Here is a 288,358-nt window from a genome sequence, read left to right on the forward strand (position 1 = left end):
TCACAGGCGAATTCTATCAAACATTTAGAGAAGAGCTAACACCTAAACTTCTGAAACTTTTCCAAAAAATTGCAGAGATAGAAACACTCCCAAACTCATTCTACAAGACCACCATCACCCTGAGACCAAAATCAGACAAAAATATCACAAGAAAGAAAATTCAGGCCAATATCACAGATGCAAAAGTCCTCAACAAAATACAGGCAAACTGAACCCAACAACACATTAAAAGGATCATACACCATGATCAAGTAGGATTTATCTGAGGGTTGCAAGAATTCTTTAATATACGCAAATAAATGTGATATACCACATTAACAAATTGAAGAAAAACCATACGATCATCTCAACAGATGCAGAAAAAGCTTTCAACAAAATTCACCACACATGATAAAAATAAACAAAAAAATAAACTCTCCAGAAAGTGGGCATGGAGTGAACCTATCTCAGCAAAATAAAGACCACATATGACAGAGTGACAGCAAACATTATTCTCAAAGGTGAGAAATTAAAAGTATTTCCTCTAGGAACAAGACAAGGGTTGTTTCCCTTCTCAGCACTATTATTCAGTATAGTTTTGGAAGTCCTAGCCATGGCAATCAGAGCAGAAATGCAAATAAAAGGCATCCAAACTGCCAAAGAAGAAAAAGAAATAAGTAGAATTCAAAATGGCAAAGAAGGAAAACTGTCACTGTTTGCAGATGACATGATAATATAAATAGAAAATCTTAAAGGTGCCCAAGTAAACTACTAGAACTAATCATTGAATTTACAAAAGTTGCAGGATACAAAAATAATACACAGAAATCTCTTGTATTTCTATAGAATAACAATGGAAGATCAGAAAGAGATATTAAGGAAACAATCTCATTTACCATTGCTACAAAAAGAATAAATTATCTAGGAATAAACTTACCAAAAAGGCAAAAAACCTGTACACAGAAACTATAAGATACTGATGAAAGAAATCAAAGGCAACATAAATAGATGGAGAGATATACCATATTCTTGGATTGGAAGAATCAATATTGTGAAAATGACTATACTACCCAAAGCAATCTACAGATACAATGCAATCCCTATCAAATTACCAATGGCATTTTTCACAGAACTAGAACAAAACTTTTTTTACAATTTGTTTGGAAACTCAAAAGACCTCAAATAACAAAAGCAATCTTGAGGATAAAAAGAAAAACAAGTTGGAGGAATCAGGCTCCCTGACTTCAGACTATACTATAGGGTTACAGTGGTCAAGATTGTACAGTACTGGCACAAAAACAGAAATATAGGTCAATGGAAAAGGATAGAAAACCCAGAGATATGATCACCTAATCTATGAAAAAGGCCAGAATATAAAATGGAGAAAAGACAGCCTCTTTAAATAAGTTTTGCTGGGAAAACTGGACAGCTACATGTAAAAGAATGGTACTACGACACTCCCTAACACCATACACAAAAATAAACTCAAGATGGATTAAAGACCTAAAACTCTTAGAGGTAAACACAGAACATTCTTTGATATAAATCACAGCAAGATCTTTTTTGGCTCACCTCCTAGAATAATGAGAATAATAAGTTCTATTTATAATAGCTAGGACATGGAAGTAACCTAGATGTCCATTGACAGATGGATAAAGAAGTTATGGTACATATACACAATGGAATATGACTCCGCCATAAAAGGAACACATTTGACTCAATTCTAACAAGATAGATGAGTCTAGAGCCTATTATACAGAGTGCGTAAGTTAGAGAAAGGCAAATCTTGTATATTAATGCATATATATGGAATTTAGAAAGATGGTACTGACGAACCTATCTGCTGGATACATTGGAAACACAGACATAAAGAACTGACTTGTGGACACAGTGGAGGAAGGAGAGGGTAAGGCAAGTTGAGACAGTAGAGTTGAAACATGTATAATTAGCTGTATGACACAAGGAGCTCAAACCTGTGCTCTGTGACAACCTAGAGGAGTGGGGTGGAGCAGAAGGTGGGAGGGAGGTTCAAGAGGAAGGAGACATATGTATACCTGTACCATGTTGATGTATGGCAGAAACTGACACAATGTTTAAAGCAATTATCCTCCAATTAAAATAAACTTAAATAAAATAAACAAATTGGACCTAATTAAATTTAAAGGTTCTGAAAAGCAAAGGAAACCATAAACAAGATGGAAAGACAACCCTCAGAATGAGAGAAAATATTTGCAAATGAAGCAATGGAGAAAGAATTAATTTACAAAGTTATACAAACAGCTCAGGCAGTTCAATTTCAAAAAACAACCAACCCAATCAAAAAAAAAAGAAAATGGGCAGAAGACCTAAATAGACAGTTCTCAAGAGAAGACACAGAGATGGCCAACACACAGGAAAGGATGCTCAACATTACTAACAGAGAAATGCAAATCAAAACTACAATGAGAAATGTATGATCTCAAAACTGCAATGATTCTGACCTCACACTGGTCAGAATGGCCATCTTTCCAAAGTCCACAAAAAATAAATGCTGAAGAGGGTATGGAGGAAAGGGGGACCCTCTTGCAATGCTGGTGGGAATGTAAACTGATACTGTCACTATGGAGAACAGTATGGAGATTCCTTAAAAAACTAAAAATAGAACTACCATGTGACCCAGCAATCCTGCTACTGGGAAGATAAAACCACAATTCAGAAAGATACATGCACCCTAATATTCATAGCAGTGCCATTTGCAGTAGCCAGGATGTGGAAGCAACCTAGACGTCCATCAACAGAAGAAAGGATAGAAAAGATATGGTACATACATATAAAATGGAACATTACTAAGCCATAAAAAGGAACAAACTGGGTCATTTGCAAAGATGTGGATGGACCTAGAGAGTGTCATACAAAGGGAAATCAGAGAAAAACAAATATTGTTTATTAATGTGTATATGTGAAATGAGAAAAAAATGGTATCAGATCAGATCAGTTGAGTCTCTCAGTCGTGTCCAACTCCTTGAGATCCCATGAATCGCAGCACGCCAGGCCTCCCTGTCCATCACCAACTCCCAAAGTTCACTGAGACTCACGTCCATCGAGTCACTGATGCAATCCAGCTATCTCATCCTCTGTCGTTCCCTTCTCCTCCTGCCCCCCAATCCCTCCCAGCATGAGGGTCTTTTCCAATGCATCAACTCTTCGCATGAGGTGGCCAAAGTACTGGAGTTTCAGCTTTAGCATCATTCCTTCCAAAGAAATCCCAGGGATGATCTCCTTCAGAATGGACTGGTTGGATCTCTTTGCAGTCCAAGGAACTCTCAAGAGTCTTCTTCAACACCACAGTTCAAAAGCATCAATTCTTCGGCACTCAGCCTTCTTCACAGTCCAACTCTCACATCCATACATGACCACAGGAAAAACCATAGCCTTGACTAGACGAACCTTTGTTGGCAAAGTAATGTCTCTGCTTTTGAATATGCTATCTAGGTTGGACATAACTTTCCTTCCAAGGAGTAAGCGTCTTTTAATCTCATGGCTGCAGCCATCATCTGTAGTGATTTTGGAGCCCAGAAAAATAAAGTCTGACACTGTTTCCACTGTTTACCCATCTATTTCCCATGAAGTGGTGGGACCGGATGCCATGATCTTCGTTTTCTGAATGTTGAGCTTTAAGCAAACTTTTTCACTCTCCACTTTCACTTTCATCAAGAGGCTTTTGAGTTCCTCTTCACTTTCTGCCATAAGGGTGGTGTCATCTGCATATCTGAGGTTATTGATATTTCTCCTGGCAATCTTGATTCCAGCTCGTGTTTCTTCCAATCCAGAGTTTCTCATGATGTACTCTGCATATAAGTTAAATAAACAGGGTGACAATATACAGCCTTGATGTACTCCTTTTCTTTTTGGAACCAGTCTGTTGTTCCATGTCCAGTTCTAACTGTTGCTTCCTGACCTGCATACAAATTTCTCAAGAGGCAGATCAGGTGGTCTGGTATTCCCATCTCTTTCACAGTTTTCCACAGTTGATTGTGATCCACACAGTCAAAGGCTTTGGCATAGTCAATAAAGCAGAAATAGACGTTTTTCTGGAACTCTCTTGCTTTTTCTATGATCCAGCGGATGTTGGCAATTTGATCTCTGGTTCCTCTGCCTTTTCTAAAACCAGCTTGAACATCAGGAAGTTCATGGTTCACATATTGCTGAAGCCTGGCTTGGAGAATTTTGAGCATTACTTTACTAGCATGTGAGATGAGTGCAATTGTGCGGTAGTTTGAGCATTCTTTGGCATTGCCTTTCTTTGGGATTGGAATGAAAACTGACCTTTTCCAGTCCTGTGGCCACTGCTGAGTTTTCCAAATTTGCTGGCATATTGAGTGCAGCACTTTTACAGCATCATCTTTCAGGATTTGGAATAGCTCAACTGGAATTCCATCACCTCCACTAGCTTTGTTCGTAGTGATGCTTTCTAAGGCCCACTTGACTTCACATTCCAGGATGTCTGGCTCTAGGTCAGTGATCACGTCATTGTGATTATCTGGGTCGTGAAGATCTTTTTTGTACAGTTCTGTGTATTCTTGCCATCTCTTCTTAATATCTTCTGTTTCTGTTAGGTCCATACCATTTCTGTCCTTTATTGAGCTCATCTTTGCATGAAATGTTCCTTTGGTATCTCTGATTTTCTTGAAGAGATCTCTAGTCTTTCCCATTCTGTTGTTTATGATCTTATTTAAAAGAAGAAATAGACACACAGATGGATAGAACAAAGGTGTGGATACCAAAGAAGAAAAGTGGGGTGGAATAAATTGGGAGATAGGAACTGGCATATACACACTATTGATACTATGTATAAAATAGATAACTAATGAGAATCTGTGCTTCCCTGGTGGCTTAGAGGTTAAAGCGTCTGCCTGAAATGTGGGAGACCTGGGTTCGATCCCTGGGTTGGGAAGATCCCCAGGAGAAGGAAATGGCAACCCACTCCAGTACTCTTGCCTGGAGAATCCCATGGCATAGGGATTGAGAATGAGAATCTACTGCATAGGGAGCTCTGTTCAATGCTCTGTGGTATCCTAAATGAGAAGGAAATCCAAAAAATAGGAGATATATGTAAACATATAGTTTATTCATTTTCCTTTACATTAGAAACTAACACAACATTGTAAAGCAACTATACTCAAAAAAATTTTTTTAGGGAAAATAGAAAAACAGTGAAATGGAACCTTTGTGGAAAAAGTACAGTGAAGATGATTAAGCTGTAAAGACATAAAATGAACAAGTTAAAAAAAAAAGTATACAACTGAGCAATCCACTCAGTACATACCCAGCAGAAATGAAAAGAGGTACTTGAATACATATTCACCCGCACTCACAGCAGCACTGTTCACAGTAGCTAAAAGGTCCTTTGCCAACAAAGGTCCGTCTAGTCAAGGCTATGGTTTTTCCTGTGGTCATGTATGGATGTGAGAGTTGGACTGTGAAGAAAGCTGAGCGCCAAAGAATTGATGCTTTTGAACTGTGGTGTTGGAGAAGACTCTTAAGAGTCCCTTGGACTGCAAGGAGATCCAACCAGTCCATTCTGAAGGAGATCAGTCCTGGGTGTTCATTAGAAGGACTAATGCTGAAGCTGAAACTCCAATACTTTGGCCACCTGATGTGAAGAGCTGACTCATTTGAAAAGACCCTGATGCTGGGAAAGATTGAGGGCGGGAGGAGAAGGGGACAACAGATGATGAGATGGCTGGATGGCATCACTGACTTGATGGATATGAGTTTGAGTGAACTCCGGGAGTTGGTGATGGACAGGGAGGCCTGGCGTGCTACAGTTCATGGGGTTGCAAAGAGTCAGACAGGACTGAGTGACTGAACTGAACTGAACTGAACTCACCCATCAAAGGATGGATAGACACAATTATTACAATGTATTGTTATTTGGCAGGAAAAGTAAATGAAGTATTGATAAATGCTACAATTTGGAGGAAACTTGAAAACATTCTGAGTGAAAGCAGTCAGTCATAAACCACCACATATTGATGGTATGATATCATTTGTGTGAAATATATAGGATAGGAAAAACCCAGAGAGAGAGAGCTGACTGGCAATTGTCAGCTGGTGAGAGTAGAGAAGAATGAGAATGAGGAGTAACTGGTTAGTAGGTTTCCTTTTGGGTGGTAAAAATGCTTTAGAATCAGATAAAGTTCACAGTTGCACATATTATGAATGTACTAAATACCACTGAATTAACATTTAAAACCCTCAATTTTATGTTATGTGAATTTCACTTCATTATTAAAAACAAATCAGGAAATAGATAAAATCATAATAAACAATGGCTAAATAGTGTTTACTCCAGAAAAAATGACCAAAATGAGGATCTCTACTTAAGTAAAAAATGTATATAATTATATGAAGATCAATAAAGTTGAAAGAGCCAATAATAACAACAACAAAAAAAACTCTAATAGAAATAGAAGGAAAAAATACAATGATAAATACTAGCAACAGATATTTAACAAAAACTTAATATTATACTGAAGAGTGAAATGTTAAAATAATAACACAAAAGTTAAGAATTAAGACATGTGTCAACTATTGCAATTGTGAAAATTATTGTGGACAGTTTGGTTAATGCAATTGGACTTAAAGACGGGAAATTTTTTAAATACTGAAGGAATAAAAATATATCTATTTACAAAACAAATGATACATGCCCAGAAAAATCCTAAAGATATCAAACTTTCAGAATTAAAATAGAATTCAGTAAGCTGGGGAGAATATCCAAAAAACATGCCAAGTTCCATAAATAATTCCCAATAACAAGTTAGAAAAAAAAGGCTGCAAAATAAAAGTTCCAGTCACAATTATTTAAGATTACAAAATACAATTAGCATTTTTCTTTTTAAAGTAAAGTACCTATATAAAGGACCTGGAACGCAAAGCATTCTCAACACTCTTAGCCACCAAAATCACTTAGATAAGTTTGTGGTAACGGGTTCCCAGGACACTGGGGTAGTGTCCATTCCATAGAAGCGTTCAGGGACTGGAGTTCCTCAAACCTACCACAGATGCATGAGCAGTCCAGCATGGCAGAGATCTGTAACTAGTCCCAGTGAAGAAGCCGGGGAAATGGGAGAAGATAAGGCATTCATGAGACATGGATGAGATGGAGTCAAAGCCAGGGCAAAGGAAGCTGGGTCCATGTAGCAAATTGTTCTCCAAGTCAACTAGGCGGGTAAATGATCAGCAATAATACAATTTGTTAAATGACTACTGATTGAGTTCTTTTGCTGAAAAACAACTATTTTAAAATTTGACTGTAAGACACCATGGCCAGTTATGTTCAAACTTCAAACTGTTACAATCACTCTGGGAGATACATTTTTATCCCTATTAGACAGATGGGGAAACTGATACTAAACAGCTGGAAGACACCTGCCCTAAATCACAAAAAGAATAAGAATAGGGCCTGGGATTTGGCCTATTTCAGATGCACATGCACTGAAATAATGCAAAGAATAGAGGAAAATGATAGAGTGGGAAAAACTAGAGATCTCTTCAAGAAAACTGGAGACACCAAGAGAATATTTCATACAAAGATGGGCATGATAAAGGACAGAAATCTTAAGGACCTAACAGAAGCAGAAGAGATTAAAAAGAGGTGGCAAGAAAACACAGAATTATACAAAACACAGCAGTGGCCACAGGACTGGAAAAGGTCACTTTCTGTCCCAATCCCAAAGAAGAGCAATGCCAAAGAATGTTCAAATTACTATACAATTGTGCTCATTTAACATGCTTATAAGATTATGCTTAAAATCCTTCAAGCTAGGTTTTAGTACATGAACTGAGAACTTCAAGATGGGTTTCAAAGAGTCAGGGAACCAGAGACCAAAATGCTAATATTTGTTAGGTCATGGAGAAAGCAAGGAAGTTCCAGAAAAACATCTACTTCTGGTTCATTAACTATGCTAAAGCCTTTGACTATGTGGATCACAACAAACTGTGGAAAATGTTTAGAGACAGCAATACCAGACTATCTTATCTACCCCCTGAGAAACCTGTACACAGGTCAAGAAGCAACACTCAGAACCAGACATGGAACAATGCACTGGTTCAGAGTTGGGAAAGGAGTATGTTAAGGCTATATTTTGTCACCCTGCTTATTTAATTTATATGCAGAGTACCTCATGTGAAATACTTGGCTGGATAAGTCACAAGCTGGAATCAAAATTATAGAAATATCAACAATCTCAGATGTGCAGATAATACCACTCTAATGGCAGAAAGAATTTGCCTGCAATGCAGCAGACCTGGGTTCAATTCCTGAGTCAGGAAGATCCCCTGGAAAAGGAAATAGCAACCCACTCCTATGTTCTTGCCTGGAGAATCCCATGGACAGAGGAGCCTGGTCCATGTGGTCGCAAGAGTCAGATACAACTTAGCAACTAAACCACCACCAATGGCAGAAGGTGAAGAGGATCTAAAGAACCTCCTGCTGAGGGTGAAAGACAAGAGTAAAAATGTTGCACTGAAACTCAACATTCAAAAAACTAAGATTACAGCATCCAGTTCCATCACTGGCAAATAGATGGGGAAATGTGGAAGCGGTGACAGATTTTATTTTCATGGGTTCCAATATCACTGCTGACGGTGACTGCAGCCATGAAATTAAAAGAAGCTTTCTCCTTGGAAGGAAAGCTATGACAAACCTAGACAGCATATTAAAAAGTACAGACATCACTTTGCCAACAAAGGTCTGTATAGTCAAAGCTATGTTTTTTCTAGTAGTCATGTATGGAGGAGAGAGTTGGGTCATAAAGAAGGATGAGTGTGGAAAAATTGACGCTTTTTAATTGTGGTGTTAGAGAAGACTCTTGAAAATCCCTTGGACTTCAAGGAGATCAAACCAGGCAATCCTAAAGGAAATCAACCCTGAATATTCATTGGAAGGGCTGAAGCTGAAACTCCAATACTTTGGCCATTTGATGTGAAAGGCCAACTCACTGGAAAAGACACTGATGCTGGGAAAGACTGAAGGGAAAAGGACAAGGATGAGATTGTTAGAATCACCGATTTAATGGACACGTATTTGTGCAAACTCTGGGAGATAGTGGAGGACAGAGGAGCCTAGTGTGCTATAGTCCACGGAGTTGCAAAGAATGGGACATGACTCAGCAACTGAACAACAATAGTAATGCATGCATACATCATCATTCAACAATGTAGCCCAGAATAAGACCGTAGGAATGGTTTTGATGGTTTTCCTGAATAATATTTATTTTCAAGACATATGCCTGGCACTAAGAGTTGAACTAACTACAAAGATCACATTCAATTAGTGAACAGGCACCATTAATTCTTTTCCATTCATACAATTTTTCTAACAGTGCAGCCTTAGAACTTAGTTAGGCCTGAGTTACTGATGCTATAGTTATCATATATTATTATTATAGTTATTGAAGCTACTTCTTGAGAAAATGGATTATTGCAAATGGTGAGATGGAATAGAAAATTTATTATCAATTTATACATGATGCAAACAGGGGGAATAGAGCAAGTGCTTACAGAATTTAATAAGTGTTGTTTGAGGTTATATGCTGATACAACATATATGAGGAAGAGACAAAAATAGAGGGTTATATGGAAACATTCTTTGAATTGAAATAACTATCAAACAAACATAGTCCTAAGAAATTTACACCAAAAACCATAAACCAGGAAAGACCCTCTGCTGGGAACATGAAATTAAAACATACTTATTTCCCCAGATTGTCCAGATAGCACACATGGCTGATTATGAGTTGATTTAATAATTCTTTTTATCAAAGGTGAGAGTATTTGATAGACAAGGATACATTTACAGTATTCTGAATCTATATTCACTTGCCCAGCTGAGCTCAGACAAGGTTATTAAAAATGACACAGAAGCTATGGGATCTGCAGCAGTAAGAGAGTTGTTTATGGGTGGCTTCCAGTACTCTTGCCTGGAAACTCCCATGGATGGAGGAGCCTGGTAGGCTGCAGTCCATGGGGTCGCTAAGAGTCAGACATGACTGAGCGACTTCACTTTCCTGGATGTAAAGAACAGGAAACCTTGTTACAGTCACATGGAGTGTGTTTCTCTAATCAACTGCTGATAGAATGGAGATGGGGTAAACAGAGATGGCTTTTGCCAAGACATAAATCTCTGATAAGGTGAAAGGATTTTTCTCCATAAAGCTATGAAAGGAAACCCTTTTAGGAACTTCCACTTCAAATGCTTCCTTTTGAGATATTTTCCTTGCAAGAAACTTCAGCTTATTCATGGCAGATGCAAAAGGACTTGTTTAGTGGGATATGACCATTTTACAACTCAAAAATGGCTTGGTAAGGACCTAGGACTTGAATTTAATGCAATTCGGAACAATAATGTGTTTTAACTTCTATAACCTACATTATTCAGTGGGCCATCTTTCAGCTTCTTTCCTTTTTGATTTATTCTACTATATGTTGAGAATAGTGATCAATACATACATGTGTAATACAGTTTATTATGAGAGTAACTGAGCATTAAGGGGTAAAGCTAGATTTATATCATAAAGATATGCAGTCTCCTGCTGCTGCTAAGTCGCTTCAGTTGTGTCCGACTCTGTGCGACCCCATAGATGGCAGCCCATCAGGCTCCCCCATCCCTGGGATTCTCCAGGCAAGAACACTGGAGTGGGTTGCCATTTCCTTCTCCAATGCATGAAAGTGAAAATGAAGTCCCTCAGTCATGTCCAACTCTTAGCGACCCCATGAACTTCAGCCCACCAGGCTCCTCCATCCATGGGATTTGCCAGGCAAGAGTACTGGAGTCTCCTTAAACAGGTCCCAAATTTGGGCCTTGAATGTGTTCCTGTGATTGCTTCATACTATGTCAGATTATACTATAAAGCTACTGTTATCAAGACAGTATGGCACTAGCACAGAAACAGAAATATAGATCTATGGACCAAGACAAAGGGCCCAGAGATCAGGCTCCTCTGTTTATGGGATTTTCCAGGTAAGAAGACTGGAGTGGGTTGCCATGCCCTTCTCTAGGGGATCTTCCCAACCCAGGGATGAAATCCTTGTCTCTTACATCTCCTGTATTGGCGTGTGGGTTCTTTATCACTAGCACCACCTGGGAAGCCCCTTTTTCAAACCTATACACCTACACTCTCCTTTTCATTGTTCAGTCACTCAGTCACGTCCAACTCTTTGCGACCCCATGGACTGCAGCACACCTGGCTTCCTTGTCCTTCACTATCTCCTGGAGTTTTGTCAAACTCATGTCCACCAAAATTGATGACAAAAGAGGTAAGAATATACAATGGAAAAAAGACAGCCTGTTCAATAAGTGGTGCTGGGAAAACTGGACAGCTATATGTAAAAGAATGATATTAGAACACTTTCTAACATGATACACAAAAATAAATTCAAAATAGATTAAAGATGTGAATTTAAGGCCACACATTATAAAACTCTTAGAGAAAAACATATGCAGAACACTCTTTGACATAAATTACAGTAAGATCTTTTATGATCTACCTCTTAGAGTAATGAAAATAAAAACAAACAAATAGGATCTTTTGCATGGCAAAGGATATAAAAGCCCTCAGAATAGGGGGAAAATTTTGCAAATAAAGCAACTGACAAAGGATTAATCTCCAAAATACAAAGAGCTCATGCAGCTCAATATATTCAAAACAAACAACCCAAACAGTATGGAGTTTTCCTTACAAAACTAGAAATAGAATTACCATATGATCTAGCAAACTCAATCCTGGGCATATACACAGAGAAAATCATAATTCAAAAAGATACATGTGCTGTAATGCTCATACTAGCACTATTTACAACAGTCAGGACATAGAAGCAACCTAAATATCCATCAACAGAGGAGTGGATAAAGAAGATATGGTACATATACACAATGGACTACTACTCAGCCATAAAAAGGAATGAAACTAGGTCATTTGTAGAGATGTAGATGAGCTTAAAGACAGTCATACAGAATAGAACAAATCAGAAAGATGAAAACAAATATCATATATTAATGCATACATGTGGAATCTAGAAAAAAATGTCACAGATAATCCTATTTGCAAAACAGAAGTTGAAACATAGATGTAGAGAACAAATGTATGGATGCCAAGGGGGAAAGGAGGAGGGTGGGAGGGATTGAGATTGACACATATATACTACTGATACTGTGTATAAATTGGCTAACTAATGAGAACATACTGTATAGGATAGAGAACTGTACTTAATGCACTATGTTGACATTAATCAGAAGGAAGTTCAAAAGGGAGGGGCTATGTGTAACATATAGCTGATTCATCTTGCTGTTCAGTAGAAGCTAATATCATAAAGCAACTGTACTACATATGGTAAAGCAACTATATAATAAAACATGGTAAAACAACCAATAAAAATGTTTCAAAAAATTAAAAAACTATTGCCTAGTCTTTTTCAGATGGTGTTCAGGCACCTACTAGAACAACAAAACTGTTTTTCTGAAATATTCTATATTTAGATCAAAAAAATTAAATGAAAATCCTATTATAAGACATCTATTCTGTGCATATGAACACACATATATATTCATATGCAATAAATAAGGTTTGAGTACATATGAACACTTCTACATTCATAATCGTAGAAGAAAATCAGTCCTAAATATTCATTGGAAGGACTGATGTCAAAGCTGAAACTCCAATACTTTGGCCACCTGATGCGAAGAGCTGACATTTGAAAAGACCCTGATGCTGGGAAAGATTGAAGGCAGGAGGAGAAGGGGATGACAGAGGATGAGATGGTTGGTTGGCATCACCAACTCAATGGACATGAGTTTGAGTAAACTTCGGGAGTTGGTGATGGACAGGGAGGTCTGGTGTGCTTCAGTCCATGGGGTCACAGAGTCAGATGCGACTGAGCCACTGAACTGACTAAACTGAACACTTCTATGTACATGATGAAAATACACTCAGCTCCCCAGTAATCTTTTCTGTGGATGGATGAGGGAAATAAAATTGACCTTTGAACAGTGATTAAGGGTGCTGACATTTCCAGAGGTAAAAAATCTGAGTATACCTTTACAGTCCCCCTCTTTATCTGTGGTTCTGTGTTCCTGGACTCAACAAATTGCAGATGGTATAGTACCTTATTTCTTGAGAAAAAAAAAAAAATCTGTCTGTAAATGGACCCATGCAGTTCAAACGTGTGTTGTTCAAGAGTGAACTGTAGGTGAAAATGTTTGTTGAATTACTTGTACCCCTATTGCCCTGGTTATTGTCTCCATCTTTTCCTACAGACCCCCCATCTACTCCTAACTCCCTGCAGCATGCTCTCCCCATCTAAATCCTACAACCTCCAGATGATGTTCCTCTCTCAGAAACGAGTTCCATCCACAAAGAAGGGGGAAAGCTAAAGACAGAGGCAGAAATAAAACCTTGGGGATGATAGATACCCTGGCTCCAGTTAGTCCTAAAAGAGTCCCACTCAATTCCTTATATGAGTCATAGGTTTTTAGCTATTTAAGTTACGCTGCTGTCACTCCCAGCCCTACAGATGCCACAATACTGCAAAACTTACCATGAAGTCAACTTCTCATCTGCTTCTATTCTTCTTTCATATGCTACAATAAGATATAAGAAAATCCTGTCCTCATATTTCTATCAGCATAAAGTTTCTGTGTATAAAGCCCAGTCCCTCTTTTCTATCTTATTCGAACTCTCATTCTGCTTGGCCTCTTGTCAGTATTTGGCAGAGCTGACCACTTCTTGACAGAGAAGGCAATGGCACCCCACTCCAGTACTCTTGCCTGGAAAATCCCATGGATGGAGGAGCCTGGTAGGCTGCAGTCCATGGGGTCGCTAAGAGTTGGACATGACTGAGCAACTTCACTTTCTCTTTTCACTTTCATGAACTGGAGAAGGAAATGGCAACCCACTCCAGTGTTCTTGCCTGGAGAATCCCAGGGACGGTGGAGCCTGGTGGGCTGCCATCTATGGGGTCGCACAGAGTCAGACATGACTGAAGAGACTTAGCGGCAGCAGCAGCAGACCACTTCTTGAAACACATTGCCCTATTGCATTCTGGGACACCACACTCTCCTTCCTCACTGGGTCTTCTGCTCCTTGACAACCCCTATATATTGGGATCCCTATGGCCTCTTTTATAACGTTGTTGCACAAATGTTTTTAACAAATGGTTCTGGAGCAACTGGAGCATAGGCCCCCTAAAATAAACCTTTACCTAAATCTCATACCTTACAAGAAAGCATTAACTCAAAAGATTCACAAACTTAAAAGTAAAATGTAGAAGTATTAAACTGTTAAAAGCATATAGAAAAGTCCTAAGTCTCTAGAGCAAGCAAAGAGATTTTAGACTTGACAACAAAAGCACACAGCTCATAAAAGAAAAAAAAATGAACCACAGAAAAATTAAAAACCTCTTCCTTGTGGAATATCTTGTGAAGAAGATGAAAAACCAAGCTACAGACTGAAAGGTAATATTTATAAATCACATATATTTATAAAAGGTCTTGTGTGTATGTATATGTGTGCACGTTAGTTGCTCAGTTATGTCCGACTCTTTGTGACCCCATGGACTGTAGCCAGCCAGGCTCCTCTCTCCATGGAATTCTCCAGGCAAGAATATCAGAGTGGGTTGCCATTTCCTTCTTCAATAGAAGGTCTTACACCTAGAATATATAACAAACTCTCAAACCTCAACACTACAAAAACAAATCAGTATATTTGACAAATATGAAAAAGATATGAAGAGTCATTTAACCAGAGAAGATATACAGATGGCAAATAAGCATATGGGAAAATATTCAATATCTTTAGGTATAAGAAAAGTTTAAATTATACCCACAGGAGATATCACTACATACCTAAATTAGTGTCTGTGCTGTGCTTAGTCACTCAGTCACGTCTGACTCTTTGTGACCCCCATGGACTTTAGCCCGCCAGGCTCCTCTGTCCCTGGGAATTCTCTAGGCAAGGATATTGGGTTGGGTTGCCATCCTCTCTTCCAGGGGATCTTCTCATCCCAGGGATCAAACCCAGGTCTCCCACATTGCAGGTGGATTCATTATGGACTGAGCCACCAGGAAAGCCCAAGATTACTGGAGTGGGTTGTCATTTCCTTCTCCAGGGGATCTTTGTGACCCAGGAATCAAACCGTGGTCTCCTGTATTGCAGAATGATTCTTTACCAGATGAGCTACCAGGGAAGCCCTAAATTAGTGGCTAATTTTTCAAAAAACTGTGAGAACACCAAATGCTGGCAAGGATGCATAAAAATGAGACCACTCATACTTTACTGACTAGAAAGTAAAATGGTACTTTAGTAGTCAGAAGGTAAAATGTTAAAATGGTAGCAGTTTCAGTTCCTCACAAAACTAAACTTGTGCTTACCATATGATCCAGTAGTGGTACTCTTGGGCATTTATGCCAGAGAAATGGAAACTTATTGTCATATAAAAACCTGTGCATGAACGTTCATAGTTTTATTTGTAAAGGTCAAAATCTGGAAATAATCCAAATGTCCTTCAGTGGATGAATGGGTAAATAAACTATGGTATATTCATACAATAAAATGCTACTATCATGGCATCCGGTCCCACCACTTCATGGGAAATAGATGGGGAAACAGTGTCAGACTTTATTTTTCTGGGCTCCAAAATTACTACAGATGGTGACTACAGCCATGAAATTAAAAGACGCTTACTCCTTGGAAGGAAAGTTATGACCAACCTAGATAGCATATTCAAAAGCAGAGACATTACTTTGCCAACAAAGGTTCGTCTAGTCAAGGCTATGGTTTTTCCTGTGATCATGTATGGATGTGAGAGTTGGACTGTGAAGAAGGCTGAGCACCGAAGAATTGACGCTTTTGAACTGTGGTGTTGGAGAAGACTCTTGAGAGTCCCTTGGACTGCAAGGAGATCCAACCAGTCCATTCTGAAGGAGATCAGCCCTGGGATTTCTTTGGAAGGAATGATGCTAAAGCTGAAACTCCAGTACTTTGGCCACCTCATGCGAAGAGTTGACTCATTGGAAAAGACTGTGATGCTGGGAGGGATTGGGGGCAGGAGGAGAAGGGGACGACAGAGGATGAGATGGCTGCATGGCATCACTGACTTGATGGATGTGAGTCTCAGTGAACTCTGGGAGTTGGTGATGGACAGGGAGGCCTGGCGTGCTGCGATTCATGGGGTCGAAAAGAGTCGGACACGACTGAGTGACTGATTTGATCTGATCTGATCAATAAATAGCATAAACTACTGATATGCTCAAAAACTTGGATATTGCATGGATATTACATTGACTGAAAACAGCCAATCTCAAAAGCTCATGTACTGGATGATTCTATTTGTGTAAACATTTCTAAAATAACAGATTGATAGAGATGGAGAAGATATCAGTGATTGCCTAGGGTTAGGAATGGTGGGGAGAAGAGTTGACTGTAACTGCAAAAGAGGAGCAAATAAAGGATGTAAGATCTTTGTGATAATGTAACAATTCTACATCTGGATTATATTGGTGGCTATATGCCTTTACACACAGGACAAAATTGAGAGAACCACACACACAACCCCCCCCCCCCATATCCACGAGTGACTCGAGTGACTGTAAAACTGATGACATCTGAACATGCTGTGGATTGTACCAGCATCAATGTCATGGTTTTTTTTTTTTTTTTTTGTTTTTTTTCCTCTAATTTTATTTTATTTTTAAACTTTACATAATTGTATTAGTTTTGCCAAATATCAAAATGAATCCGCCACAGGTATACATGTGTTCCCCATCCTGAACCCTCCTCCCTCCTCCCTCCCCATACCATGGTTTTAATATTATACAATAGTTTTACAAAGATGTTAACACTGAAGGAAACTGGGTGAATGGTATACAGTCCCTCTGTGTACTCTGATTCTGTGAATCAATAATTCTTTGAGAAAAGTTACAAAATTAACTGAGAGTCTATTTAAAAAACCCAAGCCCAGATTTCATCTCAGACCAGTTAAATCAGCATCTCTAATTAAGCCAGGTAGTATCAAACAACGGAGAAGGCAATGGCAACTCACTCCAGTACTCTTGCCCGGCAAATCCCATGGACAGAGGAGCCTGGTAGGCTGCAGTCCATGGGGTCGCTAGGAGTCAGAAACAACTGAGCGACTTCACTTTCACTTTTCACTTTCATGCATTGGGAAGGAAATGGCAACCCACTCCAGTGTTCTTGCCTAGAGAATCCCAGGGACGGGGGAGGGAGCCTGGTGGGCTGCCATCTCTGGGGTCGCACAGAGTCGGACATGACTGAAGCGACTTAGCAGCAGCAGCAGCAGCAGTGTCAAACAACGGCATGTAAAAACATCCCAGGTAATCCCAAAGAGCAGCCAGCATTAAAAACCAGTGTGCCAAAGTAGGTTTTTCATAGTGTGATCCCAAAACGAGAAGCAAAAAATGATCTGGTAACTTGTTAGTCATGCACATCATCAGGCCACACCCTAGAGCTACTAGCTCAGAAAACAAGCAAAGTTGGGTTTTAACAAAACGTCTAGGTAATTTTGTACTATCCAATTGGTAGCAATTATTCTCAGCTATGTGTATACAATGGCATCAATCAAAGAGCTCAAAAAATAAATATATCTAGTACCGATACCCCACCACCCCAGACTGATCTATATAAATCAAACTCTGGCAATGCAGAGCTGGGGTTGACAATTTTAAAAAGCTTCCTGGATGATTTTAATGTGTTGCCAGGTAGAAGAATCACTGATCTAAAGCTGGGTTCTGAATTTTTTCTGCTTGGATTCTTTCAAAAATTAGATTTAGGAAACTTCCCCCAGAAAATACACATTCACACACAATTTACATATATTTTCAAGACATTTCTAGGAATCATATAAAGAATTCCTGCTTTAGGGATTTTATATGGTTTGTTTTTAAGAAACTTGAGGGGTCCCCCCACTAAAAAAAAGAAAGGAGTTTTAGATAATGATAATTTATGTCCTTAGAGCTAGACATTTATCAGCATATTCTGTTTCTAAGCAGGTAAACTGGATTGAGGATGAGCTGTCCATCTTGAGCTCAGAGATAATTTTTGTAATTTACTAAGCATGTATAATGAGAACATATCCTGCTTAATTCTGTCTTATTTCCCCAATAATTATCTGCTATATTTTATTATGTATAGCTCTCTTTAAAAATGAATATACATCCTCTGACGTATTGTTCCCTCTTTTCAATTTTATATATGAGTCACTCTAATGCTTTTCAAAAATTTGAATTTTTGTCATTAATGGCACTGCCAAAAATCTCACTTTCAGAAAATCTAGGCTACAAGAAATGTCCTTGTGAAACACATCTCTAGAAATAACTTCACACAGCTGATTATAAAACACATGGTCAAACTAACTGAAAACTATTCATTCACATATTCAACTATCAAGTATGTAGTATGTGTGTAACCATTGTTCAAGGCACCAAAGAAAGAAAATATTCCCCATTCTCATGCATCTTACATTCTAGTTTGGAAAGAAAATATAATAAACTTAAGTAATGACGTCACATATTGAATGGTGATAAGAACTGTAGAGAAAGAAAAAAATAAGGGATAGAGAAATCCAAGGAAAACCTTTGTAAGAAGAGACAAGTGAGTAAACTTAAAGGAGGTGAAGGAATCATAAATATAAACGTCTAGAGGCATTATATTCCAGGAAGAGGGAATCTGAATGACTTGATGAAGAAGCTCCCCTGGGCTGTTAGGAGAGCAAGAAATCAGTGTGATAGAAAAAACAAAGGGGGAAAGAGACAAGAGAGGTGGCAGTCACGGGGTCACAGTTTGGTGGGCTTTCTTGAGTCATTAATGAACTTGATTCACACCACAAAGTGAGATGGCAACCATTAGAGACTTTCCAGTGGAGGAGTGAAGTATTCTGTGTTGAAAACAGAACCCTCCAGCGCAGGGGTCCCCAGCCTCTGGCATCTAATGCTTGATGATGTGACGTGAAGCTGATCTAATAATAGAAATAAAGTTCACAAAAATGTCCTTGAATCATCCTGAAATCATCCCCCACCCCAGTTGGTGGAAAAATTGTCTTCCAAAGCCAACTGGTTCCTGGTGCCAAAAAGGCTGGGGACCCTGGCTCTAGCAGACTATTGAGAATGAACTGAGAGTAGCGCAATCCTGGAAGCAGAGAGCCCAGGTTAACAGAATCATTTAAATGCTAGGGAACAGGTGATATGTTTGAAACTTAAATGTTGTATTTTTACCTAAGGTTCTAAATTTCTATAATCATTTTGTTTATAATCACTCTCAGTCTGTATTATGTCCCACGTGGGATAAAGGAGGAAGGCAAAGAACAGGAAGCAGTAGGAACGCATGGCTTCAAGGCTCTTATCTCTCTTAGAAAAAATTGATGGACATGCCTTTAAAAGCTTCTTTATTCTTGCCATAATTCATAACATCACTTGTGGCACTGAATGCTGCTTCCTGTCCAGTGAAACAGGAAGAATTAAGGCAGATGAAACATCTGTAGGTTTGTCTTAAGTAAGCAATATATTTTTCCAAAGATCAGGATAAACTTCAAATGAACAATAACTAGACATTGTCTCAAATTATAACAAAAGGTTTTTGAAGTCCTATCAACAAGAATGAGATCTCTGTGAAGCCATGCAATGGCACAGAATTTTAAATAGCACATTCCCCCCTTACTCAAAAATAAATAGGTAAATATGCCGGTTTTCTGACTAGTATGGCTTTTTCGACAACTGAATATCACAAACACTTAGAAGAATCTTTCACACACATAGTCATCCACCAGATTATGATCAAAACTCTGTTATAGTACAATGCAGAAAAGTAGGTCTTTTGAAGAAATGATGCTGGGTCTATTATATACTTCATGGGGGAAAAATTGCATCTTGATCTCTACCTTCCATCATAAACGAAAAACAATTCTAGGTGGATTGCAAATTCCAGTATGAAAGGGAAAACAATACAGATGACAGAGGAAAACACAAAGAAATATCTTTGTGGCGCCAAATCAGGCAAAGATTGCTTGAACAAGATATTAACATTACTAATCCCAGAAGAAAATCAAGAATTTCTTTGTATCAAAGATTATATTAACAGAGTAAAAAGGCAAAACACAAAGTACACCTGATAAAGGATGCATATCTAGATATATGAACCACCACTATAATCTATAATAGACAACTCAAAGAGAAAAATTTTTATCAGATGCTTATAAATGATATTCACATAGCCAATAAATGTATAAAAATGTATTCAAGTTCATTACTCATCAGATAAATACTAAAACCACAATATATCACCACACAGAATGGTAAAAAAAATATGGAAAATAATAAATATATGGAGCAACTGAACCCCCATACTTCAGTGCTCTGATGTATGAGGAAACAGACTAGTTAGAGGCATTTTAAGCTGGAGAAAATTAATTTGGAAATTAGACACCCACAAAAGTTTGTGAAACTTCCTGCATTAGTTTCGGACAATTGCACAATAAATTAGCCTCCAAGTCAGCAGCTTAACATAACCACCACCGTTTATTTTCCCAGTTCCTGTGGGTTAAGAATTCCGTGTAAACGTGGTTGGACCCTCTGGGCCGGCGTCTTGTCTTCCACAGGCAGCAGTCCAGGTGCCCACCTGGATTATATTCATCTCAAGGATCAACTCAGAGGTTCTGCTTCCTAACTCACACCTGTGGTTAGTCTTCATAATATCTACTTTCAAGATCATTCCAATTACATTTCTTCAAATGTTTGGAAGTGTCTATTCTTCTATAACATGGGTATACCCTGCTGTGCTCTTTATATACTATCTCTTCTCTCTGAAATGTTAATCATCAGCTGTATGTGACCAGTTATTCCTGAAACCCAAAACCAATCTGAAATGCCAGTTGCTTCAAGGATGTTCACCCCAGTCTGACTTATTGCTCTGAATACATCAGGGCACCTACCTCATTTAAAAAGCTCCACCTGTTACTAACATTAATGATGGGAATTTGTCACATACTAAAATTAATATTTTTTTTGTGTTGATATTTTACAATACGCAGAAATGTTGAATCATGTTATACATTTGAAATTAACATAATGTTTGATTGTTAACTATACCTCAGAATCATAAACTATGATAAGCTAGGAAAAATATAAGAACTAGTTGTGACTTCTGAAAATAGACGTTCACACCAGATTTCAATTCTCTCCTCCCCTTTCCCAATTTTTTGTATCATACCTGCATTTTCAGAATATAAAGCTATTATGACATAGGCTGGAACCTGGGCCCCTTTACCTGAATGCTTGCACCTGGAGAAAAGTCTCCTCCAGCAGCAGAATATATAGGACCAAAATTAACCACAGGCACCCAAAGTCTGGTTAATTACAAACAATAAGATACCAAAAGGCCACAAACCCACTGCCACTTCTGAAGTGCTAGGATCAATGGAGGGTACTGTGCATGATCACTGCACACAGCAGCACCAAAGGGGTGGGCAGACCACCAAAGCCACCCCTCCAGCATCCAATGATACACCCATACCCTCACCTCTTTAAGGAAACAATCCCCTCCCCACCTTCAACAGCAAGCAAGGGCACTTGTTACTTGCTTTCACTCCCTTGGTGCAACAGGAGTCCCAATAAAGCCCTGTCTGAATTCCTCAGCAGATTTCAATTGATTAAATAGAGTCTGAGGACCCAAATCTGTATCAATTACATACTATTTTTTTTAAAACCTTCCTTTAATCTTCACACTAATCTTTACTGCAATGACTCTTCAGTTATTTTTATTTCTGAAGCGGGTTCTTTCGTAAACTTCTCAAGGAGGGCGCCTGGAACATTTTCATGAAACACTGTCGTATAATCAGGATCAGCACTACTGATTTTTCCTTTTGCCTCTAGGCTCCAGAATGGCTCCACATCAAACTGTTAATGATTCTATCTTTAAAAGTTTGAGATTTTGCTCGTCAAGGATTTTTGGCATTAAATTCCCTTTTTGAAGAATTATTGCCTTAAAATTTTCATTTACTTTGATTTCTGAGTTGTTTGGAGCCCCTCAAGTGTCACGTCAGACACCAGTGCCTTTTTTGCTTTTCCTGGTTCCCGACCTGAATTCGAGCTTCCCTGGCGTTCGTCTTTACTGTTCCCATCCAACTTAATTTTGATTCCACTCCTTATTGTTGATGTCCATTGTGCAGTCTAGTCCCAGTGGAACCCTGACAGTTCAGTGTGAGGATATAAAGACTTTCATGTGTTAGTTTAGATGTCTGCCTCATTCACTGGTGGAGTTTAGCCAAGATCCTCTGCCTTCAACTGCACCTCCTTGCTGGACTCCTTCACCACTCAAGCTCTGAGCTCTGGTGTGGGGTCCTACATATTGCCTGCACAGAGCATGTGTGGGGCTCTTCTGGAAAGGGGTAGGGCTGGGCTCACTGTGCTGCTTTAATGAAAATGTGCCCAGCCTTCTGGTGTCCGGTGACACTTGCTTCTTTCTGCTTTCCCCACTTTTAGGGTGAAACTAGGCAGGTCAAGTGGATATTGTCCACCAGTTTGTATTTTGTGAATACAGGGGGATACTGGAGTGGGTTGCTATGCCCTCCTCCAGGGGATCTTCCCAACCCAGGGATCCAACCCTTTTCTCAGGCATCTCCTGCATTGGCAATTGGATTCCTGACCACTAGCACCACCTGCTCTTGTTGAAATATTGTTAGTGGATTTTGATTTTAATATCTCAATGGCCCTGTGTTATGTGGGAATCATGGAAGACACAAATTATGCTTCCACAACCGCTGCCATCTTCCCATAATTCTTAAACAATTTATTTTTAAAAGAAACTTTAAAGAAAAAAAAATGGAGAATCAGATTTATTTTTTATTTATAGAAAGAAAAAAAAAAACCATCTACAAGATGACTGTTTGCTGGAGGCTTAGATATGTTCTCATTGTTAGCAAGGGAGACTACAACTGGTAGGGATGTGACAGCTCCTGGTCCAGACAAGATGTTGACTAGATAGTCCAAATGCCCTTGTGCTGCAAAACGTCCAGCCATGTGATGGCCAGGCCTCGCTCAGAAGAAAGAGAGAGAAAGGCTCTGGGAGTGAAGAGGGAAGGGAAACCCAGGGGCAAGCTGTCATCCAATATTTCAGCTGCCAGGGTAGGGGTTCTCTTATTGGTCTATTGAGACAGGTGCCTGAATGAGTTGTCTTTTGCTGGGAGAGGAGGCAGAGATCTGCAGTGGAGACACACACAGACACACACACACGTCTGATGGTGGATTGTGCCCCTAATAGAAGGTTGACTAGATACAGCAGTCCCCAACCTTTTTGGCACCAGGGGCCAGTTTCATGGAAGACAATTTTCCACAGACAGGTAGGGGGGTTATTTTGGGGATGATTCAAGCACATTAGATTTATTGTGTACTTTATTTCTATTGTTATTATATCAGCTCCACTTCAGATCATCAGTGTGGGAAAATTAATAAGATGGTGCCAGTTGAGCTTCCTTGCCCCATGCTCTCATGTCGTCTCACCTCATGTTCTGTAAACAATGACTTTACATGGTTATGTAATAGCTGAGATCACTTATAGCATTGCACATGCATGTCATGAGGTACCCACTTGGCCACAGGCTACTTTTGTTCTGTAAGTATATATAAGCTTCACCTGGAAAAGCCTGTCAGGATTGTGTGCAATTACGTTGTGTTATGTCTGCTGCTACAGCTGCTGTGCCAGCCAGGAGACAATAAACATGTCTGCAGTTCCTTTGGCTCCTTTCATTTTCTTCCAGTCTCTTAGCTCATGCCTTGCCTACCATGGGTTCAGCAAACCATGCACACAGTGAGACACAGAGAGAAAACTGATTCTGTGAGCAGGATCAGCAATACAATCAGGTATTAGATCCCAGAGATTGAGGACCCCTGGACTAGAAAACATTCTAATCATTAAGGAAACTTTATAGTCTGGGCTCTGGATGAGAAAGAAAATGACTTCTCTGAAGGAATCCCAGGTGGCACAGAAGTAAAGAATCTGCCTGCCTATGCAGGAGACACAGGAAACTGGGGTTCGATCCCTGGGTGGGGAAGATCACTTGGAAGAGGAAATGGAAACCCTCTCCAGTATTCCTACCTGGAAAATCCTATGGACAGAAAAGCCTGGTGGATTGCAGTCCATGTGGTCTCAAAGAGTTGGAAACAACTGAGTGAGTATGCATATGCACAGGGACTGAATATTTGTGCCTCCCCAAATTCATATGTTGAAATCATAACCTCTAAGGTGATGCTATTCGGAGAAGGCAATGGCACCCCACTCCAGTACTCTTGCCTGGAAAATCCCATGGATGGAGGAGCCTGGTAGGCTGCAGTCCATGGGGTCGCTAAGAGTCGGACATGACTGAGTGACTTCACTTTCACTTTCCACTTTCATGCATTGGAAAAGGAAATGGCAACCCACTCCAGTGTTCTTGCCTGGAGAATCCCAGGGATGGGGAGCCTGGTGGGCTTCCATCTATGGGGTCGCACAGAGTCAGACACGACTGAAGTGACTTAGCAGCAGCAGCAAGGTGATGCTATTAGGAGGTGGGACCTTTGGGCAGTGATTAGGTCATGAAGGCAGAGCCCTTGTGAACGAGTGCGCTTGTAAAAGTGGCCTAAGAGAGCCCCTTTGCCCCTTCTGATGCGTGAGAACACAGCAAATAGATGACTATCTATTAACCAGAAAGTAGGCCCTCATTAGACACCAAGTCTGCATGTACCTTGATCTTGACTTCTCAGCATCTAAAACTGAGAAACAAATTTCTGTTGTTTATATGCCATTGAGGCTATGGTACTTGTTATAGCAGTCCAAAATAAGACAGCCTGGGATTCAGCCAGCCAGTGTCTGATTATAAGTGTTAAGGGTATAATAAAATAGAGGAAGGGGTGGAGGCTGGGAAAGGGGGACATTTTGTTTTAACTAGGATGATAAGTGAAGTTTGAGTCAGGAGTAACATTAAGGAAATGATATCTAAAAAGAACACTACATGTTCATCTCCACAGGGCCTGAAAATGTGTTTGTGAAAAATCAATATTCTTTTGTGATTAAAAACCAAAATCACATTTAACAAAAATGACAACAGGTAAATATGTCCTTAACATAACCAAAAGAGCATATATATATATTTGTATATACAAGTGTATATATATATATATATAAATGTGTGTGTGTATGTGTATGTATATATATAAGTGTGTATATATCTCAAAACCCCAAAGTTAGCAAGGATCCACCATCACCAAAATATGCCCTGATCTCACCATGAACAACAGTCAGCAGATACTACAAATGGGTGGATTACATCAAGACCTACATGAAATAGACAATTTAATAAAACTATAACTGATAAAAGAAATCCCTGTAAATTGGTTAAAGACATAAAAGATTCATACTGTAACCCTAAATGAATAAGATACTGTGAAAAAATAACTGGAAATTAGAAAAACAAAACAAGATAAAAAACAATTTCTAAAACTAAATAAAAAACAAGCCATGGAAATAAGAATTCTATTGGATGGAATAAGTAGCAGATTAATCAGAGCTGAAGAGAGGAAAGATAAACAGAAAATAAAAACAGGGCAAATACAATGAAATATCAAAGGGGTGACTGTAGAGCAAATTTTAAAAATATTATATTCTGCGATATTTGAACACATAGAACTATAATATTCATCCTAAATTTGTGACTGCTTCCCCCCACACTTTTTTATTTAGTATCTTTCACCATCCTGTTGTGTAGCCTTGGGAACAAGTGTAATAGATTGAATAACAGCTGTTATCCTCTAAAATGGACATAACTACCATTTAAAACGTGATGCTCTACTGGACAGTTTCCCATATTGTACTTATTATAGTATACCTTTATTCAAACTTAGAAGGTGATTGTTCCTCAAAATTTAACTCAAAGTTACCATGTAAATATATGATAAATTGTTAAAATAAAGACAGATGTGATTGCATAGAAACATTAAATCCATGTTGAGATTTGAAAGAACTCTCATAAGGGGTCTTGTCCTTCTTTATTGGAATGCAGATTAAATTTCCTTTCCCTGTACTTGTGAGGTAGATAAAGTTGGTTTTGCCTTTTCTGATTATCATCTATCCTTAAATGAGGCAAATTTCTGTAGTGTTTTTTACATCTTTAGTTTTACACAATTTGCCACCAGAGCTTGTTGCATAAAAGACTGCCGAGAGAGTGACTATCAGATATTAAAATACTTAACTAAACTGAGATTGACCTCAGTCATTTCATCAATCTAAAATCAACTAGAGAATGTATCAGCTTAACTTTGTAGCTTTAGCTAAAGCAAATGCATCTACATAACCAAGCAATGATAATAATATACTCACAGAATCTTGAGATGGAGTATGAATGTTTTTTTTTTTTTTTTTTTTTATCTGATCTGAGTGCAGAGAGGGGAGAAGAAAAGACCTTTGGACAAGGCGGATGATGATCCTTATTGTAGCTTTGAATCACTGCAATTTATGGTTAAAAGTGTGACTATGTTAGATATCATCATTGTTCTCATGGCTGAAATCAACACTGAGTAAAATTGGCTAGTTACCTATTTCTCTAAACATATGATCTTCCTGTTTCTAAAAGGAAACATGAATCACAAAGGAATCCTGATGGCGTTAGGTCTTGAGAGTATTGGGCTATGCTTTGTTCATCTGAATATGACCCCTGTGCCTTTCTAAATATTTAATACTTGAAAATACTATTTTAATCAAGGTTTATGTCAATATTCTTTTACTGAAATATTATGTGTTTTAGATTGTGAATCTGTAATCTATTTGATCTGCATCATCAAGGAAAAGTATATAGTCATTTGTCTATTTTAATTGGCTCAGTTCAACTGAAAGGGAAATCTAGCATCTCCTTCTTGAGGTTTTCTTTTCTCCACAATTGTCTAAGAACTTCTAGAAGTACAGTCTGTTCAAAGGGATCATGTTTCTTCCCAACGATTCATTTGTTCAGTCCGCTAATGTCTTCATTTTCCTTACTGCCACACTGTATAACATTTGAAACCTAGCTTTACACAGAATTACTGCAGTGAAACCTTGCTCCGTCACTCAACATTTGAGCTCTAATGGTATGTCTGTTTTAGTCCAGACTTAGATAATTAGGACAAACATCATACCTGGGTGGCTGGGTTCAGAGTGCTTCTGAGCCTCAGGCATGTAGGTTCACCCAGCAAATTTTAAGCCCAGAATTTTCATTCCCCTCTCAATGAGGACTTCTTTGAGGTCTTTAGGTGTATTTACGTCTCGGTCAGAGCCATTCTAGTATTTAGAGCTTCTAATATTGTTGAAATTCAAATGGGACTGCATTAGGGACTTAACACACTTTTCCTCCCAGAAATTTGCCCACTTTCGCCACAGAGAATACACTGTGGGCCTAGTTAAGGGGTAGTAGAAGGCAACCGGAGAAGGCGATGGCACCCCACTCCGGTACTCTTGCCTGGAAAATCCCATGGATGGAGGAGCCTGGTAGGCTGCTGTCCATGGTCGCGAAGAGCCGGACATGACTGAGAGACTTCCCTTTCACTTTTCACTTTCGTGCATTGGAAAAGGAAATGGCAACCCACTCCAGTGTTCTTGCCTAGAGAATCCCAGGGACAGGGGAGCCTGGTGGGCTGCCGTCTATGGGGTCGCACAGAGCCGGACACGACTGAAGCGACTTAGCAGCAGCAGCAGCAGCAGAAGGCAACACCTTTGGCAGTGTACAGAATTCCACACTTGAAAGTGAAAGTGTTAGTCGCTCAGTCATATCTGACTTTTTGCCCACTAGGCTCCTCTCCATGGAATTCTCCAGGCAAGAACACTGGAGTGGGTTGCTATTTCCTTCTCCAGGGGATCTTCCCCATCCAGGGATTGAACCCAGTTCTCCTAGTATTACAGAAGTCTTTACTGTCTGAACTAGAAGGGGAGCAGACTTAGTGGGAAAAGTACCCTCAACTTTATAATTTTATAGCTAGGGCACACTATTTCTAAATTCTTTTCCCTGTAACATAGAAATATTATTTCTAAATTACTTTGATGCATAAGATTACTATTGTTCAGACCTTTTCTTAGACCTCCTTGAGATCAAGCAGGCAAATTTTGACAAAATTTCATTTTTAGTATTAACCATGGCAGAAGACCATGGGTAGAAGTGGCCTATAAAATGTTCCTCAAGCAAGAGAGTCCTGGGCATATCACAGGATCCTTAAAAACTGTACTATCAAGTCTGAGGGAACACTCAATCCCAGCCTGGCCATGTTTCGAGGGTGAAAGACTTTAGGAGTAAAGTGGGTGGAAAGCAAGAGAGTATCTGAGGTCTACCTGGAGACAGAGTTCCTCAGATGCTTGGTTTAAAAGAATCGGAGAGAGCTTTTCTGCAATATAATTCACCTTCTAAGGTGCCTTCAGAATCTATTCAGTTAAATATGGCCTGAACAGTTTGAAATAGGTTATATAGCATCTCACAATTTTTTACAAAGGCGTTTAGTACACTGGTATAGGTACAGAGTATAAGAAACTTAAAAGTGTCAAAGGAACAAGTATGTATTTATTATATATATACACATATATAAAGTTATACACACACACACATATATGTATATACACATAATTATGTATGTAAATAATTTTATAATTACCTCATCCTTATTCAGTGTGGGCTTGGTTACTCAGGACACCCAGAGATCCTGATGCCCCCTGGTGGTCACTGAATTATCACAGATCTCCTTGACATCTGAAAATCCACTGGGTTTGAAGAACTAAAAAGTTGCAAGATGAAAAACCATGTAGCATGTAGAAGTAATTTGCATAATTTAAGCTAGTTCTTCCTCTCAGTGCTGGTGATTTATGGAATAGAGAACTATAAGTAATGGACGAGCCTCCTCCAGCAAACCAAATTTGGAAAATAAATTCTTAAGCACAAGTGGGCATGTGTTAATGAATTTGAATATAATGTGTCACATTTCTCTGCTATGTTTACTAATTCTTTTAATAATAATCAAATAATTAAAGTTATTTTATTTAATACTATTTTATTTAACACATTTTAAGTGATCAGAAAATTTCAGAGTGACACCTCGGCAATATTCAATTGGACTTATAATTTTGATAAACTATTTTTGTTAAGCTCTCTTGAATTAACTCAGTAATTGCAGTTAAAGAATTATAATTTTAATCTTCTAAGTGTTACCAATTTATCCAACCATGCAAAAGTGAATGAACTTTTATAAAGGCACAAAATATAGCCTTGACTTCTGATATCTGACTTCTAACTTCCTATACTACTAGATAAATCTGAAAATCTGAAGAATAAGTAAAATCATTGCTATTTATGAGCTTTGCCTATGTACATTTTTTACACTGGACTACAAGTAAATATTTTATATATACTACATAAATCATGCTAATGTAAACATGTAAGTGATTTTCCTGCACAGTGGAAAGATTTGTTTACATTTAGACTGAAATCACAAATAGAGAACCCAATTTTCTGTAATATCTATTAACTGAGACATAATTTTTTTTTTCTATTTATAATCAGTTTCTTCTGTACAGGACCTTTTCTAATTCAGTTTAAATTACCCCTTTTCTGTGATGAACTTGCATTTCCACATTTACCAGCTGTGAATGCATTTAGAGAGTAAGTGCAAAACTACTAGGTTCAGAAACAGACCTTTGATTTTGTTGTCACTGTTAACTATTTAGTTTGGCAGCCTTGGGTTTGTAACTAAAGTCTCAGGTTTCTCCTTTCCCCTCTGAAGGCCTGTTTACTACACACACACACACACACACACACACACACACACAAAGGCTTTTATTTGAAAATTTATGGAACTTATTCCCTGAAGTCATTAGAATGTACTCCTAAGTAACTATTCCTCTCTTAAAATTGGAAAATATCTCCCAGAGATTAACAGTGAGGTAAAATAAATATTAGTGTTGAAGCAAGTTAAATGAAGTTAATAGCTGTACCCTCATTTGGAATGTTTCCTGAATTTGTACATTTATTTCCATATATGTACAGTTATGTGTGATTATCAGTAATCAGATAGATAAAAATAACAGCACATAACTATTGGGCATATTTTCTTTGAATCTGAAAACATGCATTTGTCATCTTTCTGCTATACAGTTAAGACAGATGTTTCGAAAGAGGGTTTATAAATGTAATATTAAAGTTTTGGTCTCTTTTTTCCAAAGTTATCTAAATATAAGCAGGGTATTCTATTAACTGCATTTCCCAACAAATATATAAAAATTAAAAAACAATTTTCCTGGAATTTCTGCTTTGGCTTACATGTGTTGGTTTTATATATGCCATTTGGTATAGTTCAGGAAAATGATTTCTAATACATGTTACAAACATACATACATTTGCTTTTCTAAAATTTGCCTTAGCAATAATATGCACAAATAGATAAGATGCTAAGATAAACCATTTTAAAAGTGATATAAAGGAATTAACTATTTTAAGTTATTATAAAATAGGACAGTTTTGTGAACTAATTATTTTTTATTTCAATGACTTCATGTACAAAGAGGTTTATAGACTTTGCTGTTAGTCAATGAGTCTATTGCTAATTTATACAGTTTTTATATATTAAAATATATACTGTATAAAACAGTATAACAATCATCCTTTCCTTGACTAAGTCATTTACTTTAAGTTAAATTCCATGACTTTTTCATCACTTACCTAGATACAAAAGAAAGAAGGTTGGTAAACCTGAAAATGAGTATCATTGTGCAACTCTGCAGGCAAAACTGTTAGCAGTCTGGCACGTGTGCATTTAATGCAAAGTCTCTTGTTTCTAAAAATGAAAGCGAGGCTGAACATGCCTCTATGTCTGATAGAAGGGACACAATAAGGAGATTCCTTACACCACCTACACTCATCAGAGTGAAGGATGTTACTTCTTTGGTTTCCTGGTCTAATGGAAAGGTATTTGTATTCACATCACTGAGTATTAGTCATTCAATAGATGAAAGGAATATTTTAAACTTTAAAGGCTACCTTGGTGTCATTCTAAGAAGTAGGGATGAGACCCTGGGGAAAGTGTTGAAATTCTGGAGAATTATTTTAACTATTAGAAGTGGTTTAATATCTGTGAGTATGTGAGATTAACAGTTTTATTGCCTACATGTGGGGATCTACATTCTTAGTTCTAGTGTTTTACCTTACAATTTTTACTCCTTAAAGCACCCGTTTGTGTAAACACTGCTTAATCTCTGTAACAAGTGCACTCTACATCTTTTTGTCTAGTTTCAAGGTTACTCTATTAAGTGATTTACATTTTCCATGCGTCTTCTAAAGGGCACTAAAGATGCTTTTAGTTATAATTTTTAAAATGTTTAATAGGGGTAATGGCTAGGAACAAGTAATATTTAAGAAATAAAATAGAGACCCAAAGATAGGTTAGAGGGGAGGAAATCTCATTTCTCTTTTCTTCGTAATTGCATTAGGCAAGTAAAAACTACAGGAGACAATTTTTCATAAAATACAATTTTAAAATCTAGGGATCTGTCATCTCTGAAAAGTCTTTGCTATAAATACCAGAAACAATTCAATTTACTTTACATATCCAGATTGAAAAGATAGGAAAAGTTTGGAGTCTTAGACGAGGTCAAACTTTTTGCCTCTCTTAAATAGAGGCAAATCATGAATGACAGAATTTTTTTTTTTTTTTAAAGGGAGGAAATATATATATAGGACAGGAAGAAAATGAAGCTCCTCTTAGACATGTGATCAAGTTACTAGGCTTGACCTTCGGATTTGATGATTTGGCAATTAAGGTTTTTAAGTTCTTCATCTTATTGTATTACCCATCTTTTGAATTGCAAAGTGTCTGAAACTACCTAAGGGGAATGGGATTCCTCTAGGTAGTCGTCCTCAATATTTTAGTTAGACGAAATCAACCGGCGTTGTTGGTGACATTTTTTATTCTTAGTTTGCCTTTGAAAGGTAATTATTGACTAATTATTGAAAAGTACTCAATATGTGCGAAAGAGGTCTTGATCTTAATTTAAATTAATTGAATGCATGGTAACATTCTTTAAAATTAAATGTAATTTATGCAGCGAAGTGGAAAACGATCAAAGTGGGGGGAATTCCAGGAAAATCTCGGAAAATGATACGCATGTAAGAAAAACGTTTCGGAACTTTCAGAAGTTTCTCTTGCAGTGTTCTATTTAGTCCTACCAACTATCGGTAAACGATAGGGCGGGGGTGAGGGGGGCACATAAAACAAAAGACTTCCTTTCTCCACTCCCTTTTCCTCTGGCTCTCTTGCCAGAGCTTGTTGCAAACTCTTGGAAACATTGTTTGAATATAATACATTTGATTACTTTTATTCTATCAGAGATTGTGCTGGGTGGTGCCTAAAACTGTCTTTGGAGTCTTGTAGTAAGCCTTCAAGAAAGAAAAAGAACAAAGTTACCCGACCCGCGGAGGTTGTGAGTAACAACAACAAGAAAGTGAAAGGCACTTTACTTAAAGGCACAGCTCATTTCACTGTCCCGGCTCCGTGCTTGGTAGCTGAGAGAGCTTGCATCGCTCTGGTTTCTAAATGAGCGCGAGGAGCACTACTATAAACACGACTGTAAATTAGGAGGGTTATTTTAAGATTGATTTTGCTCCGCGAAAGCTGCGATTGCTAAAAGCCAAGCGCCCACAGCAGCACGCACCTCGGCTGCCATCCACGTCCTCCTCGGAGCATCCAGAGCCAGCCGAGAGCTCAGAACCTGGAGGGAATCCTGGATCCGCAACCTGACTCCGCTTGCCGCCGATTGGCCCGCGCCCCTAACCCAACCCCCAAGGTTGGGGCGGCCGTTAAGCTGGGACCCGCCCCTAAGCCCTGGGAATCGCCGCCTGGGAGGCCGGCTACGCCTGCCACTCAACCCGAGTGGCGGAGGCTCTCGGCTCGGAGCCCCGCCCCCTCCCCCCTAATTGATATTATTGGAGTGTGGAGCAAGCGGCCGGTCTGCAGTCGGAGACTTGCAGGCAGCAAACACAGTGTGAACGAAAGGAGGGGGGAAAATTTTTTTAAAAGCTAAACGTGGAGCAGCCAGCCGGAGATCGAGAAGGGGAATCAATGCGTGGAGCGCAATAAAAAATAAAAAGCCCATATACTTCGGAGCAAACAGCATTTAAAAAGCTACGGCTCAACTGAAACCTAAGATAAAACCTGCTCATGCACCATGGTTTTTCAAACTCGGCACCCTTCATGGATTATTTTATGCTACATCTGGCTGCTCCACTTTGCACACACCGGAGAAGCGCAGGCTGCAAAGGAAGGTAAGGTGATGGGAAAGCAAAGTTTGTTCTGACTTATTTATTTAGCTGTCTACCTGCAAGAGCCGGCTGGTCCGCGGGGCTGCCGGCCGCGCCTCTGGTGCCCGGCGACCCTCCCCGCCGGCTCCCCGCCCCCTCACCGCTCCGGCCGCTCCAGGCTGGCCGGTGGCTAGCCGGGCTCTCTGAGCCGCCTGCAGCCCCGCGCCCAGGGCCGTTAGCCCGACGAGAGTGGGATTTCTGGCGCAGACTGTCCAGAGGGCGTGAGCATCAAAGGAAGGCGGAGGGGGGGGGGGGCGGGAGCTCGGGGGTGTGGGAACCGCCGACGAGCTCGTTCTCCCGGACCCGGGGCAGGTCAGATCTCTTCCTCTAGCCCTCTGCTCTTCCTCGTCTCGCCGTTCGTCTCACTGGGAGTAAGCTGTGGCCAGAGTTGGTCGGAGACCGGGGAGTGCAGCCTCTAGAACCCTGGCCAGCCCGCCGGCGAACGGCTGGATCCTTCCCTGAGGGGCCGTGACTTGTGTGAGCTCCGAACGCTCGGGTTACTAATGAAGTGCTCACTGCGTCGGAGGAGCAGGCGCGGGCCTGCGGTTGGCGCTCGGACGCCGGCGCGGAACAATAACGCCGCGGAGGTGAAGCAGCGGACGGCGCGCTCCCCGCGCCCCGCCGGCCTGAGACATCTCCATTCAGCGCGCGCCGCGCAGGTCCCGGCGGCCGCGGGGACAGTGGCAGACCAGCGGGCTCGGCCCGGCCAAGGGCGGGCGGTGGGAGTGGGGGTCAAGGGGAGGGGGATAAAGGGAGGGCTGGGACTGTGCAGTTGATAAAAAGATGCCGCCTGGGCGACCAGAAGTCCTCAAACCTCTGCCCCCACAGTTCTGCAGTTAAGGAATACGAGTGATCGAACCTTGCAAAAGACATGGACCCCGGGGCTAGTTCTGGTTCATGAGAGCAAGATTCTTTGGGGCAGCTAGATACGCCTGTATATGGCTTTTTCCTCTCGTCTTCTCCTTTGAACCATTGACAGAAGGTAAAAATACCTTTTGGTGCCTGTAGTTGGAGCTGGGGAAAAATAAATCCTGTCAATGGAAACGTCTTCTGAGCAGTGTCACAGTCTACCCACTCCCCTCCTTATCGTGCAGGCTGTACGTCTAAAGCTGATTTCCCGATATTGAAAAGCCGAATACTAATAATTACTTGTCCCTAAAGTGTGGAGGATGGAGGAATCTGTTACCAGATATAGGTCTGTTACCAGATATAGGTCTTGGGGTCGGGAGTTGATAGGCATCGGTACTCGCTTCATCTATGTCTGAAAACTTCCTGATTTAGTGCTGCTTTTTACGATTCTCTTCATGGGGCCTTCTTTGGTCACTGAAACCTCTCTCCCCACCCCCGCAACCAAACGCCACCACCTACTCTTTGATCCAGCCTGACCTTCTGACCCCAGTTTCCACATCTGCAACCTGTGTTGATGCTGAACCCATTCAGAGCAAACCTTAACTTCCAGCTGTCGGTTTCGCTCTTGCAGATGAACAGACATCTGCTAGAAACACACAGCCATACACACCAAAATCCACATTTCTACTCGCGTGACATCAGAGAATAGGGACATTGAATCCTGCAAACTTATATTGATTGTTTAGGAATCTCGGGACCCGAGGAAAAGTTTGCACCGCCGGGGCGAAACCCCGCGTGCGAGCTAGCGCAAACCCCGGCTGGAGTTTGAGCTATAAATAACTGCATCACTAGGGGGAGAGGTTCCTGCAGTCAGAATGGCTTGCTCGCCCGCGTTTCTCTTCTGGGTGCGAAATACGTGGAGAGGATTCTGATTCTAGGAGGCCGAATTCTTTACATGCAGAAGTGAGCTGTTTAAAAGGTGGGCGGGGGTGGCGAAGGCGCTCCGCTTCTCGGTGGCGACTCACCCGGCGAGTCGCGGCGGTCAAGGGCTGCCGTTCTGGGAGCGAGCGAGCCCCGAGGCGACGCCGGGGCACCCAGGGGCGAGCGCCAGGAAGTGCCTGGAGCAGGTGCCTAGCTCTCTGGAGCGGATGGGAATGATTAGAGAAAGATGAGAGACCTCCTTTCTCCACTTTTCCCGCACATGTTCTCTCGGGGAGGTCGGTTCCCGCTACTGGGAGCGCGCATATAAGTCAGTCTAACGCTTGGAGGCGAAGTGCAGCCGCTGTATTTCCTCTCCATTAATGCCGCTGCCGCTGCCCCCTCTGAGGAGACGCTTCCCGATAGCCTCTCTCCTCCTCCTGGCTCCCTCTGGAGCTAGGGCGCCACCGGTTCCCTGGAGTGCCCAGGTCTGGCGGAGGCGTAATGGATGCTCCGCGCGGCAGGCGCGCCCGTCTGGCAGCCCAGTCTGGCAGCCCCCGCCCCGCCCCGCCGACGGCCCCGCCCCGGCTCTCGCTGCTGCCCGCGCGGCCGGGTGCCGGCTCCACCGGCGCGCCCGGCATCTCGCTCCTCACCCGCACCCCCCGCATCCCCCACCCCAGCCCGCGCGGCGAGGGCTCAGAGTCCCGGAACCCGGGACCGCACGCCGCGTTCCCGATTGACCGCCAGGCTACGCCTCCGCGGGAGGGAAGAGAGGCTGGTGCTCCGAGCGGGAAGGCAAAAGCGCGCAGTTACCGGCTGGTCCAGAGAGCAGACAGCGGAAGGGAGACGGGCTGAATCTTTAAGAGCTAGTTAAACGCTCAGGGGCCGGTTTCCCTTTTGTTTTTATTTGCTCATGTGTTTCTCTCTTAACTTGTTTGCCATCACCGCCCCACCTGGGTCCCTGGCTCTCACCCCAGGCTGTACCGAGGGGTAACGGAAAAGCAGTAAATCATCACTGTGCTTATTTCACCTTCAAAAATGACCCAAGAAAGTCTCCTGGGTTTAAAATTCACTTGTCACTATGAAAGACGGAAATAATAATAATAATAATAAAATAAATCATCTCTAAAGAAAAGTACATAGAACCCACATTGTTTGTGCATTTGAGGACAAAAACAAAATAAACTTTAAAAATCATTTACTATAAATTCAGTAGTCCAAACATTTATTGATGTTCCTAGTTCGAAGTACAACTTAATATTTTAAAAGCGTGGCTTTTAAAATTATTATTATTATTCGAAAGGGTGAGTGCTATCATGGTCTCCCTGAGAGTCTTAAGTATAAAACATTTTGAGAAAAAAGTGTTTGTATATCTATATTCAGTTATAGGGAATAACCTTGACTAGTGTGAAGGAGTCGAACACATTATCAACTGTTTCTCTCTTTTCTTAGAGTAAAAAATTTTCATTACCTTTAACACCACAGTGTTTTACTCTATTCATAGTTATTGAAAAGTTTATTTAAGCATGTATTTCATTTAAGTTCAAATTTTAACATTTTGTTGAGGTTGATGGCAAGCATATTTACATGCCTGAAAATATATTCACCATTATTTCTGGAAAGATTGATTCATTTGTTAAAATGCTATGGAATCATGGAAATATTTTTGAAGAATACAAACTCATAATTCTGAAACTAGTTTGAGCAAAGAGTGAATGCTTTAAGGAGATTAATTGTCCTAAAAAGCAGTAAAATATATCAAATTGGAAGCATGGTATATATTAATGTGTGACATTTGAATGCATTACCTTGCATTATATTGTATTGTAAATGCATCCGGAGCATTTATTACATTTATATAAATATTAATTGCATTATACTTTATGGTAGCGTAAAAGCATAATATAACTGTTTTTAAAAGTTAAGTCAAAGTTTGAATATCCCATTTTGAGAATTAGCTAATGCTTTGAAATATTTGTAAATTTAAAAAGTAGAAATATTAAAAACAGATGTTTGAATAACCCAGAAATGTATCTTGTAAGTGATAGGCAATTTACTTTTCTCATAATAACACTGCTTAATATGATTTTTAATTATAGTCATTTTGGCTTAAGAGAAGACATTGTGTGTGGAAAGTTAAAAAAATAAACTCCAATTCTCAAAAGGCACAAGGAAATAGTTTTTGAAGAATAGTACAAGTCAGTGACTGAGGAGTAATATGGAATTATGCTTTATTATGTTAATGCTATTTTATTTGACAAAATTTAGAGCACTCAGTGGTTTACAGAATTCTTTATAATATATAATTACTACTGAATCAGTATGCATCACATATCATTTTTTTACTTTTGCTTTCATACTTTCAAGTTTCTAATTAATTTTAACATTTCAATTAAAAAATGTAAGTTGGTTTTTCAATGTCTTTCTTCCCTTAAGAAAGTGGAATATTTTTGTCAGGTGGGTCTATATTTCATCATTCACTAATATAAATAACTGTTTATACATTTTAAATCATAAAGTGATAATTGTTTTAAAAATTAGATTGACTTTAATAACTTTTACAAACATATTTTCCCTTTTCATCTAACATTTAGAAATGCAACTTTCTTTTTCAGTACTACTGCTGGATTCTAAAGCACAACAAACAGAGTTGGAATGGATTTCCTCTCCACCCAATGGGGTAAGTGCTTCTCCTCATAAAATACCAACCTCTGTTTTTTAAAGTAAGAAATAAAACCTCTTTCCCTTCCCCAGTGGAGTTATTCAGATTCTTCACATTTAAATTGTTTTGATTTCACATATCTTGTTCAATATTTTGTTGGGTTTATAATGAGACATTGAATTCTTGGAGTAGAGATGGTATACTTAGAACTCTGAAAAATAGATTAAAAAAAAAAATCTCTTTAACCATAATCTTTTGAGTTCTTCTGTGAGTGGGACCATATGTCAGTTTCCAGGCTATAAATGTTAACTAATTACAGAGAATATGCCTTTCATGAACTCATATCTCTTTAGTTACTTTATACTTCTTTAGTATAATCACCAGGTAGGTTGTGTGTAGTTCTTTAAAAACAGTAGGTAATCTGTTTTCCTCTTTTGAAAAACGTTTTAGCATTATTCAAAATATACATGAAAGGATAACTAAAAGTCTAATATGCTCAACATTTTAACATAAAATTTGCTATGAAATATGATTTGGATTCTCCAAAATTTGTACTATGTGCTACCTGTTCTTATTAATCAGAAGTGATGGCAGAGCAAGCACATATCAGAGTAAAAATCTGTTATAATAAATGAGTGAAAGCTGTCCAATAAAAGTTTATGAGAATATAAGTAGATTCTAAAAAACTTCTGTTAAGTGTCATGTATCCAGAAAGATACATCATTTACTTAAATTTAGTTTGATGTCAATGTCTTTGGGTATTATTTTAATTGTGAAAGAGGGTACATACTTCATCCTTTACTAAGTAAAAAGGCTCCAAGAAAGGGAATTGTAATCCCCATTGTTACTTAAGTTAATCTTTGGTACAATGAAAAGTTTGGAGTCAAAGAGCCCTAAGTATAAGTGAGGATATAAAAAGTTTGCAAAGAATGAAAGTCTGAAAGAGATTTTTGAGTTTAAGAACATCATGAAATGAACATGTCATAAGCTGGAAGTTAGTTTAAAAAACGTAAAATGTGAACAATGCAAATCTGTTTAAAGTAGATTAGGTTTTTAAAATGAATATTTGAGATGCTTAAGATCGTATTGCAGTTATCTGTATTGGTCAGAAAGAGCTATGAAAAAAATGACAAGTATTTTACAGATTAAATATAAAAAGTAGGCTGAGTTTGAAGTATGAATGTCATACTTAACCTTGAAAGTTGAATGGTTTCTGTGAGTAAAATAATATACATTATAGGAAGGCATTCACAAAAAAATTGAGCACCTTTCTTGCCAATGATAGATGTGGCCCATTTTCCACCCTTCATCAGTTAAAACAAATAGAGATAGAGGATGGTTTTTATCTCGTAAGGAGAAGTAAACTGATATATGTTTCTAATATTTCATCCATGCAATCCCTAACATGATGAACCATGACTTTCTGTGTTATCTTGGACTGAAATGGACATTTTATCAGTGCAAAATATCTTGAGTGAACTTAACCCTACATATCTTATGAATCAGCAGATAATATTAGACAATGATGATTGACAGTGTATTTCATGTATAAAATGGGTTGGCTTACATGTGGTTAAATATCTAACTGGAAATAAAATATTATTGATATAAGTGTCTAGAAATAATTTTATAAGCATACTATAAAAGCACACTAGCCAAACTAAGACTTCTTTCCCAGTGTAGAAATCACTGCAGTCTCTTAGTAAGATAGTAAACCAAAAGTTGCATTAAATGCATTCATTTTGTCTCAATCCATCTAAAGTTTCCCTTCAGGAATAAATTTTTAAGTAAGCATTAAAGTTAACTGAGTTTCATTGGTAGTAAAATTGATTTTTCATGCATTGAACAAAATAATATAATTGTTCTTAGAGCTAGAAAAAAGAGTTCTGCAGATGTATTCCTTTCTAATAATTTGCCTTGGCTTCTTCTAACTAGGGAATTGTTAAAAAGAGCACATTTATCCTTGGAGCTTTTCACTTTTTGGTAGATGCTATTACTAGTTTCACTTCTTTTAATAATTCCAACCTAATTAAGAGACTAAAATCTGCTCATCCAAATGGATGAATTTGGTTATATTTGGCTAAGAGCCATTCAAGAAGATTATAAGCAGCTAACTAAAATGGAAAACTATGCACTGCATTAACTAGTCACACACTTAAGTTGTGTTGAGTAAAAAGCTAAACATGATAATGGGCTGTTTGCTACTTTTGAGGACCTTTGATGGTGTGTGTAATAAAATTGTAGCAAATATATGTCATCACAAGAAATTTCTGAATTTCAGGATATTGCTACTTTGTCTTGTTAGTTTTCTCAGAGCTACTTTTAAAAGTAGATATTAGTATTTTACAAAATATGTAAGGAAACCAATGTTTCTGATCAAGTTTTATAAATAAAACTCATTACCACATGCTTATTTTTTCCCATTTGCTTTTCTTGAAGCAGTAGTTTAAATATTGCATGCTATGTGACTTTGGATTAGAAGACTAATAGGATTTTATATTTGGCATTTCCTATTAGGGAAATGAATACAAGTAGGTGACAATTTCACTATTAAGGTATCATAAATACAAAGTTGGAAATTTTGTAATAATGGTAAGAAAGGACATAAACAACAATTGCCTTAGGCTTTTAGGTGAAATGAATTTATTAACCAATGAGCAATATAAATAATATTTAGCAAGGTTTAATAAGCTTTAAATTGTTGCAAATTTAGCTGAGCTTATTATTTTCCTTTTTTGTGAAAATAAATGAGTTTGCTGTAGTATATATTATATCAGCATATGAATGGGTATTTTTAAACATCAGATATTTTTCCTGTCAGAAAGCTTGTTACCTAAATGTGATTCGACGTTCTGGTTTGCCATGGACATTTTATTGTCCATTGAATCATACTTTTATAATTATTTATAGTTATGTGGCATTATGGACCATATTATATACAACACTGCAGTAAATAAATAGCTCTATAAAACATTACTCCTTTATATCTCATTTTGCAAAGATTGTGAAAGATTCCCCATTATGAATATCAACATGTTGTGAAATGCTCTTGCATTTCAGAGTACTCTTGGCATTTTCTTCCCTGTGTTTTTAGGTACTCTCTTAATTTAAATATAACGTCAACACTTAAAATGTCAACGGAGTGATCAAAAATTCCGCCATGTAGCTGTATGTATATGCATTAAATGGTAATTTAAGTCATTTCGTTATGTGCTTTAGTCTATAAAAATCATAAGCTCAGTGGAGACATTGGCATAAGCAAACATGTAAAAAGCAACACTAATACACCAGCAAACAGATACTAAGCAAAATGAAAGATTTATTGTATGCATAAACAATATAAGCAACCTAAATGATGTTCTGCCACCAGGATGAAGCTGAACAGAGACTCATTCTAAAGGTTACATTGTTTGTCACCGTAGGAGTTCACCTCACTTTTTCAAAGATATGCATTTGTGCCACACTGAAGAGTCCTCAGGCACTTGCAAAACCCTAATTTTATTATTTGATGAATGACTGATGACCTTTTCTAAATTTTACAGTGGGAAGAAATTAGTGGTTTGGACGAGAACTATACCCCAATCCGAACATACCAGGTTTGCCAGGTCATGGAGCCCAACCAAAACAACTGGCTGCGGACTAACTGGATTTCGAAAGGCAATGCACAAAGGATTTTTGTAGAATTGAAATTCACCCTGAGGGATTGTAACAGTCTTCCTGGAGTCCTGGGAACTTGCAAGGAAACCTTTAATTTGTACTATTATGAAACAGACTACGACACTGGCAGGAATATAAGAGAAAATCTCTATGTCAAAATAGACACCATTGCTGCAGATGAAAGTTTTACCCAAGGTGACCTTGGTGAAAGAAAGATGAAGCTTAACACTGAGGTGAGAGAGATTGGACCTTTGTCCAAAAAGGGATTCTATCTTGCCTTTCAGGATGTAGGGGCTTGCATAGCTTTGGTTTCAGTCAAAGTGTACTACAAGAAGTGCTGGTCCATTATTGAGAACTTAGCTATCTTTCCAGATACAGTGACTGGTTCAGAATTTTCCTCTTTAGTCGAGGTCCGAGGGACATGTGTCAGCAGTGCAGAGGAAGAAGCGGAAAACTCTCCCAGGATGCACTGCAGCGCAGAAGGAGAATGGTTAGTGCCCATTGGAAAATGTATCTGCAAAGCAGGCTTCCAGCAGAAAGGGGACACTTGTGAACGTAAGTAATATGTGCTATTAAAATTTCTCTTTGCACTTTTTTTCTGTTTCAGTGTCAAAGATTTCAAGTAATAATGATTATTTGAACAGGTGAGTCAGTTTGTACCAGCAATCCGATTTGGTGGATTTTAAGCAAAGTCACTATTGAACTTATTGATGATTCACTACAGTGATTTCTGCACTAAGTGTGCAATAGGTATTGCAGTAAATATTGATGATAGTGGTATTCCTTCCTAAGATTTAACTAACCCTGTGCTTGACGTGGAAGACAACAGTTGCACTTTGGGCTATGAGATTTAAGAAAGGAGATTGGGCAGAGTGAGGTGACATTAATTAGGATTGAATGATGTGTGATTCCTCTTGTTTTGAAACCCATATTGTCTGGACTCATGGGTAGCAGGAAAAGGGCATTGAGGGGGCTGCTAACAAGAGTTCTTCTAACAGACAAGATACATACAAATAGAGTTACACACTTAGAATTATTTTTTATAAGTACTAAAATTTCTATGCAAAAATCATCAGATTTCACTTGCTAAATCTCTGAGGTTGCTTCTGCCAAAGCTGTATTTCTTTCCAGGACTAAATAATAAAAGGAGTGTTCCTCTGATAAGTCAAGTTTTAGGTAGACTACATTTTTGTGGAAGTGGGCCAAAGTAAAGTTTTAGTTATCAGAATATATCAGCTGGACATTTTCTGTTTTGAAATAATAATAGCATATGAATTTGTGACCTTTTCCTTTGTGTAATAAAACTGAATTTTCTCTCACATAGCTTTATGTAGTCATAATAATTGGCCAGTTTTTTTCCCATTTAAAACTATGTCCAGGGATATTCAAAATCAATAGATATTTTTTCTGTTTGTGAATATCCTGAAAATATAATCAGGTTATATTATGTCTCTTATAAACTAGAAAACATAATACATTACCCAAAATAACTTTTATATATTCTTTGTACCCCTAAGGCAGCTGTATAATTTTAATATTCGTACTTCCCAGTTAATTTAGAGGGAATTGTAGTGAAAAATAATTATTGTAACTAAATGTTTTTTGCTAATTTACCATGTGCAGATACTCTTCCATGTGCTTTACACAAAAGAGTTCATTTAATGAGATAGATAACATTATCACCTCTATTTTACAGAAAAAAAAAATGAGGCTGTCAAGGGTAAAAGATTGCTTGCAGTTACTTTAGTAAGTAATTGTCCTAGCTTAGATTCGAACTCAGAATGTTCTGATTCCAGAGCCTGGACTTTTAGCGACAGTGTTGCTCTGGCTTCCATCAGAAAGCAGGAAGAATCATAGCAAGTATTATTGTTTCATTGCTGAACTTAAATGCCTTGGTTCTAGTTTGATATGTAAATCACATTACTTTCTTATAAAATTCTCATTCTCATAGAATGTTTCAAGAAATTAGCAAATATTTAGATCTGTGTTGTCTAGGAAGGTAGCCGGTGGCCACATGTGAATCTGAGGTTTTAAAAAATGGCAATTCTAAGTTAAGATATACTGTAAGTATGACTTACACACTGAATTTCAAAGTCTTGGTACAAAAAAAAATGTGGCAAACATCAGTAATTTTTTATGTTACTTTGATTTTGAAAAACTCATACATTAGGAATATTGGGTTAAATCAATATAACATTAAAAGTATTTCAGTTATTTCTTTTTACTTTTTTTAATGTGGCTACTAAAAATATAAAAATTGCATATGTGGCTTGTGTTATATTTCTACTAAATGCACTATTTAGATGGAATAACTGAATAAATATGTTTTTTCTGTCCTGATTGAAGTGTTAAATACTTCATGTGAATGGTCGCTAGCATATAAAATGCCTCTGACCCAGCACTCAATTATCATTCCTGCCATAGCTGACATTGTAAAGTGAGCTCTGAGCTAAACAGAGATGATGTATTCCTGTCCCCTAGACCAGTTTAGCAGCCTCCCTGGCCATTCCGTGAAGGAGTCAAACCTGTCTACCCACTGTCATCTTTTCCTTTCCCTCGCTAGTAGTATTTTTTATTAAGTAGAACATCCTGCAGGATGCATATGTATGGAAATCAAAAACTGATGGAGATTTATCACTACTAATAGGCAGAATGCTATTCCACTGGTAAGTATAGAAATATTCTTAGTGAATTCATCAATTCAGTGAAATGGAATGTTCTTATTGACTTGAGATTAACAACAGGTACTTGAAAATGATGGAGGATTCAACAATAACTATTATAAGAACATTTTAATGACACACTGTTACACTTCAGCTGTGAAAGCAGCCGGTTTCAGTAGTATGCAGATTTTGATTGATGTGAAATTGGAATTTAAAATGTTTGCACAATTAAAAATGGAACACATAAAAATTCATATAAAAGTGCACAATTAAATTTGTCTAAAAAGAAACTGGGAAATAACATTAAAGATCTTGTTCTTTTAAGGTTTAAAGAATTTTAAAGCAAATTATAATCTTTTTTGTTTTATTTTGTGTAATTTAACTCAAATGATCTCTACATTTACTTACTAAGAAAATCAACCAGGAATTGTTTGACTTCTGTACTTCTAAGTATAGAATATAGTATGAAAAGCAGTCTTTAAATGCAGTGAAGAGATATATTTTCCGAGAAGTCTCCAGTTTCTTCGAAATGACGAAAATCATCTCATTAAATGTGGTACTATTAAGATTATTTACATTCATTTATTTTGGTTTCAAGCATTGGAACCACATTTGAGTATCAAATTATTGTCGCCTGCAAACTGTGCCAAGGTGCTTAAAAATAAAGTAAAATTAGTTCACTGTCTTCTGCATTAATTCTGCATTGGAATAGGTGAAATTAGGTATTAATAGTGCTGTTGCTGCTACCGCTGCTGCTAAGTCGCTTCAGTTGTGTCCGACTCTGTGCGACCCCATAGACGACAGCCCACCAGGCCCGGCCGTCCCTGGGATTCTCCAGGCGAGAACACTGGAGTGGGTTGCCATTTCCTCCTCCAATGCAGGAAAGTGAAAAGTGAAAGTGAAGTCGCTCAGTCGTGTCCGACTCTTAGCGACCTCATGGACTGCAGCCTACCAGGCTCCTCTGTCCATGGGATTTTCCAGGCAAGAGTACTGGAGTGGGGTGCCATTGCCTTCTCCCATTAATAGTGAGAGTTCATTAAAAACATGTGATTCAAGGACTCAAGATTCCTTCTTATGGTTCAAGCTAAAAGAGGATGTGTGCACTGTTTTGTCTACCACGTAACTTTCTTAATTTTTAACCTTAGTGATGTTGACAAAGGAATTAAATACCTTATACTTAACCATGGCACTATGTTCATTTGCAAAAACATTTCCCTCCTTGGCATAATTCCAACGCATTGCTGTGAGAGTACTTGCCTCTGGAATCAATCCAGGCCTGCCTTTATAAGTATTTCTCCTGTTTCCTTTCAGTGATCCTGTTAAGAGTTTGAAAACAAATTTCAGTCCCATATTGAGGAAAACTAAAGAGTTTGGGAGAGGATGGTAGTGAGTCCCTAGCCAAATAACCTAGTTAGTCACTTAAAGGCAAGTTTATCTGGGCACTTTCTAGAATGGCAGCCTGTTGTGATGTATGTTAACAGTGTAGTTTGAAATATGGACAATTATGAAAACTGATTACAGTTTTCATCAGTTGATGTAAAAGCTTTTATTTCTTTGTGATTTTGGAAAACATAATTCAATTTTGAAAACCACATGTTTCTCAAATCTACTAGTATATGGAGAACTTCTAATATTTTTATATAGTATTTTTATGAAAATATCTTTACACTCATTTAAAAACATAATTCTAGATAGCATGTTGATTATCAAAAAGTCCTTTTGAAAATATTTAGCATATCAGTTCCATCACAACTACTGTGTAAACTAGCCAGTATATTTGGATAGAAGTGTATTAATTTAAAAGAATGAGAGCAGATTTTATTTTACATATACAAATATCTCTTGAAGACTAGTAAAATTGTATTCTGAAACATAGCTTGAAATTTTTAGAAGTTTTTTTACAATTTTATTTCATTTAAAAAGTATTCTCAAAGTGTAGAACTTGTTATTATAACTTAAATTTGTATAAGTAATTTGCAGCTCACACTGAAAAATCATGGTCATTTTTCTCATTTAATCCGTATTACACTGCTAAGAGGTGGAAAGTATTTTTTTTCTCTTTCAATTTAGGAAGAAACTGAAGCTTAGGGATATTAATAAATAACAAAATTGGCTGAGAATCCAGGATCCTGTTTATCAGTTCAAGTCCTTTATTTCCCTAATATATCACAACGCTTCCTAAAATTTATACTGAACTTCAACCATTGGATTTTAGTTGCTGAAGAAGTAATGAAATTTTATTCTAGGTAGGGTGACCCTAAACCTAGTTTTTCTGGAAATAATTGTTTTACTTTTTACACTGTGTCTTTTTGCTTTTAAAAATGTTCTGATTTGGCTGATAAAATATATGGTCAACCTAATTGTAAAAAATCCAAGGATGTGATGCAGTTTACATGCACATACATTGGCACTACTTGCATTATTTATATTGCTTAATTTTAATTTCCTGAATTAAAATGAAGATTTAATAATTTTTGATGATTTCATATAAAGGAAAATTCAAATAATCATAGGTTTTCTAGTTTTTATTATAAAGTATTTCCCTAATAGTTGCTTCTTAATATTTTCTATATACCATTATTTTATTAACATATAACTTATGGATATAGAACAAATGTTATATGTTACTTGAAGAATTAAAACATTCATTAATTAAAACACTCATTCAATTTAATGGCATTAATAATAGTTGAAATCTGGTTGTTGATTTTGAAAACTGTATTTTCCACAGAAAAGTAGCAATTTGTACCATTACTTTGACATTTACATTTGACAGTAACAAATATATCTTTATGATATATAGTATTTATAGTATATAAACAGAAATATAAGGTACACTACAGAGTTAATAGCTCAGATGCTGAAGTCATAGCTTTTAAATTCTGGCTCAACATCATACCAGGTGCAAAAACTAGGACAATCTTCTAAGCCTTAGTTTCCTTAAGTATAAAATGGTGCTAATAAAAATAGTACCTGTTTCCATAGAATTCTTGTCAGAAGTGAAAGAAATAATACGTGTAGAAACCCTATCTGGGACATAGCAAATAATCAATGAATGCTTGCTGTTGTCTCATTATTAATAATGCAACAAGGAGTTGTCTAAGTAAAGAAATTTTATGGCACTGGGTAAATGAACATGTTTCCAAAGACACAGATAGTTAAATATCCTTTAGGTCAGTAATCTCATCCCTGGTCATTTGCTGAGGAAGATATATCAATGAAAGAAAATAACTTTTTATATAACCTTTCTTCCCACCAGCCTTGTTTATAATTTGAAATATTAAAAATAATCTAATTGTCCAAAGTTAAGTGCATCCTCTTGATTGAACTTAAAGTATCAGCAGTGTGATGTAGGAATTTTGTCATTTATTAATAATTTTAAATGGAAAACAAAGAAAAATATGTTATATATACTGATATTTAGAATTATGAAAAATATGCATATGAAAAAGAATAGATAAGAACATAAATATCACAGTGAATGTGTCAGATTGCTGAAATGGTGGGTGATCTTTTTTCTCTGTGTTTTTAAAGTATCTTGAGATTAAAATTTTCTAGCAATGTAAGTTTTAGGTAACCTGGTAGCTTATTCAAACACAACTTGAAATGTATCTCCAAAATATGGGTTTTTAAATTAACATCTGTATAAAATCGCTCAGGCAATAGAACAGCAGTAAATCTTTTAAATGATTTAAAAGAGGGGAGATTCACCAAAAGGCATTTAGTAAATGCAGGTCATAGATTTTGTTGGTTTTTAAATTATAAAAAGCTGGCAAGAGCTGTTTTAAGTGTTTCATTTTATTAATTCATTTAGTCTTATAGAGAGGCATTCCTAACTCAATCTGGTGGGTAGGCACTTCTATTACCTAGTTTAAAGGAGAAAAACATACTTAGAAGTATTTAAAATGTAAAAGTTATACATTCTGTATATTAAATTAGATTTACATAAATTATATTTATACACATTTTTATGTAAGAAAACCAAAGCACAGCGAGGGGTGGGTTATCTACCTAAAATCACACAGCACATAGACTGGCCAACTGCCATTTAATCAAGGTAATCTGACTCCAGAATCCCTGCCCATAACTAATACAGTGGATCATATCTTTATAGATGAGCATTTATCTATCAGAAAATTTTTTTAAAAAGATAAGATTTTTTTCAGGATGTCTTAAAAGGTGATACAAATTTTCTTCAATTTATAATAATTTTAAAATACTTGTATCTCTGTCTTTCCCAAACATTCTAAATATTTCATCTGCTTTGCCATTTTCTATTCCAGTTCTTTTATGGAACAGTAAGAATGCACTTTGTAAAATGCGACAGAGACATTGTTACAGTATTACTCAGAAAGCTTCAGGTTTCTAATAACCAATAAAAATTCCCCATTTTTTACAGTGGCATTTTATTCTTTTCTTTCAGTCACATAATTTATCATCCTTGAGAGCTGTGTTCCATCTGCTTGATACTGGTCTCTTGTTCTACCTGAAGACATCTATAGATGTTTTTAACATTTGGTCCCCAATAAACAGAAATGCAAATAAACCATCATGACCTCTCACAATTACCTATTATATCTTAATCTCACATATCCCCGGTTTCAGCAACCTCTCTTCCAAATTCTGATGTTAGAAACTGGCTGTACTTCCCCTGGTTTTTACCTTGCCTTTTTTCTAACCCACAATGCCACCTGCCCTGTATCAAACTGTTGAAATTATGCCCTTTCTTACAATTTCAAATTAAATGACATTTATACCTTGTTAGCAGAGCAGGCAATGGCACCCCACTCCAGTACTCTTGCTGGAAAATCCCATGAATGGAGGAGCCTGGTGGGCTGCAGTCCATGGGGTCGCTAAAAGTCAGACAGGACTGAGCGACTTCACTTTCACTTTTCGCTTTCCTGCATTGGAGAAGGAAATGGCAACCCACTCCAGTGTTCTTGCCTGGAGAATCCCAGGGACGGGGGAGCCTGGTGGGCTGCCGTCTATGGGGTCACACAGAGTCGGACACGGCTGAAGTGACTTAGCAGCAGCAGCAGCATACCTTGTTAGATGATCCCACTTTGTGGATTCCTATAAGTGCTTTGCCCTTTACCTCTGGAGATCATCATATATGGTCTGATTTTTATCATTGTAATTTCTTTTTACAAATTCTAAAACTTAACAACCAAAATCTACTTATAGTATGCTACCTATATTTCACAGTAGCTGACACAGTTCCTTGCACCACCCAAATCTTCCAGTAAATGTTTATCAGATTTCTTAAAGACTTTGAGAAATTTGGTAAATATGCTACCTACTCCAAAGGCAAATATATTCTATTTCATTTTGCTCATAGCACACAGCAAGTTGACATGCAAAGAATAAGCAAACATGAACAGGAGTCTGCTCCAGACATGAGGAATTTATTTCTATGAGGATAATGTAACTACTTATATGTATTCATTGTGATATTGCTATTTTCTATTTGTCCATTATCTTTATGTTTTTCTTTTTAACTTCTCCATCTCCCTCTTTTAATGAAAGGAAAGCCATTTCTCCCTTTATACTAACATACTATCTATGTCTTAAGAAAAGAGCCTGATAGATTTTCCAAAATAAGATCTTGAAGTTTATCTTACATGGCAAAGTGGCGTTTGTTTTAAGATTATATTGGTTTTCTTCCAAATTATATATTGTAAATATTATCTTGATTTGCAAAAGAAATGAAAAATAATACAAAGAAACAAAACACAAGAAGTCAATTCCTAAACTAACATTTCACTCTATATATTGGAAGTTAACATACATTCAGTTTCATGTCCAAATGTATTTCTGCTATTTGAGTCATAACTATATTGTGTTATAATTTTTATACTCTTCTTAAAATTATTAATTTTCAGAACCTTGTAGTACTTTTTTGAAAGGCTTTTTGAATAGGTAATTTGCAAGATCTGGAACAAGTGCCATCCATGTGTGCTCCAGTCCCAAATTTTGCTTTTCCCAGGAGCAACTACTGTTAATCAGTTTCTTCTGTCCTTTGCAGAGATATTTGTTAACAATTTCTTTAAAAATATGGAGAAGGATCATTGTGATACTTAATAAGAATCATAGTACAATTTCCTTATAGAACACTGTAGACTTCATTTAAAATTATACTGTTTTTTACTCATCTCTAGTCATCTTTGTATGTACCCAGAGTTCATTGAAATGATAACTATTCAAAAAATAAAGAAGGACAGAAAGAAAGAAGATCTGATGAAAGTGAGGAAAATTAATCAGAGGAAAGAAATATGAAATTAATATATGCAGTTTAATTTCATATGATTTAGAAACTCAGAATATGATATCAAATGATTTCTAATTATCCTATCTTCATATACCCCTTTATATTTCTAGTAGAAGTTTAAATTGGCATCAGTTTCTAGAAGCTAATGTTAAAATTTAAATCATTGATACCTTAAAATGTTGCAATTAGTTTGATTTTTTTATTGAACCTTGAGTTGTTTTCTGTAAGATAATTGTCACTAATCTACAATAGATTTTATTCATAATAATATTATGTATAATATAGTTATTTTGTGCAAATAATGCTATTATTTTAATGGGATAAATTTAACCTAGCCATTATTTACTGTTTTTCTCTATGAGCATAAAAATCTGATGCAGGATTCAGAGAGGAAAACTTCAGACAATCCTTTATCCAAATTTTCCTCAGAGTTAATTTATCTCATCCTATGCAAAATATCACACAAATTCATTTTTATGAAAGCATGTCTTCACTAGGATAGTCACATAGTACTGCTGCTGCTAAGTTGCTTCAGTCATGTCCAACTCTGTACTATCCCATAGACGGCAGCCCATGAGGCTTCCCTGTCCCTGGGATTCTCCAGGCAAGAACACTGGAGTGGGTTGCCATTTCCTTCTCCAATGCATGAAAGTGAAAAGTGAAAGTGAAGTCACTCAGTCGTGTCCGACTCTTAGCGACCCCATGGACTGCAACCTACCAGGCTCCTCCATCCATGGAATCTTCCAGGCAAGAGTACTGGAGTGGGGTTTCTCCTCACATAGTACTAATACATGTTAATTCATATAGTAATAATATGTGGGAAGTAGAAGAGTACATTCACATGTAATATGAGGATTGGCAACAAATCCAATAACAAAAACAATTCACCCTTAAGTTTAGGTCAGATTAATGAGATAAAGTCGTTAGTTTTTGTTTTCTGCCTATAATATCAATCTCATTAAAAGTTTAGAATCCCTGTGTTTTTGTTTAGTTGCCAAGGTGTGTCCAGCTCTTTTGCAACCCCCTCTCTCAATGGGATTTACAAGACAAGAATACTGGAGTGGATTGCCATTTCCTTCTTCACAGATCTTCCTGACGCTGGGATAGAACTCACAGCTCCTGCATTGGCAGGCAGATTCTTTACCACTGAGCCAACAGGGAAGTCCAAATCTGTGGGTACACATGATATATATTAATCTGTAATAATAGGATTTCACAGGAACCCAGAATAATACATCAATTGAAATAAGTTTACATTATTTTTCTTAACTTTTGTGGTCTTATTAAGAAGTAAGGAAGGTTTATTATTTAGTGTTTTTTGTTTAGTCTAGGGTCAATCAGTAATGTAGAAAACAGGGGAAAATACAGTTTGGGGCATAATAGTTTGAAAATTTTTAATAGTTCCATTTTGTGTATTATGTATTTTGAATTTTTAAATTTAGTTCATTCACTTATTTACTGTTGATAATTATATTATCTCTTGCTTCCAATATATTAGAAAATTAAGAGGCTTTGAAAGGACACGTAACCGTGGTTTATTTTTTGTTTCATGTGTCATCTAGTTAACATCTCATTTAACCTCTTAACTATGCTGGTGTCAGCCTCGGACCTGCACTGAAGCTATTAGCACTGAAAGAGCCTTTCAAAGAAAACCTAGATCCAAGGAAGGATATTAACATTGCAATGCTTTTATTAATAAAATACAATATTGATCACATAATTTACATATCTTATCTTTGTCACTTTTCAGAGTTGCTTAACAATTTGTCATGTTAATATTACCTGTTATACTTTTTAAGAAGATCATTCTTTTAAAAGAGAAATTAAGGGTGGGAGTGTAAAGATGCGAATAAATCTAAAAATCACTAGATATAATAAAAGTTTTTTTCTGAGAAAAAATAAATTATTAATTCACTATATTAATCTATGTTTTCCAATGATATATATATGTTCCAATGATATATATAAACATATATATGTTCATTTTAATAATAGTTCATTATTTTAGCTAAACAGTTCCCATATAGAAGACACTTAATGGTATTAACTTACCTAAAAGATATTAATTAATGACCTTAATTTAACTAGTAGATGATCTAAATAAACCTAAGTGATTTCAAAAATGTTTTTTTATATCTTCTGTCTTAAAAGGTGAAATAAAGTATACTACATAGTGTTCTTATTTTAATTGACATTTTGCTGTAAAGTAGTTTTATCCTTGAAAAGAGATGTGAGATATGTATCTTACCCACTCAAATGTATAAATTCATTATAGCACAAATGTTCTGTGGACATTCTTGTACTCCTTGAGGGTATACTCTCCTCCAAGACAATTAGAATCACAAATTCTTGAAGGTTGAGTGTACCTTAAAGATTTATCAAAGATAAATTGAAGAGGTTTTTTTTTTTTTTTGAGAGGATTGTAATAAATGGGACAACTAAAAACCTCATTTATAGTTATAACAGTTTATTTATGACAGGTCTCAAGGTAAAATCAGAACTTACTGTTTCCAGTCTTCTTTCCACTTCAGTATCACAAACACACAATACATATATACATACACACGCATATACAGAAACATTGCCCACCTCGTCCCCTACCAAGAAGAAAACATGCAAGTGAACATAATGAAACAAAAAAATAAGATTATTGTTCTCTTTGACCCATTTTTAGATTTCTGAATTGCTGTGCACTAATCTCTTAATTTATAAGTACTGAATAATTAAGATTCTTTTCTCTGTGGAAATCTCAGGTGACAGTTACAAAGAAGCTGAATACTCATATAGGATATTCTTGGATTATTGCATATTTTAAAAAGAAAAAACTAAAGTAAAGCTGCCTCAGTAATGTCTTTAAATTTTGCTTCACAAAGTAAACAATTTATAAACAAATTTTTGTTTCTTTATTTTCATGTAGATTATATTTCCTCTACTATGAGTGAAAGTAAATTTCACTTTTTTTTTTTTTAACTTACTTAATTCATGTAGTATTTTACCAGATCCTAAGAAGGAGGATTTTTGCAAATAATGTGTTTCAGATATTGTGACTGTTGTGGGTAAATATATTTTAAAATGAGAACAGCGAACACCTCTTACATTACCAGAAATCTAGAATTTGGGATGCAGCAGAAACTCTGCTGTATAACTTTGTGGTTTCTGTCTAGATTTCCCTCTGAGAAACCTATAGACTTTAGCCGCCGCTCAGTCTTTTCAAGGACAGGGGACAGTCAGGCTTCATGAAAATCTGTTTCTCAAACTGACCTCTAAAATTAGCACATGTTAACCTTAGACATTCAGCTTGTGATCTGAAGCTAGGAAAACACGTGGCTCCAGGTTTAGTATATAGAGACAGTATTTGAGTTTGCAAAGAAAACCTGACAGGAAAATTTAAATTTGCTTTTTCGACCATGTTTCTTGCTGTGTCTAATGTTTATTCTGCACAAACATTATGTACTTGAGCACTGTGTGTTTCAAGGCAGAACATAATGGTTTGTTCATTTTACCCCTTTGTAAATCTTTCCCATAAGAAGACATTGCTACTTACTCCAAATTCAGAGAGCTCTCCGTTGATTTTCAAGATTATTCACCAGGTCATCATTGTATGTGTAGTCACTCTTCTTTCTAATATTCTTCAGTCATCATTCAAGGTGGCAAAGTGAATGTTCTTTCCCATTCCAGCTCCCTCTGATTTCCCTTTTATTTTCCCCGCATCTTTTCCTATAGTGGCATAGACTTTGAAAATAGCTTTTCATTTACCATTGAGAAGGTTCTCCACTCTTCCTGGGTTTAAAACTTTTTAGAAGGTATTGAAAGTACATCTTCCTTCCCTCCTCTGTGTTTTTATTGATGAGATATAGCTTGAAACATTTTGCCCTTTTACCTTTCTAACATGACAGTGATTCTATACATTATAATTCAGCATCATTCATATTAAATAAAGAAATTTAGACCTTATAACTATTGCTCATTTTCATCGCAAAGTTTTGGTCTCATGATGGTATATCTTTCTGTTTTGAGCTATTATCTATCCTTTCACGTTTCTGGTTGAATTCTTAAGTATGTGTAACAGGAAATCTAGTTTTTATCTCTTCCATCATTGATAATGTTAATTCTTTGCAAACGTACATAAAATTAAGCTTTTACTATTGATCAGAGAAAGATGTTTTATAATGGAAAGATATAGTGGTAAATTAAAAATTAAAACCACAAATCACAGTATGTGGCGTAATTTGTATTCTAACTTTGTTTTTTTTTTTTTGAGCTAAGAAAATAAACCACACTTTTGATCAATGTTGAAGGTTATTGTCCCTTTTGTAACATTGATACTGTATCTAACTCTAGAATTACCATTATCAGTACCACAAAGGAACAGTCAAGATGTGTATATGAATGCTTAATCAGTTAAAAGTTGTCAACCCTGATATTTTAAAAAAGTTGTAACAATGACTGTTATGGTATGCTTGAATCTGAGAAAGAGAGATGGAGACACTAAGAGTGTAGTAATAATCTAAAAAGTTTTCCTGCCAGGAAGGCAGATTAAGGGTACATAACAGAAGAGGTGCAAGATTAGGATACTGACACAACTTCTTCTGATCTTTAGTTTTTTAAGGATCTTCTGTCTTATATGCTCTATTACAGAGACAACAAACTACGTGTTAGGTCTGTAAAAGACAGCATACACATTCAGGAGGCTGTGAATACAGCTCACTTAAGCTCATATGATACAAGCTAAGACAAGGTTGATTTCTTGAAAAGCAAAACACTGATGTATACCAGAGACCACATTAAGCACATCTTTTATTGCAGCTACTTTTTAAAAACCATTTCCTAATACATGATTTAAAAAAAAAACAACAACACAGCAAACAAATGCAAAAACCAAGTCTGCTTTTGCATATTGGCTAATCTGCACTGAAAAATAATGTACATTTTATTCATGTAAACCTAAAGGGCATGGTTATTTATTATTCATTAATGTCAACAGATAACTGACTGTCACTTGCTGTCAGAGTGAAATCTGATAGAATGCTGACATTGATTGATAGACATGATCCTGAGAATCTATATGGACAGACTTTTTAGATCAGTTCAACATAAAACCCAGATTGGATATGAGGCATCTTTTTTTTTTTTTTTTTTTTTAAAGCGTATCCAGAATTCATTTGATTTTCAAGATTAGTTCTAGGTTTTTAGTACCACAATTATAAAATAAGACCACTAACTGATTTGATTTTAAAAATAATTCAGGCTGCTGGTGCTTCTTCTGGCTCACATTTTGGAGCAAGAATTTTAATTTTGTTCATGCTGTCTTATAGAAAGAAAAATCAATAAAATAAATTTTAAAAATTGATAGCTGTTTTGCATATGCATACCTGAAATAATTGAAATTCTTTGGGGAGATACTGTTTTCTTAAGAGAGTAAAAATTAAGAGTCATTGAGGTACCATATGTAAAATAAAAGAGAACTGTGTTCTTAAATTTCTCCTTGAATATCTGTCAGCACTGTACATTTTTAAATGAACTCCTCTCACTAATAAGTACACTTCCTTTAGAGAGAGTTGTTAATATATTTAGAACAAAATGTTTGGCTCCAAAGATTTTAAGTGATGATTGTTTTTAATCATAATTTATTTTCTCAATTTGAGTGAAAGCACCAGCACTAAAAATAATATGCAGAATTAATGGTTTTTATTTCAAACTATGGGAAAATCATCATATTGTATTTTGTCTGCAACTTAATAAAAGGATTAATAAGTTAAAATTGGGACATCACATTTATTTTTGTGAAATTTATTTTTATTTTTAGTTCTTTTTTTTAGTACTGAGATTGAAATAATATATACATATATATATTTACTAGCTAACTCTGCAATTCCAGATATGCAAATATATTAAATTATATTTTGCATGGAATAAATAATGTTGATAGTTATGTATAATAATATTTTGGAGTCTTTGAGTTATAAATACATACATAATCAAAATAGTTATTTTTTTGTAAAATGTGTTGCATGTAAATCTCTTTGTAAAAACTTGTCATCATTTTATCATATGTGTTTTAAACATTTGAATTTGAATTTAGATAATTTCTATCAAATTATTCAAATATCAATAACAAATCTCCAACATATTAAAATAGCTCACAGTCAGGATCTCAAAGAAACATGTAATTTATTATATCAATAGCATCTTTGTTAGGCATTAAATATTTTTATGTATTTGTTAGTCAGAGAAGGCCATATTTCACAGTGTCAACCACTGGTAGAGGTCACAATAGAGTTCTGAAAATTATGTAGAATATTTTCAGGTACATTTGTTCTAAAATATGGTTGTCAAAACTGCTTATATAAAATGACTGGGAACCTTTTTTTCCCCTACTGACTGAATAGTTCTGTGTAACATATGTTACATACTAGTTAGTCATCAAAATGACAAAAGATTTTGATTTTCTATTTAGATATATACTAAGATTATCTAAGGGTTAATTTCTACAGACAAATGCCATATCTCTTTCATTAAAATTACTTTGGGAAATGGAGATAAGTAGTTTAGTGCTCTCTGTGCTGACATGATGTTTGCCTGTCCGATTGCATCCTTTCCAATAGACAGCAGAGATGGAATTACAAAAAAAGACATCTGTGCCAAGGTTTAGCTAGCCAAAAAGGGCAAGCTCTTGTGTTTAAAAGGTAGAGAATCCAATCGATGAAAATGTCTGGACCTGTTAGCACCAATAAAGCTGAAGGCCACTGGGAAGCTCAGAGAGGGTCTTTTGTTGTAGAGCTAGAAAGAGACCCAAACTATGACAGTTTAGGGGAGCAGGGTCAGCGAGGAAGATCATCCATCTTCTGCAGTGGCAGCTGTCTGTCAGATTCTAACCCTGTTCTGTACAGGAACTAAGCCTCTACTGTTGACACCAACCAATTCTCAGCCAAGTGTAAATGAAGCTAATATTCACTGACCTTATGCATAGCAAATGAAGCTCTGTGTGTCACTTAAGAAATAATGTTATCTGACACTTCAAAAAGTGAGTGATGGACAGTGTGTATATGTGTTTTTGTGTGTGTGTATGTCTGTCTGTTTTTGTGGATCAAGTCAACAGATATGTATTCCTTAAGCACTCTGTATTTTTAATTGATTTTCACAATAGCCACAGATTTACCATATTGACACTGATTTACCTTTTGTTTTATTTTCACCTTCATGTCATGAAATTTTACATGCAGGGATTCACTGTGTTGCAGAATAAAGTCTCATTTGGCTTCCTTTAGATCTGATACAATACCTAGTCACAGAAAGAGAAGACTCAGTTTCGCTCATAAAAAAATTTTCAAAGAGAATTGAGTTACTAGTTCACATCCAAAACATGATAAATTAGAATATATGTCTTTCTGATTATGAAAAATGTATTTGTCTCATTATAGTATAGCAAGACAGAATTTGACTGTTTTGTTTATCATTTTAAAGCATTGTCTAAAACCTCTTTCGAGTTAGTAATGCCTGTTACAATATAATAGTCTTTCTTAGTCTCTAAATCAAGATATTCATATATTATGCTTACTAAGGATTATATGTTAAATTGCATTTTGTGAATTTCTCATTCACCAAGGTTTTTCATGGTACTTAAAAAAGATGCTCACAAAAGTGAGTGTTAAAATATACCGCCAGTCATAAATATCCATTACATCAACAATACTTTGTAGCCAGTGTGCTTTGTAAGTAAAACAGTACCACTAAAAAAAAAAGGAAAAAATAGCCATACTAAATATAAAGAAAAAATTCTAAAGAATGTGAAGAATGCAAAGATTTAAGGGAAAGATGAGTTAAAGCATGGGGTTGAATTTTCAGAGAGTTCTATGGAAGGTGATTTATCTGACATGGTGGATTTCATGAGACTCACCAGGACAGATCTGCATCTAATTGACATCAATCATTTTTTAACTGAAAATAAACAGTTGTAAAATATTTGGGATCTGTGTATTGATTTTTGTTCACCTCATCAGTCTTGTTTATTTGTACTTATTAAATGAATGAACATGTTTTTTCCTACCAAACTTAAAAAGACAGCATCTGATCCGTAAGATATTTTTTTCTTCTTTTTTGACAAGTAACTAAAATCAGATGAGATCAAACACAAAGTTTTCTCCTGGCAGTGTTCCTGAATCTAATCACATAAAGACACTAAACATGTGTTTAGTCAATTCTTATTTCTTTAAGATAAATATATGCACATTTACTCCAGAATTGACAGGAGCCTACTATTCTGGATATAAATTTATTGATAGCAATTGATAGAAATTTGTGAAAAGCTCTCTGCAAGTACAGATATAATTTTGCTTAGACTTTTTACATTATTTTGTCATAGATTTTGTTGATTTCTTCAGAAATGTCATTTGAAGGGTTTTCATAATAGAAGGAAATAAGGGCAAACTTATTAAAAGGAAGTATATTTTGCTTCATGGAATCACACGTTAATGGATTTAGCCAGGTGTTTGAATCTACATTGAAAAGACCAATTGTACTTTATGATTTGCAGAAGTCAGATTGGATTAGTAACACTGAAGTTTAGAAACCAAAGTGTCATTTTGTGCTATGAAGTAAGTCTCAGCTCTTTTGCCCTGAGAGTTTACAAAGTTCCACTCAGTTCCATCCTGCTGGCTCAGTAGAGATTTTTTAACATGTGGGTCAGTGTATTATGGTATCATAAAGACTTCTGGTAACTTTCCAAAATGATTCCTTGTTGAATCATGTGAACTCGTGGTGGTATCATATCATAGGACTGCTAGGCTTCTTCTCACAGCCATTGTTTGAATTGGAAACTTGGGAACATTGAAAGTACCTAAACATCTTTCATATACTAATTTAACAGTCACTGATGGAGCTATATCATTCAGCATTATACTATGTAGCAAATTCACTTATTACAATACTGATTTATATTTCAGATTTTTAGAATCCAAAGAATGCCTGAAATAATTGTGATTCCTGGTTTCTGGTGAGAAAGCTGTAATAGCTGACTGTTGTGGTTTGAGAAAAGATGCCATAGAGGGTTATTAAAAATGCCTAAATAAATCATGCTTCTTTAGTATGAGTTATAATTTGCTAGAGCAGATCTTAAGATAAGTTTCAAAGATCTTTGCATTCAATCAAACTGTAGAATCTAAGCAACCTTTTCCGGAGTTGCTTATAGTCATTGTCATATATTAGTATTAAATGAAATGAGATATTTTGTCCAATTAGTACTGGTTTCATGATTTTCTCTAAAGTAAGGATTGCCATAATTCATTTAATAAGTATTTTTACTTAAATCTTAAACTAATTCCCAAGAAAATTTTTGTTTCTATTTATTTTCAAAGAAAAATGGAAACATATTTCAAGTAAATTCGTTCTTAATTTTACATTTTATACTTTAAGACTTTACCTAGGAAATATGTATATACAGAGAGAGACATTATTGTTTTAAAAATAATAAATGGTGCTGTATTGTGTAAAAGACAGGCTTGATATGCTTATATTTTTAAATATGAATGAAATTGGTCTAGATTCAAAACCCCCTCTCCTCTGAAGTCAGTCTTTTCCATGGTAAGACTTTATATGCTGTGTTAAGATATCTTAATCGTTGCTTATCTTCAAGGAACAATTTATGGAGTAATCAGGTAAATGGATAGTATTCAGTTTCAAATACTATTTATTTTTTCTATTCAAAAAGTGAAGGAAAAAATGGGACTGGTGATTTGTAGTATAATAGGTTGGAGACTCATCAGGTGAATAGTGACATCTCTGACTTAGAGCTATGGAAGGTGTTTTTTCCTTTGTGTCAATCTGGAGGGAAAAATAAACTGGCAGTTCCAATGCCTGGTCTGACATTTCCCATCTTTTCTTGTGGAGGCAGCCGGGCAAAAGCACACATGGTGACTGAAAAGGTAACTATCCCTTTGAGGGCATGGTTGATTTTCCTTCTGATTCTTAAGGTGCTGTAGGGGTGAAGAATTTCTTGAGAAGCTTGACCTATGTTTGCTGTCAGGAAAAGTGGGTGATTTTCACTCTCTATACCTGCAAGTCTCTGAAGTTATGTGTAGATTGGAGTTTATTCTACACTGCTTTGTCAGCATAGCTGTGGCTTTTTTTGACAGTTGTAAAAGAATCCTGAGATGGAAAGAGCTGAGTGTAAAAATTGCTTTCTTTTGTAGAGCAGGAGACTTCTAAATAATTTATAGAAATTTAGATTGGACCATATACCTTTAACAAAATTTTACAGTATGCCATTTTATAGTTAAGAAAATTCTTTTTAATTCTGACTGATATGCTCCAAAGTACAAATATTATAATGAGTTGAAATCCAACTACAATTTAGTTCTTAGTGTTTTTTTTGTTTGTTTGTTTGTTTTAGATTTTCTGCTCCTAAACCATGAAGAGTTTAACTTTTATTCTGTTTTTAGGTAGCTGAAAGTTGAATGAATAAGTAATAGGTTAAAAAAATAGATTGTTTTATTCTGTTGTCCTTATCTTTTAGCTAGTTAACTAAATAACCAATCATCTTCTTCTTCCTCCACTTCTCCCATCCTGCTTTCCCCTTTCCTTCTGTTATTTATTTGTAATCATTAATATACTATAAGTAGTTTATAATGACATAAATATATTCATAAATATACAGATAGATTTCCCAGGTCAATAGGCCTTGCAGTAAATCCTCTTATGTACATCTTTTCCTTTGTGATGGAGAAATTATTACTTGAGTTTTTCCCTATTCATGCTACTTCCTTTAGGCCCTCTTCTGACCTTTTCTACCAAGACATGAACATTAACATAGAAGATCAAGGTGCTATATTTTTATCTTAGCAACACAATATAATTATTGCACTAAGTAGTCTAAATTTTTTTCTGAATTTCTTTTCCTCCATTATCAGTTTTCTGTTTCTGTTTGTTTCTTGGACAGTGATATCATATTGGGAGTTTATTGAGTGAAGATGACACTGAAGATTTCATTCACATTTTTATACCTGTAATGACCTTTCTTGCTCTCAAAGTAAAGTTGCTTATTTCTACATCTGTTTGAACCCATGAAGGGCTAGTGTGCAGCATAAAATTCCAGAGGGATTGATTTCATTAGAATATACCCATGTGGTACTAGTGGTAAAGAGCCTGCCTACCAATGCAGGAGACATAGGAGACACAGGCTTGATCCCTGGGTGGGGAAAATCCCCTGGAAGAGTGCATGGCAACCCACTGGAATATTCTTGCATGGAGAATCTGCATGGACAGAGGAAACTGGTGGGCTACAGTGCACAGGGTCAGAAAGAATCAGACACAACTGAAGCAACTGAGAATGCACACATGCACAAGGCTGCAAGGACTGCTACTGCAGTCCAGCTGCAGTCAGACTTCGTGTCCGACTCTGTGTGACCCCATAGACGGCAGCCCACCAGGCTCTCCTGCCCCTGGGATTCTCCAGGCAAGAACACTGGAGTGGGTTGCCATTTCCTTCTCCAATGCATGAAAGTGAAAAAGTGAAAGTGAAGTTGCTCAGTTGTGTCCTACTCTTAGAAACCCCATAGACTGCAGCCCACCAGGCTCCCCCATCCATGGGATTTTCCAGGCAAGAGTACTGGAGTGGGGTGCCATTGCCTTCTCCAGCAAGGACTAGTAGGCTATATTTAAATATGTATTGACAATTTAGATTATTGCTGCAATTTAATGCATTTTTATTGCGGGAAATTTATGAAACTGACATGAATATAATAGAAAGGAGAAGTAAGGATTCTTCAGCAGTACATGGAGAGTAGAAGATCAAACAAAACAAAAATATTGGCCTTAACAGGAATTCACTGGGAAAAGGACTGCTGGAGAAAAATGTTTGGAATATAAAACCAATTCAGTTGAGTTCAATAAATATTTCTTGGATGCTTTTCACTTATAGATAACTATGATAAGCTTATAGAGATAAACTTACATGAGTTTATAGATTGCCAAAAATACTCAATATTCACCAGATGGTGGAGTAAAAGGACGTGTGCTCATTTTCTCCTATGAGAACTCCAAAATTGCAACTAACCTCTGAAAAACCATTAACAGGAGAATGTTGGATCCCACCAAAAAGTTACCCCACATCCAAGGGCAAAGAAAAAACTCCAACAAGATGGTGGGAGGGAAAAATCACATTTAGAATCAAACACTATACCCGCCAGAGATGCTCAGAGGGCTCAGAGATGCACAAAATCTTGTGTGCACCAGGACCCCACAAGAGACTGAGCGAGACCTGCCTTTAGTGTTTGAGTGTCTTCTGTGGAGGCGGGGGTCACCTGTAGCCTGCCATGGGGGACAGGGGCTCTGGGTGCAGCAGACCTGGGAAGCATGGCATGTGAGCCCTACCATAGAGTCACCGAACAAACAACCCACAAACTGGAGAACAATTATACAACAGAAGTGCTTGCACTGTTGTGAAAGTTCTAGGGACCACAACAGATTTCCTAACCCAGGGATTTGGCAAAGGGACTGAGAACCCCCCAGGGAATTTGACTTTGAAGGCCAGTGGGTTTTGATTATAGAACTTCCACAGGACTGGGGAAACAGACACTTGGAGGGCACAAGCAAAACTTTGTGCACACCAGGACCCAGAAGAACCACAAAAGACTGAGGCAGACTTGCCTGTGAATGTCCAGGAGGCTCTAGCAGAGGCTTGGGTGGACAGTGGCCAGCCATGGAGTCAGGGGCACTGAATGCAACAGTGCTGGCATAAGTCCTTTTGAAGGAGATTGCAATTACCACCATTAACCCTAGCATCATTTGTCTTTAGGCCAAACTACAGGGAGGGAACACAGCCCCACCCATCAATAGAAAACTGTAATAAAGATTTACTGAGCATGGTTGTCTGAGGAGGCCTTACAAGTAGCTGAGAAAAGAAGAGAAGCTAAAGGCAAAGGAGAAAAGGAAAGATATACCCATTTGAATGCAGAGTTCCAAAGAATAGCAAGGAGATATAAGAAAGCCTTCCTCACTGATCAATGAAAACAAATAGAGGAAAAAAATAGAATGGGAAAGACTAGCGATCTCTTCTAGAAAATTAGGAAGAGAACATTTCTTGCAAACATGGGCAAAATAAAGGACAGAAATGGTATGGACCTAACAGAAACAGAACATAGTAAGCAGAGATGGCAAGAATACACAGAGGAACTGTACAAAAAAGATCTTCATGACCCAAATAACCATGATGGTGTGATCACTCACCTAGAGCCAGACGTCCTAGAGTGTGAAGACAAGTGGACCTTAGGCAGCATCACTACAAAGTTAGTGTAGGTGATGGAATTTCAGCTGAGCTATTTCAAATCCTGAAAGATGATGCTGTGAAAGTGCTGCACTCAATATACCAACAAATTTGGAAAATTCAGCAGTGGCTACAGGACTGGAAAAGGTCAGTTTTCATTCCAATCTCAAAGAAAGGCAACGCCAAAGAATGCTCAAACTACTGCACAATTGCACTCATCGCACATGCTAGCAAAGTAATGCTCAACATTCTCCAAGCCAGGCTTCCGCAGTACGTGAACCATGAACTTCCAGATGTTCAAGCTAGTTTTAGAAAAGGCAGAGGAACCAGATATCAAATTGCCAACATCTGTTTGATCATCAAAAAAGCAAGAGAATACCAGAAAAACATCTACTTCTGCTTTATTGATTATGCCAAAGCCTTTGACTGTGTGGATCACAACAAACTGTGGAAAATTCATCAAAAGATGGGAATACCAGACTGCATTATCTGCCTCCTGAGAAATCTTAAGCAGGTCAAGAAACAATAATTAGAATTGGACATAGAACAGGCTGGTTCCAAATTGGGAAAGGGGTACGTCAAGGCTGTATATTGTCACCCTGTTTATTTAATTTATATGCAGAGTACATCATGCGAAATGCCAGGCTGAATGAAGCACAAGCTGGAATTCAGATTGCTGGGAGAAATATCAATAACCTCAGATACGCAGATGACACCACCCTTATGGCAGAAAGTGAAGGAGAACTAAAGAGCCACTTGATGAAAGTAAAAGAGGAGAGTAAGAAAGCTGCCTTAAAGCTCAACATTCATAAAATGAAGATCAAGGCATCTGGTCCCATCACTTCATGGCAAATTGATGGGGAAACAGTGGAAACAGTGAGAGATTATTATTTTGGGCTCCAAAATCCTTGCAGATGGTGACTGCAGCCATAAAATTAAAAGATGATTGCTCCTTGGAAGAAAAGTTATGACCAACATTAGACAATATATTAAAAAGCTTTGATGAAAGCTTTTGCATTACATTACTTTGATGAAAAAGATCCATCTAGTCAAAGCTATGGTTTTTCCAGTAGTCATGTATGCATGTGAGAGTTGAACTATAAAGAAAGCTGAGTGCAGAAGAATTGATGCTTTTGAACTGTGGTGTTGGAAAAAAAAAACTCTTGAGAGTCCCTTGGGTTTCAAGTAGACCCAACCAGTCAATCTTAAAGAAAATCAGTCCTGAATGTTCTTTGGAAGGACTCCTGCTGAAGCTGAAACTCCAATACTTTGACCACCTGATGTGAAGAACTAACTCCTTGGAAAAGACCCCGATGCTGGGAAGATTGAGGGTAGGAGGAGAAGGGGACAACAGAGGATGAGATGGTTGAATGGCATCACTGACTTGATAGACATGAGTTTGATCATGCTCTGGGAGTTGATGACAGACAGGGAAGCCTGGTGTGCTGCAGTCCATGGGATTGCAAAGAGTGGGACAGGACTGAGCAACTGAACTGAACTATACTGAGCATGGCCCTGCCCCCATAGCCAGTCCCTCCCCTGAGGAAGCTTCCATATGCCTCTAATCCTTATCCATCAGAGGGCAGACAGAATGGAAACCACGATTACAGAAAACTAGCCAAACTGATCACTTTGGTATCATCCTTGTCTAACTCCATGTAGCTATGAGCCATGCTGTGTATGGCCACCCAAGATGGATGGGTAATGATGGAAAGTTGTGAAAAAACGTGGTCCACTGGAGATCGGAATGGCAAATCACTTCAGTATTCTTGCCTTGAGAACAGCATGAACAGTATTAAAAGGCAAAGAGATATGACATTGAAAGATGAACTCCCTAAGTCGGTAGGTGCTCAATATGCTACTGGAGAAGAGTGGAGAAATAGCTCCAGAAAGAATGAAGAGTCAGAGCCAAAAAGAAAACAGTCAGTTGTGTATGTGACTGGTGATGAAAGTAAGGCCCAATGTTGTAAAAAATAATATTGCTTAGGAACCTGGAATGTTAGGTCCATGAATCAAGGTAAATTTGAAATGGTTAAGCAGGAGATGGCAAGAATGACCATCAACATTTTGGAATCAGTGAACTAAAATGGACTGGAATGGGCGAATTTTGTTCAGATGACTGTTTTATACACACACACACACACACATACATATATATATACACACACATACTACACTACTGTGGGCAAGAATCCCTTGGAAGAAATGAAGTAGCCCCCATGGTCAACAAAAGATTCCAAAATGCAGTACTTGAGTGCAATCTGCAAATATCATTTTGAGATCAGAGAAATCATAGAATGATCTCTGTTTGTTTCCAAGACAAGCCATTCAATATCACAGTAATAAAAGTCTATGCCCCAACCACTAATGCCTAAGAAGCTGAATTTGTATTGTTCTACGATGACCTACAAGATCTTGTAGAACTAACACCAATAAAGATGTCTTTTTCATCACAGGGGAATGGAATGCAAAAGTAGAAAGTCAAAAGGTATCTGGAATAGCAGGCAAGTTTGGCCTTGGAGTACAAAATGAAGCAGGGCAAAAGCTAACAGAGTTTTGCCAAGAGAACGTACTGGTCATAGTGAACACCCTCTTCCAACAACACAAGAGATGACTCTACACATGTACATCACCAAATGGTCAATACTTAAATCAGGTTGATTGTATTTGCTGCTGAAGTTGGAGAAGCTCTGTGCAGTCAGCAAAATCAAAACCAGAAGATAATTGTGGCTCAGATCATGACCTCCTTATTGCAAAATTCAGACTTAAATTGAACAAGGTAGGGAAAACCACTAGTCCATTCAAGTATGAACTAAATCAAACCCCTTATGATTATACAATGGAAGTGACAAATATGTTCAAGGGATTAGATTTGATAGACAGAGTGCCTAAAGAACTGTGGACAGAGGTTCGTAGCATTGTGTAGGAGGCAGTGATCAAAACCATCTCCAAGAAAAAGAAATGCAAAAAGGCAAAATGGGTGTCTGAGGAGGCCTTACAAATAGCTGAGAAAAGAAGAAAAGCAAAAGGCAAAGGAGAAAAGGAAAGATATATTCATCTGAAAATGCAGAGTTCCAAAGAATAGCAAGGAGTGGTAAGAAAGCTTTCCAAAGTTATTTCAAGTTAAAACTTTTGGTAGGTATATAGTGTAGTTGATACAGTTTATTTTTCACTGCATCAAATCATGTCACATTTTCCTCTTACTTGTGATGCTGTTTGATGACTTGTTTCAAGTTATATATTTCAGATCCTTCTGTTGTAATAGACTGTCTTCTCTTTGAAATTAATCAGTCATCTATGCAGGGCTACTTGGAGACGCTATGATTTTCTAATTCCTTGACAATATTTCACCCATGTTTTATCATCTATTGTCACATGGAATCATCCACTGTCACACGAAATCACTTATTACATTGGTAGTTGTAAAATGTCAATTACATAATTTTTTTCATTTCTTTTATGTTTGGTAGTTTGTTTTATTCCATAAGAAAGAGTTTTACTTCCTTCGGCCCAAATTTTATTTTTTGAATAATGCTATGAACTCATAGAATCTAATAAAATACTTCTTTAAAGAGAGTATCTACTTGAAGAAGAATGAGTTCTATTAAATGAAGAAATAAATTGAATATTAATAATATTTAAATTAATGACTGTTCATATTTTTTAGGATTTAAATTCTACCCATGTCTTCCAGTTTTTATTCTATTATTTTTTTACATATTTTCCCTCAGAGGAGAAGTTTAATGCATCTTTTTTGTTGTGCATCCTTTGTGACAGAATGAATAAATATTTTATTTTCAGAGACTTTTTGATACATCTTTCAGATTGGCAGCATAACCCTATTAAAGTAATTAAATAATGCTTAAAAATATCCCATCTATACTAAAGATACACAGAGATGCCTGTCCAGAAACCAACACCAATTATCTGTATAAATGGGCAAGTTACTTAATCTCTTTAAGACCATGGTCTCTAACATATAAAGAGGGAAATACTGTCTATTTCAAGAGGTTGTGTTGTAGACCAAATGATCTAATAAACAGAAAACACTTGCACAAGGAAAGTGGACAATAAATGTGCATAAAAATGGGGTGATTCTTGTAAAGCATTTAGCACACTAACACGTGATAAGCAACCCATAGATGTTTAGCTACAATTATTATTATTCCAAGAATTGCTATCTGTGTTTCTGTTTTGGTTAATGTGCCTGGGAATGATCGAGGAGTCTTACTGATTCTACCTCTGTAAAATCTCTCCAAGGGACACTCCTCCATCCTAATGCCACTATCTTAGTTTAAGTCTTTTCATGTTTAACTCAGAGAATATCAGTAGCCTTTTAATTTGTTTGTATTTGCTCTTACTCGCCTTCCGTATTTTCTACTCACCCTCAAGAGCTTTTTTAAAATGCAGATTCAGTCATTTCAAAACTTTCTTCAAAATGTATAATTGCTTCACATAGTTTCCAAGTTATTTTTTAACACCCTATTCAAAATCCTTTTAACTTGACTGTACATATCTGTTTACCCATTGCTCACTTCCCTGTTGGCTTAGTGGGTAAAGCGTCTGCCTGCCATGTGGGAGACCCGGGTGCGATCCCCGGGTCAGAAAGTTCCCCTGTAGAAGGAAACGGCAACCCACTCCAGTACTCTTGCCTGGAAAATTCCTTGGACGGAGCAGCCTGGTAAGCTACAATCCTTGGGATTGCAAAGAATCACACACGACTGAGCAACTTCACTACTATACTGAATAATTTGAGGTATCCTAAATACTTTACTTCTCCTTCTGATTTTCATATATTGTAATTTTCTACCTAGATGGCCATCTCTTTTTGAAGACTTTTCTAATCTTCTTCCACTCGCCTCTCTTCCTCCTTCTTCACAAGTGCATAGACATACTGGCCAGGCAGGCATTCAACGTACATCAGCTTTGCTGTATGCACCTCATGGGATTATAGGTTACTACAAAGTAATGGCTTTTCCTTATGTTCTTCACAACTAGCACCCTACCTAAAGAATCAAACATAAAATGATTGTTTAATTAACTTGTTTTTGGATAGCAGGGCATAAAGATTACATATCATACCCAATATTCAGTTGTGTCAACAAGTAATTTTGGTGATGATAATTATGATGATAATAGAGATTCTCTTCCTAGACAAACAAAGAAATTTTGACTCTTAAAAGGGAAATGACAACCTTAAAGGTCCAAGAATAGGAGACAGAAACTACTATGAAATATCCCTAATTTAAGATGTCATGCATGCATGCAAAATCTCTTGAGTTGTGTCCGACTCTTTTTGACCCCATGGACTGTAGCCCACCAGGTTCCTCTGTCCATCCGATTCTCCCAGCAAGAATACTGGAGTGGATTGCCATGCCCTCCCCCAGGGTAGTTTCCTGACCCAGAGATACAACCTGTGTCTCTATGTCTCCTGTATTGGCAGGCAGGTTCTTTACCACTGAGCCAGCAGGGAAGCCCTTTAAGATGTCAAGTAGAGTCTCAAATCATATCACTGAATTATAAAGTTTACATGGGGAAGTGTTCACAATATTAGGTTAAGAGTAGTATGCAGAGTAGTATTTACAATATCATTTTTAGGAGAGACTGGAAAAGTATACATAAAGTTGCTAACATGGATCATCTGTGACCAGTGGGGATATAGGCTATATTTGGTTTTCTTTGAATTAGTCTATGTTCTTTATGTTTTCTTCCTTGATCATGTGTTACTTTGCATGGATGTATGTACAATATGTATGTATGTGTCTATATATGCATCTATTGGGGGCTTCCCAGGTGGCTCAGTGGGTAAAGAATCCACCTGTAGTATGGAAGACACAAGAGATGTGGGTTCAATCCCTGGGTCAGGAAGATTCCCTGGAGGAGGGCATGGCAACCCACTCCAGTATTCTTGCCTGGAGAATTCCATGGACAAAGGAGCCTGGTGGGCTACAGTCCATAGGGTCACAAAGAGTTGGGTACAACTGAAGCCACAGAACATGCTCACACACATATATCAATCTATCTCACCTCTCTATATGTAATGTTACAAAGAAAAAAAGGAACATGGGAGCTGCAAATGACAAAATTAATTCATCCTTGCCTTGATTTTTACTCTTAGCACTTGCATTCCAAATGCTTTTTTTTTTTTTTTTTTTTTAATTGCTGTTTGATATTATGGGGCACCATTCTAGTTAATAGGTGGGCTTCTCTGATAGCTCAGTTGGTAAAGAATCTCCCTGCAATGCAGGGGACCCGGTTTGATTCCTGGGTCAGGAAGATACCTTGGAGAAGGGAAAGGCTACCCTCTCCAGTCCTAGAGAATTCCATGGACTGTATAGTCCATGGGGTTGAAAAGAGTTGAGCACGACTGAGCGACTTTCACTTTTTTCTTTATTTTCAAGAATATTTTAGTATTAAAGAATTCCCCAAATTTGACTCCTAGTTGGGGAGCCAAGATCTCACAAGCCACATGGCAAGGCCAAAAAAGTAAAATAAAATAAATTATCTAAACCAATTTAGTAAATGAACCACTGTTAAGTGTATATGGAAAATGAACTTTTGAGGATTTAAAAAGTTATGGTCTTTAACTTTTATGATTTCTTTCTGATTACTAGATGACACAGAGAAGTAGATTATTTAAGCACACTGTATGTATCTCTTCCTTTCTCTCTCTCTCACACACACATACACACACATATATATGTAATATATATTACATACATATACATGATATATACACATATATTTTAGTCTTATCGATTACTAGCCCTTGAGCTGTAGCTGTTATTAAGAAGGTATTATACACTTGCAGTCATTTGCATTCTTCTATGGCATTGAATATTACTTATAGAATAAGCTACAAATGGGTAGTATAGTTCTAGTAGATTTTATTAATTCCCCAAAAGTAAATGTGTCTTTTTGTGTGAGGAAGAAATTGGTATGTAATTGCAATTTAATTACAAAAAATGAAACCAAATTAGTTATAAACTTAAGTGCTAAAAGGAAGTAAATACACAGTAACAATCACCTTCAATAACATATTGAATCTTGCCATGTTCTGTATACTACACGTACATTAATATTTGTACTGCAACTGATTTTTGATTGTCTGATATGGCATATTCAAACTCTGGGTTTCTTAGTTTGAATGAAACTACAGTTTTTAATTTTCGTGCTATTCAGTATATCTGTTTTAAAGACTGCACTTTAATTTTCATATTAGACTACAGACAATATTTTAGGGTGATAAATCTTCTGGGAATCATGACAAGAGTATAATTTGTAAGAGTGTTTTAAAGATGTATGTAAACTTGTGGCCTCTAGATCTGCTTAGTCTTATATAATTTTGGCTAGATCAACCTTTTCTACTCAGACATTTAGGAGTAAAATAACATGTCAGAATCCCAATCTTAGAAGCTTCTGCAGCACCAGGAAACTTGTGATTAGTACATGGAAAATAGATGGAAAAGGCTACCCACAACTTTTGTTTTCCTGCCACAAAAACTGTTGCCTAGCTCAAAACTTGGATCATGAACACTTCTGCCCCTGATGACAGCTTCCTACCAAATTATCTCCCTATCATTAGTTGAAAAAACAAACCAGACAAACAAAGCAAAAAACTGTACTGAAAATCTATTCTGTACATTGTAGGTAAACTTTCTGTTTTCATCAAAAGATAAATATTTAAATCAGATCAGATCAGATCAGATCAGTCTGTCAGTCATGTCCGACTCTTTGTGACCCCATGAATCGCAGCACGCCAGGCCTCCCTGTCCATCACCAACTCCTGGAGTTCACTGAGACTCACGTCCATTGAGTCAGTGATGCCATCCAGCCATCTCATCCTCTGTCGTCTTCTCCTCCTGCCCCCAATCCCTCCCAGCATCAGAGTCTTTTCCAATGAGTCAACTCTTCGCATGAGGTGGCCAAAGTACTGGAGTTTCAGCTTTAGCATCATTCATTCCAAAGAAATCCCAGGGCTGATGTCCTTCAGAATGGACTGGTTGGATCTCTTTGCAGTCCAAGGGACTCTCGAGTCGTCTCCAACACCACAGTTCCAAAGCATCAATTCTTCAGCGCTCAGCCTTCTTCACATCCATACATGACCACTGGAAAAACCATAGCCTTGACTAGACAAACCTATGTTGGCAAAGTAACGTCTCTGCTTTTGAATATGCCATCTAGGTTGGTCATAACTTTGCTTCCAAGGAGTAAGCGTCTTTTAATTTCATGGCTGTAATCACCATCTGCAGTGATTTTGGAGCCCAGAAAAATAAAGTCTGACACTGTTTCCACTGTTTCCCCATCTATTTCCCATGAAGTGATGGGACCGGATGCCATGATCTTCGTCCTCTGAATGTTGAGCTTTAAGCCAACTTTTTCACTCTACATTTTCACTTTCATCAAGAGGCTTTTGAGTTCCTCTTCACTTTCTGCCATAAGGGTGGTGTCATCTGCATTCCAGCTTGTGTTTCTTCCAGTCCAGCGTTTCTCATGATGTACTCTGCATATAAGTTAAATAAACAGGGTGACAATATACAGCCTTGACGAACTCCTTTTCCTCTTTGGAACCAGTCTGTTGTTCCATGTCCAGTTCTAACTGTTGCTTCCTGACCTGCATACAAATTTCTCAAGAGGCAGATCAGGTCGTCTGGTATTCCCATCTCTTTCACAATTTTCCACAGTTGATTGTGTTCCACACAGTCAAAGGCTTTGGCATAGTCAATAAAGCAGAAATAGATGTTTTTCTGGAACTCTCTTGCTTTTTCCATGATCCAGCGGATGTTGGCAATTTGATCTCTGGTTCCTCTGCCTTTTCTAAAACCAGCTTGAACATCTGGAAATTCACAGTTCACATATTGCTGAAGCCTGGCTTGGAGAATTTTGAGCATTACTTTACTAGCGTGTGAGATGAGTGCAATTGTGCGGTAGTTTGAGCATTCTTTGGCATTGCCTTTCTTTGGGATTGGAATGAAAACTGACCTTTTCCAGTCCTGTGGCCACTGCTGAGTTTTCCAAATTTGCTGGCATATTGAGTGCAGCACTTTCACAGCATCATCTTTCAGGATTTGAAATAGCTCAACTGGAATTCCATCACCTCCACTAGCTTTGTTCGTAGTGATGCTTTCTAAGGCCCACTTGACTTCACATTCCAGGATGTCTGGCTCTAGGTCAGTGATCACACCATCGTGATTATCTGGGTCATGAAGATCTTTTTTGTACAGTTCTTCTATGTATTCTTGCTACCTCTTCTTAATATCTTCTGTTTCTGTTAGGTCCATACCATTTCTGTCCTTTATCAAGCCCATCCTTGCATGAAATGTTCCTTTGGTATCTCTGATTTTCTTGAAGAGATCCCTAGTCTTTCCCATTCTGTTGTTTTCCTCTATTTCTTTGCACTGATCGCTAAGGAAGTCTTTCTTATCTCTTCTTGCTATTCTTTGGAACTCTGCATTCAGATGTTTATATCTTTCCTTTTCTCCTTTGCTTTTCACTTCTCTTCTTTTCACAGCTATTTGTAAGGCCTCCCCAGACAGCCATTTTGCTTTTTTGCATTTCTTTTCCATGGGGATGGTCTTGATCCCTGTCTCCTGTACAATGTCACGAACCTCATTCCGTAGTTCATCAGGCACTCTATCTATCAGATCTAGGCTCTTAAATCTATTTCCCACTTCCACTGTATAATCATAAGGGGTTTGATTTAGGTCATACCTGAATGGTCTAGTGGTTTTCCCTACTTTCTTCAATTTCAGTCTGAATTTGGTAATAAGGAGTTCATGGTCTGAGCCAGTCAGCCCCTGGTCTTGTTTTTGCTGACAGTATAGAGCTTCTCCATCTTTGGCTGCAAAGAATATAATTAATCTGATTTCGGTGTTGACCATCTGGTGATGTCCATGTATAGAGTCTTCTCTTGTGTTGTTGGAAGAAGGTGTTTGTTATGACCAGTGCATTTTCTTGCCAAAACTCTATTAGTCTTTGCCCTGCTTCATTCCGTATTCCAAGGCCAAATTTGCCTGTTACTCCAGGTGTTTCTTGACTTCCTACTTTTGCATTCCAGTCCCCTATAATGAAAAGGACATCTTTTTTGGGTGTTAGTTCTAAATGGTCTTGTAGGGCTTCATAGAACCGTTCAACTTCAGCTTCTTCAGCATTACTTGTTGGGGCATAGACTTGGATTACTGTGATAGTGAATGGTTTGCCTTGGAACGAACAGAGATCATTCTGTCGTTTTTGAGATTTTATCCAAGTACTGCATTTCAGACTCTTGTTGACTATGATGGCCACTCCATTTCTTCTGAGGGATTAGAAAATGGTAAATTGTATATAAATTCTAATTAAGGGTGGAAAGAAATTTCAACTAGAGAAAAAAGGCTTTTAGGTGATGGTATGTGTATTGAAAATGTTAGTCACTTAGTTGTGTCCGACTCTTTGCTACCTTGTGGAATGTAGCCTGCAGTCTTCTCAGCCCATGGAATTCTCTAGGGAAAAATACTGGAATGGGTTGCCATTTCCTTCTCCAGGGGATCTTCCTGACCTAGGGTTTGAACCCAGGTCTCCTGCATTGCAGGCAGATTCTTTACCATCTCAGCCACCAGGGAACAGACGGATGTGAAATCATATAAAGACACTTCCAGGCCTGGTGAGAATGATGAACAAAGATGGTGTATGTATGAAGTTACAGGTCATGTTTGTTAATCAGATTGCTGGGGTGAGTGTGGAAAGGAATATAGTGAGAAAGTTAGGAAAACAGAAGATAACTTGTATTGGGTCTCAAGGGGCTTTCTATGTTGTAGTAAGGAAATTGTACTTTTGTATTTATGAAGAAACCATCACAAATTTGTTAAGTAGGGTATATAATCAAAAGTTGTGCTGTAGTGATAACTCGAAGGGAGGTTGGAGACTGGATTAGAGATGAGAGAAACTGAAAGTAACACCTATTTGAGTGACTAGAAAAAAATCTCTGAAGGAAGACCCTGTTACTGAGAATGGGAAGGGAGAGGGGTGTTGGGACACATAAGAGACAAAACTAATGCTCAGAAAAACAGCAAGCTGTTAAGGGTGACATATGACATTAGAGTTTTGAGCTTATCTTTTATTACTGTCCTGTTTAAGCACACTTAGCTTCAGTCTAACTTTATTTGTCAATATTTCCTAAATGTAGTCCTTAATTTTTGGTTTCAGTGTTTTCTGTCATGCTTGTTTCAGATTCCTGATACTCCTTTTCCTCCATTCCACATGAAAGATGCATATATTGTATGCCGTTCAAACACTCAAGTTTAACTACCCCCAGCAGCCCTCTGTGATTTTCATGGTCTAAACAAATTTCTTGCCTCCTGAAATCCCAGGATATTTTATTTTTGTATTTTTATGAAAAATATATTACTGTCTAAGATAACACATTTCACTGGTAAAGAGCAAGAGCTTTGAAGTCAAATTCTTATTCTACTGCTTCACTAGTCTTAACTTTGTGCAAATTACTTAATCTCACATAATGTTTCCTCATCATAAATTATGGATTCATGGTCGAATCCATGGAATCCAAGTGATATCTGATATTATTATTAAGAATAAATTGTATGGTGTATATATATTACTGAATGACATACCAGGAACAAAATAAATGTTTGGTAAATTTAGTATGGAGAATCTCTATACAGTCAGCAAAAACAAGACTGGGAGCTGACTGTGGCTCAGATTGTGAACTCCTTATTGCCAAATTCAGACTGAAATTGAAGAAAGTGGAGAAAACCACTAGAACATTCAGGTATGACCTAAATCAAATCCCTTATGACTATACAGTGGAAATGAGAAACAGATTTAAGGGACTAGATCTGATAGAGTGCCTGATGAACTATGGACAGAGGTTTGTGACACTGTACAGGAGACAGGAATCAAGACCATCCCCAAGAAAAAGAACTTCAAAAAAGGAAAAAGGCTGTCTGAGGAGGCCTTACAAATAGCTGTGAAAAGAAGAGAAGTGAAAAGCAAAGGAGAAAAGGAAAGATATGCCCATTTGAATGCAGATTTCCAAAGAATAGCAAGAAGAGATAAGAAAGCCTTCCTCAGTGATCCATGCAAAGAAATAGAGGAAAACAACAGAATGGGAAAGACTAGGGATCTCTTCAAGAAAATCAGAGATACCAGAGGAACATTTCATGCAAGGATGGGCTTGATAAAGGACAGAAATGGTATGGACCTAACAGAAGCAGAAGATATTAAGAAGAGATGGCAAGAATACACAGAAGAACTGTACAAAAAAGATCTCCTCGATCCAGATAATCACGATGGTGTGATCACTGACCTAGAGCCAGACATCCTGGAATGTGAAGTCAAGTGGGCCTTAGAAAGCATCACTACGAACAAAGCTAGTGGAGGTGATGGAATTCCAGTTGAGCTATTTCAAATCCTGAAAGATGATGCTGTGCACTCAATATGCCAGCAAATTTGGAAAACTCAGCAGTGGCCACAGGACTGGAAAAGGTCAGTTTTCATTCCAATCTCAAAGAACGGCAATGCCAAAGAATGCTCAAACTACCTCACAGTTGCATTCGTCTCACACACTAGCAAAGTAATACTCAAAATTCTCCAAGCCAGACTTCAGCAATACATGAACTGTGAACTTCCAGATGTTCAAACTGGTTTTAGAAGAGGCAGAGGAACCAGAGATCAAATTGCCAACATCTGCTGGATCATGGAAAAAGCAAGAGAGTTCCGGAAAAACATCTATTTCTGCTTTATTGACTATGCCAAAGCCTTTGACTGTGTGGATCACAATAAACTGTGGAAAATTCTGAAGAGATGGGAATACCAGACCACCTGAACTGTCTGTTGAGAAACCTGTATGCAGGTCAGGAAGCAACAGTTAGAACTGGACATGGAACAACAGACTGGTTCCAAATAGGAAAAGGAGTACCTCAAGTCTGTATATTGTCATCCTGCTTATTTAACTTATATGCAGAGTACATCATGAGAAATGCTGGACTGGAGGAAGCACAAGCTGGAATCAAGATTGCTGGGAGAAATATCAATATCCTCAGATATGTAGATGACACCACTGTTATGGCAGAAAGTGAAGAAGAACTAAAGAGCCTCTTGATGAAAGTGAAACAGGAGAGTGAAAAAGTTGGCTTAAAGCTCAACATTCAGAAAATGAAGATCATGGCATCTGGTCCCATGACTTAAGTGCAAATAAATGGGGAAACCGTGGAAACAGTGGATGGCTTTGTTTTTCTGGGCTCCAAAATCACTGCAGATGGTGATTGCAGCCATGAAATTAAAAGACGCTTACTCCTTGGAAGGAAAGTTATGATTAACCTAGACAACATATTAAAAAGCAGAGACATTTGTCAACAAAGGTCTATCTAGTCAAGGCTATGGTTTTTCCAGTGGTTATGTATGAATGTGAGAGTTGGACTATAAAGAAAGCTGAGCGCTGAAGAATTGATGCTTTTGAACTATGGTGTTGGAGAAGACTCTTGAGAGTCCCCTTGGACTGCAAGGAGATCCAGTCAGTCCATCCTAAAGGAGATCAGTCCTGAGTGTTCATTGGAAGGACTGATGTTGAAGCTGAAACTCCAATACTTTGGGCACCTAATGTGAAGAGCTGACTCCTTTTTTTTTTTTTTTATTAAATATTTAAAAAAAAATCACATGCTCCCCATCCTGAACCCTCCTCCCTCCCAACCTCCCCATACCATCCCCCTGGGCCTTCCCAGCGCACCAGCCCCAAGCATCCAGCATCGTGCACTGAACCTGGACTGGCATCTCGTTTCATACATGACATTTCACATGTTTCAATGACATTCTCCCAAATCTTCCCACCCTCTCCCACAGCTGACTCCTTTGAAAAGACCTTGATGGTGGGAAAGATTGAAGGCTGGAGGAGAAGGGGACAACAGAGGATGAGATAGTTGGATGGCATCACTGACTCAATGGACATGGGTTTGGGTGGACTCTGGCAGGTCGTGATGGACAGGAAGGCCTGGCGTGCTGTGGTTCATGGGGTTGCGAAGAGTCGGACACGACTGAACGACTGAACTGAACTGAAATTTGGTTTAGCTATAGATGGTGTGTGAATTGATGGGAACTGCCTAAAAGCTTTAAAGCAGTGGGGAATAAAGGTCTCCCATAAAATGTTGGGCCAATCAGATTGAGCACTCTTAATGTGAGGCTCTTAAAATCAGATAAAGACTTTGATTAAGTGCAATGGACAAAGAAGAAAGGATAGTTTCCAATACCCAGTTTTGCTAAAATCTCATCCTTGGTCAAGACTTAGCTAGTGAATAACAGCAACAACATCCTTGTTCAGGTCAGAAAACCTGGCAATATGGGCTTCTCCTTTAAAATGAATGTGGCTATAGATGGTCGCTGCATACAGTGTTAGCCATACCCCATACACATAACTTGAATAATCTAAGACCTTGTCAGAGATATTTGTGAAAATGATAGTAGTTGTAGCAAAAGGTGGGAAGACAAGTTAGATTTAATCTAGCTGGCATAGTTTCTCAGGATGAATCATACAGGGGTAAGTAGCGTCTCAGTCTATCATCTCGATAGTGGTAAGGGCAAAAACCATATTCAAGTGAGCCAAGAAATGAATGGTCAAGTGAGAAAATGGTGCTTGTCATGAAGAAAAGAAAACTAAGACAAAGTAAACTTGTTACCAGGATGGATAAAAGTTTATCTATTTAGTTATTTGGATGGTCCACATTAAAAGGGGTTCTTATTCTCTGTTGGAGAGTTAATGATGGTAGACAAAAACTTTAAGGAGTTGGTATTCAAGACATTTTATTCAAAGTTTCCTAAAATTATTTGATAGAATGTGCAAAGTTGACTTTAAGATAAATCCTTTTTGTGTAGTAATAATTCATAGTAATATTTGGAGCAGCATTTCCAAATGCAGTGGAAGATTATCTATAGTCCTTGAAGGAGAAGGGCAGAGAACGAAGAAAGGAAGGAGATTCAAAGCTGAGATCAAAGTGGGGAATTTCCGAGTTTGTGACTGGGAAATGAAAAACATTTGATTGATGATGATAACTTAAGCATGACTGTGCTTGTTGACAGAAGGAGAGATTCTATAAGTTTATCCCTCCAAAAGCTGGAGCAGAATTGGAAAGAGAGGATCACAGGGTATAAGAATAAAGGGACAGAGGCGAGGGTGCGGTGTGGTGCGGTGGTGGTCAGGGTGGGGAAGGGATGCAGAACTCTGTCTTGGAATTTCAGAATGTAATAATCTTTTCTCCTGACTTATTAGCTCATTGGTTCTAATGACCTTTGATATAAAGTTTCTAAGCTTTTTAATTTGTGATTTAACTTGTGATTAATTTAATTGGTAATTAATTTGCTAATGTTTGTTAACCAGTTGTTAGAATTACTAAATACATGTGTTAATATTCACAATACCAAAGGAAGCTGCTTTGTTTGCCCTATAAATCAAACTGAAAGGTCCTACCTTTTAAAGACATATTTTGCAATAAAAAGGATTTTCTAAAATAGAAATCTTTAGTTTGTTTCAGAGAAAGTAGGAAAACTTATGATCTTTTAAAGACATATTACATCTGATCTTTTTTTTTTTTTTTTTTTTTACATCTGATCTTACTAGTGTTCGCCACCACTTCTGTTCAGTTCTTGATTTGTGAAAGAGAAATGTATCACTTACTATCTAATAACTTAATGTAATAATTTACTTTTATTGCTTATTTTCCTTTTCAATGAAAATTTATCACCTTAGAATTTTCTCAGTTTGTAATTGTGTTCAAGGACAGTTGTGCATGAAGCACTGTAAGGAGATGAATTTGTAAATAAAAAGTATGATCCTTTGAAATGAATATAGTCATGAGTAAAACACTAAATAATCCAGGAAAAAAAATGGCTATATTTTTTTTGCTGAAAAGGATTTCATTATATTTAAGAGAATACTCTGAAAAATGTTCAGGAGGAAATGCTTAATGTTAACTGAAACACATGAAAAGCAAATGGAAACAAGGCAGTCACCTTCTGCAGAGCTTTTAATAGTTACAGTGAAAAATTAAAGACCACCTGCCATGTTGAATTTTATAAGTATGAATGATGCAGCAGTATTTGCCAATACGTTCATGAATAAGTGAAAAAAGAGGGGTTTTATATAGTAACACAAACCTTCAAATGGAGTTAATAAAAGACAGGGTTTTTCTTTACTGGGTGGAAAGTTATCTGCTATATAGAAAAAGGCCTACTGAATGAAACATTTGTCCTCAAATTCCTTTTAATCTGCTGTGAGGTTCTGCCTTTTACCTCACTTGGAATAATGTGCCAATTTTGTAAGGATAAAGAGAATTTTATCCTTTTTTCATTCCTTTAGCTTCTTGATGCAGCATTTCCTTGAATTTCACAGTACCTGCCTGTTTTTAGCAGCTCTAATTTCAGACTATCACTTTCCTGGGCTAAAGTGTAAAAACTGATATTCTCATCCCCTTGATGGAGAATATTCAAGAAATGCAATCCCAGTGAGAATGCTGCTTACTAATGGATATTTCTTTCTCCAGGCATCTTAAAAATTCTGTTTCTGTTTCAACTCTTTAATACCCCCAGTTCTCTGCAGAGCTGGATTAAAATGTCTGGTATCCGTGGAAGAACGCTTTTGTAGTAGCAATTGCTTTTGTATTATATATTGTAAGTGGTTATTGTTCACAGCTCACACCTTAATGGTTTGAGTTAAAGGTTTTTTTTTTTTTTTTGGCTCCTACCAAAATACTTGCTTTGTCCTGTGACAGTTTGGAACTGAAGTGCAAGGTATGCAAAGGTATAATAGGGTTTGATTAGTTTGGCATTGAAGCTTGACTTTTCAAAGTTAATTGGGTATTGTTCCTATAGATTGAAAAGATTTAAGTGGAAATAATTATAGATTTGTAAAATGTTATGGAGATTGAAATCTGTTTGGTAACTATGGCAAAGTATTCAGGTTCTTAGCACTAAAAAAGATACTTTACTGTGCAGGAATGTTAAACAGCAACAAAAGATTTTACAGTTTCCAATTCAATGTTAAGCAAGTTGTTACTGTGAAATATATTGATCCTAACTTACTTCTAAAAATATTGGTATAATTTCCAAACTTTCCAGATTTCGAACCTTGATGTATGTCTAGGTTATTTAATTATTTTATTTGTATGTGAAAGTGAATTTTACTGAGGAGCTCATCACTGTAATTTTAGGAACTCTTAGAAAATCCATTTTCCTTTGTTGTTATCTCATTCTAGTGATTAAGGTGACACTCATTCTGTTGTTATTATTAATAGCTCCTTTTTCACTCTTGGAAAGGCCCTGGTTTGGAGGATAAATTATATAGTCACCTTCCATATGAAGTTTTTAGCTTCATCCTTTTCATACATTTTATGTGTTTCTAAAATAATCACATTTTAAAATATATTTTTGTATGTTTTAGCTTTTAAAAACATAAAGTTCTTAGTGCCTACTATATCCAAAATAAAATTTATATATGTATAACTGGTAGTTACATCCACTAAGAAAAGTAATTATAATGCCCTAACATTAAGTTATTAAATTATGACTCAAGTCTTCATATTTCATGATATAAACTGACTAATTATAGTTTTTGGAGTCAAATTTAGAGCTGAAAATGTGGAGCATCTTATAGGATTACTTGTGAAAAGCAACTAAATGGAAAGAAAAATTGTTTTGGAGAAAGAGGCAGTTCAAGTTTTTTTTTGTTTTTTTTTTTTTGCTTCTCTGCAATCAATGTGTGTTTTAAGTGAACTTGCATGAGGGTAAATTTGATTTTTGAAATTCATTAAATATTTATGTTCTGATCATGCTACCTAACCCATGTGAAACATAAGTTTACTCTAGATAATGATACTAGATCTCTTCTTCTCATATGATTCATATTAATATAAATGTTCATTTATGATTTTATTCATCTTGTTATATTCCATATAATAAGGGTTTTTGCTCTTATTTTCATTTATATGTATAATGGTTAATGAATATACATATACACAAATTAAATTATTAGAAAATACTTGGCAGTAATCATATGCCAGAATGAATAGTATATACAAAAGAGCACAGAACTTTGACAGAAATCTAGATCCAGGAAAAACACTCTACTAGAAACAGAACTGGATTCAGAAACTGATGGCTATGTTCTAAGCCCACTTTTACTCTTTGGTAATATCCCATGGACGGAGGAGCCTGGAAGGCTGCAGTCCATGGGGTCGCTGAGGGTCGAACATGACTGAGTGACTTCACTTTCACTTTCATGCATTGGAGAAGGAAATGGCAACCCACTCCAGTGTTCTTGCCTGGAGAATCCCAGGGACAGGGGAGCCTGGTGGGTTGCCGTCTATGGGGTTGCACAGAGTCGGACACGACTGAAGTGACTTAGCAGCAGCAGCAGCAGCAATATTATAAATTAGGATGTTCCTATGTTGCTTAATCTCTCTGAACTTTGCATCTCATGTCCTATGAAGGAGATTTGCTTGCCTACTTATATGATGTCGTGAGGAACCTCTTACTTATTCTAAATCAAACTGCATTTTAATTTCCAATATTTTAATATCAACTCTGCTGGCATGAGCTAGGTAATTGGAAAGTGTAAATGTAGAGACTGGGGAATATCTGGCGAAAAAAAAAAATCTCCTGATTCTACCTCCCAAGTATCTACTGAATGTCCAAGTCTCTATAAGCAAACTCACGTATCCTCTTCCAGGCCATCTTCTTTCACCTGTATTACTGTAGCAGCCGTTTCTCTGTTCTCTTTTTCTGTACCCTCTAAATCCATTGTAGCCAGGGTGATCTTTCTAAGTGCAGGCCTTAGCAGAACACTCTTCTTAAAATCCTTCATTGGCTTTCTATTCCTCTTAGAATAAAATAATAATAATTATTAACTCCTGCCCCTGCTTCTTTTTTCCAGTTTCATTACTTGCTTCCACTTCTATTCTACATTTCAGCCCTTTGACATTCTGTCATTGCCTCAAACATACCATCATCCTTTTCCTTTCTGCTCTTTCTTTCTTTTGAATAATTTCTTTCTACTCTTCTCTGAATATTTCTTCCTGATTCTGCAGGTTTCACTTATAACAGAAGAGCTGTCTGTCATTTATCTTTGTTCTTAACAGCAATACTCTTTCTGAACACATCATGCTTTATGATAATTGCTTGTTTAATTATTGGTCTGCTGGACGAGAGCTCTGTGAGGGGAGGGATTTGTCTGTCTTTCTTCCCACAATGCCTACAGTTCTTTACATTAAGTATATATAGAAAAGTGAAAATATTTGTTGAATGAATGAATAAGTGAATGGCTATTATAGGAAGATAGTGCAGTAAACAAGATGAACTGTGATAAACATTTGACACAGGCTTGCTGTGTTCAGAGTATCAAAAGAATATGGACAGGAATTAACTTGATATGAGAAGTAGTGGAAAGTAGAAACTGCCAAACTTCCTGCTGTTGATGGAATGACAAGTTCAGGGTTTGTTTTGTTCTGTTTTTCCCTTTTGAATTTTAGGTTTGGGTAGGCTTTATAAGTAAAGACACTATTATGTAGCTGGAAATTTGAAATAGAGGGCACCCTGTGAGCAGAGAGATAGTGGTAATAACAATAGTTCTGTCAACCTCAATCCATATGGCACTTTTTTTTGAGTTTTCTAACTTTTTTTATATAAATTTCAAATGAGGTTAATTTCTAAGCAAATCATCTAGAACTTTAGCTGGAGAACTTTGAAGAAAAATTAAATTTATGAAAGATAAACCAGATAAACCTAACTTTTATAACACAATTGTTTTCTTTTTGTATAAATATGAAAAACTCTACCCATGGTCCTTTTTTATTTTGCCTAGTTAGGACTAAGCTTCATTAATAAGGAGATGCCTAGGACTTAGAGTGAAACTGACAGATAGCTGTTTGTAGTAATGCAAGGTTTCTCAACAGCAACATTATTTTAGTTTCATGCCAGATAATCTTTTGTTTTGGAAAGCCCTGTAGGAGGTTTAGGAGCATCTCTGATGTCTGTTTACTATGTGCTGGTAACAGCACCACCCCTTTATAGTTATCGTAATAAAAACATACCTGCACACATTGCATAATGTTCCCCAGGATCATAATCACCCCCACTTGAGAAGTATTTCACTGGAGAATTAAAAATTATTTCCCTATGCCATAGATAGGAAAACCTTGTAATATATTGGAGTCTTGTAATTCCCTGGTAAATTATTTCTAGATCTTTATTTGGTGATTATTAGCAAAATGCAAAGGACCAAGGTCACTACTCCCAGATATTGCTAGTAATGTCGAGTGGTGAGGACTGTAGCTACTTATCTCCGAGAGCAAAGACACCAAAGGAGTAGAATAAGAATGGGAATGTAAGAAGGGGAAGGAAATTAATTTACATTTTGAGGATCTTCCTCGAAGGTGGAAGGAGAGAATGTATGTCTGCCTGAGTCTTTGACTTGGGGCCCATAGGCAAGCATTGGGTTACAAGGCTGTATGTACACTTATGTAAGTAAGTCTTTGTTTATTCAAAGGCATGGGTATGGAAGACAGTGAATATTTATCTTATAACGGAAGGACATGATTTTTCCAAAAATCAGCCACATATGTTCCTATAGGTGGGAGGAGCATCTCCAGCCTTCTGTTCTCATACATCATTGATCAGTTGTGTTTTCTCAAAGATATCATGTCAGTTGTTTGGCTGCAGACTACCGATATTGTGTCATTATGTGAAAATGAAACCACAGTTTGTCACTTGATTACTTCATGACAGTAAAGCATGCTTCTGCACTGTGTGCTCTCTCTTTCTCTTTTCTCTTGTTATCTTCAGACTTGTTAATTAGGAGAAAGCTGCACCTCTTTCTGTCCAACTTGCCCTATATCCATAGATCGTGAATCTCTTACGATGAAAGTTCTATTAGGCATAGTGGCTAAGAAATAAAGCAACAGAAATTCTAAAATACTGTTTTTTTTTTTTAATGTTTGTTTGTTTTGTTTTGGAGTCATGAAGGAAGAAAATGCTAGCTTTCATTTTTCTTTGTTGTCTTTAAAAAACATTGGCAGGCTTGGAAGATGCGGACGGAAAGCTGTTTGATATCAAATTGTATATGGATGCTTACATCCCTGTTAAAGGTAGAAAATAAAAAGCTTAACCTGACCTGAAAAAATATGTTATATGATTATAGAAATCTATTCTTTTTTCATTACTACCCCCCTTTTTTCTCAATGGATATTTCATCTACAATATCTTCCTGTAAGATATCAGAACGTTTCTTGACTTCAAATCTCAGTTTTTATCAGACGGTCTTATGTTGTTTTATTTTATTACATGGAAGGTTATACAGATTGAAATGTGTGTTTGGTATATTTCCTTTCATTGTCAAATATATGGCAGAGATCTGTCTCCACCTAAATAGCATATTAAACCAAGTAAGTTTATCCAGACCAAAAGAGCAGAAGGGGAAATACGTTAATTTTCAGATGAAGATCTTTTTTAGAAAAATGTTATTTTAAAGAATCTGATATACATGTTTTCTTTAACTGTTGAAACTGTTAAATTACTAAGTTGAAACTTTTACACATTAATCTATGGGATTTATAAAGTGATGCATTTAAATAGATTGTTTGCAAAAATGTTGGAGAATATTCCAAAAGTTTTTGTATGTTTTAGTGGAAGCAAAATTATCTTAATTTAAAAAAGATAGTTGTCTTTACTATGTTAGCATAATGATAATTAAATTAACTGATGTTTGCAAAGTACCAACTGTGTGTTAAATACTGTCATAAGTTCTTTAGTTTAACCAACACAGCACTCATATTAGGAAAAAAATTTTTTATTATTTCTAGGCACTTTGGTCCAGTGGTCTAGTGATAGCTCTGGCATTTGAACCTAGGGTTTGAATTCAAGGTGTTTGGCTCCATAGCATGCATTTTTAAAGGCTATCTTCTACTGTTCTATAAACTTTTCCTTAGCCATCAGTACATATCCACATATACAAATATTTTCTATTTTGGCAATAAAATTGCAACCTATATAAATATACTTAAAACAGCAACATATCTTGGGTGGTAATAAAAACTTGCTTAGTATTTCATGACACTAGGAAAGAAAGCTTCAAAGGACCAATTCCTGTGAAATATAAAGGAAATGAAGTTAACATTGTTACATTTACTAGGAAGAATTTGATAACCATCTTGTAAGATTGTGGTGACAGTATAATGTACCTAAAATGAATTAGATGTGTAGATAGATGAGAAAAATAGGTAAATGGACAGATAGGGATAGATATAAAGATGGAGATCTTGAATCTGTAAGTGCTTAATTACAGGAAGGGGAAAAGAGAAGAGGGACTTAGTTGCCTAAGTGTCAGTTGCTCGGTCGTGTCTGACTATTTGTGACCCCGTGGCCTGTAGCCCACCAGGCTCCTCTGCCCGTGGGATTTCTCAAGCAAGAATACTGGGGTGTGTTGCCATTTTCTTCTCTAGCAGTTCTTCCCAACCCAGAGATTGAACTCGGGTCTCCAACATTGCAGGCAGATTCTTTACTGTCTGAGCCACCAGGGAAGCCCAGTAACCAGAGGTCAAATATGGTATCACTAAGCAGGTGTTCAAAAGCAGAGACATTACTTTGCCAACAAAGGTTCGTCTAGTCAAGGCTATAGTTTTTCCTGTGGTCATGTATGTATGTGAGAGTTGGACTGTGAAGAAGGCTGAGCGCCGAAGAATTGATGCTTTTGAACTGTGGTGTTGGAGAAGACTCTTGAGAGTCCCTTGGACTGCAAGGAGATCCAACAAGTCCATTCTGAAGGAGATCAGCCCTGGGATTTCTTTGGAAGGAATGATGCTAAAGCTGAAACTCCAGTACTTTGGCCACCTCATGCAAAGAGTTGACTCATTGGAAAAGACTCTGATGCTGGGAGGGATTGGGGGCAGGCGGAGAAGGGAACGACAGAGGATGAGATGGCTGGATGGCATCACTGACTCGACGGACGTGAGTCTCAGTGAACTCTGGGAGTTGGTGATGGACAGGGAGGCCTGGCGTGCTGCGATTCATGGGGTCGCAAAGAGTTGGACATGACTGAGTGACTGATCTGATCTGATCTGATCTGAAGCAGGTGTGGTTTGAAAATTTAGCAAATATATTTGTAATGAATGTCCTTTCAGAAGTTCAGCACCACATACTTTACTCCATGATATAACTATCTCTAAATTTGAGCATGAATCTTAAAAAAAAAGTAGTGTTCTATTTTAATACTTCTGTGAGACTTCATGTGCTTTCTTTCTATTAGGAATCCAATAGTCTACCATCTTATTATTTCTTCTGACATTTGATACGGTTTTCTTTACTAATAGTTATGCTGTTTCTCTTTAGAAGTTAATAGTGGGAGTACTAATAAAACACCAAGGTGTACTGTAAAGGATTTATTCCTTAATATGTTAGTCTAATATATAAAATGAAATTTGGAGTAATTTTTTTTAACCTTTCACAAATCCACATGCAACAGTATATTAATCCATTAATAAATGGTGTGCTTATGCTAAACTCGTGATCCTTCAGAAAGGACTGCACCAAAAGAACAGGGAGAGTAACAGATACAGCTTAAAACTTTGTGTTTCTAGAGAAATGACTTTGGAGACATTGGTGAATCCTGAGAGCTAAGCATAACTCTAATTTTGATACTGTCATTCAAGCTCACTAATTAAACTATCTCTATAAAATAATACTGTGGAATAATATGTGTTGATAAACAGCTGAGAAATCAGTATTATACCAAATTCATAAGAGACAATTGATAAGAGAAGAATTTCATTTTGGGAAAATCCTAGAACTTTACTGACACTGTGAGCTAGAATATCCTTCAACATCTGTAGCTTGAAAAACTTCACCTTTTAGACTCTTAAAAGACTACTAAGTTAAACTACAAAATAACCTTTTTCAAAAATAGCAAAAGGATTATTCCTTACTGGGTTTGGACTCTCTCCTTTTGTAATTGTTTACATTTGGCAAGGATCACCTTTGATCCAGTCATGTCATATTGTTTTTATTTAGTCACTAAGTCATATCTGACTCTTTTATGACATGGGCTGTAGCCTGCCAGGCTCCTCTGTCCATGGGATTTCCTGGGTAAGAATACTGGAGTTGGTTGGCATTTTCTTCACCATGGGATCTTCTAGGGATGGAACCCCTGTTCCTGCATTGGCAAGAGGATTCCTTATCACTGAGACACCAGGGAAGTCCCCTATTCATGTCATAGGTTGTATGTTAATTACAGTGACAGGAAATAGAAACACATGAAAATTTGTAGCCATCATTTTCCCATTGGCATACATCTACTCACAAAGGTGTTTAAGTCATAACTTTGCTGCTGCTGCTTCTGTTGCTTAGTCACTTCAGTTGTGTCCGACTCTGTGGGACCCCATGGACTGTAGCCTGCCAGGCTCCTCTGTTCATGGGGATTCTCCAGGCAAGAATACTGCAGTGGGTTGCCATGCCCTTCTCTGGGGATATTCCCAACCCAGGGATTGAACCCGTGTCTCCCTCATTGCAGGCTGATTCTTAACCACCTGCAATTAAAGTCATACCTTTAATTATCCCTAAATTACATAGGACTGAGTCAGTCACACCTTAGCTTTTAGATATTTTGTTTAATTTAAACATACATACAACTACTATTCTTATCAGCCTTTTGTTAAACACTTACTCAAAAGATAATTCAACTTAAATATTGAAAACAATTATTCTAAAAATATTGTCTGACCTAGTCCACCTGGTTTCCATCTCTGACAGTATATTTTCACAGTCTGTCACTTGCTTTTATTTCGTATGTTCTTTACCATTTGACTTGGATATAATCTTTGAACTGATTTTTTTTCCTTCCTTATTATCTGAATTAAGATGAGTATAGATTGATATTTCCACACCTGTATGTAGGTTTTGAGATGATTTGATTCTAATTAATTAAGAAGATTTAATGTATTATTAGCTCTCAGTATATAATATTATATATAGGCTTCCCAGGTGACACAGTGGTGAAGAAATCCATCTGCCAATGCAGGAAATGCAAGAGATGGAGATTCGATTCCTGGGTTGGGAAGATCCCCTGGAGTAGTATGGCATCCCGCTCCAGTATTCTTGCCTGACAAGTCCCATGGACAGAGGAGCCTGGTGAACTGCAGTCCATGGGGTCACAAGGACTTGAACACCCTGAGCACACACATGCATGTAATATCATAGTGCCATTAGTATAGCAGTAGAATCAATCATTATATTCTTTTTTATTCTTTTCTTTGTAAGAACTTTCCACAGATATTTCATTTACAATATTATCCTTTTCTATGAGAAAACAGTATTTCACTTCTAAAGTTCTCAGTTATTTCAGGTTGACATGTGCAGGCATATATATGTTGTTTGATCCTTTGTAGTATTGACATTACATTCTCTGAAATCACTTTAATGTTAAGGTACTTTATGATTTTATCCAGTTTTTCTGTTAGGATTAAGTTTAGACTTGAAAAAAGTGAGATATTATATGTACATGTAAATAGGCTTTAACCCTTAGTTTTATCATGCCACTGTTCTCATAGGTCATAAGCAAAACAATTAATCTGAGATATATGAAATTAAATGGAATAACACAAATGTATAGAAGGTTAGGTGAATGTATATATGTGTTTGCACTCATAATAAAACAAAAAATATAATATCCCATTGTATTTAAATTAGCTTTTTGTTTACTCTACAGTAATTGTTTTTTAAATTTAAAAGAGCCAGTTGGAAATAAATTGAAATCATTTTTCATAATGTAAGGCATCAGTGGTATTTCTTGTTTTCCAATAAAAACGTTAATTACAATAATTTATTTTAAAGATGGCCTGTCTAATTCAAAGTTACTTGCAGAAGTGAACACATTTGTGTACTCTTTAGAACATGGCAATTCTAGATTATCTAAAACAAGAATATTCTTGGTTTTGATTTTGAATAGATCATATATTTAAAGAAAAGTGTTATTCTTTAAGAATATGAAGGGGACTATTTTCTTTAGAGTTTGGTCTTGGAAAATTGCCCTACACTGAAAGTTTTGTCATGATTTATAATTTAGTACTTAGTAGTTTCTCTTCCTTGGACTTTCCCTCTCCCATATTCAAAGAAAATGCTTTTGATTATACTCTTATGAAATATATTACATCTTGGACTTCCTTGGTGGTACAGTGTGATAAGAATCTTCCTGCCAGTGCAGGGTACTTGGGTTCAATCCCTGGTCCAGGAAGATTGCACATGCCGTGGGTAACTAAGCCAGTGTGTCACAACTCCTGAAACCTGAACATTTTCAGGCGTGAACCTGCGTGCTGCAACTACTAAAGCCGTGCACCTAGAGCCTTTGCTCCACCACAAGATAAGCCGCCACAATAAGGATGTGCATTGCAATGAGGAGTAACTCCTGCTCACTGCAACTAGAGAAAGCCTGCAAGCAGCAATGAAGACCCAGAGCCACCAAAAAACAAAAAATAAATAAATATGTTGCACCTAATTCATACATTTACTCATATTACTATGTTAAGGATGCTCATAGAATCATTTTAGAAATCATCTACTGCGTTAATCTAAACATGTGCAATTGTTTCCCTGTACAGTATAATAGGGAACTTAGGAGTGCAAGTCCATGAAATGTCTCCTTTAACTGATATAGTCAAGACTGTACCACATTCAACTAAGAATGTATCATGTCATTTCCAGTGGTCTGATTGCTATGAAAAATTTACTAACTGGTGTCTGTGAATTAACCTTTGGTAAGTGGGATGACTATTACCAGATGCATACTGCTATAGGATGAATAAAGATTCTTTCTTTCAATGAATGTAGGTTAACCTCCTGCTATGTGTTAGGCAATGTGCTGTGGTTTTGGGATCCATGGATAATATAATCTCTGTCCTTGAGATGCTCACAGTGGGCTGGAGGAGACACACAGAAAGAAATAATTATGGCAGTGTTAATACCACAATTGTGACCAGTTTGTACTGCCTGCTACATAGCTTTAGGAGGTCAGGAAATACGGAGGAAGTAAAGCTTTTAATTGATTCATAAAAGATGAGTTACTTATTCTTCAAAAAGGAACTGAAGTAGTTAGAATGTATTTTTACACATCTAACACAGCTTTTTCTAAAGACTTTATTAAGAAACATTAAGTAATGTTCTAGTAGTACCAACATTATCTTTTTGCAAAATACTGTGGATGCAAAGTAGATAGGACACTAGAGAACTACGTTAGATTCTTTGCTTGGTGTGGATATAAAAATTAGCAACTAGTTTTCTATGATTAAGAAGTTTTAAGGGGATCCAGTTAGAAAATTCTTACTGTTTTGTTTCTTTCTAACCATTCTGTTTATCTGACAATTCTGTGTATCTCATATATATGTATATGTATGTGTCTATTTGCTTTTTGTGTGTATGTATAGCTAGCTCCTGTTTTGAGAAAAGGATTGAGCTCAACATTATTTGTTGTAAGGACTTATTCTGCTATTATTTTATTTCTGAGAATTAAGAATTGACTGAATCTCCTCATGTCCTGATGCATCTTTTTAAAATGTCCTGCTTCAGGGTTAACTGATTTCTTTATGATCTTCAGAAAATTTTCCACTGACATAATAGAAATTATTTATTTCCCCACATGTTTAAATTGCCTTAAACTGCTTTAGGGTAATTTGTTTCACAAGACTTAGTATTGATCCACATTTTATAACTGACTAAATAAGAAAAAAAAGAGTCTCCGTGAAATAGCTAGAAAGATTGCCTTACCTGTTATTTTGTTTTAATCATGATTGAAATTATTGCAGAAAACGGATGGTTCAAAGCCCATATCTTAGGCTGCTTGAAATGGAAGGTCTGTTCTTTATTTTTAGAAGTCAAGATGAAATTAATTCTTTTCATTTTGCCTATGGATCTTGCAAACTGTTTCTACATATTTGTAGTTTTAAATAGATTGTAGGAGAAAGATCAATTATTGATGAATTGCTCACAAAATAATCTAATTTTAATTCTTTGAATTAAAGTAAAAATGTTCATTTTGTTAAATATAATTAATCACAAACATTTGTATGTATATACATATTTCTTGTCCACCTGAAGTTTTTTTAACGTGAAATAACCTGTCCTTACAGAGTATTCTTATATTGCCAGATCGCTATTAGCCTCATTGAAAAAAAAGCCAATAACTGCCACAAATAGCTCTCCAGTTTAAATATAATTGGTCAATAATATGTACTTACACACATTTCCTGCATGTCTACATACACTGAGTAGTTTTTTCCCTTCACATTGATGAAATGCTACAGCTCTGGCAGGAAAGGTGACTTTTGAGTCTGTGTTCAGCATGGAAATAGAAGATAATTAAGTACATTGTCAAAGATAAAAATTAAGGTACAATATTTATAGTTTACATAGGTAATTTCCTATGAAAAATCAGAAATGTAATTAGCTTAAACACATAATTAACATAATTATTCATGCCATTTGATGCTAGTTCAAAAAGGAATATTGTATTGAGAGATCATCATATTTGTCTTTTAGCATATATAACTTTTGTCCATTACCTGACACAATGCAAAGAGTAGGCAAACAATAATTATTTTGTTAGAGAATAAATGCATACTAGGGCTATATTTGCCTAACAATTAATTCGTGTTTCTTACTTGCATATACATCTGGTCATGGGGAAGTAGCTCAGTGTTTATCAGTGGTAGAAACCAGAGTGGGATCAAAACTTCACATGAAATACAAACAGTCTGTTTTTGGGGAAAAAAAAACTTCACATGGAAATTGACATTGTGAAATAACTATAATAGTTTACTATTTATTGAGTGCTTATTCTCTACCAGACATTGTGCTAAGTTCTTCACATGAATCTTGAACTTTAATTCACAACAATCTTTGGAAGTAGTCTTATTAGATTTGTTGTTTTAGATATGGAAAATCTAGGTTCAGAGAACTTAAGCAAATTGAAAAAGTCACACAGCTAGTACATGCTAGAAGGAAGTCAGATTCATAATTTATATAAAGAACAAGTAGTATTGCTTTTTCAAGACTGTTGGAATGAGACTTATATGATGAAATTAACAGTGCCTTTCAGAATATTAACTTTATCTTTTAAACAATGTTTTTTTTTTAATATGATTGTGCTAAAACAGGGCTTCCCAGGTGACACTAGTGATAAAGTACCTGCCTGCCATTGCAGGAGACTTAAGAAATGCTGGTTTGATCCCTGGATCAGGAAGATCCCTTGGAGGAGGGCATGGCAACCCAATCCAGGATTCTTGCCTGGGGAATCCCATGGACAGAGATGCCTGGCAGGTTATGGTCCATAAGGTCTCAAGGAGTTGGACATGACTGAAGCGACTTATCCTGCATTCGTGTGTTAAAATTGATCTTTCAAAAGAGGAATTCTTGCTTATATACTTTACATTATGTTTCACGTAGAGAACTTACATTACCTGACTTTTCTTGCTATTTTCAAAACTGTGAGGAGTAATTTAGCATAAAAGGAATGAATAATAAAAACAAATTATAAAAAGTATGATATCATAGTAACTATAAGAGAAATATTTGAAAATAAGCTTTACAGTGGCATAAATGCTAGAGTAAGTTGTATCCCCTGTCTGAATCTTCCTAACACCAATTGCTGTTTGAGAACTTATTGCAGCCTCTTGTTCTTAATGACATGCCCTCAAGGAAATCTTTTAGTAGAATACAGTAATAACTGTGTCATAAATAGGCTATATATTTTTTAGTTACTACAAATAACTAATATAATGTTTGGGTAGCTGGCCTCCCCTAATTTAAGTGTTTTTCCCCCATGGGAATTCCATAATTACACTGTTTTGCTTTAGATGTGAATTAAGGTTAGGATTATTTTACTTCATTTCCAGTGGGGTTACTAAATCCTGAGACTTCACAATTAATTTGTGCTTTTTATCTGTAGGTGGATCTCTCAGTGGACCTTTGAGGACAATACTGAGTGAGATCCAGAAGGATCTGATTTCATTTTGAATCTTTCTTTTTATGGGAGTTGACTATTAAGTAATTTACATAATTAAAAATTCCACTGCTGGATCCTTACTGGCAGGAACCAAAATGAATGTGCATGTCTCTGGGAGCACACACAGGGTTTGGCAGCAATGGCACAGGGAGAACTGGAGGTGAATGGCTGAGAGGAGAAATCCTTGACACAGTGCCTGCTGCTGCCTGTCTGGGATGCATGCAGAGGCATGACAGCCCTTCTAGAACCCGACTTTCACTCTCTTGCTGAGGCACCCCTGAAAGACTAAGTGGGTGTGATTTAGCACGTGTGGTTTTGGGGTGGTGACGGTGGTAGAAATACATGTGTTTTTACAGATAGCATTTCAATGAAAACACTTGCACTAGCGTTTAACAAATAACCAAATAGTGTGTTGTTAAAACAACCTTTTGAAAATTGGAAAAAAACAAAAAAAAACTATTGTCTATAGCTGTTAATAATTAAGAATAAGGAAACGAGGACATCGAAGCTGAGAATGTAAAATGGCTTTGTCTAAATCACATGCTAGTAAATGGTGGAGTGGATTTGAACATAAGTTCTTTAAGTTAAAATCCATTTCTCTTTTGAGAATAGGGATTAAGAAAAAACATTTTTAATATTCTAACTTGACATTTTTTTTTGCTCTTTTTAAAAATCATTTGGTAATGAGGTCAGAATTAGGGTGAGATTCTGGTGTAGTAGAGAGTATTTTAATACAAGACTTCAGCAAAATTCCTAGCATATTTCAAACTGAAAATTTAATAAAGGAAAAAGCTATTTACATAGTGTTTAATTTTATTTCTCTTACAGTCTAAATCTTAAAATAAAATCTTTAAGTGGTTTTTATTTTATATTTCCTTTTTACTATATTGAATCAATAAAACATTAATTACTCAAATAACACAAATAAATAACATATATTTATAATTTCCCCAAATTAGTTTTTCTTTTTAGTTTTAAAAAACCCCAAAATTATTTTCAGCACTTGAGCACTTAATATCAAACTTTATTTTTCTACATCATTTCTTTTCTAAATTCTTACAAGTTAGTTGTGAGGTGATATGGATGGTGATTCACAAACTGTAATATACTTGTTACATCATGTTGCTTTTATACTCCCTGCCCACTGTTCATTCTCAATGTGAAAAATCATAGCATGTCAATGACAGGCGGTCTGGCTTTCAGACAGACTTTTGTAATTATTCCCACTGAGGCACTGTCAATAGGATTAAAATACAAATTCTGGATCTGTCCATCCCGGATGAGGTCAGCACTTTGAGCAGTGGGAGTACTATTTCTGCAAGCTGTGCACTCCTCTGCATGGAGAAGCATAGACATGAATATGACACAAATATTTGAAAGCTCCTATGGAAACAGGCTAGCTTTTCCTAAATTAAATGTCCATCTGCAATAAATAAAATAACAGCATTCATTAGAATCCCTATGTACATATGTAGACTCTACAATAATATTAAGAACCAGAAAGTTTCAATTACAGAACAATCCACTTATAGTTCATAATTAATAAACTCTTTGCAGCTGTATAACTGTGGCCGGAAACATCTGCAAAGCCTCATATTTTACACACAGACACATACATATAATTCCTTCAGAAAAAGTTTAATTGTGCTTAAAATCATAGGTCTGGAAACAGAGTAAGAACTGAGGAAGCTGAGTCTAGTTGTGTTCAGTTAGCTCTTGGGAGAAGGAGATGGGAAGTGAAAAGGAAACCAGCCCTTGTCTGGCACAGTGAATGTGGGTAAAAAATAAGAATGTTTAAATCTATTCATATATTCACTCAAAACTAACTTTGTATATAATCCCCCTGCATATAACTTCATATTGATAGGTATCGAAATTATAAAATTATTCAGATAAAATTGCTAGTCTTCAGATAAAAGATAAATTTTTATAAAACCCTAAAGTTAGCAAATGGGTAAAATATATTGATTATATATTTTCCATCTTTTTGAATTTTTGGCTTAATTTTTTACACCCAAATATAGCTGTATAAAAATAGATGAATACAGAACATATGTGTTAGAAAGGCAAACTAACATATTTTTGACAGATAAAATTTGGTATTTTTTCTTAATGTTGGCTTACTTAAATGTTCAGTTTAAAATTGCATTATCAATGGATTTTATTATGCAAAACAACTTTACTAGATAAAATGTACATACCATACAACTCACCCGTTGCAGTTAACAGTTGTTAATATAATTATGGGTGTGCTTAGTCGCTCAGCATGTCCAACTCTTTGCGACCCCTGGCAGCCCACCAGGCTCTTCTGTCCATGGGATTCTCCAGGCAAGAATACTGGAGTGGGTTGCCATGTCCTCCTCCAGGGGAGCTTCCCAACCCAGGGATTGAACCCAGGTCTCCCACACTGTAGGCGGATCCTTTACCTTCTGACCACCAGGGAAGTCCTAGTATAATTACAGAGTTGTGCAGCCATTGCTACAAATCAATTTTTGAACATTTTCATCGTCCCAGAAAGAAACCCTGCACCCAGTAACAGTCACTTTCTATTCCTCTCAATGTCCCAGCTTTTAGCAACCACTAATCTACTTTCTGTCTCTATAGACTTGCCTATTCTGGATATTTCATGTAAACAGAATTACATAGTATATGGTCTTTTGTGACTGGGATTCCCAGGTGGCTCAGCAGTAAAGAATCCACTTGACAATCCTGGAGATGCAGGAGATGCGGGTTCAGGCCCTGTGTCAGGAAGATCCACTGGAGGAGGAAACGGCAACCCACTCCAGTATTCTTGCCTGGAAAATTCCATGGACAGAGGAGCTTAGCAGGTTGCAGTCCATGGAGTCACAAAGAGTCGGACAGGACTGAACACACACACATTGCTGCTGTGACTGGATCTATGTGACGGAATTCTTCCACATGGCATAATGTTTTCAAAGTTCAGTCATACCAGAATGTATCAAAATTTAACTTTTGATTGCTGAATAGTATTCCATTGTGTGTATTCATTTATTAGTTGATGAACATTTGGATTGTTTCCACATTTTGGGCTATGATGAATAATTCTGCTATAAACATTTAATTATATTCAAGTTTTTGTGTCAGTAAATGTTTTCATTTCTCTTGGGTACATACCTAGGAGTGGAGTTGTTGAGTAACATGATAAGTATGTTTAAACTGTTGAGGACTTGCCAGTTTTCTTCAAAGTGGCTGTACCGTTTTAGATTCCCAATAGCAGTATATAGGAGATCTAATTCCTCTATATCCTTACTAGACTTCCTTTAGCTGTCTTATTGATTATAGTCTTCCTATTGGGTATAAGTGGTTTATCAGTATAGTTTTGATTTCCTTTTCCCTGATGACTAATAATCTTGAGGATCACTTTGTGTGTTTATTGACCACTTATATATGTTCCATAGAGAAATATCTGTTCAGATTCTTTACCTAATTTTTGATTGGCTTATTAATGAATGTCAAGTTTTAATTATTTTAAAATTTCAACTTATTATACTTTCAATAATATCTAATCTTATTTCCCTCATCAATTTTATGGTGGGAATATCTTATTAACATACATTCTTTCCAGACTTTGATAGTCTTTGAAAAGACATAGAACCTCCAGCATGATGATTCTAAGCACCTGGAAAGTTTTTATAATATAGAAATATCTAAGCCTTAATAATGATTCAGTTATTTTTAATAATGCCAAGACTAGTTTCTTTTCAAAGCACACCTCATGCTCAGTCATAGAAGACAGCCTACTAAGGCATAGACTTTCAGTGCCTTAAGGTTTAGGATGGGGTCAGCTATGTCTGAAATTAAAGGTGGAGTTTAAGATTTCCAAAAAATGTGCCCATTAAGGTCAAGGGAATCATTCTTGGCTGTAGAAATCTAAAAGTATGTGGATTTTCTAGAATAATCATTTTGTGGGAGAATGTCCTTAGAAGTATAATCATTTAGGATATCCCCCAAACTTATGCTTGTAGGTCATGCACCAGGGCAAGTCTGAGTATCTGCACCCTTGATCAGAAAAAAAAAAAAAGTATTCTACTTCACCTAATTCCACCTAAAGAGCGGGAATTTGTTTGTGGCTTTTACAATGGTCTTTAGGATGGTTCATTGAGAACAAACAGTTGTTTATACCAGTGCCCTGATTGTTGCACAAACTGCCTCATGTAAGTGTATATTCAAAGGCCTGGCACCCCATTGCTTAAACAGTTGCAATCCATTGAAGACAACTATGTAGTGTGCTGTTGTTAGGAGAGTTTAAGTATCAGAATACAAGTCTTTTGTATAAACTCTCTTATATCTTTGTGTTCAGAATTTTATTGCTCTTAAGTAATTTACTTATAAAGTTTGTGTGTTTTTTTAAGAATTTAAATCCCAAATAATATTTGAACCAATTGTGTTATATAAGATGATATTCTCATTTAAATATAAAAATAATTCTCATATTAAAAATAATTGAAGTTAAGTATAATGTTACAGTTATTTCATTACTGGAAACAATAAAGCAGATCTTGAAATATAGTATATTCTGTAATGTAATTTAGTATATATATATATATATATATATTGCAGTAGATAATCTTGTTACTGTCTAGTAAACAGAAGTTTCATGTACTTCTTAGATTTTCTTTGGTGGTTTTCCATTTAAACAACTGGCTAAGCAAAAACTTGCTTAGTGTATGAAATCTGACAAGATTATGGTTCTTAGCTCTAGGATTAATGAACTTATGTTATTTTATTCACTAAGGCGCATTCATTACTGCTTGGGAAAAAACAGTGCAAAGAATCAGTCCCAGGCAGGTATTTGTGGTGACATGGAAAAATACTGTAACTAAAATAATTGGTGAAGTATTACTTTTAAAAAAGTAATTGAATATTGAAAACAAATTTTATACATATTTCTAGTCTTCATCAATACAGTGAAACATTACCTTAAAACAATGTTCAGTTAAAAAGCAAACTTATTGAAAGGCAGGAAATTAAAATGGTATGTTTCTTACTGTAAATAATTTTACAATAGTGCATACACTATATTAATTAGTCTGCTTTGAGTTCAAATGCTGTTGAACAAATTGAGAATTGAAGCACAATAAGAAAAAAGCTGTAAAACCACTGTATCACAATTCCTAGAAAGTTATTCTTATATACTTCACCATTATGTATGAAGGGAATTTATCTTTGAGGCTTCAGAAGGCATTTACCATGAAAAACTTTTTTACTAGTACCTTTTTGGAAAACAAGCTGCATTTATAAGAAAGGAGAAATTGCCTTTATTTCTATGTAGGCTTTTGGGAGCAGTTGGAGAGCTCATTTAAGTCTTCCTTAAGTGGTTAAATCTCAGGTATATCACTTCACCCCAGTTTCTCTTCCTGAGTATTTTACTCAAGCTATTTCATCTAGATATCTTATCTAAATTTTACTTTTATGAGCATCTGTTTCTTCTTTCCTAAACTTTTACCACCCAATTGCTCAAACTACTATCCTAAGAGATACAGCTTATGTCTTCTTGTGTTCTTGGCTTTCCTCTTCATACTGCAGCTCCCAAGATTTTATACTTATTTTTAATAAATTTAAATTAATGGCTTCCTTAGAGGATGAGTGAAAACCGTCTTGTTACAACTTATTATTTTCAATATTAACTGAACTGAAACAGAATAGTACTTCAAAAAAAAGTGTTAAGACTTTTATGAGCACGTTTTTCTGGGATTGCTTCTCTCATTATCTATTTAATGATGGCCATGCATGTACTCCATCATTTTGCAGGCATCCTCAGTGCCAAAATTCATAGTGAAATTGAAGAGATCTATTTAATACACCTCTTCTGTAAGGTGTGCTAGCTAGGATATTATTTCACCATTTTCTAAATTAAAGTAATAGCTTTAAATAGTCAAAGGGTATACTAAAATACAGTAGGTACCCACTGAAAATTCATTTGGGGGATGCTAAAGCTTCAAGACACATTGAATAGATGCCAGACTTTGGCTCATTCAGCAGTCAAGGCTGAAGCAATAGCATATGGTTAAGTATCAGCAGTCCTGTGTTTTAAATCCAGTTTTAACCTAGACAATGGAATTATTTGAGGAACTCATGTTAACTTTGCTTCAAATCTGTTTTCCCATCTGCTAAAATGGTAACAGAATTTAATATAATTTGAAAGTTGAGTGATAAGGGTTTTAAATTTCTCTACATTAGGTACCATAGGTATTCTACAAATCATGGAAGTGGAGCAAGAAATGGTCCTCCCTATTTGTGAGAAAAGTGGGAGTAAGCCTTTAGTTAGAAGCCTTTATTTGCAACAGAAGGATGAGAATTGCAAGAGATCCCATTACGTAGTTTGCTGCCTACCAGTTCTGGAAGTGTTACCTGGTTGTCGTTGTTCAGTTGCTCAGTCAACTCTGACGCTTTGTGACCCTGTGGACTGCAGCCTGCCAGCCTTCCCTGTCCTTCACTGTCTCCTGGTGTTTGCTCAGATTCACGTCCCTTGAGTTGGTGATGCTATCTAACGATCTTATCCTCTGCTGCCCTCTTCTCTTTTTGCCTTCAATCTTTCCAAGCATCAGGGTCTTTTCCAATGAGTCGGCTGTTTGCGTCAGGTGGCCAAAGTATTGGAACTTCAGCTTCAGTCCTTCCAATGAATATTCAGGATTGATTTTGTTTAGGATTGACTGGTTTGATCTTGGGTTTCCCTGGTGGCTCAGACAGTAAAGAATATGCCTGTAATGCAGGAGACCCGGGTTCGATCCCTGGGTTGGGAAGATTCTCTGGAGAAAGGAATGGCTACCCACTCCAGTATTCTTGCCTGGAGAATTCCATGGACAGGGGAGCCTAGTGGGCTATAGCCATGGGGTTGCAAAGGGTCAGACACGACTTAGTGACTGAACAACAACAACAAGGTAAGGCTTCCAGAATTGATAGATAGCAGGCTACCTAGTAGAATCTTGTTTGATCTTACCTGCATACTAAGTCGCATCAGTTGTGTCCAACTCTCTGTGACCCTATGGGCTCCTCTGTCCATGGGATTCTCCAGGTAAGAATACTGGAGTGGGTTGCCATTTCCTTGACCAGGGGATCTTCCTGACCAGAGGCTCTCAAGTCTCCCACATTGGCAGGTAGGTTCTTTACCACTAGCACGACCTGGGAATAGAAACAAAATTTAAACGAAAAGAAAAGAAAAAAGCTTACCCAGTAGATGTTAAATGTTGATCTTACCTAGTAGATATTAAATCGTGTTGCCATTGTGTCCATTTCCTTGTTCCCTAAGTTCCTATCCCTGTAAAAAGTAAATAAATACACATAATATCATCAAAGACTATCAGCATACACCTCTTCTCTCTGTCTTTATCTTTTTTTCTTTTTTAATTCTCTGGGACTTTGTGTTATCAAGCTGCAGGTTGTGAATAAAGCATTGCAGTCTCTATATTATGGATGTTCTATCTAATCACTGAATTACAGATAATACATGGAGCAAGATACAGTGCATACTTACAGGAATTTCCAGCCTGGGAAATCCATGCTAAATCCTTTATCCTACCAGTTAACCTTTCTTTTATGTGGCAAGGTCATATCTTTAGAAACATTTTAAAGTGTTTTTTGATATTATTTCATAATGATCTCACTGTTCTGTGTCTTAGATTTGTTGTAATTGCTACAAGAACATGTGAAGATGCATTCATCTACTGGCCTAATATGTTTGCCAGTGTTTCCCTCTTGTAGGAATTGAGGAGGCCAACTAAAGGCAGACTGGCTTCTGAGAGCAAAAGTGGATCATATCTTTACATAGAGATGATGGTAGTTCTGTTCACAAATCTTTAACTTGTCTATCACAATATAATCTATCTTTAAGTTTTTAAGTTATCTAAAATACCTATCTTGTTCATATAAAACAGCCTTGTTTTTTCTTTAAGCTTAAAACATAATTTGGATTTCTTAATTGCACCAAATTATGTATTAAATATTCAGCATGTGAGCAAAAGTATAGAATGACTTAACTTTTTTTTTCTGGAGAATAAGATAGGATTTTCTAATAAGATAGGATTGTTTTTCCCACCCATGAGTGAAAATGTGATTATGCTGCTGAATAATGCCCAAGTTGAGAATATTAAATAAACTTGAATCTAATACATACAAGTTATAATTGAATTCATGTTAAATATTCAGTAATTTTTCTTTATAGATATGATTTATTAATTTCCACTAAATTTGAAGGTCACTGAAACTTAAAGAGATATTCATTTAATAAATATGGAGGGCAAATTGAATCTCTTTAATATATTCAATGTATGGTACCATCAATTAATTTAAAAATGTTGAAATAATGAAAATTGAATTTGCTAAATTTTAATTGAAGATAAATATGTAAAATGTCTGGGGATAGGAAATGCTTCCAGGTTACCTGATTTTACAACATGTAGTCTAAGTGAGTAAGGGAAACTCACTGGAAGATGATAGGTGTCTTGGGTGCCTGTCTGTTCATTGCTGAGCTGTGTTACCCTGACTATCCTAACTTTTCCCAGTAGAGGAGAAAGAGTCATCACCTGTTTGTAGTTAATGGCTTTCTCCTTATTTCTGATAGAATAGGTTTCTCCTATCCATAGGATTTCATTATTTTTAGTAACAGGGAAGTTTGCTTAGTGGAAAACAGACTGCCTTAGAACTTAAATTGGTTGAAATTATATCTTGAAGTTTTCTGAAAATTGATAGGGGGAATACATTTCTATCATTTTAAGATAAAAATTTTTGCATCACTGTTATTTCTAGTCAGGTCATAAAATGATTTTAATATTTTTCACTAAGAACCATATTCACACATAAAGACTTAATTTACAGCTGTATTAGATTAAGAAAACAGAACTTTGAAGTGTGTTAATGCAAATCAACAAGCAAGTTAATTATTACTGAAATCAAAGTTCCCCTGAATTAACCATGCTGAGATTTTGTCTAAATAAATTATGTTTGTGTTTAGTTTTGGGCTCTAGATTTTGGACTGATGCCAACTACAGGTCCAAGTTTGCTGTATCATTTGGATTTTATTACTTTATTTTAAAATGTAGTATTGTAAAATAGGTTTACTGATATACACTAAATAGAATTATAGACTTATACCATAAAGGGCATGTTCTTCCCTTTTCTTTTTTTCCTGTTTACTTAGAGACTTACAGCTTATAGTTAGTGATAGTTGTCAGGAAACATGGCTACAGATATAAAAAGAATGTTAGAAATTTCTTATTAGAATCCAGGTTTCTATTGAGTCTGATGATAGCACATTTGGAAATCAGATTTCATATTTTATTGTTTGCTAAAAATTACTAAAATTCAGAAAGGGTCTGCTTGTTCTCATGTTTCTATTTTTACTTTTGTATTCTCAGCCTGTGGCCGTGGGTTCTACAAATCTTCCTCTCAAGATCTTCAGTGCTCTCGTTGTCCAACTCACAGTTTTTCTGATAAAGAAGGCTCCTCAAGGTGTGACTGTGAGGATGGGTACTACAGGGCTCCATCTGACCCACCGTATGTGGCATGCACAAGTAAGTTCATAATTGTAAAATAAAGACTTTCAGATCCCTTCCATTTGTTTGTAGAATTGTGCCATCATTGAGATAAGCCTGAAATTTCTGAATACATTCTTAATTATTATTAAATACTTAAAAACTTTCCATAAACCAATAAGGCTAAACAATAATATAAAATAGATATGCCTTACATCATGAACAGTATAGTTTTCATGTCTCCCAGATCTTGCATTTTAAACATATTTTACACATGTATCCAATAGGAATAACAAATAAAATGTAAAAGTTATTTGTGTCTTGCATGGCTTTAAATGTAATTAAAAAGTAATGGTTTCTGAATTAAAATTCCACCACTAAATAGAGCAAATCTCACATCTTGATGCTTCAATGAATGAATGTTTGAGAGACTCAAATCCAAAGCCAATTCCAGACATTACTATAAATCATTCTTGAGCACATTAAGAATGAATAGATGTATTCTCTCTTATATGGTTAAAAGGAAAACTAATTTTAAACAACTGCACAACTGTTTTTTTAGGTGCATTAACTATTCTTTTTTAATTGCTCGGAAGAAAAATAGCTAAAGACCGTGGCAAAACTACAAAGACAGTCGTTATCCTGTTTTCATTTTGACATATTAAATGGAAAATAAATAAAGCCTCTTGCCAAGTGAATTCAGGAAGGCTTTTATAAGGTTTCTCTAGGAAAGGTAATGAAATGTTTATGTGAAAGAAAGCATTTCAACCAGTTTTCTGTGTGGTAATTGGGCCACTAGCTTAATGCCCCTCGTGGATCCTTTCATTTGTTTGTTTGTTTGTTTTTGGCTATTTTTATTTATTCATTTACTTATTTTTGGTTTCCTAAGGGCCTCCATCTGCACCACAGAACCTCATTTTCAATATCAACCAAACCACAGTGAGCTTGGAATGGAGTCCCCCTGCAGACAATGGGGGAAGAAATGATGTGACCTATAGAATACTGTGTAAGCGATGCAGCTGGGAGCAGGGCGAATGCGTTCCCTGTGGGAGTAACATTGGCTACATGCCCCAGCAGACTGGATTAGAGGATAACTATGTCACTGTCATGGACCTGCTGGCCCACGCTAATTATACTTTTGAAGTTGAAGCTGTAAATGGAGTTTCTGACTTAAGTCGATCCCAGAGGCTCTTTGCGGCTGTCAGTGTCACCACAGGTCAAGCAGGTATGTTTTCCTGTTTGTCTTCACTGAGTGAAAAGTAAGTGAAATCTCGCGCTTGAATATTTCCTTAACTCAGCCGTACAGAACTTGATTACTCCAGCTTGTTGAGTATTCACACTGTTAGCTTTTCTTTGTTATTTCTTCTGTTGTCTGTTAAATCATTACTAGACTCATTAACATCTCCTGCAGAGATCTGGCAGGAGAAATAAAAGGGGATAAATTGTAAACCAGTTAAAGTTGCTCTAAGAGAAGCAATTCTGTTAAGCTTAAGGGGAGGACAGGGAAAATGGACAAAATAAGATGTGGGATATTTCTTGCATTTTTTATCTTTTGGTGTGCTATGTGTTAAGTGCTCGTGATCAAAATTTACATAACTAGGAATAATGAAGGAGTTGGCTTCAATGTCTCAAGTAGTGACAACCACATAAAATATGATATTTGTAATAGATGGCAAATCTGCCTTAAAAATTGCTTGAAGGAATTTACATTCCTCCCTAGATTTGTGATCATGTCATGTTAATGTCTATAATATTGGAAAAAGTATTTAGGAGATCTACTGAAGATTTAAAAATAAATGAATGAAGAAATATAATAAATATGATGGTTGTGAACTGGTAGCTTAGCCTAAAAGCAGTTTTGGCTTGTCTTCTTACTGGCATTTAAGATGCCCTACTTGTTCATTCTTTGCTGTGTTTAAGTTGGTTTTAGAAAATATAAATTGGGAAGGTAGCTTCAGAAATTGGGGATTTTCTAAACCTTCAGAAAAATCTTATGACTGAGGGAAGTTCCAGAAATTGAGGGCTTTTTCAAACTTTTGAAAATTCTTGCTGCTGAAAGATGATGCTATGCAGTCAATGTAGCCAAGTGCTATGTCATTGTCATTAATAAAATTAGACCTGTACGGGAGTACTGAGTTGTGTAAGCATCATAATAAGGTTATAACAAGGTATTCTTACTCTTTGGCTAGCTGTCAACAGACATTATTATTACAGATTCCTGGACATAAACTAATCTATTCTTCATATCTATACCAATTTTAATAAAATGTTATCTATTTAAATCATATCTGTACAATGAAACCTATGCATAAGTCTTATGCTTACCATTTTGAACAGATTAATGAGTTCCTATTTTAAAGGCTTCGTTTTGATGTTTGTTTAAAAGGCTATTGCAAATCAGATTTCTTAATGTAAAAGCTGACATCTGGAGGTAAAACAGCATAGAAACTTTTAAATCTTCAAAAATTGGACAAAAGAAGTAACTGATTTAACTAATACTTGTATTGACTCATTTTATTTAGCCTCACTTCATTTACCATTCTTTTAAAATGCTGTTGTCGCTAGATATTTTTACTTGTGTTGCTTTATATTGAAATTTGTCATCATAACATTACAGTAAGTGATTCTGAAACATTTTGGGTTCTTGTTTGTGACCCTAAAGCTATCTTTGGAATCATTAATAAAAACTCTTAGGTCTGCTGAGCTAGTAAAACTGCTCTATTCCTGCTGATAACAAGTATAAGAAGGGATGTTTTTATTTATTTTTGAATTCAACCTAAAGATAGTGAACTGATACCACAAGTTGAGTTTGTCAGAGAGACCACTTTGGGAATCTGTTTTCTTGCTCTTTAAATGACTATTATTTAATTTTTCAAGCTAACAATTCACAGCCTAAATAGGTCGTAGATTTTCCATAAATTCCTGAATCAACTACCTTATAGTAGTTAAGTAAAATGGCTTTATCCCGTGTTTACCCTGGTTAAGAGTAAACTAGGTTTGTTTGCTTTGGGGAGTAATTTAAACGTATAAAAATTAGATTGCTGTGGTTATACAGCTCTGTAAATATACTTAAAAATGTTGAATTTTGTACTTAAAATGCATAAATTTTATGGAATGAAAATTATATCTCAAAAAAGCTATTAACATTTTAAAAAGAACAAATACAATACAGTTTAAAAAAAAAAACTAGGTTTGTACTTTTATGTTAAAATATTATTTCACAATTGCCTAGTCCCAACTACATACATCTCAAATGCTAAAAACCCACGAATATATACTTTTAGCTTTTTCTGCTTTCAAAAAGAAGTACATTAATAAGGCAGCAAGCTGTGGTAATTTTTAAAGTTATTATATATATTTTAGCATAAAATATAAAATATGTTAGTGATTATTGTTCAGTTAAATTGATACCCACTCCCTCCTCCCCACATCATCAATATTTTTCCTTTTTCTAAGAGGAGAATGATTTGAAACTTTGCCCATATTTATGATCATCCATGGAAACCTACAATGATCCTTAAAATTCTCATTCTACATTAACCAAACTGCATTACCTCCCACCTAGTTTATGCTGCAGTCACTTCAATAATGAATTTAAGGGTCTCTGGTCAGTTATTACACTCATCAGCAACCCACTGGGACAAAAAGAATCTGCATGTGTTTGGGCAAGATGAGAGAGTAAGAATGGAAAATCATCAGGCAGTGTTTGAAAGACTGTGTGTATACTTTGTAGTTCTTTTTCTATTAAATTTGAAGTCTGAAGCTCAGGACCCTCCATAGCAGCATTTGTGGAAATGGAAGTGCACTGAAGACCCTTTGTCCTTTCCTCAGGATAGTAGTAGGGTTATAGGTCTTTAAGGACCTGTATACTAGCCCCTGTTGCCACTTACGAGGTAAATACTTTTGGGTGGACCACAGAGGTTCTACGTGAGTAAAATGGAGATAAAATGGTGTGTGTGTTCCTGTATTATCCTGTTAATGAGATGCTGGAGAAAATTTTAAACTCTTTATTGTCATAAAAGTGTTATTTCAGTGAGGAGCATAATGATTGCTGATTAATCCTCTTTTATGCAACACTTTGTGGACCTGCCAAGGCAAAGCACACTATAATCGTTATCTACTGTCATGTGTCTGAGGTGGGGCATATAATCGAGGCCCAGAATTGGCAACTGTGTGTTATAGCATGGCAGGAGGGAGAAATTAATTTTTTTCAGTCACAGGTTATCTTAAGACAGATTCTTATTTAAAAAAATAATTAACTTTAAGATGAGATGTGTATCAGATCAGATCAGTCGCTCAGTCGTGTCCGACTCTTTGCGACCCCATGAATTGCAGCACGGCAGGCCTCCCTGTCCATCACCAACTCCTGGAGTTCACTCAGACTCATGTCCATCGAGTCAGTGATGCCATCCAGCCATCTCATCCTCTGTCATCCCCTTCTCTTGCCCCCAATCCCTCCCAGCATCAGAGTCTTTTCCAATGAGTCAACTCTTCGCATGAGGTGGCCAAAGTACTGGAGTTTCAGCTTTAGCATCATTCCTTTGAAAGGAATCCCAGGGCTGATCTCCTTTAGAATGGACTGGTTGGATCTCCTTGCAGTCCAAAGGACTCTCAAGAGTCTTCTCCAACACCACAGTTCAAAAGCATCAATTCTTCGGCGCTCAGCCTTCTTCACAGTCCAACTCTCACATCCATACATGACCACAGGAAAAACCATAGCCTTGACTAGATGAACCTTTGTTGGCAAAGTAATGTCTCTGCTTTTGAATATGCTATCTAGGTTGGTCATAACTTTTCTTCCAAGGAGTAAGCGTCTTTTAATTTCATGGCTGCAGTCACCATCTGCAGTGATTTTGGCGCCCTGAAAAATAAAGTCTGACACTGTTTCCACTGTTTCCCCATCTATTTCCCTTAAAGTGATGGGACCGGATGCCATGATCTTTGTTTTCTGAATGTTGAGCTTTAAGCCAACTTTTTCATTCTCCACTTTCACTTTCATCAAGAGGCTTTTTAGTTCCTCTTCACTTTCTGCCATAAGGGTGGTGCCAGCTGCATATCTGAGGTTATTGATATTTCTCCCAGCAGTCTTGATTCCAGCTTGTGTTTCTTCCAGTCCAGCTTTTCTCATGATGTACTCTGCATATAAGTTAAATAAACAGGGTGACAGTATACAGCCTTGACGAACTCCTTTTCCTATTTGGAACCAGTCTGTTGTTCCATGTCCAGTTCTAACTGTTGCTTCCTGACCTGCATACAGATTTCTCAAGAGGCAGATCAGGTGGTCTGGTATTCCCATCTCTTTCAGAATTTTCCACAGTTTATTGTGATCCACACAGGCAAAGGCTTTGGCATAGTCAATAAAGCAGAAATAGATGTTTTTCTGGAGCTCTCTTGCTTTTTCCATGATCCAGAGGATGTTGGCAATTTGATCTCTGGTTCCTCTGCCTTTTCTAAAACCAGCTTGAACATCAGGAAGTTCAGAGAAACATAATATATGATTTTATATTTAGAGAGTTTTTGTGTTTGCTTATCAGGAACATATGACCTACACAAGCTGGCTAAAATGTATTCTTTTTTGTTGTTGTTTTGTTCAGAGGATATTGATCTATTAGGGTGAAGTCACACAGATCAAACTTGTACATTGGAGATGTGTATGTGTGTGTGTGTAAGGGGGAAAGCACATGCATTTGGTTTATGATGTTATGATTCTCATTCTTCCTTACAGTGGAAGACTCTCTGGAAGAGATATGGTCTTGATAATTGCATAAGTGTTCTGAAGAGGTAACTATTTAATTGCTACTTTTCAGAACATTAATTCAGACAACTGTTCTGAGTAGTATTGTCAATATAAGTCAATTTATGTCTAGCACTGTGTGGGATCCTGAGAACAGGAGAGCAAAGAATGGTCCTGTCCTTATGAGGAGCCATTACTGTAGCCAATGTATATTAACTTATACAACTAACGAGAGGGTACCTGAATATAATGTGATACATGCTGTAGAACAAGATTAGGAACAAAATCTAGAACCTCAAAGAAGGAATCATTTTCTTCTGTGGAAAGAAAGGGAGTCATCACAGAAAAGATGCCAATCAATCTAGAACTTTAGAATGAATATGATTTTGACAGAAAGAGGATGAGTAATTCATTTTCTGAGCTGTCAGGAGGACTTGCCCCATGAAAACAATAATCACTACTACCTTCCTCACACAGATCAACTGCATTAACACACCAAAATGGGCTGCAGAAAAGTTAGTAAAAACAGCTCACCCTAAAATTACTGTCTCTGTCTGTAATACCTTGATTCACTGTGGGATCCCTTAGACAATCAGATAATTTTTAGCTTTGTTAGAAAACATAAAATTATAATATGTAGTTTCCCGCCAAGAGATGTAAGAGACTTAGCAATTATTCTTCAGGTCAATAATTATGTTATGTTTGGGTCTTTACCATCTAGCACAGTTCTTTCTGTATTACTCATGTTGTGCAGTTAATTCCAATGAGGAAGCTAGTCACATGCAAGAAAAGTTAAGTGATTTTATGAGTGAAAACATTCAGACATGAATGGAAAAGGCATAGGATTTGATATTTGATGACATGATTACTTCACATTAGATAAGATATTTTACCTCTTTAACTTGAATTTTCTCCTAAATAGATGGGATCATGCTACTTAACTCCTCATATTATTAGAAAAATTAGCTTTTAACTTAATACCTGTAACATTTATTAGAGTAAAATGAATGTGTTATTACACTACAACAATTATAATAATTGGGAAGAACTTACTCATTGGAAAAGACCCTGATGCTGGGAAAGATTGAAGGAAGGAGGAGAAGGGGATGACAGAGGATGAGATGATTGGATGGCATCACTAACTCAATGGACATGAGTTTGAGCAAGCTCTGGGAGTTGGCGATGAACAGGGAAGCCTGGCGTGCTGCAGTCCATGGGATTGCAAAGAATCAGACATGAGCAACTGAACTGAACTGAATGATAAGAATTACTAGTGAGTAAACACAATATATTTTTTGGTACTTTTTAAATGTAAAAGGTACACAAAAAGAGTATCAAGTTGAATCACTTAATGTCTTTGGACTCGTGTAGTCCTCCATAGTAAAGGAGAGAGGTCTGAGACAGAATACCTCAAAGAGCTCATCTTGTGTCCATAATTAAATGGACAATCATAATAGAGTACAAACTATACATTGCACAGTGCAAGGTTGACTGCTGATTATTGATAGCTGAGTAATATGTGTACAGATACTATCATTTTTAATGAGATCTATGACTTACAATGCTTAATTAAGGATGAAAGCTATAACCTCTTAAAAGAGGATTAATTTCCCAAATTGGGCTCTCTAGGAAGCAGACAGTGTGACAGAGATTCTTGCAGGAATTGTGTTAGGGTTTGTAATTGGAATCAGCAGTATCTGAAGAGAAAGAAGGGAGTGGAACTGAGCAGAAGAGAAGCTGAGCCATGATACAGTCTCATTTGAATCCTCTGTCAACTCCATGGGAATTCTCCACCTGTAAGGGATCATCAGATTATCCCAATTTGAAAAGAGAGTAGCAAGCTTTTATACCTCTTTGTCACACAGGCATTGACTGCAGGCTCCTCTAGGAAGGTGTCATTTTTGAGACAAGGAAATTCTAAAAGGGGACAGGGAACTGAGGTCTGTTTTCGAGCAGCTGTCTCAGCAGCTAGCAAATTCTTTTTTCATTCCTTCACCAAAGGGAATGGGGCCATCTCTCATAACATACATTACATATAACTAAATCATGTCAAAGAATACAAGGGGCAAAGTTTAGAGTGTGTTTAGAGAATAAGTGGTATAAACTGGATGAATAGAGCTTTTTGGGAAGAACTAATGGGAAAGTTTATTTTTAAGAAAGAAGACCTTTCTAATTGGAGGAGGGAATAGTGGGAACAGGATGTTTTGAATAGGCAAGTTACATAACTAACCCTGGTTTATATTTTTTGTGTATCTTCACAGAACATTTGATGTATTCCATATAGCAGTTTTTATGGTTTTTAAATACCCTGCTTAGCCTTAATTCCTTTGCTGCTGCTATTGCTGCTAAGTCGCTTCAGTCGTGTCTGACTCTGTGTGACCCCACAGACAGCAGCCCACCAGGCTCCCCCATCCCTGGGATTCTCCAGGCACTGAAGTGGGTTGCCATTTCCTTCTCCAATGCATGAAAGTGAAAAGTGAAAGTGAAGTCACTCAGTCATGTCCGACTCTTCGCGACCCCATGGACTGCAGCCTACCAGGCTCCTCCGTCCATGGGTTTTCCAGGCAAGAGTACTGGAGTGGGTGCCATTGCATTCCTTTGGAAAGCAGATATGTAGAAAACATTTTCAGAAAGTATGAGAAAGTATCGGCAAAGCTGACATGTCAAGGTAGAGACCCGTAATTTCTCTACGAAGCTATCTCAGAGAATCTCTATCAAAAAAATAACTATTTTCTTTTTCTCATCTTCAGTTTTGTTGTATATGAATGAATGATTTTTATGGCACTTATATACATACTGTATCATTAAAATTTGAAGTAAATTTGTAAAGTTAGTAAGACAGGTATCAATACCAATTACAGGTAAAATGTTGCAACTTAGACATAGTAATGTCACATGGCAATTATAAAGTGGTGACCCAGAGTATTGTAATCAAGTATACTGCTTACCTCAAAATTATTATATTATGTAATCTTGTCATGGGCTACTACCTTAAAGAATTTAGCTCTACAATCCTTTACATGGGAATTTGGAGAGTGATTCAATGGTTTGGTGATAGAGTACTCCTCAATGAAAGGGTGACTCCTATGAAGTTTTGTTTTCTGAAAATATTAATAACACATATAGTCTCTGAGAAGGAAGTATTGGTAACTGTATTATTTGCCTCCTATCTATGATTTTATGGGCTTCCCATCTGGCTCAGTGGTAAAGAATCTGCCTGCTAAGAAATAGAGGTGGATTGATCCCTAGATCTCCCCTGGGGAGATCCCTCAGAGAAGGAGGTGACAACCCACTCCAGTATTCTTGCCTGGGAAATTCCATGGACGGAGGAGCCTGGTGGGTTAAAGTCCATGGGGTCACAGAGTCAGAAATGAATTAGTGATTGAATAGCAACAGCTGTGATTTTATTACCCCCCTTTAAGAAACTTCAGAGACATCCCTTCATATCTTGACTAATTTCCCTTGTGTTTTCAAATGCCCAGATCTATTTCTCTGTTAAAATTAAGCTTTGCTTCAGTATTCCCTTTACTTAGATTTTTGAACTTTACATAATGTTCCAAATGAAATATAACCATAGAGTTATATTATATAACATTACAGGTGAGTAAAATTCTACAAAAAAAAAAAAGAGAACCAAAAATCATTTTCTGTATTTGTCAGAAATATCTTTACTCCCATTCATTAATGTAACTCAACTGTGATGATTTTTCTCATATTGATAAATTAATTCAGATCATCTCTTTTCAATGATTTTAAAAAGTAGGCCATCAAGTTATATATCCTTTAAGTAAAAGCAACTAATTCCATATAAGTTTATGTATGTTGAGATTTCTTAGAAATCTATAAGCTTAACTTATATTTTAAGGGAACATAATGTTAAGAAAATATAGTTTCTTGTTTGAGAGATTTACTGAATATTATTAAATGCCGCAATTGCCATAAGGTGAAACAGGATATAAATGAAAAAAAAAAAAAACAAAAAAACAGTGACAACAAAAATTTTTTTAGAAATAGTGTTAATGTTGTTAAAATATACATTACTTATGCAGTCTGCAGCAGAAGAATATACACGCTTATAAAATATACATGCTTATGCAGTCTGCAGCAGAAGAATCAACTGAGTGAGATTCCTTTAACAGTAACCCATTCAAAATGTGCATTTCTGTTTCTAGTTATTTTATAAACCTGATGTATCTGAATGGCATAGCAGGATTCAGTCATGCTAATTTTTACTGGAGGGCATGACATTTCAGAAATTTATATGCTTTGCTTAACAAGTAGGAGATTTAGACTATGTTAGAGAAATTTAATGCTTTATTTTGAGTATTTTTGTGACATCTTTGATTTAAAAGTATACATTTAGATCCATTTACAGTTTTTCATCAATATATATCAGTAATTAAGACATCTGTATAAAAGAAGATTTTTTGAATACTATTTTAGTAAAATTTTCATTATAAGAAATACGGCCATGTGGTATTAATACTGACAACTATAGTTTGAGCAAGCTCCGGGAGTTGGTGATGGACAGGGAAGCTTGGCCGGCTGCAGTCCATGGGGTCGCAAAGAGTCGGACACGACTGAGTGACTGAACTGAACACTACTGAGTACTTAGTGTGTGCTAATCACTTTAAACGTAAAGACCCATATGCCTACACAGCATCTTCACATCCCAAATTCACAACAAAAATTTGGGAAACAGTTATGTCTTTTTGTGATATGATCTTACAGTAAGTATCTCATGCATTTTCTCATAATATCTGTGAAATATTTGTCTTTCCTGTTAGAATTCATAGTGTAAAGAAACAGTGCCATCTTTGGTATTATTCTCTAGCCTCTACTATGTATAGGGCCCAAAGTACATGCTTAGTAAACTTGTTGAATTAAATCCGTAAATTAGTTATCTATTTTCATGTAAAGAGACTTTCTAAGATTATCAAGATTAATATATAAAGGGTTAGCTTAGTTCAAATTTAATAAATTTTTATTTAAATTATGCAGTGACTAAGATAATGATTTGAAGTATAAAATTTTCGTGATTTGGTCTTGAAGCTATAAATATATTTAAAATCTTAAAATGAGTTTTCATCCATATGTTAGTATTTAGTAGAGATTGAGAACAAAAGCTTGAAGGAACCTTATTATGAAATATTAAGATACAAGTCCCATTTAACTTTAAAATCTTGTATACTTACTTCTCTATGGGCTTCCCATGGAGCTCTAGTGGTAAAGAACCTGCCTGCCAATGCAGGAGACATAAGAGATGTGAATTCGATCCCTGGGTCAGGAATATTCACTAGAGGAGGGTATGGCAACCCACTACAATATTCTTGGCTGGAGAATCCCATGGACACAAGAGCCTGGAAGTCTACAGTCTACAGGGTTGCAAAGAGTCAGACATGACTGAAGTGATTTAGCACACATACATACTGCTCCATATTTTGAAAACTTACTGAAAATGGAGTTGATTTCTTTTTAAATGATATCAAATGTAGTAAAAGCATGAACAGAGACCAACATTGGAGATTTTTCATCAGTGCTTAAGACTACTATTTTAAGCACATGTTATCAACTTTTTATAACTTATTTTTAATATTTTTTCATTTGTGTAGTTTTATAACTGTTTAAGACTGTAGCACATAGCAGTTCTATGATATTTCTTAATTAAAATATGTGTAAGGAAATGTCTATAAGCACCTGTGTTCACACCCCATACTTCATCGTAGTCCCACCTTCTAGTCTCAGTATCTTTGTAAATTGTCAAATCCACCTTTTTCTGATTTTATAAATATTTGTAATGAACTATTTACACTTATATTGTTAGGACTGTAAGTTGATCTATGTACTATTGAATGAAAGAACTCTGTTAACATTTGAAAGAAACCTAGTATGTTTTAAGAGTCATGTTTTTATTTCAATACATCTTGATCTTTTCTTAAATTCTTTAATCTCAAAATTGTTGTTTTGTGATAATAATGTTTATGTATCTGAGGAAAGAACTTTATATGTGCAATAACTCAGATATAATACTGCTGTGGACTGAGTTATGTCTTTCCCCAAATTTTTATGTTGAAGCATTATCCTCAACATGACCACAGTATATTTGAAGGCAGGGACTGAAAGGAGGTAATTAAGGTTAAATGAGGTCAAAAGGTTGGGGCCCTAATCCCATAAGATTAGTGTCCTTACCATAAACAGCACAAGAGAACTGGCTCTCTCTCCATACACTTGCAATGAGGAAAGGTCAATGAGTACATCACCACAACATCTGGCTTGATCTACAAGCCAGAAAGAGAAGCGTCATGCAAACCTGAACCCTACTGGACCTTAATCTGGGACTTCCAGCTTCCAGAACTTTGGGAAAATTAATTTGCTTTTTTAAGATAGCAAATTGATGGTAGACTGAGTAGACTAATACAAATACCCATTCCTGAGATAATATAGTTCCAGCCTATCATTTGAAGAAAATTACTGGACTGCAAGGAGATCCAAGCAGTCCATCCTAAAGGAGAGCAGTCCTGAGTGTTCACTGGAAGGACTGATGTTGAAGCTGAAACTCCAATACTTTGGCCACCTGATGCAAAGAGCTGACTCATTTGAAAAGCCCTGGTGCTAGGAAAGATTGAAGGCAGAAGGAGAAGGGGACGACAGAGGATGAGATGATTGGATGGCATCTCTGACTCAATGGATATGAGTTTGGGTAAACTCTGGGAGTTGGTGATGGACAGGGAGGCCTGGTGTACTGCAGTCCATGGGGTTGCAAAGAGTTGGACACAACTGAGTAACTGAACTGAACTGAATTTATTTTCCATATGAATGACAACAGTTAAGGTGTGAACACAATTTTGTGGCTAGGTCAAGGAGTGAAAGTTGTAGACATTTTATGCATTTCTGTGATTTCTCCTCATCAAAAAGTACTAAATTAATTTAGTGTGATGCATTAAAGTAAGTACTGGAAGGACCAATAGTAATATTTTCCTTTTAACATTCAAGATAGTTTTTTTTTAACAGAGCAAATTCATTATCTCATAAATTATAGAAAGTGCTACATTGATGGTAGCAGAACTTTCAATATGAAATAACTTATGAATTTTGTCCCTGATTTTCAAGCTTGAGCAAGTTTGTCATATTCTTGGCAATTTTAAACTAGCAATTTCTACATGATTAAGAAGTGAGTGCTATTTCAGGATTCTCTAGTGGAAAAAAAATTATAACTCTATGTTTTGGATATTTAAATTTGTAACTTGTTAAATTTGAGCTTCCTCTAAACAGACTCTGCAAAAAATATGACTGCCCGTTAGGATCATTATCCTGGAATACTCCATAATGATGGAATTATGTAAAGTAATTCTTATTGTATGCATTGTCTTTAATAGAAAATCCTTCATTTTGCTACTGTCAGTTTGTAGATTAGTGATTATAGAAAATTGAAAATATATCCACTAGAATATTATTTATAAAGAAACATCTACTTTTCTTTAAAAGTCAAAAGTGTTCAAGTGAGATATAAAAAATCTATTTTAACTGAAATATGACTAACCAAACCACCTACTCTTTACTTTTAGGGAGAAAAAGATGATAAAACAAGTTACAGCAGGGAGTAATGTAAAATGTGCAAATTTTTTTCAGGTTACAATCCTGAGTCAATATATATTGAATTCAGTCTCTTTTTTTGGAGGTATTATATAATCATAAATAATAAATAGAAAAATATATGTAACGTAATAAGATTGTTCTGCTGAGAATATAAACTAACATATTGGTAAAAGATTTTCAATATAAATTGAACCAAGAAGTGATTTTTGGTTGATCCTTAGTTGACCAAAACCAGTTAACCTAATTTACTTGGTATTGTTCCACAGTACAAAAAGGCTTTGATCTGTGAGTTGTTTGCTTAGTTGTTATAGGGCAAACTATCATAACCATTATCCCAAAGGAATAGCATAATGAAGACAGACACAGCTTCAGAAAAACTTCATTTAAGAGCAGAAAATCAATAGGCTGCATTTCAGAGAATGAAAAGCCAATGGATGGTAATTTCATACATTATTCATATATAGACAAGTACATATAATGTTAATTGGTAATGGTGATGATGATGACGATGTTGATGATGAACATCTGAAGAAACTAATATAATGTTATATGTCAATTATACCTCAATTAAAAAAGCAAAAACTTCTACCTATAAACTTGAAGTACATATTTAGGTTTTCTCCCCAGTTTCATTTCCTGCACTGCTACACCCCACCACACACATCATTTTAAGCCCTGGATGAGCTGAGGGACATGAGACAGGTAAGAGATAGTTTTTATTTTTTATTTAATTATTTGTTTAAAAAATTATTGGTGTATACTTGCTTTACATACTGTGTCAGTTTTTGCTGTACAGCAAAGTGAATCTGCCATATGTATACATATATCCCCTTGTTTTTTAATTTCCTTCCCATATAATCACCACAGAACACAGAGTAGAATTCTCTCTGCTATAGAGTAGGTTCTTATTAGTTATCTATTTTATACATAGTAGCATAGATGTATCCCAATCTCCCAATTCATCCCATCCCCGCCTTTTTCCATTTGTTATCAATATGTTTGTTCTCTAGTTCTGTTGTCTGTGTCTCTGTTTCTGCTTTGCAAATAGCATTTGGTTGTTCTGTTTTCAGTATCGGTTTTAAGAGAGTAAATGTTGATTATTTTATTCTTTGCTTCATTGGTGATGATGAATTGAAGCAAATTTGATTCAAACAAGCTACCTGGTGGAATGATGCAGAACCATCCACAAAAACATCTGTACTAATCAAGCAATGTGGTAAATTAGAGCTATATAGAAAAGACATTGATCCAAGAGGATCTAATGATCCTATGGAACACTATGGAGATCTTGCTTTTCAGATCTGTCAGTTAGTACTATGAAAGCCTGGTTGCTGCTTGTTTCAATTCAAACTGTTTTATGACTTTGGTTTCCTTTATGCTGTTGTAAAGGGCCTCCTCCTAGGTGGCACTAGTGGAGAAGGCAATGGCACCCCACTCCAGTACTCTTGCCTGGAAAATCCCATGAACGGAGGAGCCTGGTGGGCTGCAGTCCATGGGGTCGTTAAGGGTCGGACACGAATGAGCGGCTTCACTTTCACTTTTCACTTTCATGCATTGGAGAAGGAAATGGCAACCCACTCCAGTATTCTTGCCTGGAGAATCCCAGGGACAGGGGAGCCTGATGGGCTGCCGTCTATGGGGTCGCACAGAGTCGGATACGGCTGAAGCGACGCAGCAGCAGCAGCAGCAGGCACTAGTGGTAATGAACCTGCCTGTCAATGCAGGAGAAGAGACCCAGGGTCAATCCCTGGGTCAGAAATATCCCCTGGAGGAGGACATGGGAACCTTCTCCCATTTTCTTGCCTGGAGATTCCCATGGGCAGAGGAGCCTGGCAGGCTACAGTCCACAGTGTCTCAAAGAGTCAGACATGACTCAAACAACTTAGCAAATGCTCTTGTAAGCAAGAAATAATTAAGAGGTAAAAACCCAGAAAAAATTATCCAAATTTCTTGCACTCCATTTACAAAGGAGTCAGTCACAAAGGGAGAAGTAATGCTGCAACTTAACAAAAATTAATCAGGGAGAAGGCAGGATGGATGATATACCTTCTGAGACAAAGTACTGTGTAGAGATGTGCATGCAGTCCTGTGGTTGCTTGCCTTTTAATGACGCAAGGACCAGAGGAGATCTGTGAAAAACAATTAGCTTAGCTTTAACACAGGCAGTTCTTAATTATCCATAGCATGTTGATATCAGATAATTAGTGTCCTGAATTTTAATAATATTTGATCGTTAACTTCAGCATATAGAAAGATGAAGTGTATACCTGTGGCAGATTCATGTTGATGTATGGCAAAACCAATACAATATTGTAAAGTAATTAACCTCCAATTAAAATAAATAAATTTATATTAAAAATAATAAAAAATTAAAAAAAAAAGATGTAGAACATTGTCTGAGTATAGCATTCACAATGGTGAATATGCATGATGACAAATGCAAAGATGCTGATTAAGCCATATCCCTATTGCATAGTTTATTCAAATGCTGCTAATACTCTTAAACACAACACCCTTACCTCCTGTTACATCAGGCTATGTCACATGTGATCTACTGTATTTATAGCCATGTATATGAAGTTATAACTATATGTATGTTTTAATTTAATACATTTTGTGAGCACATATACATTCCTAAGCAAATGGATGTTCAAATGTCGGTGAAAAATGTTATAGATTTGGGAGTCGTAAACCTATAGTTGATGAGTTAATGAATGGCCTTTGGTGGGAAAGTGGGGGTAGAGCTAGAATTTAAAAGTTTGGGAGAGAACTGGTACAATATCAAAAACACAGGATGAAAATCAAAAAGGAGTACCTAGGCCAGTTGAATAGGAGGCTGTCACAGTAACCAAAGAAGGAAAATTTCCTGAGTCAGTTGATTGTAGAATTAAATGTCACAGGAGGTCAACAGAATGGAGGCAAGAATAAAGTCCAAGGATTTAACAATTTCAAGCCGTGAGACACAATTCTGATAGACAACTTGGGGTAGAGAATGTCATAATCGTATTTGTCATGGTTCAGAACAAAGCCTTACACTATGACATATGTGATGTAAGTGCTCAGCGCTGGCTGAATTGAAATGTAATAGATTACTTTTTATGCTGATTTCATACAACATTTATCAGACTGGTAAAGACTCTAAAATAGATTATGAGTCTGAATTTTGTTGGAGAAAAGGACTGCCTTTGTTCTCTTCTAATACATTATAATAACCTTGTTTTCTCCTTGTTTTGTCACTTCATCCTATTTTCACACATCCCTGACATCACTAAGAACCCAAATATAGCCTCACAGAAATTTCATCGTTGAGAACCTGATAATCTCAAGAACAGAGGTCATAAAAGAAAAGGTGTTAATTCTGTTAAGATAAACTATGCATTTACAGGTCTCTCATGTATTTGTTCTCCTGGGTTCCCTTACCCTACTGCTCTCCACCCGGGTGCCCTTTCCCAATAAAATCTCTTGCTTTGTCAGCACATGTGTCTCCTTGGACAATTCATTTCTGAGTGTTAGACAATAGCCCAGTTTCGGGCCCTGGAAGGGGTCCGCCTTCCTGCAACAAATGGCGACTCTGGCGGGGACTCTTCTTCGCTGAGACTGACATCCTGACCACTCAGGGTACTCAGGGGCCAGATTGCCTGCTAGTGGACCAGACCCAGCGGCCACAACTGGGACCCTTTTGTCCCTGGTCTCCTCCTGACATGGACAACTGGCCAGAGTGCCCTGACCAGTAAGGAACAAGAGACTTTACTGACCTGTCTCCCTTTCCCTCTCTCTTTCCTCTCCTTAACCCTTCCTATCCTTCCCCGTTTTTCTAGTCCCCCGGTCCTGGATGCAGGAATCTGGTCGAAGGGCCCTCAGCCTGAGCTGAGGATTGGAGACTGATCACCTCCTCTTGGCAGAGAACTCGAATTCTGGTTCTGGTCTGGTCTGATTTCTGGTAGGGCCGAGTTCCAGTCCTCCCTTCTCTGGAGGCCCAGGGTAAAGTCCCATAACCCCTGGGTATCTGTAGGTGGCAGGAGACGTCTGTAAGGCCACCCCTTTCGCCCCCCTTTCCCGCCTCCTCCCCCTTCTTTCAACTTGGCTTCCTTTCCTCCCTTGAAATCTTTGATGTTAGTACTTAGATCTGAAGTTCTGTGTCTCTATAGGAGGTTTTCTGAGAGACTATATTCTTGTATTTAAGGGCTTCCCTGGTGGCGCAGAGGTTAAAGCATCTGCCTGCAATGTGGGAGACCTTCATTCAATCCCTGGGTCGGGAAGATCCCCTGGAGAAGGAAATGGCAACCCACTCCAGTATTCTTGCCTGGAGAATCCCATGGACAGAGGAGCTTGGTGGGCTATAGTCCACAGGTCGCAGAGTCGGACACGACTGAGCGACTTCACTATACATTTGTTGGGCTTCCCTAACAGCTCAGATAGTAAAAAAAAAAAAAAATTAACCTGCAATGCAGGAGACCCTGGTTCAATACCTGGGTCAGAAGATCATCTGGAGAAGGGAATGGCAACCCCCTTCAGTATTCTTGCTTAAAAAATTCCATGGACAGACTATGGGGTTGCCAAGAGTCAGACTGACTAAGCAACTGACAATTTCACTTTCTCATGTATTTATTATCATTCTTAATAGAGAATAATTCTTAATTATAAATCTAATATATTTTTTTATTTGGGGGCTTCCTTGGTGGCTCAGATGATAAAGAATCTGCCTGCAATGCAGGAGACCCAGGTTCAGTCGCTGGGTGTAGAAGATCCCCTGGAGAAGGGAATGACTACCTATTCCAGTATTGGTGCCTGGAGAATTCCATGGACAGAAGAGCCTGGCAGGCTACAGTCCAGGGGGTCGCAAAGAGTCAGACACAACTGAGCAACTAACAATTTCACTTTCTATGTTTCCTTTGCATAAAGTATATATAACTGCATATGTATAGCTATATTTTATGTTTTGGTTTTTGTAGTTCTTTTTCTCCCTAGTTTCTTCGCTTTCCTCAGAGATTTAAAATCATGCTCCATATCATGTGCTCATCTATAGTTTAGTTCAGTCGCCCAGTTGTGTCCGACTCTTTGAGACCCTTTGGAATACAACATGCCAGTCTTCCCTGTCCATCTTCACCTCCCAGTGCTTGCTCAAACTCATGTCCATCGAGTTGGTGATGCCACCCAGCCACTTCATCTTCTGTTGTCCTCTTCTCTTCCTGCCTTCAATCTTTCCTAGCATCAGAGTCTTTTTCAGTGAATTAGTTCTTCACATCAGGTGGGCAAAGTATTGGAGCTTCAGCTTCAGCATCAGTCCTTCCAATGCATATTCAGGACTGATTTCCTTTAGGATTGACTGCTTTAATCTCTTTGCAGTCCAAGGGACTCTCAAGAATCTTCTCCAACACCACAGTTCAAAAGCATCATTCTTCAACGCTAAGGTTTCTTTATGGTCCAACTCTCACGTCCATACTAGATGTGACTAGATGGACTTTTGTTGGCAAAGTAATGTCTATGCTTTTTAATATGTGGTCTAGGTTGGTCATAACTTTTCTTCCAAGGAGCAAATGTCTTTTAATTTCATGGCTGCAGTCAGCATCTGCAGTCATTTTGGAACCCACAATAATAAAGTCTCTCACTATTTCCATTGTTTTCCCATCTATTTGTTGTGAAGTGAAGGGACCAGATGTCATGATCTTAGTTTACTGAATGTTGAGTTTTAAGCCAACTTTTTCACTCTCCTTTTTCACTTTCATTAAGAAGCTCTTTAGTTCTTACTATCTGTCATAAGGGTGGTGTCATCTGCATATCTGAGGTTATTGATATTTCTCCTGGCAATCTTGATTCCAGCTTATGCTTCATCCAGCCAGGCATTTCACATGATGTACTCTGAATATAAGTTAAATAAGCAGAATGACAATATACAGCCTTGATGTAACTCCTTTCTCGATTTTTGAACCGGTCTGTTGTTCCAGGTCTGGTTCTAACTGTTGCTTCTTGACCTGCATACAGATTTCTCTGTATATAGGATGCAGGTTAGTAGTTTGGTATTCTCATCTCTTAAAGAATTTTCCACAGTGTATTGTGATCCACACAGTCAAAGGATTTGGCGTAGTCAATAAAGCAGTAGATGTTTTTCTGAAATTCTATTGCTTTTTTGATAATCCAGCGGATGTTGGCAATTTGATCTCTGGTTCCTCTGCCTTTTCTAAATCCAGCTTGAACATCTGGAAGTCATGGGTCACATACTGTTAAAGCTTGGCTTGGAGAATTTTGAGCATTACTTTGCTAGTGTGTGATATGAGTGCAATTCTATGGTAGTTTGAACATTGGTTGGCACTCCCTTTCTTTGGGATTGGAATGAAAACTGACCTTTTCCAGTCTTGTGGCCATGGCTGTGTTTTCCAAATTTACTGACATATTTAGTGCAGCACTTTCACAGCATCATCTTTTAGGATTTGAAATAGCTCAACTGGAATTACATCACCTCCACTAGTTTTGTTTGTAATGATACTTCTTATGGCCCACTTGACTTCACATTCCAGGATGTTTGGGTCTAGTTGAGTGACCATACCATAGTAATTATCTGGGTCATAAAAATCTTTTCTGTATAGTTCTTCTGTGTATTCTTGTCACCTCTTCTTAATATCTTCTGCTTCTATTAGGTCTGTATCTTTTCTGTCCTTTAGTATGCCCATCTTCGCATGAAATGTTCCCTTGGTATCTCTGATTTTCTTGAAGAGATCTCTGGTCTTTCCCATTCTGTTGTTTTCCTCTATTTCTTTGCACTGATCACTGAGGAAGGCTTTCTTATCTCTCCTTGCTATTCTTTGGAACTCTGCATTCAGATGAGTATATCTTTCCTTTTCTCCTTCGCCATCAGCTTCTCTTCTTTTCTCAGCTATTTGTAAGACCTCATCAGACAACCATTTTGCCTTTTTGCATTTCTTTTTCTTGGGGCTGGTCTTGATCCCTGCCTCCTATACAACATCACGAACTTCTATTCCTAGTTCTTCAGGCACTCTATCAGATCTAATTCCTTGAATCTATTTGTCACTTCCACTGTATACTCATAAAGGATTTGATTTCGGTCATACCTGAATAGTCTAGTGGTTTTCCCTACTTTCTTCAATTTAACTCTGAATTTTGCAATAAGGAGTTCATGATCTGAGCCACAATCAGCTCCCAGTCTTGTTTTTGCTGACAGTATAGAGCTTTTCCATCTTTGGCTGCAAAGAATATAATCAGTGTGATTTCAGTATTGAACATCTGGGGATGTTCATGTGTCGAGTCTTCTCTTGTGTTGTTGGAAGCGGGTGTTTGCCATGACCAATGCATTCTCTTAGCAAAACTCTGTTAGCCTTTGCCCGACTTCATTTTGTACTCAAGACCAAATTTGCCTGTTACTCCAGGTACCTCTTGACTTCCTTCTTTTGCATTCCAGTCCGCTATAATGAAAAGGACATCTTTTTTTGGTGTTAGTTCTAGAAGGTCTTGTGGGTCTTCATAGAACGATTCAACTTCAATTTCTTCAGCATTACTGATTGGGGCATAGACTTGGATTAGTGTGATATTGAATGGTTTGCCTTCCAAACCATATTGAATGGTTTGGAAATGAACAGAGATCCTTCTGTCATTTTTGAAATTGCTCCCAAGTACTGCATTTCGGACTCTTTTGTTGACTATGAGGGCTATTCCATTTCTTCTAAATGATTGTTGCCCACAGTAGTAGATATAATAGTTACTTAAATTAAATTCTCCCATTCCCATCCATTTTAGTTCACTGATTCTTAAAATGATGATTTTCACTCTTGCCATCTCCTTTTTGACCTCTTCCAATGTACCCTGATTCATGGACCTAACATTCCAGCTTCCATGCAATATTTTTTTTAATAGCATTGGAGTTGACTTCCATCACCTGTCACATATACAACTGGGTGTTGTTTTTACTTTGGCTGTGTATATTCATTCTTTCTGGTGTTAATTCTCCACTCTTCTCCAGTAGCATATTGGGCACCTACCGACCTGAGGAGTTCATCTTTCAGCGTCCTATCTTTTTGCCTCTCATGCTGTTCATGGGGTTCTCAAGGCAAGAATACTGAAGTGGTTTGCCATTCCTTTTTCCAGTGGACCATGTTTTGTCTGAACTCTCCACCATGACCTGTCTATCTTGGGTGGCCCTATAGGTCATGGTTCATAGTTTCATTGAGTTAGAGAAGGCTGTGGTCCATGTGATCAGTTGGATTCATTTTCTGTGATTGTGGTTTTCATTCTGCCCTCTGAAGGATAAAGATAAGAGGCTTATGGAAGCTTCCTGATGGGAGAGACTGACAGGGTGAAACTGGGACTTGTTCTGATGGGTGGGGCCATTGCTCAGTAAATCTTTAATCCAGTTTTCTGTTGATAGGTGGGACTGTGTTCTCTCCCTGTTGTTTGACCTGAGACCAAACTATGGTGGAGGCAGTGAAGGTGATGTGGACTCACTGCTGCCTTCAGGGCCCCTCCCCTGCCTACCCAGGCCTCCGCCAGAGTCCTGGACACTCACAGGCAAGTCTGGCTTAGTCTCTTGTGGGATCACTGCTCCTTTCCCCTGGGTCCTGGTGTGCACACGGTTTTCTTTTGTGCCCTCCAAGGGTCCGTTTCTCCAGTCCTGTGTAAGTTCTGGTGGCTCCATAGTGGGGTTAATGGTGACCTCTTCCAAAAAGTCTTATGCCACACCCAAGTCTGCTGCAGTGGCTGGCCACAGGGGTGGGGCTCTGGGTGCAGCAGACCTGGGTGTGGCTCATCCATAAAAATGGGAGAAAACCACCTAAAAATTTTGGAAACTTTATTTTTCTATTTTTCTGTAAGATAATACGAATCTCTCACCTTTTATTTTGAGTCACATTTCCTTTATCTTTAAAAATTACATAGGCAACAAACAGAAATCCATGATGCTCTTTCACCAAACTTTGGGTATTATAATTTGTAAGTATCTTCTTCTGCATCTGCTGCATTAAATACTGGTGTTAGGTTTGAAAAGATAGCAACTGACCTCTTTTACACTGTCTTGTGACTACTTTGATGTTTCATTATTTTCTTCTATCCAGAGATGAAATGGATGAATGGATCTTAATTATAGTGTCCTGGTGACTCTTTTTTCAGATCATTTTTCTGGACAAGCATCAGCTAATCTGACAAATCATGAACAGTTTACTTTATAGTGTGGTTGGGATTAAGTTACTAACTGGAACTTGCAGACATAAAAGAACAGTGTCTCCTGATAAAACGCTTTGGATGTTTGCCATGCCTGTTTTCAATTTTAATCAGTAACCTTTAGGAATGGAGAACTATAAACAGATAATTCTCCAACAGATGTATTTTTATACATTAACTTATAGCACTTCAAACAAAAACAGGCCCTGTGTATCAGATTTACATATCTAAAATCTTATTGTGTCTTTGCCTATGAATTTTCTTCCTTCCAATTTTTCACCATGTAGAAAGAGCTACTATGTAATATTTGTTTTTATTTAAAGCAACTTTAGATACAGTACTTTCTTAGAATTAGGTTAAAGTATTTATGAGGAGTCTTTTAATTTCCTGAAGGTAATAGTACAAAATCGTTAAAAAAATCATGTTTTTTTTAAATTTTAACTGTCTTTTAATTTGACGGATATTTTTATGTGATAATGGAATGGATGGATTTTTGAGGAGAATTTGAATTCAAATTCTGTCTTTTTTCAAGTTCAAATAAAATAGAAAGTGAAAATTTGGGGGAAGCTACACAATTATTTCAGGATTTATAATAGTAAATCAATATTTACATTGTTATTTAAAGATTTCATACACCAAAGTCTTTGAACATTTATGCTGTTCTTTTTTCTGAGAGCAATTGATTGTTTTTGTAAATTGCATGTGCATTCTACTAGATAACATGGTTTCTTGTTCAGCTTTATGTTTGTTGTTGTAGACAAGAAAACTATCATGCAGTTTCTTTATACAGGTCAATAAATGCAAAATGTGTTCATTAGTTAAACAAATGAGTAACATGTAAAACCATATTTTTCAGTAACTATCATTTAATTGACATTTTGCTTCATCTATCTTCTTTTAGGTATGTTTATTACATAGAAGTCAAAGTAGAAATTAGATTTAATAATCTAATTAAGAAGTCAAAGTAGAAATTAGATTTAATAATCCCTCTATGTAACTGAAATTACCCTGATTGTTGTTATAAAACAGTCTTTTTTTTTATTGTTCTTAGACTGTTAATAAATGTATCGACAGTAAAGCATTAACAACACATCCAGAAAGATTTTATTTAATAATGATGATGTAAAATACATCTTATGCCATTCTATTTATCTAATTTATAACTCTGTTTGATTACCCCAGCATGCCTTTCATCTGTAGGAATTGCACCCTGGGGACTAGTCAGCTTATTCATTCATCGCTTGTTCTTTTATGGTTGCATCCCCATTATAGTAGGAACATAGAATAATACTCTCTTCTGAAAGCTGCCAGCCAACCAGCTCCAATCTAGCTGACCTTTTGTTTGTAACTATAATCCTAATGGTTTTTCTATTGGCTTCTGTTTCTAATAGGTTGCACTACAATCTCCCTTTTTGTCTTATGGTATCATGATGAGGATAGGCCAGCAAGAATGAATTCTACACCTGTGATTACAGTTTTATAAAGAGGAAAGACTTGCTTCAAGTTAACCTGTAGGCTTTTTTAAAATGCCTTTTGATTTATCTGTCACCTGATCCATCAGCAATGAATAATTTTCATGGAAGGTGCACTTTAATTACATTCCCATTTGACTTGCATTATCAAGCCCTATCTAGGTAATTAATCTCACCAAGTATCCAATTTCGGCCTTTATTGCTGGCAGGCAGGCCTCTTGAATTATGTGTGCTTGAATGGGTCTTGGGTCTTTTTAACCAGGCAGACCCTGAAAGAGATCTGGAGCCTTCCAAATCCTGGAACCGTGTCTCAGAAAGGTGTTTTTTTTTTTTTTTTTTTCCCTTAGATATTGTGATTAAATTATATTTGACATCAAAAGTACACTTCCATATTTAATGAGGCCTATAGATTACTATAATCATGAAAGCCTTCACTTTTAGGTGTAGCCAATCTGCATGTCATTTTGTATGTGGTGGAGCTGTACTAAACCGTTAACTATAGCTAACATCTGTATCAATCTGCTGATATAAATTTGCCACAGTTACCACCTAAACTTAAGCGTGTTCTTTTAGTTCTGAATTTACGGTTTATATGAATTTAGGTGAATATTTAGTTAAAAGATGATTAAATCAAAATTAGAATCACAATTACCCTGCTTTATTTTAGTCATGTACTTTTCAACAGTTTTCTTTATTTTGAATTAAAAAATAACTTATCTTTTATGTTTTCCCTATCTTTTGATTTTGATGAGCTTCATTCCTTAATTACTTATATCAGTTAATGCCAGAGTTCAATGATTTTACCAAGTTAGCTATATACATATGTGTAATAATTCTGAAATATATTATTTGCCTTTCAGTTATAGTCTTATTTTAAATCTAGTGCAAAATTTTTCAATGTGCTTTATGATTTTCTAATTTGGAAATTATGTTTATAGGAAATACAGCTTTTTGCTTCTCTCCTCTGAAGACATTACAAAAAACACTGGGAGCTTCTTGAAAATCAAATTAAAATATAGTGTAAATAGATCAGCTGCCTATTTGAAACTGATGTAAATATCTGACAATTTTTTCTTAGATTGCCTGATTAGTAGAAGAGAAGGCTGTTCAATCTTTTGTAGACTAAATAGGTTATAATATTTACACAGTGAGATATTTTGGAAACTATAGACTGATGATAGGGGGGAAAAAGGATGAGTACCTCTCCAACTTCTACTGTCACCTCTATATGGTTAATTGTATACACCTCTGCCACTTACCCTGACCCCTCTCACAAATGCATACCATGTATCTCAAGACTATAGTTATGGCTGAATTTGTAAGTATTTTGCCATCAAGCCAAACTCCACAGAAAAGAAGCCTATTTTTAATATGTAACTATTCTTAATATGTAACTTTAATCTGACCCTTTGTTCTTGAGACAGATAGTTGAACACATTTTAATGGAATACATATCATAATGGACTTCTAAAGCATTTAACATCACTTTGTAAGAATCGCATAGTATTTTTTTATCCAAGTGTCAGTTGCCCTTGTCATCTAGAAATGCCTTCTATTTGTTTCAGTTGTAAGAGTATATAGAAACATTTTATCATTTACCATATAGTAACATTTTACCAAAACATTTTACCATTTTACCAAATAATTCAGTTTAATCTATTTCAGTTATATATGTTCATAATTCATGGGGTTGCAAAGAGTCGGACACGACTGAGCAACTGATCTGATCTGATCTGATGTTCATAATTATGCTTATAAGATACAAGAGAGCTTAACTCAGAATTTAAATTGGCAGGGATATTTGCTACTGAATGGTTCACTATTGTGAGTTCCTCAGTAGAGTGTGTATGTGTGGAGTGTGTATGTGTGTGTGCACATCTATATATATATATATATACACACACACACACACATGCATACCCATATATGTACATAATATGTAATATGAATATGTATGAATTCATATTAGACATTTTAAAAGAAATTATGCCCTTTATGAATATACTATTAACATATATGCCCCTGATAATTAGGTATAAAGTGTCCCTTAGTAGTTATATTTCCTCTTAAATATTAATAGCTAACCAAAGAGCTCATGGCTTTTTAACATCTCTCCTTACATTTATTTTCTTTTTGGCATTTTTGATTCAAGATGGTTTGTGTGTGTGCATGTGCTTAGATGCTCAGCTGTGTCCGACTTTTTGTGACCCCATGGACTCTAGCCCACTAGTCTCTGTCCATGGACTCTGTCCATGGAGATTCTCCAGAGAGGAATACTGGAGTGGGTTACCATGCCCTCCTCCAGGGGATCTTCCCAACCCAAGGATCAAACCCAGGTCTACTGAGTTGCAGGTGGATTCTTTACTATTTTATTTTTCAGTAATTATTATTGTTCCATGTAGCAGCATTTTGAACTAGAATATAACAAACATAATTAATACTCACAGATAAAGGAAGTGAGACTTAAATGAGAAAGACTGCTTATATAGCATCATATAGTAAATCAATAGAATCTGGCTTAGAATTTAGGAATAATTTGTTAACTGAATCATTCTATCAGAGTTATTTGCTTTTCTTCTGTGTAGTCTTAGATGTTGATCTTTTTCAGTATATTGATTTGCCAAAAATATTTATTGCTTAGGCTGTTTACAGAGTCAATAAAGATATCAAAGTAAAATGAGTTTCTATATAATAGTGCATGTAGAGATACACTTAAAAGACATCAGATTAGTTTGATTTAAAATGATAGATTTAGAATCTGAATGTTTAACTCCATACTATACAAGTTGCTTTTTGACTTTGTGCAATTAATGCAATCTCTTTATCTTATTAGTTAAACAAGTATTATGTGAAGCATTATGTGAAAAAGTTTTATAAAATTAAAACACTGCAGTTGTCATTTGGTGCTTCTGATATACTAGAATGGAACACTGTGCAGTAAATTTAACTGTAGCAAAGCACAGTCTTATAAAAAATTAGCAAAATAATGCTGATTATAATACAAATTAATGTTGACTTTATTCTCCCAATATATAGTCCTCTCAGTAGTCAGACCTACAAAAGAAAAGATTTTAAAAACCTGTTTCTGGGAAAAATCATCATAGTTAAGAAAATTCAAGGAATTAATAAGAGGTGTATTAGATATAATCGATTTCATAAAATGAGCTTTGAATTTATAATATATTGTCTCACAAAAAATTAAAAACCTATTTTCATTGTGAGTTTTCATATTATTTTACTTTTAGAACATGATGTTCGGTATCAGTGTTAAAAGTCTTCCCTAGTGGCTCAGTGGTAAAGAATCTGCCTGCAATGCAGGAGCCAGGAGCCTCTGGACGTGCAAGTTCGATCCCTGGGTCAGGAAGATCCCCTGGAAGAGAGGATGGCAACCCACTCCAGTATTCTTGCCTGGAGAATACCATGGACAGAGGAGCTTGGAGGATACGGTCCATAGGGTCACAGTCAGACTGACTAAAGTGACCTAGCAGCAGCAGCTTCAGTGTTAAAATTGAATATGTTTATGAAATTTAATTTTCTGGATATATAGAGATATTATAACTATACATAATTTACTACTCCATCAGAATATAGAGATTTCTACTTTTAGGCTCAATTTATATTGTATTTTGAGGGTAAGATAATATAAAGCTAGAAGAGAATGATTTTATAGAAACAAATTGAAAGTATTCTAAAGATCAATAATCTTAGTTATATTTTTTAAAGATATTAGTATCCATCTTCATAAAATGATAGGAGAATTAAAATGACTTATTTTTGTTTTGATTATTTAATATTCAGATATGGTTGAAAGCTTCGAAGAAATTTTAAATACCTGGGCACATCTGTATTTGAAGTTTAAGCTCATTTATGGCAAACTGGAATAGGAGAAATATCACTTAGAGAGAAAGCTGAATTTCAGTGCTTCAGATATGGTATAGAATTTCTAAGTACCTGAAAATAGTTCTATTTGCTATATTTGATTGATTTCTAAATTTTTCCAGTGGTTCCTTCTCTTTTGGCTAAACCATGAGCCCCTGAATACACATTCTTGTGCACACCCCTCGATTAGATTACTGAAGACTACCTGGGCGGGGGGCAATGAAAGAATTAGAAAGCTAAAAACAATGTAAAATACAAGAGAAAAAAAGAAAGAGGAAGGAGGACATGACTTTGCACATGCATTCTAACTTATGAATTATATGACAGAAGTTCCAGGCTGACCTTTACCCCAGAAAGTCCTTGTCTACCTTTTACATTTCTACCTCCAGGGGCTGTTGATGGGTATTTCTAGCAACATGACAATATTCTTGGGCTTCCTGGCCTGGAGTTTTATACTGTTTGACATGGCATCTCTTTTTTTCTTTTTTCTCTTCTTTTCCATACACCCTGTCCTCTTGCCTTTTTCTCTCTCCTTCCTGTCTTTCCTGCTACTGTTTGATTTGGTGGTGAGCAGTAGTAGCTAGGTACAGAAGAAAGAAAAAAAAGGCTATGATATGAAACCACGATCCCAATGTCACAAGAGTCATATAAATGGCGAACAAAGAACAGGTTGTTCCCTGAGAATTCATTTCTTTGCCTCCAGGATGCTGCTGTTTTTTTCCCATCCTGTGATATTTACTTCTCTTTCTTACATACATCTGACTTGAGAGCTGCAGGTCTGAGATCAGTGGTGAGGAAAACAACAGACTTGTCTGTGATACTGTCCTGTTTGATATGGAAAAATATTGGGATATTTTCTTTTCCTGCTAGCTATCCGTGACAGAAATTTTTCAATTATCGACTGACTACATTTATACAAATATGCATGAGTGGTTTTTAAAAGTAGGTGTTTGAGACTTTTCAAGGCAAGATTTTCTTTCCTTCCGCTACTTCAAAATTCTCTTAAATAAAAAGCATCAGTACGTCCAGACTGATTTTATATTTTAAGAGTAACTTTTTCTAAGGGGGGAATTGGTCAGAGAACTACACACAGAAAAGTAGGTCTCATTTCTAATCTATATTCTAAAGAATAAAAATAGTCTTTTGTTACAGCCTTATTCAGCCAATGTGTAAATACACTCACTATAAGATCTTGTGATTCTGACCTTTTGGAAATGGTGTGCAGTCACTGGAACCTTGCTTTTGATCACGAGTAATCTTTGACATTATTAAGCAATCTTATCCTTGAGGATCTTTCTTAAATGTTCTGGGTCAGTCTCCCAGGGGAGAAAAGGGAGATTTGACATTGTAGATTTGAAAGCAAAGCAGCAGTACACTCTTCTGTTGTGTAATGTACTTTTCTGTGAAGATTCTCACTGTAGCTAATGTGCCTTCAGTCAAATACAGCAAAACCACATCATCAGTCACTTTTAATTACTCCTTTAAAGTTAGTTCACTCATACCTTTTTCATAACCACTCCTAGCCCTATGGATGCCTAACAAAGGAAGAAGTTAGCTGATAGAAGCTTCTCTGTTTTTTTCCCTTCCTTTTCTATAATGTTTTTTAGAGAGGATTTAATTTATATAACTCTAAGCACCCTTCAGATTTATGGTAAAATTTTTAAATTGGAAGAATGATGCAATGCAAAGCAAGAGATTAATCTTGGCTGCTTGATGGATAGTTGCTATTGGAGCTGGTGACGAGGGAAACTATTTTTCCTGTTCTTACAAGGTGTAAAAGGTTTTGTATAACTGTCCATTTGACTCGCCACTAGGCTTTCAAAGTGGTAGGAACACTGTATCAGATAGTTTGTAATGTGCAGCATATGAGTAGGATCTGAAACTTTCAGGTTTGTTTGCACTTGCATGGTTTACTGAAGCTAAAATCATGGAGGGGAGTGCAAGGAGTATTCTCTGAGCCATCTTAAGAATCAAGAGCAGTGTTGGAAATGAAGTTATGCAGTGGCTGTAGTTTTCTCTCTTATGTTAAAAGGCTTATAGTGGTTGAAAGGCTTGAGTGTTTTGGTACTCAGTACACTACATAAACTTTTAAAGTTTTTTCCTTTATTTGTTACTACTTTAAGTCCACTTTTTAAAATAGATAAATCACAATTAGACTTTATTCAGTTCATATTGGGTAGCAAAGATAATACAGTGCCTCTTTTCTAGGTTATAGAGAAAAAGCTGCATCATTCATCTTTCATGTCCTGAATAGATAATGTTCAGATCTCCATACTACCAAATCTTTAGACTATGAAGAGATGACTAAGAGGGTTTTCCCAAGAGTGCTTCGAATCTTAATAATCTCTTTTAAATTATTAGATGGCTAAATAGTTTCTAAGTTTTCACCAAATGCAAAGGAAAATTACGTAATTTATAGTGACTCATATTTCAGTAAGAAATTATTGTAATATGAATTGAGAAACTATAACTAGTTTCCACCTCTCCTAAAAAATAAAAACTGTGGATGATTATCACAGGATCACTAAATTATGGGTGAACTTATGGGTCCAACAATTTTTTTTTCCTTTCCCCCCCTTTTTCTTAGTACTCTGTATCTTTTCTGGTGGGCTCCGTCACAAAACACAGGTGTGTTTTTAAGTGTAATTATTTCATTGCTTTTGTTTAAGTAATTCCTTATGTTCCTAATGACACCCAGAACCTTAACTAATCCTTTGAAATTGGAATGTAAATACCAATGAAATTGTAAAATCTTAAATAGAATTCATGTTCCAGGTTTGGTGAGACCAAAAAGCTTATATTACAATCCTAGACAGATAATATATCACACATGTAAATGATTATCCTTTACTTTGGATGAAAAGCCTCATTTCATTCTAATACTAAAAACAGACGTGGACAGAATTTTTATAATATTGCTTGAGTACCCCCCCCCTTATATTTTGAGACATAGAAAAAGTAAGACTGGAGTTACGTGAAAGGTATTTAGGGATTCAGTCCTGCCTGCTAACATTTTATTGACTCCCTAGTTTTCTGAGGAATGTGTTATTATTCAGAATGCCGGGGAAAATTAAGCAAATTGCCCCAGGTAATAAGGCCCCAGATGATGTGTTTGAATGAGATGACCACTGAGGTCAGACTATGGCCCATCCTCTTACCTCCTAGGTTATATTATTCCTTCCTGTTCTTGAGTTTTGAGGTTGTGTTGCTTTATTTCTAGAGAAAAAGTCCATCCTAATAAACATGATGCATAGACACACTGGAAATTTTCTAAATAGAGTTTATACATCACAATATGTATGCTACTTTTAGATTAATTGTAAAGGTATATAACATGCAAATACATTCATGGAATCCAGGGACTGAAATGGATTTGCGTTACACTTTTAACCTTAATATTTGTAAATTTGATTCAGAATATCCTAGTTATAATGCATGGAAAACCCACAAGGATACAGATTTCTACCCAGAGTAATAGCCACAGTAACATTTAACATACTTCTTTGGACATTTTTTCCAACATTATGTGTTAAATTTGCTCTCTAGTAATTGGAAAGTGTTTCAAATTGTGTGTGTGTTAGTGGCTCAGTCGTGTCCTACTCTGTGATCCCATGGACTGTAGCCCGCCAGGCTCTTCTGTCCAGGGATTCTCCAGGCAAGAATACTGGAGTGGTTTGCCATTGCCTTCTCCAGGGGATCTTCCTGACCCAGGAACCTAGCCCAGGTCTCCTGCGTTTCAAATTGTAGCTGTTATGTATGCAGGTCAAAGACTTATCTCTAGAAATATAAAATTTATATAAGTAGAAATATAAAATTGGTTTCTGTTATTTTGATAATCTTAAACTAGGATATTTTATGTTTAAATTAAAACTTTACATAGTTTGATTGCTTTAAATCTTTGCCAGATCACATTGTTGATCGCATCTGTTTGTTTGAAATTCAAAAATAATGTAAATAATTTTTTTTACTTAAGTGTATTGAAAATTTAAGGCATTTTTCTGGAACATCTCTTTTGCCTTCAGGAAGTGTATTAATAGAATGTGCACATAAACAATACTAATGTATTTATGAATGTGCTTACTTTTTGCCATGAACAAGAATATTACACTGTAGCGCAAAAATTTAACTTCATCAAAGTTACAGTATAATTGAATTTCTGTGTAAACACTGCATATAATAAAAATATAAGCCACTTAGCTTATATTATAAAGAAAGAAATGGAATTTGCAGTATTTATAAAAGTTCATATCAGACAAAAGATTGCCAAGGCTCCCCTGTAAATAGCCATTTATTCATTCTCTTTATAGTCAGAGCCAGTTAGCAGAAATGGAACTTGCCAATGAGGGTAAGAGGAGTCATAATATCTAGTTAAGTATATATTTTATGAACATTATCACTAATTTATTAATTTTCCAAGGAGATTTTTATTCATTAATTTTTAGTTTTTGCTTTATTTGTTTTCACTCCTCAGCTCCCACCACATCCACTGAACTTCACTGTAAAGATTCTGTGAGTCTAGTTCTGTGAGAATATTCTTAAGAACTCTTATTCAACACATTTTCTATGGTCATGCATCTAAAAGTGTAAGGCATGTAGTAAATGAAAAACACATACTTCTTGAGAAAGCAGATTTACTTTCTTCCAGTTTTATTGAGATATAATTGGCATGCAGAACTGTATGATTTTAGGGTATATGGGCAGCTTAATGATTTGACTTATATACATCATAAAATGATTGCCACAGTAAGTTTAGTGATTATTCACTATAGATACAAAGTCAAAAGAAAACAATTCTTTAGATACATAATAAAGATACAAAATAAAAAGAAAATTTTCTCTATAATGAGAACTATTAAGATTTACTCTTTACTTTTATATATAACATACAGCTGTGTTAACTATACTTATCATGTTGTACATGCTTATTTATCTTGTAGTGCTTATTTATCTTGTAACCAAAAGTTTGCATCATTGAACCAACCACCTTCCTCACCATACAAAGATACCATGTTATTTTTTACTATGTTCTCCACCCTGTGCATTTCATTTCTGTGACTCATTCATTTTGTAATTGGAAGTTTGTACCTCTTAATTTCCCTCATTTTTCACTGATAAAATATTGGGTTGGGTAAAAACTCATTGATTTTTCCTGAAGATGTTATGGAAAAATCTGAACATTTTGGCCAACCTGATAGATTTTTCTATTTTATTTGTATATTAAAATAGATATCACTAATTAGATTTTAATACATTATTTCTATTTAATTGAACTGTGTGAATAAATATGACTTAGAGCTGTCTGTGTTTCCCTTAAAACAGAGAGCTGATTTAATGAAATCCTCTTTATTCAGTAGCCACTTGCGGATACTTTGGAACCAACAAAAGACGTAGTGGTTTACAGTAGCAGCTGGAAAGTGGAAAATATATACCTGTGCAGAAATCATTAATCTACAAACTAGTGTATAAAGAAGTTGCTGATATTTGTCACAGATATACAAATTATATTGAGAAATTTATTGGGTGAAAAAGCACAGTTGACTCAATTGTTTGTATATTTCAAATGAAAAAATAATTTTTTCTTAGTTATACAGATTATTTCTTTAGCTCTTCATGATCATTTCTTTGAAAAATGTTTATGTGCAAACATAAACGAATCTCATATACATTCCAGAAGGAAATTCTTTTTCAAAGTAAGTTCTAAAAGAAAGAGACTTACGTCTATGATTTGAAGGAGTTCCAGGGCATGCATTTTATATTCATTTTTAGCAAAAGATGTAATCTTTATATTTCAGGAAGGAACATATTAAAGAGTTGCAGAATTCAGAACGTGTTTATGGGTGGAGAAAACTAAGTAAGTCATTTGGACTTATTGGGTTGGCCAGATGAACTTTTTGGCCAACCCAATAGCTAGATGGATATCCATGGAAATCTTAGATAGCATGGTTTTATTATAGTGATGTGACTGTGCTGCATGAGAAATAAAACTAGAGGAAAAATTACTAGGCCATCTCTGTTTACTTCTCCTAAAGTACAGTGAAATTCCTTATTTGTAGTATTCTGATTTATTCATTCTTTGCCAAAAGATATATATTCTTAACTGTGGTGTTGGAGAAGACTCTTGAGAGTCCCTGGGACTGCAAGGAGATCCAACCAGTGCATTCTAAAGGAGATCAGTCCTGGGTGTTCTTTGGAAGGACTGATGCTAAAGCTGAAACTACAATACTTTGGCCACCTCATGTGAAGAGTTGACTCATTGGGAAAGACTCTGATTTTGGGAGGGATTGGGGGCAGTAGGAGAAGGGGATGACAGAGGATGAGGTGGCTGGATGGCATCATGGACTTGATGGACATGAGTTTGAGTGAACTCTGGGAGTTGGTGATGGACAGGGACGCCTGGCATGCTGCAATTCATGGGGTCTCAGAGTCGGATATGACTGAGCGACTAAATTGAACTGAACTGAAGATGTTATAGTTTTACTGCATACCTGTGTTGCTATTTACTTTTCAATATTACAGGCTTTTCTTCAAATAGCCATGCTTTATTGAAATGTTTGATCTTTATGCCCACTCTTAAATGTGAATATGTTCAGAGAAATCTTCTAAGGTAAAACCATTTAAGAAATGTTCAACATTGTGGTTAAGTGTTTTTGTTCATAAAGAAAAGTCCTAAGATCACTTCCAGGATGAGAAGTCAATAAATGTTTGACACTTAATACCCAAGCTAATGAAGAAGAGAGAGAATAATATATATATATATATATATATATATATTTTTTTTGCCCCTGAAGAACATACTGTTGATTGCCTTGGATAAACAGTTTATCCATGATTACCAGCTTATGCATTATTTGGAAAATAATTTAATTACTGTGTTTAGCATTGTATATAATGATTATTCAAGCTTCCCTTAGCAATCACATCCCCTTATCCCACTGATTGTGACATTCTTCTCCATCCCCTCCAAAATATAGCTTTTCTTTTGGCCATTGTAAAATGAGAGAGTTTACATTACCGATGACTTAATTCAACAATATAAATTGCTTATATCATTACAAGATGAGATCTTTGTTTTTGATTTCACTTCAACTGTGGAGTGTAGTGGGAAAAAACAAGATGGAGCCCTCAAGGAAGAGAGACATGATTTTACTTTCCAGTTCTGCCACATTACTATTGTGTGAAGTAGATAATGCATAGAGCAAGATTATTTCATACATAACATTATCAAAAGTTCTTGAGAAAATTACTAAAAAATATTTGAGAAAATCCAAGAAGTCCTAAGTTTATTTAACCTCAGTCATGCTTTCTAGAGTATGGAATGTACATGTTGGGAAATGTCTGCTTATTTTCAAAAGTTTACAAAGAACAAGTATATTGCAAAAGTACTTGAAAAATCAAATATATCAGGATTCATAATTAATAATTCAGTGCTCACATTCTTTATTAGGTGTAGAGTAAAATTCTTGCAAGAGCTCTTGGACCATATGCTGTTGCTGTGTTCAGTTCAGATCAGTTCAGTTGCTCAGTCATGTCTGACTCTGCTACCTCCTGGACTGCAGCATGCCAGGCTTCCCTGCCCATCAGCAACTCCCTGAGCTTGCTCAAACTCGTGTCCATTGAGTCAGTGTTAAAAGTCAGTGTCTAAAAATGACAATTTAATTCCATAGTTATGTTACTATTGCTTATGGTCTAGCTTGGATGTTAATTGACAAAACCTTTCAAACTTTTCTGTCTAAAATTAAAACTGATAATTGGCTATTAAAAATTACAGTTATTCCTGCTTAAAAGATAAATGGTAATTGTTTATTGACCAATATCTCCTTCAGAACTTGAGGGACAAGCTCTATAGTTATTTATCTTAGGCATAATTAAGCATATTTAAGTTATATCATTACAATATAGATTTGAAGAAAGATATTTGTTCAATCTGACACTAACATATGAAATTTCTGATGGAAGACAAATGTTGCAAGTTCATGGTAATAAAAATAAACTACCTAACTTCATTAACCCTGTTTTCATGAGGAGTTACTTACCTGCATGCAGTAAAGTGATGAGACTCCCACTGTTGTAGCATCATCACTGGGGCTTCCCCAGTGACTCGGATGGTAAAGAATCCGCCTGTAATGCAGGAGACCTGGGTGCGATCCCTGGATTGGGAAGATCCCCTCGAGAAGGGAACGTCTACCCACTCCAAATTTCTAGCCTGGAGAATTCCATGAACTGTACAGAGTCCTTTGTATATGGGTCGCAAAGAGTCAGGTATGACTGAGCAATTTCATGATTACAAGTTAATTTTGATCATGAAAGATGGTTTTGAACGTGGATTTTATAATGCAGCTTCAGTGACTTGCTTTCCAAAATATTTCCTTTATTTTCCTTTTTTAATTTTATCTTTAAATTAGGAACCTATAACTTTGTCTATTTTGTTACATACTCCTGCTCAATCACTCAGCCATGTCTGACTTTGTGACCCCATGGACTATAGCGCTCCAGGCTCCTCTGTCCATGGGAATTTTCAGGCAAGAATACTGGAGTAGGTTGCCATTTCCTACTCTCAGGGATCTTTTGACCCAGATATCAAATCCACATCTCCTTCTTTGGCAGACAGATTCTTTATTGTTAAGTCAGAGTATTGTTTTGTTCATGATGTGTATGTAGTTTGCTTAGGGAGACCACACCGTCTTTCTCCCTAAATCCTCCAGTGAATCTTTCTCCTGTTATTTAAGTTTTGTGCTTTGAGGGACACATTGATTATGTGGAGCTTTCATGGGAGTTCTCTAATGAGAATGAATTAATACCCAGAGTGAATAGTGATCCTATAATCCGCTTCATTTGCTATAACTCAGAAACCAATGTCCTAGGAGAAATCTTGGCATCCAAAGATAATAAAGTCAGGTAAGAACAGCTTATCTCTATTTTGAGTTAGAAAAAGTCAGTAGTGTGATGTATGGTACACTTCTAGGGAGGTGAGGATTCTATCACACCAGAACTCTTCTCAGTTGGCTGATTGTTGAAAATTCACTGGTGACATACTTTCACTTAAAACATTCATTCATGGAATTCCCTGGTGGTCCAATGGTTACGACTCAGTACTTTCGCTGCCATGGCCGGGTTTAATCCCTGGTTGAGGAACTAAGATCCTGCAACCATATGATGTGGCCAGAGAAAACCCTTTCATTTATTCTTTTAGTATGCAAAAGTCTATATTCACCATATCACAAATTCAGAATATCATAAATTGCACCTGATGGGAAAAACCGACTCAGTGGAAAAGACCCTGATGCTGGAAAAGATTGAAGGCAAAAGGAGAAGGGGACAACAGAAGATAACATGGTTAGATGGTATCACTGACTCAAAGGACATGAATCTGAGCAAACTCTGGGAGATAGTGAAGGAGAGAGGAGCCTTGCATGCTGAAGTCCATGGGGCTGCAAAGAGTCACACGTGACTTAGCAGACGAACAACATAAATTTAACACATATTTCTAGGTACTAGGAGAAAGAGATAGACAAAAAAAAAAATCTGCTGTTAGAAACTTCTCGTAAGAGTGAGATGAAGAGTGAAACAGAAATCAATTAAATGTGTGCCATATTTAAAAATTAAATGATCCTGTCCAATTAGTGTCAGTGGCTCAGTGGTAAAGAACCACCTGCCAATGCAGAAGACATGGGTTCAATCACTGGGTCAGAAAGATCTCCAGGAGGAGGAAATGGCAATCCACTCCAGTATTCTTGCCTGAAAAATCCCCCTGGACAGAGGAGCCTGGTGGGTTACAGTCCATGGGGTCACAAAGAGTCGGACATGACTTAGTAACTGAGCATGCACATCCAATTAGTGTAGGAAAGGCATGAACAGAATTTCAGAGGGGTTAACTGAAAAAGCTTCTTAAGACATGATATTTGAGTAAAAGTCTGAGTAAAGTATAGAAGCAAAATCAGAGGCAAGAAGAATGTTTCAGTCAGAACCATCTGTGTGAGGCCCTGAGGGAAGAGTAGGCTGGGCATGTTCAACTGGGGAGGAGAGTAATAGAAGATGTGGATGAATAGAAGAGAGTAGAGTGGATGCCAGAACTTTAATGGGATTGGAGGATATTGTATTGGTCCTTACAGATCATTTAAACCACTGGCTTTAGATGGAGATGGAATACCATTGGAGAATTCCAACAATAGAGTGATGTCAGCCTACTTGCACTTTAACAGTGTAATGTTACGAATGGATAAGAAGGGCTCAAGGGTGGAAGCAGGAGGTTCTGGAGGCTATTGCAGTAATCTAGAAAGGAGATGGCATTGGCTTGTGTTTGACTATTAGAAATGGAATGGTAAGGACTGGTGGTCAGAGTCTGGATACATTTTGAATATAGAATCCACAGATGAACTGTTAGAAGGTGGCCTATGAGAAAAAGAGAAAGACTAAGGGTGGTTTCTTTGCTTCCCTGGTGGCTCAAGAGGATAAAGAATCTGCAGTGCAGGACATCTGGGGTCAATCCCTGGGTTGAAAAGATCCCCTAGAGAAGGGCATGGCAACCCACTCCAGTATTTGTGCCTGAAGAATCCCCATGGACAGAGGAGCCTGACGAGCTCAAGTCCACGTGGTCACAAAGAGTTGGACATGACTAAGCTTAGGGACTAAGCATATGGAAAGGGTGATTCTGAGCATTTTTACCTAAGCAACTGGAAAGATGAAATTGCTAGTAATTCAGATGCAGGAGATTATGAGAGGGATAGGTATAAAGGAGAAAATTAGGAACTCGGTTTTGGATATGCTAAGCTTAAAATGCCTGTGATTGGATATTACAAATCTGGAGTTCATATCTGAGGTCTGTGTTAGTGATATAAATCTGGAATTATCAGCAAAATGTGAAATTTAAAGTAATGAAACTAAATAGGATAATAAATGGAATGAATATAGCTAAAATCACAAAGAGGGTTCAGATCTAAGTGCCAGGGCAATGGGTGATGAGGAACAGTCAGAAATGACAGAGAATGAGTGGCCAGTGAGGTTAGGAGGAAAATTCAGAGTTTAATGCTCTGAAAGCAAAGAAAGTGTTTCAAGGAGAAGGCAGTGATCTGTGTTAAATGTTAATAGCCCTGCAAGGTGAGCAGTGAGAACTGAACTTTGGATATAATCAACTCAGCATGAGTCTAGTGGCCATCAGAACATCTCATATGTCTTCGATTGCACTAATCTATCGTCTAAGGGTGGCTGGCTGACATTCTGCTTTACTCTACACTAGCCACCTCCAACCGAGTGTATTGTGTCTAGATATGATGCAGCTCACAAGCCTGTAATATGAATATGACTCAAAAAAATGGATTTGACTAACTTGGAGAAAACAGAGGATGATACCATGGTAATATTCAAAAACTATGAATCTTTGTATCTAAGAAAATGTTTTTCTTATATTTAGTTTATAATTTGTCTTTTTGTTGTTTCATCCTATTCATTCATTTATTCATTAAATATTAAATGCTATGGTGTGTCAAACACCGCTGACCACTAGAGATCAGGTAGTGAGCAATGAAGGGAAGATCCCTGTTTCTGAAGTAGATTGTCTGAAGAATTTTAGTCCAAAACTGTGATGTACCTTGATGAGGTTCCAGCTCTGTGTATATTCTGCATTAGTAGGAAACTCCCTAAAACTGAAAAGGGAAGAGGAAGTATAATCTCACACTAAAAATTCAAGGAACAAATGATATCTTGGTTTTAAAAATTGCTTTTTTTTACTTGCTTCTGCTTATACTATCCAGTGAATTACAGAAAATCATCACATATGATGGTTTTAGAGCACATGCTAGTCAGTCTTTCTTCTAAGGAAGTTCTAGCTGTGCTATTCATTAAACATTTAATACTCATGTTAAATTCATTTAAAATCATTTCTTATACCTGTTTAAATTACACTGAATGTCTTGGCAATGTTGTGTTGTGATTTGGGTTGTATTTTTACTCGTTTGTGGAACAAATATTCATTGAGAATTTACTGTACGTCAGGTATTTTTGCTGAGCGCTGGGGATTCTGTGGTAGAATGGGTGTAGTGTCTCCTGGAACCTAGATTACTGAGGGAGATAGGTACTAGTCTCTGTCCTTTACTGCTTCCACATTCCTCTTAACATTGTTCTTGAGTATTATGAGATTTTCATCTAAGTGCTCAGTTGCTCAGTCATGTCTGACTCTTTGCAACCCCATGGACTGTAGCCTTCCAGGCTTTTCTTTCCCTGGAATTTTCCAGACAAGTATACTATAGTGGGTTGCCATTTCCATCTCTAGGGGATCTTCCCGACCAATAAATAGAACACAGATCTCCTGTGTCTCCTGCATTGGCAGGAAGATTTTTTTTTTTTTCCACTCCACCACCTTGGAAGCCCATTATTTTCATTAATGAGTCCTAGTCTATTAATCCGGAGAAGGCAGTGGCACCCCACTCCAGTACTTTTGCCTGGAAAATCCCATGGACAGAGGAGCCTAGTAGGCTGCAGTCCATGGTGTCGATAAGAGTCGGGCATGACTGAACGACTTCCCTTTCACTTTTCACTTTCATGCATTGGAGAGGGAAATAACAACCCACTCCAGTGTTCTTGCCTGGAGAATCCCAGGGACAGAGGAGCCTAGTAGGCTGCTGTTTATGGGGTCGCACAGAGTAGGACATGACTGAAGCGACTTAGCAGCAGTCTATTAGAGAAGGCAATGGCACCCCACTCCAGTACTCTTGCCTGGAAAATCCCACGGACGGAGGAGCCTGGTAGGCTGCAGTCCATGGAGTCACTAAGAGTCGAACACGACTGAGCGACTTCACTTTCACTTTTCACTTTCATGCATTGGAGAAGGAAATGGCAACCCACTCCAGTGTTCTTGCCTGGAGAATCCCAGAGACGGGGGAGCCTGGTGGGCTGCCGTCTATGGGGTCACACAGAGTCGGACACGACTGAAGTGACTTAGCAACAGCAGTCTATTAATAGAATTATCTGCTATATGGTTAATGTTTTGTGAATATACCAGGCAGTTTATAAGTCTAAAAGTATTGTTCCTGAATCTTTGATGATGTTATGTGATTTTTTTTTTTTTCCCAGTAAGCGTAGCCATCTCTTTACATCTGAGCCAGCAAAGAAAACAGATAATTATTTAATCTCATGTGTTTGATGATAACCATTTTTCTTGGCAAATGCTTGAATTGAGCAAGTTTTCTTCATTGGTATTTCTATGATTCAAAGTCCTTTTTTCAGCCAATTAAATACATTCAGTGTCTTCAAAGTGTGTCTGAGTAAATATAAACTATTAAAAGTACACCAGTATGTGTAAAACAGTCTTTCTACTGCAAGCAAAGTTGGTTCAGTGTACACCTGTTTTCAGTATTAAAGTGGTCATTCATTTGGTTGGAATATTTTTAAAAATTCCCTTTGCTTATTTTATCTTTTTTTTTCTCTGCTGAGTGTCCTAGGTACATGTGTGTAGCAGGAGCAGGTGTAGAGGGTAGAAAGCAGCAGAAAATAGTAGCAGGTTGTAGACTTTTCTACCAGTTTAACCAAAGCTTGAAATTATGGAAAATTTTAGACAACCCATCCTAGCAGATGCTTCCTGTGAGTCAGTTACACATCACTGGTTTGGCCCATATTTTTGTGCAGCTGAATGGGCCTGGCAGTTGTTTTGAAGAAGGGGCATGCTATCTCTTTTAGAAGGATAAAGTAAGAAGTTTCTTACTTAAAGAGTTTTGATGATTAAAAGGAAGTAGAAGAAGTGAGATAATATTGAAAAATCTGTGAAATAAAAACCAAGCAGGTCTAATCCTTTTAAATTCCATTGGTCCTCTGCTTTGAACTTAGAATTAAATGTTAACTATATTTTATACAGATATTTCCCTGTGTTCATATATGACTCTTGGCAATCCTAATTTTTTTTGCCCCTGGTAGACTGTTAAAAGGAATTTTAGTCTATACCATAGGTATTTATTTGCATTGTGATTTGGACTGTTTTTTTTTTTTTTTTCTTGTACTTTCTTTTCACTTGGGAAAGTGCAGAGATAGAGGCTAAACAGAGTTTTTCTGATAATATTCTTATCTGAAGAAAATCTCCCTCTCTGCATACTCCTCTTTTCATCTCACTCTCCTTCCGTCCATACCCATTTTTTTAGCCTACATAACCCCAATCCTAGAAAAGGTGTATTGATGGGAAAGAATGATTTTTTCATGATTATTATTAATAAGTAGAGAATAGGAAAATGCGTTTGTGTAAGTTTAAGATGTGCAGCATAATGATTTGACTTACATATATTAATGATTATAAATATTGCTAACATGAATCTATTCTTTTCCTGATGATGTTTCTCAAAGTCAAAGAATGGATCCTTCTTATTTACCCCAACATACTTGCAGATATATTTTTAAAGCACAGCTGTCAATTTTATCTAGAAGTAATGTACACAGTTCTGAGAATATACAATTTCCTATTTCCAAAATTTTCATTTTATTCACTAATATATTAAGTGTATGAATTCTGTGATCCCAGTTTTTCCTTATTGATGATCCTGCTATATTTTGTATTTCAGGCCTTTCATTTGCTCTTGGGTTTCCCAAAATCTAATAGTGGTTTGTAGGCTTCCCTTTACCAAACTAAAAAACCTAATAGCCACTGAAGTTTATGGAATATTATTTAGCACCATCTTAATTTCATTTTCAATTAGAAACTTTAAAAAATTCCTTGAGATTTCACTGATCACTCTATATAACTGAGGTCCAGTGAAAAAGATTCTGATAAATATTATAAGGAATTAATCATAAGAATATTTCTTGTTAATAAATTTCATATGTAGGTAAATAAAGTTACCCCGGGGCAAACCTAATGCAGATTTGAAAACAACAACATCAAAAAAATTATTTTATCCATTAACATTAATGTTGTAGCTTTTTCTAAGCAAACAGATAAAAAAAAATAGTAGCAACATTTCTATTAAAAAATCTCAAAAATATTCCTTGTACTCAAAAAGTCTGTCTCCCCCTTCAAGGATGCTTTTAGATAACTTTTGGCAACATAAAGCAGACCACTGATAATACTTGGAGGTAGTTTTGTATTTGTGATTAAATGAATGTGAAATATATAAATGGAAGGACTCCTGGAGTTAAGATTTTAATATTTCAGTTGTAGATAACTCTCTTTGAAAACATAGCTTTTTATACAGATTTGGTGTGAAAATGTTTAGTTGAGCAGATGGAGATCCAGCTGGTAGAGTATATGTTTGTCAGGGTATCTGGCATTTAGCTACATCCAAAAATGATATCAAACCAAAAGATGCTAAAGAGCAGCACTGTATGAAAGCCAGTAGGATCAGTTAGGGGTAGCATTCCCTCAGTTTTGATTTTCTAACCTTGTAGGGATGTATTGTAATCCAGATGGAATTTTCCATTTCAAAAATAAAGTCTGAGAAGATGTAAATAAAATTGTCAAACATCTGCCTTTCCAAAATCATGATTACAGTAGGCCAGGAAGCACATGCTTTGTGTGTTGAAATTTGTTATCTAATGAATAGTATATATCTATAAGCATACAAAATCATACACATTTCCCAGAATTTTATATTCTGTATACTTAAAGTCATTATTTTGGCTTCATGAGCTAAACTGTAAGAAGTGGCAAAGGATAATGAGTAGAAAAGTAAAAGGAAGATATAAAGCATTTGGAGAATAATGACAGGAGCCCTAAATATATTTGAAAACATTTTACCCTATGGGATAGCAGTATTTAAGCCCACATTGCAGTGGATAAAAAGGCCAGCTTAGTAAGGAATAATAATATGTTTACTCCTAAGTTTTGTAACATATGCATTTGGTTGCTTAATATAGTCTACTTATTCATTTCTTTCTCAAAGAGATGAATTTTTAGAAATAAATTATTTTGTCAATATGTACATGTATTCAAGAAGTTCTGTAGTGCACATTTGAAATCATTTGAATCAAGAGAAATGTACAAATGTCATAATTGTAGTTAATAAAAAATTTTACATCCTATTTTTTGTTTGGTTCTCCTTTTGATACTGTGTTAGTAAAATGGATATTCAAATTTAAAATTCACTGAAAATCACAAATTTGATTGTTGTTTTATGTGAGACCTACATAGCATCAGTTAATATATTTATTTATAGAACTATTAATACACACATAAGTATGTGCACACAGAAGTAGGGGGTGGGATGTCCCCTAAATACTTAAAACTGCATACCACAGTGAGTTCAAATATCTGCAGGTGACTTTTGGAAGGTTTACTGTAAAAATTTAAATTAATTACTGACTCCAAAGAAAATTTTAGATCCTAATTTGATTTAATGAACTCATAAAATTGGTTTCCATGATTTATAAGTATAAAATCAGAATAAGATAGTCACTAATATGCATCCTTGATTCTGCCATTGGATAATAAGAATTCACTTCACTGCTTTAAAATGTCCCCTTACCAAACACCTTTAGCATGATTTAGTTAGCTCAGATTTAGAAATTGTTTAAGGAAGCTTGTGTATCTATATAATGCTAGTGTATTTATCAGAAAAGCACACCTCTGTGAAATAAAAAATATTTTGGCCTCTTCAGGGAGCTTCATATTTTATAAAACAAGACCCAAAAAGTACAGTTACTTTGAGTAGATTATAAAAGATATTTGCTTTTTATTTCTATGTAATTCTTTATCACAACTACTAGTAAGTCACTTCAGTCATGTCCGACTCTGTGCGACCCCATAGACGGCAGCCCCACAGGCTCCCCCATCCCTGAGATTCTCCAGGCAAGAACACTGGAGTGGGTTGCCATTTCCTTCTCCAGTGCACGAAAGCGAAAAGTGAAAGTGAAGTCGCTCAGTCGTATCCGACTCTTAGCGACCCCATGACTGCAGCCTACCAGCCTCCTCCATCCATGGGATTTTCCAGGCAAAAGTACTGGAGTGGGGTGCCATTGCCTTCTCTGCTTTATCACAACATTCTTCCTAAATTTTAAAAATGTTAATGTAAAACTTTCATCTCTTTCAGATATTCATCTCACACTTTACTTGTTTAAATAATTTTTTATAGTATGAATTATATATATGTATGTAATGTATTAAGGGCTTCATCCATGGCACAGAGGTAAAAAATCTGCCTAAAGTGCATGAGACACAAGAGATGCAATTTTGATCCCTGAATCAGGAAGATTCTCTGGAGGAGGAAATGTAAATCCACTCCAGTATTTTTGCCAGGAAGATCCCACAGACAGAGGAGCCTAGTGGGCTACAGTCTTACAGTCTTTGGGGTCACAAAGAGTCTTACACAACTGAGCAACTGAGCACATATAATATATAACTTATAGTGTAAATTATGTATGTATATATGTGTGTATATATATGTATGTATGTATGTATTATATATAAATAAAATATGTGAGTGTGTTCATCAGTGTGGTATGAAAACCTGATTGCTTCTTTTACTTTATACTGAGTTTTGTTAGGTTCTTTGCATCACTATTTCAATGAGTTCTAATAGTACCCTATAAGTTAATTTTGCCATTTTACAGATGAGAAAATACAGGTGTAGAAAGTTTGAGTAACTCAAAGTTGTATAAAGGCAGGAATCTAACCCCAAACCATGGTGTTTATCACTATGCCTTAGGCTCTGTGTTAATTTTCTAGTCCTTTTAAAAGTGCAGATTAAGTCTTAAAGGGCATAGTTTAGATATCTGAGTAACCGACAAATTCCTTTAAAGAAATTCCCAAACTGTTAACCTATTAATGTTGATCAATTAATGTTGTGGTCCCCATGGAGTTGCATAGACCACAGGGGTCTGCAGAGGGAATGTCTGTCTCTAGAGAGCAGTGCTTCCCACTTCTTGCTGATGATCCACACATTTCCAGGGAGGCCACATCTTAATTCCGTAAGGCAAGCCAGAAACCTAAATTCTTTCAAGTGAAATCTTAATATTTTACAATTTGTGTGTAATAATTTCATTTTAAAATAAGCAATATGCTCACTGGGTTAAAAAAATAAGAAGGAAAGGAGAGTGCATTAATTTCTCAACTGTGAAATATTCAACTGTAAGGAGAGGCAGGTTTAATTCTAATGGTAAACAGAATCTGAGACAAAAATGTGTATACACGAAGTTTCTTGGGGACTTTTCTTGAGATCAACACCTCTAGAGTGTAGCAGTAGCAGGACTGAACACAGGTATTCAAAGAGCAACCATTGATACAACTACAGCAGTAGCAGTAGCCAATCCCGCAGAGCACTTTGGCACTGGATAGGCACTGTAGAGTTGTCCTGGTTAGGGAAAGGAACCAGGGCCTTATGCCTTCTGTCCTCCCTTCTGCCATTAAGCGGTCATTGGATATGCTCCTGCTTAGGGGTGTAAGCTTGTGCCATGAGACTCTTTGTTTATTGTTCAGCCCCCAAGTTGTGTCAGACTCTGTGTGAGCCCATGGACTGCACCATGCCAGGCTTCCCTGTCCTTCACTATCTCTCAGAGTTTGCTCGAACATAAGTCCACTGAGTCAGTAATGCGATCCAACCCTCTCATCTTCTCTTGCCCCCCATCTTCCTTCCTTCAATCTTTCCCAGCATCAATTTTTTCTGATGAGTCAGCTCTCTGCATCAGGTGGCCAAAGTATTAGAGCTTCAGCTTCAGCATCAGCCTTCCAATGAACATTCAGGGTTGATTTCCTTTAGGGTTGACTGGTTTGACCTGTTTGCTGGCCAAAAGGACTCTCAAGTCTTCTCCAGCACCACAGTTTGAAAGCATCAGTTCTTTGGCACTCAGTCTTCTTTATGGTCCAACTGTCACATCTATACATGACTAGTGGAAAAACCATAGCTTTGACTATGTGTACCTTTGTCAACAAAGTGATGTCTCTACTTCTTAATACACTATGTTTGTCATAGCTTTTCTTTCAAGGAGCAAGTGTCTTTTAATTTTGTGGCTGCAGTCACTGTCAGCAGTGATCATGGAATCCAAGAAAATAAAATATGTCAGTGTTTCCACTTTTTTTTCATCTATCTGCCATGAAGTGATGGGACCAGATGCCAAGATCTTAACTTTTATTAATGTTGAGTTTCAAGCCAGCTTTTTAACTCTCCTTTTTCACCCTCATCAAGAGGCTCTTTAGTTACTCTTGGCTTTCTGCCATTAGTGTGGTATCATCTACATAGCAGAAGTTGTTGATATTTCTCCAGGAAATCTTGATTCCAGGTTGTGATTCATCCAGCCTGGCATTTCACCTGGTGTACTCTGCATGTAAATTAAATAAGCAGGGTGACAATATATAGCCTTGATGTACTCCTTTCCCACTTTTGGATTAGTTCATTGTTCCATGTTGGATTCTGTTGTTTCTTGACCTACATACAGGTTTCTCAGGAGACAGGTAAGGTGGACTGGTATTCCCATCTCTTTAAGAATTTTCCACAGTTTGTTGTGATCTACACAAAGACTTTAGTGTAATCAGTAAAGCAGAAGTAGATGTTTTCCTGGAATTCCCTTGCTTTTTCTGTGATCCAGTGAATGTTGGCAATTCATCTCTGGTTCCTCTGCCTTCTCTAAATCCATCTTGTCCATCTAGAAGTTCTAGATTCATGTACTGCAGAAGCCTAGCTTGAAGGACTTTGAGTATAATCTTATTAGCATGCAAAATGAGCACAACTGTATGGTAGTTTGTACATTCTTTAGTGTTGCCCTTCTTTGAGACTGGAATGCAAACTGACCTGGTTTTCCAGTCCACTGCTGACCACTGCTGTGTTTATTGAGTGAAGCATTTTAACAGCATCATCTTTTAGGATTTGAAATAGCTTAGCTGTAATTCCATCACCTACACTAGCTTTTATTCATAGTAATGCTTCCTAAGGCCCACTTAACTTCACCCTCCAGGATGTCTGCTGGACATCTGAGTGACCACAGCATTGTGGTTACCCAGGTCATTAAGAGCTTTTTTGTATATTCTCTTGGGTATTCTTGCCACCTATTCTTAATCTCTTCTACTTCTGTTAGGTCCTTGCCATTTCTGTCCTTTATTGTGCCCATCTTTGCATGAAATGCTCCCTGGGTATCTCCAATTGTCTTGACGAGATCTCTAGTCTTTCCCATTCTGTTGTTTTCCTGTTTCTTTGCATTGTTCTCTTATGAAGGCTTTCTTTTCTCTCCTTGCTATTTTCTGGAACTCTGCATTCATTTGGGTATATCTTTCCCTTTTTCACTTGCCTTTCACTTACCTTCTTTTCACAGCTATTTGTAAGGCCTCCTCAGACAACCACTTGGCCTTCCTGAATTTCTTTTTCTTTGGTTAATTTTTATCACCATCTCCTGTACAGTATTACCAACCTCTGTCCATAGTTCTTGAGGCACTCTATCAGATCTAATCCCTTGAATCTATTCATCACTTCTGCTGTATAAACATAAGGGATTTGATTTAGGTCATACCCCAATGGCCTAGTGTTTTTCCTTATTTTCTTAAATTAAAGCCTGAATTTAGCTATAAGGAGATCACGATCTGAGCCACAGTGAGCTCCTGGTCTTGTTTTTGCTGACTGTATAGAGCTTCTCCATCTTTAACTGCAAAGAATATAATCAGTCTAATTTCAGTATTGACCATCTGGTGATATCCATGTGTATAGTCTTCTCTTGTGTTGTTGGAAGAGGTGTGTGCTAGGACCAGTGCGTTCTCTTGGCAAAACTCTTGGTGCCATAGCACCATCTCATTATGGCTTCCCCTTTGTCCTTAGCTGTGAGGTATCTTATTTTGGTGGGTTTCAATGTCTTCTTGTTGATGAATGTTTAGCAACTAGTTGTAATTTTGATGTTCTCTCAGGAGAAGATGAATGCATATCCTTCTACTCTGCCATCTTGATGCTGATGAAGCTCTTATTAGACTAGAAAAGTTTTCAGAGGGCCACTCAACCATAAGCTGTCAGGTTAGCTTAACATACTTAGTACTAAAGAAGAGGAGTTGTGGGCCTGGGTAGTACACCACAGCAGATATGGCAGCCTGCTAACCACAGTCTAGCCCTGGCCACTTTAACCATCTAAGTAATCCAATAACTGTTTTCAAAGTAAAAACAACAACAACAACAACAACAACAAAAACACAAAGTATTCCCTTATAATATAGACCCTTCACCAGAAATGCCTACTTTTCATCTCTACAAATTCAAATTCTATCCATCTTTAAAGACCTTCTCAAGCCTCCCTTTTTCTATGACTCTTTATGGACCATACCCTCAGCCACTCTCATATATTTGTATGTATTTATATATATGTAATCAAATAACAGTGTATTGATGTTGCCCATTCTTAGCTTCACAAAATTTTGTTCCCAAACTTCATGTCAGGTACTTGCTATAAGTGCAGACACTGGTACCTAAACTTCGGAAGTCCTGATTCTGTAGGTAACTGGGTTGGAGCCTAGTCATGTGCCTGTTTACTGTATGCAGCCGATTCTTTATAATTTAAATACAAATGCCAGATGTTTCTATAGCAGGTTGAGATACACTGATTTAAAAGAGAGACATATAAATGCAAATTTGATATCTTCTTCAGGTGTAAGTTGTGTCTTTGTAAGCCTTCCTCATAGGGCTTAGGACAAGTAAGCAAAGCAACTGCTATTTTATTTATAAATTATTAGATGAGAATAAAATACATACAAATATACAAATTCTTTTGTAAACATGAAACATTTTATGAGTGAAATTATGTTTCAACTAATCAAAATTATTCTGGAAAACTTCTGACTTGGTAAGCTCCCACAATCCTGTATTTCAGCATTTTAATGCTGCCTTAGGACTTGGCTAATTGTGTTGGGCCATCTTGTCTCTAAAGCATTAAGTACTAGTAAAGCTGTGTAAGCTTTAAATATAATTTTCTAAATTATGTTTTCTGACTAATGCTTATAAAATTTCATTTATTATAAAAAATGCAACACATTTTTATTATAAAATATATATATTTTCCTCAGTTGTAATTGCACATCTGACCTGTGTCTACTATCATCTTTCTAAAACCATTGAAGGGAAAGTAAGCATTATACTTCCACCGAACCTGATTTTGCTAGCTACATTCTTAAATATATTTACTAAATATGAAAGGGAGTTGTTTTTCTCCCTAGTGAAGTAAAATTGCTCTACAAATCATTTTGTGCTAATGATTGTATTCTTTTAAAATAGCCAAGCATATTCAGTCTCTAATCACTTTTCCTATCACTGCAATATAATGTTAATTTTAAAGAATTCTCTTTTGGAATGAAATAACTAATTTACTGAATCTTTATTTGAATTTTACTTATGTATCAAAATACTTCACTAAGCTTTTGTTGAATCTTCAGAATATTCCAACATCTTGAAGCTTCTTAGTATTATAATACAACATTTATTAAAGCACGTAGGAGAAAAATAAAACCAAGCCTGACAGTATAATATTGGATAAAATTTCTTCAGTTTCACAAGAAGGTTAATTAATCAATGAAATGGATCAGTGATTTCTCTTCCTTCAGTAAGTAACCTATTAATTCTAGCACACAATGTGTGCTATAGATTTTACCAGTAGGTCACATCTTTAATTATCTAACATACTTACTTATTGTAACATTTTACCCAATTTTACACACAGTCCATCATCTAAATATCTAGTAAAAATATATTATTAAAAGAGATCCTCATCCTAGAAAATTTATTTTTCAGCTTACCACATGAGTTGAAAAAAAAATGTAAAATGAACTATTTCATTGCATTAAGAATTTTATTTTCTATGTGAGTTAATAATTATCAGTTATTGGTTACTAAATAAACTGATTATGTATGATATTATAAAAGTATGATAATACTTGATTATTTGATTATTAATATATGCAGTCTCAGGAAATCCTGTTGACTCTATCCTCAACATATTTATATGTTTAGAAAATATGTATGTAGAATCTGACCACTTTCTTCACTTCCATGGCTATTCAGCTATTCCAGACCACAAGCATTTCTTACCTGGATGACAACAAAACTTACCAACATGTCTCTTGTAACAGTTTTCAACACATAACTAGATTCTTTTTAAAGCATATACGATTTTATTCCTCTGCCCAGAAAAGTGTCATAACACTCTATCTCAGTCAGAGCAAAAGTCTACCAGGCCTTCTGTGCTCTGCTTCCTCCCCACCTCCTTAACTACCCTGGTCTCATCTTCTGTGATTGCCCCCTCACTCACTTATTCCAGCCATGTCAGTTTTGTTGCTGGTTCTAAAACACACCAGAAATGCTCCCAACTTTGGACTTTGTTTGTGGTATTCTCACTACCTTAGAATTATCTTAACCTGGATATTGGTTTGGCTAACTAATTTGTCTCCCACAAATCCTTGTTCAGAGCCTACCTTCTCAATGAGATCTATTCTGACAACCTATGGAATGTGACAGCTTTTAAATTCTTAGCACCTAACTTACTGACCCTGCTCTTCTGTGTCTTTTTGTCAGAACACTTTTCACCTTTCATCTTATATAATTTTTTAGTTGTTGATTTATTGTTTGTCTTTCTTCTGGAGAATGTAAGCTTCAGTGTGGTAGAGATCTTATTCCTGTAACACAAAGAAATGTGTGAACATAGTAAACTCTTAGTAAATATTTGTTAAATTGAATTGAATTGTGACTGTAGTAAGAAAGTGAACTATTAAACACACATTATGTGTTAAATGTGTTACAGATTATTTATGTGTTAAGAATTGGAGTATAAATGACAGCAAAGATTGAGAGGTTGAAACACCAGAAAAATTAGCTGTATTGATCAGAAAAGACCACCAGTTTTTTTGTCAGCCACAATAATAGTTTCCTGGTTCTAGAATTCTGGGAAAATTAAAAAAAATTTTTTTTTCAAATAAAAATACTGACAGACAAGGAAGACCTCATGCAGCTTTAATAGCTAATCTTATTAGAATATCATCACCATAAAGATAATAACATAGACAACAAAGCAAGGAAATAAAACAAAAATAAAATCCTGTATAGTTTTATCTCCACTATTTCTTAAAAACAATTGTGTTTAAAAACCATATTAGCAGAACATAAAATTTCATGATTAAGGACATCTTTTAGATTAAATGAACTTGTCATAACTTAAATTCCATTAATTTTTAGCATTATTTGTCTTTTTCTCATTTTTAATGTAAACTACCTAAGGAATAGCACTGGTCCACAACCCTCCAATGAGATACTGTGAATCAGTGAACTTGTTGCCTTCAAAATGACTGATTCCAAATAGTTTCTTTCTACATGTTTCTTTCACTTTCTCACCAAGCAGATGGCAGCATAGTGGCAAGCTATGGAGACATACAGGCCAATTTATTCTGCCATGCACTGAAAACTGTGCTCGAATTTGTAGGCAAAACAAAAGCAAGAGAAAGAAACTAACACTTTTGAGAGCCATATTATATACCAAGCACTATGTTAGTGTTTTCATACATGTATGTGGATTTCATTTAAGAAATCCAGAATTAGCAAGAGAGAGATATTAGCACATAGGAGTATGATATGTTTATAAATATAACATTTTTCTTCTAAGAAGGATAATGCCATAATTCACTTAGCTCTTCATGAAGTGTACTATTTTGATCAAAAGGAAACAGTAGAGAATTCCAGATACAGAAAAGATTATGAAGAAGGTATAGAGGTGAGAATAAGAGCTGTGGTTATTGGATAGCTGAAGTGAAGGAGGGTGAAGAGTTCCAGTTCATATTGTAACCTCATTGGATAAACTATTTCATTACTTTCTGTAACTAATGACTCTCCAAGGGGTTCTTAAGCCAGCTGTGATGGCAGCAGGAGCCGGTTTCACAAATTGAGGTGCTAGACAGGGTCAAGATGTCTGCTTTCATAACAGCTGAAGGAGTTAGGGGGTGACTTGGGTTGATATGAAGGAAGGACATCACTTACTTGTTTTATTCTTGCAAAGTTAGTTATGCCCAAGCAACTGATATTTATACTTGCCATTCTGTATAACTCTGATAGAGTACAAATGCTTCCAGTATTAAGCCTTCATAGGCCAAGACCTTATTAAAAGAAAGTTCATAGTTGGATTTATTGCTTTGCTAGGGTTAAAATAGAATATCCTGAAAAATGTCTGGGGATCAACTATGGTCCATAATTCGTACGTAAAAAGTACGAATCAAACGAGCACAAAGCTGGGTCTTAAATAAATGATCCTCTCAAGTTGGTAACCTTCTTTATTGCATACCTTTGTTTCTTGACTACTGCTTTTTATACCATGCATTCCTGGGGCATGCCTCCAAGTATCATGCATGGAAAATGTCAATTTATTTCCACATTCAGTTCAGTCGTGTCAGAATCTTTACAACCCCATGGACTGCAGCATGCCAGGCTTCCCTGTCCATCACCAACTCCCGCAGCCTACTCAAACTCATGTCCATCATGTCAGTGATGTCATCCAACCACCTTATCCTCTGTTGTCCCCTTCTTCTCCCACCTTCAATCTTTCCCATCATCATGGTCTTTTCCAATGAGTCAGTTCTTTGCATCAGGTGGCCAAAGTATTGGAGTTTCAGCTTCAGCATCAGTCCTTCCAATGAATATTCAGGACTGATTTCCTTTAGGATGGACTGGTTGGATCTCCTTGCAGTCCAAGGGACTCTCAAAAGTCTTCTCCAACACAGTTCAAAACCATCAATTCTTTGGTGCTCAGCTTTCTTAATAGTCCAAGTCTCACCTCGAAGATTACTAGAAAAACCATAGCTTTGACTAGATGGACGTTTGTTGCTGAAGTCATGTTTCTGCTTTTTAGTAATTTGTCTAGATTGGTCATACCTTTTCTTACAAGGAGCGAGTGTCTTTGCATTTCTTGGCTGCAGTCACCATCTGCAGTGATTTTGGAGCCCCCCAAAATACAGTCTGTCACTGTTTCCATTGTTTCCCCATGTATTTGCCATGAAGTGATGGGACCAGATGCCATGATCTTAGTTTTCTGAATGTTGAGTTTTGAGCCAACTTTTCCACTGTCCTCTTTCACTTTCATCAAGAGGCTCTTTAGTTCTTCTTCGCTTTCTGCCAAAAGCATGGTCTCATCTGCATATCTGAGGTTATTGATATTTTCTCCTGGCAATCTTGATTCCAGTTTGTGCTTCCTCCAGCCCAGCATTTCTCATGATGTACTCTGCATATAAGTTAAATAAGCCTTGCATATAAGTTATATACTTATATATACTCTGCATATAAGTTATAAAGCCTTGATGTACTCCTTTCGCAATTTGGAACCTGTCTGTTGTTCCATGTCCAGTTCTAACTGTTGCTTCTTGACCTGCATACAGATTTCTCAGGAGGCAGGAGAGGTGATCTGGTATTCACATCTCTTTAAGGATTTTCCACAGTTTCTTATGATGCATACTGTCAAAGACTTAGGCATAGTGAATAAAGCAAAAGTAGATGTTTTCCTGGAACTCTCTTCCTCTTTTGATAATCCAGTGGATGTTGGCAATTTAATCTCTGGTTCCTCTGCCTTTTCTAAATCCAGCTTAAACATCTGGAAGTTCATGGATCACGTACTGTTGAAGCCTGGCTTGGAGAATTTTGAGTATTACTTTACTAGTGTGTGATGTGAGTAAAATTGTGTGATAGTTTAAACATTGTTTGACATTGCCTTTCTTTGGGATTGGAATGAAAACTGACCTTTTCCAGTCCTGTGGCCACTGCTAAGTTTTCCAAATTTGCTGGCATATTGAGTGCAGCACTTTCACAGCATCATCTTTTAGGATTTAAAATAGCTCAACTGGAATCCCATCACCTCCACTGGCTTTGTAGTGACACTTCTTAAGGCCCAATTGACTTTACATTCCAGGATGTCTGGCTCTAGGTGGTTATCTGGGTCATGAAGATCTTTTTTGTATAGTTCTTCTGTGTATTCTTGCCATCTCTTAATATCATCTGCTTCTTTTAGTTTCATACCATTTCTGTCCTTTATTGTGCTCATCTTTGCATGAAAATTTCCCTTGGTATCTCTAATTTTCTTGAAGAGATCTCTAGTCTTTCCCATTCTGTTGTTTTCCTCTATTATTTGCATTGATTGCTGAGGAAGGCTTTCTTATCTCTCCTTGCCATTCTTTGGAACTCTGCATTCACTTGTGTATCTTTTCTTTTCTCTTTTATCTTTAGCTTCTCTTCTTTTCTCACCTATGTGTAAGACCTCATCAGACAACCATTTTGCCTTTTTTTCATTTCTTTTTCTTGGATATGTTCTTGATCACTGCCTCCTGTACAATGTGATGAACCTCCATCCATAGTTTTTCAGGCACTTTGTCTATCAGATCTAATCCCTTGAATCTACTTCTCACTTCCACTGTATAATCATAAGGGATTTGATTTAGGACATACCTGAATGGTCTAGTGGCTTTCCCTACTTTCTTCAGTTTAAGTCTGAATTTGGCAATAAGGACTTCATGATCTGAGCCACAATCAGCTCCCAGTCTTGTTTTTGCTGACAGTATAGAGCTTCTCCATCTTTGGCTGCAAAGAATATAACCAATCTGATTTTGGTATAGACCATCTGGTGATGTCCATGTGTCAAGTCTTCTCTTGTGTTGTTGGAAGAGGGGTTTGCTATGACGAGGGCATTCTCTTGGCTAAACTCTCTTAGCCTTTGACCTGCTTTGTTTTGTACTCCATAGCTAAATTTGCCTGTTACTCTAGGTACCTCTTGACTCCCTACTTCGGGTTCCATCCCCTATAATGAAGAGAACATCATTTTTGGGTGTTAATTCTAGAAAGTCTTGTAGGTCTTCATAGAACCGTTCAACTTCAGCTTCTTCAGCATTACTGGTTGGGACATAGACTAGGATTACTGTAATATTGAATGATTTTCCTTGGCAATGAACAGAGATCATTCTGTCATTTTTGAGATTGCATGTAAGTAATGCATTTCAGATTCTTTTGTTGACTATGATGGCTACTCCATTTCTTCTAAGGAATTTTTGCCCACAGTAGTAGATATAATCATCATCTGAGTTAAATTCACCCATTCCAGTCCATTTTAGTTCACTAATGCCTAAAATATGGATGTTCACTCTTACCATCTCCTGTGTGACCACTTCCAATTTACCTTGATCATGGACCTAACATTCCAGGTTCCTATGCAATATTGCTCTTTTCAGCATTGGACTTTACTTCTATCACCTGTCACATCCACAACTGGGTGTTATTTTTGCTTTGGCTCTGTCTCCTCATTCTTTCTGGAATTATTTCCTCACTCTTCTCCAGCAGCATATTGGGCAACTACCGACCTGGGGAGTTCATCTTTCAGCGTCATACCTTTTTGCCTTTTCATACTATTCATGGGATTCTCAAGGCAAGAATACTGAAGTGGTTTGCCATTCTCTTCTCCAGTGGACCACGTTCTGTCAGAACTCTCTGCCATGACCCATCCATCTTGGGTGACCCTACATGGCATGGCTCATAGTTTCATTGAGATAGACAAGGCTGTGGTCCACATGATCAGTTTGATTAGTTTTCTGTGATTGTGGTTTTCATTCTGTCTGCCCTCTGATGGATAAGGATAAGAGCTTATGGAAGCTTCCTGATGGGAGAGACTGACTGAGGGGGAAACTGGATCTTGTTTTGATGGGTGGGACCATGTTCAGTAAATCTTTAATCCAATTTTCTTCTGATGGTCTGTGCTGTGTTCCTTCCCTCTTGCTTGACCTGAGGCCAAACTATGTTGGAAGTAATGAAGATAATGGCAACCTCCTTCAATATGTCCAATGCAAGCACTGTTGCACTCAGTGCCCCTGACCCTGGAGCAGGCCACCACTGACCCACACCTTTGCCAGAGACATTGCCATATTAGCTTATTTAAAATATAATTCAATTAGTAAATCTTCTTTAAATCCCTATAATAAAGTCCAAAGCCAGAAGGTTATAGGTTTTCTGTAAGATTGTTTTATAACTACCCAGGGGAACATACAACTTACACAGTAGAGAATAAAGCCCCCAAGGACATCTGCCTTTATACCTGCTTTCATCATAGCATAAGGAAAGGAGAGAAGAGAGGAAATTCGAAGTGTCCAATATGTTTGGCAAAGACGAGCTCGGGAGAAATGACCCTTAGTAAATACAGCAGGTAGTGTTACTAAATGCACAGTATGAAATTACTACATTCCATCTTGGGCTTCCAAAGTTGTAAAGAATCTGCTTGCCAATACCGAAGAAACAGGAGATGTAGGTTCAATCCCTGGATCAGGAAGATCCCCTGGAGAAAGAAATGGCAACCCACTCTAGTACTCTTAACTGGAAGATCCCATGGGTAGAAGAGCCTGGCATGCTGCAGTCCATGGAGCCTCAAAGAGTGGGACACAGCTGAACCCACATGCATGCACATACATTCCATCTTAAGGTTGTAGTTTAGTATTCTCTTGTCAAGGCTAAGTATTGTTTTCTTTCTGATTTCTAAATGATTTCAATATTTGTTCTTATCGCTACATTGCTTACAAATTTAGAAGCCACACCTAAGAAATACATCCAGAGAATCTTGAAATCACCACCATTGGTTTATATAATGTAGAAACTCAATAATCAACAAGAAATTTCTGAAAACGTATGATTCTGCTTTAGAAGCGAAGTGAAAAAATATATGTCTTAGGTTTACTTAGTCATTTTTACCAACTGACATAGAAAATAATAACTTAACTCAATTAGTAGTTTATGTGTTGTTGTTATTGTTCAGTCGCTCAGTCCTGTTTTACTCTTTGTGACCCCATGGACTGCAGCACGCCAGGCTTCCCTGTCCTTCACCATCTCCCGGAGCTTGCTCAAACTCATGTCCATTGAGTTGGTGATGCCATCCAACCATCTCGTCCTCTGTTATCCGTCTTCTCTTACTGCTTTCAATCTTTCCTGGCATCAGAGTCTTTTCATTTGAGTCAGCCCTCCACATCAGATGGCCAAAGTATTGGAGTTTCAGCTTCAGCATCAGTCCTTCCAATGAACACCCAGGACTGATCTTTAGGATGGACTGGTTGGATCTCCTTGCAGCCCAAGGGACTCTCAAGAGTCTTCTCCAACACCACAGTTCAAAAGCATCAATTTTTTGATGCTCAGCTTTCTTTATGGTCCAACTCTCACATACATACATGACTACTGGAAAAACCGTAGCTTTGACTATATAGACCTTTGCTGGAAAAGTAACATCTGTGCTTTTTTATATGCTGTAGAGTTTTGTCATAGCTATTACAAATGTGTAAATTATTAATTTCATATAAAAAAGTGACTTGAGGCCTGATAAGTAGTCATTTAAAAGAGAAGATACTATTTAAAATATGCAGATGTTTGCAATTAAATTTTTTCACATATAACCTAGAAATTCTGTGAATGTAATACATACTTAAAGGCAAACTATAGCTTTCAAGGTCTCTAAAGATATCTGTAGCTCCACAGAGAAAAGCCCTAAATATTTCAAGTTGATTCTCTAAGAGTAACTTCTAATGTTATGAGCTACTTGACACATTCAGGTAATGAAAAACTTATAAGGATTTAGTGTCACATTATTTAGGAAGCTAGAAAGGGTCTGTTATATTCTTGGTCTTAAATATAGATAATGTGCTGCATATTCAACATTAAATAGAAAAGATTTTTAGAAATCAATTCCTGATGAGACAAAAGCTTAGTGCTGTAGAGTAAAAAGCTGAGCAAAGAAAGACCAGCAGATGCTCAAGCTGTTGCTGTTTAAAAAGTGGCACCTGTATTCTTTTGAATAATGCTCACCAACATGATTTTAAGGTTGTGTTTCTAGTGCTTGGTATGGTCGTAGGACATGTCTGTAAGTTGGACTTGTTACTCTGCTAGTTGAATGAAGATAGCTAAATGCTCAGTAGATGCATGTTATCATTAATAATTGTGAAGTAAGTTAGGACATATGAGAGAGCTGGGCAGGTCTCCGGAAGTGCCTCTGGCCCTTTGCACTCAGATGTCTTTTTATGCTACATTGTTAAAAGTTCCCCAGCTCTAAAATTCTTCATCTCCAAAATTGAATCACCACAGCAGTTATTAGGATGATTATTGTGCCAATTAAATAATTGATAATTAATATTAGAAAACGTAATAGGAGTAGTGGTAATGGGTGTATTATATAGGATTTTTTCCCGTATTAAGGCTTCTTAAAAATAAAGCAACTTACTCATATAACAGAAACTTCTCAACATTTTTTGATGTAATTTATTTTTATTCACCGTATTTTAAAAATTATGTATTTTATAATAACCTAAACTAGAAAAGAATTTGAAGAAGAATGCTGCTGCTAAGTCGCTTCAGTCGTGTCCGACTCTGTGCAACCCCAGAGACGGCAACCCACTAGGCTCCCCCGTCCCTGGGATTCTCCAGGCAAGAACACTGGAGTGGGTTGCCATCTCCTCCTCCAATGCACAAAAGTGAAAATTGAAAGCGAAGTCAATAGACATTTATCTATAACTGAATCACTGCTGTACACCTATAACTAACACATTGTTAATCAACTGTGTTACAATATAAGAAAAAAATTAAAAACTATTGTACTTTAGATATTTCCCTTAATGAAAAGAAATATTTCCTATGAAATATTTGTTTAGCCTCAATGTGTTTGTTTAGCCTCAATGTGAACCCAAAAAGATTGTTTCAATATGACTATTTTTATTACTAATTTTCAAGACATTATAAATAGGCTCTACTGTACATATTGAGACAGCTGTTGTCAAATGGAACTTATGTTTTATAGAAACCAGACAATGGAATAAGTAAATGCAGGTAGGGATAAGGTAGTTGATGGAATAGAAAATAATGGAGAAAAAAGTATAGACTACAATACAGAAGCAGAAGAACTGAAAAGAGAGATAAAAGGACTAGGAATATAACATACAACACAGGAAGGATAGAAAACATGAAGAGAAAGGCCATCCCTAAAGTCTTCATTTTTCCTAATGTATTTGCTACAATCTGTGTCTGGCTGCCAATTGGTAGTAAGAATGGTGCTGTTGCCTCAAAGCTCCCATTTTCCCAGACTGAGACCATCTTCCTTAGTCTGGTTCTCTTCCTTGACCATTACTTTATACAGGGCAAGGAAATCTCTGCCTGAATTTTTTTTTAATAATTTTTATTGGAGTAGACATGGATTCAATGCCTAATCCGGAAAGATGCCCTGGAGAAGGAAAGGCAACCCACTCCAGTATTCTTGCCTGGGAAATCTCATGGACAGAGGAAGCTGACAGGCTACAGTCCATGAGGTCACAAAGAGTTGGACATGACTTCATAACTGAACAACATCAACAATATAGTTGCTTTACAATGTTGTGTTAGTTTTTACTGCACAGCAAAGTGACTCAGCTGTATGTATACGTGTACATGGGCTTCCCTGGTGGCGCAGATGGCAGAGAATCTGCATGCAATGTAGGAGACCCAGGTTCGATCCCTGGGTTGGGAAGATCCCCTGGATAAGGGAATGGCAACCCACTCCAGTCTTGCCTGGGGAATTCCATGGGTGGAGGAGCCTGGTAGGCTATGGTCCATGGGGTTACAAAAAGTTGGACACAACTAAAGCAATTGGGCACAGCACAGCACACATGTATATATGGGCTTCCCAGGTGGTGCTAGTGGTAAAGAACCCACCTGCCAATCAGGAGACATAAGAAACAGGAGTTTGGTCCCTGAATCAGGAAGATACCCTGGAGGAGGAAATGGCAACCCACTCTAGTATTCTTGCCTAGAGAATCCCATGGACAGAGGAGCCTGGAGGGCTACAGTCCATTGGGTCATAAACAGTCAGACATGACTGAAGTTATTTGGTATGCATGCAGCATGTGTGTCTGTGTGTGTGTGTGTATATATATATATATGTATGCATACATGTGTATATGTGTATATATATATTGCAGAATGTATCAGATCAGATCAGATCAGTTGCTCAGTCATGTCCGACTCTTTGTGACCCCATGAAGTACAGCATGCGAGGCCTCCCTGTCCATCACCAACTCCCAGAGTTCACTGAGACTCATGTCCATCGAATCAGTGATGCCATCCAGCTATCTCATCCTCTGTCATCCCCTTCTCCTCTTGCCCCTAATCCCTCCCAGCATCAGAGTCTTTTCCAATGAGTCAACTCTTCACATGAGGTGGCCAAAGTACTGGAGTTTCAGCTTTAGCATCATTCCTTCCAAAGAAATCCCAGGGCTGATCCAACCAGAATGGACTGGTTGGATCTCCTTGCAGTCCAAGGGACTCTCAAGAGTCTTCTCCAACACCACAGTTCAAAAACATCAGTTCTTCAGCGCTCAGCCTTCTTCACAGTCCAACTCTCACATCCATACATGACCACAGGAAAAACCATAGCCTTGACTAGATGAACCTTTGTTGGCAAAGTAGTCTCTGCTTTTGAATATGCTATCTAGGTAGGTCATAACTTTCCTTCCAAGGAGTAAGCGTCTTTTAATTTCATGGCTGCAGTCACCATCTGCAGTGATTTTGGAGCCCAGGAAAATAAAGTCTGACAATGTTTCCACTGTTTCCCCATCTATTTTTCATGAAGTGATGAGACCAGATGCCATGATCTTCGTTTTCTGAATGTTGAGCTTTAAGACAACTTTTTCACTCTCCTCTTTCACTTTCATCAAGAGGCTTTTGAGTTCCTCTTCACTTTCTGCCATAAGGGTGGTGTCATCTGCATATCTGAGGTTATTGATATTTCTCCAAGCAATCTTGATTCCAGCTTGTACTCCTTCCAGCCCAGCGTTTCTCATGATGTACTCTGCATAGAAGTTAAATAAACAGGGTGACAATATACAGCCTGATGTACTCCTTTTCCTATTTGGAACCAGTCTGTTGTTCCATGTCCAGTTCTAACTGTTGCTTCCTGACATTCATACAAATTTCTCAAGAAGCAGATCAGGTGGTCTGATATTCCCATCTCTTTCAGAATTTTCCACAGTTGATTGTGATCCAACAGTCAAAGGCTTTGGCATAGTCAATAAAGCAGAAATAGATGTTTTTCTGGAACTCTCTTGCTTTTTCCATGATCAAGCGGATGTTGGCAATTTAGTCTCTGGTTCCTCTGGCTTTTCTAAAACCAGCTTGAACATCAGGAAGTTCATGGTTCATGTGTTGCTGAAGCCTAGCTTGGAGAATTTTGCGCATTACTTTACTAGCATGTGAGATGAGTGCAATTGTGCGGTAGTTTGAGCATTCTTTGGCATTGCCTTTCTTTGGGATTGGAATGAAAACTGACCTTTTCCAGTCCTGTGGCCACTGCTGAGTTTTCCAAATTTGCTGGCATATTGAGTGCAGCACTTTCACAGCATCATCTTTCAGGATTTGGAATAGCTCAACTGGAATTCTATCACCTCCACTAGCTTTGTTCATAGTGATGCTTTCTAAGGCCCACTTGACGTCACATTCCAGGATGTCAGTATATATACATATACTGACATATACACACATATACATACATGCATCCCTCTTTTGGATTTCCTTCCCATTTAGGCCACCCCAGAGCACTGAGTAGAGTTCTCATTAGTTATCTTTTTTATGCACAGTTTCAGTAATGTATGTGTGCCAATCCCAATCTCCCAATTCTTCTCACCTGTCTTTTCCCCTCTTGATGTCCATATGTTTGTTCTCTATTTCTGTGTCTCAATTTCTGCTTTGCAGATAAGATCATCTGTACTATTTCTCCAGATTCCACATATATACATTAATATACAGTATTTGTTTTTCTTGTTCTGACTTATTTCACTCTGTATGACATTCTCTAGGTCCATCCATGTCTGATTGAGTCTTTATACTGCTGTACAACATCTATTTAAGGAATATTTAACTCTAATGATTAATATCTTTTTTTTAATTTTGTGTCTTAAAATGGGAAACATATGAGAAATATCTTGTGTTTGACTTTGCAATTAAAAAAATTAAAGAATACATTTTATTCTGTTAATGTATGTATATTAAATTTTATTTTTATATATTTGAGTATACCAAATAAGAATCTTTTACTATATGAGACTCTTTTATAATAACATTTATTGTTTCTGGCTATAAAAGCTACATGTGTTTATTATGGAGAATAGGAGGTTCAGATATGTACAGCATTCAAACAGGAAAGGAAATGATCACCAACTGTTAAAATTTTCCCAAATTTTCATTAATAGTGTTAATTGGATTCTATATTCTACTTTTTCTTCAATACCATATAGTACCATTTTCTTTTGAAATGAAATATTTCTTAAAAACATTACATTTAGTGGCTTTATAATATTAATATATGGAAAATATTCAATAGATTGTTTTTAAATCTTCACCACTATTGATAATCCTTTCCTATTTTTCTAAAGGTATACCTTTTAGCATCTATTTAGGATACATTTACAGAAATAAGATTAGTTAGTCGAAGATGTTATACTTGTTGTTAAATTGTTTTACAAAGGGGTTATTTCAGTGTATAACAATATAGGAGAGAACTAGTTGTCATCTACTGAGGGGGTTTCCCTCGCTGATTTTCATTCAATTTTCCGTGTCTTCCACAATGAAACTGAAAAGTTACTTGGGGGTTTGAAGATATAATTTTCTCCACTGAAGCCATAACCAAAATTTATATTAACTTGATTCATATCATAGGCCAAGTAATTTATTCCAAAACTCAGCACCATGAAAATGCAAATTAACTATAATCATTCATCTCATTGAACACTATTCAAAAACATACCCCTTTTTAGTCTTTTTAAATGTACTTGTTAGCTGCCTGATAAAGCAATAAAGCTGTCAAGGACTGTCAACCAAGTACAAAGTAACTAAAATGGTTAAAATTCACCTCTTAAAAACTTGCTTCCCATACTCCTGACCTCACTTTATTTGCCTTTTAAAAAGTAAGAACTGAGGGATGTTATTTTCTGATGTAAGTGAGGATTAAACAAAACTTCTATCTACATTGTTTATTTAATTGTGCAACTACTCATATTGATCAACATCAGAAGTTACATTAATGCTAATTTTACTTTCTAGTCTCTACATAAACATTTATTTTGTTCTTTACTTACATCTGCTCAAGAATAAACTATCTTATATTTTAATTGTATAGTGATGGGCATCCGGTCCCATCACTTCATGGCAAATAGATGTGGAAACAGTGGCTGACTTTATTTTTCTGGGCTCCAAAATCACTGCAGATGGTGATTGCAGCCATGAAATTAAAAGACGCTTACTCCTTGGAAGGAAAGTTATGACCAACTTAGACAGCATATTAAAAAGCACAGACATTACTTTGTCCACAAAGATCCATCTAGTCAAGGCTATGGTTTTTCCTGTAGTCATGTATGGATGTGAGAGTTGGACTATAAAGAAAGCTGAGTGCAGAAGAATTGATGCTTTTGAACTGTGGTATTGGAGAAGACTCTTGAGAGTCCCTTAGACTGCAAGGAGATCCAACCAGTCCATCCTAAAGGAGATCAGTCCTGGGTGTTCATTGGAAGGACTGATGTTGAAGCTGAAACTCCAGTACTTTGGCCACCTGATGCAAAGAGCTGACTCATTGGAAAAGACCCTGATGCTGGGAAAGATTGAAGGCAGGAGGAGGGGACAACAGAGGATAAGATGGCTGGATGGCATCACTGATTCAATGGACATGGGTTTGGATGGACTCCGGGCGTTGGTGATGGACAGGGAGGCCTGGTGTGCTGCGGTTCATGGGGTTGCAAAGAGTCGGACACAACTGAGTGACTGGACTGAACTGAATTGAACTGATAATGATACTTGGGTAGGTTTGTATTCATTTTCTCATATACTTTTGTTTGATTAAATAAATTATATGACTATAATTTATGAAATTTGAAAAATGGATTTTATTTGAATGGCATATATAATAAGAACATCTTTGATTAGCCTTATTGGGCACCAGGAATTTTTGGCATTGTTTCAGTATAAGTGATAATTTCTTTACAATTCATTATTCTATAAATCAATATTACCTTTCAGTTAAAATTTTATGTGGTGAATGCTGGAAAAAAGTTTTACCTAGAAACATTTTACAAAGGAATGATGCTAAAGCTGAAACTCCAGTACTTTGGCCACCTCATGCAAAGAGTTGACTCATTGGAAAAGACTCTGATGCTGGGAGGGATTGGGGGCAAGAGGAGAAGGGAACGACAGAGGATGAGATGGCTGGATGGCATCACTGACTCGATGGACATGAGTCTGAGTGAACTCCGGGAGTTGGTGATGGACAGGCAGGCCTGGCGTGCTGTGATTCATGGGGTCGCAAAGAGTCTGGCACGACTGAGGGACTGATCTGATCTGATCTGATGATTTCTTATTATTGGCATTTTATATGGTAAAGTATTTGATATACAACACTTTTTAAAGTGGGCTTCCCTGGTGTCTCAGCTGCTAAAAAGAATCCCCCTGCAATACAGGAGACCTGGGTTCAATCTCTGGGTCGGGAAGATCCCCTGGAGAAATGAACGGCTACTCACTCCAGTGTTCTGGCCTGGAGAATTCCATGGATGTATAGTTCATGCGATCACAGAGAGTCGGACATGACTGAGCGACTTTCACTTCATTTCACTTTTTAAAGTAGCCATCATTTCAAACAGAATTACATAAATTAAGATTATTCCATTTTGTACCCTTCAAGGAAAGGAGATCTCTGAAATTGAAAGATAGTTTAATTATGTATAAAAATTGCCATATTAATTGGGTTTTAAAAATCCACATGTAAATATCAACTAACTATATATTTTATTATCTTAATCAATAGTGCATTGATTCTACTAATTATAGCAGCAAAAAAAAAAAGAAAAAATAAAGTCTTTTTCCTCTTATGTATTGAAATCTGTTCTGTGGTAGCAAGAGCAGGTGTTGAAGGGCTTGTGGGCTCAGCTTATTGAACCCCAGAGAAAAGATTCTAGCATCCTGAGCAAGTGGATGATTAGAGCCTGAGACAGAGTTATCATGTAGCATATCACTCATTAGTGATTAAAACTCAAAAGATTAAAAATGGCCAGCATTTCATGAGATTCAAAGAATAGCTTTCTCTTTGGATAGCTTCAGGTTTCTGTGACTCTGATACTGTTAGCTTATTCTGCTCCAACACATCTCTCCCACCCTACACGCTTTACCGAGAACACTGCCAGTGTGAGAATTCAGGATAATGTTCTTTCTCTATTCTGAGAGTGCTGACATCCAAACAAAAATGCCCACATCCATATCCATCATAAAGAAATATTGATATTTGAGAACTAAGTAGAAATTATTTACTACTTTCCCTACTTTCAGGTTACCATAGAAGGTGCTTTTGTTATTAGTAAAGCTTCCTGGTTTCATCCAGACTTGAAGCCTGGATGAGAGCTTTCCCTAGAATGAAGAGGACAAGATGGAATTACACGGTCCTCAGGGGATAAGCAACACAGTTATAAAGACTGGTCTGTATTAAAATGTAGCATAAGTGCACACATATTTTACCGTAATTGTTCTTACTTTTCCACTGTCTGCTAACTGCTTGATCTGAATGCTGTGAAATTCGGTTTGTACTAATCAGACTAAGGGGAGTACAAACAAGCTTGATTCAAATATTGTATACTTTACAGCATGAAATTTAAAAATAATTTTTTAACTTTCATTAAAAACATTCAGCTCCTTAAAACTTTCTATTTTAGGAAGAAAAAAAAATGGTGAGGCTAAGTACCATTCCTTCCATAATACCTATTTAGCATGGTATTGTGGATGTAATTTAGTCCAGACAGAGCTGAAAGAAAGAAAGTGAAGTCATTCAGTCATGTCTGACTCTTTTTGCGACCCTATGGACTATAGCCTACCAGGCTCCTCCATCCATGGGATTTTCCGGGCAAGAATACTGAAGTGGGTTGCCATTTCCTTCTCCATGGGACCTTCCCAACCCAGGGATCAAACCTGGGTCTCCCACATTGTAGGCAGACTCTTTACAATCTAGCCACCAGGGAAGCAGAGCTGAAGGTGACAGCAAAAAAACAGTTACTTAAAATTTGTTATCAGAGTCAGAACAATTCATTCATTAGCTGAATAGATTTAAAGTTTATTATTTTCACGTTTTCTATTATATGGAATAGAGATTGTTTTAACTGGGAATTTGTGCTTATGTTTATCATCATGACTGTACAGTGGAAGTGAGAAATAGATTTAAGGGACTAGATCTCATCGACAGAGTGCCTGATGAACTATGGACGGAGGTTCGTGACATTGTACAGGACACAGGGATCAAGACCATCCCCAAGAAAAAGAAATGCAAAAAAGCAAAATGGCTGTCTGGAGAGGCCTTACAAATAGCTGTGAAAAGAAGAGAAGTGAAAAGCAAAGGAGAAAAGGAAAGATATACCATTTGAATGCAGAGTTCCAAAGAATAGCTAGGAGAGCTAAGAAAGCATTCCTCAGCAATCAATGTAAAGAAATAGAGGAAAACAATAGAATGGGAAAGACTAGATATCTCTTCAAGAAAATTAGAGATACCAAGGGAACATTTCATGCAAAGATGGGCTCAATAAGGGACAGAAATGGTAGGGACCTAACAGAAGCAGAAGATATTAAGATAGGTGGCTAGAATACACAGAAGAACTGTACAAAAAATATCTTCACAACCCAGATAATCATGATGGTGTAATCATTCACGCTCACCTAGAGCCAGATATCCTGGAAAATGAGGTCAAGTGGGCCTTAGGAAGCATCACTACAAACAAAGCTAGTGGAGGTGATGGAATTCCAGCTGAGCTATTTCAAATCCTAAAAGGTGATGCTGTGAAAGTGCTACACTCAATATGTCTGCAAATTTGGAAAACTCAGCGGTGGCCACAGGACTAGAAAAGGTCAGTTTTCATTCCAATCCCAAAGAAAGGCAATGCCAAAGAGTGCTCAAACTACCGCACAGTTGCACTCATCTCACACTGTAGTAAAGTAATGAGCAAAATTCTCCAAGCCAGGCTTCAGCAATATGTGAACCGTGAACTTCCTGATGTTCAAGCTGGTTTTAGAAAAGGCAGAGGAACCAGAGACCAAATTGCCAACATCCGCTGGATCATGGAAAAAGCAAGAGAGTTCCAGAAAAACATCTATTTCTGCTTTATTGACTATGCCAAAGCCTTTGACTGTGTGGATCACAATCAACTGTGGAAAATTCTGAAAGAGATGGGAATACCAGACCACCTGACCTGCCTCTTGAGAAACCTGTATGCAGGTCAGGAAGCAACAGTTAGACCTGGATATGGAACAACAGACTGGTTCCAAATAGGAAAAGGAGTACGTCAAGACTGTATATTGTCACCCTGCTTTTTTAACTTCTATGCAGAGTACATTATGAGAAATGCTGGGCTGGAAGAAGCACAAGCTGGAATCAAGATTGTCGGGAGAAATATCAATAACCTCAGATATGCAGATGACACCACCCTTATGGCAGAAAATGAAGAAGAACTAAAGAGCATCTTGATGAAAGTGAAAGAGGAGAGTGAAAAAGTTGTTTTAAAGCTCAACATTCAGAAAACGAAGATCATGGCATCCGGTCCCATCACTTCATAGGAAATAGATGGGGAAACAGTGGGAACAGTGGCTGACTTTAGTTTTTAGGGCTCCAAAATCACTGCAGATGGTGATTGCAGTCATGAAATTAAAAGACGCTTACTCCTTGGAAGGAAAGTTATGACCAACCTAGACAGCATATTTGGAGAAGGAAATGGCAACCCACTCCACTGTTCTTGCCTGGAGAATCCCAGGAACGGGGGAGCCTGGTGGCCTGCCCTCTGTGGGGTCACACAGATTCGGACACGACTGAAACGACTTAGCAGTAGACAGCATATTAAACAGCAGAGACATTACTTTGCCAACAAAGGTCCGTCTAGTCAAGGCTAGGGTTTTTCCAGTAGTCATGTATGGATGTGAGAGTTGGACTATGAAGAAAGCTGAGCGCCGAAGAATTGATGCTTTTGAACTGTGGTGATGGAGAAGACTCTTGAGACATTCTTGGACTGCAAGGAGATCCAACCAACTAAAGGAGATCAGTCCTGGGTATTCATTGGAAGGACTGATGTTGAAGCTGAATCTCCAATACTTTGGCCACCTGATGTGCAGAGCTGACTCATTGAAGAAGACTCTGATGCTGGGTAAGATTGAAGGCAGGAGGAGAAGGGGATGACAGAGGATGAAATGGCTGGATGGCATCACTGACTCAATGGACATGGGTTTAGGTAGACTCTGGAAGTTGGTGATGGACAGGGAACCCTGGCGTGCTGTGGTTCATGGGTCCCAAAGAGTCGGACGGGACTGAGTGACTGAACTAAACTTACCATCATGGTGAATTTTTTTTCTATACTACATATTTTCACAGTGTTTGGTTTTCTAACATGGAAAATACAGAGAATTATAACATTTGGTTGGTACAATGGTAGTGTCATCGAGTATTTTCTTTGTAAGGAGATACAATTTAGATAGGCTTAATAATTTATAGTCCAATTTAATTTTTCTATCAGTTCCATTAAAGTCCTGTGTTCAAATATATTATTTATCATTATGCTTAAAAAGAAGCATATACTATATTATTCTTTTAAGGTTAAATTGAGATATGAACAGTTCTAAGCATGTTGATCCACTATGATATTTTCTGTTAAAATAAGTCTCAAGATAGAGTGGATATATGTATACATGTAGCTGATTCACATTTTGTACAGCAGAAGTTAACACAGCATTGTAAAACAATTGTATTCCAGTTAATAATAATAATTGCTACAAAAAGAGTTAAATGTTTTGCTTTATTCATTCCTTCAAGAAGGAATTGATTTCTCTCATGTGATGAACTAAAACCTAGGATTTCCACTGTTGTTCATAGAATTCTGTGCAACTCTTATCCTAACTGGAAATAAACCAAGGGCTGATGCTCTCGTGCTTTAGAAACTGCAGTTAGACTTATAGGGAGTCTGTGTTATTTACATATTTCATGAATATGTGAACTGACTTGAGCTGTACATGGAATTTACCTTAGGAATCAGGGAAATAAAAGGCAACTTATTTAACACTGAGCGTTATTAAACATTAGAATTAATTTCACAGAAAAAGACTACATTCAGTTCAGTATAACATAGGTTAGCTTTAGGTATCTGTTTTACTCTAATGTCTCTAGTTTTATAATTTTTAAGATCATAGTTCTGTGCCATGCATACTTTTAGGGCGTTGGATATATCATCAGGAATTACTATTTACTTTAATTAAATTCATTTGAGTAGTTGAGAAATATATTCCTAAAGCTTTGAGGTACTTTGTAGGAACCTAATACTTGGCAAACTCTGAAGGCATTTTTTATATTTTCATTCTGACAAAAGCAAACATTTAAAGTTTCATTATCCCATTAAATGAGATGAAATATAAAGTTTTCAATTTCTAGCATGTCAGCAAAATAAAGAGTCTTCCAACTGGGATTCCTGGAAGAATTTATGAGAGTAGAGAAGAACTGTAGGCTGCCTCCACAATTCTCTAGTCAAATCATGTTTTTAAAAGTTCTATTAAAGTTAGAGAGAAGTTTGAACTTATTTAGTTCAAATAAGTATGATTCTAGCATAAATAGTGATTACCACATAGTTTTCTTTGGATATCTGTTAATGTGTGTAATGGTGACTGTTTTAAATACCATTACATCTGTGTGAACATTCAGGGTATATGGGAGCAGTATATTTTTTTAAATCTTTCTGCAAGTTTGCAAAGATGACACTATTTGAGATATTGACAACAGGGAGAAAGAGATTTATTTGGTTTCCAGTATTTATTCCCATAAGAAACAGAATAAATGAATGACTTTGACTTTCATCTGCCTTGGCAGTTTACAGTCTGTATTTTTCACCAGTAGCTTAAATATGTCTAATAAGTCTAAATTAACATTAAAATTTATGAAGAATTAGAAGGAAAGCCACTTTCAGAATCACTAGTTATTGGTCACTTAATTGCTTGGTATTGTGTATTATGCTCTTTTATTTTTATTTATTTCTTTATTTTGCCATAGAAGTATTTCTCTCTTACATGGACATTTTAGTTTGGAATCATACATGTGGCTTTTGATGGTTATAGAGAAATTGAAGGAGGAAATATTCCTTACAAAAAGTGATTTGTAACCATCACAGGGCATCATGGGATTATTTTTAGGAGATTTCAATCCACTAAATTCTGTACAGCATGAACTGCTTCAACCTCTCGTATGATTCCTTGAACATTTACTTAAATGATTTCTCTTTTCACTATCATCACATTTACATTTCTTTTTCCCTGCTTAATCAAATCTTCTCCCATACTTAAGGTCCAGCTTATGCTTTTCTTCCTAAACTCTTTCAGTTGTTCACTGAGTCCATATATATAGATTTTATATCAAGAAATAATAGAAATAGTATAGAAATGGAAACTATAGAAATAGTTGTGAAAAAATGCAAAAATTGAAACCCTCATTGGAGCTGCAGTTTATGTTTTAAATATGTTTTAAAATAAAATTTTAAAATTTATTTTATACTTCTAGAGACATAGAGGGGAGATAACTAAGAAAATTAATAAACTATATGGTGATTTAGATGGTAATAAATTGGAATAGGGAGTAGGAATGGGTGGTAAGGCAGAGGTTGATTAACAAGTTTAAAAACAATTAGGGTAACATTAATAATATGAAGGAGGAAAGGGAGCAAACCATGGGCAGGAAGAATGTTCCAGACAGATGGAACACCATATGTGAGGCCATGAAGCTGGAACATGCCTGGTGAATTCTGGTCACAAGACTGTAACTAAAAAGCAAGGGAGAAAGTAGTAGGCAGTGAAGTTACCTAGTTACTCTAAACACTTGAGCTGTTTTTACTGATGAAGCTGGGAAAGCACTGGAGAATTTCAGCAGAGGAGTGACAAAAGCTGAATTAGGGTTTTATTTTTTATGTATGTTTTTATTGGGGTGCATTTGCTTTGAAATGCTGTATTATTTCTGCTGTACAGTGAAGTGAATCAGCTATGTATATGTATATCCATATGTATTTTCTTTTTTGAATTTCCTTCTCATTCAGGTTACTACAGAGCATTAAGTAGAGTTTCCTGTGCTATACAGTAGTTTCTCATTAGTTATCTAAGTTATACATGTGTATGTGCTCAGTTACTAAGTCATGTCAGACTCTTTGCAACCCTTGAACTGTAGCCCACCAGGCTCCTCTGTCCATGGGCTTCTCCAGGCAAGAAGACTGGCATGAGTTACCATGCTCTTCTCCAGGGGATCTTCCCAACCTAGGGATCAAACCTGCATCTCCTGTATTGCAGGTGGATTCTTTTACCCACTGAGATACTGGGGAAGCCCCAGATAGTATAGTGGCAGTCAGTAAGTGATTTGGCATTGATCTGATTTGGAAAGCTGGAGCAGAACAGATAAAATAATCATTACAACAAGCAGTGGAAGCCCTGAAAATCTTTTCTACGCAGATTTGTTAGTTTACCTTGTAAATACAAGCAGTCCAATAAAAACTATTTTTCTATCTTCAATCTAGAACACAAATTACAGACCCTCAGGGTACCTCTGTATTTCCCTTCAAAACACGTAATTTGAGCAAGTATCCACAATTTAGGACTTACATATAACAACCCCTCCATCTTATAATGCCTATTAAGTCTTTATACCTTTTTCTTAGTGGATCCTGTGATTTAATCAGAAATTTTTCCAGTGTTCTTTTCCTTTGAGTGCAGTGAAGGCTGTCTTTAGCAACAGATGCAGAACCATCTTTCTCCTATTCATTTCTCAGACATTTATGTCTTGCAGCATGTGAGAAGCATATTAAGTGGTGGTTAGGTAGTAGTAGAAAGGTTTCCACAGATAATGCCTGACAATTCAATCAAAGAAAATCAGGAGGAACGATTCATGGAAAGAAAGTGACAGAGAAGATAGGTGGAGTTCCTGTAGACATTCACAGAATAAAGAGTGGTCCTCTGCCTTGCTTTTTCATACTTCAGAAATGCAGCTTCCTCTCCCATCTTTACAGAATCAGAAATCAGATATCTACTGATAATATTAAAAATCTCCAGTAAAAGCTTATTTAATTTCATTTTAAAATGCAAAGTAGATACTCTGCTGATTCATATCATTATGTATATGCATTTGCCCCCATTTACTTCCATTTTGTTTCTTAAAAAAGAATAAATGATCAGGTTTTGCTACTCAAGGTGATCTGTATGCTGGATCTAAAATTGCAGCCATCGGCAATATTTCTCATCTTTCTACCCTGCCTTATTTTTCCTTCTTAGCACTTCTCACTGTTATCATATATATACTTGTATATATTTTACTTATGTTGTTTCCTATATATCTGCATCCCACCCGTATTAGGATATAAACTCCTTGGAAATATAGGTGTATATACTTTTATGATCTATTTTATTCATTGCTTAATAAACAGAACTTAAAAGAGTGCCTAAAATACATTAGACACTAAAATATTTGCTGAGTGAATGAAATAATTGTAATTACAAATTATATATATAATTTGATGTATATGTATACATATATTTTGTATATACACACACCAATTGTTTCCAGTTGTGTTCTAGTTTTACATATACCACTCTTTGACACAGAGAAGTTTACCTTTTTATAAGTCTATCTTTTGCTTAATGGTTTGCTGCTGCTGCTGCTGCTGCTGCTAAGTCACTTCAGTTGTATCAAACTCTGTACAACCCCATAGACAGCAGCCCACCAGGCTCCTCCATCCCTGGGATTCTCCAGGCAAGAACACTGGAGTGGGTTGCCATTTCCTTCTCCAAGGCATGAAAGTGAAAAGTGAAAGTGAAGTCGCTCAGTCGTATCCAACTCTCAGCGACCCCATGGACTGCAGCCTTCCAGGCTCCTCCGTCCATGAGATTTTCCAGGCAGGAGTACTGGAGTGGGGTGCCATTGCCTTCCCCATGCTTAATGGTTTATATCACTATTATTATGCTTTGAAAAACCTTATCCATAACAAATTTACAAAAATACTTCTTTACTATTCTTTTATTAAATGGCTTTGATTTTATATTAATATTAAAACTCTAAACTATCAAGAATGTATTTTATATGCAATGTAAAGGTGTTTTTTCCCTGGAGAAGGAAATGGCAACCCACTCCAGTACTCTTGCCTGGAGAATCCCATGGACGGAGGAGCCTGGTAGGCTACAGTCCACAGGGTCGCAAAGAGTCGGACACAACTGAGCAAATCCTTAGTAGTAAAGGTGTTTTTTAACTTTCTCCTCCCATTAATCTTTTCACTTGCTTTAATATTATTTACTGTAAAATTCATCCTTCTCACAGGGTTTTAAAATTTTATACCAAGGTCATGTAGACCCTAGGGTCTGTTCTGGACTTCCTAATCCTATTTAATTCTTTATTATTTATTTTGTTGGCTAATATGACATTATTTTACTTAATACATATTTAGATTTTTATATTATGTAATTCATGCCACTTAATTATAACTATCTTAATTTTATTCATTATAAAGTATTTATTGATACTTGTCCACCTAAATTTTAGTTTTTAAAGCCTCTTAGAGTTTTCACTTAGTTTTCATTTTATTGAATTTGTGAATTAATTTGAATAAAATGAAGATCTACTTAACACTGGGTCTTCCTATCTCAAGAACATATTCTGTTCCTTTATTTAATTACATATATATCTGTGTAGCTGAGTAAAGGATTATTATTTTCTTCATATAAGTTCTGTTGACTTCTTAGGTTTATTCCTAGGTGATTATTCTTAATGAATTTTTATTCCTGAAGGAAAATAAAATTGCTGTTGACTTTCAGAGTTGTAAGACTAAGTCTACAATAAGAAAAACAATGTTTCAATTCATCAAATTTATAAATATGTGCTGCATTTTGAAGGTTATGAAACAGTACACTATGAATAATTGATCATGCACTCAGTCAATTCCCTCAACTGAGCATTTCTAGAAAGTGCCTCACACCATACCCAGTGACCCACCTCTTTAAATTCTGTAGCAAAACGGTACCTAAAAGTGGGAATGATCTTTGTTTCTGTTCTTTGTGGTTCTAAGATATAGATGAGAGAAGTATTGTCTTATGGCTGCCCAGTTAGCAACTATTTGACTTACTGGAAAGCCCACTGATCATAATACAAGAAAAACTGAATTCTAATCTACTGATCTGCTAAATTACCATTTATCTTTAACACGTCACTTCACTTGTTGGAGTTTCAGTGTCCTCAGCTATAAAATTCAAGAACTGAACTGGAAACGATACTGTAATTTGATTGTGTTCCCATTGACACCCTACTACTGTTTTGCTTTCTGGCTCTGCTTCAGTGAATAAAGCAAAGTCCCTGACGCCATAGAAATCATATTCTTGTGAATCTGCTGCTGCTAAGTCGCTTCATTCATGTCTGACTCTGTGCGACCCCATAGATGGCAGCCCACCAGGCTCCTCTGTCCCTGGTATTCTTCAGGCAAGAATACTGGAGTGGGTTGCCATTTCCTTCTCCAACGCATGCATGCATGCTAAGTCACTTCAGTCGGGTCTGACTCTGTGTGACCCCATAGACAGCAGCCCACCAGGCTCCTCTGTCCACAGGATTCTCCAAGCAAGAACACTGGAGTGGGTTGCCATTTCCTTCTCCAATGCATGAAAGTGAAAAGTGAAAGTGAAGTCGCTCAGTCGTGTCCAACTCTTAGCGACCCCACGGACTGCAGCCCACCAGGCTCCTCCGTCCATGGGATTTTCCAGGCAAGAGTATTGGAGTGAGTTGCCATAACAGTTCTAATTCTAATGCTCTCTGTGTCTATAGAACAAACTGGGATGAGTTCTGGAGGAGAACTAAACTTTAACTTATAATCAAGAAAGATATAGCCACTGGAATTCAAGTACAGTTGACCCTCTGTATCCACAGGTTCCACATCCAGAAATTCAGCTGGCAAAACTTGAATTTGCAACATGCGGGCAACTATTTGTATAGCATTTACATTTTATTATAGCTATATATATATTGGAAGGAAAGTTATGACCAACCTAGATAGCATATTAAAAAGCAGAGACATTACTTTGCCAACAAAGGTCCATCTAGTCAAGGCTATGGTTTTTCCTGTGGTCATGTATAGATGTGAGAGTTGGACTGTGAAGAAAGCTGAGTGCCAAAGAATTGATGCTTTTGAACTGTGGTGTTGGAGAAGACTCCTGAGAGTCCCTTGCACTGCAAGGAGATCCAACCAGCCCATCGTAAATGAGATCAGTCCTGGGTGTTCATTGGAAGGACTGATGTTGAAGCTGAAACTCCAATATTTTGGCCACCTCATGCAAAGAGTTGACTCGCTGGAAAAGACCCTGATGCTGGGAGGGATTGGGGACAGGAAGAGAAGGGGACGACAGAGGATGAGACGGCTCGATGGCATCATCAACTTGATGGACATGAGCTTGGGTAAACTCCGGGAGTTGGTGCTGGACAAGGAGGCCTGGTATGTTGGAGTTCATGGGGTTGCAAAGAGTCGGACATGAGTCGCAAATGACTGAACAAATGAATATATATATATATATATATATATATATATATATATATAAAAACAATTATATTGCATTTACATTGTACTAGGTTTTTATAGGTAATGTAAAAATGATTAAAAGTATATGATATGTGTAAGTTATATGAAATACTATCTCATTTTATATAAGGGACTTGATCATTGCAGATTTTGGTATCCTTGGGGATCCTGAAATCAATTGCCCGTGGCTACCAAGAAACAACTGTACAGTAAATTCTCTATTGACTATCACCAAACCCAAGAAGCTCAGGAAATACAATCTTGTAATATACTAGCCTTATAACCTGCATATTTTTATTTAAATTCAGTTCAACCAGCTTCTGCATTTGTCTATGGACCAGCTTCCTCAACATTTCCTTTCAAAATGTTAAAATGCTCATTCTTAGACTACAGTAATAGCCACCTCAGTGGTTTATTTTGTGGAGAGAATGAAATAATATATGGAAAATTTTTAATATAAAGCCTTAAAAAAACTCTGCTCAACAAATCTTAATTTTTGTCCCTGTTCAACATACTCTGAAATTGGAACTTTTCTTCACCTGTGAATTATATTAGGTTGAGGTCAATGTAAAGATCACAGTAGGTCAAAAACAGGATGCATAAGTCACAGAAGCAGCTTTTCTGTTTAACAACATGCTGATCTACCAAACACTTCCTGGAAGGAGAATTTCTGAAATGACACAGATTTAAAAGCTAAAGCTAATTTTGTTCCCATCCAAACTAAAGATAATTACAATTCTAATGAATGAGAAATTGGATATGAAATATCATAATGGAAATAAGGGTCAACCAGGGTATTTTTGGCAGGGACATATGCTGAAGTAGAAAATTTAGTGGCTTAAAAGGCATTTAGTTCAAACCTTCATAGTATGTTTTGGTGTAGATTTGGAGATACAGTATATAGGGGCCTCAATTACTGAGTTTCTGTTTTTAGTAAATAGTTGCCCTGTAGGTCACTAAGTGCTATTGCTGACAAGGTTGTATACGAGAAAGCTTTTATTTTAATAACCAGTGGCAGCTTTGCACTTAGAAAGAACCTTCCATTTCTCAAAACCCTTCTTTGGTTCAGGATAGCTATACAGATTGCAATCACCTCAGGAATAGTAGACCTAAACCAAGTATTAACATAAGAACAAATGGGACATCAAAGAAAAGGAGATTTTTGAGTAGAAACAGAGCACCAAGGCTTGTTCTTATAAAATATGGTTTGTGGTCTTTATGGCCACATGGAATAAAATGCTTTTCTTAAGATCCATATTCAATAACCTGCAAATAATTAGGCTCAGTTTCCTCAGGAAAAAAAATTAGTTAGACCTAGTTCATGTAGAATCTATATTGTAGTTGTCAGCTCTGAGTGTTGTAGGTTTAGTGACCTTGGGAAAATTACTTAAATTTTAAAAAATCTACTTTCTATCTGTAAAATGGTGAAAAAGCCTTCTGCAAGGACTTTTCATGATTAAATTAGGTAACTATATAGCACACCTGTTTCAGTGAAGAGCATACAGTAGTTGGGAAATAAATAATGGCCAGTAAGAAAGCAGAATTTTATTTTTATTTGCAGCGATATGGATGGACCTAGAGATTATCATACTAAGTGAAATAAGTCAGACAGAGAAAGAAAATTGCCATGTAAGAGTGCATATTTCACGTGAAATCTAAAAAAAATTATACAAACATTTACAAAACAGAAACAGATTTACAGATTTAGAGAACAAATTTATGGTTACCAAGGGGGAAGGGTGAAGAAGAAGGGTAGATTGGGAGTATGGGATTGACATGTACACACTGCTTTATTTAAAATAGACAATCAACGAGGACTTTCTGTATAGCACAGGGAACTCTGCCCAATACTCTGAAATAGTCTAAATAAGAAAAGAACTTGAAAAAGAAGAAATATATATAACTGAAGCACTTTGCTGTACACATGAAACTAACACAACAATGTTAATCAACTCTACTGCAGTATAAAATTGGAGAAGGCAATGGCACCCCACTCTAGTACTTTTGTCTGGAAAATCCCAGGGATGGGGGAGCCTGGTGGGCTACCGTCTATGGGGTCGCATAGAGTCGGACACGACTGAAGCGACTTAGCAGCAGCAGCAGCAGCAGTATAAAATAAAAATTTAAAACATGATATCATTACTGTGTGACTAAATCCAATAAAAGCATAATTTAAAAAATGTTATTGACAGTTGTAAAAACAAACACAAAAATCTGTATGTGACCATGTGTAATGAAAGGTTTTATAGAGAAAACTACAAAACATTTTCAAATGAGATGGAAAAGACTTCAAAGTATAGAAAAGGCCAACAATATTTATCATTTGGAAGTCTTCATGACATAACAATATAAAGATTTGTTAAATGAATTTTTATATTCAATGTGATTATAATCAAATTTCCAATAGAGTGTGTGCATGTTTGTGTGTGTAAAACAATCTGTTAATCAAATTTCTGAACTACAGTAGAAATGAATAGGAATAGAATAAAACAATTTTGAAGAAAAGATGTGGAGATATAAAGCTGTGGAATTTAAAAATATGCTATCAGCAAAAGACTAAGTAGCCTAATAAAATAGAACAAATATTTCAGACATATACAAAAATATTTAACAGTAGTGATATGATTAAGTAAATAGTGCTATCAAAACATTTACTGTACTGTAAATAATAAATATTTCCATAGAATAAAGGCAATTGTGAAGAGAAGAATATAACAGACAATTTTGAAGAAAATATAGATTGCTGTCTTTATGACCCTTGATTAGCAAAGGAATTTCCAGTAAGCTCAGTCCATAAACAAGAGACTGATAAAATTACTAGAAAAGTGAAAATACAAGCCACACAGTGAAAGGAAATGTTATATATATCTGAAAAAGGGATAATATCCCATGTTTATTTTTAAAAAAGAAAAATTGCAAAATAATAATAAAGCAACCTAATCAAAAATATGAAACTGAAGAATCAGAAATGGTTCATAAGTCAATTAGAGAAATGCAAAAGTGAACAGCAATAGAACATTTGATACATAAGTAGAATAAGATATTAATTAAAATATAACAGAATATTGTGTTCCATAAGATATATAAAATGGAAAATTTGATAAATTCCTAGTAGAAATAGAAATTTATAAAACTGATTAAAGTAACATAGCAATATTTATCAAAATGAAAATTATCTTATTTTTGAAATTTTAGTACACACAGAAGTTCAAAATAGTTCACTGTATTATTGTCAGTAATTAATTACAAACAAAAATGGACATTAACTTAATGTCTAGTAGGAAATAATGGCTGTTGAATAACATTTTTTCTACTTTTAGAATTTGTGGGATTTAAAAATAATGTAATCAAATTTTGTCCAAAGTTTGTTTCATCTTTCTGTCTCTGTCTCTCAATTTCTGAAAGGAATTACACTTATTTGGAAGCTTTTTTCCCCACAAAAAAAGTAATTAAAAAAATTTTAAATCTTACACTTAGAAAAGACCATCAAATTAACCAAAGGCGTTTGAAATTTTTCAGGTAAAATTCAATAAAATATGTGTAAACAAAGATATGTTTGTATTCTAGTTTCTGTAGACCTCCAAAACTTTCATTTATTTTCAGTGTCACCTATTAACATACACCTTGCAAAGTTGGATTTAAACTAAGCATGTACAAATAATTGTTAGAGGTATATAAGTTTTTCAGAGCTGGGAAACTGTAATTAATATAATCATAGATGGTGACCCAAGATGATATACATTATATTTATATATTCTTTGAAACAAAGCAACATTTAAATTTATAACATCAAAATTTTATTTTTAAAAGTTTGTATATGTTGGAAAACAGTCCTCTTAATAATAAAAGTCAAACTAGTTACTTATGAAAAAATATACATTTCTACAACACACATTCTTATTCAATATTGATAGATATATATAAATTAATTTCTGATACATCAGAGTGGAGTTTATTTTCTTACCTATAGTAGCCATTTGATTTAAAGTTAGCCTACATTAGTGCATTGTTCCTGATGCATTGACCATTTAAGAGGGTAAGGAAAATCCTTATAATTACATGGGGAAAAATTTAGTATATTCTATTTAGAGTCCAAAGTTAAAGCCCAGACTATATTGTCATTTCCACATTCAAAATCATAGTGTATTAAGACTTTTTCCACAGCTAGCATCCTTGAGGTTGACATCTTCTTGTGACTGAGTAGATAGCAGCAAGAAATTCAATTACAGCAAGCCGGCTCTGTCATTGCACCTGTCTGCTTGCGCAGGAAATGATTTGTAAATTGGGCTTTATCTTTCCCGTCCCATAAATCTCCTGTCCATAATTGACACTTGTCACCACAGATGAATAGTGTGAGAAAGAAAACAGAAAGTAAATGAGTAGCCCACCTGGGAAAACGATGTCTTGTTGCCTTTGGGAGTCATTTACAAACAGCAGTACCTACGGGCCAGAGTTTTTATCCACAAGCAGGTGGCAAATATTTTGCAACTGAAAAATACAATTCCTGAGCTGAATCACAGTGCAGATAAGAACAAAGGAACGATAATTAATATATAACATTTTTCCAGAGCATATAAACTTGTCTTCCCAAGAAAATAGAAGCATTTCTTGGCTATTTGTGATACTCACGTATTGCCGCTACGCATTTGTAAATATCAGGTTGGTGTCTGACCTGTCAAATGCATTCATGAAGCAAGCATTTTGGCTGTCTTGGGAGTTGATATTGTCACTTGTTACACAACTCAACATCAGTTCAAAGTTGTTTGATACCAGTGTCGACAGATTGGTTTTAAAAAGACATAGGAATAACAATGTTTTCTTTCAAATGTAAAAGAAAGAAACAGGATTTCATAAAGATGATCTTGGGAGAAAAGCACTAACTGTAAATATATGACAGATAAACCTTTATATCTAATTTTCCTAAATGGCTTATTTAATTTTACATTTCTTTCTGAATCTTATCTCATATTGTGAAATACTCATATTTTAAAACAAAAGAAAAAGTATTTTAGAATTTATTAATAATCTCTTGGTGTTAAAATATGTAAATATTCTAAAAAACCATTCTCAAATTATCACCAAAATTTTATTAAAAAATATAACCACAAGTTCAAATAAATAAGAGCAAATATTTTACCAACTAAATTATAAAAAACAAAAATCATTATTTATGCATCATGTATGGTTTTGACAGTCTTTTCTACATATTACCTGACATTTTAATAACTCTTTAGTGTATAAAATTTCATCAACAGTTTTAAAAATCTACAACTTGCTTTTAAGAACAAAGAATTTATCATTTCTTTGAGTTTTGCAAGATCCAGAATTATTTCTTTCACTTTGTACTTTACAAATATAATCTAACTTTAAAGGATAACAACTTCATCATTCACTTTGCTCCCACAAATCAGCACAAATATAAAGTTTATTTCTTCTAAAATAAAAGCAAAAGATTAGAAGTGGAGCAATTGCAGAGCATAGATTTAACTTGACTACCTCTCCATTATCAGCTCCTATCACCTGTGGTTCAAAGGGTTGTTTGCCTATATATCTAGTGTTTAAAGAAATTGTCAGCATTTCTGTTATTTTTGTACTGCAAAATGAAAGTTTGAGTGAAGTAGCTTCTCCATAGTTTATTGTTAGTATAAAATAAATGATTTATGTATGCCTACTTTAGTATTCTGGTCTTGTAAACACAGTGGGGAATTACTTGGATATTGATCTAAAGCAATAGGTATTTATAGCGTAATACTGTAGTACTCCATAACTCTCTATCAGGGTCAACTTTGTCATTTGGCAACTTAACCAAAGAAAAAAAGAAAAACCTTTCAACACAAGTAAGGCATTTTACCTGCCTTTTCTTAAGTCAGCAGTTTTCCAATAACAAGTGTATCTCTTATTTTTATCTATTGAGTGTATTGGTCTGGACATAGATACTGAAAATACTAAGGTAATATCAACAATATTAGGCAGGATGGGAAATAGAGATGTGGATACTGTTGCCAGTTTATTTTTAAAACTTCTTTAAGCAGATGCATTGCTTGTCCAAATGTCAAAAAAACCTTTCAATTTGTTCCACAAACGTATGAAGTTCCTGCTTTGTGTTTGTTCCTGTGCAGGAGTCACAGGATATACCATGAACAAATACAGTCACTACCCCAGTGAAGCTCATATTCTGTAAGGGTAGAAGGCATATAAACAGATAATTCCCCTCCAAGAAAGTGTGAGTTGCTCAGTCGTGTCTGACTCCTTATGACCCTGTGGAATGTAGCCTGCCAGGCTCCTCTGTCTATGGTATTCTCTAGGCAAGAATACTGGAGTGGGTAGCCATTCCCTTCTTCAGGGGATCTTCCTGATCCAGAGATCCAACCTGGGTTTCCTGCATTGCAAGCAGATTTTTTTATCTTCTGAACCACCATACAAAATACAGAGAAGCTGAGCTTTCAGTTGTCTTAAGTCGTGGACTGGAGCCTACCAGCAGGCTAAAATAAGGGTTTCCATACAGAACAAATTGAACAATCATAACTATGGACTCATGAAATAGCATGAACTGTTAAATACGGCAGAGATTTCCCTGTTAAACTAATTTAAAGGCATCTTGCAATCCTGACAGATATATATGAGAATGAAAGGACAGGTAAGTGATGCTGCAGAAGTAAACAGAGGTCAACGAGGACAGACCTTGTATACTGTGCTCATTTTAAGACAGCTATCATTTTTTCTATACTCAGTTTGCTAAGCACTTCTTATCTTTTCTCATTTAATGCTTTTAGTGCCTCCTTTTTTTTTTTTTTTCAGTGCCTCCTTAAAATGACATTATTCCTTTGGACAGATGAGAAAACTGAGGCACACTGAAATAAAATCAAAGGTTACAGTAGGTGTTATAAAGAGATGTTAAGGCCATCCTTTCAAATAATTTAAAAGAATAGCGAACCAGTATATTGACAAAGACAATTTTCTCTTATCAGAAAACATTACAATTAATATCTAGAACTTAACATGTTTTACTAGATTTACTAGATTTATCTAGTAAATATCATTCTTACATTAGAATTTGCATGAATTGTTTCACATTATATAGAGCATTTATCAAGTCACGTTCTCTATTAACACAAATAACAAAAAGAAACGGGATATAAAAATTGAGTAAGTTAGTATATCTCTGCACCTGAGACCTGAATATAGTATATCCCTGTGGATCCAAAGTAAAATACTCAAGGTTTCAAATATATTGAATTTGGAATATTTACATTACAAGATGCCAGTTTGCATTAGAAGAAAATAATGTCAATGAACTAAATAGAAATATTTCTACTCATGCCATTTTGTACAGTCAATTTGGCATGTTTATTTTTTCTTTAATTTCTTTCTTAATATTAACATTTCTTGGATGATTGCTAGTTGCTAAACATTGTGTATGTGATTCACATTTATTATCTATTAAAATCTCTGCAGTACCCTTACCATTTCAGTTTTGCAGATGAAAAATTATGTGCTTTGGAGCAGTTTAGCAATTTGACCAAAATAACATAACAGAGCTTGGATCAAATATTTTCTGTGTAACTTCAAAGCTTGTGAAAGTTGAGTAGGGGGCACATCTTTATTAATATATTTTCCACTTATCCTAATTACCCATTTATAAAAACAGAACAATGCCCAATCATATGTTTGGTGAGGGTGGGAGTTAATTTAAAGCATGAGAAATCAAATTCAGACTGATTTGAAAATATTTTTCCTTCTAACTCTGGGGCATAATGAATTTACATGCCGTGTGTGTGTGTGTGTGTGTGTATGTTTAATTATGTGTATGTATGTCCTCAGTCTCCAGGTGTATTTTTGCACCTTACCTAAGGAATAATCTACAGTTTTTCCAATGGATTAATGGTCAGCTGCTAACAAATGGCTTCTTGTTCCTTGAACACATAATTTGGTAATCTGATACCAGAAAATGATTCCTTGTCTGTTATTTAGTGGTGAATTAATCTATTCTGCAAATACTTTATTTGGCCATGTTGTTAGATGCTTAATGGTAATTCTTTTTTGTCTTTAACTTAAAAAAAAAAAAGACACCAGAACTCTGTTTGATTCAAATATTCTTATTTTAAAATACTGTAGAAGGAACTTCCCATTCAAAATGAATTCTTAATAAGTGCAAACTGTACAGAATCCACCTTTCATTTTTCATTGATATGTAACACAAAATATGTTACACAATTGCTTTTGTTTGTCATCCAAGCCAATTTACAGCAGAATTAAAGGATGTGTTCAGAAATATAAAGGAGTTTTCCAGAGAAGTATACCACTGGTCAGATTTTATTACTGGACAAAAGAGAAATGTTCTCATTTTAAAGAGCAATTAAGCATTTGTTGCTCAGTGAATTGCAAATATTAAGTGAACATCAGCAGGTTAATACTTGCCACAAAGACAATTAGAAGACATTTCAATATTATATTAATTGCGTGCAGTTGTATTTTTTGTTTTCTTTTGTTTTATGATGAGGAAAAATCAGATTTGTATTAACCAGGAAGTAGAATTACCTTTGGAGAAGGCAATGGCACCCCACTCCAGTACTTTTGCCTGGAAAATCCCATGGATGGAGGAGCCTGGAAGGCTGCAGTCCATGGGGTCGCTGAGGGTCGGACATGACTGAGCGACTTCACTTTCACTTTTCACTTTCATGCATCGGAGAAGGAAATGGCAACCCACTCCAGTGTTCTTGCCTGGAGAATCCCAGGGACGGGGCAGCCTGGTGGGCTGCCGTCTATGGGGTCGCACAGAGTTGGACCCGACTGAAGTGACTTAGCAGCAGAATTACCTTAAATGGATTATTCATATGATTTTCCTAATCATAATATACCAGGTCACTGAACATTCTGAAGAGCCTTGCTCTGGCACTGAGTGAGGTAAGACTGCTATGTGAATGTGTAATGGAAGGTGCTCAGAACTCTGCATTGCTTCACTTCTCAGGAAACAGAAGTTGATGTTGAGCCTTGGTGCTGGTTTGTGGGTTTGTGGGTTTGTTGTTGTTTCATTGTTCAGTGGTGTCCTACTCTTTGCGACCCCATGACTGCAGCATGCCAGGCTTCCCTGTCCTTCACGAGGTAATCTGGGTAATCTATATGTGTGGGTAATCTATTGATTTAAGGCAAATTTATCTAAAACTGAGTAACTAACCTAAAACTAAGAAAGGGAGGGGAGAGAAAGAAAATAATAAATAATTTTTTTCTGTTTCAGAGGAAAATTTTAGATCAGAGTTTTGTAAGCAAAATGAACTATGAGGACATTAGTCTCTCAAAATTAGACCTGACAAATTGACTCTCAGAGTTGAAGAGACATCTAATACTATTTCTCTCGTACTGGCGTTTGTTTGACTAGAAACTGAAGAGTTATCAATTGCATGCCTTTATTAAATATGGAGCTTATTTTTAAGAAAATATACACCAATAAAATTTCTGAGATTGCCATAAAGCAATGAGAAATATCTTTAATGTATGAGTCATTTATTTCAAAATACTATTCTGTGGTTAGTACATTTGCAAATAAGTAGCAATAAAATTATCAACATATTGGTCATAAAGTGTTTTTAATTACAGATATGAAAAGTTTATATATGAATATAGTTATATATATCTGTATATGTATCACATGTTCATTTATAAGATACATGACTTTATTAGATACTGTAGAGGAAGAACTATATTATTTTCTTAGATGAACAATTACTTAGAATATTAATATATTTTATATATTATATAAATATGTATCAATTTGAATAAAAATAATTTGTTCTTTTATAATTTGAGAACATTTTGCTTCTTTATCTCAAATAGTTTAAGGCCAGGATAACAGGTATTAACTAAAATCCTTCATGATAATGACCATTGAAATAAAAATTGGGGGAATTGAAGCTAATATTTTGATGGCTTTGTTTTATTAACAAGTATATTATATATAACCAAAATTTTGTATATCCTATAACTTTATATATATATCTTCCTAATCCTGTGCAGACACACAGAACAAGACATAATGAGGGAACTTGATTGCACTGGAAATATTTTAATAAAATAAAATAACACTCATAATACCATAAGCAAAATTATGCTTATTTGAATAAATAGTTTGAATGTATTGGTATTAAAATTTATCTTACTGATATATTGAATCCCAGGGACAGGGGAGCCTGGTGGGCTGCCGTCTATGGGGTCGCACAGAGTCGGACACGACTGAAGCGACTTAGCAGCAGCTAGCAAATATCTCTCTAAGTCCCAGTTTACATAACCGTCTTTTTTTATGCATCATCTAATGCCTTCAATTAGGAATCTGAATCACTTTCCTTGATCTGTTCTGTTCTATATTCAGAAGAGAAATTAATTGAGGAGGCTGGAAGGATAGGAATCAAGTTAAGTGATTGATCTCCCTTTCTCTTGCTGTGGGGAAGACAAGGCTGGCAGACACCTCTAGTTTCCTCCCTATTATCAAGTCCTTTCTTCTTATTTACTATCCTTTTTTTAGAACAGCAATATACCCTGCTTAAATTATAGAAATCCATGTCCAACTTAGGAAAGAAGATGAATGAGACATAAACAAAAGATTGCTCGAGCTTGCTGAAAAAGTTGCTTTTCCTTATGTAGACCTTGAGCATTCCACACTGCCTTTTCATTGCATGCCTGCAACGTGGATGTTATTGCTGTAGTAGCAGCAACCTTAACACATTGCAACATTGAGGGAAAGGCCAGGAGAATCTCTCTCCATCCTTGAGCCACTGAACCCAATATAGCAACAGCCTATCTGTGAAGTATATTCATTTTTGAATGAGAGAAATAAAGAAAAGAAAAAAAACAAACAAACCACTATTTGTGTGGGTTTTCTTACTTGCAACCAAACAAGCTCTAACTTAGAAGTGAGCAAACTTTCTGAATAGGACCAGATAATAAAAATTTCATGCTTTATAGGCCATATTTTCTCATTCCAAACCTCTTGTCTTTTAGCACAAATAGCACCCATAAACCATAGACGCAGCTGTGTTCTAGTGAAATTTTACTTGTAAAAACAGGTAACTAGCCAGATTTGGCCCGGGGCCATAGACTCCTGCTCTAACTGATAAGAGGGTGAAGCTGGGACATTATTGTCCTGTGCTTGAGTTCTAGTTAGTCATTGAGAAGGAATAGTGGCAGGAGACTATTTAGAAATAAAGTCAAATCTCCATATATGAAAGATGAGGGCAGGGGCAGAAGCTAAGCAAACATTGATCAGTTTCTGTTTCTGGCTAAGAGACATCAGTATTTTAGGAGGATTCTGGAAGATTTTGATTCCTATATTGAAGTATCTGTATTCAATAGTAATCAGAATATAAATGGGCATTTGATAAAAATGGGCAAACCCATTTTCTGTTTTGCATATTCACTAGATTAAAGCAGAATTGTTTTTAACTTGTTTTCTATACAAATGTGCAATATTTTAGCAACATTCTGGGTCAAAGGTGTTTGTTGGCTATCCTGGCAATTTAAATGCTATTTATGATACTGATTTCTATGGAAAATGAAGCCTAAATTATAAACAACTAAACTACAAATTAACCTTTGAAACCAAACTTATTCGTAAATTGGTAAATCTCCCTATATATAGTTATTCTTTATAAACCAGATTCTCCCAGTGCATAAAAGTGACTCTTTGAGTATTAATTGGCTGCTTTAAGAAACTGCATTAATTTTGTTTTGGTACTAAAATGTTATTTACTAAATTAATGCCACATGGCACCATTGGCATTATACAGGTTTAGGATATTTAACGCAGCTTTCATTTATGCCTAACTTCCTAGGCAGCAGCAACAACTTTAAAATACAAGCCACAATGCTAGTCGAAATGTATTTAGCAGACTCTGTTAAACTAAGTGCTTAGTTTGTAGTAGGTTCTTGAAATAAAGTAATAAATCTTGACTGGTGGTGAGAACTTATTATTAAGCAATATGAATCTCTTAAGTTTATGCACTTTGGAGATGAAATATACTCAGAGCACCTGGAGCATTTGGGATTATAACATTTTTTAATTGCACATTTTAGGTGGGATAATTTTAGTGAGTTTCGAGACACTTTAGGTTTCCTTCTTTTTCTGCCCCTCCATCTTCTCTTCCTCTTCTTCCTTTTACTTTCTTCTTCTTCCTTTCTTCTTTTCCTTTTTGAATAATCAAACTTTGAATGGAGAATTAAAATCGAATTAGTTGTAAGGAGCACTAGAGTGATGATTTCTGGAAAAAATGTAAAAAAAAAGTGGCAGACAGAACCACTAATGAGGACCAATAGCTGCAAAACCAATATTGTTAGATAATATTTAAGAAAATATATTGACTTGGATACATGTGAGTTTTAGGCCTAAAAAGACACAGGCAGAAAAAATAAACTGTATGGTGGAAAAGTATGAAATTGATGGTGGCCAGAATATAATGACATTTGCTGTTCGCTTTTAACTATTATCAAGAACTTGGGATAGAGTAAAAGAATGGTGTTTAATAGGAAACTGTCATACTTACTTTTGCTGTATTCTATTTTGTATCGTATCACTTTAACACATGCATACCTCTTTGTAAACAGATTTGCACTCAATTAGAAATATGAATTTCAAGTATAAATGATTTTTAAAATATTTTAAATGTATTTATTAAAAGTAATTCATAGATGCACATTGTTTATCTATACTTTGATATATTTATACATGGGCTTCCCTGGAATCTCAGTGGTAAAGAATCTGCCTGCTAATGCCGGAGACATGGTTCCTATCCCTAGGCTGGGAAAGTTCCCTGGAGTAGGAAATGGCAACCCACTCCAGTATTCTTGCCTGGAGAATCCCATGGACAGAGGAGCTTGGCAGACTATAGTCCATGGTGTTACAAGAAGAGTCAGACACAACTTAGCAACTAAACAACAACAATATTCATACATAAACACTCATATATGTGAAACAAACATTTTATGAAACTGTATCACGATAAGTAGAGAACTCAGTTTTTATGGTTTCATTTTTTGAAATTTTGGTTGTAACACATTATACTCATTTTGTAATAATGAGAAATGGTGGTGTACTGGAAAAGGATTTGGGATTAAAAATTCAGTGTGGTCACATTGTAAGCACACAGTTGGCATCAGTAATATAAATTTTATTCTAATGGAAAAATATGATTTATTCTGCATGTGTATTATTAATGCACTGCTTTAAGGCAAATCTCACATCTCCTCTTTATTTAATATTCTTTCTATTGACAATGTTCCTCTTAAACAACCTACATGTTATTTAAATAAATGTTACAATGCCTGTGAAGGTAAACTGAATCTTCAGATTTCCAGAATGTTATTGTAATGTACAGAACAATATTTTAAATATTATGTACCCATTTAGGAAGAGGAACAAATTAGCTTACTTAGCCACATGATTATATATGTAAATATTAGTGTATATTATTACATAACTTAAGAATAATTTATATAGTTTCATTATATATATAATTTTTGTCATATTGTAAGGAAATAAAGTTACAGCATATGAAATAAAAAATAATTTAGAAGTCTATTTTTAATATAAGCTAAAAGAAAGTATATTCATGTTATAAAAATATAAATAGATGGATGTGAAAATTATAATTAAAGATACCCATAACACAAAGATTTGTAGTATATTAATGTTTCAAAAATCGCTGTCATTATAATATATCTGTCATTAAAATACAGTGTTATTCTCTATTTATAATAAAACATGTTCCAAGGTCAAAGAAAATGTACACAACTGAAAAGGTTATTCTGTTGCCCTGTAAAGGAGGTTTTGGCCACTAACAAATGTGTATACATACATGCCCATATATTTTATTCTGTTTAAGCATTTATTTTCATTATTGAAATGGTCTCTTGTAGGCTATAGCTATCCCATTCTTCCTTATAAATCATTTTTATAACTAGTTCATCATTAAAGTAAGAGTAGTCACATAGTTGACCTTATAAAATAAGGTAGCTTTTAACTCTGGATTCATAGAAAATTAGAGATGGAGTCATATTACTTGATAGACCACAAGCAAAAGTATATGGATTTTTTAAAAGTAATCAAATTAATAGTTTCCCCATCACATAAAATAGAAGAGATTGCTTCATTTGTATTTTTCTCTCAACTTAATATGTAATATTTTGAAAAGAATATGTGTTTGTCCTCTTTCCATTTTGGTAGTTGTTTGATTTTTTTACAGTGATATGTTCCTTCTAAATGACTTAGCCTCAGTGTCTTTCTGTTTAGCTGGCATATATAAAATAGAAAGTATAAATTATAGAAATTGGTCATTTCTAAATTACTGAAATTGAATAAAACCTGTCAATATTGAAAAACCTCACATTTGCCAGCATTTATTATAGACAATCCTGAAATTCCACATTGAATTGACAGTTTATTTTCCTGCCAAAGCTTCAGAGCAATTGTTCTCAAACTTAGCTGTTCATCAGCTTCATCTGAGTACCATTTGAAATAATTATGCCTGAATCTGACCCCAAGATCAGTGTATTCTGGAATGGGTCCCAGGCATCAGTAAGTCTAACACAAACAAAATAAATGTGGAATAATAATATACACATATGTATATATTTCTTACCATGTCGCAGGAATGGTTTTAAACATTTAACATGTAATCATGTACTGATTTCCAAGACAGTTCTGTTTATAAAGTATGTACTCTGATTATAGCTGTTTTAAAACTGAGAAAACTAGTGCTCAAGAAGTTTGGTTCATTGTTCACGATTGCATAATTTGCAAATAAGTGCTGGAAACCAGGTGCACACCCGGTAGACTAACTCATGATCCCGTGCTCTTCACTCCTTTACTCTCCTGCTTCACCACATTTCCTGACTTCAAGGAGCATCAGAATAACTGAGGAGATAAATAGCTATAAATTAATTGTTACATTGTGTAGTACTATCCACAAGGGAAATAGGGTTTTAGAAAAAAAGATCTCTACTAGCTGAAGCAGATGAAGAATGATTCAATGAATTGTAACTTATTTGTAGAGGCCACCAGAGAAAAATTCTTGGGTCCAGTCTTGAACCTGGCTCTGTTACTATTTGCGATAGAAAGTTATTTCATGCAGATTATAGACACAATATCAACATTCTTGATAATTAACTTATGTAGTTATACCAGTCAAATGGGCCTTCCAGGTGGCACTAATGGTAAAGAATCTGCCTGCCAATGCAGGGAACGCAAGAGACCCATGTCCAATCCCTGGTCAGGAAGATTCCCTAAAGTAGAAAATGCAAATGGCTCCAGTATTCTTGCCTGGAAAATTCTCTGGACAGAGGAACCTGGTGGGCTACAGTCCACGGGGCTACAAAGAGTCGGATGCAACTGAATACAGAGACTTACACCAATCAAACACTGAACTACAGATGTTTTTTTGCAACAATGAAAGTTTTTATGTGTTTTACTCCTTACTGCCTCCCAATAATTTGCTAGCACTTGGTTCATATTTCATCGATGCTTTAAGTTGTGCATTCAAATTTTGCATATTCATGTTCTAAATTGTTTCTTACACTAAAATCTCCCTGAAGGTGGGTCTTGTCAACCTTGTAGTCTGTACAATAGTTTGTGCCATGCTTAAATGCTCAGTCATGTCCCACTCTTTGTGACACTATGTACTGTAGCCCACCAGGCTCCTCTGTCCATGGAGATTCTCCAGGCAAGAATACGAATGGATTGCCATGCCCTCTTCCAGGGGATCTTCCCAACCCAGGGATAGAACCTATGTCTTCTGCATTTCAAGTGGATTCTTTACCGTCTAAGCCACCAGCATGGTAAAGCCCATACAATACTTTGGTTATACGATAATCAGTAATGAAAAAATTACATGTTAAATTTTAAAATTAATGAAACATCAGAAATCAATAAAAATATTATAGTGATATTACCTTCTGGGCATTTCAGTGTAACAGTGAAGTGTACTTCAGACTAATGCTAATATACTTTTAAAAGTCATTGCTACTAAAAATGCTAGTATGTGACAAGTAGCTTGCACCAGAAAGAACGTGATCAAAGAGCCTGTAAAGAAAAATAAATGCTTCTTTCTTTTTTTTAATGCTTCTTCTTTAAGAAAGTTCTGTTAAGAAAAAAATGTTATCCGAGCAAGAACAAAAAAATGCTTGCTGACTTAGGTGTACCTCTCACATAACTTCATCTCCTCATAGGCCAAAAATTTGCTTCTGCAATTAGAGTAGCCAGTCTGCACTTTGAGTGTCACTGTCTAAAACATTTTAAGTAATAGTAACTTTATTTAGCCCCAATTTTCTTTGATAAAGCAATGATTCTAAGTGAGTTTTAATAATGGCATGTTTTACCTATTCAATCCATATAACCTCACCTACCTTTTTTCACCTGCAGGCACTAAACCACTCTGAAATGTTTTATCCTCCTTAGATGATCCATATTAAATGCCAATTTGCCAGCAGTTTTATTGAAGCATAATTTATAAGAGAAAGACATGGGAGGGGAACATGCTTATATTTATGTGTCTGGTCAAATATATCAATAGTACATCCACAGACTGCTGGTTAAAGAGCAATGCATATCTGTATGTGTTAAATGATACAGGTTATAAAATATAGCACAAATGAAAACTATCAAGATTTTGAACTATTAAAATGATATCATCTCTGCCTTCTAAAATGCATCCCCTAAGGGTCTCTTCATCATTATGGCCCCTCCTGGATTCTCAACTAATGTTAAGTGTGAGGCTTAACAGCTTTTCTGCTTCTAGTACCTGCTCTCAAGAAGTGCCAGCACCTAGAATTGTTGCAGTGTAGTTGAAAAAAGGCATGGGATTAGAATTTTAAAATGTGATTGATTCCAAAATCTTCCCCTTTCTGAGTGGATGCTACTTAATTTCCATAACTCTCAGCCTTTCCATCAATAAAATAGAACAATGGTACCTACCTTCACAGTTATAGTAGGGAAGAAAGGAGGTGATATATGGTGGCTCAGATAGTAAAGAGTCCACCTGCCATGTGGGTTCATACCAGGGTTAGGGAGATCTCCTGGAGGAGGGTATGGCAACCCTCTCCAATATTCTTGCCTGGAGAATTCCATGGACAGAGGAGCCTAGCAGGCCACAGCCAATAGTGTCGCAAAGAGTCAGACACAACTGAACCGCTAAGTACAGCAGAGTATAGCACAGCAAACTGTAAATTTATATAGAAATGCCACCATGCCCTGCATAGACTAAACGCCATATATTTATTGACTAGAACTGAACTAGTAAAAAATATTAACTGTTGATTGAAAACATAGGTGACATGTATGACTCAATATCAAGACCTCCTTAGACTCGCTGAATTGTCAGATTGAAAGTGAAAGTCGCTCAAGTTATGGCCAGCTGTTTGTGACCCCATGGCGTATACAGTCTATGGAATTCTCCAGGCCAGAATACTGAAGTGGGTAGCCTTTTCCTTCTCCAGGGGATCTTCCCAACCTAAGGATCGAACCCAGGTCTCCGGCATTGCAGGCAGATTCTTTACCAGCTGAACAATATTGGGTTATAATTTAGTTATTCTTTTCTAGGTAGGACTGGTGTGAATAGTACACTTAGTTCTGGACAGCTGCCTAATTTGTACCTACCTATTTTTACAGTAGTTTAATTTGTGTTAATAGTTACAATTACATAATAATTCTATGAAAATACAAATGCACCTAGAGTTATTCCTCATCAATTAATATTTTAGGCAGCACTTAACCACAGTTGAGCAGGAGTCCAGTTTCACGTTTAGGACTAATGGCCATAGTAGCTTTCATGATAAACCTCAGGTCTTTGCCCCTTAAAGCATTTTAATAGAGAATTACTATTTTAATTAGTAATCAGGCTTACTAATTCCTACAGTAGTTAATTAAACATCCAAATAATTGGTTACTAATCAGCTGATGACAGAAAAAGATTTATTTCCAGAAAGATGTATTAGTAGATCATTTTTACGAAGATGTTGACTGTTGCTTAAAGAACAAGGCTCTTTTTAGCTGAGGAGTGACTTTTGTTGTTCTTGTGAAGTGTTTTATTACCCCATTGGAATGATATTAACTTTATTCAGTTGGCTGATGGGCTTCCCAGGTGGAGCTCATGGTAAAGAACCTGCCTGCCGATGTAGGAGGCGTAAGAGAGGCCTTCCCTGGGTCAGGCATATCCCCTGGAAGAGGGCATGGCAATCCACCCCAGTGCTCTTGCCTGGAGAATCCCCGTGGTCAGAGGAGCCTGCAGGCCACAGTTCACAGGGTCACAAAGAGTCGGACAAGACTAAAAAGACTGAGCATGCATGCAGGCAATGGGAATCTAAAAAATGTCAACAGATACAACAACTTTAGTTGTGTAGTAAAAGATTTCTACACAACTTCGTATCTGTTGAAGTACTTGTTGACCCATCTTACCTGATTGTGTTGTTTAAAATACAAATACTATTTTCTACTCACCATTCTTTGCTGAAATGTAGTGAAAATAACAAGTATCAATAAATTACTTCTTTAAGTCCAAAATCAAATTTATGAGCTTCATTGAAGTTCTAATCACAAAAAGAAAGTTTCTTCCAGGTGTATAATGGAGATTTCTTTTCTATAAAATACGTTTTGAGTCCTAATCAAGATCAAAATTCCTTGACTCCATGTTATTTCAGGGTAAATTTTGATACATCACACTAGTATAAACTACCCTATCACTAAACTTTTTTCATCAACTTTGTTAAAATCCAGTAAGTCTATTTTTCCTTTACTGTGTCTATTAATTTTCTACTGTTACCATACATAGTTACCACAGAAACTTAACAACACTCATTTCTTATCCCCACGTTCTGTGGGTCAGAAGTCTGCATACAGTGGGACTGTGGGGCTCAGCTGGAGCCTCAACTGCCAGCCTAGTGGACAGAAATCAAGTTATTAGACGGGTTGGGAGCTCACCTAAAGACTCTGGGGAAGATCTACCCCCAGTCTCATTGATGTTGTCAGAATTCCAAGTCTTTGTGCTTCTATCATGGTTTCTATTTCTCTGCCTCTAAACACCTGTGGCATGACTTTGATCCTTAAAGATTGCCCTCATATCTTGTGTTTCCCAGGTATCCCCTCCAGCGATGGCAGGTTGATTCCTTCTCATTCTTCACATCTCTTTGGCTTCAGCTTTTGCAACATCTATCTAACCCTGGGTGGAAAAAATCTCTCTGTTCAGAAAGGATAGTGTGATTAGGTTGGAAAAAAATCCAAGAAAATATCTTTATTGTATGGTCTATAATGTTAATTATATCTGTAGTGTCCCTTTTGCCTAGTAATGTTGCAAATTTACACAGTCCAGAGATTATAGAGTATGAACTTTGGAGTGCCATTGACTGACTACATTATGTTTTAAAATTGTCTTTCTTCTCACTTTGTGCTAGGAAATGTTTCCATAAGTATAGGTAAGCTTAATATTTTGGTGGGGGTGGGGGGAAAATGGAGCCCTTCTAAGTACACAGATGGTGATGGTTTAGTCGCTAAGTTGGGTCTGACTCTTTGCAAATCCATAGACTGTAACCCTCCAGGCTCCTCTGTCCATGGGATTTTCCAGGCAAGAACACTGGAATGGGTTTCCATTTTCTTCTCCAGGGGATCTTCCGAACCCAGTCTTGGGTATTGAACCCAAGTCTCCTGCTTGGCAGGCAGATTCTTTACCACTGGGCCACCTGGGAAACCCTATAAGTACATTCCATCTTGTAATTTAAATATATTTTTTAGTACTTGGATTTTAATTGAAAATTGAGATCAAAGATCATGCATGAGTGCTTGCATCTCAAAATCTCTAAAATATTGATTGGTTCAGGTCTGTACATAAACCCACCATTCTTACTGATTATTTTCGATTCAAAGACTCATACTAATGATCCCATTGCCCACAAATTTACCTTTTGGCTTGTTATTCAACTTTTGCTTTTCTGTGGCATCAACTTTATCGACTTTCTTTTTATGCTGTTGAGATCTGCCACTTTAAAACACAGAAACCATTTCTGTATTTTCCAAGATCATCATTCACTGTCATTTTATAGACTCCAAATATGTCCCCGATAAGTCTTGAAAATAATTAAGGGCAAAATGTTCCATCTGTTCCTTCAGTTGAATTTTTATATTTGAATATTTCTAGAAACTTAGGTGAGAAATTAATCTGTTAATCATTTTTTAGAAATCTTACTACAAAGTCATGTTTAAAATCTTGCCTGTTTTCCTACATTTTCCAATGAAGGAAATTTATTATTGCTATTTAATATTTATTAGCTTCACATTAATTCCAATTACAAAAGATTTGATTTCACTTTATTTTGAAAATTATAATGTAAATGTCATAATGCCATTTTGGTTCTTAAGTATGGATATAATTTGGTTAGTTGTATGCATATTCTTTTCAAAATGAACTTCAGATTGTAGTTAATTGACTATTTTGGTGTAAGATCATATTCTTAGTGAAACTGTCACAGTGTGATTAATTTATCAGATAAAATATATTAACCATAGAAATCAATGTGTTTTAAGATTTCTTCCTTCAATTTTACTTCTGTGTATAACTTTATCTGAAAAGAATGACTGCTAGAATCTGATTAGCTTAGAGATAATTTTATTTATAAACTGTACATCTTGTGAGTTGTATATTCTCTATGCCTGAGATTTTGAAACACAAGGGAAAATATTATCAGTTTTTATGTACCAAAGTATTGTATTTGAAGGACATAAGATAGGGAAAGATTTTTCCTATCATGCAGTTTATCTATTCTCAAGGGCTATATGCTAGTACTTCTGTCTCTGACTCTTAAAAGTGTGACTTGATACAGTATCAGCAAGGGATACATTTTTTTTAAATAAGAAATACACAGGAAATCAGGAGTATAGTCACTGACAGATATGACTCCTCATACAAAAGTGCCATGAGCTTCAAAATACTATATATTTCAAGTGTATTTTTGGCATCTTTTCCCTTCAATCCTCAATTATCATCATTTTATTGGTAAATTCTTTTTCAGGATGAAATAATGAGTATAATGTTAATGTATAACTTGCAGAAATCAAGTCTCATTCTGTGCTTATATCTTGCTACAACATGTCAGAAACTAAGTTAGGTACATTTATACCTCAAGTCTCCACGGTATCTTGCAGGATTCAGTGTCTGCTGCTGCTGCTGCTAAGTGTTTAGTAATAGAAACGAAGCAAAATGCTTTATAGTTTGACTTACACTTCCAAATCACGTGAAGCTATGTGTGTTCCTAAAAGAGACCTAGAAATTAGCTGTAACCAATTTCCATCTAACCTATTTCCAAATGGCACACATCATGCCATACACCCTGATGGGAGGCCCAGCAGCCTTACTGAGTAATTTATGTATTGACTATTGTAGTATTCTCACCTGTGCTGCATTCTATTTTTTAACTGATAGAAAATAAAATACAGGTTTTATGGGGCTTCCCAAGTAAAAAGAACCAAGAGATGGCGATGGGACTCCTGGGTCGAGAAGATCCCCTGGAGGAGGGTATGGCAAGCCAATCCAGTATTCTTGCCCCGACCATTCCATGGACAGAGGAGCCTGGTGGGCTATAGTCCACAGGGTCACAAAGAGTCAGACACGACTGAAGCAATTTAGCACGCAGCATGCACAGATTTTATGAGTGGTTTTAAGTAAATTAGACTATTAGAGATTACTGGCTAAGTATCAATAAGACCTTATCTCACCACTAGTTGAGGTTTGTGTTTCCAAGGCTGTGGTTTGGGGATGCAACTTCTTGAACCACATAGTTGCTGAGATGCTAAAAATGTTTTGGGTGGAGAGATAAATCACTTTAGAAACAAATATTTCTTCATTGCATATATTAAGGTTTTAAAAGTCATGGAAAAAAATAAGATTTTTTATTAGAAATTGGCTTTATTGGAAACATATCAGAAACACAGTTAGTCTGTAAACACAGTATGTTGAGTACTTCAGCTGCATGCCCCTAAAGGGAAAGTTGTTCCACTTAATCTGCCCTAGTTGTGCTTTTGTTAGTAATCTGAGAGGAAATGGGAGTCATGCATCTTCCAGGTCCTTCCCTCAAAATCGCCAAGCCAGAAAGCTGTGACAAATGTTTTTTCTCGACATTGATATAAGAAAATATTAAGAAGTAGAAGAAACAAAATAAAGCCAAAGGGATAAACATCAGAAGCTTGCTTAAACAGCTTTAGCCCCATTTAATTGCTTTTCTGTCAGCAGGATTATTAACAATTTTGGACATCTGAAAATTAAATTAACAGCCTGAAAATATTTTACAGAATGAGATAGAGCATGATACATGAAACATAATGACCCCACTGAAATTCAGCCAAGCCAGTGTGACTACTCATTTAGACAGAGAAGACAACTAGTTAATCATCACTGAGCAAATTAGACAGAGCAAATTAGTTTCCTACATTCCACAGTCTTAGCTACCAAAAAGAGTATATGCCACTAATTAGGATGAAAGAATTCTAAGCATATTATTATCTGTATAGAAAGAGAAAGCAAAATTATAGCTTGAATTACTTCCATTAAAGCTTGAAGCCTAGGTTACATAGGTATAAATTACATGTGCAAGCATTTGTGTGTGTGTGTGTATGTGTTCACACATACATATTGATATTTAAGTAACAGAAGCCTTGGCATTTTCTTGCATCTTGACCTAATGAAGTATAAATTTTTTTCAAGGTTAATTAGAATTCTTGGGAACACACTCACACACACACAGACACATGCATGTCAAACATAAAACCATCTCTTTTAAAGTGTGATTCCTTTCATTAAAGATGAAAGTAGCCATTCCATATACTTTACCTGGCACAGTGTTAAATTATTTTTTCTTTTAAAAAGTGTATTGTCATTGTATATGAAATAAATATTTGGACTTAGTTTATCACTGGAGATTAATCTGAAATCATATTTTGTAGCCTTAATTAGCATTTATTTGCTTAATTGTCATTCTCAACCCCATCGTTTCCATTTTCACTAACTTGAACAATGCTATCTTCTGCTGTTTGCACTTTAATTTAAATTTCTATTAAGGTTTATGAACAGTAATAAGGTCCTGTTTGAATATTCATTAGCTTTTGAATTGTGAGCTATGAAAAGGTGCTTTCTTTTACCTTAATGAAACTGGCACAGCATGGGACTGATCAGTTGTGACATTTGATTTGAGGCATCCAGTGAATTTTCTCATTGTTTATTGACACATCTTGTCCAAACAGCTCCCTCGCAAGTGAGCGGAGTAATGAAGGAGAGAGTGCTGCAGCGGAGTGTGGAGCTTTCCTGGCAGGAACCCGAACATCCCAATGGAGTCATCACCGAATATGAAATCAAGTATTACGAGAAAGTAAGTGCTAAGAACCTCTGAAACGTACAACCTCGTATGATGCTCGCTGTGTCTCATGTCATCCTACTGCATTGTCGACTAAAGCTAGTCATTATAATACCAACTGCTTGGAGCTACTTCAAAATGGATAGTTGATGCTAGCCAATTTTAATAACCCTCTCCCTGAATCTCTGGCTCATTATTATAATGATGGTTTCTGTGAATTAAGTTTTTGTGTTACACCAGTGAAAATATTCCACTAGTAGTGTGTTTAGGTATTCAAGTTTTGATATCCTAATTATTAGATGTAGGATGTTTAGTACCACAGAAACCACAGAGCCCAATGTGTTTCTGAAAATGTTTCTTTCAGGTTATCTATTTGAGCCCTTCATGACTTATTTTATGTATGTGGTTTCATTGATAATGATGGTGGCCTCAAATAATTTAGTAATTTGAAAAAAAATAAGACTATTTTCTGTAATAAATATGTAGTCAGGTGATTATATTTCACTCTGTTAAATTCCTCCTGAAGTTATACTAATCATGCTAATTATGTCTATCATTTCTTTACACCCCTCTCTCCATGAAAAAGTAGTGTGGCTAAACTCAAGTGCTGCTCCCTCAGTCGCCTGTAATGGCTAAATTTTAGTAAATAGTAATGTAACTCCATGTTTGAGTTTATTTACTTCTGACCCATCTAGAGAAAGACAGAAAGACTGACACACCCCTGTTCACAAATATTCTAGTCTCCATCTCACAGAAAACCTGATTCAAGGTTTGAAACATGGAACTATTATTATTACTAGTAGTAATAGTAATAATGCGTTATTATTATTATTGACTTAATTAGCTAAAGTGCTCTAATATACATAACCATTTTAACCATTTAGATAGAATTTCACAATAGAAACATGAAGCTCTGTAAATATTTGGGGACTGAATTGACTTGATTAAATCACTTAAATGCATACAGTGCTAACCCTTGGCAATGGATACTTATTTTTCACTTTAATGGAAAAACAAAGTTTTTAAGTTTGCTATATTTTTACTTATTATTTACTTTATGAATACATAACTTCCATGGCCAAAGTTACATTTTAAATACTTCATTTTTGTACTAGAGGATATACTTCTTATCCCATCAAATGTATTTCTAAGGGGATCCTTGATTTTAGTTTTGGTTTTGTTATGTCTGTTTTCCAGTGAGCTCTGACAGTTACAGTTTCTTCTGAAATTTCATCAGATTTCAAAAACAATGAAATGTGTTTTAAAAATATATTAGGTGGTAAGTGAGAGTAAAGTTTCTTATAGTGCAACACAATATTTTACAAATCTGGAATAAATTTGATTAGTTACTTTTTTACATGGTAGAAACAGAATATCTGTTTACTGAATTTGCAAATTACAAAATAATATTACAAGTAATACTATTGCTTTATAATATATGTAAGCTTGTGAGATATATATATATGTAAAATTATGTCATCTAATATCAGTTTTTCCTCATTCTTTTATTTTAGATAAATATATATTTATAATATTTTTATATATTGTATATATTTATATATATAACTCTTTTATAAATGATTATAATGCAGACAGTATAAATCAGCTTTACTAAGTCCAGTTTACGTATACATTTATTTACAGTTTTGCAAATATTATAATTCAAACAACCAGTTTGACATTTTTAAATTTCACTGAATATTTTTATTACCAGGCACAGTTGGGGCAGGTTTTATTATTGAACAAGTAAGAACCTATCTAGAATCGTATATTTTGCCGAGCAGTTTTTATAACTTTTTTTATAAAGAGCACATTAGAATCATATCAACTTTTAAATTTTTATTCATTTAAATATTGTTTTACTGGAGTTTTTATATTCTTTGAATTTTTATATTATTCTTACTTATCATATATAACATGATAAACACATTTTTAAAGTCTGCAAGTCTCAGTTTTCATATCTGAAAAATGGAGAAACTAAGATATTTAAAAAACTGCTGAATCATAAAGTATCTAATTCTTTGTTTTATATTTAAAACATTAAGTCTTACATTGATAACTTCAAATATTCCATTAAATGCTGTTTAGCAAAAGTGGTTTTATTCTGTGAGAAGTGTAGGTTTTAATGAAAACAATTGATGTCTCACTATGCTGGTGGTGGTTAGCTAAATTTCTTGATTTAATACCTTTATTAATTTTTAACATATGGTTTGCTTGCTGAATAACATTCAGGAATGATATTAAGAGAACTGTATCATGAAGTGAAGATTTCTACTGAACCATAGATTTTACAAATGGAGTTATATTTTGGTCAAAAGGATATTTGATTATATTTATGACTAATAGTTCTTGCCAATGTGCCCTCTACCAACAAAGCAATGACTCAAAACATCATAAATGTTTTAACAAAATTATTTCTCTTTGAAATGTGTAGAACAAAGGCACGTGGTCACATTTACATTTTATATTATCTGAGAAACGGCTCAGTGTTCCAATATTCCACAGGGTACAATTTAGCCTTTATAAAAACAATGCAGCAAATTGAAACAAATTGCAAGAATTGGCTGTCAAATTGTCTGGTTGTAATCACAATTAAATATTCCCTGTATATATTGTTTCCAGGATCAAAGGGAACGGACCTACTCGACATTAAAAACCAAGTCCACTTCAGCCTCCATTAATAACTTGAAGCCAGGAACAGTGTATGTTTTCCAGATTCGGGCTTTTACTGCTGCTGGTTATGGAAATTACAGTCCCAGACTTGACGTTGCTACACTAGAGGAAGCCACAGGTAAAATGTTTGAAGGTAATTACCACCTTTGGTTTGGATTCTTATCTCTATAACGCTGGTGTAATTTTTATTTCAATATTGAGTGTCATGATTTAGTTCAAGGTGATTTTTACATTTAAAGGTGAATGTATGTGCTGTACTGTGCTTAATCTCTCCGTGGTGTCGGGCTTTTTGCGACCCCGTGGATTTTAGCCCACCAGGGTCATCTGTCCATGGGGATTCCCCAGGCTGGAATACTGGAGTGGGTTGCCATGCCCTCCTCCAGGGAATCTTTCCAACCCAGGGAGTGAACCCAGGTCTCCCACATTGCAGGCAGATTCTTTACAGGTGAGCTTAATCAGGGAGGCCCTGAATGTATGTGCACATATAAATATATATCTATATACTTTGTAAAGGTTATTCAGAATAATAATTTAAAACTTACTATTTTGTGATGTTATACACTTTGTCTAATTTCTTTAATACATACTGGGTTTATTTTGAGAAGATTAAGTCAGAAGCAGAAGCAAAGCTTGCTCAAAAGTGTATTTACACAAGCTGTCTTCATAGACCCTCAAATGATCTTCTAGTTGTCAGGCAAAGCTGCCACTTCATAGACACCCCTAAATGAAGCCAGAAAGTATACCAAGATGGGCCACAGAAAGATAATTTATAAAAATCAGGGTTAATTGAAGCTACTTGAATTTTAGCAATGATTTCGAAACTTGCCATTCAGGAGGAAGACTTTGTATTTATTTTTACTTTTGTCATCTGTTTTTTTCAGTTTTATGAAATATTTCAAGCATAGTAAATAATGTATTTAAAGAATATATGAAATATTAAGAAGAATAATTAAATATCTCTGTATATTCCACTCAAGCTTAAAAATAGAACGTCACCAAAATCTCGTCTCCTTTACCATTTGGTGTTTTATAATGCAACATAGGATCATAACAAAAAATACATGTAATTAGAGTGTATCACAAATAAACGGATGTATCTTAGGCTGCACGTCCCGGTTTACTGTAAGAGGACAAGTTTAGAACAGCTTGAGTACCACTGCTGGCTGTTCTTCAGCTAGGTTGAAGCCTCAGGGTATGTTTCTGTATTTTGAAAGTTTTTTATTTCTCTCAATGTTATTCACATACAAGGTTCACCCAGCTGTTACCTCCTTCTCTCCTTGCCAATCTAATTTTTCATGGAATTCTACACAAAAATTAGCTTAAAATAGTATATGATTTCCTTTTTTCAATTTTTAATAGGAAGTTTTTTTAATAAATTAAATCAATGCAACTTTGATTAAAAAGTTTGATTTTGGGAGAATATTTTTCTAGATATTCTAAAAGTTAGAATAAATTGGTATTCTTTTACATTAGTTCACACTTAGTAAGTTTCTAACAGTAGTCTTTTTTTCAAAATATTTTGTTATATTTTTAAATTGAGCAGTAACTCTGGCAACCTCAAATAATAAAACATATGTTGAAATATATTTTAAATGTAAATCAGTTATATAGAATTATAAACACAAAAGTCATCCATTGAAAAAGATTTCTTATAACTTGGTGTGATAAACTTAGTATTCTTTATTATCTTGCCTCCAAAACATTACAGTCTTTTACTCTATCAACATTTAAACATTTGAGTGGTCTTCTGTTAAATGTATTCTAAGTAGTTTTCCACTTAGACTGATCTTCTGATATTTTACTTTGTAGTTTCTAATATAATTAAACAATTTAAATGATTTTTTCATATTCTACTGATTAGTTCAAACTTAAAGAAACATCAGTCAGTTATACTTACCCAAACATTCTTTATCAGTTAAAGCTTGAGTTTAAAATCTTTAAAAAATTAGTTTGTGTATTTTCCTGACTTTGTAAATTAAGAATATTGGGCCAAACTATTATTTATTACCTACTGAATCCCAGGGACGGAGGAGCCTAGTAGGCTGCCGTCTATGGGGTCGCACAGAGTTGGACACTACTGAAGCGACTTAGCAGCAGCAGCAGCAGAAATTCATAGATCTTATTTCGTTATTTAAAAATGAAATAACTAACAATCATAGAGATTGACATGAAGTAGTAGAATCCAAATGAGCACATGAAACTAATGCTAAAAATGCATTTTGCATTAGAAAGGATTTGGTGATTTTTATCATCAGAATATTCTCTCCACTGGAAGGTAAAGTTTGATGAAAGAACAATCCATATCTCCCATTTACTTTAGTCTTACAAGTGCCTAATATAGTGCTTGACACATAGAAGACACTCATCAAGTAAGCAAGAAATGAATACCTCACATTAATCAAAAAAACAAGTTATCAGTATCAGCTGAAGCTAGTAGAAATGTCCTTGGTTTCACATTTCAGCTCTGCCATATCTGGCTGTGGGACTTTGGATGAGCTATTTCTCTGTGCCCAAGTTGCTAAGAGAGTGATACCCAACTCTCAGAGCGATTGTGAGGATTGAATAAGTTAATGTACACAAAGTGCCTAGCACACAGACGGCTTTGAGTGTCAGCTTTCATTATTTAATACAACCATTCTCAAGTGTTTTGGTCTTGGGAAGCCTTGCTGCTGCTGCTGCTGCTAAGTCGCTTCAGTCACGTCCGACTCTGTGCGACCCCATAGACGGCAGCCCACCAGGCTCCCCCATCCCTGGGATTCTCCAGGCAAGAACACTGGAGTGGGTTTCCATTTCCTTTTCCAATGCATGAAAGTGAAAAGTGAAAGGGAAGTCGCTCAGTCGTGCCAGACTCTTCATGACCCCATGGACTGCAGCCTACCAGGCTTCTCCATCCATGGGATTTTCCAGGCAAGAGTACTGGAGTGGGGTGCCATCGCCTTCTCCATGGGAAGCCTTACAAGCTATTAAAAAATATTGAAGATCCCCAAATAGATTTTGATTATTTGGGTTACATTATTTGATATTCACCATTTTAGAAATTAAAACTGAGAAATTTTTAAAACACAAGTATTCACAAGACACATTTCATTAGCCAGCAGAATGATGACATTATCACTTGTCATCTAAGTTCTGGAAAACTCAACTGTGCACTTGTGAGCATGTGAGAGTAAGTGAAAGAGGCAAATAACATTTTATTATGTGAAAATAGTTGACCTTGCAGATTCCTTGGAAAGCTTCTGAGGTTTCCCAGACATGCTTTAAGAACTACTGATTTAGCACACAGGTTACTGTGCTAGGGATTAGGGATGCACAGAAACACACAAGCACATTTGATGTGCTCAGTTAGTGAGAGAGACTTGCTCACAAGTTCTGGCCATACAGTTAAGCACTGGTAGAGTGCACGGCCCACTGCTATCATAGTGTCAGGAAACAGTGACTCTCGTGCTAGGAAGGAGGGCTAGGAAGATGATCCACCCAAAAGAAGTTACTTGAGCACTGATTGGAAAGGGAATTTAAACATATTATTCCATTTTACATATATCCTAAAATCCCCTTCTACACAGAACCACTGCTACCAATTTTACAATTTTTAAACTGTGGTGTAGTGATTATGACATATAAATTATTTTTAAATGTGTTATCCATGAAATAGATGAAAATATGAATCATAAATAGTGACTACCGTAAGATTAAAGTGTGATCCTAACTATATATAAAAACATATAAGTAAATATTCACAACTTCTAATTCACCATTCACCTGACTTCAGTTGTCTCATTGGAGTTGTGTTTCTGAAGCTAAGGGCAGAAGGGAGTCTAAGACAAGCAAAGAATTAGACCCACGGGACAAACTGAATGGAAATAATTTCAACACATACATGTTTAATTTTTTCCTTCCTTGTGAACAAAACTACTCCATTCTTTTTCCTCTCTAAATATATATTAAAAGAAAGATAAAAACAAAAAACAACCAAACCAGACCAACAAAATTACTTGAAGTCATCTTTTCTCTGTTGAATTATAATAGGCTGTAATTCAGAAATTAAAGCTTTAAAGTTGTTTTCTTTTTCTTCTTTTTCCTTTTCCCTTGTTTCATTCTCTCAGGGAACAAATCAGCAGGTCCTGACTTAGGGAGTGTATATAATATCTCTTTTCAGAAATTTATTTCACTGGAGCTATTTTTACTGTCTTTTCAACATAAGAGCTATCTATAGTTAGCATAAGTATACAAAATTAAGAGACGAGTTGTGAAAAGGAGGGAAACATAGATAGAGAGAGAAAGACCAATTTAAAAAAAAACAAAACACCTTTATGTTGCCTATTGTGGCAAGACACATTCTGCCTACATTTAATTTATTGCTCTGGAGACCAAGTCCCTTGCCACCACTAAGAATGAGTAGTATTTTCCATCCTACCTTAAAGTTTACAGATGTTGATTGTTTCAGAAATAAACAAACTGTATTAGTTTTCATTATATTAGATATTAATCTGTAACTGAATCATCTATTGGAATATACATTTTCACTGTTTTGTATCCATTTGGTTATTTTATTAGGTTTATACTAGTATTGAAAATAGAATATTCTGGGGAAAATATGACAATTGTGAATTGCCAGATAAGTAAAACTTCACTAATTTGGAAAAATACAAGTGAGAAGGCCATGTGACTTGATGAAGAATAAGAATCAGAGGCTGCTTTAAAGGACATGTAAACATATACTGCTCCCAGAGAGACTCTCAGAAAGATTCAGCCGGGTTTGCCTTAACGAGCATAGAAGAATCACTTAGTCTTGTACAGGAAGTGTCTACAATTGGATAATGCTAAAATGTTTTTTACAGTACTTGCAGAAAGTTGGCTCTTCCATAAACAGCCTAGCTCCTCTGTAATCTTAAACTCTCAAATGTGTGCATTGCATACTTTGTCAAATTAATATAAGTAATTCTGTTTATTTTCCTGAATTAAGGTGAATTATAAATTCATATTGATTTGCTATGATTACATCATGATTCTTATTCTGTATTGATGATGTGAGAGATAAATCATTTAAGGTACTTTGAAAAATGCTGAGAGTATGTTATTTGGGTTTGTTTGTTTGTTTTTTTCACACACCAGGAAACAGACACAGTGGGATCAAGTACCTTACTGAGGGGAAAAATGGGGACTTACTAGCAATTGTAAATGAAAAATCTTTATTTCTTGGATCATAACTAAGTTTCCAACAATTAAGCAGGGGATTGCCATTCAACAAGGCATTTTGCAGGGATCTTTCCTAGCTGAAGAATATAAAATAGATGAAAGTATTGTTCTTACCACTTACTTAAAATGTAAAAAATAAAGATTTATTTAAATTTGTTACAATAGAATACATTTATTTAAGTTAAAGGTGAATTTAATAGCATAGATATCTTGCTTATAAGATTTTGCCTAATCTTTCAAGTTGAATAGTATTGAGTATTTTATTGAGCCTTCTTTTTTGTTTGTTTACAGCTACGGCAGTCTCAAGTGAACAGAATCCTGTTATTATAATTGCTGTGGTTGCAGTGGCCGGGACTATCATTTTGGTGTTCATGGTCTTTGGCTTCATCATTGGAAGAAGGTAGAACACAAATTCGTTCTAATCTCTAACATAAAATGTATTGATTTTTCAGAATTATGTCAGCCTATTACTTATTGTTTAGTTTAGAATGTTAACTAGTAAATGCAGTTATTCTTTGTCTCATATGAAACACTAAAGGTCAATAAATTTTCATTCTCCCAAGGTTAGAAGAGGAATGAGTAGTGTCATTTCTATTGGGTGACTCTTTATTAGTTATTTTTTAGAGTTCGATTTTTATAATAAATGTAGGAGATACCTGGGGAAAGATTTACTTTTTTAGTTAATGGTTTCTGGAAGCCATTTAAAATCTGTTGTTGCTGTTTTTCAGGAAAAAATATAAACAAATATTCACTCATTGGTAAATATAAATCTGTTAAATAGGTCCCTTCCACACTGTCTCACACTTTATATTCTTTGCATTTTTCAAATCATGTGAATTGCTATATTATTATTGAGTTCAGAACTATGGACATAAAGTTTATGTATTTTGTTCATAGCTCTAACTAGCAAGTTCTTAAGTAATTAAGATATATCATACTGAATTTTAAATACACAAAACTAGATTATTGATTGAGATCATCAAAATTTTATTTTTTTCCAGGCACTGTGGTTATAGCAAAGCTGACCAAGAAGGGGATGAAGAGCTTTACTTTCATTGTAAGTGTTTGGCTTTTCTTTATTTATTTACCCCAGTTAATACAGAAATCTGATTGTCAGTATTGGCATGAATAAATTCCTGATGCATCAGGCTTGAAAATATACCATGAGCTCAAAATGTTGCTTTAAAGCATTTGAACAAATATGTAGAATGAAAACATTATGTGAATTCTTTAAAAATATATTCAGAAATGTAATCTCTCATAAGAAATTTTAATATAACTGAAAGGATATTCAGCAGCTTTTATGTCACAATTGTTCCTTTTGCAATCTTTGCCCAAGTGTTTCATATCATGCTAATAATGATTCATTAAATGTTGCATGCGCCCATGTTCTAGCTCAGGAATTCATTTCAAGTTAGAAGGACAGGCCCTTTTTTCTACCCAGTGAGTGATGCTATAATGAAAAACTAGACTAAGGAGCCTCTCTCTGTCCATCTGCTATAAACTGGCCATCACAGGTAGATATTTTGAGACACAAATAGTGTAATAATAGGATTCAGTACTCTGATGTTTTCCTGTGGATTTGAGCTACCTGATTCTTAAAGTTCATTTTAGAAATTATATCAGAACATAGCTCAGGGAACCAAAAAAAATAGATGTTCAACTGCATTAATCTTATTGTTGTTGCACATGGATGGCAAGTGAAACCCTGAGAGCTTTGAGAGTAAATGTTGACTTTTTGCACCCAAAGTAAAATCCAATGGATGATGCTCTTATCCAAATCCAGTATTCCTATTTTTAATCCTTGAAAACATTGAAAGTAATTTTATGTATAATTTTTCTTAGTAACCATACTCTTTACTAAAATTTCTCATAGGTAGATAAATTTTCTATAAATGGCATAAGAATGACATCTATTTTTGTGTTACTCATCAAATTCTTGTGTCAGTATCTAAGAAGATATTGTCATGTCCCGATTCTTAAGTCATGGGAAGATGTAGCATCAATCAAGGAAGTGTGTGGTTGAAAAAACACAATGTGAACACCATTATTATCATCCCTAAGTTTCTTCAGCATGTTATTAATTGTTGAACCAACAGTTCCCTTGACTTTAGTTTTCAAAAGAGAAGTGTCTTTATATAATACATATTCAAATCAATGATGAAATTGTAGAATTTGAACCACTGAAGGCAGGGAGGGTATTAGGACTCTAGAAATTATAGTAAAAGTTATGACCAGAGGGGGCTTTATCATGATGATTAAGTTTCAGGGCCCCTGGTTTTCGCAGACTCCTTTCAAGGCCCTGGAAGGGTCCTAACAAGTTAGGGTGTAGAATCTTTCTCCTTAAAGAGAATATCCCAAATTGCAGAAGGTTTAAGCCTCACTAAACTTAAATCTGCCCCTGATTATTGCTGAACACACATGATTCTATGACTCCTCTCCTGGGATTATTGACATACTTCTAATGCTGGTGCTTCCTCTTGCTAACTGGCAGTGATTTTGTGACAAGTCCCAGTGATGAGAGTGCCATAGGCTGTTTATAGCTAGAGGATATGCAGAAAAAGTGAAAGTTATATTTTTTTCTCTTTCATGACATGAGAGAATACTTTTAACACTTCCCCAGACAGGAAGGAGAGGATCAAAACTTGAATGCCTTAATTTTTGTGTCAAGTTTGTATATAGATGACAGTAAACATATATAGAAGAGAGTAACATAAGACTATAGTTCCTGGAATCCCAGATTCTACCCATATGTGAATAATTTGATGGAAGAATCATTTAATAATACCTTAATCAGTATGTCACTTTTCTTTGCTTATTGAAGATATCCAAGACATCCCCAAATGATCAAACGCTGCCTCTTAGTTAATTTGCTTTTAGCTTGCAAGTTAATGCTGAAGGTAAATTAAAACATGGCTTACCTGAGACATGTTGTATAGCTTTCTGCCTAACTGTCATCATTCACTTTTAATATTTTGATGTCATTCCCTTTTTTCACATTTGACATCCAGTTTGTAATTAGAAAAAATAAAGCTGCATGTTTTACCTGCTAACATAGAAAAGATAAACTGGAACTTGTTGTGTATATAAAGTTTTCATCTCTAGAGCAAAATATCAGTGGTGGTTTTAAGATATTTAACATTCATGAGAGATGTAAATGAGATATTACAACACAAAAAGCTCACACTCTTAAATCAAGATAAGCAACAAACCAAAATATTCAGAAACTGTGTCAAAATTGTTCTTATTTTAAAACATCCATTTTTAAACGAATAATGAAAGAAATACACTTAAGATATCCTATCTTGGTAAATCCTTGATATTTTTGAATCACCCTTTTTACAAGGATATCTTTTCTTGTCATTTGATGAGAACCAGGCATTTTATTTGATTTTATGACTGTATTTATAGTACATAAAGTACAACACTGTGGTCACCAGCTATTTACAAGTTGGTGTCCTTTTATTCCTTTAGTATACAGACAATTTTCTTAGGTGCTAAGCCACCGGATTGAATTTTTACAGAAACTTGAAAGCAACCGTTTAACTAGCTTTTAGAGCACTGAATTTAATAGAACGTCCAGTCATTTGTACCAGGTGCCCTCCACTCTCCATGGCCCCAAGTGCTACATTTAAAGATATAAACACAATGGAGGAGTTTAGTGAACCAATTCCAATTTACGTTTTGTTTCCTCCTACCATTTCTTCTAACAATGTCTTCGAATCCAAGCTGGGCAGTATTTCATGTTTTTATGCCAAAATTGCTCTGGCCTGTCAAAATGTTTTGTGACATCTTGAATAAAGAACCATCAGAGACCCGTTTGAGATGCAGAAGGTTACCTCCAATCTAGCTCCCTTATCGCAAAATCAAACCAAAAAAAAAAAAAATGAAAGAAAAAATAAAAAGGAGAAGATGGCTCATTCTCCATCTGCCTGCCAATCTAGGAGGTTAACCTATTGTTTTCTTCCCTTCTCTCTTTTTCTCTTCCCCCTCTCTTCCCTGTACTCCTTTTTCTCTCTTTTCTCTTTCTATCCCCTCTCTCTTTTCTTCTTGTGTTTTTTTTCTCATGTTCAGCTTTAGTAACAAATGAGCATCTGTCAGTTTTATAAACTGCAACAGTAATTGTTTAAGACAATCAATTTTGGATAAACAATCAACTACAACAGAATAAATCAAGATTTTTAAATCCCATTTTTCCTTTATACATTCTGCTTCTTTTTGTTTGTTATGTGTTTATTTTAAAAATATAATTTCAAGTTGATGTGATGACATAAGCACAGTTAGGCTACAGTGTAATACATAAAGAAATATATTGTTCTCCAAATAGTAAGATTTAATGAAAAGATTGTTCAGTGGCTTTGTTAAAAAACAATAAAGTTTTTTTTGAGGATATAGTGTAATTATTTTCATTGCATTAATATAACCAAATATATGCCTATCTATCTTATCTTTGTCTTTAACCAAATGATTAGATTTGGAATACATTATTGTAATTGATTTAAAGTTGACATAGCATTATCTGTTACCTGCATGCTTCTGGGTGCGTTTTAAGACAATTTTAACTTTTAAGATGATTCTATGTTGTTTGAATCTTGACTACCTTTTCTGAGGTGTATTGGCTACCTCCTCATAGCAGTTAAGAACTTCCAGAGCCTTATAATTGAAAGTTCATATAAACCATTCCTCTTTCAAATTGCTGTCATACATGGTTAGCAGATCCCAGGAATATTGTAAATTTTCTAACTTTATTCTGCACTTTGTACATTTGGCTTCTATTGCCCTTCAAGGTGAAGAAGAAACTGTGTCTTTAGTAGATTTCTCTCTGGTTTTGTGATAGCAGTCCCTCACAGCTTGTATTAATTTTATGTATATGTCAACGGTGGTTGGTCTTTAAAAAAATAAATCAAAAGAATAAGTAAGATGTCTAAATGTTTTTAATATTACTGTCAGTGTAGTAGGCTACCTGTAAATGAAATGTCTTCTTTTCCCAGTGTATTAATTTGATTGATTGACTGACTGATAGATTTACAAATGTGTTTCCAAGTCCATTACAAACCTCAATATGGCTTGAACTATGCCATGATAGCAATGAATTTAATTAAATCTCCAGTCTGATAAGAGTCATGTCAGAGAATTTTGGTGCTGTCTTTTGTTGATTTACTGGAAAAGCAATTCAGTTAGTCACCTATGAACTGGATCCTATGTTACCTATAGAAGCTTGCAGATAATACCTATACGCCTGCAGACTGAAGTAGTCTGTTAAAACTGCTGTGAATCAGGTGATGTGGAAGCAAGTTCACTGTTCCAAGGAGCACTCTGCATAATGAAATTCCTGGGCTGACTGCACAATAAGTGCTTTGCTTCATCACAGTCATGCTTTCTTACATCATTACAGTTAAATTTCCAGGCACCAAAACCTACATTGACCCTGAAACCTATGAGGACCCAAATAGAGCTGTCCATCAATTCGCCAAGGAGCTAGATGCCTCCTGTATTAAAATTGAGCGTGTGATTGGCGCAGGTAAGGCTGTTGTAGCTTCCTTGTTCAGCTGTTCCATTTAGCCAAGATCGAAAGTCATACATCATAATGACAGGCAAATAATTATACCTCAAGTATAGAACCTTTGCATTTACCTGAAATGTTGGAAGCAATGAGCCTGTACTTGTTTATGAAATCTTACAAAAAAAAAGTGAAAAAGAAGCATGTGGTGCAGAGAATTGTGTATCTTTTGTCTCTTGTCAGATTTTTAAGATATTGTTCTATTGTAAGCTATTTCATAATAGTTCTGGCCCATCCAATAAATGAATTTATATTTAAAATAATTAGAATGTTGTGAATATTGCTGGAATATACATCCACTGACTTGATTTATCATCTTCCTGCTGTGTTCATTTTTATTATTTTTTGTTATATTTGTAGCTGTTGTACTGTTTAATTTCATGTAGAAAATTAATATGTATTAATTATTTAAAAGGAAAATTATTTTCTATGTGTACAATGTATCTTCACAGTAATTGTACATTTTTGGATGAAATCCTTTACATCTAGCAAACTTAGGTACATATGAATTCCAGATTTTTAAATCTTTCAGAAGTATTGGTGTTTCAAGTCATGAAAACAATAGCAATATGTATAATTTGCTAATGTGCCCTTATACTCCAGTAAACAGTGTACATTTTGCAGTGTATTTCAAACCTAAATGGTGTTTCTGAAAGAGTTTTTGTTAAGCCAGTTAAAAAAATAGTAGTTTGTGTAACAGTTTAAAAAAGTTTAAAAGTGCTTTTAAAGAATTTAATGCAGTTACTCTGAGAGAGGAGATATTTCTGTAATTAAAATACACCTGCCTGTTCTGTTACTTTAGGAGAATTTGGAGAAGTCTGCAGTGGTCGTTTGAAACTCCCAGGGAAAAGAGATGTTGCAGTAGCCATAAAAACCCTGAAAGTTGGTTACACGGAAAAGCAAAGGAGAGACTTTTTATGTGAAGCCAGCATCATGGGGCAATTTGACCACCCAAATGTTGTCCATTTGGAAGGGGTTGTTACAAGAGGTACATATTGACAGTATATTTCATTTAGCAAATGGACTGTCAGAAATCAGTGTTATTTCACAGATACTAAAAAATCAAATTGTAAATACACTGCATATTTTTCATGAGTTTTTCTTTGGATGTGTAACTGACTAAAATAATTTTCTTTTGTGCTACCATCTCAGACAAAAAGTGGATAAATGAATGAGGGTTGAGAATTAAAGAATAAATTTGATAGATAGATGGAGTGACAGATATTTTCATTTATCTTCAAAAGTCATAAATGTAGTACAGTTTAGTCTTTCCATTTTCTGTAAAGTGTCATTTTCTCTGAGTTTTGTTCACAAAACAGGAGTCAGAAGAACACATTGACTTTTATTGTTTAATTTTATCAATCATGACTATGTTCCAAACAGACAGTTAATGATTCTGTGTTTGGCAGCAGCACTAGAAATGTTAGAAATACTCACCACTCACCCAGTCAGTCTTTCAAAAGAGCACTAGATATTTTATCTGGGGTGAGAAACAGAATAAATCGGAAGTTTACATTACAACTTTTTTTTTTTTTTTAATTATATATAGATATATATATATATTTTTTTAATTTTAGGGAAGCCAGTCATGATTGTAATAGAATTCATGGAAAATGGAGCCCTAGATGCATTTCTCAGGGTAGGTAACAAAATTATTCTCCCATTCTAAATATACTATACCTGTTACCAATGTAATTTTCTGAACTTTTCTTTGCAGTATAAAATGTGAACAGTAGAAACTTGAACAGGTCACAAAATTGTCTTTGAAAAGCAGCTTTAAAAAGTCTTAAGACTGGATTGAGGAAGATTTTTTGAGCATTTAAGCGATATAATGTCATTTAAAAATAGTTTCCATTGATATATTACCACAAATACTGAGGATACTGGAAGCCCTGTAATTGGAATACTTGCTGCAGAGTAGCATTTTACTTTTTCAAATTTACAATTATAAATGAAATACAGAGGTAATACAGAGAAAAAGTGAGATAACCATTCAATGTTGGTAGGACTCTACTCTATGGAACCATTTCTCCTAATAGTGTTATATGAACATCAAGCTTAAAATAAAGAATTATTGACATTTTAAAATATGTTATTTTTAATAAATAATAAGTTCTGAATGTAAAACATACATATTTTTATGTTCAGACTTTTCATCTAAGAACATGAAGAGGTGTTAACCTTTTTTCAAAGGGCGAAGAGAAAATAGTAAGAGGAAGAGAACATGCAGAGATCATACATGATCTAGAATGGAACATTCAATCCAGATTAATAAGCATTAAGGGGATTTTGATGTGCTGTGTCTTGTTAATATGCATAGCTGTCAACTTTCTAGAAGAAAGCATCACTTAGCAAATTCATCTATACAAACCGCTGTCAGCTTGCATCGTATTTGGAATTCAACTGGAGAAATCTGTGGGTTAAAAATAAGTTAGAAATATATGGTGGCCAGTTGGTTGCAAAGAGTTCTCAATCCCATTTATTAGCACATCTACCTCAGGGAATCTTTGTTGCAAGTAATATTCCTACCTACAGCACAATGAAAAGTAGAAGATGAAAACAGTCAGCTGGTACAATCCCTTTCTACCTCTTAATTTCTCTCCATTTTTACTCAAAGATTTTTTCACCCTTCCTTTTTTTTACCATTTGGATAAAAAAATCTAATATATATGTCTTCATCCTTTTTATATATGTTTAGACTATTTATGTAAATTTTTAGCAAGTGGGTAAAATGCTTAGCTGTCAGGGCTATTTTTTTAATATTTCATTCCCTAACTTCCTGATGATCTGTGCTTTTATTTTGGGGCTTCCCTGACAGCCCAGTTGGTAAAGAATCTGTCTGCAATGCAGGAGACCCTGGTTCGATTCCTGGGTTTCTGCTGAAGAAGAGATAGGCTACCCACTCCAGTATTCTTGGGCTTCACTTGTGGCTCAGCTGGTAAAGAATCTGCCTGCAATGTGGGAGACCTGGATTCAATCCTGGGTTCGGAAGATCCTCTGGAGAAGGGAAAGGCTACCCACTCCGGTATCGTGGCCTGGAGAATTCCATAGACTGTATAGTCTGTGGGGTCACAAAGAGTTGGACAGGACTGAGTGACTTTCACTTTCACTTTCCCTAACTTTGACTTAAAAATTAGCATATACTTTTGGATTTGCGTGCTTTGAAGCTATTAATTAATACCAGTTACATATCAATATAAATAAATGATTACTAGAACTCTATTTTATATTATTTGACTTTCAAGTTAAATCAGCACCTGTTGTTTTTCACAGATGTCTGTATTATGTAGAAAATTAAGTAGTAATTCCTCTTATATGACAGAAAATCACTTGTGTGCAGACATTTTTCATGGTAATTTTTTTCTCTTTTCAAAGTATGGTTAACTGGACTTTCATTTTTGTCTTCCTGTAGAAACACGATGGGCAATTTACAGTCATTCAGTTAGTAGGAATGCTGAGAGGAATTGCTGCTGGAATGAGATATTTGGCTGATATGGGATATGTTCACAGGGACCTTGCAGCTCGCAATATTCTTGTCAACAGCAATCTTGTTTGTAAAGTGTCAGATTTTGGCCTGTCCCGGGTTATAGAGGACGATCCTGAAGCTGTCTATACAACGACTGTAAGAAAAAGTCTATTATTGCACCTCTTCATATTCCTGCCAATTTTCCTACCGAGAAAGCAGGGCTTAATAATACAAAACGAAACAGGAGAAAAGAGGCAAATTGATCTGTACCTTTGTTAGTTGTGACTTTTTTTTCCTTTTGGAAGAATCATCATCGCTTTTACAGTCTTTATATAGACTAAGAGGAGAAGTAATGATAAGAATGTCAATAGCTTATTTCATATTGGGATGCTTATATATATAATATACATTACAGCATTTGGTTAGTAGTGGTCATAGTTGTAGCAGAAAACTATAAACCCACATTTTAATCAAGATTTTAAGAAAATATTGACTATGCTAATTCTTGTAAGTTTGCAAGATTAGAAAAAAGGAAAATATATGGGGATTGACTTGTATACTATTATTCCAATATTTCCTTCCATTTTAGTAGTTATTTTACCTCATTTGTCATTATCTTTTTGACTAGACTCTGGCCATACAACCACATAAGTTTATAATTGATTTGCCTTAGAATTTAAAACTTAACCATGACATTTAAAAAGCAAGTTAGTAACTTTAAATACACTTGGAGAAATTCAAGATGAATAGACCTGATACTGCTGAGTTGTCAACCAAATACACAGGCATTTAGCTTAGCCTTATAGTTCTACTATAAATGATTTATATGTCATTATATATATCTAAAATGTCAATTTCTTTTAATACAGGGTGGAAAAATTCCAGTAAGGTGGACAGCACCTGAAGCCATCCAATACCGGAAATTCACATCAGCCAGCGACGTATGGAGCTATGGAATAGTCATGTGGGAAGTTATGTCTTATGGAGAGAGACCTTATTGGGACATGTCAAATCAAGATGTAGGTGTTATACTACTTAAACAAAAAGGATTTAATACATTAATATTCATTTTATGGGAACATGTAGGTAATGGCTCATAAGAAGAAACTTTTACAGTTCTAAAAAACATTGTTGCTGAGTTTTCACGATTATTACCACAAATTACCACAATAATTACTGGCAATGGCACCCCACTCCAGTACTCTTGCCTGGAAAATCCCATGGATGGAGGAGCCTGATAGTCTGCAGTCCATGGGGTCGCTAAGAGTCGGACATGACTGAGCGACTTCACTTTCACTTTTCACTTTCATGCATTGGAGAAGGAAATGGCAACCCACTCCAGTGTTCTTGCCAGGAAAATCCCAGGGATGGGGGAGCCTGGTGGGCTGCTGTCTATGGGTCACACAGAGTCGGACATGACTGATGTGACTTAGCAGCAGCAGCAGCAGTGGTTCAACTAATTTTCTTTTGTCTTCATTTTGAAGAATTGCTTTTTCTTTTTCATTTAAATTCTCTAGACCTAATAGAGGCCGGAAAAGGATATTTCTTTAATAAAAGTAATGATGCTGAGCTTGCACAGCTTTAGTGGGAGAGTCACCTGAGTAAAAGATTAATTTATGGAGGGGAGAGAAGGAAGGCTGTGTATTATTTTGTCTTTGAAGCTTATCTTTCTTTTGCTTTTAATTTCCTGAAAAAATCTGTTTAAATTATGTTGTTGGTTGATTTAGTTAAGTTTTAATTTCATGAGACAACGTAAATTTAACAACCAATATGTGTTTCATAGAAATATTTTAGAATATAATCACAATGGGAATATCTTTTAAAAATAAAACTTATTAAATGTGTATCCTGTTGCTAAGGCAACAAGTACATTGTTAACCTTTGAGAAAAGAAACTGATGATAGTTCTCAGGTGTGTACATCTCACTCCAAGAGACTATTTATAAAACAATATAGCATAACGGCTTCCCTGGTGGCTCAGATGGTAAAGAATCTGCCTGCAATGCAGGTAGACCTGGGTTCAATCCCTGAGTCAGGAAAATCCGTTGATGAAGAAAATGGCAACCCACTCCAGTATTCTTGCCTTGAGAATCCCAGGGACACAGGAGCCTGGCAGGCTACAGTCCGTGGGGTCACAAAGAGTCAGACATGACTGAGTGATTAACACTGCAACAATAGCATAAGTGCAACTAAATATTTACTTCTATAAGTTGAATTTTATAAAATTCACATTTTTGTAAGGCAGAAACTTACAAATACTGTCAGATTCATATGCCTTTATTGAAAATGTGAGTGAAATTTAGATAAAAGTAGAGTAAATGTAAAATCTCGGAAGGTACCCTACATTAAACTAGAAATATGGAGAAGACCTTGGTTCATAGCGGAGGAGAGAATTCACCAAGGGAACACTTTGGAAAGTGCAGAAACAAAGGCTTAGTGAAGTGTATGTGGACCAACTAACTAGAGTCACTCTCCTATAACAGAGATACATACATTATTAGTGATCTGAAATGAAGATTGTATGCATGTGCTAAGTCACTTTAGTCATGTCCAACTCTGCGACCCTATGAACTCTGTCCATGGGATTCTCCAGGCAAGAATACCAGAGTGTGTTGCCATGCCCTCCTCCAGGGGATCTTCCCAATCCAGAGATTGAACCCATGTCTCTCAAGTGTCCTGCAAAAGGCAGGTTCTTTACCTTGAGCACCACCTGGGAAGCCCCTGAAATGAAGATTAGGTTGGGGTAAATTGACAAAAAAAGTGTTTTAAGGAGTTTGGAAATGATAAGCATGCATGCTCTTGAAGAATAGAGTAAAAAAAAAAAAAAATAAGTGGTGCTTGAAGAAAGTCTATATTACCATTGAGAAAAAGCATGTGACAAGCAAACCAGTTTGAAGTACTGAATTCTTGAGATATTATAAACCTGTGTAACAACAGAAGCTGCTGCTGAGTCGCTTCAGTCGTGTCCGACTCTGTGCGACCCCAGAGACGGCAGCCCACCAGGCTCCCTCGTCCCTGGGATTCTCCAGGCAAGAACACTGGAGTGGGTTGCCATTTCCTCCTCCAATGCATGAAAGGGAAGAGCGAAAGTGAAGTCGTTCAGTTGTGCCCGACTCTTAGCGACCCCATGGATTGCAGCCTACCAGGCTCCTCCGTCGATGGGATTTTCCAGGCAAGAGTACTGGAATGGGGTGCCATTGCCTTCTCCAACAGAAGCTGACTAAGGTTAAAACTGAGTTATTTTTCAAAAATAGATCATAATCATTGTTATATAAAATTAGTTTTTTTTTTTTTAATTTTCCCTATCAAGTTCCTATGTTTCTTAAAACTAGTAAGTTATTTTCAGACAACTAAAATCAGACTGTTTGTTGGAAGGTGATTTTCAGTACTTCTTTAAACAAATTTCAGCATTGACTACAAAATTCACAGCGAAAAGAAGGAGAGGTTTGAAAAAAGCATTTACTATTTTGAGTTGAATAATGACATAAAACTTTTTTAATGGGGGTCTCTTTATTTTTGGTTTTGGTTTTTTGAAGATAAAAATCTGAATGATGAGTCCGTTTGGCAGAGGCAAAGTTGTTAATATTTGACAGGTCTCAGTGTCAAAGATTTCATGGACTGTCAAAATGTGGGCAAACAAATCCTTGGGGCAGAGAAAGAGAAATATTTACATTCCCTAGACACTCAGTAGAGTTTCATTTCTTTTGACACCTTCCTTCTGTACTAGATTCAAACATAAAGGAATGACAGGAATATAAGATAACTTTAAATTTAAAGTTCACTTAACTTCTAAAAACAAATAATAGAAATGGTTAAGAAAAAAAATCTTCTATTTTAGATTTAAAATTCCCATTTGTTTTTATTAAAAATTAAATATCATAATATATATTTTGCCTTTCAAGTTTTAATATTTTTACTGATCAAATGAAGTTTTAAAAGCACAGTGTTTAATTGTGACCTAGAACGTTAAACACCATCTTTCTCTTTTTTTTCAATTGCAGAGGTCTGAATTATATTATTAAATTTAAATGCAAGAGATTACCTACACAGTTCAGGTTTTATAGTGACATTGATATTAACATTCTTCCTAAAGGATAATATTCATTATTTTATACTTCTGTTAAACTGCTATTTGATCAATTATATATTTCATTTTCAATATACAAATAGTGGAACAAACTTGAATTTAAATAATGAATTCCACTATAGTAAAAATGATTCTCTAGAGAAAGCTTTTTTACTTGGAGTCTCCAGGTAGGAGACTGTGGAGAGACTTAAATGATCTACCAGCTCCTTGATGTCTCTGGAAATCCTGTTTATGTGACTATATTTTATTTTTCTGAAAATTATGCTTTTATCTATTCTTCAGAGATATTAATATTTAAAATATTAGATTGATTGAAAGAAATCACTTTATATGATTTAAATTTAGTGCTAGAAATTTGTCAAGGATTTTATAAAACCCTCAAATTTTCAAATACCTTAGATTATAAGAGAATTTTTTTAAGACATGTGAAACAAGATAACTTAAGACCTAATTTGATAATCAAGTTTGTCAGGAATGCCACAAACTCTGGGCTGAAAACTAAATAAAGTGAGGTTTCTGTGGTTACTCTGAAGAAATAAAAAAGGGGGTGCTCCTTATTAGTAGGGGGCTTCCTGGGTGACACTAGTGGTAAAGAATCCACCTGCCAATACAGGAGATGCAAGAGATATGGGTTCGATCCCTGGGTCGGAAAGATCTCCTGGAGGAGGGCATGTGTGCGGGCAGAAGAGCCTGGCAGGCTACAGTCCATGGGGTCGCAGAGTCCGACATAAATAAAGTGACTGAGCACGAAGTCCCTTAGTATCCATAGAATATCGGATCCAGGACCCTGGCAGACACTAAAATCTGTGAATACTCAAGTCCCTTATATAAAATGACATTGTTTTTGCACTAAACTTGTGAACACCCTCCTGTATACTTTAAATTATCTTCAGATTACTTACAATGCCTAATACAATATAGATATTATGTAAATAGGTATAAATACAATGGAAATGCTGTATAAATAGTAACTGGCATGTGGCAGATTCAAGTTGTGCTTTCTGGAATGTTCTGATTTTCCTTTTTCTTTTTGAGTATTTTTACCCATGGATGCAGAATCTGAAGATGCAAAGTCTCAGGATATGGAAGTATTGTAAAATCAATGAGGTAGACAGTTGCCAGGGGGCTTTGGCCACAATCTACACAGAGGAATGAACAAGACCATGTCAGGAAAAAATGATATGCTTATGTATGAAGATACTTACACCCAAATGGTTCCAAGTAGGAAAAGGAGTACGTCAAGGCTGTATATTGTCACCCTGCTCATTTAACTTATATGCAGTGTACATCATGAGAAACGCTGGGCTGGAAGAAGCACAAGCTGGAATCAAGATTGCTGGGAGAAATATCAATAACCTCAGATATGCAGATGACACCACTCTTATGGCAGAAAGTGAAGAGGAACTAAAAAGCCTCTTGATGAAAGTGAAAGAGGAGAGTGAAAAAGTTGGCTTAAAACTCAACATTCAGAAAACGAAGATCATGGCATCTGGTCCCATCACTTCATGGCAAATAGATGGGGAAACAGTGGAAACAGTGTCAGACTTTATTGTTTTAGGCTCCAAAATCACAGCAGATGGTGACTGCAGCCATGAAATTAAAAGATGCTTACTCCTTGGAAGGAAAGTTATGACCAACCTAGATAGCATTTTCAAAAGCAGACACATTACTTTGCCAACAAAGTTCCATCTAGTCAAGGCTATGGTTTTCCAGTGGTCATGTATGGATATGAGAGTTGGACTGTGAAGAAGGCTGAGTGCCGAAGAATTGATGCTTTTGAACTGCGGTGTTGGAGAAGACTCTTGAGAGTCCCTTGCACTGCAAGGAGATGCAACCAGTCCATCCTAAAGGAGATCAGTACTGGGTGTTCATTGGACTGATGCTAAAGCTGAAACTCCAATACTTTGGCCACCTCATGCGAAGAGCTGACTCATTGGAAAAGACTCTGAGGCTGGGAGGGATTGGGGGCAGGAGGAGAAGGGGACGACAGAGGATGAGATGGCTGGTTGGCATCACCGACTTTATGGACATGCATTTGAGTGAACTCCGGGAGTCAGTGATGGACAGGGAGGCCTGGCATGCTGCAATTCATGGGGATGCAAAGAGTTGGACACGACTGAGCAACTGAACTGAACTGACAGCCAAATTTTTTTCATGTGCCCATAACGTCCATGAGTTTTAACTGCAATAGAAACAGTTAGAATCTAAGCATTTGCAATTAAAGCCAAGAGAGTAGGCTTTCCCATATATCTCCAGCTTTCATTCTTCTTTATAATCTGTAGGTGGTTAGCCCTTTTCATTAATGACTTTTCAAAGAGCAACCGTATGTGTATAAATGGAGTCAAATATAAAAAGTAATACTCAAATTGGAAATACTTACACTTGGTATTCACAGAAGCTTTTAATTGAATTTATGTCTCAATTCACATGGGCTTCCCTGGTAGCTCAGCTGGTAAAGAATCCACCTGCAATGCAGGAGACCCCAGTTCGATTCCTGTGTCAGGAAGATCAGCTGAAGAAGGGATGGGCTACCCACTCCAGTTCTTGGGTTTCCCTGCTAGCTTAGCTGGTAAAGGCTTTGCCTGAAATGCAGGAGATCTTGGTCCTCCTGCAGGAGGAGATCCTTCTCCCCTGGAGAAGGGAATGGCTACCCACTCCAGTATTCTGGCCTGGAGAATTTCATGGACTGTATTGTCCATGGGGTTGCAAAGAGTTGGACACGATTGAGCGACTTTCACTTCACTTTTATGTCTTAGTTCAAATGTAATTTTCATAGTCAAATTATGAAATTTTAAAATTCTTATTCTATGGATTACTTTTTTTTTCTATTTATCATATTCCACAAAGTTGTTTCTTCTTATTTCAAGGTAGGCAAATACATCATTAGTTTTACTAATAGGAGTCATAAGGATAATAAAAGATTAAACTTTCATAAAGATAGGAGACATAAAGGTAATTCCTTAAAATGGTCCATGAAAAGACACTTAAAAGCTTTGAAAACATAATATGCTTAAAACTAAATTTATTCTCAACTAAATTGTGAGCCCTCAACTTTTCCTTTTAAAAGTTATGACTGATTTATTACTTTGATTTGTCTTATATTATGATAGAAAAGAAGTGTAGATTTTTTGGTAAAACTTTGTCATAGTTCTGTATTGAGGTCCAAATATTTAATTGCATAAAATATGGGTCATGTTCCTATGAAGTTAATGAGATAAAAATTGGCACAACAGGAGAACAGAAGCCAATCATGTTATATCATATTTTGAGTTATTATATGCCTATTATCATGGGGTCTGTTCATGCTCCTTTTTGCCTTAATTACAATGGTTATATTTTAGTCAGTTCAGTTCAGTTCAGTTCAGTCGCTCAGTCATGTCTGACTCTTTGTGACCCCATGAATTGCAGCACGCCAGGCCTCCCTGTCCATCACTAACTCCCGGAGTTCACTCAAACTCACATCCATCGAGTCAGTGATGCCATCCAGCCATCTCATCCTCTGTCTTCCCCTTCTCCTTCTGCCCCCAATCCCTCCCAGCATCAGAGTCTTTTCCAATGAGTCAACTCTTTGCATGAGGTGGCCAAAGTATTGGAGTTTCAGCTTTAGCATCATTCCTTCCAAAAAACACCCAGGACTAATCTCCTTTAGAATGGACTGGTTGGATCTCCTTCAGTCCAAGGGACTCTCAAGAGTCTTCTCCAACACCGCAGTTCAAAAGCATCAATTCTTCGGCACTCAGCCTTCTTCACAGTCCAACTCTCACATCCATACATGACCACTGGAAAACCATAGCCTTGACTAGATGGAACTTTGTTGGCAAAGTAATGTGTCTGCTTTTGAATATGCTATCTAGGTTGGTCATAACTTTCCTTCCAAGGAGTAAGAGTCTTAATTTCATGGCTGCAGTCACCATCTGCAGTGATTCTGGAGCCTAAAACAGTAAAGTTTGACACTGTTTCCACTGTTTCCCCATCTATCTCCCAGGAAGTGATGGGACCAGATGCCATGATCTTCGTTTTCTGAATGTTGAGTTTTAAGCCAACTTTTTCACTCTCCTCTTTCACTTTCATCAGGAGACTTTTTAGTTCCTCTTCACTTTCTGCCATAAGAGTGGTGTCATCTGCATATCTGAGGTTATTGATATTTCTCCCAGCAATCTTGATTCCAGCTTGTGCTTCTTCCAGCCCAGCGTTTCTCATGATGTACTCTGCATATAAGTTAAATGAGCAGGGTGACAATATACAGCCTTGACGTACTCCTTTTCCTATTTGGGATAATTTTAGTAATAATACTGAAATACATCTCGGCAAGCAAATGAGTTTGTTTTCCAAGTATTTCTTTACTTCTGTAGTAAAGAAGTATCCCCTGATGGATAAGTAAGTGTTCCCTTACAATGTCATTTACCCTGGTCACTTCATATTCTTCTAGGAATGATCTAGAATTAGAAATTTCTTTCAATGTGCTTCTTTTGTTCTTTGACTCTTATTAGAGTACTAAGACAAGATCTAGACACAGAAATCCAAGGGGGTTCTAGTAATTTTACAAAAAAGTTGTTTCAATGAATTCCATGGATAATTACGTAATGCTTTAAGAAGTGTAGGATCAGGGATCTTAGTGTGTGTTTTTTGCTGTTTCTGAGAATATGTAACTGTTCGCAACAGTGCACTTTTTGTTTTCCCAGTTGGAAATATAAGCAGCTCTTAACAGCATCAGCTCTGGTCAGACAGCCTATGTCAAATTCTGTCCCTTCTACTAAGAGCTCTATGATGTTTTCCGTGCTTAACTTCTCAGCGCCTCTAATTCTTTGTCTCTGGAATCAGTATAGTAACACTTGCCTAATAAGGTTTCTGTAAAGATTGAATGAGATAATTAAAACAGTGCTAATCATATAGCATATGGAGAAGGAAATGGCAGCCCACTCCAGTATTCTTGCCTGGAGAATCCCATGGACAGAGGAGCCTGGTGGGCTACAGTCCAAGGGGTCGCAAAGAGTCAGACACGACTGAGCGACTTCACTTTCACTTTCTTTTCAATCATATAGCAAGTATTCAATAAAGATTTACTATGATTCTTGTATCCTTAAAAGATAAGTTGTTTTTCTAGCAGGCTAACCAAATAAAAGCTGCAGAGCCTCAAAGCTTCAGTCCTGTCTGAATCATCATCCCATGAGGTGGGTTTATCTTCAACAGGCTTGCCTTGAATTATGACAAAGCTGTCTTCCCACTGGTTCAGCCTTAAAGAATCTGCCTTTAATCTCTGAGTCAGGAAAATGCCCTGGAGAAGGACATGGCAATGGCAACCCAATCCAGTATTCTTGTGGTGGAAATCCCATAGACAGAAAAGCTTGGCAGGCTACAGTCCGTGGGGTCTCAAAAGAGTCAGATCCAACTTACTGACTGGACAGCAACAACATGCTGTATAGAGGCCAAGGTTCCCAGCACACATCTCTGGTGCCTCTGTAGGTAGGAGCATGATTGTTAATGGGAACTTCAGGGTCCCTAAATCTATTGCCAGTTGAGAACATCTCTTATTTTAAATGTTCTATTTTGCTTCTGCTCCTTTAAAAATGTGTAAACCACTGTGTTTTTGAGAGCTAGAAGTTTCATTTTGTATTGATAAATGTTCTCTGTTATAATAATAGGCATTGTCAAATTTCTGTAATGCAGTAGGATATCTACAGAAGCTCATTAACTCTTTCATTCCTGTAGAGTTATTTAATAGTACTCTACATGATTCATTGGCACAAAGATTTTAAGACTATATTGTGCTCAAAGCCAAAGAATTCTAATTGGAGAGCTATTGAAGAGTATTATGTTAGGAGAATCATGGTAAAGTTTAGATGTACTTTTAAAAGATTATTTAGAGGGAAATGAGAAAGGAAAGATTTTTCTACTTGCTTTGTTCTTTTCAGGACTTCTGAGAAAAATCTACAAGTGGGAAATAGGAGGTGGTAGAAAATGATAAACACTGCCCTAATCTTATGAGTCTGGGGATAAAGTCCTGAGAATTCAGAAAAATACTGTATATATTCAAATACAAACAACCTAAATATGAGGAAAGCCACTCTTCCCAGTTAAAAAAAAATCCCCCCCCCACAGTTGTTTGTTATTTGGTCATTTTAAGTATATAAAGTTTTGCTAGTTATTTACTTATTCACAACTTGAACCTCTGTTTAAATAACTTAATCCAGCTTTCCAAAGCACATTATTTTGACTTTTATCTAACTTGTTTAACATAGAGCAGTTTTGAATCCTAGAACAGTGATGTCCCTGGAGTCTTACACAAAGCAACATGAAATTCTTTGCATTTAAAAGTTTTTTTTTTTTTAATCAAATTCCTCCTGCAGTTAAATATTTGTGATCTTTGTGGAGTTCCCATGTGTGTATGTTTTCTAGTGTGCTTTTTAAAAGGATATTTTACAGGAATTTTTGCAATGATATCCAGCATTTGTAGTTATAAGTCATAAACAGGAAAAATTTTTAAATTCAGTCATATGACTTTCATTAGCATTCAGTATCAATACTGATTAAAGTGACTAAAGGCTAAGGTGTTTTTTCCATAGCTTTTATTCAAAATAAAGCACTGACGGAAAAATCCCATAATGTGTGATTTTGTAAAGACCACCACATAACTACGAGAAAACAGCTCCATTGCATACACACACGTATATATATATATGTATATTTTTTCTGTGTGTTCTATTTTAATCTAATACATTTGTGGTATTTTCTACAATACTTCTTCCTATCCCTCCAATACCAATTTAATGAAACAAATATAAGGTAACATTTTAAAAGTTGCTGTTTGCAAAATTAATAATCTTTAGGGTAAATCATATTTAAAGCAAAAATACATAAGCAGAATTAATTTACACTAACCCACTAACCTAATTTTCAGAATAAAGCCATTTCCAATTACAGCACTGTACGAGATCCATATTGTTGTTGTTTAGTTGCCAAGTAGTGTCCGGCTCTTTGAGACTCCATGGACTGTGGGCCACCAGGCTCCTCTGTCCGTGGGATTCTTCTCCAGGCAAGAGAAATGGAGTGGGTTGCCATTTCCTTCTCCAGAGGATCTTCCCAACCCAGGGATCAAACCTATGTCTCCTGCAGGCAAACTCTTTACCACTGAGCCACCAAGGAACCCCCAAAATATTGCAGAGAGATCCATATACATATATGAAAAAATGCTTCTATCATTTGAATATATTGTATTTAGGAAGCAATATCATCAGAAAGTGGTCACTAATTGGCTATACATATAAGAAAGTCTAGATTGTTCTCACTTCAGCTTTTCGGACTGGGATGACTGGAAGTGTCGTTAATTGAAAGACTAAGAGCTTTGGGGAAAAGGTTAAAAAAAAAATCAATTTTAAATAAAGTATGAGGTTACTATGGAAAGTCCAAGGGAAGATGTCTGGTAAACTGGTGGACCTACCACCTAGTGATCAGGGGAGAATTTGGGCTGAGGATTTTATATTTATGAAAACTTTCAAAAATTACTGTAGTTAAGTTTATCTCTTTAACTTTTAAACTGTATCAGTTTATATGTATAAATTTCCCTTAAAGAAAAGTGAACACTGTGGTTCTTATACTAAGGATTTTCTTGAAAAATTGTTGATGCTAGCTACTTTGCTTATTCCATCTTCAGTTCAGTTCAGTTCAGTCGCTCAATAGTGTCCGACTCTTTGCGACCCCATGAATCGCAGCACGCCAGGCCTCCCTGTCCATCACCAACTCCCGGAGTTCACCCAGACTCACATCCATCGAGTCAGTGATGCCATCCAGCCATCTCATCCTCTGTCGTCCCCTTCTCCTCCTGCCCCCAATCCCTCCCAGCATCAGAGTCTTTTCCAAGTATTCCATCTTACAACCTCTTATATTTAAATGTGCTATTTTTTAATGTCAGCAAGCAAGGCTATATTTCCCTGAAAACAATAAGTTCATCAACATTTCTTAAAGACAGCTTTTGTCTGCCTACTTTAGTCCTATTTTCTTCAAAAACTCAGGGTTACCTCTTTTTTTTTTTTTTCAGAGTCATTTTTTTCCCTACATTTCTACTACTCTTATGTTAGCATCGAAAGATTTGTTAATCCCCCTTGAATAATATTTTGATTTTTTACAAGTCCTTATTTTGTTTTTATTTTTCTTTTTGCCTACCTATTATTTTCCCTCTGCTGCTTAGATTTGTAACAATTTCTGATTTTATGAGAAGTTTAAATGACTGTGTCATGAGAATGGGCTGCATACATCATTGGTTTGAAAACCTCCATTTTGTTTTTTTTAATTTAGAGTTTAGTCATTAGGAAAAATAATAGTCTGGAGAGATTATTTATATTTTGAATATATCTATCTTAAAGCATAACTGTGAGGACTGTGTCTTCTGTATTGCTGAAAAATTCTGCTTTGGAATAGGCTCATCAGTGGTGAAGTTTACAAAATTGCACCTGGTACATGCAGGTGATTTTGAGTAAGGACAGTAAATAATGGAAATCTTTGGATATTGTATTGACATAATTTTCACAAAATCTATCTTAAGGACTGGCCTTTTTTTTTTTTTTAATCTTGAAGCCAAAAAAAAAAGTTTTTGAAGTGATAGAAAGGGTGTTTTATATAGAATAAATAATGACATTTTAATAGGCATTCCCTTTTGTAATAGGGGATATTTGAAAGAGACTTTTATGAAGTCTCATTTCCACATATAGCAGATTGTATTCTCCTCTCTCTAGTTGTGAGAGGTTGCTGACCCTTTTGAGCTTCTATATTTCTCTGTTACTGAGAAGCCTAATCCCTTCGGGACATGATTATGTGGTACAAACTTTCTATATGATTTTTCCTGTAGTCCAGTTAATTACTAAAAGTTATATAATTGTAACTTAAGATAATTGTATATCTACACAGATCAATAAAAGCGCTGCAAAAGAAAAAATAAAATAAAATCTACTTTTGCTTTCCACATAAACAAAAAACCCGTCTAAATAAATAATTTTGGGGCTAATTTCCATGCACAGTGTTTATGAAGGCTTATTTTGTACTACCATTCAAAGCTTCTTAAGTTGTTATTAGGTAGTAATAGACAGTAAATAGACAGTAATGTGCTGATGAAGTTGAACAGCCAGGCGCTCTGAGTGGGCAAACTCTGATTTGTAACCTTTCCCTATTTCCTGGTATAATCCTTTCTCTACTCCGTGCCCCGAGGGTGGTTTCAATCTGCCTGTTTGAGGTCACTGGACTCAGAGTTGAGAAACGATCCAATAGCTTTCTGAACAATACAAATCAGTTCTAGAACAAAACTGTATCTTGTAACACTATAACTCCATAGGCATATGCGCTTCATGTTATTTAAAACAATGGTGTGCTTGGAGCATTTTCCGTCATAGTAACATTCACATAGTTGGATGTCTTGTTGAAATAATATCATTTGAACTCTGCAGAAAGTGAAACTTTCAGGGCAGGACTACTTCTGGGTAACTCAAAACTTCTTTTTACAACTTGAGGAATTCATAAATGTACAGAAAGATATGTACATGTACAGCTATATATAATAAAATCATTCCATAACATCTTCCCTTTTGAAAACCTCTGGGATGACATTAAAAAATTTTCCATCTGTTGCACCCTGGGTGAACTTAATTGCTGTTCCCTATTGCTGAATTAACTAGGAAATGTCATCATACCCTGAACTTCATGTATCCCTTAATAACATGCTTACTATTCATGGATGTTTTGGGGAAAAAAAAAGTAAGTCTTTCACATAGCAGTGTGCTTTACTCTTATGTGGATAAATCACTCTGCCTCCTGGGCAGTTGATTTTATTCTAGTTGAACCTCAGTCAGTAATATTTTAATATCCTTTGGCTATTAGGTTATAAAGGCAATAGAAGAAGGTTATCGCCTGCCAGCACCCATGGACTGCCCAGCTGGTCTTCACCAGCTGATGCTGGATTGTTGGCAGAAGGAACGTGCTGAAAGGCCAAAGTTTGAACAGATAGTTGGAATTCTAGACAAAATGATTCGAAACCCAAATAGTCTGAAGACACCCCTGGGAACATGTAGTAGGTAAGAAACAGCTAAGGAAATGAAATCTGGGAGAAATTCAAACATTCACATGAATCATTTATTTCCACAGCTCCACCCCAACAGCATGTTGACATTTGTGTTAAATTATTCAAGTTCATAATAAATTTGTTATTTTAATAGAAGTTAATTTTTTTTTTCTTTTCAGGTGGGTTAACTTAGTTAAATCAATTTAAAAGAGACTTATTAATTATTATTGCTTTTTGAAATATTTAGAATCAATATCACTGGTCATCATTTTAGAAAAAATTCTGAACTGGATGTGTGTGATTTAGTGGCATTTTATATTTTCAAACCATTGCTATTACATGTATTTTTATTGCTGTTGCCTTAGTTTTTTATTATCATTATTATTATTATTATATACATACTCTCTGTTGGATTGTTTGGTTTCAAGTTTAATAGTAAAATGATTCCATGAAGTTAAAGTTTATAAAGGTAATTCAATACATGATTTAAGAGGTATGCTCATTAAAAAGAGCCTAACCACCCCATTTATGTTTTACACTTGGCTTGCTCCATGATAATGTAGATTAGTAGTTATTCAGCTCCAGTTGTCAGGTAAACCTGTCGCACTGTATCTGTAGTATAGTCAGGCCCTTATGAAGAAGCATGAACTCACAAGATGCTTATAAGAGTCCCATTAGTACAGTGGGTGCATTATGTTCTCAAAAGCACCCTCTGAGAAAGTCTGTGTTTTCTTTACTCTCAGTTAGTTTCAGAGAAGCAGATTAACAAATATTTACTGGTTACAAATATCATTGGCTGTACTTTGAAAAATACATGGAAGATACTCATCATATCTAAATAAAATAGAAATTTTGGAGTTAGTAGTTTTTTTTTTTAATTTATTTCATTTAAGTATAGTTCATTCACAGTGTTGTGTTCATTTCTGCCTTATAGCAAAGTGACTCAGTTATACATGTATGTACATTCTTTTTCATATTCCTTTCCATTATGATTTATCACAGGATATTGAATATAGTTCCTTGTGCTACACACTAGGACTTTGTTGCTTATCCATTTGGAGTTTGTAGTTATTGGCCAACCTTTACACATTAGATTTTTATTAGCATATCTGTTTATTTGTTACTATAACATCAATTAAAATATGTAATTTTATTTCATATATCCTTATTTTTCTGGGGGCCAAGACATGCTTTCTTTAGTAGTTCAAGGAAAAATTTGCTTTCCTGTTTTATTCTTACCCAGGCCAATAAGCCCTCTTTTGGATCAAAACACTCCTGACTTCACTACCTTCTGTTCAGTTGGAGAATGGCTACAAGCTATTAAGATGGAAAGATATAAAGATAACTTCACAGCAGCCGGCTACAACTCCCTTGAATCAGTGGCCAGGATGACTATTGAGTAAGCTTCAACTTCTAAAATTATACTTGTGAATGTATCAGGTCAAGTCAAGCATTATACATTAGGTCATCTTCCATCTATTAAAGACATATGAACCCCAAAAGCAGGAAGAAAATTATCTAAGTGTGTACCATGTCCCAGGCATTTTGCTAATAAACTTCTGAACACATGATATCTTTTTCAACCTTCATGGCAATAATTTTCTTAAGTCAATAGTCAATAGTTTTACACACAACAAGGCTAAGGCTCAGAGAATTTAAATATTTGCCCTAAACTGGCTCAGTAGTAAGTGGTGTCTAATTTCTCTCCACAGTCAGTATTCTGCACATCAACCAGTGAGACTTCCTCTTTTATTATTTAGATTCCTAGTCACTGGGGAAATTTTCTCCATTGCAAAAGAGAATTTTTTTTCATCATGTTTGTATCAAACGTTAAAAAAATTTCAAAGTTTCATTATCTAAGTACATTATGAAATTCAGTATGATCACTTTCTGAGAAGTTCAAGAAAGCTTAATTCAATTAACCATAATAAGAATTTAACTTAAGCTTTGAAAGTTATGTGATTGATTGACTCATTTGTTTAACCTGAAGAATGACCTGATTTTAAAAAAACTGAAATTGCTATGAAGTGGGAGTATAAAGAACTAAATTTTTCTTTCCAGCCCCATCACTGATTATGTAGAAATACATTTAGTATCTCTGGACCTCAGCTGCCTTAGCTGCAGCATAGCTCTTGTGGGCAACGCAGTTTCTCTCAGTCCGGGTGTTTGAAAATGGGAAACAGTTATGAAGGTTCTATTAGCGGGATGCTATTTATGTACTGTTGTGAGAAGTGTTTCACATTTTTTCACATAAAAAGAAAGCTGGCAATCATGTAGTCTTTCCTGGCATGTTAGGAAATGGCACATACGTGAATTTTGGCATGTGCCTGCTCTCTTAGTTGGTTTTCTGCTAAGCACCACGTGGGTAGAGCTGATGTATTTACACCTGTCTCTCCAAAGCAGTCTACTCTCCTGACAAACTGTGCTTCTCAAAGTCTTATTAGACCACAGCTAGGAAATACTGCAGTACTCTACTGTTGCTATATTTGAACTACTTGTAGATACCTAAGCTCAGTCATTTGGCCCACTAGGAGAGGTCTGTAGCACAGTCCATACACAGATACAGCTGACTTATGGCAAATTTAAACTATCAAATACTACCCTGGTGGCTCAGACGGTAAAGCGTCTGTCTACAATGCGGGAGACCCGGGTTCAAGCCCTGGGTTGGGAAGATCCCTGGAGAAGGAAATGGCAATCCACTCCAGTGGTATTGCCTGGAAAATCCCATGGACAGAGGAGACTTGTAGGCTACAGTCTATGGGGTCGCAAAGAGTCGGACAAGACTGAAGGATTTCACTTTCACTTTCAAACTATCAAACACAGGTATTGTACACTTTAAGGAATATTTTTTCCCAAAATGTAGTCAAATGATTGAACTAAAGTAAGAATACAAGCAATAATATGCTCAGAATTACAACATGCTAATTAAACTCAGATAATACTTTGCTTGATCCTTGATGATTCTTGATCTGCTAAAGCCAAAAAATGTTTCCATTCATACTGTGTCCTATTTTAACAATTAAACATTTTAAACTTCACATAGACTTAAGAATACTACATTGCAAATAATATTTCCTAACCTTACCTTATGGCTCAGCAGTAAAGAATCTGCCTGAAATACAGGAAATGTAGGAGACATGGGTTCCCTGGGTCAGGAAGATACCCTGGAGTAGAAAATGACAACCCACTCCAGTATTCTTGCTTGGAAAATCCCATGGACAGAGGAGCCTGGCAGGCTACAGTCCATGGGGTCGCAACTGAGTGACACGACTGAGCACACACATATATATAACTTTACCTTAAGTTAATAATAACTTTCGGACTTTGATACTCTCTTTTCTTTTGAAAGCTGCCAAAATATGTTGTAATGTGAAAACCACAAGTTACAGAACAATTTACACAATATGGCCCTATTTGTATACAATATTAAGTGTGCATACATATATGCTTATGTACAACAAGAAAAATGTATATAAAAAAATATATATATATATATATATACACATAAACACACAGAAACACACACACAGACAAAGATACCATCCCAAGAGGCTCTGGGAAATGGAATATAGGATACTAGAAATGAAACTTTTGCTTCTATAAAGACTTGAAATAAGGACAGGGAATTTAGGAAAATGTTCTTGTCCCAGCTCTACCTTGAACTTGTTGTGGGACCTGAGTTTCCTTATATTGAAAGTGAACGGTTGAACTTTATAGTCCCTAAGTTTCTTTCAGTTCAAGAATTGTAAAATTCTACTTTTCTGTCATCAATTTGATTTTACTGATGTTGAATCACCTTGTATCTGAGACATCCACAGTCAGAAACTTAGGGAATATCTATTTAATTAGAATGACACTGCTTGTTGTTTTTTTTTTTTTTTTAATTTTGTTCTCTTTTATTCCAAAAAGTACTACAGACTTGTAGTAAAAAAAAAAAAAAAAAAACAAAAACAGAATTAAAACTGTTAGAAGATACTTTCTTATATATTATATAAAAGGTCAAATCAGTTTAAAAATAACTTGTCACTGACACATTGAGAGCCTGAGCAGTAGATTTTTACAAAGGAGAATGTAGATGCAGGTTGCCAATCCAACTCAGTGAAGGAATAGAATCCTAATATCCAAGAACTCTAAGATAAGATCCTGTTCCCCTAAGATAAACAGATTAATTAAAAAGTTAATGACAGTTGAGTATGAAATAAAATGTACGATAACTAACAATAAAATGCATTTGTCTTTTTCAGGGATGTGATGAGTTTAGGGATCACACTGGTGGGCCATCAGAAGAAAATCATGAGCAGCATTCAGACTATGAGAGCGCAAATGCTCCATTTACATGGAACTGGCATCCAAGTGTGATAAGCGTTTCTCCCTTATGAGGGAGATTATGGACCACAAGAGAACAGTACTGGCCTTCAGTTTATGCATAGAATGCTGCTAGCAGACAGTTGATGTCCTGGGTCCTTCCTACAGTGAACTGAAGATTTAAGAAGCACCTATAGACTTGAACTCCTAAGTGCCACCAGAATATATAAAAAGGGAATTGAGGATCCACCACCGGTGGCCAGGCAAACAGCAGTGACAATAAACAAAGTACTACCTGAAAACATCCAAACACCTTGAGCTCTCTAACCTCCTTTTTATCTGATAGACTTTTTAAAATGTACATAAAGAATTTAAGAAAGAATATATTTGTCAAATAAAATCATGATCTTATTGTTAAAATCAATGAAATATTTTCCTTAAATATGTGATTTCAGACTATTCCTTTTTAAAATCATTTGTGTTTATTCTTCATAAGGACTTTCTTTTAGAAAATTGTTTATAGCTTGGGCCTTTTTAGTATTAATCTATGACACATTACTACACTGGGTACCTTTGAAAGAATCTCAAATTTAAAAAGAAATAGCATGATTGAAGATATATCTCTGTCAGAACATTGGTATCCCTTTTATGTCATTTAATTTTGTTTAATCAGTGCTGTTTTGATATTGTTTGCTAATTGGCAGGTAGTTGAGAAAATGCAAGTTGCCAAGCTCTCTGATATTTTTTAAAAAGAAATTTTTTTGTAAAGATCTGACAACACTATCTTTTCAATGAAAATAGCAATAATGATCCATAAATACTATAAGGCACTTTTAACAGATTGTTTATAGAGTGATTTTACTAGACAGAATTTAATAAACACTCAAATTGTAGGTTTATGATTATATAAAAAAAAGATAAGGCACTTCATCTAAAGAATGTTGGTGAAGGCAAATCTCTGAAAGCAAGAACTATCCAGTGTTATCTAAAATTTAATCTGAGCACATCACAATTTTTTCAATATCAAAACATTTAGGAAATTTAGGAGAAATAGTTGGCATATATTTTATATCCTATTCTGTTTAATGCAGTCCAAACATTAAAGGGAAGAATTAAGATTTATGTTAGAACTCTGAAGCATGATAAAAGGGGCAGTTCACAATTTTCACCTTTCAAAAACAAAGTTGCTGCACAGAATATCACCATTGCAGTTTAAAAAAAAAAAAGTATTTTTATTTGTGAACACTGATGTGAGAAGTTGAAAGAACTCTTTTTACCACGTCAGGAAGAGGTGAAGGATCTGGCTTTTTTTTAAAGCTTTATTTATTAAACCATGTTATTTGATTACTGTGTTAGAATTTCATAAGCAATAATTAAATGTGTCTTTATAGCTATTTCAGGAATGTATACCTATTGTGAGTAATGCTTTCAAAAGTTAGGAAAATCATGAACTACCCCAGAATTGAACTGTTGTATTTCCAAAGAGAATTGGGCTGTTTATAATAATTATTTTAATAGAGAAAGATCCCAGGGATCGGTCATAATTGGTCTTGTTTGATAATGTGGGCACCCACAAACAAACAAACAACAGAAACAAAACCTGTAAATGTTCCTTTGTAAAACTTGTAAATTTTATTTATACTGTCTTGTTTTGTACACACATTTCTCTGTAGTGGGCTCTGAATACATTGAAAATGCACTATATTTTTCTATTTTACTTGCAGAGCATCACAAAAGAACAGGTATTTTCAGTGCTACATAATGTGTTTTCCCACATTTAGGACCAAAGATGGCTATAGAAAAACTCAAACTGATTGCTTCCCAAGCCCCTCCCCACCCCCTTTTTTTTCCTTTTAAATCACTGTACAGTGTTATTTGATATTTTAATTTATTTTTTGATTGACTAGAAAAAATCATTTTAATTTCACTAAAATGTTTTTTGTCCCTAAGGAAAAATAATCTGTAAAATAATTTTAATTAGCATAATACAGTCACCTAGACACTTCCATTTGTAATCTTTGTAATAGACTGTAAATATATTTTTGGAACTATAACACAATGTGCTTGAGGGTTATTTTTCAGTGTCTGCAGTGTATACAAGTGTTTATACTAAGTACAGCACTTTACAATTCTAATCAGTAGCATTGGCCTTTGTGAGAATGAGTGAAAGAGTTTGAGTGAGTGTTCTTAATTCCATTTGGATTCTAGACTCACTAATAATGAAGTTCTTTTCTTGTTCATAGCTTAAGGTGCTTATTTTTTCTATTAAATTAACAAAAAGCCATTCTAGAAATAGAAGACATAGTAGGGTACATGCAAACGGTGTCTTTCCTGCTTTTTTCTAGCACTAGATTTATAGTTGAGTAGTCTTTCTTGAGTAGAAGGGCAGAATAAAAGTTTTTTTGAGTTTTTTTTTCAAAAATAACTTTTTCCTTCAGCAATATACCTCATCTGCCTTAAATTTTTTACAGCTCTTTACAGGGAAAGGGAGAAGGGATGGGAAAGACACACAGCACAATAGGAAGGGTATGATGCATCACTCTCTCGTTGGTAGGTTTCTTTTCCCAATCAACATTTTGATTTTGAAATACATGTATGTGAACCAGATATTCAGAGAAAAGTAATTAACCTTGTAATACTGATTGTAATACTGTCTTCCAGAAAGAGATGAAACGGTATAATGATAAGAATGTACAACTTGCACCTTGAAATCTTCTTCTTCTTCTTTTTTTATTTTTTTGATAAATTAGTGCTCAGGGGAGGAAGGGTAGAGAAAGCAAATGTTGGCAAGAGAACTCAAACGTTATAAAAATGCAAAAGGAAACGGCCTCCTTGCTTTAACAGAGCCACCTTTTTTAGAATGCTGTCTTCACATGTGACTTGTGTTTTGCATTCAGGACTGAAATAAAAGTAACTTTTATTACATCTGGATCTAACATTTTCTCGGCAGTTGATCTGGGCCTTGTTTTCTAGGACTGGTGGTTTATGCTTGTTCAGAGCACTCTGAGTTGAATCATATTGTATACTTATGTAATCTACATTAGCTAGTACTATTTAGGACGCTATTTTAATTGCTCCTCCTATCCGTGTTTTAAAGACAATTAAAATGGTGTAATTCACCTCTCTTTTTTATTTAGGTAATGCTGATATTCTCCCTTTTGTTTCCTGAGTAGCCTAGAACTGTGCTACTCACTGATGTGCATGTTCAAATAAATTACTGATGTGTATTTTTTTGCTATATGTAGAGAAATCATGGGGAACTCGGGGCGAGATGTGCTTTTTGTTGGTTGAATTTGTCCCTCCTTGCCTAAGAATTACTACAGGGGTCATCCTTTTATAAGGACAAACTGCTTTTGAACAGTGTCTTCAATGTATCAAGCACAAATAACTCTTTCTTCAACACGAATCATAAGTCTCTTTTTACCAGCTTACAATAATAAACGAATCTATTAGACAATGTAAAGAAAATCCTGTCTCCAATCATTGGTGGATTCCTTTATGTCCCTTATGCATTCTTTATTTTTTTACACAGTATCATGAAAGGAGATGTTTAGAGTAAAGGTTTTATTGAAATATTTCAGGGGGCTAATCAGAATACAAAGAAATTAATATCCTTTGCATCGCCTCCTTCTGCACACAGACTTAATTCCACTGTAATTATTACAGAATAACAAGACTATGTCGTCAAAGAGCCATACTATCAAATATTTTAATTAAAGCTCTTTTGTTCCTTATTGAATCTACAATGGCATGGTGCTAACAAGAATATTTGCATGGGAAAGGTAATGTCAGGGTCATGGGACCCTGACAAATATCTTATACATTTAGTATCATGCAGCAACTTGGAGAGTCTCTGCATTTAAGGTGCTGCAGGAAACAAACACACAGAGTCCAGAGAAAATGGGAAAAGTAATCAACCTGGTTGTCTGATTATTTATCAATGACGCTGACAGTGATCAGACCAGCTTGCACATGAAATGAAGAAAACTAAGTCATCCCTTTTTCTCCAGCATTACCGTTGTAAGGTCTACAAACATTGAACAAATATCCAAACATATTTCAAAAAATGAGACTAGGCAGATACCAGGTGACGTGCTATCACTAGTTATCACGCTCCTGATGTTGAGGCTCAGGGTAGGCGATGCTGAAATTGAAAGATAATTGTGAGGTCTTGGCTATCCCAACTCTCCAACAAGCAAGGATGCACTTGCTAAGTTCACACAGTGATGATAACATAGCCTGAAACGTTGACCGGCAGTCAAATGATCTCTTAAAGTCCTGGATCCATAAGGGATATAAAAATACACTATTCTACCAACACTCTTCTTTTCCTCCAAAAGAATAAAGCCATTATGATGAATGTACAAGTTCTATTGCTAAATAAAAATCAGATTGTAATACTTTCAATAATCAGTAACAATTTTTTTCTTGGAGTATTTTTATCTCCTACTGTTACCCTTTGTTTCATGTTAGCTGCAATGAAAACTCAATACCAATTTCGAGAGGAATTTCTGAGAGAAATCAAAGAGGTGATCAAATTCTTAAATTCAATCCAAAAGATTATATTTACTGATATTAATAAATGATAAAAGACAGTGCATGGTGACTGCAAACATACAAGCTGCTCTGAAGGGAACAGCATGTTCTCGGCTTTATGGCCATGGCCCTTCAGTAGCCCCGACACAACTGCTCTATTGTCTAATGCATCACAGCACAGCTTGAAGACTATGAACAGGAGAAGAAAATATTTCAGTAGGATGCTTCTGTAAGTCTCATTAGAGTGAAGTGCTGTAAGGGTTTTTTTTTTTTTTTTAAGTTCAGTGATTGAATGTAATTAAATGTATAATTAAATAATAAAAGACCTCTTCTGATTGACCTTGAGGTTAAAATAAATGTAATTAATTGATCTAATTTAATTGGGCCTATTTCACAAAGGTTGGTAAGTGGCAATAAAGTAGCTCTAGTCTAGTATTCCATGGCTCTGTGACAGCACTAGAAATCCCTTAGGTGTGGAACAGTAGTAGGGATTCTCAAATTGCAGACATTTGATGATTTGGGGAGAGTAACAAGTGAGGTGTTGTCTATTCCAAACTTCCACGAATAACAAAGCTCCATAAGATGTACACTACAACATATATTTCTATTTTAGATATCCCAGGTTTTTACTACTGAAGATTATCTTTGTTTTCCCTTTTAAGTTCATGGACTTTAAGTATATTTGTAGACTTTATATATAACTAAAGAAACACAGTATGTTTTTAATGAATGATTGATCGTAGATCTTAATTAAAGATGCTCAGAAGAAAAAACAAAGGAAGCATTTGTTTTTAAGTAATGCTGATTCTAGTTTAACAGAAGACAAACACTCACTATTCAAGTCTCACCATTTCACTATGGAACCAAAACTAAATAAAGTGAATGACTGGAAAACAAACTCGAGAAAAACAAATAGAGATAAATAAGCTTCTTATGTAGAACTAGCATTCATACACATCATAGTTTCTACATTTTGCAATTCACAGAAAAGAGACAAACAACTCACACACTTTTTTAAAGTGACGTGAATTTGCAGATACTTATTACACAGATGGTAAGACCTATAGCAAATTACAAGAGAAAATTCTAAAGTTAATCTGGTGTGTCTCTGTCAATTAGCTAGAAATAAGCACTGTTAAGAGAAAACCGGATGGAATATGAGGCTAAAATATCCTCTTTCCATACAAAAGAGACCCACATCTTTCTTCAGCTCTGATATTTGCACGGAGTGTTTTAGGGATCTACTGGGCTGGGTATCTGCTGGTCATGTGTTACTGTAATTTCATGTTTCCACTTAAATAGTCACCACCTGCACGCTGAGCTCCAGGTGTATTCACTGGAACCCAACTTAACAGAAACCACAGGAATCTGACTCTACAAACAAACCTACTTAGCTTGACCTGAGAAATAGGCAGGAGGTAATCATGGGCTCCTGTGGCTATTTCAATGGCTGCACTCTTCCTAAAGGAGCAAATACCTGTGAGCTTAGGTGTGATGCAGGGCCAGCAGACAGAAGCAATTAAACCTCTTCTGATCTAATTGAAAAACAAAAACCAGCAAACACCAAAGAATATCATCCTTCAGATTTGCAAAGGAACCAGTAATATTGTGTATTATGATATACATAAATGCAGGGATGAGAACTTCCCTGGAAGTCCTGTGTGGTTAAGTCTTCACCTTCCAATGCAGGGGGAGCGAATCTGATCCCCGATCAGGGAGCTAAGATTCCACACACCTCATGGCCCAAAACCCGAAATATAAAACAAAAGCAAATATTGTAACAAATTCAATAAAGACTTTTAAAATGGTTCACTTTAAACAAGAAAAAGAAAACAATAGGGATGAACTGCAGGAAACCTGGAGAGTAAGCTCAGAGAAGCTGAGTCTAATGGAGGAGGCAGTAAAGAGCTATTGGCAGTTCTGACCAGAAAAAAAGGATGTGGTGGGAATGGAGTTTCTAGAACCAACACCTGGCCATGACGCTTGAAGGATGAATTAATTATGCTCTCTTTCTGAGTCAGAGCAATAGAATCGACATCTTTGCTTCCATAGCTTTGTGCTCCTTTCTCACATTCTCTCTCCACTTTCCTACATGGGAGAATTCCCTCTTTTCAACACACAACTCGGAAGCTGTTTTCTTCCAAGCCTTCACTGAACACCCAACAGCCAGAATTCTATCTTCTGTGTTTTGCTTCTGCTGGTGGTGCTGCAACTTCCCGACTGTGTTCTGTCAGATTCTGTATGTGTGTGTCTCTCCCACTAGATCAAGTGCTCTTGGAGGGCAGAAGCCAAATGGAAATCTTTGTTTTGTGTCCTTTGGGAACTCAGCTGTTTCTGGCACTTGGTAGACACTTTATAAATATTTTAGAATCCTTGAAGTGCAAATTAATTCAATTTTTTTTTTTCTTAAAAGGTAGTGTGGATCAGGTGCTCTGAAGGATAAATGGGGTACAGTGAAGGTAGTAGTAAGACGGGTGTTGAGGGAGAAAACTAATTGCTGAGCACGGATGGATGCTTCTGTGATAGGCTAGGGCAGCAGGAACGCCCAGGAGACAGAGCAACAGGGCACAGCCATGGGGACCCAGGTGAAATGGGGAGGCAGGGACGAGATAATTAGCAAACAAGGCCAAACAGCAGCACCTTCCTGATGCTGAAAAGAGTCGGAGGTATCACCGGTTATAATAACCGAGAAAGATTAAGGAAGAATTTGAAATCAAGTAGAAGAAATTGGACTTGATGTGAGAAACGAGGAAGGGCTATTTACCAATACCTGGTTAGACGAGGCAAAGACATGGTGAGAATGTTTTTTAAGGAACAGTAATCTGCAGAAAGATAGGAGCTGTGATTGTGACATTTTAAGATTAGACCTAGACAAGGGGAAAAGAAGATTTTTCTTCTTCTAGAATGGAAAAGTCCACCACTCCAGCTCTCAAAATCCAGACTATCTCAGTAATTCTATAGTTAAATAAAAATAGAATAAAGTGGGATTTTGTGGGCCAACAATGTGAGTCTACTTACCATTTACAGCTGGAAGAGGCAGCATAGTGTGGTGGGTGATGGCAGAGGGTTTGAATACAGGCCACTTGGGACTAATTCTATCACTCTGTGGGTAATGCAAAGGACACAATTTAATTTCTATGTTTCCTGTCTTCTATGTTACCCGTAAAATGGTACTAAACATTAATATGTCCCACTTCTAGAGCTGGAAAGTACTTATCACAAAAAGTGCTCAGTACAATTTAGCTCTTATTATTTCCCTGGGAAGTATTTTTGTCTACATTTCTGTCTGTTTAACACACATACAAACACACCATTGTGAATGCTGAAACAATTCACTTACAAATAAATTTTAGAATTTAATTTTATACTTTCCTCCCAAATTTTATCCTTATCTTTTTTCTCAGTTTTCAAAAAGGTGACTACTGATCATATCTCTCAAATCAGTACTCAGAGAGTCAAACTTCACTCATCTGGCCATAGACAATTATTCATTACCTCCAACAGATTTTAGCTTTCTGTTATCACTGGAATCTAGCATCATTTTCATAGACACTGCCCTAAATTACGTTTTCATCATCTCTCACCTACACTAATGTTACATCCTCCAGTGTGTTTTTCTTTCTCTAATCCTTTTTAATTACGACCTTCAGAGTCATTTCTCTAACACGTATCTGATCATGTTTTCCCCCAGTTTAAAACACTTTAATGGCCCCTCCTTGATCAGAGAAGTGAACTCAGCTATATAACATAACACCAACAGTTGGGATCCTGCCTTTTTGATCTTCACCATTATCCCTCCTGCTGGATTTCATAAACCACTTGTGATTTTGACATACAAAATTCTTTCATACTCCCTGTCATTATGAGTTTTCTGAGGGAAGCAACTGAATGTGTTTCATTCCTCTTAGTATCTATTGAGCCCAGCACAGATTTAAAAGCTGATGGTAGCTTCGATGCCTGTATCTTTAAAACAAATCCTGGGCAAAAATGGAAATTTGAGGAAAAATACACAAACTCCCTCAATTCACAATTGATATCACAATGTAATTTTATCACTTTTTATTCACCTTCTTTAATGACCAGAAAACACATCTAGAGACTACAAAACACACATCTAGAATCTACAAAACAAATTATGTTGTTAATAAGCAATGCCTTCTGAATTATAATAGAAAGTTATATATCTATGTGTTTATATCAAAATTTACATTTTCTCTTATTTAAATATGTGCTTTAAATTTTATCTTTCATTGCTGCTTTTTAGAGAAGTGGTGAGGAGCAGTCCACATGACTTTATTTTGCCATCTGATCAAGGAGTCAGAAAACCTTTTCTCCTTGCTATCATTACCCACTGATGTTATATAATATTTTATACTGTTTCTTTATCTGTCAGTGACATTGCCTCACATATAGGAACCAGAATTTTTGTGTAATTCACATTTCTATTCCAAAGCCTAGCACAGTTCCTAGCAACTTTCAGATTCCTAACAGGTGTGTGTTGAGTGGTTGAGAGTCACATGATTCTCAAGCTCTTCATTGCCTCAAAAAAATCTAGTGTATTAGCAGTACGTCTTAACCTAAGCCATGAAGACCACTCTACCAAACTGAATCACTCTGCTTCAATTGAAGTGTCTCTTTTCAATGTCACAGATGTTTCCAGATGCTGTGCTATGACGTGCCTCATGCAGTCTTCATCTTCATTGACCTAAGACATATACGTAACCCCACCTGAAGACTCCAGTCCACAGTATCACAATGATCTCCACCCCTTGCCCAGCACGTACTCCAAATGACATCAGCAACTGATGCGCACAACTTAATTTCTGATTGGAGAAAACATCATATTTATATTCCACTAACTGCTCACAAAGTTCTTTGACTGAAACACAGACATGGAATTGTAACTTCATCATTTCGAAACACCAGTCTGATTATTTAAAATATCGCCACTGTCATACATCCCTTCTCCCCACCTTTTTCCAAATAATTGAGCTAAAAATTTTACGTATGTTCCTAGCCTTATAGCTACTCCTTTCCTTTAGCAAGAAGTCTATATGACCTTAGCACAAGGTGATATCATACTTAGTATTTAGCCCGATTCCTTGACTTTAACATTTTTTAATTGATTTTTATTGGAGTATAGTTGCTTTACAGTGCTGTGTTTGACGTTAACATTCTTAAAATGCATACCTTCATGCTTTATCATTTGTTTATGCGGGTATGCTAAGTTAAGTAAGTTAAACACATCCCTCTGGAATTCTCAGTTCAGTCATTCAGTCACGTCCAACTCTTTGCAACCCCATGGACTGCAGAACACCAGGCTTCCCTGTGCATCGCCAACTCCTGGAGCTTACTTAAACTCATGTCCACTGTGTCAGTGATGCCATCCAACCATCTCATTCTCTGTTGTCCCCTTCTCCACCTGCCTTCAATTTTCCCCAGCATCAGGGTCTTTTCAAATGAGTCAGTTCTTCACATCAGGTGACTAAAGTATTGGAGTTTCAGCTTCAGCATGAGTCCATCCAATGAACATTCGGGACGATTTCTTTTAGAATCGACTGGTTTGATCTCCTTGCTATTCATGGGACTCTCAAGTCTTCTCCAACCTCACAGTTCAAAAGCATCAATTCTTCAGCACTCAGCTCTCCTTATAGTCCAACTCTCATATGATACATGACTACTGGAAAAACCATAGCTTTGACTAGATGGAACTTTGTTGGCAAAATAATGTCTCTGCTTTTGAATATGCTGCCTACGTTGATCATAACTTTCCTTCCAAGGAGTAAGCCTCTTTTAATTTCATGGCTGCAATCACCATCTGCAGTGATTTTGGAGCCCAAGAAAATAAAGTCTCCCACTGTTTCCATTGTTTCCCCATCTATTTCCCATAAAGTGATGGGACCAGATGCCATGATCTTAGTTTTCTGAATGTTGAGCTTTAAGCCAACTTTTTCACTCTCCTCCTTCACTTTCATCAAGAGGCTCTTTAGTCGCTCTTCACTTTCTGCCCTAAGGGTGGTGTCATCTGCATATCTAAGGTTATTGATATTTCTCCTGGCAATCTTGATTCCAGGTTGTGCTTCATCCCGTTCAGCATTCCTCAGGATGTACTCTGCATATAAGTTAAATACTCAGGGTGACAATATACAGCCTTGACGTACCCTTTTCCCAATTTGGAACCAGTCTGTTATTTCATGTCCAGTTCTAACTGTTGCTTCTTGACCTGCATACAGATTTCTCAGGAGGCAGGTCAGGTGGTCTGGTATTCCCATCTCTTACAGAATTTTCCACAGTTTGTTGTGATCCACACATTCAAAGGCTTTGGCATAGTCAATAAAACATAAGTAGATGTTTTTCTGGAACTCTCTTGCTTTTTCGATAATCCAGAGAATGTTATCAATTTGATCTCTGGTTCCTCTGCCTTTTCTAAAACCAGCTTGAACATCTGGAAGTTCATGGTTCATGTACTGTTGAAGCCTGGCTTATAGAATTTTGAGCATTACCTTACTAGCATGTGAGATGAGCGCAATTGTGTGGTAGTTTGAACATTGTTTGTCATTGCCTTTCTTTGAGACTGGAATAAAAATTGACCTTTTCTGGTCCTGTGGCCTCTGCTGAGTTTTCCAGATTAGCTGGCATATTGAATACAGCACTTTCACAGCATCATCTTTTAGGATTTGAAATAGCTCAACTGGAATTTCATCACCTCCACTAGCTGTGTTCATAGTGATGCTTCCTAAGGCCCACTTGACTTTGCATTCCAGGATATCTGGCTCAAGGTGAGTGATTATAGCATTGTGATTATTTGGTCATGAAGATCTTTTTTGTATAGTTTTTCTGTACCACCTCATTCTTGCCACCTCTTCTTAATATCTTCTACTTGTGTTAGGTCCATACCATTTCTGTCCTAGAATTCTCACTCTGCCTCTATTCTCTGCTTCCAGAGCAGCAGAGCAGTGGCAGACCTTGCTCCCTGCCTGGGTAATGTGTTTGAAAAGAGGGCTGAAGAGGGTTCCTATCTATTGCTGAAATGGAGCAAGACCTTGTAGTCCTTGCCCACCTCATGTCCTCCACCTGCCTTTTGTCTGTGGGAAAACTTTGGTGAAAAAATAAGTTTAATCAGAGAAGTGAGAAAACAGAGAAACGAAGGATAACAGTCAAAGGAAACCAAATAATAATAGTTTAGTCCTTAAGCATAGTCAAAGACTTTCAATTTCTTCCTAAGGACTATAAATAATATTCTGAGCCATAACCTGTGGGCTGTCTTATATATTCTGAAATCTATAAAAGGTGGAAGAAGTTAACTACATGATGACCAGGCAATAGCTGTGACATAAGCTGCCACAATTCCAAGAACTGGCTTGAAGTAAATGGGAACAAACCAGCTCTAGAACTGAAGATTAATTGTACTTAAAACAAGCAAGATGACACTGCTCAGACCTCCACATAACCAATTTCAAGATAACTGTCAGAGATGACTATATGTTTCTGCATGTAGCCTCCTCACTTCATGTGTAAAAGCTCTTGCCCACTGGTTGTGGTACAGGGTGGGGTATAGTCAGTCTTTGGCAGAAGTCTGCCTCCCCAATGTGCGCCGATGTAGGCATCCAGAGTAAAGCAAACTTTCCTTTCTACCAACCTCATTGCTTTAATGGCATGTGAGTGCCAAATAGCTGGACCCCACTTTCAGTTACCCAGCCCTCACACATTCAGTGTGTTAACAATAGGAGCCAAAATCTGTGTTAAAAGACATACATTTTTCCATCATTCAGTAGAAAACATATCATCATGTTTTTTACTTTCTTTCCTTACATGAATATTCAATTTTCCATTATAGCAGTACAAATGTTCTCTATGCATGAGCTATGGCCATGGAGTTATTGTAAGGAATTTTCCTTTCCATATATTTTCTGGCACTGCATTTGGGCTGGCTTACATATGGTAGGCACATAATCTATAATTTTGACTGAATGAATAACTGTGCCTGCAATTGAAGCTAAAAAAATATATTTCAGAGATAACTGAAATACAATCTTTCATATACAAGGGACTCAGTTTTGACTACAGAGTTTTAACAACCATCATGGATATCGCCATATGTATTTACTATCAAAGAAAAATTTTTACACTTAAAAAGAATACAAATAACTAAGGTAGAGGGAAGAGTTAGAAGCTCTCAGTATTAGAAGTTCTCAGTTATAGAAGTGTTAGTCCTGGTTCCACCATTTACTAATTCCTTGACATTGGGAAAACAAGTTAACTCTGTGAAATTCAGTTTTCTGGTTCATCAGATTGGGAATATCTGTTTTGCTTTTTATAAACAGTAACTTTAAGAAGAGCACATGAAATTAAACAGACAAATGAACTTTAAAAAATATAGAACAAATGTTAAATAACATTATGTAAACTATTTTTCTTTGAAATGAAATTGCAGATTTCATTCATCTTCTTGCCAAATGCTTTTCCATAGCTTCAGTTTAACTTGGTAAAATTCAAATATAGGCACGTAGGGAAGGATTTGATGCCTTCTTATTTTTAGTGATTATGGGATACATGCTTCTGATCTGATCTGATATTTTCTAACTTCCTTATCATTTTTTTTTTAATGTGGACCATTTTAAAAGTATTGAATTTGTTACAACCTTGCTTCTGTGTTATGTTTTGTTTTTTTGGCCACAAGTTATGTGGGATCTTAGCTCCCCAAATAGGGATTGAACCTGTACCCTCTGTGTTGGAAGCCAAAGTCTTAACCACCAGACTGCCAGGGAAGTCCCTCCTTTGTAGTTTTTCAAGCTTCATGGCCCGTATTCCAAGAATTTGCCTTTTTGATTTACTTTTACTTCTGTGGCCTGCAGTCAGGCACAATGTCAAATTCAAGTTTTTCTTTGTAACTTCTAAAGCTTCCTTCAATCTTGCATCATGTAACCTGCAAGGCCTCTTAATCCTATAAACTCTAAATCACATCTCCTACCATCTAAACTACATACCATTTTTCTGCTCTTACAGCCCCACCTGGAGTTTCATGGCCATCGTGAATTCTCTATGTTGGCCCCTAGGTTACAAGTGGTGGGTGTTACTCAGCACAGGAGTAAGCTGCCTGAATTAAAGGCCTGCAGCTTCTGCATGAATAAATGCTGCTTGCTCATTCTGTAGTGCTCCAGGGTATAGTAAATTTTGATTTCTTTATTTTAATCTTGTTTGTACGCATGTCTAATTACACTTGTTGGTTTAGCTCTGTGTAGAGAGTGTTGGGTAATGTTATTATCCAGGGTTTACTCATCTTGGAATGTCAGCCAGAGGCCTAGAGTTGAAATAACATGACTAAGGTTGGGTCAGCATTGCTGTTAGGGTCTGTGTAATTTTAGAGATTTATATGTTGGATGTAAATATTCACAATGGACTCAAGGAAGATAGGAATTTTCTCACCAGGTTTCAGGTGATTTGAAAAACAGATAAGAAGATGACTGGCATTTTGGAGACTGTTTTTTTGTTCTTAGGATTTAAAAAAATTTTATTGCAGTATAATTGATTTAACATGTTAATTTTGCTGTGCAACAATTCTTTGGATTTTTAAATGAGTCACTCCCTTTAAAATCAAATAGATTGCATTAGTATTTTCTGATTTTAATGTATTTCATACAGGTAGAAATATGTATGCATATGTATAAATAGCAATGCTTTAAAGCTAACCACTTCAAAACTATTATGACTGAATAAATTAATATATAACTGCTATTGAGACTAAAGAAATACATTTCAAAGAGTTACTGAAATAAACTCTGACTTTCTCCACCTTTGACAATAAAATTACAGCTGCTATCATGTGTAAATTCATATAATTTTTTTATAATATATGACACATTGTGTCTTGATTTGCATTTTACTGTTTCCCAAATCACCTGTAATTCAGTTCCCCAAACTCACACCTTTTGTTATCAAGTTTCAGCATCTTTTATCAATTTAACTTTTCAAAATCTGATGGCAAATGGTAAGAGTATTCCCCATTTCCATTTCAGAAGAGATGTGCAAAGTTGTTACCTTCCTGCTATTCCAATGTACAACAGCTAAGTCTCTTTTATCCTTAGGAAAACTACAAGTTTGAGCAAGGTAGGTATCTACAAATACTAGAACTCGGCTGGAGGAAAAGGTGAGTAATGTTTGTTCCTTCCTTAAAATCTCAGTTCTACCAATTACTAGTGGTGTGACCTTGGGTTAGTTAACAGCATTTTGCCTCATTTTCTGTTTTTTTGAGTGGGAATGATAAATAGTACCTGTTTCATCAGGTTGTACTTAGAATTAAATAAATTAATACATTGTATTGGCCAAAAGTTCTTTTGGGTTTTTTTTCCATAACATCTTATGTTTTGGTCAACCAAACCAATATGTAAAGATCTTAGAAGAGCACCTGGCTATTATTATTTCAGTCATTAAGTTCTGTGATGAAAGACCCCTCAGTGTTTATAAGTTAAGTGGCAGGAGCCCATTGGAGGATGATCTACCTCATTTTGAACTTCTAAGAAGATTCTCTGAACAATAAAGAGCACCTGTAGCAGAACAGATGGAAGATAGAGTAAGAAAAAATAAAAAGATTTGTTGAAAGCCATTTAAATACCAAGCATTTTGCTAGCCCTCTGAAACCCAGGACTATAGAAGAGAAAATGTAAAGAACTCGAAACAGCTTTAGAACAGTTTTGAAAGAAAGATCTATACCTGAATACACAGATTTCCAGAGTAAAGCAAGGACTCCAGAAAGAATGGGAGAAAACCAGTTTAGGATCTGCCTTAGGGCACAAAAGTGGACTGTGGATTTCTTAAATCCCTTCCTAATCAGTTGCAAATGAGACAGTTCCACAGATGTGGGAGCAAGACACATTTTCCTTGCAATGCTGACTTGGCTGCTCACTAATTGTGACTTTGAGGAAACCCCTCAAACTTTTTGAATATGTTTCATCACTAGTCAAATGAAACTAAATACTTGCTTCGTATCTGTGAGTCTAATTCTGTTTTGTTATATACATTTGTTTGTTGTATTTTTTAGATTCCACCTATAAGATATCATACAATATTTGTTTTTGACTTATTTCACTTAGAGGGCCTAATACTCTCTAGATTTAAGGGTTACCAGTGGGGAGAGGTGAGGGGAGATAAGGGTGAGAGAGAGGGATTAAGGGACACAAACTACTATGTATAAAATACATAAGCATCAAAAAAAAAAAAAATACTGCATAGCACAGGGAAACACAGTCCTTACTTTGAAACAACTTTAAGTGGAATATAATCTATAAAAATATTGAATACTACGTTGTACACCTAAAACTAATATAATATTGTAAATCAGCTCTACTTCAAGAAAAAATAAAATACTTGCATAAAAGTACTGCTTTAAGGAAAAAAGCAAAAAAAAAAAAAAAAGGCACACTGTCTGATAATATAGGACAATTCCCTTTGCTTGACCCTTTGCTTGACCATGCCAAGGGCTCACTAGAACACACTGAAATAGAAAGTATGCCTTTTCCTTGGTCTACCAAGTGGCTGTCCCCAAGGGTAAAATGCTGGTAGCCCAGGAAGTTGTGGTAGTGACTCTGTCTTCACAGTGCAGAAACTCTGGCTAATCTCTTTTTCCCAAGGAAACTGAAGGATCAAATGTTTGTGATTTGTCTCTACCCAAATTAGCCCTCCTAGTTAAGGAGTGGCCAAGGTGTGATATAGGCAAAATCTCTTATAATTACCATGCTTGACTTTTGTTTTGGCTAGCAGAAATCTTCATGGAGAGAAGTGGAAACAAAACATCCAGTCCCCACCAAAGGCTCCCAAATCCAAGGTATAATCAGGCTACCAAAATTTTAATGATGTAGCAGAAATATTTGAATTATTTGGAATTAACACTACTGTAGTGCTTCCCTGGTGGCTCAGTGGTAAAGAATCCACCTGACAATGCAGGAGGCACAGGTTCGATCCCTGGTGTGGGAAGATCCCCTGGAGGAGGAAATGGCAGCCCACTCCAGTATTCTTGCCTGGGAAATCCAAGAGACAGAGGAGCCTGGGGGGCTACAGTCCATGGACTTGCAAAGGAGCTGGACACTACTTAGCAACCAAACACTAACAAACAGTGTATTTTAATACTCAGTTAACACCACAAACCACAAATGTATGAAATCTGTGTAGAAAAAGAGAAGAAGGAAAAAAAAAAAAACCAGTCAAGGTGAAATATTAAAAAGCTAATTGGTTGTTGAAACAGAGGTACATACTGGACACATACACACACTCACACAAGAAATCCTCATTGAATGGAGCATTTGTGGGTGCACATGATAGCCCCGTGCTTACAGTCATAAACTGATCCACAGATAGTGTGGATAAGATAGTTTAACTATCTCTCAAAACTTGAGAGTATTTAATAGTAAAAATATGTGAGCCAAAGAAAGAGAAATAACTAATTTTTATTTTCATAAACTTAATTTCCTTTTTTACCCAAATTCCCTTCCCATTCACTTCCACAACCTGCTGAAAGTTATTTTATTTTTAAGAAAGTGTTCTAGCAGCCTACCTTTCTAAAACTGCATAGGTTTACAAAACCCATTTCTTTCCTATTTTCTAAATAGCTGCAGGCAGAATCATGAAAATTATAGAAAAACACAATCTTCTACTTTATCTTGATATGCATTCTATATTGTGTCACCGGTGGGAAAAATAATATCTTGCCTTCATGCACAGTTCAGCATATAAAAGGCAATCTATTTGAATAACTATGCAAAGAGCTACAGCTAAGCAATAAAATGCAAGTCAAGAAAGTATCTATATCCCATCCTTTTATGAATGTTTTAAAATGGGAGCACGTATACTTCTAGTCTGATCACAAGAGTCATTAAAGTTATAATCCTAGCCAAGCTCATGTTGTACTGGGCAAAATATTGTGAAAAAGCTTAAAGTTTGTTTTTCAACTTCCAATAGTTGGCCTTCTCAGCTTTTACTACGTAATATGATACAAAGTGTTGTCATGACTTCCATATTGTAGAATTCCAAAAGGGAGTTCCTATTTATTTGGAAGCATGATAGCTTAGTTGGTAAAGAATCCACCTGCAATGCAGGGGACCCCAGTTAGATTCCTGGGTTGGAAAGATCCACTGGAGAAGGGATAGGCCACCCACTCTAGTATTTTGGGGCTTCCTCTGTGGCTCAGCTGGTAAAGAATCCACCTGCAATGCAGGAGACCTGCATTCAACCCCTGTGTTGGGAAGATCCTCTGGAGAAGGAAAAGGCTACCCACTCCAGTATTCTGGCCTGGAGAATTCCATGGACTGTATAGTCCATGGGGTCACAAAGTGTTGGACATGACTGAATGACTTTCACTTCACTTTACTTATTTATCAAACTTTCATTACAGTGTGTTATCTAATTCTTTTCTTTAATTTGGAGGGTAGTCATTGAGGTTTGCTTGAAATGATTTATTTAAATAATTTATTTTTATAAAACTGTCAGTGTCTTAAATATTTCTCAGGGAATGTTCATTCTAATTTAGCTGTAGGGATCTTAAAAATGAAAAAGAAAGAAGAGCTAGTCTTGTAGTTTTAATAAAAAAAAATTCACACACAACAATTAAATTACATAGTATTAGATAACCTAAGGGGCTTCCCAAGTGGCTCAGTGGTAGAGAATCCACCTGCCACTGACTCAATGGACATGTGTTTGAGCAAGCTCCGGAATCGGTGATGGACAGGAAAGCCTGGCGTGCTGCAGTCCATGGGGTCACAAAGAGTCGGACATGACTGAGCGACTGAACTGAACTGCCAGTTCAAGAGACACAAGAGATGTGGGTTGGATCCTTGGGTTGGGAAGATCCTCTGGAGAAGGAAATGCCAACCCACTCCAGTATTCTTGCCTGTAGAATTCCATGGACAGAGAAGCCTGGTGGGCTATAGTCCATGGGGTTGCAAGACTGAGCACTTGAGCACACACACACAATGGATGATAACCTAAGATTATCTTGAGAGAAGTACAATTTCCATTTTACCTCACATAATTTTCATGGCAAATTGCTTATCAGTCTTTAGAAATAAATAGAAACATGATAGATCCAAACTTCTCTGATGAGTGGTGGGAGGGAGGCTCAAAAGGAAGGGGATATATGTATCCACATAGCTGGTTCAGGTTGTTGTACAGCAGTAGTAACACAACATTGTAAAATAATTGTACTCTAATTAAAAACAAAACAAAAACAGAAACTTCTCTATTAAGTAGCACTTTCTCACACAGTCTCATCAGATTGGGTATCATTTGTCAAAAACCTTGAGGGACACTGGAATGTAAAACAAGAAAACATTTTGCTTCAGAGAATTCTGAATGGAATAGTTTTTTGTGCATATTTGGAAATAGCGTTTCCATTGCTTAATAAGATATGTTAAAATTATTTTACGTGACTATCAGTGTAAGGCACAATCTAAACTCCCTCTTTTAATGATCTTTCTGGTCCCATCATTGCTGGCACCCCACCTCCTTTGCCGCAGTCCTGCTTGTATCACTCACAAAGTTTGAAATCTTGCCAGATATACTGGTATCTTTTTAAAAAATCCTCACTTTACTTAAGTATTACTTCATAGAATAGCCAAAATTCATGGACATGAGCCAATCCCAGATGGTTTTGCCTAAATATTTGCTTTAGTGTAAAAATCTTTAGTTAGCAAATTAATGTTATATATAAGAAAAGAGGGCAGAGTCTAGGGCAGAGGTCTGTAAGCTCACACTTAAATCATTGGTCAGTTTAAACTTGGACACACAGAAGAATATGCTGGAAATCTTTTAGAAATACTGATGCCTTGCTCCCACCTGTAACATTTTGATATAATTAGTCTGGGGTACAAGCTGTAGATCACAATCTTTCTTTTCTTAAGTCCAGGTGATTTAATTGTGCAGCAACTCTGAGGGTCACTGACTTGCCCTGTAGCTTTTATACACTTTAAGATGAGCCCAAATAATACTCTTCTAGCTCTTTGCTCACTTAATTTTTTTTTATAAATGATAATTGCTCACAAGTCTCCTTCCCACCGCCATCCCTCATAACCCCAGGAAAAATGAAATGGTTGCCTCTATCTCATGATTTTTCATAAAGCTTTAGACATGTCTACAATAGGGAAATGTACAGGAAAGGATATTCATCTTGATTATGTTAATCCTCCTTAGCCAAGAAATGGAAAGTTGAGATCATCCCTCTGGATCAACAGAGATATGTTTATCATTGCCTTAAAATTGTTTGGAGGTAATTTGAATACATCCTTTGGGTTCGTAAAAGATTCATGAAATGCACTATATTTCCCTGTGGGTCACTCTATACCATGTAGAATACTAAAGGCTGTGACTTTGCTTTTTATTTTTTCAAATGCTATTATTTCAGAGTTCTCAGTTATTCAGTATGAGTACACCAATTTAACTCTATAATAGTCATCATGGTTTTGCCTCTACATGGAAAATATTTTCAGCTATATCTCTTCAGCAAGACTTTAAAATAAGTGGTAATTTTCAAACAGGTAATAATAGTGCTTTGTAATATATTTACAAGAAAACTTTAGAAAATGCTTATGAAGTTTGATTGATTCTTATTGGACACCTGTGCATTAAGTAAATATATTCAGGGCCCTTTTCCATGGGCTAAAACTAGGCAAGAGGTATTTCCAGAGATTTCATAGCGCTGATGTTGGTTAGTGACTTCTGATATTTTCAGTATTAGAAATCTCCTTTAGATATACATAATCAATGTTGCAAATTTAATTTATTGGCTACATCAGGAACTCTAGAGCTTGTTATTCTTTCTTTAAATATTCTTAAACATTTTTCTAAATGTATTTAAATACTTAATAATAAAAATAATAGTTAAAGTACTGTTAGTAATAATAACAGGTAACAGTTTGCCAGAAATATACTAAACATGGTATGGAATTATTTTAATTAAGTCTTCTGAAGCTCAGTAAGGTGAGAATTTTGTTATCCTTACTTCCTAGATGTGGAAATGGGGTTGCCGAGGCTAAATGGATTTCCTTCAGTTACACAGAGCATAAACTGTGAGAGCTAGGATTCACACTTAGGTTGATTATCTCCAGAATCCATGCTCATTATAATGTAACAAAATTAACACCAGAGTTTAGCCAAGTGTGTGACATTTAAACATCCAGAAGAAAAGTTTAAAAGCCAGGCAGTAGTTATTGGCCAAAGTGATGTGCTATCCAGATATTTAGAAACATGAATGCATATTGATTTTATTTTTAACCAAAAACTTGGTGCCATTTACATGCATCTTTCTTTTTACATAAATGGATTTACAGTTAGCGAAATCCAAAGTGTTTTCAGAATAAGTATATCAATGTTTGAATATGAAAGACTATGTGAATTACCACCATCTGGATATTAATTAATGAGGCTTTCTTTTCTTAAAAATGTTGAATAAGTTAAAAATAAGGAGATACTCATTGCTTATTTTGAGTATAAACATTATATCCATCCTTTATCTTCTAACTTACAATCACACTATTACCAAGGGTCAGGCTCTTTATAACATCAAGTTCAAATAGCTTAGGCCGTAACTGTTTTCTTTCAAAGACATCCCATAAATACCCCCAAACAACACTTAGGTTTTCCTAGTAGCTACATTCACAAGGTGATAAGTGTTCTGATGTGCTAAGGCAATACCTAAAATTGAACAATTCGCTTGTAAATAACTGTCATTCCATAATTTCAGATAGAAAACTGGCATACTTTTTAGATGGAATGTCTCATAAACTGTCTATAAATTCTAAGAAGATGAGTTACCATTTAAAAGTGAATATATGGCAATTTGGATACAGTTTGAAAAACATATTGGAAATATTAATAAATATAAACAAAATTACAAGGATAAAAACTGTCCCCAAATCAGAGAAAAAGAGGGGATAGTCAAGGGTGCTGAAAATACAAAAACATGCACACACACAAACACACATACACCTACATATATACACATTCATATATGTTAGGAACACTCATGTAGGATTATGTAGTCTTTTGATAAGAATAAAAAAGCATTTGAATCTAATAGCTAAACTTGAATGGATATTTACTGTTGAAGTCTGTACATAATAGCTATCGATATGGACGACATTGCTAGACTCAGTATGTGGTGTCTTTTTATTAATTACGGTAATTCTATGAAGCAGATATTACTATCATCCTCAGTCCAGAAATGGGAAAGACAACTTCCAGAGCAACTGAGCAACATAGCCTTTGTGGCTATCTTTGACTCTGAAACACCTGACACTTTCCTAAATACCACATAGTGTGTGTGTGTGTGTGTGTGTGTGTATGTGTGTGTGAGTCAGTCACTCAGTTGTGTCTGACTCTTTGCAGCACCATAGACTATAGTCTGCCAGGCTCCTCTATCCATGGGATTATCCAGTCAAGAGTACTGGCATAGGTTGCCATTTCCTTCTCCAGGAAAATACCACATTAACTGAAATTAATTGCTTTTCTTTTTTCTTTTGCTTTCCTGGTTCTAAATGGCCCCTTGCCTGAAGAGGAGAGAAATCCAGGTATATATCTATAGAATCTTGCCATAAATATTTTCCAGAATCATAGAATGTAATTATCTTACATTCTCTGTTATATGGTTGAAAAGACTGTTACGTTAAAAAAATTATTTTATTCTAAATGACCCTTACTTCAGGCTTATTTAGTCATGGGTTTATTTTTTTCAATTTCCAATGATAAGTAAAGGTTACAGTTCTCAAATTAGAAGTATAACTTTAAAATTCTGAAAGAAGATTCAGTAAAATTCAATGAGCACCATGAAATATTTTGAAAAGCGACAAAATTAAGAAAAATGATTTTATCTTCTTAGTATATGTTCTAAAAACCATCTGGACTTAGTCTTTCAGATGCCGGGAAGCATGATGCTTTATTGCATTTGAGAAACAAGTATAAATGGCATAAAATATGAGAAAAATTATAAGCAACTTAAAACTTTAGAAAGTAAAAAAGACTATATTAATACATATAATCATGAATTTGTTCATGCATTTGGGTGCTCAGCTATGTCTTGACTCTTTGCGACCCTATGGACCATAGTCCTCCAGGCTCCTCTGTCCACAGGATTTACCAGGTAAGAATACTGGAGTAGGTTGCCATTTCCTCCTTCAGGGGATCTTCCCCACCCAGGGGTAGAACCCGAGTCTCCTGTGTCTCCTGCATTACAGGCAAATTCATTAGCAGGCAGTTCTGAAATGATACTGATGATGCTGGTCTAGGGACCATATTTTGGGAACCAATGAATTGGATGGCCTCTAAGTTCTCTATTATGTCTAACATTCTGACTTTTCTATGGGAAGATTTCAAAATATTTCCCCTGAATTTCCTTCAACAATATTTTAATCTTGACCTTTTCACATTTCTATACATAAATAATAAAATAGACATCCTTATCCTGGACACTCATTTGCTTCATAGCATTTTCTAACCTTTTTTTTTTTTAAGGAGAATGAAATCTACACTGTACCTAATCTATTCTCTTTTGTCTATTGTTCTTATTATTGACATTTTAACAGATACGAAGAAAGAGAAGTTAACTTCCTCAAAAGCTTGCTAGTGAAAAACTCTCAGATTTAACTCAAGTTCTTTTCTCCTGGGTCACTAAATTATGCTTTAGTTCAATCTTGTTTTAGAGATGTGCCTGATATTATATCTTCTACCGAGGAAGGATTTTGAAATTATTTTGGTATCTCTCTATGCTCTAGATATGAATAGATTCAAATCTGAATCAACACAACAATCTCAAGGTGCAATTTTTCTGGGTAATAGTGTGAACACAATGATACCAACCGTCAGAATAATTATCGTCACAGCCCAGCATAGTAGTTTGAATGTGTATCTGATGTGTCAGCTTTGATATGAGTTCTGGGTATACATATCAGTTCCATAATGCTTTTTTTTCCCCTTTCAAAAAGACAAGTTCAACAAGAGCTCTTTAGCAGTCATGAGGCTGGGACAAGGTTATATAGTTGCCTGATATCTCAGCCACTCTCTTGTCACCCGGCTTGTACTGCAATACTTAGCAAATAATTGTCAGCAAGGAGCCAGAAGAGAAATCCAAGGGCAGACCTACATACCAGGAGTGTTCCTTTCTCATGGCAGCTGCAGAGTTCAGGATGCTCTGGTCAGTTTGCTTACAGCAGATCCAAATTACCTTTTGCACATGTATAGGTTAACATGAAAATATTACATTGCATTTTGCCCTTTTTACAATCAATCCACACAAATTGTTGATGTCTGAATTTAGACCATCTTATTTCTATATGAGGAACACAGGTATAATTTAAGATACTGTCTCATCAGGGGAAGAGTCTTTTTATCTCTTAATATTCTGAGGCAGCTATGAGATTTTGCTTGTGCAGCCGCATATCCTGGGCTGGCTCTGTCAGAAGGGCTGAGTGGGAGGGGTACCACCCTCCCAGGAAGTTAGAAAGTAAGAAAGCCTTGTGCCCTCAACCAGTCTTTATGTTGCCCTTGTACTTGATTTTATATTGCTGTACTCTACTCAGGCTCCTGAGTGCTGACTTGGACATTTATTCTTAAAGTTTGGTGTCCGTTGGTTTCCATCTGGCCTTTGCCATAATTGTCTGCTGCTGGTAATTTGGTAGAATTCCTGATTATAAATAACATTCTAATAAATAATGAAAAATGAAAAGTAAAAACTGATTGCTGGTGATTTCAGACACACTGTGATAGTTTTGGAGGAGGGGATAAATAGGTTCTGACCTCAGAATGGTGGCACAAATTGCAAAGAGTCAAGGGTAATGACAGTTCCACTCATGTTGCTCAGTGTCAGGATATACTCCTATTAGATTATCATCACATGAGTAAAAACACAGTAATTGCCTGGCATGGAGCAAATGTTTAATAAGTGAGGCCAATTACCATGCTTATCCAATTAGGTATATAAACTTATTTGTGATGAAAGTTCTCTATAATCAGGCTAAATATCACCTCTGGGCACAGCCCATGCTTCAGCTAAACATGTTTCCTGCAAAGGGCCCCTGGACTAGAATGCTCCCATTCCCTTTGTGGTTGTCATACACATCCTGACCATTCTGGTCCTGCAAAAGCGCTTCTTCCTTCTTAACTGGACAGCCCCCTACCTCCTGTCAACAGCTCCCAGGACATTTTGTTCTTCTCTTACAGGCATTTAAATAGGGTTTTTCGAACTAACTAGTTCAATTCTCAGCTCTACCACAAACTAGCTCTGTGATCGAGAAATTCATTTAGCACTTATGAGTCAAAGTTTTCTTATCTGAAAAAAGGAGGTAATAATACCTGCTACACAAGGAATTAAAATTAAGGTTTATAAGCTATCTGCATAGAGCACAATAAACAGATGTTGTTTATTATTAAGAATAATGGATATGAATAATGAATGACTCAATGGACATGAATTTGAGCAAACTCCAGCAGATAGTGAAAGACAGAGAAGCTTGGCATGCTGCAGTCCATGGGGTTGCAAAGAATCAGACATAACTCAGTGACTGAACAACAAATTATTAAGAAAAACACAGTAGGGCTTGATTATAAAGATTATCATAGAGAGTGGCAGTAATTGACTGAGTGGATCTTCTAATTTAAAACCCTTTGCAGATTCCCCTTCATGTTTGAACTGTACTAGTTAGAGAATTATTATCTCTGGACTTCCCTGGTGGCTCAGACGGTAAAGCGTCTGTCTACAATGCAGGAGACCCGGGTTCAAGCCCTGGGTTGGGAAGATCCCTTGGAGAAGGAAATGGCAATCCACTCCAGTACTATTGCCTGAAAAATCCCATGGACAGAGGAGCCTGCTAGGCTACAGTCTATGGGGTCGCAAAGAGTTGGACACGACTGAGCGACGTCACTTTCACTTTTCTTTATCAGCATAACAAAGGTAAATCTAGTCATAAATGCATGCATATGTGTACAGACACATGATTTTATGACTTTTATTGTACTAGGGAAAAATTCATATCTGAAAATATTTCCATTCTATACTTTCATGAATATTCTAGCAGTTAATTTAAGAGTGATGGACATTCAGTCTCAGCTTCATATAAGGTTTATGATTCTAAGCACTTTGGGGATATAACACTGAGCTAATAACCACACACGTACCTGTGGCCTTAGAGTCTTTCCCTGAGAAGTTTTTCATAGAGAGATGGCCAAGAGAGAAAGCATGATGACAGAGTATACACAGGCTTGGGACAAAGAAGGCAAGAATTCAACATTTACACACTTCAAGTTTTGTCCAAAAATGCTCTGATATCCCTCCTGAGGATAATATCCTTCCTTGTTGAGTATTTGTTAATTGCTTCATCCTCCTGGCATTCTATTTCCAAGAGGAAGGCCCTATTTACTTAAACTTTTTCATCTTATCTTATATTTTAGGTACACAGGTTAGCATTAATGGTCTTTGACTTTTTCATTGATCTAAGCATGGTCCACCTCTATACATATAGTTACTTAAATAACTTAATACTGTAATAAGAACCCATGAACCCAATATCTCAAAGGCCTAATTATGAATCTGTTATTTTGGTATTTATCAAAATTTAAATAAATATATGTTCTACACCATGACCACCTGAGCACCAAAGAATTTATGCTTTTAAATGAAGTGCAGGAAGAAGACTCTTAAGAATCCCTTGGACTGCAAGGAGATCAAACCAGTCAATCCTAAAGGAAATCAACCTTGAATATTTGAATACTCATTGGAAGGACTGATGCTGAAGCTGAAGCTCCAATACTTTGGGCACCTGATATGAAGAACTGACTCACTGGAGAAGACTCCAATGCTTGGAAAGAGTGTGGGGAGGAGGAGAAGGGGAGGACAGAGGATGATATGGTTGGATGGCATCACCGACTCAATGGACATGAGTTTGAACAAACCCTGGGAGATGCTGAAGGAAAGGGAAGCTTGGCATGCTATAAGTCCACGAAGTCACAAAGAGTTGGACACAACTTAGAGACTGAACAACAACCTGATAAATTAGGTGACAGTAGACAAATGACTTATGTCTTCCTACTGCCCACAATCTTCCTTGGGGGAACTGACGCCTGTCTACTTCCTGTGATCCTAGTGGTCTGCCAATCCAAAGAACCCACACAACTAGCTTACTTCTCAATGACCTCAAGCCATGCATTGACTTTTTCCCTTGTTGTCACTTATCTGCCTTTTGACCTTATCTGCACCCTAACCACCTACAAGTACTTAGGAGAGAGATGGTGGTAGTATAGAGCAGTTCACAGTGATGCAGTTGGTAAGGAGAATCAGATTATGGATATATTTGAAAGATATAGGCAACACTATTTACACTGAATAGAAGTAAGGTGTGAGATAAGGAGGCAGAGCAGGAAAGAATGGCTTGAAAGGTGGAGCAGTTGAAAAATAGGAACGCCCTATTAACAGGCAGGGATACTAATATTGGAAGAGGAGTCTGTTTGGGGCTAGGTAAAAATCAGTTAGTTTTGGGAGACGTTAACCCTTGGGGCTATTAGATATCTTTAGATATCCAAGTGGTGGTGGCAAGTAGTTTGATCAATGGATCTGTGGTTTAGAGCACACAGAGGCTGGGATTTAAGTTTGGAGGTGCAGCATGCAGATGACAGGCTAAGCCAAGAAACCAGATGAGATCATCAGGAATGAATGGAGATAAAGAAATGGACCAAAGACAAACCTGGGGCAATTCTGAGTCCAGAGAAATGAAGAACCACCCAAGGAGATCAAAGAGTAGGAAGAAGGTGGTGTTTCCTAGGAGATGGGGAAAAGGGGGCTCCACACAGGAAGGAGTTAACAACTCTGTCCAAGTCACTGATGAGTCATGTAATAATGAGAACTGGAAATTGACCAGGAGTGGACTTGATAAGAGCTGTTTGACAGAATCAGTGTAAGTAATAATGATCAATATTGTACTAGTTTCATAGTTGCTGTTAAGTTGCTAAGTCATGTCCAACTCTTTGTGATACCGTAAACTACAGCATGCCAATCTTCCCTGTCCTTCACTATCTCTCGGGGTTTGCTTAAACTCATGTCCATTTTGTCACTGATGCCATCCAACCATCTCATCCTCTTTCACCTCCTTTTATTCTAGTCCTCAATCTTTCCCAGCATCAGAATCTTTTCCAATGAATTAGCTCTTCACATTAGGTGGGTCAAAGTACTGGAGTTTCACTTTCAGCATCAGTCCTTCCAATGAATATTTAGAGTTGATTTCCACTTAGATCTTTGAGATTTGGGGTGCATGGTAAAATGTTTATTGGTATAGATTCAGGGGAGAATGAAAGAAGAGAAACTGTTGATAGTCATTGATGTTAGGCTTCCCCCTTGAAAGGTCCAGCTTAATCTTTTTGGAAAGATTTACTTGCTTTTAGACACTTAACTAAATGTAAAATTTACACGACAATTAATTTAATAAATTCCTTTCTAGCTTCTAATGAAACATCTGTGCCTTTTTGTCTACTGTGATTACTGAGATGTATGGTATGCAATAAAATTATTAATAATGTTATCCTTTCAAATGAGAATCTACTCCTTGATTCACACCATTAAATAACCTTCTAATCTGTGAGTCAAAATGTCAACCAATACCTTGGACTGGGTCCTAAGGATATTGGTGGGTAAAAAAGAGCATTCCTTAGCTGGTTTATTTTTTCTTCAGTATTAGTGCTAGCTTGGCTCATCTCTATATCTGTTGTAAGATTGATTTTTACCCAGGAATTTGAAAATAATCTAGCTGGAGCATTTCTAACCAGATGTATGTATATATTTCTTATTAAATTCTGGCTAGAATCCATCAGTTTTGGAGCTGTATTGTTTTACAGATTTTGTGACTGGTTTGTCACAGAAAGTAGAATAAAATCCAATCCTTTTCTTTGTTTCGAGGTATCAGTTTCATTTGGCAATGCCAGTATTTCCATAGCATCTACAAGATGCTTGATGTTGAGTTGTGGCTGAGGCTGAGGCACTGTGATAACACACATTCATGGGCCTGAACCCAGTGTATCACCAGATAGACCAGGAAAGGCCAGCTCTTCTCAGCAATGTGTCCAAGTAGCAATCTACTGGGTTTTAATTTTCAAACAAACAGATGGGTTTCAATAATAAACACAAAACAAACCTACAACTTGAGGATGAATATTTACTTTGTACCTAAACTGTTATGGTTAAGCATTAAAGTTTTCCACTTTAAATAATTAGTAAGGGCAGACAAAATTATAATTATATAGGTTGTAAGAATTTCAACAAAGGTATTTTATAGGTATTTGGTAATCTCAAACTGTGTGATATCTCTGTTATTTCTAGGGAATTCTAAATGCAAGTATAGATAATTTATATATATGTATCATTCATGAGCAAGTCCATGAGTGTTATTCACTTAGTCATGTCTGATTCTTTGCAACCCCATGAATTGTAACCCACCAGGCTCCTCTATCCATAGGGATTCTCCAGGCAAGAATACTGGAGTGGGTTGCCATGTCTTCCTCCAGGGGATCATCCCAACCCAGAGACTGAACCCAGGTCTCCCCCACTGCACGTGGATTGTTTAGCATATGCGCCACCAGGGAATCCCAAGTATAACATAATTATTTTAAAAAGAAAATTACTATTATGAGAAGAGTAAGGACAGAATGTAGAATTTTACCTAAATCTGTATAACCTTCTCTATTCGTTTGCTAGAACTTCTATAACAAATACCATACTGGGTAGATTAAACTACAGAAATTATTTCCCTACAGTCTTGGAAGCCAGCAGTCTTGAGATGAAGCTGTTGGGAGAATTGGTTTCTTCTATGGATTCTCTCCTTCACTTATAGATAATCACCTTCTCTGTGTGTCTTCATGTGGTCTTACTTCTGCATAGCAATATTCTCTTCTTAAAAGGACATCAGTCAAATTGGTCAGATCAGATCAGAGATCAGTCACTCAGTCGTGTCCGACTCTTTGTGACCCCATGAATCGCAGCATGCCAGGCCTCCCTGTCCATCACCAACTCCCAGACTTCACTGAGACTCACGTCCATCGAGTCAGTGATGCCATCCAGCCATCTCATCCTGTCATCCCCTTCTCCTCCTGCCCCCAATCCCTCCTAGCATCAGAGTCGTTTCCAATGAGTCAACTCTTTGCATGAGGTGGCCAAAGTACTGGAGTTTCAGCTTTCCCATCATTCCTTCCAAAGAAATCCCAGGGCTGATCTCCTTCAGAATGGACTGTTGGATCTCCTTACAGTCCGAGGGACTCTCAAGAGTCTTCTCCAATACCACAGTTCAAAAACATCAATTCTTCGGCACTCAGCCTTCTTCACAGTCCAACTCTCACATCCATACATGACCACAGGAAAAACCATAGCCTTGACTAGACGAACCGTTGTTGGCAAAGTAATGTCTCTGCTTTTGAATATGCTATCTAGGTTGGTCATAACTTTCCTTCCAAGGAGTAAGTGTCTTTTAATTTCATGGCTGCAGTCACCATCTGTAGTGATTTTGGAGCCCAGAAAAATAAAGTCTGACACTGTTTCCACTGTTCCCCATCTATTTGCCATGAAGTGATGGGACTGGATGCCATGATCTTCGTTTTCTGAATGTTGAGCTTTAAGCCAACTTTTTCACTCTCCACTTTCACTTTCATCAAGAGGCTTTTTCGTTCCTCTTCACTTTCTGCCATAAGGGTGGTGTCATCTGCATATTTAAGGTTATTGATATTTCTCCCGGCAATCTTGATTTCAGTTTGTGCTTCTTCCAGTCCAGCATTTCTCATGATGTACTCTGCATATAAGTTAAATAAACAGTGTGACAATATACAGCCTTGACGAACTCCTTTTCTTATTTGGAACCAGTCTGTTGTTCCATGTCCAGTTCTAACTGTTGCTTCCTGACCTGCATACAAATTTCTCAAGAAGCAGGTCAGGTGTTCTGGTATTCCCATCTCTTTCACAATTTTCCACAGTTTATTGTGATCCACACAGTCAAAGGCTTTGGCATAGTCAATAAAGCAGAAATTGATGTTTTTCTGGAACTCTCTTGCTTTTTTGATGATCCAGTGGATGTTGGCAATTTGATCTCTGGTTCCTCTGCCTTTTCTAAAACCAGCTTGAACATCAGGAAATTCACGGTTCACATATTGCTGAAGCCTGGCTTGGAGAATTTTGAGCATTACTTTACTAGCATGTGAGATGAGTGCAATTGTGCGGTGGTTTGAGCATTCTTTGGCATTGCCTTTCTTAGGGATTGGAATGAAAACTGACCTTTTCCAGTCCTGTGGCCAAATTTGCTGGCATATTGAGTGCAGCACTTTCACAGCATCATCTTTCAGGATTTGGAATAGCTCAACTGGAATTCCATCACCTCCACTAGCTTTGTTCGTAGTGATGCTTTCTAAGGCCCACTTGACTTCACATTCCAGGATGTCTGGCTCTAGGTCAGTGATCACACCATCGTGATTATCTGGATCGAGGAGATCTTTTTTGTACAGTTCTTCTGTGTATTCTTGCCATCTCTTCTTAATATCTTCTGCTTCTGTTAGGTCCATACCATTTCTGTCCTTTATCGAGCTCATCTTTGCATGAAATGTTCCTTTGGTATCTCTGATTTTCTTGAAGAGATCCCTAGTCTTTCCCATTCTGTTGTTTTCCTCTATTTCTCTGCATTGATCGCTGAAGAAGGCTTTCTTATCTCTTCTTGCTATTCTTTGGAACTCTGCATTCAGATGTTTATATCTTTCCTTTTCTCCTTTGCTTTTTGCTTCTCTTCTTTTCACAGCTATTTGTAAGGCCTCCCCAGACAGCCATTTTGCTTTTTTGCATTTCTTTTCTATGGGAATGGTCTTGATCCCTGTCTCCTGTACAGTGTCACGAACCTCATTCTATAGTTTATCAGGCACTCTATCAGATCTAGGCCCTTAAATCTATTTCTCACTTCCACTGTATAATCATAAGGGATTTGATTTAGGTCATACCAGAATGGTCTAGTGGTTTTCCCTACTTTCTTCAACTTAAGTCTGAATTTGGCAATAAGGAGTTCATGGTCTGAGCCACAGTCAGCTCCTGGTCTTGTTTTTGCTGACTGTATAGAGCTTCTCCATCTTTGGCTGCAAAGAATATAATCAATCTGATTTCGGTGTTGACCATCTGGTAATGTCCATGTGTAGAGTCTTCTCTTGTGTTGTTGGAAGAGGGTGTTTGTTATGACCAGTGCATTTTCTTGGCAAAACTCTATTAGTCTTTGCCCTGCTTCATTCCATATTCCAAGGCCAAATTTGCCTGTTACTCCAGGTGTTTCTTGACTTCCTACTTTTGCATTCCAGTCCCCTATAATGAAAAGGACATCTTTTTTGGGTGTTAGTTCTAAAAGGTCTTGTAGGTCTTCATAGAACCGTTCAACTTCAGCTTCTTCAGCGCTACTGGTTGGGGCATAGACTTGGATTACTGTGATATTGAATGGTTTGCCTTGGAAATGAAAGGAGATCATTCTGTCGTTTTTGAGATTGCATCCAAGTACTGCATTTCGGACTCTTTTGTTGACCATCATGGCCACTCCATTTCTTCTGAGGGATTCCTGCCCACAGTAGTAGATATAATGGTCATCTGAGTTAAATTCACCCATTCCAGTCCATTTCAGTTCGCTGATTCCTAGAATGTTGACATTCACTCTTGCCATCTCTTGTTTGACCACTTCCAATTTGCCTTGATTCATGGACCTGACATTCCAGGTTCCTATGCAATACTGCTCTTTACAGCATCAGAACTTGCTTCTATCACCAGTCACATCCACAGCTGGGTATTGTTTTTGCTTTGGCTCCATCCCATCATTCTTTCTGGAGTGATTTCTCCACTGATCTCCAGTAGTATATTGGACACCTTCTGACCTGGGGAGTTTCTCTTTCAGTATCCTATCATTTTGCCTTTTCATACTGTTCATGGGGTTCTCAAGGCAAGAATACTGAAGTGGTTTGCCATTCCCTTCTCCAGTGGACCACATTCTGTCAAATCTCTCCACCATGACCCGCCCATCTTGGGTTGCCCCACGGGCATGGCTTAGTTTCATTGAGTTAGACAAGGCTGTGGTCCTAGTGTGATTAGATTGACTTGTTTTCTGTGAGTATGGTTTCAGTGTGTTTGTCCTCTGATGCCCTCTTGCAACACCTACCATCTTACTTGGTTTTCTCTTACCTTGGGCGTGGGGTATCTCTTCATGGCTGATCCAGCAAAGCGCAGCCATTGCTCCTTACCTTGGACGAGGGTTATCTCCTCACCGCCACCCTTCCTGACCTTCAATGTGGGATAGCTCCTCTGGGCCCTCCTGCGCCCGCGCAGTCATGGCTCCTTGGACGCGGGGTTGGTCCTCCTGGCCACCGCCCCTGGCCTCGGGCGTGCGGTTGCTCCTCCCCGCCGCTGCCCTTGGCCTCGGGCTTAGGGGCGTGGGTTATCTCCTCCCAGCCGCCGCCCCTGACCTCGGACGCGGAGTAGCTCCTCTCAGCGTTCCTGCGCGTTGCAGTCTGGTACTCTCGGCCGCTGCCCCTGACCTCCGACATGGGGTAACTCCTCTCGGGCGCTATGGCGCGCCCGTCGCAGCCGCCTGCGCCTCACATTGGTCACCTTAATTACCTCTTTAAATATCATTTAACCAAACAGTCATATCTGAGGTGCTGGAGGTTAAGAATTCAACATATCAGTGAAAGGAAGATTCAATATAGCTCTTAACATTTTCTATTGTACTAGACAATTTAAAACTCACGTCTAGATCAATGGTTATTAAATATATTTGAGTGCATAATCTATCAGAAAAAATGTTTTCAACACATACCTATATACAAGCAAACATTTCATATTTATATACATGTACATATTATGAATTTTATACATATTATATAATACTTTTATTGACTGATAAATTGAGACATCTGAAACATAATAGTGGATAGTTTAAAAAATTATGTGAAGTAATTATTAAAATATTGCAGTTTTCAAAATGTTTTCTCTTTTTCATGGCTTCATACTATCGTTATTTAAGTTTTCAGAGTAATATGCATGTAAGAGGAGATCTGTCATGTCAATGATGAATATAATTTTATATTCCAGATAATCTTGTTCTTTTATTCCAGGGAAGCAAATAAATTGTTATTATTTTCATGTCACAGTGTGGATGGAGTCCTGCTCTAGGGGAAAGTCACTGCATTAGTAATTGGAGATTTGAACAAAATTTCTGGCTTCATGAAGCTTACTTTCTAGCAGGAATACAGATTAAACAATAAACAAATATATATACAGTCGACCCTTGAACAATATGTGGGTTAGGGGCACTGACACTCAGCAGAGTCAAAATTCTGAGTATAAGTTGTAGTCAGCGGGCCCCCTTGTATATGTGGTTCTTCAGTATCCTTGGTTCCATATCTGTGGATTCAAACAACCCCAGATTATGTGGTACTGTAGTATTTCCTATTGGAATAAGTCTGCATATAAGTGAACTCATGAAGTTCAAACTGATGTTCAAGGGTCAACTGTGGTTTTTAATTTATTTATTTTTCTAAAATTTTTAAAAATTTATTTGTTTTTAATTGGAAGATAATTGCTTTACAATATTGTGTTGGTCTCTGCCATACATAAACATGAATCAACTATAGGCATACGTATGTCCCCTCCCTCTTGAGCTTCCCTCATATCTGCCACCCCTTTCCACCCCTCTAGGTCATCAGAGAGCCCTGGATTGAGCTCCCTGTGTTCATACAGCAAATTCCCACCAGCTATCTATTTTCCATATGGTAGTGTATATGTTTCCATGATACTTTCTCCATTCAGACCACCTTCTCCTTCCTCCACTGTGTCCACAACTCTGTTCTCCTGTCTGCATCTTCATTGCTGCCCTGCAAATAAGTTCATCAGTACCATCTTTCTAGATTCTATATGATGATGCAACAAGTGCAAGAAAGAAAGACTCAGACAGATAAAGGAAAAGAGCTGTTTGCTTGGAATGTGCATGGAGGACCTCTGTAAGGTTACATTGCTGCTGCTGCTGCTGCTAAGTCTCTTCAGTCGTGTCTGACTCTGTGCAACCCCATAGATGGCAGCCCACCAGCAGAGAATAAAGTGAAGGACAAAGCCTGGGGAAGGTTCAAGCAGTGCTTGAGGATGGCAGTTGGTTTGCTATGTGATCTAGCTCCTCCCTCATGAAACTCTAAATGTCACAGATGTAGGACATTTGGGCTGTCAGTCTCAAGGCAGATACCTTGGTACCTTAGCAGTGCCTGATACAGAGTAAAAAAATCAATACTGCTGCTGCTGCTGCTAAGTCGCTTCAGTCGTGTCCGACTCTGTGCGACCCCATAGACGACAGCCCACCAGGCTCCCCCGTCCCTGGGATTCTCCAGGCAAGAACACTGGAGTGGGTTGCCATTTCCTTCTCCAATGCATGAACGTGAAAAGTGAAAGTGAAGTCGCTCAGTCGTATCCGACTCTTAGCGACTCCATGGACTGCAGCCTACCAGGCTCCTCCGTCCATGGGTTTTCCAGGCAAGAGTACTGGAGTGGGGTGCCATTTAAATAACTCCATGTTCTTTGTCTTTTGAAAAGCAGTTTAGTGTGATGATAAGTTAGGGAAGAATTGTAAAGATATGATGGACAAAGATTCTATGTGAACAATAACATGAAAACAATTCTGATATAAGCAATGAGAAATCTGCAGAAAAGAAGTGGGATGTTGATGATTAAAGATACAAGGAAACAAAAAATAGACAACTAAATAAGTATATATAAAAACAAAAGAAGAATAGATACCCAGTTCATTCAGTTTCTGTGGGAGTGGGTTAGTCCCTCAGCTATATCCAACTTGTGACACTATGGACTGTAGCCTACCCCAGTCTGCATTGACCATGGGATTTCCCAGGCAATAATACTGGAGACAAGCAGTCTCCTGCATTACAGGTGGATTCTTTATAGCTGAGCCACCGAGAAGCAAAACCCAATTTCCAGATCCAGGAGACTCCTTCTGTGTCATTTGAGTTCTCCAGGAAGCAGAGGCTGAGCTGAAGTTAGGCGTTCACAAGCTTTTGGGAGGTAAGGCTTGTGAAAGGTAGGAGAAGAATGAAGCAAGACAGCAAAAAATCCTTCAGACCTCAATGCAGCAGTGCCAGGCTGACTCCTGGGACAGGGAAGGAGTAGGTGGGGGGATGGAGGTTGGGAGAAGGAGGATTGAGCAGGGGGCACCTCTGACCAAGTTGTACATCTGAAAGTGTCTCTCTCCTAGCTGGCACACCAGAGCAGAGATTGCCCTTGGAGACAGATTGCATTGGGCAGAAATAGCCAGGCCCTATCCTCTGCCAGTGCTCTGTTATTGCTGGGCCCCTGGAGGAGAAGAGAAGCAGACCTTGCTGGAGGAATGTCTGGGGGCTATTAGCTCCTTGCAGTCTCAATACAAGCTCTTCCTTGAGAGGAGACCAGAGAGGTGCTCCATGCTCACCACTCTGCCAGAGGCAGCAGCAGCCCTGATGGCACACTGGGTGGCCTTCCAGGGGACTCACAGTAGAGGTCTCTTACCCAGAACTTTGGTTGTTCTCTTGTGCTGTCATTAGCAGTTTTAACAGCAGTTAGACTTATCTGTCTCCCTATTTTAGCCTAAGAGGCTAAAATTTTTCTACAGACAAGAGGCAGGTGGAGGACGTGGCGTTGAGGGGTTAGTTCGGGAAGGGCCCATAAGGTCCTGCTAGGTTACACTCTCACATTATATGAGTGAGGGTGTTGGTTCAAGACTGTATGGATATCAACAGAGCCTATTTTCTTTGTCTCTGTCTTATTTATTAAGATGCACACTCATGCAATGGGAAATTCTATTTCCTTCCAGTGCCCATTTGGAGAGTGGGAGCTATCTATAACATGTAATGAGGAGATGCAGAGGATGTGGAAGAGAATGAATAGGCCTTGGGAAGGCAGGATTCTGTGAAGGGTTTTGCTCCCTGCACCCGTTGGCTACTGATACCAGAGGGAATGAGCATAGATCAGAAGCTACCTTTATCCCTGGCTCAGGTGACTGTTCATATGACAGTTTAACTAGCAGTTTTTGAGGGCTCAGTGCATGTCAGAAACCTCTTCTATATTATTTTGGCTTCAAATATAGTAGGGCTGAAAAGTGAAAATGTTAGTCGCTCAGTCGTGTCCTAATCTTTGTGAACTCATGGACTGTAGCCAGCCAGGCTCCTCTGTCCATGGAATCCTCCAGGCAAAAATACTGGAATGGGTAGCCTTTCCCTTTTCCAGGGGATCTTCCCAACCCAGGGATCAAACCTGGATCTCCTACACTGCAGACAGAGAGAGCCACCAGGGAAGCCCCATAGTAAGATTATTTCCTCCATTTTGTAGATGATAAAATTGAGATAGAAAAAAGTGATTAAATATCTCATGCAAATTCACACAGCTACCTACCATGTGACAGAGCTGAGATACAAATGAAGCAGAGATTCCAAATTTCAAATTCTACCCACTAATTATTTCTCAGAATGAGAACTTACACGGCTTACTAAACTATTATGTTAAAAAAAAAAAAAGAAAGAAGAGTATTACTTTTCATCCATAGATTGCATATGAGGAAAGATGCATGTATTTTCCTTTGTTTGGAGATTTTTTTCCTACCTCATTACTTTAGATCTTGCCTGTGATGGGCAGGTCCTCTCTTTAGGCCCTATTTATATTTCAAAATCTCTCGATTGCTGTGATATTGAGAACAGGTTTCTCATTAGTATTCAGGTGACAATAAGAAGAAGCTACCAAACAATGCACATGATGGAAGAAGGCTGTCATTATACACTGAACTTATGAGAAATGCCAGTCAATACTGGTTGCTTGTAGGCTTTTCTTTCTTTCTTTCTTTCTTTCCTTTTTTTTTTTTTTAAGGAATCATTTAGAAGCAAGCTCTGCCTGCATAGTAACCTGCCGTGAGAAATGGGAGTGTCTGGTTAGGTTGAAACCAGAGTAGAGAGCTTAGAAGAGATTTAGGGAGCATATCAGGTCCACAGAGCCAGCCTCTGAATCAGGCAGGGGAACAGTTGACCTTTCATGGAGGGCAACAAGCCCTGGTCTCTTTATTCTTGACAAAATTACGCAGCAGGCCATGTTCATGTTCCTGTTCCGTGTTCAGAAATCCCTGGAGAAAGTTCTGCTTCGACACCCTGATAAGAGCAGCTAACAGCTCAGTCTTCACTGAGGGGACAGGGGGCCGGACCCAGAGCAGCGCTCGCTCCCCACCTGGTGGTGGGGATCTTCTCATGCTGAGATGTGTGATTTCTCAAGGCCATGCAGTGAGAGCTCTCAGGGAACAGGGATCTTAGGCTGGCCTCCACTGGCTCCTTGGTGTGCTTCTACAGTGGGTGAGGATTCTTCCACCATCCATTGGGAATGGGTGGGCATCTTGAGATGAGACAAAGGCAGGTGGAATGGCCCCCTGCATTGGGGGCAACTGTCACAGCCCCAGAAGAACTCTCTCTGCCCACCCTTCAGTATCTGTACAAGTCTGTGTGGCTGGTGATTGGCATGCAACTCAGTATATCTGCTCTAGAATGTAAATTATGTGAAAGGAATGACTGGGTCTGTCTACCTATGTCTCTATTCAGAGCACCCTGGTGATGACTTCATCATGTTGTTTAGTCTCTAAGCTGTGTCCGACTCTTTTGTGACCCCAGGGACTGCAGCCTGCCAGGCTCCTCTGTCCATGGATTTCCCAGGCAGGAATACTGGAATGGGTTGCCATTTTCTCCTCCAGGGAATCTTCCCAACCCAAGGATTGAACCCATGTCTCCTGCTTGGCAGGTATATTCTTTGCTACTGAGCCATCTAGAAGCTGAGTTCACCATAGGCAGTTGATATATAATTATTTTTATGAATAGATAGGCTGAAGGAAGAGCTTTTTATCTGTGCTGGATGGTGAATTGGAATTACCCACGTGACAGACTACCTCCAGAACTGCCTGGGAACCCTTGCAGATGTACATAAGTGTCTCCTCTGCTAGCTTGGCATTCACCACTCACCTGGCTCTTTTCCTCATCCACCTATTACTGGTTCTCTGTTGCCATTTATGTCTCCTCTGGCTCTTGCTGATCCTCCAGTCTTTGTCTTCCTGCTTTCTCTAAACTTAGTCCCACATGTTTCTTAATAATCTGACCTCTGCTTCCACAATCTTCACTTTCAAGGATCCCCCAGGCCTTTTCATGACATTTTGTGATTTGAAGCTGAGTGACCAAAGCCAACTTTTCCTTGAACAACCACCTTCCTGTCACTTCTCCTTTCCTAACCTTCATTTGTATATTTTTGGTGGAATGATATCCTGAATGCTGGGAATTTTCTTTGGAAGCAATGATTCTTGCTAATGTGCCACCCTTCTCTGGGAACAGAGACTAACAGGAAAGCACATGTAAAGAACACTTGCCCAAGGTAGAAAGAAAATGCAGTGTGACTTTCCATTCTCTGTATTTTGAAGATACACTCTCATTCAGCTGCTGTCTGAACAGCTATTTTGAACGCATCACTGGGCCAGGTTCTGGGAGGAATACAAAGAAGTAGGTTCCTCATCGTTCAGTGGCCTTAAGGAAGAGCTGTGTAGTTGGGCATACATGGCAAATGCCAGGAACGATGATAACAGGATGTGGGGTGGATGTGAGCACTGCCAATGCAGCAGGAGTTTTAGGAGCAAAAGCATTGCTAAGAATCCCAAAGACCACAAATAAGTGGTTTACCTTGGGCTGCTTTGGTTTCAGTCCTGAAGAACTGCAGTTATCCTGGGAGAGTTTTCATAGGCTGGAAACATCAGTGGGACAAATCCTAAAACCTACTGGATTTCAAAAAGAGAAATGGAAAGTGTTTCTTTTAAAAGGTGTGCATTAAAATATTTGCCTTTCCAACACCTTATCCTGAAAATATTTTCTCCATGTGTTTTCTATATATGTCTCACTTTAAAATAAAAACCAAGGAAAATAACCTTAAAATATATTATTGCTATTTCTAGGAGTATTGAATATGCAAACATGTGTGCTACTCAGACCATGAGTCATGTGAATAATTCAGTTTTTCTTTCTTTCTTTTTGCAACCTGTGTAAGTGTTGTTTTCCATACCGCAAAGGATTTGGTTCCTTAGTCAAATGAAGTCTCAACTGGGTTGAATATCCAAGATGGTTCCCTCACATCTCCCAGATTTAGGCTGGCTGTGGGCTGAGAGATCCTCCCGGGTCTTGACAGGAACACATATACATGGACTTTTGATGTAGCTTTGGGGATCCCAGTAGCATAGCACTTAAGTTCTTGAAGGGATTTTAACCATTACATATAATTTATGATGGTTATCTATGGTATACATTATATATGATTATATCATTTCATATATTATATAGTATATCCTAACAATCATTTTCCTTGACTCCAAACTTTTTATGTCAAGAATTTGGGAAGAACTTAGGTGGGAGGTTTGTCCCTGATCCATATGATGCCACGTGGGGTTGATTCCAAGAAGCTCAAGTAGCACTAAAAGGCTTCTTCTATTCTAACCTCAGAAGCTCCATAATCATTTCAACTATTCTCTATTAGCCAATTAAGCCACTGGGACTAGGCCATCATATTTGAGGAGCAGGGAATTAGACTCCACCTCTTTATATGAACAGCAGCCTGTGTTCATGAAGGGAATCTACCTACCAGTCTGTCCCCTGGTCATCACGATTCACATCTCTCCCACATGTAAAACACACTCTTGCCACCTCAAAGCCCAGGGTTCCCTTTCCAACATGACAGCTGCTCAAAGTCCAGGAGCTCGCCATCTAAATCATGTCCAAATGTGGTAGAGGTTTCCCAAGTGTAGTTACTCTCAACTTGAGACTGTGAACTGGAGAGCAGTTATCTCCCTTCCTCACATCCAACATACAATGCTGATACAAGAGTAGGATAAAGTAATAAATGGTCCAGAGCCCTAAGTGGAGGGGTGTGAGATGAGATGTATGTAGCATCATTGTCCTAAAGCATTTCTGAGAATTAACCAGGCACATGTTGGCTTTTCCCTGACATAGGCTCTGATTCCACTCCCTGAGAAACACGCTCTGTGGATATGGATAGACTCTGCTCTCTGGACCTTTTGCTCTGTGTTTGCGGTTGTGTGGTTTTCTCAGCATACTTCCAGCCCTGGAAGACAGGACCCAGAGGTCTTTCTTTCTTTCTTTTTTTTAAATTGAACTGTCTTTTTCAATCCAAACTAACAAGTAAAATTCTCTTACAAACTATGAGTTGCTTAAAAACAACATTGGGGTTCACTTTATTAGACAAAAGTAAGATCTGTCCATCTGTTAGATTCAAGTTCCTCTATTCCAAGAATCAGGGTGCTGTTGGACAATGCCATTAGGATCCATAAAAATCCTTTTGTCTAGCTGAGCATATACAAGCCATATCCTCAAGATTCTTAAGGGCCTCATTGTTTATTTCTAGAGAATCTTTGAGAAGACCCTTAAATCTTCCTGAATTCTCAACAAAGGGTCTTACTGTTATATCATTTTTTTTTTGTGGTCCAAGCATTTTACTTTTTATTTTATTTTTTTTAATTGAAGTATAGTTGATTTACAGTGTTGTGTTACTTTTAGGTATACAGCAAAGTGATTCAGTTATACCTACACATGTCTTTTTTTTCTGATTCTTTTCCTATCTAGGTTATTATAAAATATGGGTATAGTTCCCTGTGCTATACAATAGGTCCTTGTTGGTTGTTTATTTATATATAGTAATGTGTATATGTGTATATGTTAATCTCAGACTCCTAATTTATCCCTTCTCTTCCCCCTACTCTTCGGTAACCATTGTATCCTAAACTTTATCATTACCCTGAGGCCATTTCTCATTTTGATAATCTTTTCCCTGGCTAAAAAGACTGTCTTGAAGCCTCTATAATTCCATTTTAAACTCACTTCTCTATCATGACTCCAAAAAATGTTGGTGCTTTCATCATTCTGCCTGGAAATCTCCTTAGCAAAGCATGGCAAGTAGGTATAATTCTATTTTCCACGTTGTCAGAGGTGACAGTGTTGCCAAATATTCATCCATAGTATTGGAATATTATTATGACACAGGGTATTTCTAACAGAGGGTGTCTTTCCTCCAGCTGTGATAACAATGTCTTCATTCTTTACTAACAGTCTTCTCAAGGCTCTTTTATCTTCTGCCTGTTTTATAGTCTCAATGAAAATGCTATTTGTTTCAGAACCTCATTTCAAGACATAATTTGTTTCCATTATTTATTGCTGCGAAAAACATTACTTCAGAGTTTAGTGATTTAAAACAGCCATTTTACTTTGCTCACAACTTTGTACATAGGACCTTGGGAAGAACTTAGTTGGAGGTTGGTTTTTGATCCACATAATGTTATCTCAGGTAGCTGGGCTAAAAGATGTGCATCAAGTAAGTTTTCCCCACATGCATCTAGTATCTCGGTGCTTCTTGTTCTCTTTCTTCCTCTCCATGTGGTTCCTCACCCTTAAGGGTCTTAACCACCTGACTTGGGCTTTTGTTAAAAAAAAATTATTTTACATTGGAGCATAATTGTGGGCTTCCATGGTGGGCTCAGACAGTCAAGTATCTACCTGCAATTCAGGAGGCTTGGGTTCGATCCCTAGGTCAGGAAGATCCGCCTGGAGAAGAGAATAACCACTCCAGTATTCTTGCCTAAAGAATTCCATGGATAGAGGAGCCTGGCTGGCTACAGTTCATGGGGTCACAAAGAGTCAGACATGACTGAGTGATTAAACACATAGTCGCTTAACAATGTGGCACTACTTTCAGGCGGACAGCAAAGTAATTCAGTTATACATATACATGTGTCTATTCTTTTCCTGTTTAGGTTATTACAGAATATTGAGCAGAATTCCCTGTGGTATACAATAGGTCTTTGTTACTTCTCTATTTTAAATATAGTACACGTCAATCCCAAACTTCAATCTATCCCTCCCCCCAACTGTCCCCACAATAACCATAAATTTGTTCTTTGAGTCTGTTTCTGTTTTGTAAATAAGTTCATTTGTATCACATTTGTTTAGATTCCACATATAAGTGGTATGGTATGATATTTGTCTTTGCCTGGCTTTCTTCACTTAGTTTGATAATCTCCAGGGCCATCTATGTTGTTGAAAATGGCATTATTTCATTCTTTTATACTGCTGAGTAATATTCCACTATATATCTTCTTTATCCTTTCATCTGTTGATAGACATTTAGGTTGCTTCTATGTCTTAGCTATTGTAAACAGTGCTGCAATGAATACTGGAGTGCACATATCCTTTTGAACCATGTTTTTCTATGGATATATGCCTAGGAATGGGATTGCTGGATCATATCATAGCTCTATTTTTAGTTTTCCATAGTGGCTGTACCAATTTACATTCCCATAAACAGTGTAGGAGGGTTCCCCTTTTTCCACATCATTTCTAGCATTTATTGTTTGTAGATGTTTTGAGGATGGCCATTCTGACTGGTGTGAGGTGATAACTCATTTTGGTTTTGGTTTGCATTTCTCATAATCAGTGATGTTTAGCATCTTTTCATGTGCCTCTTGGCCATCAGTATATCCTCTTTGGAGAAATGTCTCTTTAGGTCTTCTGCCCATGATTGGGTTATTTGGGTTTTTGATATTAAGTTATAGGAGCTGTTCGTAAATTTTAGAGACTAATTCCTTGTCAGTCTCATCATTAGAAAATATGTTTTCCCACTCTTGGGTTGTCTGATTTGGGAGTTTTACAGCATGGTGCTCTTTGGTAGTGCCACTTATTACATGGTGCATGGCTTCTAAGAGAAAGGAAGCAGGAGATCCCCAGGTGAGGTCAAAGCCTGGAATTGGCACGTCATTATTTCTGCAATTATTTGTGTTTGTTAAAGAAGTAACAGGGCACACCGTGTTCTATGAAGTGGAGAAACAGTCTCTACTTTTTGGTGTGCAATGTCAAGGTGTCATTGCAGAAGAGCACGTGGGTTTATAGACTGTGGGCATGTTTGAAAGTACAGTCTGCCACTTTCTTTGCTGTTCCTACCAAAACTGCACTCCATCGCACTTTGTGGTCATATTCTTCCACTTTTTACCCTGCTCAATGCCATACTGAAAAATTGATGCTATCTTACCCCTATTTTGGAGAAGGCAATGGCACCCCACTCCAGTACTCTTGCCTGGAAAACCCCATGGACAGAGGAGCCTGGTAGGCTGCAGTCCATGGGGTTGCTAAGAGTCAGACACGACTGAGCGACTTCACTTTCACTTTTCACTCTCATGCATTGGAGAAGGAAATGGCAACCCACTCCAGTGTTCTTGCCTGGAGAATCCCAGGGACGGGGGAGCCTGGTGGGCTGCTGTCTATGCGGTTGCACAGAGTCGGACACGACTGAAGTGACTTAGCAGCAGCAGCAGCAGTACCCCTATTTTCATGAAAACTAGTTGCGTGGAAACTTTCATGTCACAGAAACATTTTATTGTACTTAAAACTGTATTTTTAAATAATACAATTTGGTGTTAAAAGTAGGTTCTATGCTCTATCAAATACTTGTTCATCTGCAATTCCTCCCAAATGTGATGAAACATCAAGAAACACAAGGAATATCAGTTTAAATGAGATGAGACCAGGTCTTTTCTTGACCTTAGATATATGCAGTGTTACTGTAATATGTAAAACAGTATTTACAAACTTCTGTATGAAAAGGGAAATGTACAAATTCTTTGATAAAACTTGGCATCTGCATTTATTTCTGAAGAAATTTTAACAATCAGAAGATTGCCAAGGAATCTGTGAAATGCACAATATTTAGCATATATCTACATATTTTATTATAACTTCACATCCTGCTTTTTACTTTTTCTCAACTTCTGATCTGAAGAATAATTTATTTAAACAATGATACAAATTTTCCATAGAAGCAAAATACAGTTTTGGACTTGAAGAGGATGTTACTATGAAGTGGACACAAATAAACTAACTTCCCTCTGTTTCAACTATAATATTTTTATAACATTTCATAGCTTTCAAAGAATGAAAGAAAATATGTGTAAACTGTTGTCTTTTTTCCATTGATCAAGATTAATTTATACTTGCCCCAGTATCTAGATAATATATATTTGTTGTTGCTGTTTAGTTGGTAAGTTGTGTCTGACTCTTTTGCAACTCCATGAACTGTAGCCTGCTAGGCTCCTCTGTCCATAAGATTTGCCAGGTAAGAATACTGGAGTGAGTTGCCATTTCCTTCTCCAGGGGATAGTCCTGACCCAGGGATTGAACCCATTTCTCCTGCATTGACAGGCATTCTTTACCACTGAGCCACCAGGGAAGCCCAAATAATACATATGATTTTCCTTATTTTACATTCGCTAGTCCCAAAACTTAATATTCTTCTGGGCTACTTTCTTCTGAAAACTGCATTTCTTTAGGTGTAATCTAAAGAAAATAAGAATATGTAAGGTATGTTGATTGGAATCTGCTTCTTTATCTTAGCCTCCATTAGAAAGAATAATTTATATACAAAAATGCTAGGCTGATGTGCACCACCTGAAAAGCAAACGTAACTTTGCCTGGTCCAGTAAAAGACCAGGCTATTATAATTTTAGGGAGTAAAATTTCATAGAGAATTTAGTAGCTTGCATAGGAACAATGGATCAGATAGCTCTGTTGTATAGTATAAGTAGAGACCATCTGGGATCTGGAAAGCATAATGCCAGACATGTATGTGTGTGTGTGCTCAGTCACTCAGTCATGTCCGACTCTTTGAGACCCTATGGACTGATGCCTGCCAGGCTCCTCTGTCCATAGAACTTTTCAAAAAGGCAAGAATACTGGAGTGAGTTACCATTTCCTTCTCTAGCTCGACCCAGGGATCAAACCCGCATCTCCTGTGTCTCCTACCCTGGCAAGTGGATTCTTCACCACTGAGCCACCTGGGAAGCCCATAATGCCAGACATTCTACCCTTTATCTTACTGAGTTAAGAGTCTTTTTTTTTAAGGTCTTCTTCTTCTGCCCCTTCTCTTCTCCTATCTTGTAATATTTTAAAATGTTTCTTTAAAAATAGTTGATTTAATGCATAATTTACATACAATAATTTGTACTTATTTAAGGTATAAAATGTGAAAAATTTAGTAGATGTATACATTCATGAAACCATTACCACAAAAAAATAATAAATATCACATTACTCTAAACTTTCCCCCTTGTACCTTTGTAATCCCTCCAAAACCCCACCTCTCCTCCCATCCCAGGCAAATACTGATCTGATGTTACTATGATTAGTTTGCATTTTTTAGAATTGCATCAAAAAGGAAACATATAATGGCAGCCAAGGTGGTATTAGAATAAATACATTGAGTGTCCCTCACCCCAGGGGCAAACCTACAGTATAACTATTTACAGAGCAACTATAGATGAGAACAATGTGACGACTAGCAGAAAAGATCTTCTACAACTAAAGATATAAAGAAGGAAGAACATGGCTTTCCTTGGTGGCTCAGTGGTAAAGAATTGACCCACCAGTGCAGGAGACTCGAGTTAGATCCCTAATCCAGGAAGATCCCACCTGCCATGGAGTAACTCAGCCTGTTGGCCACAATTATTGAGCCTGTGCTCTAGAGCCCAGGCACTGCAACTATTGAGCCCACACGCCACAACTACTGAAGCTCCGTGCCCCGGAGCCTGCTCTCTGCCACAAAAGAAGCCACTGCAATAAGAAGCCTGAGCAATGCAATGAAGAGTAGCCCCCACTCACAGCAACTAGAGAAAAGTCCATGCAGCAACAAAGACCCAGCATAACCAAAAATAAACAAATAAAAAAAATTTTTTTTAAAGAAGAAACCACAATGAAATGGGTAGAAGTAGTGGAGATGCAGTATAGTCAAAACCTATGCCCTTAGGTAAGCGACCCCCAAACAGGAGAATAATTACAATTGCTGATGTTCTCTGCAAAGAGTAAAAGGTCTGAGTTCCACACTGGGCTTCCCAGACCAGGAATCCTGCATCAGGATGATGGAAGCCTAGAATGTTTGTTGCTGAAGTCCAGTGGTGCTTATTTTGAAGAGAGCCAGAGACCTTGAGAAATAGAGACTTCTATTGTGTAAGAGCTCACACAAAATTTCACACTTTCCAAGACCCAAGGCAAAAGCAGTAATTTGAACAAAGCCTGAATCAGACTCACTTGCTGAATGGAATGTTGGAATGTTTCCCTGGGAAGCAGGAGGCAACTGGGACTAACTCTGAGGACCCAGACTTTGGGAGCAGCCACTTCAGGGAACTCATCCTACCATGAAGATAGTGGTGTTGGCAAGTACCATTTTGGAATCCTCCCTTTAGGTTATGGTGCCTGGACTCAGTTCTGCTCACCAGCTAGTCTTCACTGGTCCTGGGACATCCCAGGTCAAGTGGCCACCTGGGCTGGCACACAGTTCCATCCACCTGCAGGTAGGATGCCACAGGACCCCCCAAAACCTATTCGCCCTGGGACATAGCCCCACCCACAAGAGGGCCCAGGACCTGGCTGCACCATCTAGGGGACCAATACTAGCTCCGGGACCTTCAGGGTCCAGCAGTCAGCCATCAGACACTACCATCAAGTGTACTAATGTTTGCATTACAGAATCCCAGAACAGAGAAAGGGGCAGAGGACAAATTTGAATACATAATGGCTGAAAACTTTCCTAACTTAGAAAAGGAAATAGACATCCAAATCCAGGAAGCACAGAGCACTCCAGAAAGGATCAACCCTAAGAGGCCCACACCAAGATACATTGTAATTAATATGGCAAAAAAGAACAAATAGTAAAAGCAGCAAAGGAAAATCTACAAGTTGCATATAAGACGACTCTCATAATATTGTCTGCTGACTTTTCAGCAGAAAATCTGTAGGCCAGAAAGGATTGGCATGATCATTTTAAAGTGATGAAAAGGAAAAACCAACAACCGAGAATACTCTACCTGGCAAGGATCTCATTCAGATTAGAAGGAAAGATCAAATGTTTTACAGACAAGTGAAAGCTCAGAGTTCAGCACCACCAAACCAGCTTTACAAGAAATGTTTAAGTGAATTCTCTAAGTGGAAAAGAAAACTCTACAACAAAAACTATGAGAGCTACCAAAGGAAAAATATCCTAAGTAAAGGCAAATATACATTAAAGATACTGCATGCTAAGTCATTTCAGTTGTGTCTGATTCTTTGCAACACTATGCACTGTGGCCCTCCAGGCTCCTCTGTCCCTGGGATTCTGCAGGCAAAAATACTGGAGTGGGTTGTCATGCCAACCTCCAGGGGATTTTCCTGACCCGGGGATCAAACTGAAGTCTCATGTGTCTTCTTCATTGGCAGGCAGGTGGTGATCAACCATTTATAAATCTAATAGAAGATTAAAAGACAAAATCAAGTTTGCCTGAGCACTGGGTCCTGTGCTCTTTAACCTTTTTATGTATTTCTTTCTCTGGTATTGAGTAGTTTCCTTACTCAGGTAGTGTATTAACACCATGTTGAGTAAGTAAGGATGCCCTGTTTAGATCTCCAGAATTCTCCCTTGTGAGGCATTCTCTCATTTACCAACTCTGTCTGACATGCTGGTCTCCAAACTCTCAGCTTGATTTCTCCATCTCAGAAAGTCTGCCAGGCTCTGCCTGCATCCCCCTTTCTTGGGCAGTAGCCTGCAACTTTCTAAACCAGAAAACTGGGAAACCTGTAGGCTAGAAGGAAGTGGCATGATCATTATTTCCATCTCTTATAGATCACTGTTCTTTGTGGCCTGATGTCCAGTGTCTTGAAATCCATTGTTTCATACATTTTTCCACTGGGGCGTTTGCTTCAGTAGAAACATAAATCTGTTCCCTGCTGTTCCATATGGACCTGAGTGGAAGTCTTCACATTTTCTTTTACAATTTAGAATACAATGCCCACCTCTATCCAGTGCAGGCAGATTGTCATTTATCTGTTTTTAACTAAGAAAACACATAAATATAAACCTTAGTATTACCCAACGTTTAAAAGAGAGTTTTAAAACATTTTGAGCATGTTAAGAGAAATCTGGGAGGAACCAGACATGGAACTCCATTTATTACTGACTTGCCTCCTTGAAGTCCCCCTTCGGCTGAACACCAACCCCCAGCACAAATTCTGCCCTGGAACCATCAGCAGACCCAGACTGAGCAGGATCTTCTCTTTCTTTCCCCACCTACGATGTTTGATGTGTCTGCCTTTCTAATGTAAATAAATAAAGAATTTCCAGTCTTCTTTCAAAATTCTCTCTGCTGCCTCATTGATACAGATTAAAAAGACCTGCCTTCAAAAGAAGTAAAAACAGAAATCTCCTCATAAAATGCTGTGTGTATATGTGTGAATGTTCATAAGTTTGTGAGAAAAAATTTATGAATATGTCTTCTCAAATTTTTATGTATCCTATACCTTGAAAAGACTCTGATGCTGGGAGGGATTAGGGGCAGGAGAAGAAGGGGACGACAGAGGATGAGATGGCTGGATGGCATCACTGACTCAATGGACGTGAGTCTGAGTGAACTCCGGGAGTTGGTGATGGACAGGGAGGCCTGGCGTGCTGCGATTCATGGGGTTGCAGAGAGTCGGACACGACTGAGCGACTGAATTGAACTGAACTGAACTGATACCTTAAGTTTAGAAGAGTAGCAAACTTAATTAACCACTTGTAATTAGACACATAAAAAGTCTGTCTGATTCTAGTTTCTTGATTGGGAAGATCTCTCCCAGATTTAAACTTTTTTTTTTTTTCCCCTCACTGGATGCCTTCCAATCCTTCCATGTGGTTCTGAAGGCATTTTTCAAGGACTGGAAATCTGGAGTGACAGGAAGTATTTCTATGGGGCATGACAGGAAGGCAGGAGTCCCGAAAGACCACTGCATATTTCCCCCTAAGATCACCTTACCTGGGAGAGGTGCACCTGTGTTCATGGCTGCAGGAACTCTTTAGTTTAAAGGTAAAGGCAAGAGTCAGCAGGGGAAGTGTAACTTTGCACTTTGCTGACAGTCTGTGAAATAAATGGCCCTGGCTTGGTCTCTGACACTGAACTCAGCAGGGATAAAAACCTACTTAAAATGAGCAGTCACAGGCAGCTAAGGTGTCAAGAAACCTTTCCTGGGAGGAACACCTGAGAAGGCAAACAGGGTTGTCATCCTGAAAGCTCTCACATGATTTCATTTCTGTCTTAATATCTGTGTCAAGACTTTTCTACAAAAAAGAATCATCAAACTTGAAAGAGTAAAACAGGCCGTGTTAAGAGTAAATTGAAATTCAGAACAGGAAAGAAAAATATTATGCATGATGGTAAGACAGCACTTAAATATTTTAAATTCATGTCTTTAGGCAGAAACAAATTAAATTCCAGTTTAGTTGTAACAAATCACTCATTGATTCCAGAAATATTTATTGAGCGCCTACCAAGTGCCAGCACTGTTCTCTGCATATGTTCATGGAGCTGGAAGAAAAAAGAGACAAAGATCCTTTCCTCTAAGTGCTCTTATTTGTAATTGTGATTGCAAAAACCTTATCTTAACTCTGTGAAATGTCATAGGGAACAAGAAACTGCCAGTTGACAGGTTTGCCAAATTCTTTCTTAATATTCAAAGAAAT

The 288,358-nt window shown here is 36.6% G+C and overlaps 1 protein-coding gene across 6 annotated transcripts; it reads left to right on the plus strand.

Moving 5' to 3' along the window:
* The first annotated feature begins 33,005 nt into the window (after positions 1 to 33,005).
* EPHA7 (EPH receptor A7) lies at positions 33,006 to 241,668 on the plus strand. 6 transcript variants are annotated; one of them, XM_005896736.3, is made up of 17 exons: positions 33,006 to 33,321; positions 37,740 to 37,804; positions 41,329 to 41,998; positions 103,023 to 103,178; positions 104,029 to 104,364; positions 202,751 to 202,875; positions 205,483 to 205,666; positions 211,021 to 211,129; positions 211,731 to 211,786; positions 216,125 to 216,250; positions 217,092 to 217,277; positions 217,867 to 217,928; positions 219,702 to 219,911; positions 220,625 to 220,774; positions 233,706 to 233,899; positions 235,130 to 235,285; positions 238,131 to 241,668. In XM_005896736.3, the coding sequence occupies exons 1-17, from the start codon at positions 33,225 to 33,227 to the stop codon at positions 238,243 to 238,245; spliced, it is 2,997 nt and encodes a 998-aa protein (XP_005896798.1). In that variant the 5' UTR covers positions 33,006 to 33,224; the 3' UTR covers positions 238,246 to 241,668. The 6 variants fall into 6 exon arrangements, with proteins under 6 accessions (XP_005896798.1, XP_005896799.1, XP_005896800.1 ...); XM_005896737.3 differs by having other exon boundaries at positions 216,137 to 216,250; XM_005896738.3 differs by having other exon boundaries at positions 205,483 to 205,651.
* The last annotated feature ends 46,690 nt before the right edge of the window (positions 241,669 to 288,358 follow it).

The sequence above is a fragment of the Bos mutus genome, chromosome 9, assembly GCF_027580195.1.
Source record: "Bos mutus isolate GX-2022 chromosome 9, NWIPB_WYAK_1.1, whole genome shotgun sequence".
NCBI classification, from domain to species: domain Eukaryota; kingdom Metazoa; phylum Chordata; class Mammalia; order Artiodactyla; family Bovidae; genus Bos; species Bos mutus.

Excerpts from the sequence above, each read along its gene's own strand:
- EPHA7 (XM_005896736.3), top strand. The coding sequence starts at position 33,225 with ATGGTTTTTCAAACTCGGCACCCTTCATGGATTATTTTATGCTACATC. Across the intron at positions 217,929-219,701 it reads CCCTAGATGCATTTCTCAGG|AAACACGATGGGCAATTTAC; the intron begins GTAGGTAACAAA and ends GTCTTCCTGTAG. Across the intron at positions 219,912-220,624 it reads AAGCTGTCTATACAACGACT|GGTGGAAAAATTCCAGTAAG; the intron begins GTAAGAAAAAGT and ends CTTTTAATACAG.